The 211,624-nt window shown below is 38.5% G+C and overlaps 15 protein-coding genes across 25 annotated transcripts; 7 read left to right on the top strand and 8 right to left on the bottom strand.

Moving 5' to 3' along the window:
- Positions 1 to 7,943: 7,943 nt before the first annotated feature.
- On the bottom strand, positions 7,944 to 10,808 carry LOC103480153 (immunoglobulin kappa light chain-like). 2 transcript variants are annotated; one of them, XM_008435007.3, is made up of 5 exons: positions 10,511 to 10,808; positions 9,705 to 10,403; positions 8,575 to 8,691; positions 8,456 to 8,499; positions 7,944 to 8,348 (listed from the first exon to the last, which is right to left on the bottom strand). In XM_008435007.3, exons 1-5 carry the CDS (start codon positions 10,563 to 10,565, stop codon positions 8,208 to 8,210), a joined length of 1,056 nt encoding a protein of 351 aa, XP_008433229.1. In that variant the 5' UTR covers positions 10,566 to 10,808; the 3' UTR covers positions 7,944 to 8,207. The 2 variants fall into 2 exon arrangements, 1 of the variants encoding a protein (XP_008433229.1); XR_014084864.1 differs by lacking the exon at positions 7,944 to 8,348 and having other exon boundaries at positions 8,490 to 8,499; positions 8,575 to 9,454.
- Positions 10,809 to 18,906: 8,098 nt separating this feature from the next.
- Positions 18,907 to 19,891, top strand: LOC103480207 (uncharacterized). Its single transcript, XM_017310310.2, has one exon. It carries the CDS (start codon positions 18,907 to 18,909, stop codon positions 19,660 to 19,662), a length of 756 nt encoding a protein of 251 aa, XP_017165799.2. The 3' UTR covers positions 19,663 to 19,891.
- A 3,982-nt stretch (positions 19,892 to 23,873) lies between these two features.
- LOC145548871 (uncharacterized) lies at positions 23,874 to 27,888 on the top strand. Its single transcript, XM_081599934.1, has 2 exons — positions 23,874 to 23,893; positions 24,013 to 27,888. Exons 1-2 carry the CDS (start codon positions 23,874 to 23,876, stop codon positions 24,734 to 24,736), a joined length of 744 nt encoding a protein of 247 aa, XP_081456060.1. The 3' UTR covers positions 24,737 to 27,888.
- Positions 27,889 to 27,963: 75 nt separating this feature from the next.
- Positions 27,964 to 30,606, top strand: LOC103480152 (uncharacterized). 3 transcript variants are annotated; one of them, XM_008435006.2, is made up of 5 exons: positions 27,964 to 28,347; positions 28,454 to 29,131; positions 30,042 to 30,164; positions 30,249 to 30,292; positions 30,375 to 30,606. In XM_008435006.2, the coding sequence occupies exons 1-5, from the start codon at positions 28,293 to 28,295 to the stop codon at positions 30,486 to 30,488; spliced, it is 1,014 nt and encodes a 337-aa protein (XP_008433228.2). In that variant the 5' UTR covers positions 27,964 to 28,292; the 3' UTR covers positions 30,489 to 30,606. The 3 variants fall into 3 exon arrangements, with proteins under 3 accessions (XP_008433228.2, XP_008433226.2, XP_008433227.2); XM_008435005.2 differs by having other exon boundaries at positions 27,965 to 28,347; positions 30,372 to 30,606; XM_008435004.2 differs by having other exon boundaries at positions 30,249 to 30,606.
- Positions 30,607 to 32,294: 1,688 nt separating this feature from the next.
- nitr9 (novel immune-type receptor 9) lies at positions 32,295 to 34,783 on the bottom strand. Its single transcript, XM_008435003.3, has 3 exons — positions 34,401 to 34,783; positions 33,952 to 34,317; positions 32,295 to 32,807 (listed from the first exon to the last, which is right to left on the bottom strand). Exons 1-3 carry the CDS (start codon positions 34,429 to 34,431, stop codon positions 32,371 to 32,373), a joined length of 834 nt encoding a protein of 277 aa, XP_008433225.2. The 5' UTR covers positions 34,432 to 34,783; the 3' UTR covers positions 32,295 to 32,370.
- An 8,956-nt stretch (positions 34,784 to 43,739) lies between these two features.
- On the top strand, positions 43,740 to 53,226 carry cd99l2 (CD99 molecule-like 2). The gene is made up of 10 exons (XM_008434998.3): positions 43,740 to 43,927; positions 45,274 to 45,333; positions 46,909 to 46,956; positions 48,412 to 48,507; positions 48,709 to 48,762; positions 49,762 to 49,830; positions 49,920 to 49,970; positions 50,064 to 50,183; positions 50,782 to 50,847; positions 51,526 to 53,226. Exons 1-10 carry the CDS (start codon positions 43,867 to 43,869, stop codon positions 51,585 to 51,587), a joined length of 687 nt encoding a protein of 228 aa, XP_008433220.2. The 5' UTR covers positions 43,740 to 43,866; the 3' UTR covers positions 51,588 to 53,226.
- Positions 53,227 to 53,544: 318 nt separating this feature from the next.
- Positions 53,545 to 64,873, bottom strand: mtmr1a (myotubularin related protein 1a). 4 transcript variants are annotated; one of them, XM_081599343.1, is made up of 18 exons: positions 64,482 to 64,866; positions 63,462 to 63,559; positions 62,024 to 62,047; positions 61,288 to 61,375; positions 61,039 to 61,133; positions 60,825 to 60,932; positions 60,194 to 60,292; positions 59,449 to 59,532; positions 57,761 to 57,910; positions 56,795 to 56,983; positions 55,824 to 56,009; positions 55,527 to 55,685; positions 54,870 to 54,917; positions 54,606 to 54,698; positions 54,382 to 54,495; positions 54,184 to 54,227; positions 53,973 to 54,105; positions 53,545 to 53,794 (listed from the first exon to the last, which is right to left on the bottom strand). In XM_081599343.1, the coding sequence occupies exons 1-18, from the start codon at positions 64,552 to 64,554 to the stop codon at positions 53,657 to 53,659; spliced, it is 1,923 nt and encodes a 640-aa protein (XP_081455469.1). In that variant the 5' UTR covers positions 64,555 to 64,866; the 3' UTR covers positions 53,545 to 53,656. The 4 variants fall into 4 exon arrangements, with proteins under 4 accessions (XP_081455469.1, XP_008433221.2, XP_081455470.1 ...); XM_008434999.3 differs by having other exon boundaries at positions 63,462 to 63,567; positions 64,482 to 64,864; XM_081599344.1 differs by lacking the exon at positions 63,462 to 63,559 and having other exon boundaries at positions 61,039 to 61,102.
- Positions 64,874 to 67,208: 2,335 nt separating this feature from the next.
- On the bottom strand, positions 67,209 to 85,207 carry mtm1 (myotubularin 1). Of its 3 annotated transcripts, none has more exons than XM_008434996.3 (16): positions 85,039 to 85,207; positions 80,227 to 80,307; positions 79,263 to 79,335; positions 78,405 to 78,499; positions 77,866 to 77,976; positions 77,193 to 77,294; positions 76,820 to 76,903; positions 76,544 to 76,693; positions 76,138 to 76,326; positions 74,382 to 74,564; positions 74,161 to 74,316; positions 74,037 to 74,084; positions 73,529 to 73,621; positions 72,471 to 72,584; positions 71,272 to 71,448; positions 67,209 to 70,550 (listed from the first exon to the last, which is right to left on the bottom strand). In XM_008434996.3, exons 1-16 carry the CDS (start codon positions 85,129 to 85,131, stop codon positions 70,359 to 70,361), a joined length of 1,941 nt encoding a protein of 646 aa, XP_008433218.2. In that variant the 5' UTR covers positions 85,132 to 85,207; the 3' UTR covers positions 67,209 to 70,358. The 3 variants fall into 3 exon arrangements, with proteins under 3 accessions (XP_008433218.2, XP_008433217.2, XP_081455559.1); XM_008434995.3 differs by having other exon boundaries at positions 67,209 to 70,553; positions 85,039 to 85,205; XM_081599433.1 differs by lacking the exon at positions 85,039 to 85,207 and adding an exon at positions 84,728 to 84,993 and having other exon boundaries at positions 67,209 to 70,553.
- A 5,206-nt stretch (positions 85,208 to 90,413) lies between these two features.
- On the top strand, positions 90,414 to 124,031 carry nat16 (N-acetyltransferase 16). Of its 3 annotated transcripts, none has more exons than XM_081599335.1 (6): positions 90,414 to 90,608; positions 109,126 to 109,340; positions 117,658 to 117,883; positions 118,515 to 118,739; positions 118,842 to 119,176; positions 119,739 to 124,031. In XM_081599335.1, the coding sequence occupies exons 3-6, from the start codon at positions 117,668 to 117,670 to the stop codon at positions 119,965 to 119,967; spliced, it is 1,005 nt and encodes a 334-aa protein (XP_081455461.1). In that variant the 5' UTR covers positions 90,414 to 90,608; positions 109,126 to 109,340; positions 117,658 to 117,667; the 3' UTR covers positions 119,968 to 124,031. The 3 variants fall into 3 exon arrangements, with proteins under 3 accessions (XP_081455461.1, XP_081455459.1, XP_081455460.1); XM_081599333.1 differs by lacking the exon at positions 109,126 to 109,340 and adding an exon at positions 100,842 to 100,922; XM_081599334.1 differs by lacking the exon at positions 109,126 to 109,340 and having other exon boundaries at positions 90,415 to 90,608.
- An 11,543-nt stretch (positions 124,032 to 135,574) lies between these two features.
- acox3 (acyl-CoA oxidase 3, pristanoyl) lies at positions 135,575 to 151,433 on the bottom strand. The gene is made up of 19 exons (XM_081599557.1): positions 151,053 to 151,433; positions 148,171 to 148,318; positions 147,688 to 147,785; positions 147,417 to 147,552; positions 146,319 to 146,393; positions 146,063 to 146,152; positions 145,272 to 145,415; positions 144,318 to 144,406; positions 143,806 to 143,902; positions 142,062 to 142,244; positions 141,707 to 141,829; positions 141,513 to 141,633; positions 141,317 to 141,439; positions 140,366 to 140,479; positions 139,930 to 140,045; positions 139,311 to 139,485; positions 139,149 to 139,216; positions 138,468 to 138,554; positions 135,575 to 137,672 (listed from the first exon to the last, which is right to left on the bottom strand). The coding sequence occupies exons 2-19, from the start codon at positions 148,288 to 148,290 to the stop codon at positions 137,553 to 137,555; spliced, it is 2,079 nt and encodes a 692-aa protein (XP_081455683.1). The 5' UTR covers positions 148,291 to 148,318; positions 151,053 to 151,433; the 3' UTR covers positions 135,575 to 137,552.
- Positions 151,434 to 151,920: 487 nt separating this feature from the next.
- znf16l (zinc finger protein 16 like) lies at positions 151,921 to 158,909 on the top strand. Its single transcript, XM_008434990.3, has 3 exons — positions 151,921 to 152,774; positions 153,447 to 153,665; positions 156,065 to 158,909. Exons 1-3 carry the CDS (start codon positions 152,030 to 152,032, stop codon positions 156,763 to 156,765), a joined length of 1,665 nt encoding a protein of 554 aa, XP_008433212.2. The 5' UTR covers positions 151,921 to 152,029; the 3' UTR covers positions 156,766 to 158,909.
- A 128-nt stretch (positions 158,910 to 159,037) lies between these two features.
- Positions 159,038 to 162,397, bottom strand: cd248a (CD248 molecule, endosialin a). The gene has a single exon (XM_008434989.3). The coding sequence runs from the start codon at positions 162,236 to 162,238 to the stop codon at positions 160,145 to 160,147; it is 2,094 nt and encodes a 697-aa protein (XP_008433211.2). The 5' UTR covers positions 162,239 to 162,397; the 3' UTR covers positions 159,038 to 160,144.
- A 5,641-nt stretch (positions 162,398 to 168,038) lies between these two features.
- rce1a (Ras converting CAAX endopeptidase 1a) lies at positions 168,039 to 183,208 on the bottom strand. Its single transcript, XM_008434988.3, has 8 exons — positions 182,873 to 183,208; positions 182,011 to 182,113; positions 179,918 to 180,001; positions 179,306 to 179,384; positions 177,796 to 177,963; positions 176,661 to 176,732; positions 176,502 to 176,564; positions 168,039 to 175,763 (listed from the first exon to the last, which is right to left on the bottom strand). The coding sequence occupies exons 1-8, from the start codon at positions 183,010 to 183,012 to the stop codon at positions 175,534 to 175,536; spliced, it is 939 nt and encodes a 312-aa protein (XP_008433210.1). The 5' UTR covers positions 183,013 to 183,208; the 3' UTR covers positions 168,039 to 175,533.
- A 3,868-nt stretch (positions 183,209 to 187,076) lies between these two features.
- alox12 (arachidonate 12-lipoxygenase) lies at positions 187,077 to 201,363 on the top strand. Its single transcript, XM_008434987.3, has 15 exons — positions 187,077 to 187,271; positions 190,128 to 190,274; positions 190,661 to 190,862; positions 191,848 to 191,929; positions 192,007 to 192,129; positions 192,376 to 192,482; positions 193,039 to 193,211; positions 193,352 to 193,495; positions 193,807 to 194,010; positions 194,369 to 194,455; positions 194,953 to 195,122; positions 195,409 to 195,530; positions 196,171 to 196,271; positions 196,419 to 196,589; positions 197,514 to 201,363. Exons 2-15 carry the CDS (start codon positions 190,128 to 190,130, stop codon positions 197,691 to 197,693), a joined length of 2,013 nt encoding a protein of 670 aa, XP_008433209.1. The 5' UTR covers positions 187,077 to 187,271; the 3' UTR covers positions 197,694 to 201,363.
- Positions 201,364 to 201,517: 154 nt separating this feature from the next.
- On the bottom strand, positions 201,518 to 203,337 carry LOC103480139 (P2Y purinoceptor 3). Its single transcript, XM_017310609.2, has 2 exons — positions 203,333 to 203,337; positions 201,518 to 203,274 (listed from the first exon to the last, which is right to left on the bottom strand). The coding sequence occupies exons 1-2, from the start codon at positions 203,335 to 203,337 to the stop codon at positions 201,846 to 201,848; spliced, it is 1,434 nt and encodes a 477-aa protein (XP_017166098.2). The 3' UTR covers positions 201,518 to 201,845.
- Positions 203,338 to 211,624: the final 8,287 nt, after the last annotated feature.

Below are 211,624 nucleotides of genomic sequence, written 5' to 3'. Positions count from 1 at the left end.
AAGTACCTCTAAAAAATTGAAGTGATACTCATTTAAAATAGCACAACATAATGTTGACAACATGTACAAACAAACAGTGAAACATAAAACATCAAAAATGGATAGATTTCTGTTTTTGACATAACCAGAGTTTTGTTTGTTTTTGAACGTACTAAAACTAGTTACAGACTTTGAATTTAACATTTTACTTACTTTGGCTGCAGAGAAGTATAGCTGTTATCTGCATGAAGCTCCCCATTCTGCGTACAACAACGTCTCAGTTTAGCCGCTTCTTATGTAGGGGGATTTATTAGAAAGGGGAGTGGTGAACAGTTCACTTCACATCAAAAGGCTTTTGTTTCCCTTGACCAAACTTTAGTTTTAGAAATATGCAATTCAACTTGAAAAAGTTTAATTATTAAACTACTGTCAGTAAACTAACTAACCAGTTTGGTTATTATCAATTACATTATTTTGAACGCAGTGTGGCACCCTGTCGTTCTAAAGTAGTCTTGTGAAGATGATAAGCATAGTTAGAGTGACTTTTTTTGAACAATCCTTCACCACCATCATCTCCAGAGGTTCTACATCAGTCTTCGGAACAGAACCAGCTTTCTTTATCACCCAGTTCAGGTTTTTTAAATCCCTGGCTCTGTTGCTGCTGCCCCAACAGGTAATGGCAGAAGAGATTACACTCCCCACAACAGACTCAATGAAGGTATGCAGCATCTTGCTGAAAACACTGAAGTATATCTACATCAATGTTTCTCAATTCCAGTCCTCATGGACCACTGAGCTGCATATGTTAGATGTGTCTCTCTTCCAGAACATCTGATTCAAATGACTGCGTGATCTCTTCTGCATGTCATCAAGTGCTGCAAAAGGCTGTTTATCACCCATCCATTCAAGTCAGGTGTGAGGCAGAAGGGTAACACCTGTAACACGTAAAGTTACATGTTCATGTAAAGTTAACAGGTAAAGTTGTTTAAAGGGTTAAGTTATAGAACAATATTACCAACTTTGAATGTCTCACAGAGGGTTGTTCATTCTCAGAGCTACAGCTCAGAGAGCTACGTACCGACTGCAGACAGTCGGTACGTAGTCTGCAGTTGGTTTGCAGACTAAACCGACTGCAAGAGACTAAAGCGTCTCTTGCAGTTGGTTTGGCTGCAAGAGTCTGGAAGGTGCTCTTGCAGACTAAACCGACAAGCCAGGAAAGGTGAGCATTGATCAGTGAAGCAGCCAGGAGGCCCACTGTAATTCTGGAGAAGGTGCAGAGCTCATAACTCTGATTGAATAATCTGTCAGCAGGATAACTGCTAGAAGTATAATGACCAGTTGAAATAATGTCACAAAAAAAGCAACTATTAAAAGAAAACCTCAAGGAGACCAGCTTGTAATTTACCACAAGCCATGTAGGAAATACAGCAAACATGTGAAAGACCGAGGTCTGGTTAGAAGAGAAAAAAAATGTGACTTTTTGGGTTACATGCATAACACTACAGTTCTTGGTGCAGTATTCTTAAAAACTTAACATATTTCAAATGTGGAGTGCTAAATTGCTCACGTAAAAGTGGTGCATACTGCTCTACATAAATGAGCTGCTGGTTATAATCATAGACAGTTTGGTAGAACAATGCAGCCGTAACATAAAAATCAAGTTTGAAGCCGTGGAGCTGGAGGTTCTGGAGGAGGATCAAAATAAATGCATAGGAGAACCTCAGCAGAGACAGAGGGATGGGTTATAGTCATGCTTTCATAGGTTCATTTTATTTCACCCTTTATTTCTGTCTTTTATGCTTGACACAGACGTTGGTGTGGTATTCTCCAAAAAGGAGCTCACACACAGTGATTATATAAATGGCAGTACAGGTGAATGTTCTCTGCAAGATCACTTTCCAAATCATTCGCTTTTAAGCTAAGTTCATAGTTGATGCATTGAACTGGCGTGAGGATGCTTGCACCAATCGCAATGTCTCCAACCGTGTGCATTAGCCTTGCGCACTCTTGCGGCGCCTGGTCATGCACTTCCGCTCCATAGCCCAGTGCACATTGGGCACGCCACCTCTCACTCAAACTGGACGATGTGGAAGGTACTCCTGTAGAGCAGACATGTCATTTTCAAAGAATACTGCACTAAGAGATCAAGTTTACAAGCCACACGACTTGCCTTTCAAGTACATGCACAACAAGATTCTCTAAAAGTGCAACTATAACTCAGCAACCTCCTGCGCTTCACAAGACGACAACATAACATTCAGTCCGTTACGATATTAGATTTGCAGGCTTGATGTTTATTTTGCGATTATTAATAAGCGCATCCCTGAACACAGCGGTGGTTGATTAGTTAATTTTAAACTCCTGCTCTGCTCGTTAGTTTGGTAATGGAACCGAAACGCACAGAATTGCGCAACACCTTGTTGAAACAATAATTACTGAGATTATTTTTGTTGTTGGATCGTGCAGCAGAGGCACATCTAAAAGTTGCAGGCCAGCGGCCCTCCAGGATTGGAGTTTGACACCTGTGCTGCAAGGTGTATAAATTGTATCGGTACTGCCGATGTGTTGCCCTGCGACAGACTGGTGACCTGTCCAGGTTGACCACGCCTCTCGCCCGGAACGTTAACTGGAGATAGGCACCAGCACCTCCCGACCCCACTAAGGGACAAGGGTGCAAAGAAAATGGATGGATGAATGAAAAATGAGACACAGTCAGTGCTACTGGTGTTGAGATTCATCTTCTGGCAGGACAAAACACACAGCCAGAGCTACAACAGAGTGATCAGATCTAAGTTCTGTTATCTAGAATATGTAGGAAAGCTACAAATATCTGTTAATTATGTTAAGGATGACTCAGGTGGATTATTTTGTCAAGAAAAATTATCATAAATATCTGTTCCCTCTTCTGCAGCAGGACTCCTATTATTTTCACAGGAACGTCTGGACTCTTCATCACCTACTGCAGTTTGTGTAGACATTTTTACAGAAGTACCAACTTACTTATCAAGTACATAGGAAACAGGAAACATTGTTTAACTGGTAGCTACGCAACCCTGCTGGCCGGAACACACAGACAATGAGGATCCGCCTTTGTTGCTTTTATAACAGAGTGTTACCTTCCGCTTCAAAAAGTAGTGCCAACTTAATTACAATAGTGACAAAAATAGTACTGAACAATATCTGTCTGTAGACCTGAGAAGGTGAGAGAAACAAAACCCAAAAGGCTTACAGCTGTGATGATAAAAAATGGTCTGGAAACGAATCTATTCTTCCAAAATATTATTACTCAAACAGTATACAGAAGCACAAGAAAAAAATCTACTGAATATTTGCAATCAAAACCAGTAAATATCTAAGAATGAACTATATAACAAATAAGACATTAACAAAAGCACATAAAAATCAGATCAAACTCCAGTGAACTAAGGCTGTAAAGCTGTGATGGGTAGAGTCAGATCAGACTGAAGTGGTGTTAGTGCTCTCTGATGTGTGTGGTCTGTGGTGTCAACTTCAGCTTCCTGCTCATGCATCTCACTCCTCCACCAGAGGACAATTTGACTCGTTTGCATGAGAAAGAGACACCTTGGTGGGGTGTTGTTTGTGTGGGGGCTCGAGGCTCGACCCGCCACGGTGGCTTCCTAGCAGCCTGCGTCTGTGTCAGGCGTTTGGCTGCTGGAGGCGACTGGCCCATTCGCCTGCTGTCGCCTTCAAGAGCTGAGGCTGCATTTGATGCTGAGTGTTTTCACTTTTACTAGTCTGCACCTACAGGTGACAGATACACACATACACACATGCTTACTCTACACACACTCTGCCAACCACCAACTTAACCCACACAAGCATGCACAGACATACACATGGTATGTCTTTCTATCTTCACAAGAACCTTGAATTGACTTCCATTCGTTTTTCAATCATTTCTTCAGCCTAACCCTAACACCTTAGTCCTAAACCCAACCCAGAACCCAAAGCAACAACTCTTCCTGGGCTTTGGGCCTTACACACACAAATGGTTCTAGGTCCTTTCAAATGTCTTTTTATTGATTATTAGAAACAGTACAAGACCATGCACAATACCCAAATTTTAACAGACACACCCACTCAAAACAAAACATAGGTAAAATAAAATTTGCACAGCAGAAAAACAGATACAACAAATGAATAATGCCATCAACTAGCCACATATATGTATGAAAAAAAATTATTAATTAATTTTAAAAAAGATAGACTACTTAGATTTGAGCGATTTCACTCTCGAGGTATGTGGGTCCACCACGATTGGTTCCAACCCACTCGAGATCAAGAACTATCTTGAACAACAGGGACTATCTTTATGGTTGGTGTATGTTGCTCCAGGGAGCCACCTTTTGGTTTGTATGTGCTGTGTAAGGTGCATAGAATATGGCTAGCATATTCCGGTGGGTGCAGTTGCTCAATTTGAGCTGGGGTCAAGTGGAGTTTGTAGTGAATTGCTATGTTTGTGGGTGTAGGTGTAGATAGTCTGTTTATGTCTTGCGACCACCTGAGGCTTTGACAGATGGGTGACAGAGGATCTGGCTGAAATTAGGTTTGTGTGATTTCACTCTCGAGGTACGCGGGCCCACCACGATTGGTTCCAACCCATTTGGTTTCCTCATAGGTAGTGCACTCTCACTCGAGATCAAGAGATAATAGTAATAGATTTTGCATAAACAGTTAGAAGGGGTGCCAAACTTTATGAAATCTATTTTCTAAATATTTGTAGGTCAAATCAACAACTCCATCAATTTAGCTTGTCTACTTTGATGTCAGACACAGCCATGTAAGATATGTTTGTAAAAATAAACAATTTTATTTTATTTTAATTTTACATTCTACAGCTTCAATGCAGAGAAAAAAATATGCAGTACAAAGGATGGGTTTTTATATTACTGTTATGTTATAATAGACATTAGTTACATCTATTTGACATGTCTACATAATGTTACATGAGCCATTCAGGCCAGAAGTTGTCAAACTGTTGCAGACAGTATTGTAGTGCCCCCTAGAGGTAGCACATGTTACAGCACGGTGACTGCTAAGGAGGAAGTATCAATGCAATGCAGCGATCTCTAGATTATCTCTACACTCTCGGTCTGTTTATGGCTTTTAACTGAAAGTATTTGAAGACTCAGCAGCATTCTTTCAGTACACAGCCCCACTCTGTTTGACTAGTGGAATCACAGATGTGGGTTTGGAAATGAATAAAATCCAACAGGCAGATTCCATGGTAAGGTTAGGGTTAGTTCAAGTCAGGTTTAGTTTATTCTAAGTCTGGTTAATAAGTTTAAGGAAACTGGTTAGACTTCATCAAGTCATTCATTCATTCACTCCTAGACAAGCATGCAGCAACAGTGTAGCTTACATTGTTGTTGCCTTTTAAGCAATCTCACACAATGAGAATGCTTATTATGGGAGATTGCTGTAACAGGATCGGTTTGAGGTCTGGGCTTTTAGTGGACCACTCCAGAATGTCCACCTTGTTGTCTTCAACTTTCTGGAAAATAAATGTTGTCTAAAGTAGTTCTCCTGAAGATAGAAACAAATCATCATTTTACCTTTGACATTTGCAATTCTTCCAGGGCAGCTGCTGAGAAGCATCCCACAGCATGATGCTGCCACCACCATGCTTCACAGTGGGGATGGTGTGTTTGTGGTGATGTGCAGTGTTGGTAGAGTCTTGTCTGATGAGACCAAAAAGCTCCTTCTTGGTTTCATCGGACCAATGTTCTTTCTTCCTCTTCACCATGAAGAGTGCCGTTTGGCAAACTGTTGGTTTGCCCACTCCCTCCTTCAGTGTCGTCATGGTAACCTGATGTCCTCTCTCACTAGTCTCTGACTTGCACAGTCTCTCGGTTGTGAAAGCGACCTGATTTAGGCAGATTTCCACGTGGGCCATATTTCTTCCATTTCTTGATGATGGATTTAACTGGGGGCTGCACAGTGGCGCAGTTGGTAGAGCTGTTGCCTTGCAGCAAGAAGGTTCTGGGTTCGATTCCCGGCCTGGGGTCTTTCTGCATGGAGTTTGCATGTTCTCCCTGTGCATGCGTGGGTTTTCTCCGGGTACTCCGGTTTCCTCCCACAGTCCAAAAACATGACTGTCAGGTTAATTGGCCTCTCCAAATTGCCCCTAGGTGTGAGTGTGTGTGTGCATGGTTGTGTGTCCTGTGTGTCTCTGTGTTGCCCTGCGACAGACTGGCGACCTGTCCAGGGTGTACCCCGCCTCTCGCCCGAAACGTTGGCTGGAGATGGGCACCAGCACCCCCCCCCGACCCCACTGAGGGAAAAAGGGTGCAAGAAAATGGATGGATGGATGGATTTAACTGGACCCCATGTTCAGGGCCTTAGAGACCATTTCATATCCATCTCCTGACTGATACTTTTCTATCACATTATCTTAGACTTTATTTCAAAGTTTAAGTCACGACAGTGAATTAGGCAATGAAATCTCGTTACTGGGCTACCCGAGTACACTAAAAAAATACTGAAAAACTGTAAGTGTGACTATAAATACATGTGAATATATAAAAGTGTTACCAGTGTAGGTGAGATAAAAGAATAATAACCTCTGATTTTCTGTGTTTTCATGCTGAATTGGTTGCCAGGACTACTGATTAATCTATGAATGGGCCTCAGGTTATTTCCATGCCACTCATTGTGAGACTACTAGCACCAGTTGCCTGGACCTTTGTCGAATTAGGTCAGTGATCATAAATCGGATGAATATTTATGTAGTCACTTCTTTTAGGTTAAATATTTCTATTTGTTATTATTTTATAATTCGTTTACACATTGACATCAAAGTTTATTTTGTAAATTGATTGATCAAAAAAGCCAAATTTGGTTATTGTTGATGATAATGAAACATCCAAGGAGATGAATTCTTCTTTCATTGCTTTATGTAAAACAATAAACCAAACACTTCACAGAGCTCTGTTCAGTAACACTTTATTTGAAGGGGGTAAATAAGACTGTCATGACACTGTCATAAACATGACATAACACAACACATGTCATGAACATGAATAAGCCTTCATGAATATTTATGACTGTTGTCATAAAGCGTCATTTGGTAAATTATGACACTTTTAATACCAAGTTGACATTATTCAAAATGTCTTTGTTATGACAACTTGACATTAACCAAGAAATCATTACTGATATAAATTTGTTATATCAGTAATGATATAACAAATTTAAAAATTAGGTAACTTTATGTTATTAAAGGTAAAGTTTAAACATTAATGATATATCAATTATGTGGAAGGAGAATTTTTAAAATTATTATTGATACATTATTTTTGCATGGGTCGGAACCCAATAACAATACTGTTAAATACTCTGAGAAATGGAACTTAAATTCAATTAAGGTAGAAAAACATTCAGCACCAGTTTTTAATTTAACACAAAGGATCCTTTTTTTAAACACTTAATGTGATATATATATATATATACTGCCAGATGACTGAAATAGAAAAACAGTAAGAAACATTACAGAAATGTACACATTTTCATCTGATAATGGGATTAATTACTTAAGGTTAAAAATATGTTTTCTTAGTAAAGTATGCCGTAATAATGATACATTTTGAATTGAAGAGGACAACATTTTTAATTTTATGTTTTACTGTCACAGTGTCTTGTTGCACTTTGAACTCATTATTTTGTTTATATCTGAATATTGAAAAAACTTTCTGTTTGTTGTGGACTGAACAGTATTGAAGTAGATCAAGATTAATTAGATTTATTTCTTTTATTTTATTTTTTAAAAGGCTCTTTAGGCTGTTTAACACTTCAGATGATAAAAAAAAAACCTTATGCGATTTTCAGTATTGTCATTTCAAGCCTCAAGCTTGTAAGTTATAAGACAATTTAACAATAGCAATGTGTTTAATCACTAGTTGTTCTGAATCTTTGAAATTATTATAAATCAGTTGACACGTTTGAGGTGAACGGATCAGATAAAATCCCAAAACATACATCGACACTTGAGGCTGTAGGTTAAAATGAAAAAGTTCAAGCGGTGGTCATTATTGTGTAGCCTGATGTCTAAGTAGACCAACCCAAATATATTTTATTATATTAAACAACACCTTACAACCTTATGTCATTTTAATATCTTTGTTGCAAGAGGTTGGCAATGTTAATAACAATAATAACAACTGATGGTTATAACATTTTTAATGTCATGATCATACAAAACTCCAGTTTTACTTTTTTACAGCAGAGTACACACAGTCAGTCATTTCATTTCTTTGGTCTTGTCTTGTTGATGTGTAAACCTTCTGGAGCCTCAAACCTGCGTACTGGAGGTCTTCTTCAACTTGGTCTTCTTCCTCTTGGTCTTCCCTCTATTAGTACAAACACATTGAAATATGAAGATTTAATAGGTAAAATAAAAAGTGTCCAGAGAAATGTTATGAAATAAAATAAAATCAGTAATGGAGACAATAGAAACCTCTGCAGATCTTGTGTCAGGATGGGAGAATCTGGAATGAGGTTCTGAAAAAGAACAAAAATTCAGTTTTCCGACGCCGTTTTCAGTCAGCAGATATTAGAAACAAGTAGCTGTGGTACCTGAGGTGTTGGAGTTCTTTCTCTTATAAATCCTGAACAACAAAAGAGCTTGTAAAAAACTCAAGAAGGAAATGAAGGCCAAAGCTCCAGTAAGAAGATGCATAGAAATCACCTCATCTGTAAAAATGTCAGGCAGGAGAGAAAGTATTTTATACTTTTAGTCAGAAAAAAGAATCTTCACAGTACCTTAGTTGCTAACACGCCTTGGACTAGGACACTAGAACACTGAATTTACTGAACTGGATAGCTCCTTCAGTGACAGACTGCTGCATCCTGGGTACGCCAAGGAGCGTTACCATAGAAACTTTCTTTCAGCCGCTGTTAGACTCTAGAACTGTCACTGCTTCCATTTCTGCTGCTATTTCACATGTTTTTCTGCACTGCACTGATATACAGTTTTATAAACTGTCTTTTTATGTTCAATACACATGAACATTATGCACACTACGAAAAAAGTCATTCATGCACATCCTTTTGTTCAGAGCACAAAATTTCTATTTCTAACAACCGCACAGTATTTTCTCAAGTCATTATTTTGTACAGTATATTGTTATTATTGTTAATACTAAATATAATTGAATCAGCATTTTGATGGTGCTGTTACACATAAGCTTTACCAGTTGGGTTAATGAAGTAAAATTCTGTTCTATTTTAATACCATTGCTGATTTACAAAATGTATTGCAAGTAAAAATCAGAAGAATGTGTAAACAAATGTGTTTATTTATTATTAGAGAGTAATAGTGATCAAACAGCATCGTGAAGACCAAGAAACACAGCAGACAGGTCAGGGAGGGAGCAGTGGAGAAGTCCAACTATAAAGTGTGCACTTCATTCTTCAAGTGTGGACTTTATGGAAGAGTGGGAGCAGAGAGACATCACTGAAAAAACGACATTAGAAGTCCAGTTTGAGGTTTTTTAGCTAACGTGTGTGTTCTGGTTAGGCATGATGAAAATGAAACATGGTGGTCACAGTGTCATGCTATGGGCTTTATTTCTGTAAGGATGGGGAAGCTGGAGAAGTGTTTCCCCTAAATGTCTGCACCAAGTATTTACTCTTTGAGGCTGAATACATCATACTTCAGATTCTGGAAAACTACGCATCATATTTTTCCAAAGCATTGTGCTTACCTTTAAAGCCCAGTTTGGTTCCATTTCCAAACACTACGTGTCCACAGGAAGCCACAGCGCAGTAGTAGGTTCCGGCCTGAGACCCAGTCAGGTTCTGCAGCAGCAGGCTGTACAGACATGAACGGGTTTGCTCCTGAGTTTTCTCTCCACACTGGTCGTTCCTGCCTCTGCGGCTGTAAAGGAGTCCTGGAACTGATTCTCTGTTGTTCCTGAACCAGTAAACACTATGTTCTCCATCACAGCTCCCAGTTTCTACTGTACAGGTTAGAGTCACATGACCTCCCGGTTGGACGGCCTCAGATTCTATCTGATGGACCAACGTCTGCATGTTCGAGTCTGAATCCTTCACGAACACCGTAGTGCCATTTCCAAATTCAAAATTGTACATGTAACCACTGCAGCAGTAGTAAGTGGCCGTGTCTGAAAACTGCAACTCGGTGATAATCAGGTGGTTTTTACCTTTTCCAGAGTCCAGGATGAAACGCGGATTGTTTTTAAATTCATTGTAAAAAATTTGCTGTTCATATTTGAACATGGTGGAAATGAGTCGTGGTTTTTGTCCCAAGGTTAGCTTATACCAGCTGAACTTGGCGGCCTCGTGGGTTTCATAGAAGCATTCCAAAGTCAAAGTCTCTCCAGCTTCAGCTGACAAAACGCTGCGTTTCTGACGGACAGCCGAGGAGATGTTTTTTGTCTGAGCTGAGGAAAGAAAAAAGGCCGAATGAATCACACCCATAATTAACACATGAAACCAAAGTCACAAACTTCAAAGGAATTACACTTAAGACGCAAAAGCACAAACTCACCCATGTTCACCAGGAGCAGGCATGTGAGCCAGAAGACGAAGTGTGCAGGCGTCATCTTGGTCAAACTGCTGAATGAAAGGAACTTCAATCCTTCCTTCACTTTATAGTCAAGACTGTATGTGGCGCAGTAGGAGTGACATTATGTCATGTTCAGGAAACGTGATCACTTATTCACTGACAGTTGTTGGTCACTCTCAGAAAGCAAGACCTTCTGTCAAATTGGTACAGGTGAATTGGAGTCAGAAAATTTTGGGTTCTCGAAAAGAAAATCCCAGGGAGTTAAAGCAATTCAGTTTTAGTGAATATGCATCATCCAACATCAGAGCTGAGTAAAAACCAAAAAAAATCTGAATTTTTTTTCAAAGTTAACAGTTCCTGCCTTCAAATATTTTACGCAGAAATTACAGTTTATTTCAGAACAGATTTTCAACAAATGTATGCATGTAAAATAAGGTATTACAGAGCTGCTGAGGTTGTAGAAAAGTAAAAGCAACATTAACTTAACATCAGTCTAACTCAAAGAAATCAGAAGGGATTGTGTTCATTCATTTCCAGTCATCTGCTGTATCTAGGTAGATTCCCAAAGAGCTTCCTTTAGGTATCAGTTTCATCAGGGAGAGCATTCAAGAAAGTCTGTGCTGCTCTGACTGTTATATAAATGTTTCTTGGTAAAACAGAAATAAGGAATCTGCAATTTTTATTATTTCACTCAGGAACTCCAAATCAACATCACTTTTTTGAAAATGGATTCCAATCACGTGCACAAAGCAAGTGTGCTGCAAAAAAAATAAAAATAAAATCTGTCATAAGGATTGGTGGGTTTAGTTCTTGTTTAATATGAAATAGTCTGACTCCACTGTTGCAGAACATAAAAAATTATAAAACAGAGAAGTGCTTATAAGACTCCATGTCTTGACTTCAGTTCTGGGTTGAAGATAAGAAACCATCAAAACATAAAAATAAGCAAGAAGCTATAACCAAAGGAATAAACTAAGACGTTATTACTTAACCATCATAAAAACACAAATTAAACAAGTTATGCTTCCTGGAAAAAGAAAAAAAAAACACATGACAATAAAGAACTCAGAAACATGAGTTCTTCTGATAATTCATTTTCCTTTTTTTAAGGTAAGAAAAATATACGTAAAGCTGGTATACATCAACTTACACTTCATAATGGTTGTTTGTACTGTAGAATATTTTAAACTGCATTGATTAATACTAAAAAATATAAATTTTTACTATTATTATTACACTTATTGTACAATTTTATCAATTAGTCCCATGTATTTGCTTTGCACTTTTATAATTTATTCAGCAATATGAAAGGATTTTTCTAACCTTACTGTAGAATAAGGAGGTTCTGTATGTTTCTCAGATCACAGTGAATTACTTATGAAATCAATGTGTAAATTCATTAAGCAGCAGCTTTGATTTGTCAACAGGATCAGAGACAGCATCTATATTTGGGCAATTAAGTATTTAAATTCTTTCTGCAAAATTTCAAAAAAGCTTAAGCTTATCTTCAGCCGGGAGACAGATGCCAGTTAAACCAGCGACTGGTCAACCACATCAGTGGGTCATGTTTCTTCAGAGATGAAGTTCCTGTTTCCATCAGGAGAAGCACGTCTTCCCTAATGCACGCTATAGACAGACAGGAAGTCCTTTGTTCACCTGGAGCTGTGTAGGAAAAAGAGGTAGCAGTGCATTCTGGGAATCAGAGTCTCCTGGTTCTCTGTGTAGTTCAGAACACAAGGGATGAGGTAAGACTGCTAGTGAGAGGAGTTCTCTCTGATGTTAACACTCAGGAGCGAAATGACCAGCAGGCCGCTCCTCTTAAAGCTGCAGTATGTAACTTCATAAAGAACATGTTGTTAAAGCTGTCACCATATCATGAAAATTTGTTATGAGTCAGTTAATCTGTGAAAAGATCGTTCTCCTCCACTTTCTCTCTCTGTTGCTGTCTGAAGAAATGCATTGATCCCAACCAAAAACAACCAATCAGAGCCAGGAGGAGCTTAGCATTGCCAATCAACCTTATACACTTGCTGCTAAAAGGGATAAATGGGGGAAGCAACTTACCATTACAGGAAAACTGCTTATCTATCATCAGTGGCTATGCTAACTAGCATGAGCATTCACAGCAGGATCTGCTGATGGGGAGAAACTGCAGGAGGAGAGGTGAGATGACCAGTGCCATACAATATTGTGATTGACAGCGCTATGACCCGCCTCTTGGCTCTCCTTGGTTGTTTCTAGTAAGCACTGGGAGAAGGCATTTCTCTCACAGATGATCTTTCTTATAACAGGTTATCATGACATAATGACAGCTTCAACAAATATGTGACAGCTGGACATAGGCACCAGCACCCCTTCTGACCAATGGGATAAGAGTGAAGAAAATGGATGGATGGATGGAAGCATGAAATACTTAAAAGGTGGATAAAAAGTAAAAAGGCCAAATCAAAATGAAGACTCCAAAGTTTTGTTTCAGAAGCTTTAGATCTGCTTTGATCTAAACCACATGTATTGCTGTGTGGGAGTGAAGACTTTGATTTGTGGGTATCAAGATTTGAAAACCATCTTCCTCCCTCTTCAGAATTGTAAACGATTGTGCTGGCTGAAAAGTTTGAGTTTTCCAACTCATGTTTCAACTCTTGCTGACTCGTTAACACTATTTAAAGTACGCTGGTCTTTGGGGCTCGTAGTGACGGGTGATGTGAAGTAAATGGAAACAAGGCGGAGGCTTCCTGTTTGCTGACCTCACAGAGGTTCACGACAGAAGATAGAGTGCCGCTGGTTCACCGTTGGTCTCTCAACCACAAAGTAGCATCTGTTGAGTTTGTGGTTTTCAGGTTATGTTAGCAGTAAACAGCCTGAAGACCAGCAGGCTTCATCGCTTCACTCAGAACATGTGTTTGTTTCAGACACATGAATGTTTTATCTGTGGGGATGTTGGTTGGTTTTGTTTTTAGTTGATTAAGGTCAGAGTGTCTCTTCCACTCTTATATTTATTATCTCTTTTTACAGGAGAAGCTACATGGCTCCCTTTATACATTTTTAATGTGAAAATGTAACAAATAATGTCTTGTTGATCACCTGACGATGAGGTTAGTTCATTGTAAGGCCCAATCAACCCAACATAGGTCTTAATGCTTAAAATATACTTTTTTTTATTTTTGGACATTTGAATTTGATACTGTAGGATCAATCTGGAATGTAGTTTATAGTTAAATGTCTTAGTATTATTGCATAAATTGGTTTGATTGTATACATTTGGATATAAATAAATTACTCAACAATGCCAGTTATTGAGTGAGGATGATATAAAAAGCTGAACTTGACTGAATTGAACCCAGCACCTCTCTGTGTGACACAATAAAAATCTGCATACTCAAAACCAACTTGAAGTTGCAGCTCTCTTACATATTCCTCCAATTCACTGTCTTGTTTTCTGCTTGTCTCTGACTGTCGTTGTGTTGACATCGGACCCGACACGATCAAGGTTTGGTCAGAGACGAGTTGTTGTGGTTTTGGGCTTCTGGTCAGGTTTCCTGTGTTTGAGCTCAGCCAGCACTGATGTTTCCACCAATGGAAACTTGTACTGTGCAGACAGACCACACCACCTCCACCACACAGGTGGAGGAAGACCGTGTTAACAGTAAGACAGCTACAGACTAAATGTTCAAACATTTTGGTTGATATATTTAGATGACTGGAGAAGTTTATTTCATGAGCGTGATCAGTAGTACACCATAATAGATAGATATGCAACAACTAGACACTAAATTTAACTAGCAGTCAGTTAGCAAGGTCACACTCACACACATATCCATTATCATAACCTACTTGTTTTTGGAGCCATAGCATAAAACCATCTAAGAACTGAGACAAACAAAAAAAAAAAGAAAATTCACTGTAATAAAAGTGTGAGGAGTCCAGTGCCCCCTGCTGACCAGCATCAAAGCCCTGATGATTTAATCTGAATAAACACACTGAGCTGTGGTTGGGAGAAAAGCTGCCATTTTCTGCCATGTTGTTAGTGTGGTTATCCAAGTTCTAAGACAGAATGTTTCAAAACAGAAACATCAATGATGATAACTTTCACCACAGTCACCGTATTTAACACTTATAGTGAGATGGCCAAAAAAAAGATTATTTTTAAAGGTGCATAGCACTAACTGTTTGCCTTTAAGGTTGCCTCACTCTGCAAACTGTAGTGACAAACTCAGTGTTCACCACATGAGCCTGATAAAACATGCTGCGTTTTTAATCTCATAAGTTCTTTTTTTAATTTGGTGCTAAAATAAACAGCAGCTGTACTCAGTTTGTCTGTTTTCCAGCAGGGAGCAGCTTCCTGTCTACCCTCCATACAAATAACTGATCTAAGCAATCAAATGTCAATAATTGGTTCCTGCAGCACATGGATGTGTTATATATGGTATTGAGTTTGAAGAGATCTGTTATACCAAATAAAAAAACTCAGATCTAAGAAGTGTTGCAAAGTAAACATTTGCTTGCTTGAAAGGCGAAGCGCCCACATGCTGCGGTTGGAGATAAAAGGTTTGCTTCTGTTCTCTATTCTCTGCAGCTCGAACAATCTGTAAAGCCCTTTCTGGTCTGTGCGTCTAAAGACGTTGGCTTTGAGCTATGACCTTTGCTTTTGGAACCAAATCATAAAGTAGATCTTATTATTTGCAGGTGCAAGCCTTGATGCTCAGATGCTGATTTCAACGTGAGACTTGATGTATTTTTAGTTCTGCAGCCATCTGACTAATACAGAGAGCAGAGTGTTGTCGCTGAGTTCCCGCTCTGGTCCGGGCCGTTCACATCGACCTCAGCCCCGGTGGTTTGCTGGCCCCACCTTTCCTCCGTCCTGACAGGATGTCTCTGTGGTCAGAGCTCTGATGCAACTTGTTTTTCTCCTGCTGCTTTACAACAACACCTCTACCCTCCGAGGTCTCATCACTATTTATACTTAACCCAACATATTAGCTGTGCTTTCCATTACAAATGTGTGAAAATCTAATGTCGAAGAAACACAACTTTGCAATCGCACCGTTCCCATTAAATAAGAAATTAATATTTCACACGCTTCTGCATCTTTGCACATGCAGCTTGAAAACAGAAAACAATCACCATAAAAATCCCCCAAAGTCTAAAAATATCACCACTGGTGCCGAGTGCATCTCTCATTCTCACGTGGTCTCTTGTTTACCCCCTACTCATGTGGTGAAGGTGGTGGTGTGATCTGCACAGCTGAAGTTTCCACTGCATGAGTTTCAGGTCAGCACAGGACGTCCACCCTGAAACCCCTCGTCACGGCTAGATATGGTCAAATCGGGTTTTGCAGGACTTGCTGTGTGAACAATCTGGACAGCAAAAATGACCAGAACAAATGTCAGAATCGGCTTTGTGAAGACAAGAAATGAAGCGGTGTGAGTGTAGGTACCACAGAGGGAACAGAGTGTGAAATGAACAAGTCCTAATTAGGGCTGGAAAATAAATCAGTTGTCCAGAGTGACAAAACATCAACATGATTAAATAATATGTCTGATAGAATTTTCAGTAATTTCACTGAACTCTGAGCCAGAACCGCGTAGAATTCTGGGAAATGTAGGCAGAGGAAAGGTTTTCTTCAGTCAACCTCTCACGGCCAGCTAAGCCAGGTGGGTGGCATCAACCAACCCACCCACCTAGCTAGCAACCAAAGAGGTGCTAGGTAACTGTCTGGTTACCTAGCGACAACCTGTTGAGCAGTTTCAGGTTTAACCACTGTGCCTCATAACTGTTTCAAGATAAAAAACAATAATATTAAACAGGATAAAGGTCATGCCACCAGTTTGGCTGTATGTCAGATACTTAGAACAAAAAAAGTAATCAATAATTACTAATATTGACAATAGCTTATATCGACTGACATGAATATATTTTATATCTCGATAAGTTTTTCAGCCATATTATCCAGCCCTGGTCCCAATAAACTTTAAAATGTTTGCATAGAACTATTATTGGCACACATTTATGCAGCAAGCATCTGTCACCAAAATAGATAATATAATATTTTTAAAAGAGTCATCAAAAAAAAAAAAAGAACTAGTAGTAAAGTCTTTGATCTGCAAAGTTTCCTAAAGCTGGACAGCCTGCTTTGTCTCAGCGTTGGGTCTGCAGTCATACAGGATGATTTTTTACAACAGAGACATTTATAATCCTCCATCAGGTCCACTTCCTTTCCCGTGATGAAAATAGTTACAAAACCTTTTCATGAAAACGTTCACAGATCACAGTGAACACATCATGCCACACAGCAGTCCACCAGTTTTCTGCACACCGTCTCTGTGATGCAACCAACAACTGCAGAGTCATCTCAGTATTTCTGCAGATAACAGGTCTGCCTTCTACCGGAAATCTGAGGTGTGCAGAGTAAAACGGAACGGTGAGAGTTCAGCAGCTCTAGACTCAGTCTCAGGTGTAACATTAGCATAAGACAAGATTGTCAGGAAAATGGGAGAATTGAGCTCCTTAAGTCTGAAGTTCTGCTAAACAAATCAACTCTGAGGCCATGATCAACATCATGTCCGTTTCTGTTCCGTCTTCAGCTCATCCTGAGCTTAAGTAAGTGTAAGTGTTTAAGGTTGAGATCTGCAAGGAGCTAAGGGGAAGTAGAATGATGTAACATCAGATTTAGTTGACTTAAATAAAAATGGGTTTATTATAATAACATTTTTGAATAGTAAAAGGAAACAGGGAGGAAAGAGAAGGAGAAGACAGGCAGCAAATGGACCAACAATCAAACCCAGGTGGACTGCAGTGAGGACTACAGCCTCAGCACCTGGTCTCTGTGCTCTACCAGCTGACCCACAGGATGTGACTGCAGGTTGCGTCGCTAAGGAAGTGGAGTCATGGCGAATATCATCGCATAGCAGTGGAAAGAGACACTATGCTTACTCACTATGGAGAGCATGTAAATGGTAAACTACAGGGGGCCGCTTAGGACATAAACTACTTTTTAATACATAATATTGACTATGGCATAAATAATATTTTCTGATTTGCATTACATACATAAATATTGTTTATGTATGTGATGTTCTTTAAAACCAGCCCACAATCTTCATACACTGGAAGAATGAGCTAAATTTGTTCTGTAAGTACAATGTTTTTTGTGAAGTTTAAAATTGTATTTCAGTTGACCTCCTTGAAAATTTTTGTATTTAAATTTATTACCCCAAATATTTTTAATATCCTCCACTAAGTTTGAGATTGATTTTTCTTTTTGTAAGAATGTAATTAGAATAGTTGTAACATATAATGTATACTTTACAGTAATTTTTTTTTGTTGGTGATTGCAAAATATTCATATCAATAAAAAAAAGGTGGAATCGCCCTTAAGTCATCTGCGGAATCGGAAGCCATGTTGGTGTGATGTTGGATTACAGTAAACCGTCAAAAAAACACGTCAATGCATCTAATATATGATACAAATATTGTGTACCAAATATTTTTATTAGTAAAATTTTCTTTAAAGAATAAAGTATGAGTCAAGGATGCTACGTATAGTTGCATCCTTGACTCAAGGATGCAACTATTCAAGGCTAACAGTCCGCTATTCATGCTAATGGCTAGCAGAGGAAGAAGGCAATCCAGTGGGTGACCAACCTAGGCATGCTGGTCACCAGCTGCTCCAAAGCTAACACAGGTGAGTAGCTACTGTTTGATTGGCTTAGTTACCTTGGCCAGTTGCTCACTTACTGGCAACGACCTGTCACTAATGAGATCAGTAGCTAGCTTCAGAATGGATATAGGCTACAACAAGAAAGTAACTTACTTACTAGTAGCCGCTGATGGGTGGTAATAGTCTTTGTTTTGGTGCTGAATCTGTGCTATAGAGTGTGTTCCATATGTTTTCCATTAGGTTACTGGCTAATGCATATTGCTATACTTTAACTGTTATGAAGGATTAAATTAGCAAGATAAATGTCATGTGTTCAACTGTAAACAACAAAGGGGAAAGAACAAATAACCTAAATTTTTTTGTTGTTGTCTTTTATATATACATGCATCTAGGCTAACACGACTGGTAGCTATGAACATGTGACGTTTCCTTAGTTGGAAATGTGTCACTTGGTACTAGCCAATAAACTGCCTTGTCTTGTCTCTTTAAGAGTTGAGAAGGCATGTAGTTTCTTTCCACTCAACATTAAAATCCATACACAATGGCATCTGCACAGCTGGTCTTATTGATCTGTTTTCTTTTAGGAGAAATGGGTAAGATTTGTTTCTAATTCCTCAAATACTTTTCTTGTCAGGTTTTGCTCTCTGAAACAGGCTTATTTTAAACAACTTGATTCATTTTTGAATTTTCACTTTTTTCAGTTCAGGAAACACATCTGACAATGTCGTCATCACTGAATCAAGAGACTGGTTTTCTGTTGGCTCATGTTGGAGAAAAAGTGACAATGCGATGCACCTATGAAGGTAATGAGCCGGCGTGGATCTGCTGGTACATGCAGACTCTGGGACAGAAGCCAAAGCTCATGTCCAGCATGTTTGTGTACGGGACAGAAATCACCTTTTATGAGGAATTCAAGAATAGCTCACATTACGTCATAGGGAAAGAAGAACATATGCATTATTTGACAATAATAGATCTAAAAATGTCAGACTCAGCTACATACTACTGTGCACTTAGCTATAAACAAGTTCTGTATTTTGGAAAGGGAACTGCAGTCAGTGTTAAAGGTCCAGGTTTTAACATCCAAGCTTCGGTCCATCAGCTGGAATCTGAAACCATCCAGCCAGGAGCCTCTGTGACTCTGAACTGTTTGGTACAAATTGATAGTTGTGATGGAGAACACAACGTTTACTGGTTCAGGAACTCAGAGGAATCTGAACCTGGTCTCATTTACACCTATGGAAGCAGGAAGGATAAGTGCATGAGCAATTCCAGCACAAAAAGTCAAATATGTGTGCACAGCCTGTTGATGAAGAACCTGAATGCGTCTCATTCTGGAACCTACTACTGCGCTGTTGCTTCATGTGGTCATGTTGTGTTTGGAAACGGGACAATCCTGAGCCTCTCATGTAAGTACAAGTATTTTGTTTTTCAAAATAAAGTCTTGAGTGAAGAAAAAAAGAAAAACAAAGTGTGAAATGTGTTATTCTGATAGGTGAGAAATTGCACCTGGTCTATTTCTTGGCTGGATCTTTGCCAACAGTCCTCATTGTGTTGTTGATTGCCTTGGGATGCAAACTAAATAAAAAGTACTACCAAAATTCAGGTAACGTAATAAATAGTGTCTCATTTCTTTCTTGTTCAGTGACAATATATTTTCAATGAATAATTTTCTGTTTCATAAGCAGAACCCAAACCTACTAGTGCCACCGAGGTGAGATTTTTCTCAATAAGTTACAGCCTAAACTTACACCTTTTATACAGTTAATCTCAAAATGATTCATACATTTGGCAGATTTGGATTTAAATTTACTTTCATTCAACCAAGAAGCATGTTTCTGATAGGAAAAAAATTAAATAAAATTGGACAATTGTGTCAATATTGGAGAAAAATATTTATCTGCTATTTTAATCTTTACTGGCAATAAATCAATCAATACTTTAGTTCTTGACTACAGTTTTGTGAGTTTCTCTTGGCATTTGATACCTAAGTCTTTAAGACCTCCTTGAATTTACACCAATCTCAGGCCAGTACAAAATGTAAATATTTCCTTCAGTCAATAGAAAAACATTGGTTAAATACAATAAAAACTGTAAACCTAAATCTACCAGGTGTATAAATGGTTTTGGGCTTAACTGAGTGTTTTTTAAACATTTTTTATTTATTTAATGTTTTACAATTAATTTTTTTCTGCTTTTACTGTCATTTCCAGGATCCCAACCAAGACACAGACAGAATCCACTATGCATCAATAAATGTTGATCACTCTAATAGATCTAGAAGACAAAGAAGCAGCACAGCCACTGAGTGTGTTTACTCCAAGATAAGTCAGGGAAAATGAATTATTTCTTCCTGGAAATCTTTATTGCCTATTTGGTAACATTTGATTAGCAGGTTCAATACACTTTGTTGATGCTCAGCCAAGATTTTGGTATGAATGCCTTTGGAGCAGCTGGTGTCACATTGTTTCCCATCTTTACGTTGTCATATTTGAAAAAAAAAAACTTTGATGGGTCAGAAAGTGAAGAAGACGAGACATCTTTCGGAAAATCAAACTCACACCTTGAAGGTACGCTTGTCACGTTTGAGCACAGAGTTTGATGTTTGATTCAGGGTTCTGTTTTAATACAGGGTCTATATGCGGTTTTCTTATTTCATAGTTTTAAGATGAATGTTCAATGCTCTTTACGAAGTCTGTGAGCGCCCACAAATGCTTACGTTATTATTAGCTGAATTAAATAGACATAGCCACACTCAGTGGTGGGTGAAATTAGTGCAGACAGAGCATCTGCATGCTGTAATCAGGTAATGTTAACACTGTGTCTCTCTTTTGGGATGTACCTTTGTTTTCTGTTTTTAACTTAATCTTTTTTTTTTAGTAAATAACTTTGTGGAACCTAAGGTGTGGGATTTTGTACACTGAAGTTTCAACCTACAAAAGTTAGATCTTGATAAAAACCACATAATTTATATGTTATTTTTTTGTCATGATGTTGAAGATTTTATATAATAAAGTTTTTTTTTACATTCTTGTGTTTCTTGGCACATGTACAGCCAGAGGTTTTTACTGCTGCTTTTCTCTCTCTTAGGTAAATAATTGCAACTATTGCTGTTATAATGTGTTCTGTAGCAAATAATGAAATGTCAAAGTAAGAGACACAGGCTATGCTGTATAATCATACAATACATATATTATATCAAGTGTTTCACCATATCCATCCATCCATCCATCCATCCATCCATCCATCCATCCATCCATCCATCCATCCATCCATCCATCCATCCATCCATCCATCCATCCATCCATCCATCCATCCATCCATCCATCCATCCATCCATCCATCCATCCATCCATCCATCCATCCATCCATCCATCCATCCATCCATCCATCCATCCATCCATCCATGGGGGCAGCAGCTTCAGAAGGGAGGCCCAGACTTCTCTCCTCATCTCCCCAGCCACTTCTTCCAGCTCCTCCAGGGTAATCCCAAGGCGTTCCCAGGCCAGCTGAGAGACATAGTCCCTCCAGCGTGTCCTGGGTCTTCCCCGAGGCCTCCTCCCGGTGGGACGTGCCCGGAACACCTCACCAGGGAGGCGTCCAGGAGGCATCCTGACCAGATGCCTGAGCCACCTCAACTGGCTCCTCTCGACGTGGAGGAGCAGCGGCTCTACTCTGAGTCCCTCCCAGATGACCGAGCTTCTCACCCTATCTCTAAGGGAGAGCCCAGCCACCCTGCGGAGGAAACTCATTTCGGCCGCTTGTAACTTACAGTATTAATCGCAGATGCATAATTTACTTCTGAAGTTTGCTGTGTAATATCTAACAAACAAAGTGGCATTCCTTTGTAATGGCAAAACGTATTTGTTTGATTAGACAGGTTCCTTTGACCTTATCAGTAGATCATTAACTGTTGAAACTTGTTAATGATCTACTTTGTCAAGGCAGATTTATTTGTATGGTACATTTCAACAAAGCAAAAATTCAAAGTGTTTCACATGATGAAAACATAAAACAGCAAACAAAATATTACATAGCAGTGGCACAAAAAGGGAAGCAATAAAAAGTTGGAATGCAGATTAAAATGATTTTTTTTCACTTAATATAGATCAAAGGCGAGTTAACAAAAGGGTTTTGATTACTAAAGGAGCTCTGTGTTTAAGTAGTTTTGCAGTTTTCTGGACGTTTGTTCCAGATAAGAGGTGTATAGAATCTGAATGCTGCTTCTCCATGTTTGGTCCTGGTTCTGGGGATGCAGAGCAGACCAGTACCAGAAGACCTAAGTGGTTCAGCATCAGTTGAAACTGTCTGATTCACTTCGTATCAAGACAGTTGCAATAATCAATGTAACTAAAGATGAACACAAGCAGAGACATTAGTCCTCTGATCCTGGAAATGACCTTCAGGTGATAGAAGGCCAAGTGTTGGGAATTAAATTTGGCATCAACGTTTGGCTTAATAAATATGATTAACAATTTATGATTTATGAAACTACCAACTAAGACACAATTTCTTCAGTCGAATCAGAGATACCATCCACAAGCTGGAGCCAGAAGTCAAAGTTAGGTAAAACACATTTATGTGGACACATATAGTCTTAACTGAAAGCATGGGTCAGGTACAGCAGCTTACCCTGATGTGTGTGAATGTCCAGTGTCAGAGGAAACAGCTTGCAGCTGCGCCTGATGTTTGGATCTGTGTGACTGTGTAGCTAAGCAACCACCAACCAGTTCCACCCTCAGTTCGACAGTGTAATTATTTTTCTCCTCAATAACATGTTTAAGTGCACCTGGAATAGTAAATTATAACATAGCATAATGCTTCACATCGAACAATAAAGCTAATAAAAAAAATGTTCTAATGATCACAATCGACTATTGAACATCCCTTGTGTGCAAAGTTGCCTGTTTTACTGGCTTTTTTCATAAAGGTCTTCCATACCATCTAAATATAAACATTATTTCAGAATTTAACCTTTTTTGTTTGAGGTTTTTTTCCCTTTTCACTGGTCATCATAGCATTGCTCCTCTGTTAAGCCTCTAGCAATGTTTTTACCAGCACTGCACTGAGAAGTAGCTTGTATGATGAACTCAACAGACATGCAGTTTTACCTCCTGTTTGCTCATTTCTGCTGGCTAGTCTGAAGGAGCTGAGTGGGGCAGTGGTGTAGGAGGGCTGCTCTGACAGGGAAACTGCAGCTAGGATGAGCTTCATCCTCCAAGGCAGCTCGCGGTTACATCTGGTATTTTGCCGAGCTGAATGGTTGTCACGGGAGATCAAAGGATTTCTCAAACATGCATGAAAGAATCAAAGCAACACTCCAGGCATGTTTGACAAGGGAATAATAATAAAGCATGATGCAAATGGTACTTAATACTTCCCCTTTAAATCCATTACATGTTATTTAGTTAGATGTCATGATTTCTTAAAGTTTAGGTGTAAATTAATTTACAGAAGCAGACTTCGTTCGACTTTAACTTAACTAATATTCTCAAGAACAAACATAGACACCACAGGTAGGTTTGAGCACGTGATTATGTTTCCAAAGTAGGACACATTGCATCACTTTATGTTAACCAATCAATGGCAGACTAGACCCTTAAGAGAGGAGAATGCTTAAAAGATACTTTCCATTCACCACAATAATCTGAAGACAATGGCATTTGCACACTATGCCTTCTTTCCGACATGCCTTGTCCTGTGCTTTGGTAAGTTTTTGGTTTATTTTAATATGGGCATTCCTAATTGCATGAATTGTCAACTTTATTTCATGAAATGTGTAGTTTAAATTTGGTTGACTTTTAATTTTTTTTACTCTGATTTTTTATTTAGTTCAGGAGACTCACCTGACATCACATTCATCTGTACACCAGGAGAGCAGCTTCACGTCAGCTCATGTCGGTGACAAAGTGACCTTTCGATGTTTCTACAAAGGTGACGATTCAGCATGGATCTGCTGGTACAAGCAAAGCCTGGGGCAGAAGCCAAAACTCATTTCCAGCTTCTATAACTATGGAACAAAAATGTCTTTTTATCATGAATTCCAGAACAATGGTCGTTTCCACCTGGATGCAGAGAATCACACTTACTCCCTGACGGTTTCAGATTTACGTGTTTCCGACTCAGCGACTTACTACTGTGCAGTGAACTATGCAAAGATTTTGACTTTTGCAGAGGGAAAAACAGTTAGTGTTAGAGATTCGGGTTCTGACAGTCAGGCTTTGGTCGAACAGCCGAAACATGCCACCGTCCCGCCGGGAGGCTCTGTGACTCTGAACTGCACAGTACAAACTGGGAGCTGTGGTGAAGCACACAGAGTTTACTGGTTCAGAAACTCTGATGGATCTCCACCAGGACTGGTTTATGGACACGGAACCAAGAACGAGCAGTGTGAGACAAATCCCTACAGACAGACAGACACCTGTGTGTATGACCTGCCTGTGGAGAATCTGGATGCATCTCATGCTGGGACCTACTACTGCGCTGTGGCCTCCTGTGGACACATCGCTTTTGGAAACGGAACCACGCTGAATTTCACAGGTCAGCTATAATCCTGATGATTTATGAATTGCAGGTGGTAAATACAGTAATGACATCTATATTAGTATTCAGTTCTTCAGAAACCTGCATTTATCAATATTGTTGTCTCTCTTAAAGAGGAAGGTCATTTAACTTAAATTAAACGTCCAACATTTCCCTTGTTCTATCCACTGGACTAAAGGTAAACTGTTGCTCACTGAGATGTTTCTGGTCTCTGGAATCAGAAAGTCCATCAGTAACTTTGAGCTGTGAGGTGTTGGAGGGCTTTCCAACCTCTTTTCACACTCACCCCATGTTCCCAACTGTCGTGAAAATCCAGCTAACTATTTTTGACATTAAAGGCATGACATATCTGAAAGTGAGACCACTTTTACTATTTAGCGGCTTGCTTTCAGAAGGAACTTGTTAGGACAGCCAGGCGTGTTGGTAGCTATGTGGAAATTTTCCCACAGACAGTCTTCCTCAGTGTGTTAGCTGATTTCAAATCTTTAAGACCTTCAAACCCTTTACCAGATTAATAAACCAATACGGTTGTGTTTCAGAGTCTGTTTTTATCAGGAAAAACACCAAACTAAATGTCAGAAGTTAAAACTAAGCCGGCCTCTCTAAATATACTGAATAAGGATGTTCCTCTGGTTGACTGATGTGTGTAATTTTAGCTATTTTAAATGGAAATTATAATGGGCATTCTGGTCAGTTTATTTATTTATTTACCCCAAATATGTTGGCAGAACATCCAGGTTGCCGTAGATGACCTTTTTTTTCACACAATTGTATAGCTACTCATTGTTTGTATTAAAACCCAAAACTAATTGGTTTTATTTCTTGGCTCTTTGCAGGAGAAGAAAACATGTTGGTGTACCTCTTTGTGGGATCTCTGTTTGGGTGTGTCACCACCATCCTGGTTGCTTTACTGATTATCTTTGTGAACAGGAGAAAGAGAAGACAACTTCACCGAGCCACAGGTAAAGTGGGAAACATTTATCATTCACTTTATGATTACTGGAGCATAATTTTAATGAGAAAATGTTTTATGTTTTCAAAACTAGAGTCCAGACTGCCTGTGGCCCGGACCCCAATGACCGTGGTAAGAATAACCAACGAATCACAATCTGACATTGAATTTACTTTTTCTTTATTTAGAATTTTATTCAAACATCCATATTTTTAACCATCCATGTATAACTATCATGTATTTCCAGGATAATCACAGAGACTCAGGCGACCTCCACTATGCATCTATAAATGTTGAGTCATCCAGAAGATCACAGAAACAGAGGAAGAGCAGCCAGTCTGTCTGTGTCTATTCTACTGTAAACCATGAGAAATAAAGAGACTTTACTATTCAGAATCGCTGAACTTTTCATACGAGGTGAATGTTTTTTTTGTCCTCTTTGGGATCTTTTTTTTTAAACTAAGGTAGCTTTCTATTTTTGTGGTTTATATTCTTCTGTTCACTTAGTATGAATGAGTCAATGAATTATTTTTTCTTGACTTCAACAATATTTCTTTTCATACATGATTTTATCTGTGTTTTCCCACAATAAAGGTGTTTCGTTTGTGTCTGCTTGCAGTTTATTAAAGCAAAACCTTTTTTCAGTGTTTCAAACACAGATAGCATTACACCAACCTGCTGTTGCTGCATTGGCTTGTTTTTTTTTTTTTGACAAGCTAATGAGGAACAAATATCAGGATAAAATGTATTTTATGGCACAACACTGAGGTTCATAATAAAAAGTATAATTTAAATGTGATACTCAGTCTTTTAAATTGGCCAGTGAGCCTGAGGTACAAACATTTGTTTTGGAAGGTTAATCAGAGGTCATTTTACTCGGGCTACATAAACTCACCACATTTTATATCTCCACCCAATAGATAGAGCACTAAACTCATGTCCCTAAGTTTAGTGATTTTCAAACTCCTAAAACTGACACAAATGACACAAATACAGAATCAAAATGTTTGAGATCACAATATAACAGTCTACAAAGTGAAACAACGTAAAATCTAATTTTTTCTTCTCTAGAACGTTTCACAGACATGTAGATCACAAAGTGCTTCATAAAGGCAAAACAATTAAAACAAAAGCATAAATAAAAAACATTAATCATGAGCCTGTCTGAATAAAAATGTTTCTTAAGAGCCCGAGCAGCAGGTAAGACGCCCCCATTTGGTAGAGGATTGTGTTATTGCCAGAGTTTGAATAAAATATCTTATATTAAAACATGTGTAAATAACAAACATTTAAGAATGCTATTAGTGGTAATAGGCATATAATAAATAAGATACAAACAATGTGCATAAAATAATAACACTACATTTTTTATTTGGAAGTTCTGATCTGAACTTATTGTAACATATGAAATAATACTTCAGAAAAGATGGCCTATCAGCCATCACCCTAAACTTAAGCTGAGACTCATGTTACTTTCTGTAATTATAAAAAAATACTTTAAATTTAAATCTGTCAGGGGTTTGAATAAATCTGAACTTAACTTTATGTCTCTGTGTGTGTGTGTGATAGGTACTTGAATATAAATACAATGCCCTTGACTGTGTGTCATAAAAGTCAGTCTACTATATTGGTAATAAGTCCAAGTACACTTTAAAAGGTGTATTTTGGCTGTAGTTCATGTTATGGACTTTTTTTTTTACATTAATCTCACTTAATTTGTTTGGTTTAGTGATGACAACTTACATTTTTATGTTGAATTAAGTTACACATTTTAACTTAAAGGAACTTTTTACTTTCACTTTACGTGAAACAATTAAGTTCAGTGCCACGTTTATATCCTACGTCTGACGTCATGACGCAAGTTTCTGTACGTGCTTCACCATGAAGCCCCTGGTCAATACAGGGGGCTACTACAGCACCTTGTACTGACCAGGGTGCTATGGTGATGCAGGGGTAGAAAACAACCCACATTAGGAGGCCTTAGTCCTCGATACGGCCGTTGCAGGTTCAATTTCTGACCTGACGACCTTTGCTGCATGTCTCCCGCCTCTGTCATGACCTGTCTAACTACTCTAAAAATAAAGCCCATATATTAAGATTAAGATATTTTCTTTAGAAGAAAATATCCTTTATTAATTAATTTATTTATTTATTTGAAGTAACTAAATGATTTGAGTAAGACTGACTTAAATTTGTCAAATTAAACCAGCTTAATATATTAATTTAGATCAACTTCATTGAATTACTTGTCAACAATTGAAGCAATTTAATTAATTTGGTTCAACTATTTCCTTTTCACAAAGTACAATCATGTTCCACATCAGCAAACAGCTGAATTTCTGTTTTTCTTGAAAAAGCATTTAAGCATCTCAGGGCAACTAAGTACTCTCCACATTATCACATGTAAAACATACATCCTTCTGTCTACTTTACTGACTCAGGTTTTACGCCTAATAACAGGTTCAAGAGTCATAGAGCACAACTGTGGAGGGAGGCGGCACTGAAAATGAGCTCAGAGTGAGACGTGCACTCTGATTGGCTAGTTAGATACAAACCTAAAAAGGGGAAAACTTGCAGAGATTCATTTCTTTCATCCCTGCATTTTAAGCACAATGACTCCTCCAGCCTTTGCTTTGTATCTAGTTTCTCTACTTGTTGTGATATTGGGTAAGTAGAGTTCTTTTTTTTATGATTCTTTCATTCTCAGTCTTGACAGCTCCTTCCGTTGTAATTTCATCAGATATCTTGTCTATCTTCTTGGTTTTGTCTGCAGCTTATAAACCAGCTTTGACACATTTGTCATTACTTATGGAATCATCTGAAGTTGGAGGCAGTGCGACTTTGCAGTGCCTCTGTTGGGATGATGCAGCTCTGATGTTTTACTGGTACAAACAAACTCAGGGGAAGGAACCAAGACTCGTCTGCACATTCTACAAGCATAGCAAAAAAGGCCGTTTTGAAGATGAATTTGACACCTCTCGTTTCTCTTTAGATAGTGAAAACCACAGCAACATTTTGCTGAACATATCCGATTTGAGGATGTCAGACTCAGCGACTTATTACTGTATAAAGAGCAACTTAGCTGACTTCAAGTTTTGTGTGGGGACTACACTTATTGTGAAAGGTTCTGGACTAAACCTCCCAACATCACTCAAACAGTCTGAGACAGAGCCCATTCGATCACTGAACTGCTCAGTACAAACTGGGAGCTGTGGTGCAGAGCACAGTTTTTACTGGTTCAGGAACTCTGGAGAATTTCAGCCTGGATTGATTTACAGCCAGGCGGGCGATAAGAATCAGTGTGAGAGGAAACGCAAGACATCAACAAACAGCTGTACTTTCAACTTGCCAATGGAGAACCTGAATAAGTCACAAAATGGAGCTGATTTCTGTGCTGTTGCTTCATGTGGACACATACTGTTTGGAGACGAGTCCATCGTCCACTCTGAAGGTAGGAAAGCCACCTCAGTTCAAGAGTACATTTTATCACCAGGTCCAAATATTCAGCTCTCTAATTTCATTCTTGATGATACATTATTCTACTTGGTGAGGTTTGATTTTAGATGCTTTTGCGTTCCGGTGCCCTGGAACAATAACTCTAGGCCTTCATTTATTTAACAGCATCTAGATTCTGTAGCTCTTCTTGTAAATTGTTAGCAGTTAGTGAGTTATTTACACCTGACTCACTGAGGGGTTTCTAGTACTTTCATTTGAATTCAAATCGTTCAACCAAGCGATTGTTCCAAGATCATTGTTTTTTATTAATTAATAATTATTTTTTGTAATATTGTATGGGTGCAAGTTGTGGGTTGATGGTTTAATATTACATTTAGCCTATCAGATCTGAGAATGGATGCATTTATGTAGTTTTTTTGTTTTTTTTTTTTGCCAATGTTTTAAGGGCTACTGGATGTAAAAAAAAATTATCTCGGAATAACTTTATTTAGATTAATAACTTTATTTCAACAGACAGACAGACAGACAGACAGACAGACAGATAGACAGATAGATAGATAGATAGATAGATAGATAGATAGATAGATAGATAGATAGATAGATAGATAGATAGATAGATAGATAGATAGATAGATAGATAGATAGATAGATAGATAGATAGATAGATAGATAGATAGATAGATAGATATCTGAAATCTAAAGAGTACATAGCACTCTTAATAGATTTTTTTCCGCTGTTGGTAGTTGATTTTGTGCCACATGTTGTTCTAATCTTGTCTCCATCATGTTCCTGCAGAGGGACAGATACAAGTTTTCTGTTCTTGTAATTTCTTTGTGAATGTGGAGACATTATCTTAAAGACAAGCCAAAATCTGTTGTGTTTTCTGCTGCTCGTCTCCCTGCAGGTGACTCTGCCTCCATTGTCTTGGTTTATCTCCTGAGTGGAGCTTTGTCATTCACCACCCTGCTAGCAGCTACACTGGCCTTCTCAGTGTTAAGACTGAGCAAAAGACACAGTCAGCAAACAGGTAGCTGCTGTCATCTGCTGTCATTTAAAACTCTGCGTAGCTGCTACAGAGTGAGAGTAAATGTGATTTTATCATCCTTTACAGATGGCAGTGACACATTTTATACAAGAAATGCTCTAACTGCTCAGGTAAGAATCATCCTCTGGAGAATTATGGTCTACTTCTGTTTCAGTGCTGTATTTTCTCTGCTTTGTACTTTGTCTGCAGCAGCTCCAGGGTGGAGAAAACCCCCAATATGCTGCTGTGAACAATATGAAACAAAACATGTCAGGAGGAGCGAAGGAGATCTTCAGTGAATGTGTGTATTCTGCTGTGAGGCAGTAGAGTTCTGTAGGTGGTGCTGATGTTGATGGTTGTGAAAAACATGTTTGTCTTTATCTGACTTTATCACAGGGTCTAAAGGTGATATGTTAACTTGTAATAAAGTTTTGTACAATGCTAACAGCTGCTGTCTTTGATTCAGAGTGTCAAAGACAGCAGCATGAACATTTTGTTAGACTGCTGATTAACGACGGGACGTTTGGCTCCCAAACGACTCGTAATCTATGATCATGTGTGACCCATATTCAAACCAGAGCAGTCGCCATAGACATGTTAACACACGTGATTCATCAGAAAATTTGAATGCGTTAATGATTTTGAAAAACTAAAAAAATTGAAAACAATAATTGCAACATGTCAAATGTTGAAACCCACTGAATGTTTGAGACTGAGACGTCACCACACAAATCCAGCTCAGTTGATCCACATAGTATGGAAATATTACATATTCAGTTACATATGAATCAGAAAAATCTTGATTAAAATGAACATTTTGTTAGAATTCTTCTTGAATTTTCCCTCTGTGGGTCAATAAATCCTATTTCTAATTTATTCAGTAGGAGATATTGCTTTGATCTCTTCAAACAAATATTTAGATTCATCCTAATTATGTTTGCTTTATAGTAAAAACAGTTGAGACTTTTGAGTAAGTTGCTTAACATGTTTATGAAAATATTTCTTATTTGATTTAAACCATTGGTGTAAATGTCAGACATTAACTCGCTGTAAAAGGTTTTCATTAAATGAACACCTACTATTTATTGGGTTTGACTAAATAGTGTCAGAAATTGTAAAAGGTGGCTTTGATTTCACTTCTGCTCCAGTTATTTACCAAGATACCCAAACATTTTTTTTATGTAAAATAGCAGACTCTTCAAGATTTACTCATAAAAGTTTATATTAACATATACAAACCAAATTTTACTACAAATGAAGGAAAGAAACTACAGCGCCAGGGAACGATTGAAAGAAGGGAGGATAAAAAGAACAGCCAAGAAATTAAGGAATGTCAGATGAAAACATAAAATTAGAGGAGGGGGAGCTGGAAGGTCTGAAAAATTATGAGAAAAGACAGAAGAAAAGAATAATAGGAAGCAAGAATTCCATAAGATAGGAAAAATGGTAGGAGGGAGCCAAGACAGAAAGGAATGGAGGAAGGAAAAAAGGACACAACAAAAGAAGAAACTAACCATATAAGCAAGGAAGGAAGGGAGGTTGATGAAACTATGACATCACTACTTTTGAATTGGAAATCCTCCAACAAAATTATTGAATTTTTTCAAGGTATTTACACAGCCAGACATTAAGTCACTCTGATTAATTACGGTAAAATGAAATGTGAAGGAATGAAAAGTTACAGAACTCTCTTAGCCTGCGCCTCCATGGCGATCCGGTGTTGGTCCAGCTCGGCTGTGGTCAGCTTCAGCTTCTCTGTGACAGAGCTGAGTGGTGCATCCTGCTCAGCCACCGTTTGCTCCAACTCAGCCAGAATTCCTTAAGATCGCAGCAATTAAAGACAAAGTGTCTAATTGCTGTTAAAAGACATTTTGGAGGCAACTTCTATTGATAGCCAGCAATAATAAACTTTAAATAATTGTTTTGGAAATGCTTCTACAAGAAAAAAATAAATAGAATTACATTGACTTCTCAGGTTATAAGTGATCACTGGCTACATTAACTACTTTAGTTCCTTCTGGGAGCTGAAGATAGAATAGAAAATAATGTGTTTAAAGGTAGTGAAATTAAAAAAGGTAAACTCTTGCATCAAACAGAAAAGTGCAATATAGTTTCAAAAACTGGACTGCAACAGCAGATGAAATTATTTATTTGGATTTAATTTGTGGCTGCTATGTAAAACTACATAACCCAACATGCAACACTGGACTTAATGGCTCTTTCTGATGTAAATGCAAATGCAAATCATGACAAAGAGCAACAGAATCCCACTTCTGAACACTGAGAGCCAGAAGAAGATTCCCGTCTGGGACAGGCGTTCTTCATCATGGCGCCTGACGAGCAGCTCGCTCCCAGAACCAAACAGCATCTTCCCACAGGAGGCAACAACACAGTAATACGTTCCTGCATCAGATGAGCTCAGGTTGTTCTTCTGTAAATGGTACACACAGCTCTGCTGGGCAGAGCTCATTTCACACTGATTCTTGTGTGTGTGGAGAACCACTTGGTGAGCTCCATGCTGGAACCAGAGGACAGTGTGTCCTCCTTCACAGGCCCCAGTGTCCACTGTACAGTTGAAGGTCACTGAGCTGCCAGGGTGGAGGGTCTCAGAGTTTGGCTCTTGGACTATTTCCACATGGTTTGTTCCTGTAAACAAATCACATTCAGAATTAACTGCTTATGTAACACTCAAGTTACTTTACCAAAACTTAAAGGAGATTAAATAACTTAATAACCAGAAGGTTTGGCTGCGGACAGTCTCGTTCATGAAATGAATCAGATTCAGACAAAGGATTATGGTTTTGAAAGCTGCCGGCTTGTGTATTTTGAAAGAAAATGTCAACAAATAAAGTACAAATATTGGAAATAAATGTTCCCCTTTGGTACCAATAGTATCACAATGAGAGTAGTTACTTTAAAATCTCACCTGGGTGCATCTGTCTAATTATACAAATCAGAATTCAGTCCAAAATTAAACTATTTCATTTGACAAAATCAGTTTTACAACTGAATTGATCTCAGCTGTTTGCAACAGAACTATAGTTTGGATGGATGGTTGCAACTTGCCCGCGCCACATCCACTTCCTGCCGCTTGGATGTGTGAAGTCCATATGTCTTCAAAGTTTTAAGCAAATGTCCAAAAGTGGAGAAGAATGTCTGAGTATGTGTGTGTGTAAAAGGAAGATAGAATGGCGTGGAAAGGATTCAAGTTGCAGCCGGCCTGCCACACTGTGCAGTGCAACAAGGAAAGAAGTCGATTGGCCAGCTGTCAATAACAAACATCAACATACAACAGGTAGTAATAGAAAGTCCTCTCACAGGAGGATAGCAACAAAAAAAAATTATCTGACACTTCTTTTCATGATTCTCCGTCTCCTTTGTTCATTTAGCAGTTCAACGCTCAAGTAGCACCAGAAAGGAATGAGGAAGACCTGCGTTCTGAGACTGAACAAGGCACCATTTGGAAGCAGCTCATTGGCTAAGAACCAATCTAAATCACACCAGGAGTACAAATAGCATTACTAAAAATACCAGACAGTCAAAGGCCTTGGCAGTTTGATTTACAGCCAGTAGGAGGTTGACTGTAACGCTTCAACATCTTTAGCAAAGTTAGAATGGAGCTCATAACCTTCAGACTCCTGTCCTTCAATGAATTTGGCCAAAACTCTAGTTGTGTTTCCATTACAAATGGGTGCAAATCTTTGACTAGATTTAAACAAGTACAGCTTCATTCTTTAACTAAGAGCAGGGATATTACTAAAGTAATATGAAAAAGAAGGAAATTCCATACCTTCAACATTCAAAAACACCCCTTCCCCAAACTCCACCGAGTTGGAGTAGGAACTTCCGCAGTAGTAAGTTGCTGAATCTGAGAGCTGAACGTCGGAAATATGTAAATTATTAATTCCTTCACTTCTTTCCACAGAGAAACGGGGGTTCTTCTCCAACCAGTGGAAGACTTTGGACGGTTCGTCGTATTTGTAAATGTTAGACAGGAGCTCCGGTCGTTTTCCTAATTTTTGGCGGTACCAGGAGAAGTGCATCGCTGACTGACTGCTGTAGAAGCAGCGGAGCTGAACATTTTCCCCAACGATGGCAGATCTCACGCCAGCGTCTTGTTTGACTGGTCCTGATTGGATCACAGCTGTCAAATGAACTGGGCCAAGAGGACAGATGATAAGCTACAGATATTTCCCTGCAGGTTCCTTTTTTAGCAGTGAATACTTGGTTCATACTTACAGACTCCACAGAGAATGGCACACAGCCGCATTGTGTCAGAGCTCCTCAGGACTAAATCATTTTGAGCAGAACAGCAGACAACAGCATAAAAAACGGGGTTACGTTTGATTGGCTGTTGGAGAAGTCACACTGCGTTTCATTTCAAAACCTTGGCCCGAGCAGGAAACAAATCAGCCAACGCAAACATACTGGAGCAAATGTAGAGGAAAAAACATTTCAACAAAGTCCCGTCCGAAATCATTAAGTTGAAAATAAACAAAATATTGCTAATATTAATATCACATGACATCAACAAGATTCATTTTTAATCTTGCAGTTGTTTTGCAGAACTTAGATGATGCAGTTGGGTAACACCAAGGTTACCCATCCTGCTCTGAAAACATTAGCTCTTTGTTGTTTAGGTCAGTTTATTTGCTTCTTATTAGGGACCACAGAATTATGACATATTAACCTCATTTTACAGTGACAGTAACAAAAACCATGAATTGTGTCATGATGTGTGGCTGAGAAACATTTTTACTTCCTCTTTCCGTGTCATAAAAGGTCAGAAAATATACTCTGATTTTCATGTGCTGAAAAAAAACTGTTCACTAAAACCTAAATCGCAAAAACAACTACATGTACTCTTTTAGGCACTGATAATAGTAAGACCATTTCTGATACAGTTATTGGAACCACGTCTGTTAAACCGTGAGCTGTCACTATTTCTGCAGTTGTTACAGAGATGCTGTCAAGACAACTGGTGCTGCCCAACACCACCAACATTACTTTGAATACCTTGCTGCTATATTGACAACCTGCAGGATCGGTATTATGACTACTAGTAAAGTCCTGTGTGTGAGCAACCACAGCCATCATCAGTATCGTATTCACCCCAGCCCTGCTTGGTCCGCTTTAATCCAACTCTAGTCCATTTGTTTGAGGGGATGTGAATGCATAATCAAACTCTGACGTAGACCAAAAAAGTAAAGTCGGATCTTGGTTTGCTCCAAAAGCAGGAAGTGGACTACAGTGCAGGGTATTCTGGGTAAATACAACCAAACATTGAGTTTGAGTCTAGCGCCAGGGGGCTCTTGGTCTTTTCACAAGATAAAGAGAAATCCTACAACGGCTAAAATCTGACGCGGTCCTTCTTGGTTTACATTTTCCGAAGAAGAAAGTTGTGTCTTCTTCAGAGGTTTTTGTGTTGTTTCCTTCAGTGGTTCTTGGTGCAGCGCCATCACAAATGAGAGGGTGAATAAGATGCTCAAAGGGTTTGGTTTGTTTGACTCAGTGCACCAGCTTAAAATATTACAAATATAGCAATTTAAGTTTCCAATCAAACAGAGTCTACCGGACTATGTGAAAACACCATTCTAGTTGTATGAGAGTAAAACTATAGTTTGTGTTATTGAGTAGCACGAGGTAATTCACTGTCCTCTGTCTCCACAGGTTTCTTCAGGAGGAGGGATTTCTGAAAAGTCCAATAATGTCTATAATTAAATATGAACCCTCTGTTAATGATGTAGCTGCACCTGGAGAGCCACGGTTTTCAAAGTTTTCTCAAAGCGAAGCACATTGTCTGTAATGTTGCTTTTCTGTTGTCAGTGCTGAGCTTCACAAACCTTAAAGAACAAAGAGAAAGTCAGTCAACCACAGCAGGGTTGACTGACATTGTTTTGATTTCTGTAAAGCCCAGCAGGGTGATTTGTGTGAAATGTAGGTTGACTACTGCCCCCTGGTGGCTAACTGCTCCACTTCTTTAAAATGACTGCACAGTCAGAGAATCTTGTGAATCTATTTTACAAAGTCAAAACAGCTAAATGCGCTTCAGACGTCACACATCAAACGAGAGGAGTAAGGAAAACGTAGATGTATAACAGTTGTACATGATGAGAATATTGCTTTGTAAGAGTTTTGAAGGTTTGTCTTTATTAAACCTCAGGTGTCTGATTTGTTCTTACTGTTGAACATAGAGTTAAAACAAAGAACAAAGGTGTGATTGAAATTGTTGTGTGAGGCCTTAAGGAAAAAGATGATTCTGGTATGAAATTTAAACAGGTCTCAAAAGAATTAAAAATGAGACCTTTTCCTAGAGGAAATAAGTCGATATGTTGAGGACTTCCAAAGCAATTACCAACTCTGACCAAACTGTGCAAAAACACCACAAATCCAGATGTATACGAGATGCCGTCTGAAAAGTTGCCTAGTCAAAAATGAACAGCAATAATTTGGGTTACTTATCCTGTCATCAGAGAAAATATGTATTTTCACCATGTTATACATTTATGTCTAAATGTCACCATTTCAAACCATTTAATTAGTTTGATGAGACATAAATATTTAACTTAGAGATAAATATTTAGCTAACATATAGAAATAATTAATTTATCCGAAGAGGGAAGTTTATGTAGTAGCACCAACAGTTGTACAATTGATTGTTAAAAAGATAAAACTAAAATACACACATACATATACAAAATACCAGTGTTACATATATCAGAGTATTAAAAACAAGTATTAAGGAGTTTATAGAGGTCCTAGCTTTTATTTTATTAGTCCGCCTACCTGTAGCCCACAGATAAGTGCACTACAGGTGGAATGCTATGTAATGTATGTAATGTGTTAACTAAATATATAGACAGCTTGCTAACTATGTACTTCAAACTGTATATTTAGGTTGTGAACTGAACACTTAGCTTGTAATAGCTTGGCTTATTAAATGTCTCCAAATATTTATTTTGAAGCTAAATATTGCTCATTGTTGGAAACTCCATGCTGTGTTTTTTTAGACTCACCGAAGCTGAACAAGCATGACGTCATCCAGGTAAATTCCTCCAGTGTGCTTTCTGCCTTTTCCTTCTTGATGACTGTTTCATGGAAAATGTGTTGCATGGTGGCTGACTGCAGGTAAATGTGAGCATTGAACCCAGGTTTGCCTACATGGAGAACTCTGTTTTCTATGCAAATATCTTTATTATAAGACACAACTCAATCTTCATGATGATGCAGAGATTATATATATATATATATATATATATATATATATATATATATATATATATATATATATATATATATATATAAACAAGTTCTTTGGGTCTAGCAAGTTGTGAAAAAGTTCTATATTTTGTGTCACTTACTTCAGAAACACTGAGTAAATTTCAAGTCTTTATTTTTAAAGGGTGTGTGATGATGAGTTTCACTTGATTGTATTATTTTATCACACTGAAATTAGGACAAAATATAGAAGTGGAGGAAGGTTATGCAAAATAACAGGGACAGTAGCAACTGTAAAGCACTTTATGATGTTCACAAATGAATTGGACATTTATGTTTTCTACTAACAGAGTAACTGGGGTGAGAAGTTATTGGAGGGGGCAGAGGGACAAGGGTCAGACATTTTGGATTTATTGGGGACAACATAATCAGAACCGGGATGTTTCAGAGAAGAAGGCTCAGGTCTGCAGAGAGAAGGAGCAGTTAGGGAGGAAGGTCATCTATGTTAAGATGTTAAGGTCCTACAGGTCAGTGGTGGAGGCTACAATCTTAAGTGATATCAATACTACTTCATGGCACAACTCTCAAAATATTTGAAAAAGTCCCATTAAACAAAATATGAGCAGCTGTGTTTCCATTGAATATAGAATTGTGCTGCAGTGAAAAGAAAGGACTGGATGCCTTTTAGTATTTGCTCAATGAAGGAGATGGAAGAACCTATGAGAAATATATAATACCAAATTTTGCAACATTCTGAAATCTTACCCAAAATTAGTTGAAATATCTCACAGCAAATAAATAAAAACTGCAACATCCTGAACAGTCAGTACAAGTTAAACAAAAATATGTCTAAATGCAAATGAACCCATCGTCATGCATCATTTCTAGAAAGCGGAACAATCCATGACGTTTGTCTTTAGACTCACTGAACAAACTCAAACCTTTCTAGGTAAATCACATTTATCCCTCATAGTTCTAATGACTATTTTAGGAAAAAGTGTTTCACAGTGACTGAGTGTAGGGAAATGTTAGTAATGAAGTCTTCCTCCAGCTTTGTCTTTGAATTCTCTTTTCTAAGATAATGCCAGGCTTTAAAGAAATGATACTGCACTCGATGAGAAGGACATTTTTCTGGAACACAAGTTCATGAGTTCAGCCCAAACCTGCTTTCCTTCCACTCGAATTGGGAGCTACTAAAGTTACAGCTTCATACATTTCTGTGGTTTTAAAACCTCTGTCCCTCTTGAGCCTTTTGGATTGATTATCTTTAGATTTATTATTATTGTCCATCTGCGGTCAGAACAGCATATCTTAAAAAGAAACAAGCAGTAATGTGAGTGTGAGAAATCTGTCCCCTCCCCCCCATATTTAATTATTTCAATCAATCCCCTCTGCAGAAATCTTTTACCACTGAATTGAAATATTTTATCTGGAGATAACATTTTAGACATTAAACTAGGTTTTATTTTAAAGGCTCATAAAACAGAATAAGCATAATTGCAAAGATGTTTTTGAGATCAGAGTTATGAGGATACAGAAGTCTGCTTTAGTCCCAGCCGTTCTAGTGTCATCTCATCAGGTTTATTTCTGTATTTGAAAAACAAAAATTAGAAAAATGGAATGACGATGCAAATAACCTCAATAAGTAATGTTGGGCAGGTATGTAGGCACATTAGCAGGACTCTGGAGAACATAACTGCATACTGAGGAGGCGGCCACACTAACAATGGTGAACCAGCTGTAGCTTAGCAGAGGGATATGGGGGAGGGTGTGAGCAGCTCATACACAGGGATGATTGACAGCTCAAAGTCCCTTCTTCTTTCTGTGATTGGTTGTTTCAGACAGTATTAACAGAGTATTAGTTCATATGACAGCAGGCAGAAGAGTTCCATTTGTTTCAGATTATCTGTCTCATTCTGTCACAACATAGTGACAGTTTTAACAAATATGTCCAAAAAATATTTTTAATATAAGTTACATATTGTAGTTTTAACATCTTAAGCACATTATCAGTGGAGGTTATAAACGTAAATCTCTTTTGTTAGGCTAAACTTAACACATGAACATCTGACAATCAGGAAGTAAGAAAGTTAAAAGAAGTTTTACAAGCATTACAATTAATTGTGCAAATGATTACTTTATTGAAATAAATCAGCAATCTAATCACAGACTAAACATAAGAATACAAGAGAAAAAAACTATTTATTTTAAACAAACTGATACAGAAAACCTGCAGAGAAAAATATGTCTTAACATCTATTCATGAAGGTCCAACAGGATTTATTACAGATTATGTTCCATCACTTTTTTGAGTTTCACCCACAGCACTAGCACTTATTTCAAATAAAGCAGAAATAACTTGTCACACTTTTAACATTCATATCTAAACATTCTTGTCTCGGACAAGCAGGTAAACAATCTAAGTCAATACAGGTTAATTTATCTGTGGTTCTGAAAAATAGTCTTTTTTATGTCTTCATATCATGGATGATACACTGTAGAATTGGACTCATTGTTTGTAATCACAGCTTTTGAAGCTTATAAAAGAATGGAGATGATTAACTCCTAAAATGTTCAAGCCAAAAAACACATATTGTACATATCAGATATATTATTTACTGTATATCAGAAATTTGCAACCTTTTCACAATCTTAAATCTGTACATACATTTATATCTTAAATTTGTTTTAGTTTGCCATGCTGTTGCTTTAGTTTACACTGTATCTGTATAAAATATATTTTACCAATGTGTTTTCTTATATGACTTGGATCAAATGGATGATGTAGACAAATCATTTTTAAATAAATTTTTTTTACCACTAATTTAGTGAACATTTTCCTGTGTTAAAATCTGGCAATAAACAATAAATCTAGGGTTTGTATCTTAAAGAACAGGCACCACTGCTTGTCCTTCTTTCTTGAAGACTTCACCATCAGGCTGCTCTCTCCACTTCAGGGTGATCTCATCCCCTCCGTTCTCCTCCAGCCTGTCCTGGAGCTAGGAGATGTAAATAGAAAACATTTTAAAAAGCATCTGTTTACAAAAAAAACAACAAAAAAAACAACAACCTCAAATTCCAAGCATGATTAATACAACCAAATATCGAGCCCTAAAAATCCCAGCCTTGCCTTCTTAAGGATGCTGTCTTTCAGAACAGCGTCGTTGAGATTGACAGAGTCCTCAGTCTTCAGTCTCAGCTTCACGCTCAGCTTCACGCTCTGCTTCTTTACTAGTTTGAAATGAAAAAGAGATGAAAGTTGTGACTAGTAGTCACTCACCAGTTTGTGGTGTGCAAATTAAGTAAGTGCCATGAATTCAGCCTGTTTATGCCTGTTACTCAACATATAAATGGTTAACGTTTTGTTTAGTTTTAGAAGGTTAAAGTTTAGAAGGTGGAAGTGCACATCAGCTTTTACCATGAAGTTTTTGTGATTATTTTTGAGCATAAGTAAAAATGAAAATCAGTCTAAAAATCTCATCATTGAAATACTTACCTATGGGGTCGTGGTAGCAGACAACAGGTAATTTTGTTTCACAGGACAAAAACCTCCATTTTCCCCCATTGTTTACAGATGTTATGCCACATATAAGAGTCATTGAGTCGATTGGATTGTAGACATTATCCCAGTTGGTGAGCGAGACACTGCTGCCATCAGACCAGAAGAAGTTTGAATATCTAAAGAGACCAATCCACGAGTAGCTTCCAAAATACATCAATTTCTCGATCATCCAGTTCTGTTCATCACTGCTTACTGTAGCCAGATCTACGAAGTTCTCCCTGCAGTACATCTGGGCACTGGACCAATTCATTTCTTTGTTCACATAAACATATTGAGGATCCAGCTGTGTGCCTGTTGTTTAAAACAAGTAAGAGGTCAGTAAGTGGTTCACATCCTATTTTAGAATAATGCTTCTGAGAAATCCTGCTACACATTGATTACCATTGTAACACACAACCGAGTAATTCTCTGAACAGTAATCGTCCCACCACAATCCAGAACTTCCGACAGACACACAGAACTGACTGGCTCCAATAAAATTTGGCTCATTAAAAATGATTTCCCAATTGCTGTAGTTAGCACCTGCCCCTGTGAAGCCATCAGACCACGTCCAGTGGACTACACTGTAGAGACCAATCCAGGCGTCAGAGCTATGCCTAGCAGATGAAAGCGTGTCCAAGAGCCGGGTCAGTTCTTCAGAGTCCTGGATGGTGACGATGTCAGTAAGCGTTTGTCTGCAGTAGGCCTGAGCTTCAGTCCAAGTCAGAGATAGATCAACAAAGTGGTACTGACGGGAAAGGCTGCTAGAGTAGATGAGGCAGGCTGCAAAAAAGTGGGCATTTTAACATTTTGAAAATAGTCAATGTTTATCTTTAATAGAAATGTACATAAAAACATCTGACCTGAAAGAAACAAGACTAGCAAGATCCTCTCCATTGTGAGTCGACACTGTGGACTGCAGAAGAAAACGCTGGCTTTCTCAGAGCAGTCTGGGAAAATGACAACCCTTCTGTGTGCTTTTTGACTATTTGTCTTTTGGTATGCAAAACATGTTGCAGCAGCAGGCTCCAAGAAAATGTTTGAATTGAAACTACGGACAAGATTTGCAACTTGAGTTCATCGTATCTATGCTTCATAACCAAATGATGTACATAAAAGAAACAACTCACACCCGTATGCATCGTTATCCACAGCACAATGCAAAACTCTAGAGCTGCAATTTTGTTAGATATACTCATTTAGGATTTGCAAAAACATTCAGAAATTTTACTAAGACGTTATATACAGACATAAACAGCCTTGTAGCCCTAAATCATGGAACACTTAACAGATTAAACATTTGTAAAATAACCTGTCAATGTTGTAGAAGTCCACCATAGTTATTTGTAATGGTTGAAGAGATGCTGTCCATTCTAATGGAAAACAGTGGAATGGCTGGAAATGATGTGATAAGCAAGCCAGTAATAAGAGTCACTTGGTGGATGATCTGATTCTTCTCTTGAAAAATCAAGATCAAATCCCTTTAGCTCTTCAAACGCTGGACTTCAACTAAACTTAAATAAATGTGAGCTAAAGATCATCAACTAAAATACTTGTGTGGTGATAACAAAGAAGAATTCTTGGAACAAATGACAACTGTAAGTTGATTCTAATTAGGAACAGACAGACAGACAGCTCAATTTTTGTTAGGCTATTGGAGTCTCTCCAGATTTGTCTTCACGGCTTGTTTCTTTCTGCATTGACCAAGATCATTAAGGCTACTAATAAATTAAACTGCAATTTTATTAGGAGGAATAAAAATCACTATATATGAAAAGATGACCTGATTAACCCTGACAACGTATGAAGTAGGTGGAAGAAATGGAATATACTTTGAAATTATGAATGGTATTTTGAAACTCATATGGTTAAAATTTTATGTAAATAATATTTTAATTTCATCATATACCCAATTTGGGTATATAATGAATTTGGGATATTTTTCCTCCTTGAATCAGTTTAATTCTCGGGGTCTTTCTGCATGGAGTTTGCATGTTCTCCCTGTGTATGCGTGGGTTTTCTCCGGGTACTCTGGTTTCCTCCCACAGTACAAAAACATGACTGTCAGGTTAATTGGCCTTTCTAAATTCTCCCTAGGTGTGAGTGTGTGTGTGCATGGTTGTGTGTCCTGTGTGTCTCTGTGTTGTCCTGCGACAGACTGGCGACCTGTCCAGGGTGACCCCACCTCTCGCCTGGAACGTTAGCTGGAGATAGGCACCAGCACCCCTCCCGACCCCACTGAGGGACAAAGGGTGTAAAGAAAATGGATGGATGGATGGATGGATGGATGGATGGATGGATGGATGGATGGATGGATGGATGGATGGATGGATGGATGGATGGATGGATGGATGGATGGATGGATGGATGGATGGATGGATGGATGGATGGATGGATGGATGGACCCAATTTGGTGTTTAATGAGACAGGAGGCCTTCTCTCATGGTGTGGATTTGAGCTGAGGAGATCGCCAGTGAAATAGTACAGGTTCTGCTTTACTTTACCTTTTTGTACGGTAAACAGTTAAAGGATTTTCGATAAAAAACGAGGTACAGTATCTCGTTATATTGAGGTATTACAATGAGATATGAGATAATGAGTAATGAGTATCTCAATACAATGGGATTTTTTTTTACCACAGTGACAGAAACGGGCTTCCATAGAAATTTATCCTTTTATGCTTTCTAGTGCAAAACTTTTTAACTTCTCACCACCCTCTTTCCTTAGAAGCGTTTGCAAAAGCATACTATGGTGGCCAGTTTTCCTCTATTTTCTGTATGTTTTGCATTGTTACCAATTATTCTTCGGTTTTTATTTTGAAAGGTAGCAGGAAGTGGCCCAATGTGGGTGTGTCAGTGAGTGCGGCACTCAAAGGTTTCTGCCTAGTCGGCTTTATTTTAAAGCGAAGAAAATACCGTTATTTCAGCTGAATTTAGTCCGCAAGTCATGCTGACCTTTCGCTCTGTGTGGACCCTGTGTGTCCTGGCGCTCCTGCTGCCGCTTGGAGGTAAGAACCCTCTGTTACATCTGAATGCAGCTGCGGCGTCGGCCCTCTTTGTGCCGTAGCAGGTTGGTGGGGCACGAGGTACAGTTATGCGCCTCAGAGACGCACGAGGATGAAACGCTCCGCTTGCTATCGTCCATATGATTGTTTTCCTTTTTCCATAGACCCGACATTTATAGGCTATCTGCCTGCATGGTTGTATGAATTATTAATTGGTTATAATAATTTGGTATTAAACCTTCGGTTTATGCAAATAAAGAGAAGGCTGCTGACAGAGGAGACTAGCAGTCAGTGCAGACCCTTTGCAGAGACATGTGGTGAGACACCCAGAGGAGGAGAAAGTAGGGATGTGTGACCTTTTACAGACCAAGAGCATCTTTTCCTTTTCGGCTGAGAAATGACACAAAGATATAAAATTGTATATATATATATATATATATATATATATATATATATATATATATATATGGAAAAATATATATATATATTTTAAATTAAAGTATTGACTTATTTTATATGTGAATAGAAGACACATCAGGTATAGCAGACATATGAAGGTGATAAACTTTTGGCACTGTTAGGATTGCTAGTTTTCTCACCAGCAGGAGCTGGTTGCAGGTGTCAGTCAGTTATGGTCAATCTGAAATTTGGTTCAATGATCTAAATGTGAGAGAATGCAAACTAATAGGAGGAACCAATTAGCCCCCCTCAGCACATCTTCTGAAGTTGGGATATTTTTCCTCCAACGACACTCCAGAGTGTGACACCTCATACCAGATGTTGGACTTTATTTCTATTTCAGTGTAATTTGTGAATGTTAGCTCCTTGTTTTCAACAGCAGAGCTTTCCAGACTGAAAAAGGTTGTCAGTTTGGAGAAAATCTCATCAACATCGATAGTTACACTAAGTGGGAAATACAAAAAGTTGGCAACAGGTTTGATAGAGGAAAAGTCAGTAAAACGCCCCTCACAAACTCAGTGCTCAAAGCTAGACGCCAGAGAGCACCAAACTCAATTTCCTTTTATATTGAACAGTTAATTTAATTTTACATAGTTGTTGCGGTAGGAGTCATAGTTTGTTAAATGTTTCATGAAATATTTTGTCCTATTTGGTGGCCGATGTTTGTTGTGAATATTGTGACATATATTCACAAAACCCGGCAATTGGTTCAATTTAGTCATTTATTGAGCTATAGGGTATTCCCTTTATCAGACCATTATTCCCTGTAGTTGTAGCGACCCCTCAAATAACAGATGTCCTCCCCTGAGCAGAGTCTTGTTCAGTCAACTGGGACAACATAGACGGACGTGTAATTTCTGTTTTTCTCTTTCGTGTCCTCTGTACTAAAGTCCTGTCTCAGTTCGACTTCGATCTGAGTGATGCTGTGGATGATGAGAACGTTAAGCCATGTAAGTAGACCTTTGAATATGTTTATTTATTTTTAGGAATTAATAAAGTAAGACTTGCTTTATGTTGGCATTATCTTGGTTTGATTTTCACAGTAAAGTAGTTCTATTTTGCGCAGGCCTTGGCCTTTAAGGCTACCCCTAGTGGGTTATTCCCTTTGTGTGCAGTGCAGAACTGAAAACCTACTGGCCCATCTGCTATGTGGGCCAGTAGTACATAGCAGATGGGCTGTACCTACACCTGCTACTCCTACATATCAGGTGTAAGTGTAGCACCACGTAGCAGGTGGCAGGCACCACCTGTTATGTCCATCTGAGTCTGTCCAAATTATGGTGAAACCGGACAATCAGCTCCCAATTTTCTTCAGCAATCCACAACATATGATCATAACAACAAGAATGAATAATGAGCAAGATGTCCACAATCCCTCTCTGCTTGACCTGCCAGACCAGCATGACCTATGACCTTCATGCCGTCTGTGCAAGTTGCCTTGTTCCAGACCGTGCCATGATTTGGAGCATGCTCCTAATGATCAGGACGGGAGGCTTGTTACCCTGGAGGCCTCAGTTAACTCATTAGATGTTTTACTGGGCACATTATCCAAGAAGTGTGAAGACTTGGAAGATCACTTCAGACTAAATAATAAGCAGCTGGTGAGTGTATCAGAGGGACTGGAAGAGTTAATCCGTTCTGCTTCAGTATTTGCTTGGCCTTGATGCTAACCAATCCTTGACTGGACCCATCGTACACTGCAGGTCAAGCCAACAGACGGGGACCCCACAGCCCGTTGGTTGCCTGTGTCAACCTGTTTCAGCTCATTTTAACTGATCATTCAACTTCAGACTTTTCAAAAACTTGCATCTTTTTATGGAATAATTTTGACAGTGAGATACAGAAAGAGATTTAGATTGCTCTATTTAAAAGAAATCAGAAAATTGCTATGATGATATGGCATTGAATATGCTGCTGTTTTGTTTATTTTTTGGGTGTATTTTTTGGGTATAAATGTAAAATATGTTTGTGATAGTATCATGAGTTGAATAGCAAATTTTATTTTTATGTAACTATAATATATAATAATATATATTCATGTAATATAAGTCCATGCTTCCTTTTTCATGATTTCTTTTAGTTGTTACATTAACTATTCGTTTTTAGTAGGGAGTGAATGAAATAAAATAAAAAATAGATGAAATGAAAGTGAAGAAAGAGCTAAGTTTTGTCTTTTCTTCCAATTCCATGGATTATTCCTCCTGATGGGCTTATCTGCTATCCGAGGACCCAACACAATCAATATACAATATTTCATTTACTGCTCTTGATAATGTCTTGTCAATTCAATTCAAATTCAAAAATACTTTACTGTGATCCCAAACGGACATTTCTGGATAAATGGTGGATATAGTTCCAATTGTGATCTGTTTGACTTTTGTAATCTTGTTGATACAAGACAGATGGTCTTTATGTTACTCTGTGCAGGCAAAACATCTGTTTCAGCTGTTCTCACTATCTGTCCCAAAAAAGCTGTTAATAAGTCTCACACAGTCTGTATAAAGCCTGTCTTCTCGTTCTAACAGCCTCTGTTAGACCAAAGCCAGAAGCACCAACTCGAGGAATAGAACAAGGTAAGAAATGTGTTGCATAACTTTTGCTTGACTCCCTTAAATGTGTCATTTAAATGCACTGAACAATGCCAACCAATTTTTCAAGTTAAGTAGAGAAGTCAAATATTCACTTGGGATGGAGTATGGTCTTCCCAGAAATATTTTTTACTTCATTTAAAATAAAATGTGACCCAGGTGTGTAGAAGATGAATCAATGTGTTGAAGATTAGCCGTTTATTCACGTTCAAAAGGTTATTTCAGTTCTGAAAATGATTAAAAGTAACAAGCTTATAATGTAATAAGTTGTATTTGGAACAATCACACTGGAGTGAAAAATGAGGCGGTTTGATCAGCACACACTAAACGTGTTAGTCATTAGAAAGACAAGCTAAGCATATTCAAATTGAGGATTCCCTGGGCATATGTTGAGGCAGCTGGGATTTCAGGAACATACAGTTGTGCTCATGAGTTTATATAACCTGTAAGATTTTTATTTTATTTTTTTGCCATTTTCTAAAGAGTATAAATGACACAAAAACTTTTTTCACTTATTGTTAGTGGTCGCAGGAACAAAACTGACCTAATTTTTAATTATAGATGTATCTAAAAAAGAATCAATTGGTTTATTGCTTGGTAATATTTGACATTCATATTCTCTAACAAATTACCAAAATATATTCCACTAGGGTATGTAAATTTATGAGCACAACTACATAATTCGGTCCTGTAAAGAAGAAAAGAATAACTACAAGAACATTTTCATCTCATATGTGTCTGGAGCATCTGAGATGAGGATAATATTCTGGTGTATTTTTAAACTCAACAATACTCCCAGGCAGAGATTGATTCCATAAAATATCCAAACACAAGCTCATTCGTATGGTGTAGTGCAGCAATGAATGTTTCAACTTCTGCACTGGAGAAACTACAGAGCAGCTACATAAATGTGTGGAACATTTTTGACAAGTAAGTCTGAAAAAGCCAACTGTGTTGAAAATGAAAAATCAGTATTAAAAATAGAAGACGGCCAGAGATTTAATCTTTCTAACTCATACTCCAGATACATGATCAATGCAATTCACATGGCATATTTGGATCGTCAAGCAAACATCTAGTTGAATGGATGTAGTGACTCATTGTCCCATTAGTGATGTTAATGGTCCCATTAGTTTGATTGTTCTGACTAGACATACAGTATAAAGCCCTCACTCCTAACCCTGTTCAGAACTGAAGGACTGCTTTGGATGTGAGGTCTTGAAGAAACAAAAATAGCCCAGTTCAACTGAAGCACTTAAGACTGTCATACCCTGGATGATGACTGAGAATCTAAACCAACATGTTGAAAATCCTGAAAATGGACACAAAGTGCAGGCGGACTGGTAAACCTGGAGTGAAAGTCAAAGTGTGCTGAAGTTGAAGACAAATATCCTCTGTCATTTACCAGTTACTGTGTCATTGTTTTTTTTTTTTTGCTAGCTACAGTAACAACTACAACCATCAAAGTCCCAGTAAAGGTCAAGCCAAAGCTCCCTACAAGCACTGCAGTGTCAAAGAAGACCAAACCCAAGTCAAGTGAGTTAGACGACTCTACCAAGTTTGTTGCTTCTGCTTTAGATCTTGAAAGAACTTTTTAGAAATTATTATTATTATTAGATGAAGAGCTTTCAGATATAAGTGTTCCAGTAGATGAAAAATATTCTGAGTCTTGGTTTCCTGTTGGTGATATAATGTAAAAACGGATGGTGTTTATAATTGTTCTTTTAATCTTTACAGCTGGACAAGATTTTGATCTGGCAGATGCCTTGGATCAAAACCAGAAGCCAGGAGGTAGAATTTCTAAATGATTATTGATGATTATAAATGATTTTTAAACCCAAGTGATTTGCCAAAGATCCACAAAAAGAGAAGAGACAAAAAGACAGTGTCGGTCAGTAATGTACTAAACACTTTTTAATTTCTATTTCAGTTCTGTCTGCATGATGTCAGCTAGTAGTGCACAGTATTTTGCAGATTTATAGTTATTGCAATATCCCTGTATATACACCATATAATGAAGAATAGCTTGAAATGCAGTAAGTGTTAGTAATTAATTATTTAAGTACCATGCATTTAAGATGTCAATGTTTGTACATTTGATGACACTTGCAGCATCAAATATGGCTCATATTTGACCTTTGTGAAATTGAAAAGATTTTGTCAGGAAACTATTAGATCATATACAAAATTGTGAAGATTAGGCTTAATTTTTGGGGGGCAAATTTGATCAGTAGGGGGCGCAATTATGAAGGTCAACATGTTTTGGGTATTTACCCCCAAACTGTAAGTCCCACAAAATATTTGTGTTATCATAATCCTTGAATCAGTTCAATCACAGATTCAGCAGCAGTCTGACTCCTGTCATCAACAGAAACACTCAGGGGCCTCATGTAGAGAGAATGCGTTCATCATATTTTACACACAAGTCGGCATTTATAAAAGTGAAAAGTAAATTTACACAAACTTTTTATCTGCTGTGAAAATGTGCGACAGCCATGAAAACTTTGTCTGTGGACAGTTACAAACTACAAAACTCACAAAAAAAATCCACTAAAATCTGCAGAGGAGCCCTGTTGCTATAGGAACCAGCTCAAATTATGGTGTACTGTCCCTTTAAGGGACACCTCCTCTGAGCTCAGGGTGTTTGGAAACATGGTTAGGAGCCGGCACCCAGGGGGCAGCGACTATCCCCTACAGGTCACAGCAGAATAGCTGATGCAGTAAATCATCAGATTTATTGCCTCCTATGAGTGCAGTGAGTCTTTACCTTCAGTGTTGTTGTTTTCTCAGGAGGATTTTCTGACAGTGATCTGGAGGGTGTGAGCAACGATAACACCTACAAACCCGACAAAGGAAAAGGTCCGATTTTTTTCCTTTACTGAAAATCAGTCTAAAGTTAATAGATGTGCTTTTTTAAAATAGGATTTATTTGATCTCTGTTTCCTCAGGAGGATATAAAAAAGAAGACACCAATCTGAGTTCCCATGATGAAAACAGTGGTGAGGTTTTATTGTCTGGTCCTTTTGTTCTAAAATGGATGGCTTGCAGAGCTTCATCCCTTTTTCTGCCTGTGTGTGCGGGTGTGTTCACAGAGGTCACTGCAGAGGTCGGCACCATTGCAGGAATTGCCAGTGCCGTTTGCATGGCGCTGGTGGGGGCCATCACCAGCTACATAAGCTACCAGAAGAAGAAATTGTGCTTCAGTATACAACGTAAGGTTCCTTACTAAAGTCATCCTAAGCCGTGAGCACGTTGGAATCGTAAGTTACTGTGTCAAACTTGAGCCTCTGTTTGGAGAATGTGATTTTCTCTTAACAGAGGCCTTAAAAAAGTGGTGAGCTTATACTTTAGTCGTGTAAAAAAGTAACTGACCTGAGTATAATTTGAGTTCATCTGTTTTTCAAAAGAAAAAATAATCAATGACGTAGAAACTGTAAATTCCTAAAAAATAATAATAATCAGCTTTTACCAATTCAAAATTTGAAACAAATCAGGTTACTAATAGCTTAACAATTAAAAAAAAATTCTACCAAGAAGTCAAAATTAATTAACAAGTAAAGATTTAGTATGGATTTAAAAAGTATTGAAACTAGGGTTGGGTGACATGGCTGCAAAACGTATCACGATATGAGCGTTTATTATCACTAGCTATTGATAATTATTGAGTTTTTTTGTCTTAAATATCTGAAATACTGCCAAGCTGTCATGACCTTTCCTGTTTTATCTAAAGTTTTCACACCAAGCTGTTGGTTTTTTATTTGTAGGCAGTTATGACAACAAATGTGTTTCTAAGAATCTCTGTTTTTACAGAGAGCCTGAATGTTGACATTAATAAGGCTGAAATCCCAGAGGGAGTGGTGGCAACTGAACCTCAAGGTACTTCATCTACCTCATTTCACATGCATGTGTTATTATCATTCTACCCTCATACACACACTCAAATGTATACATCCACTGGTGGGTCTGTTGACAATGTCCAAGCAACATAGTCAAAGAAAAATGTAGTTTGTGTGAATCACTTCACACTGAACTCTTAAAAACTAACTCCCAACTGTACACAGCAGTAAATACACACCTACTGCAGTCAGTGAGACTGTAATGGGTGTGTAATGACTGGTGCACAGTGAAGTGAAGTACACAGCGTAGCAGAACCACATTCAGTGTAAATTAGGTGAGAATTTAATGACCTTTGTCACAGACATGTAAGTTTACAGATGGGTTCCTGCAGCCAAACTGGAGACATTTGGCATTTATGGGTTAGACGTATAATAAAACCTTTACGGTGTCCTCAGTTTTATGAGGAATTGCCAAATGTGGTGCTGCAGGCTGCCTCTCAGACCCTCTAGTTACAATGAATTTATATCATAGTTGGGTGTTCAGTCACTCATGGTCATCCGTGAAGGGTTGATGGCACCAAACTTTGGAGGTTTCTAAGGATTGCTCCACTTTGAAACCACTTTATTGTTGTTTGTGTGTTGTTGTTTTTTTTTGTCTTTTATGGATTTATGTTTTGTGTATGATAGAAAATTTTTCCGATTTACTTTTTTTCTGCAGCACAACAGACTCTTTTGGAACAACCAAAGTCTGGACCACCTTGTGACGAGAACACAGTTTAGGAGCCAGTCAGTCACTGAGTCAGTCACATTTCAGCTGTCCTTTCATCCACATGTAGCGTACTAATATATAAACATAGCAAATTCCAAGTTTGTACCATGTTATAGGCTTTGTAACGGCGCTTTTCTAAGCTATAAACTCCTGTTTACACTACTGAGCATTTCATGTTAGAAGTAGAACCACTCAAATTCAAATCAGCATCTCTCATTTGTGTATGAATTCCATTTAGTGTTTTAATGAGGTTTGCATTAGAAAAAATGCACATTTTGGAATGTAGTCTGTAGAAAGTGAGTCTGTAGTTTGTCTCAGTGCTGACCAGTGAATGACCAACAGGTTCTGTAGTTTATTCAGAGCTCAGATCAGCGCCATGCCTCGCTGAGTACAGAAACGTTTTAGAATTTTTGATGGTGGAAATGATTTCTTTCTGTTAATGTCACATTCTGACACGTGTAGCTAAACTGCAAAACTATTTAAATTACTTTTGTTTATTTCTCTTGCAAGTTTAGAAGTGTGTACCTGACTAGTGTTTTTACTAAAATGTGATGGATTTACTGGCTTGGCTGCAAGGGGCAGCAGTTGGTAGCAATGTTGCCTTGCAGCAAGAGAAGGTCCTTGTTTTGAATCCCGGTCTAAACTCAATTTACAATTATATGAGCATATTGTGGCATGCTGTAAAATCATCTCTTCAAATCTGAAAATGTGGTGCAGAAGGAATTAAGAAAAGGTTTTACAAAGGCTTAGATATGAGTTTATACTTTTATCTTATACACTAAAATCTGAAACTACTTCACACACTGTTGTCTTTGAGATTCAGGCATTTTTGTTCTGACTGCAGTTATGTGAATATTAGGAAATGTCAGCATTACTACAGTCCCAGACCAGATGGGATGAGATGTTTTCTTTATAAGATATAATATGACCGTCGCTCCTGGTCACATGATGACCTCTGTTCGCTCCACACGCCTGGATTCAAGTCAACACACACACAACTCATTTCTAATTCTGGAAATGTCATTTAGTGACCTTCACTTACTGCTTTGACCAATTGTTACTCAAAAAAAAAAAATCACTTCACTTGTGATGCCTCTTCAGTGCCTGTTCTAGACATGAATGCTTCTTTCTGCAAATCAAATGATTTGAAACGTATCACTTCTCTGAATGTCAACATTATGTCCAGATCAGAAATGTGAAAAGCTGCTGCTTGAGTTAGACTTTAACCGTAGTTAGATCTGTTTGTGTGCTTTGTACTTCTGCTGTTATAATGCTGTATCTAACTGAGACTGTTCCTTTATACTCTCTGCTGCATGTTTTTCTCTATGTGTGTTTACTGTTAGCCATTGTAACAAAAGAGACATCCTTTGTCGGTTGTAGGGTTTTGACATAATGTGGACTTTACCAGATTTTCAATTACTCAAGGTAATCCTAGGGGAACCAAACCAAATTTTCTAAATTAAAAAAAATGCATATCTCAGTACTAAAACCCTAGAATTTAAAGGACGTGTGCTTTTTTTTACCGTGACTTTTTCACAATATTGAACTCTGCTTAAGATGTGCCAGTTAACTGACTTAACTTGAATTATTATTATATGTACTCCAGTTGTCTCCAACATGAACTAGTAAAATAAAGAATTGATAAAGAGACTCAGCTTCCACTGTAATCTCTAAAGGGAATATAAGAAAATATTGAAATGTCAATTGTTTGTGGCTTGAATATGGAATATGTTTTTACGTGGAACTTAAAAATGGTCGGAGGAAACATGTCCTATACATAATAATCTAGCAGTTGATCCATTTTTAGATCATATCTCAGATTTTTTTTAAGTGATTTGGTGGTAAATACTGATGCAATCATTATAGAGCTGGACTTTTAACTTTTATGTCAACACTTACGGTGGTAGCCTTTAATGCTAAATATTAGATCCAATTGGCTTTACTCAAAGGACTCAGAACTTTCTGATATTTGACTTTACACATTTTATTTGAGGAAAAAAGGTTTTCTTCGACTGAAAACATTGTTGTCCCTAGTATTTGATTTATTGGGTCAAAACTTTGGATAGGACATGTCGGTGTCTCAAACAGCAGAGTGAAGCGAGGTCCCTGTGTAAAGGCTCGGGTGTTCAGGTGTTGGGTGTGTGTTCAGCTCCTCCACCCTCCTCTGCAGCTCTGCTCTGAGGAACAGTAAGTCCTTCAGCGTCTGATGCACTGGCACCTGGGAAACATCACAGAGCCAAAAACTTTAACTACCCAAAACAAGGGAGCAAATCCGAAAAACAATAACAAAATGTATGGAATTAACATGCTTAAAGCCACATGAATTTTTTAAAATGTAATTTTTAAAGCCACTGTATGAATGTTTTCTGTTAAAATAAAGCAAACAGCCCCGCTACCTGTGGCCTCATGCGTGGGTTCCAGCGGGCGTAGTAGCTGGTCCACAGCTCCAGGTGTCTGGAGGAAAGCAGCGGAAACAGAACGCAGTTCTCATAGACCAGGTAGAACGGGTTGGTGAATTCACTGGGCTGGCTGGAGGACGACATCAGGGTCACAGCAGGTCAAACGTTTGGTTATTAGCTACCTGCAGTCAGACGGACAGATTTTCACCTGTTGATGTAGGACCACAGGGACACTGTCTTGGTTTGAACCTCCTGGATGAGAAATAAGAAAAATTTAAGAAAAAAAAAAAGTCTCTCATAATGAAATTGTATTTTTGGTCAATAAGAATAAAATCTACAGATTAAAGCAAAGGAGAAACAATCAATCAAAAAAAGCATTTTGACATGTATGACAACATGCACACACCTTGGCTATCTTCTCCTGCTCACTGTTGCAGAGGAAGGTGCCAAAGAGGCAGCTGTAGAGATGATCCAGGATGGTGATGAGGAACAGCTCATTAAATTCAAAGGCAGAAGGAAACTGATAAAAAATGAGAGGAGAATGATTGTGAGAAGTAGTGTCACATGCCGGTGGATACGCCTTTCATATTTACAGTCTCAAGCTCTAAACTGAACATGGAACGCTCTCACCTGTCGGGTCATCTGCCAAACACAGTCAATAAACTGAACAAACAGAGGTGAGCGCTCTGTGTTAGTATGGCTCTCATCACCGTGTCCAATGCGCTGTGTGGAACAGGAAGACAGTGAGTACATGCACACGCACACGCACACACACACACACACACACACACACACACACACACACACACACACACACACACACACACACACACACACACACACACACACACAGATATACAGCAGAAATGTTTCATGAAGCTAAACAAATCTTACAGAAGCAAACTTGTGTCCGAAGCTGATCCACTCCTTTTCCAGCAGAACCTGAACAAACAAAAAATACATCAAACTAAATGTTATGGTCTTAAACATGCAATACACTGTTAACCGAGTTTTGTTGCAAGTGTAGTGCGTTTTGAATGTTACCTTCAGTTATAAAAATGCTCAAGTCATATAAAATATGATATAAAAAGAAATTTAACACATTGAAATTGGGCCAGTCTCTTTAAAAAACTCCCCCTTTTTCTGAAACTCCGCCTGCAGGAAGTCATCACAACATGGCTCCTCTATTGACCCTTAACAATGTTTTTACCATCGTTTCACTGAGAAGTGGCACCTATAATGAGCTCAGCAGACATGCAGTTCCACCAGGTTTTTGCTAATTGCTGCTGGCTAGTCTGAAGGAGCTGAGTGGGGGAGGGACTACTCTGTGAGGCCTGGAAACTGCAGCTCAGAGGAGGAACTGCGCCTCGAAGGCGGAGCTAGGTCCATCCAGGCATTTTGCACAGCTGAACGGTTGCCATTGAGATTACAGAATTTCTCAAACATGAATAACAGAATCAAAGCAACACTCCAGGTATGTCTTTGATGAGGGAATAGCATTTTACATGACACTGCCCCTTTAAACTGTATTAATGACTTGTAGTGAGCCACCTGGAATCCTCGGAGCGTCCGGTAGTAGCTGTCCAGCATCAGCATTGAGAGGGAAGTGAGCTGGGCTGTTCTGTCCCAGCCGTCACTGCAGTGGACCACGACCGACGTTTTCCCTGATTCCAGCTTGTCGGCTATTTTCACCGCTCCTGATAGTAACAGCTGCACACAACAGGGACAGATACAGGATTTACAACATCCTGTTTATACAATACAGGAACGTATTGCATAAAACAAAAGGTTATGTTGTTTTTTAGACTGTAGCACATTCATATTTGTGACTTTTTATAAAAGACTTACTCGTAGATAGTCCAGCCAGTGAGTCTGGTCGATGGCAGAATGCCAGTGGGCCTCATCAATAGTCGGATAAATCACATCCCTTATCTTCCTGAGAGACTCCCGGATCACATGGATATTCGGAATTTCCAGGAAAATTAGCTCAATGTTGGGATAGAAATTTTCATTTTCATATCCTCCGTCTTTTGCCTTCAGGTTGTTCGGATGAACAGATGGAGGAAATCAAAGAGGAGACAAAAAAAATAAAATATTTAAATGGACTAAATAAAGACGCAGCCAAATCAAACTGAAATGTTTCTGCTTTAGGTCATTTAGGATAATCAAGACCAAGTTGATGACAGAATATTAATTGAGACTTTTTATGAATTGTTTACTTTCTTTTAAAGAGGAAATATATTTACATTTTTTTGTCGTGGGATGAGGTTTTTTATCTGCCATACAGTTGATGTATTTCACTGAACTGCACTGTTTTTGTATCATGAGTCATGTGATCAACAGCAGGATGTTACTACTGGCCAAAACCACAAAGAAGACGACAGGAAGTGGCCTTCTTTGTGGTTTTATGGTTTCCCTAAAACGCAGCATGCAAGTAGGCGGGGCTTGTTGCTCCAACGCCTGAATAAAATGCCGACATCTCCTCTGATTGGCTGACAGACTATGAGCTTTAGCACCATGGCTGAATTATGGATATATCATGTAACTGTTTACATCTGTCACTCCCAAAAGGATGAACAAACTTATTTACATGTGATTTCTAATGTCATTTCTCATTAAATAAAAACACAGCAGTTGTGAAATTGTGTGGTTTTTTTTTACACTACCAGAATATAGACAAATATTTGTTCACATTTAGAATGAAAATGCAGCTGGTGAGAAAAAACAGCTTTGTCTTTTGTCGGTGTATAGTATCTGATTGCAGATCAAACAAAATATTTTTAAAAAACCACACATCTGTGTTGGTGTGTGTGTGGCACCTTGCTGGACAGGGCTTCACTGGTCTGTCGGGAATCAAAGATGGTGAGCTTGTGGGACTGCGCGTTAGCATCCATGATGCTCTGGAGGAAGCGCTCGTCCTCCTTGCAGCGGCTGTCCAGAGGACCGACTAGCGGCTGGCTGCAGCGCACCACAGCAGCCTGAGACTCCGGGTGGATCCAGGACAAGACCTGCAGGAACAGACAGAGTCTCAGACGTGACCTGAACCATGAGCAGAGATCAGCAGAGCTTCTCCCTGACTCTCTGTAGCTACGACAGGCTTAGGCTACCAGAAGACAAACTGACCACTTTTCCTCATTTTGCTAATCTTTTCTATGACTCTCACAATCCATCTGTCTAAGATTGCTTACTCATCATTATTGTCTATTCCTCGCTATTTGTAACATGTGTTGTTTTTCTTTTGTGTTTTTTCTTATGCTGATTGATCTATAGATCTATACAGTGTTTTGAAAGGCTCTACATCAACTCATTTGTTTGTTTTTGTGTATCTGCTCTGTCTCCAGTCGGCCACGGAGGAGCACAACATAAAGTTAGCCTGTTGTTATTTTCTTTTTTTTCCCCCAAATGTCTTTTTATTGATTATTGGCAATATAATGAAAAATATGGTACAAAGTATAGTCAAAGTCAGTTATGTACAGGTATATAACTGTCATTTCACAAACAGTCATGATTATTGCTCTATTTCAACAAAGTGTGTATTCTCATTTTAGGTTTAGATTCAACCCTGTAAGCTTTTGTTTTTAAGATTCTGGTTGGATATGAAAGATGATTTGCATTTTGTAGGTTAACCTTTAATCCATGTGATTTTGGAAAGACTCTGTCCTAATGGAGGGAAACACAACAGAAACTGCCAAATTCTTCAGAAACATTTTTTTTCTTCAGCTGCTGTTAGCTGGGTCATCATCAGCTCCTGTGCAGATGGACATGTGTCTGTGAAAACGACTGACCGGCAGGCGGCGCTTGGCTCTGAATGACGCCACGCGTTCTGTGTCTTCTTCTGTCATGTTGTGGGGGAGAACCAGGATGGAGGGGTAGGTGTCACACAGCTCATAGTGGAGGTTCAGCTTACTGATGCACCAGCTCTCATTTGGTAGACCCTGGTGCAGCATGTTCAGACACAAAGATAAGGGAGTGAAAGATGCATCATCTTCATCTTTAAAGGTGATGAGACAAAAGAATAAAAAACACTAGCTTTGTTTAAATCTAAACTTTCATTAGTTTAAGACGAGCAGAGTTCACCAACAGATCAAGAAGAAATGGGAAGGCTCTGAACCTTTGTGCTGTGGTTGAGCTTGTTGGCCTGGAGATTTCTCAACAGTTTTTACTATTTGATTATCAGGAAATCAAATGAATAAGAACCTTCATTTTTGAATATGTCAGGGTGCACACAACACAATAAAATATAATTGTGAAGTCCTGCAGGGTGTGTGGGAGTTTGCCCAAGTCGTCTACATGAACTTTGTTGACTTGAAAAAGGTGATGGATTGTGTTTGGGGAACTGGGCCCTTTGATACAGACTGTTGGGTCCCTGTGTGGCCAGGCTCTCAGTTCAGTCCGCACAGTAAGTCCGGCTCACTTCTGGAGAGAGTTGGACTCTGCCAAGGCCACCCTTTGTCACTGATTCTGTTCATAACTTCTATGGACAATTTCTAGGAACAGCCAAGGTGTTGAGGGGATTCTATTTTGGTGGCTTTACGATCACATGTCTGCTTTTTGTAGATGTTGTGGTCCTACTGGCTCCATCGGGTCCTGATCTACAGTCTTCCCTGGAGCGGCTCACAGCCAGGATGAGGACCAGTGCCTCTTCCATGGCCTTCCAGGTTTGTTTTCATTGACAACTTCACCGATACTTTATTTATTTCTCAGGCTGTACCAAACTGTACAAACTATTGTAGGGATCTCTTGGATGTTTGTTTTCTGTTTTCGTAGCTTGTTTCATCTGCAGGGAGAGATGACCGGATGTTTTCTTCTCAGAGAAATATTCCAAATGCGAGCAACAAACCTGAAATCACCTCCAGGGTGAAACAGGATGGCACCTTAAGGAGATGAACCCACACCGGTCATCTAATGTTCCTGTGGATGAAAACTGAAAGTCTGGACTTTATGTCCACGTGACGTCCATTACATGAAAAAAACGTCAGTAGCTTTCAGTAAACAAGTAAAAATAAATACATTTGTGTAAAAGTCCAAATACAGAAGGACCTAACTGTATTTGGAGAACTTCCCCTGACATCCTGCTGCAGTAGAGCAGTGAGGAAAAGCTGCTGTAAGGACTATTTTCTCAAGGTAAACACAAATCCTGATTAAGTATTTTTAGGAATTCAAACGTTACAGATTACAGTTTGGACCAATCTGTTAATTCATTTTAAATCCAAATAATTGAGACTGACAGAAACATGTCCAATCAGCTTGTTTACGTTGTTTCTGCCAGTTCAATGCTCACCAAGTTCTTTTCTCACTGCAGTTACAACATAAACCCATAAAGTCTCCATCTGTCACATCTCTGTTGTTTGATCATGTGAAAAACTTGTCTTCGGTTTTACTGATAATTTGCCAAGGAAACCAAACTAAAGAAGTGATTCACACCAACAGAGACGTTTTACTACAAAAGCAGCTGACAGCTTGTTGTGGTTACCTGTCGGTTGTACTCTGCTGTCGGATCGTAGACCTTCCATCCGTCCACAGGAAACTGCTCCTTGTACTTGAAGGCGAAAAACGGCTGAGGAACAAAGTGACAACAGTCAGTCTGTTGGACACCAAGTTCCAAAACTCAAAAAAAGAAGCAACAGCAAGAATACGTCTGTTTTCGTCATCGCCTTTGATAAAGACAAAAATGGGTTCAGATATAAAAAAACAAAAACAAAGAAAGAAAGAAATGACAAATATAAGTTACAAATTTACAAAAATGCCTGCAGTTCCACATTCTGGATTTAAATCTGCCTGAGCTTCGTGCTGCAGTAACAGGATGATGCGATAACCTCCACATAAATCTGTACATAAGGTTACGTAATATCACATAAAATGTGGAGACACAAACAAATGACTGACATCCACCAGCTCATCTCAGCATCCTCACTCCATCATTACACACCACTCTGACTTCCTGCATACTGCTTTGCTTGTATCAGGTGTTTGTTTCCATATTAATAATATGTTTTAATATTCTTATATATGGTGTAAGAATAATTTCGATGGCAGCAGCTCTTGGCGTTCAGCGTTCTCTGAGAGGTAAAAGGTGTTGTGATAATTTCTAATTGCTGCATCCTTAACTTTTGGTCATTTGATCTTTAAATAGTTTTAATAAATAGTAAGCTAACAGCCAGGTCTTTGTTACCTAGCAACGTCCAGGCTACCATTGTAATCGTTTTTACTGGACTAACCAGACTGCAGGACAGAGGGAAAGCATATTTGGACAAAATCTCTTCAATCTCTGGCTGGTTCTCGTCTGGTTTGTAGGTAAACCTGGCGCTCCTTATGTCCTGGACAACGAGAGAAGAAGGAAACCGTCAAATTGAAAAATTTAAATAACAAAAAAAATATTTTTTAAAAACTAGGGATGCTCGATATTATTGTCAAGGTATTGTCATTGGCCGATATTAGCTGTAAAATTTAATATCGGACATTCTGTCAAAAAAATCTCACTGATATAAAAGGCGTTTTTATGTGACAAACCAGTGACAGTGATGCACAACGTCAAATTTGCACTGTTTGAGTGTTGTCATTGTCTTAGAGAGCAAATGTCATGAATAAATTTGACATTAAACATAATGCAAGTTGAAAGTTTTTTTCATTTGCATTTGGTAGCAGGTTAAATTGGCAAAGATAATGCAGTATTTTAATTCCACAGTAGAGAAAGCCACAGAGTCGGTATAAGAAGGAAATATCTGTACTGGTATCGGTATGAGTTTTAGTATATCAGCATATCAGATATCCACCAAAGATCAGATACTGCGCATCCCTAAAACCTGTGTGGATGTGATTTGTAGGAGAGTAGAGCATAAAAGGTTTTACCTTACAAACCAACTCGATTCCCTTGGTGTTATCTCCTTGGTTAGGAACACTAATGTTCTTCAATCTGCTTATAGCTCCCAAGTTAACATCAAGAATAAAAGAAGAGTCCTTAAAGACAACAGACTGACATTAGCTCACTGCAGAGACACCGAGGAGAATCCTGGAATGTTTAACACAGAACACTGTAGGAAATCAAAAGGAAAAGAAGGAGCACCTTGATCAAACTGGTAAAGTAGAGCTTGTAGTCAGTGATGGTCAGAGTGCCAGTGATAAGACCACTGAATGGACAGATACACATAACATCTTTAACTGAATATGATTACATCCACAAACACACACAAAACACGACAACAAGAGAGAGAAGACAGAGAAAAGGCTGTTAATTGGTTAAGGGTCGAATATGAAAAAGACTGGATGTGAGATTGTGACTGGAAGTGAAACACATGAAAAAGGAGAACAGTACCTGTGACCTGAACAGTTTCTCCTGGCAGAAGAGGCACTTGGTTGTGTGAAAGTTTGACGAGCGCACCGAATCCCAGAGCTGGACGGTTCTGAAGAGAGCAGAGTACGATTACATACTGGTCTACAGCTAAAATAACTGTCTGGGGTTTTTAATCTGTTTTAGGGTCATGTTGATGAGCTGAATCCTAAAATCACATTGGTTTTGCTCAATCAGGTCAACTTTCTGATCTATGGAGCAACATGAGCATCAAAATGCAGGACTTGTTCTCACATCTGGAGAATCTGACCAATGAGTGATGAGCAGGAGGAGAGATTCCATCAGGACAGGGAGAGACGGAGACGTAATGTTCAGTTCACATGTACTTACCCTTGTCAGTGTTTATTATTCAATTTACAAAAATACAATTTTGTAACATTTAATTAATACACTGTTAGAAAACATTTTTTTTCTCCTGAAACCTTTTTTGGATGAGAAATATTAATGGAAATGATCTGACAATGTCATCAATTTAGTCAGCAGATCAGATTTCTCTAAATCAAATTAGAATAAAAACCTGAACTGATTGAGAAAAATGCATGTCATTTTCGGATTCAGTCATGCAAAATAGTCCCAAATCAGTTGCAAAAACAGACAACTTCCAAAAAATATTTCTTTGTAACCCATCGCTATGTATGAAATATGATAAACCAGGTGAAGGAGATGCACTGTAAACATGTGAGACAAATATAAATATTACCCAGGAGCTCAGCCTTCTGGACACCTGCAGGTAAAACAGAGCAGAACACATTCATTAACCCAGAAGCTCGAATTCAGATGGAAATGAACTCAAGCAACAATGCAGCAAATCAGATTTGCTTTCTGAATCTGATTTGTTGTTGCTTCTTGAAAAAATGGCAGCAGAAACATACAGTATGAACATGAACAAAGGTCGAAAAACATAAAAACACGAGACAGGAAGTGGTGACTGTATTCAGACAGACAGAGACAGACAGACAGAGAGCAATTATAAAAGGCAAATTTATCACAAAGACTATTGTACTTGCTGTGCTTCAAATAGTAATCAGTGTTTAGATATGAATTAACATGGCTGACTGCGGCTCAGAGGGTAGACTGTCTTGTAATCAGAACTTTGTAAATTCAATTCAAACTTCCTCCCGTCACATTTTGATGTTCCCCTTAGAGCTTTTACTGGAAATGTAAGGTTCAATGTTTTAAAGTTAGGGAAGACATCAGGGACCTATTGCTGTGGTTTAGATTTCAGTTAAGACCAATAAAAATTGATCAATTTTCATTCTCCAATTGGCTACAAAACTTCACACAAGCTTCACTGTTACAGACGCTCTGACCCACAGAGGTTCAGCAGCAGGTTGTGTCAGACGCCCAACTCTGTTGGTCACTGGAACGTTTTCAAACCTTGTTCTGGGTAACTTATTATTCCATGTGACTTGGTTGTGCAGCCTTTTGAAGTGATGAATATGTTTGAATGGGATGTTCAGTGACAGTGCTGGTGGCAAGTAACTGCATTTTGGGGGACAGTTTATTTTATTTTCATCCATCCAGAGTCACAGAGCAGCAGAGACACCCAGATCCTCCAGGTATCTAAACAGAGCTCCATTCCATTTAATGATAATAATAATAATAAAAAACATTATCATCATTATTATTATTTTACCAGCTAAAAAAGTTGAGATCCACAATCTCTCTTTCAAAATAGACCTGGCAAACACCACTTTAATTTACATTTGCGCAGTGACATTTATATAGTTTTAAACCATCAAAGCATAAAGTATGTTGAGCTAATAAAAATCAATTACAAAACTCTTCTCTTCACAGCCTTTCAAATGATCTCTTAAGTCCAATGTTTCCCATAGAGACAGAAACAGAGGGAACCACTGAACTAGATCAGATTACTTTGTATCCAGTAACAATTTAAAATGAACATCACGTTCCTGTTTGGGCCAAAGGACCGGAGCATTTAATTTAATACATTAAATGGTTGACTCTAACTGGTGCAATGAAAATACTGTAGCTGTACATATTTTTCTGAACTTTCTCAGAAATAGCTCAATACATTTCAATAATGCCCTGATATCCAAAATGTGACAACATAGTGTCATTTTTTTTCTTAGTATCAGCATGGAGTTTGTCAGTTTTAGATGGTGTGTGATAGTTACCCTGGAATCCCTGTTCAAAACTTCTGGTGGTGCTGTTCTTGGGACCTGATTGGATAAGGTGGCTGCAATTAGCTGCTTACACCACTCCACATGGGAACCTGCAGAACTGAAGGAATGACCGGAAAGGGAGCTCAGGAAAACTCAGACTCCTAATTCGGTTTCCATTCAAACCGTAAACTTTTCAAAGTAAACTTACATTGCTTTAAAATATCATCAGTTAAACTCTGAAAACAATTTCAGAAGCAACTATAGACCAAAGAACTGACAATACCAAGAGGGTTTAAGTATAGATGATAAACGACGCTTCATTCATTTATAAAACTATGTAAAAACAGACATATGGATTCAAAAACAAGTACAAGGGTTTCTAAGTCACAGACCAAACATCAAAGATATTGAATCTGATGTTAAATAAACAGCAGCAGTCATAATGTTACTCAATCTTGTTTAAATCATTTGGAAATCACAACTACAGCTCCGTTAGTCTAACCTGGTAGAAACCAGGCCCTTAATCTACACCATCTGCTTCATACAGAGGGCCTGGGCTGCCATTGATAAAACAACAGGCAGACGACAATTCTAACAGAGCAGAAAACCGATGTCGTCACTACTTCTCTTTCTGGTCGCTGATTGGTTCGGTAAAAATTCTACCGGAGGGAATCAAAGTGAACGGGAGAAAGCCCGGACTGTCTATGAAGCGAGATTTTAATCAAGCGGAATAAAACAGGAAGGCAGTGAGCAGGCTGCAGTCGTGTCCTTCTCAAATTATGTTCATTTCATTTGAAAATTATTTTATTTATACCTTTGTCACGTGTTTAAAGCCATAGAAGGCATTCGAACCAAAATACCTTTTTTGTTACAACTCCATTATACTCTTGTGTTTAATAGTTTTTTTGTTGTTGTTTTTTTTTTTAAAACTCAGTCGGGAACAAAAACGACAAAGGAAACATCCTGCTGCCAAGCTGATGTAACTTTACTGAACCGGGTCGGATCAGTAAAGCTGAGTCTAAACCTCCTGACCTGTCCGCTGCATCGGAGCTGGGTGGACTGGAGGTCGGAACACTCCAGGCGCTAGGGATCGGTCTGGCTCCATCTTTTTTCTCCATTTGCCGAAGAGTTCAGTCAGATGAGATTCGGGCAGCTTTCAGTTCGACTCGGTTCTGTTCCACTCCGGGTCTCTGTGTTGCTTCGGTTTCGGCTCTGCGGTTTCCTCTCAGCAGCATCTCTTCCTCTATGCAGCTCCGCCTCCTTCATGCAGCACATCGTTGATCTGCTTCATGTTTTCTGTATTCAGCAACAGGAAGCGACAGGCCAGCAGCGGCCACTGAGGTCACTTCAGCTTCTTCACAGCTGCATGAAAGTATTTTCTGAATTCAAGGCATCAGAAAATAAAGTCTGCTAACAGAAGCTGGACAGAGAACCTGCTCTGTGATCAATGCACTACAACGAAACGATTTGCTGTATTTAGTTTGATAGAAAAATTTTCCCCTACTAGCTAAAACTCCATTTTGAAAGGTTTTTGAAACACACATTTTATACTAACCTCCACTTGCAGTAGGTCTTACTCTATCAAATTTCTTATGTTATAAATATCCACACAGTTATTTTAGTACAGTACTAATGACTAATTTGGAAGCCCGTTTCCGCCACTCTTAAAAAAATCAAATTATGAGATAGTATCTCAAAAATAATATCTCATTATTTCGAGATACCGACTCGTTATTTCAAGATACCATATCTCGTAATTTCGAGATACTGTCTCGTTATTTCGTGATACCGTGTCATTATTTCAAGATGGTGTCTCGTCATTTCGAGATACCGTACATTATTTCAAGATAGTCTTGATATTTCGAGATAACGTATCTTATTTCGAGATGGCATCTCAAAAATAGTCACATTATTTCAAGATAATGACTCGTTATTTTGAGATACCATCTCATTATTTAGATGCAGACTCGTTATATCGAGATAGTGTCTTGCTATTTCGAGATTTTGTCTCGATATTTTGAGATAGTGTCTCGTTATTTTTGAGATGCCGTGTCTCGTTTCGTGATACCGTGCCGTTATTTCGACATACCGTCTCGTCATTTCGGGATACGCATCTCGTCATTTCGAGATACCGTATCTTATTTCGTGATGCCGTGTTATTTCGAGATACCATACGTTATTTCAAGATAGTCTCTTATTTTGAGATACCGTATCTCGTCATTTCGAGATGCCGTACGTTATTTCAAGATAGTCTCGTCATTTTGAGATACCGTATTTCGAGATTCTGTCTCGATATTTCGAGATGGTGTCTTATTTTGAGATGCCGTCTCGTTTCATGATATTGTATCGTTATTTCAAGACAGCGTCTCATTATTTCGACATACCGTCTCGTCATTTCGGGATACCGTATCTTGTCATTTTGAGATACCGTACGTTATTTCGAGATACTGTATCTCGTTTTTTTGAGATACCGTATTTTGATATTTTGAGATATGGTATCTCGTTATTTCAATAACGAGATACCGTATCAAAATGACAAGATAGGGTATCTCAAAGATACGCATCTTTGAGATACCGTATCTCAAAGATGCGGTAGATTATTTTGAGATACTATCTCAAAATAATGAGATAGTATCTCATAATGATACACCATCAAATTATACATTTTTGAAAATGTTTGGAAGAGGTTTGATTTGTTACATTTCCATTACCATCATTATTTTGAGATGTAATAGTATCTTAGTATTATGAGATACTCTCATTCTGAGATTGTCATTTTGATATACAATCATGAGAATTAATTTTTTTTAACAGTGGTGGAAATGAGCTTCCATACAATAAGGCCTCATGCGATTCAGATTCTCTTCAATGTCATAATTCAAAGTTTGCCAACAATTTAAGCAACATTTAGAGTTTCAGGGGAAAAAAATCTTAACTCGTGACTGAAATCCTTTATTTCCTCCATCAGTCAGTAGAACCTCTGGAGGAGCAGTGGACTCGTTTCTCTGAAGATATTTTTAGCTGATGGCCTCAGTTGTCTTGCATTACTCTACCCAGCACACATTTCTTCAGAAACTATCAATAAGCATTTTCATGGCTCTCCGTCTTTGCCACCATACTATAATGGAAATCAAACCTTTCCCAAACAATTTCAAAAATCTATCATTTCCTACTTTCCAACTTCTTGGTAATACGATTACCTTGCTAATGAACTAAATATAAAATTAATTGATGTGCAATTACCGGCCAGTCTTTTTTTGGCCGGGTCATATTCTGTACACCTACAATATTAGAAACATCTCTATTGTCTGCAGGATCTATGAACCCAAAATTAACTGAAACTATACAAAAGATATCCAATAATAATTTGACAAAATGTATTAAGACAAAGCTTCAAACAAGGTGAACTAATCAGTTTTTTTAAATAGTTTGAACAGGGAGAAAATTGCATAAAATATTTCTTTGGTAATAAAATCAATGACGTCATAAATGAACATAGAAAATATGTAACATCTTTCCACCAGGAAGCAGGAAAGCGTGGACGTATTAGTGGTGAAAATGAGGTTTTCAATGTCAAGACTAAAAAACGAATTGAGAAAACTAATAAAACCAATTTATGAGGAAGAGTATAACTGGAACTGCATCATCTGTTTAAAAATGTAAAACATGCAGAAATTACAGATACATCTTGATTCAGCAACTGAAAAAGAAAAAAAGTAGCATCTGTCCAAATAAAACACCAATCAATGCAGAGAAAAGTTGAGATTTCAGAAAATTGTAATTTAATAAAATATTTACACTGAAGACATAATTCAGAAAAAAAACTGAATACAACTTGAAAAAGAAATATTAGAAACAAAAGCAAATGGAGCCATTTTCCCCGATGCCCCACAATCCCATCAGTTTACAGTTGTTCCACCTCCACAGCCGTCACTCTATGGTGGATGAAGACGGATACTGTCAGTCACCAAGGAGCCGAAAATGCAGAGTTTATCAGGATCAGCAGCACCTTCTGATCCCCTCAGCCAAAAAGCAAAGTTAAAATTCATATCCACAACTTCTAAGTCAACACTGGTTAAAATGTTTTCCCTCTGAACTCAAAGATTCAACAGAAAGGTAAATGGATAGGTTTTAGACAACAAAACAGGTTCTGATTCAGCCAACGACATTATAGTGCAAATTAAATAAATGAGAAAATAGTTTGTTCCTAAAAAGCTAACGATTCTACCAAAATAAATGTTTGCTGTAGCTTCCATCGAGCTCACGAGTTTCATTTCATTTGAGCTGAAACTGACCCACACATACAGGAGACCTAATGCTGCTCTGAGCTTTTCCCCCATGTCTCCAGAAGGTGGCAGCAGTAAGCCTTTCTGGTGAATCTGCATTTGTATGGTGAAGAGGTAGAATGTAGATGGACAAAGGTAATATAGCACTCTAAGCAGGCGATGGAAGTCAGACAGCCAGTTCAACGTGTGTGCAAGACTGAAAGGCACAACTAGACAAACAAACCTACAAGCAGATTGAAAAGTCAACTGAGGAAGTCAAAATAAGAGATCCCACACACACACCAGCTGTCTGGTTGGTGTAAACACTCATGGCGACTGAAGAGGGTTTCTGGTTCTGAGAGGGGAAAAGGAAATGTGGCCAGGTTTAAATTAAAAAGAGGAAGCGCTAATAAAACAAGGCACTTTTTGTTTTACTTATTTGCAAAAGCGCGGTCTCAGAAGTGCTCAAAATAAATCTGACGTAATGATCACTGAATTTTAGAATTAAAGACTGTCAGAGCGTTGAATTTAAGAGTCAAGAACATAACTGATCATTTATGACATGGTCTAAAATATCACTCACTCAAGAGCCGATTTTAGAATTTTTTTTTTTTAAACTTTCTCAAGCCTAAAGAAAAAGCATCGGTTTAGTACCCACAATATCAACTCCCAACATATGACTATATCATCTTTCTTTTCCTCTGCATGCCTTCAGTCTCGATCTGTGGCAGGAACAAGGCACCATGTGGCTCCTGATCTGAGGCACATTTTAAAAACTGTTAGCATTAGCAGATTGACATGCCTACACTGGGGTCCGTTTTTAAAATCAGAAATTTTAACCTTCTGGACTCATTTCAAGTCTGATAAATTTAAACATCCAGTCACTTGAACCACAGGAAGTGAAAGAAGTATGAGGGAGTTTAACCTCGAGGTAAACAACATGCTGTGGCTGACAAAAACGCATCAAGTTAACTGAACAGTTTTCTCGCCACAGCCAGAGTTCTAACTTCATCCCTGTGAGATTAATTTTGCTCCGATAATACTAAAATACATTCACAACAGTTTTTTTGAATATTGTCATTTGCCAGTTTCTGCTTTAAATTTCATCTGATACATGAGTGGAACAACTCTTCAAAGGACTCGCATGGACTGCACCAGCAGCTGGACTCCTGGCAGAAAATCAAACTTAGCTTACAAGTTGTAGGGTAGTGTTCATTATTCCAAGTGTGGTTTTGCTATGTTGTTCCTCCCGCCCCTCCATTTCAATTCTAAAGTTTTATCATTTTCATTCAACAATACTAAAACTGCTGTCAAAATGGTTTTTCAGAAACTCATCTATAGTTACTTTTGTGGCTTACTGGTTGTAGGCATCAACTGCAAATACATCTTTTCCCGCACTTGTTTTTACCTTTAATCCAACATATCAGTACGTTCCACTGAACTGTCATTATTACAGAGAGGAGAGCGGCACACAGTTCCTCCATGACCGCTCGTCTCTGATCAACACCGGAAAAGAATCGCAAAAAGTTCCTGACAGCATCAACCTCACAGGAATAGCTGACTTCATAATAAATCTGTTGCCAAGTTTTCATTCGTCTTCATGTGAAAAATTTGCAGACTAAGCTGCTTTAATGCATTCCACTGCAGGATCAGAGCAGGGATAGATGCAGCGCCTGAGGTCTTTACAGCACAATTTATCCACATTTAGTAATGTTACACTTACTGAAAAGATATTCAGTTAATTTTACAGAAATCTACATACAACTTTTGCAATTTCAATTAAAAAAAAAAAAAAAAAACTTTCCGAAGCATATTTGACTGCAATCACGACCTCAAGTCCTACAGTGACCCAGGCAGAGTCTTTCAAGACTAAAACAAAACTTGTCACCTGTGCAGCGGTCAGCAGTCGATCATGGAAACCTCACATCGATACGTTTGACTCACCGAATGGAAGCTCAAACATCCCTACAGATGAAGCACATCAATCCCCTTTCAGTAGAAGCAAACAGCTGCCAAGTGATTGGGCGTCTTACCGTCGGCGTAATTTCTGATTCTGCGTTCGCCTGAGGTGGAGAAGTGAGTGTAGAAGTGAAAGTGATTTTTTCTGGACAGGCCGAGTTTGAATTGTCTTTGTCGGTAACTGGCCTGAGAACACTCAAGGTACCAAATGGTCATTTTCCTAAATTGCCTGTTCTCTTGTCCTCTTCAAAAAAAAACAAAAAATAAAATAAAAAACAAAAAAACACCTTAGTCTCCCTTAGTTAATATATTATTCAAACTTCTGATGAACTCAATGTTAAACGGTGGTTTCTATTAAATAAACTATAGAAAACACGACCAGCAGTGGCCGTGTGTGCATCCTGTCCTCTGGAGCCCTTAAGCTTCAAGCATTGAAATTCTTCAAAGCTTTGCTGTGTATGATGAGTGTTTAAAATGTTCAGGTAAAACGCTAAAGAGCTATTGCATAATTCACCAACTTGTCAACTTTTCTATTGGGTGCAAATTAAAGTTTTCAAAACCACATCAAGCCCCTCCCTGTGCAGTGTGTGCGCATGTGTGTGTGACCAAAAAGACCGCAGATAAAAGAGGACATGAACAGTGCAATCCAAAAGAGGTTCTGCCTCTCATCTGTGAAGGACGAGCTTTAAAACGGAGTCTGTAGGTGTGTGTACTGCTGTGAAGGTGTGGAGGCTGTAGACGAGGTGGTGTTTGGCGTGGTGCTGTTAGCCAGCTGGTAGGGAGAGGAAGAATCGGATAACTGAAGCTGCTCCAGTTTCTTTAAGTATTCTTCTCGGAGGGCCAAAAGCTCCTTGTAGCGCTGCTCCACTGGACTCTGCTGCTGAAGGCGTACACACACACACACACAGGTGTTACTGAAAGTTGTCGTTTTCAAAAAAAGACAAGTCTATCAAACTTCTGACAAACACTGCCTTCAGAATTTCTTTTGTTTGCCATTATTCACCTTGTTGGCGTTTAATCTAAAATCTTTAATACATTGGTCAATGAGAACTGTTAATCTGACGTCAATGCGTTGTCAATGCATGAATGCTAACTAGGCTTAGCATTCATGACAAACTGTGCTAGCTAGGATGAGATTGTGATTGACAACACTAAGACCCTCCTCCTGGCTCTGATTGGTCATTTCTAGGTAGCACTCACAGAACTGGAAGAGATTATGCGTCTCGTACCAAACTGTCACACCATATTGACAGTTTCAATGAATATGTAAAAAAAAAAAAATTTTTTAAACAAACGTCACATACTGCAGCTTTAACATATGAAGCACCTTGACATGCTGACCTGTCCCGTTTCAACACAAGTCCTTAAAACTGAAGCTCAGAGGAGATGGATTCATCTCAACTATGGCTTCAAAATCATAGACAAGTTGTTTAGAAATCAAAATCAATTTGGGCTGTTTTACTGCAGAAAACGGTAAAAAAAAAAACAAACAGCCCAAATTGATTTATGAACAATTTGTCTGCAATTTTACTGCAGAATCATAACAAAACGCTACAAAGCATCAAAAACATTCTTTAAACACACACTGGGTATCCTACCTGGTGTCGTATACGTGGGTTCCAACGGATGTAGTAGGTTACCCACAGCTCTAGGTGGCGCATGCTTGCCACGGGGTAGAGAACTTGTCCAGACTCGGGGGTGTAGAACGGGTTCAAATAAATATCCATCTTGCTGTTGACCAGAGACCAGAGAGACGCCGTCTTCGATCGCAGCTCCTGAGTCAGACAGAAAGTGATTCAATATCAGGTTACTGATACACATCATGTTGTCTCAAGGCGCTATACAACAGGAAAGTAAATGCAATCAAATCAGACACATTTTAAGTCAATGGCAGAAAAATGACTGTTGATCTTTGTATGGGTGTACTTGTACATACTAGAGATAGAGAACCACTCAGTATTTACCAACAAAAGGAGGCCATTTGTGGAAAATCAGAACCTTTTCCTGCAGCTCTACTGAACTGTACAAGATAGATTTACAGCAGTCTCTCAATCTGTGGTCCAAAGACCGTTCTCAAAATACTGCATGTTTATTTCCTGACAAGAGGTCAAAGTGCAAGGCGTACTGCTAGCTTATCAAAGGATCGTGTTTAGAAACAACAATGGAAAAGTGGCTTAAGACTAGGGGCCTCATGCTTGCCCAAAAACATACGGTGCCATATTTTAAGCACAAGTTGACATGTAAAAAATAAACAGTGAAAGTTTGCTTAAATATACACAAATTTTTCACCCGCTGTAAAAATGTGCAGCAGCAACGCAAATTCTAGACAGTAGCAAACTACAAAACACACCGAATTTGACTCTGCACTTTTGGAAAGAAAACAAAAAACGGCCCTATGCCACCTTTCAGTGTGAAAGTTGTGCAAAATACATGACTTCATCAAACACCTCATATTTAATGTTTTCTTATTATTTGGGCAAAGTTTAATTCCACTAAAGTTCAGGGTTCACAGAAAACTCACTGACAAAGACAGAAGCTCACAGGCTTGTAGGAAGATTGAACAAAACCTGAAAACTTCTAAAGATTTATATTTAAAGTACAAGGATGCACGTGTGTCTAAAACTTTTGCAACAGTACACCAACAAAAGTGGTTTTAAGAAGTTTAATTATGGTTGTAGTGGTTTTGAACCAACCACCTTTTTAACCAAAGTAAAATGAATAAGTTTAGTTGTTTGCAGACTTAAAGAGCCATGTTAAAAATAAAATAAATAAGAAGGAACCCTTGATGGTCACTTACCTGCTGGTCTCGTATACTCTCACAGTTGTAGAGGAAAGTCCCAAAGCGACAGCTGTAGAGATGATCCAAGATTGTGAGCAGGAGATGCTCATTGAACTCAAAGGCTGTAGGAAACTGAGAGGAGAAAATCCGGTTACATTTCCAAGACACCGACAATCACGTGTTTATGCTCATGCACCCAAATTCTCTGTTAACCCTTGGAGCCATTTCTTAACCCAAATAGCCACAGCTTGACAGACATTTAGATGAACCACATTTCACCTCTAATCATGTTTGTGCTCAATATTTTTCTATGTTAAATTGACCCAATTTCAGAAATAAAATGCAACAATTCATTTCTAAAAAAAAAAAAAAAAAAAAAAAAAAAGAAAAAAAAAAAGCTGCTTAGAAAACTTTCTGAAGGCCCTACAGAAGAAATCAAGAGCTAAATTCAATGTATGCTCACTGAAGTTGTCTAACATTATACTGTCAGGTTAAAGAGTTTTAAAAAAATATGTAAAAAGTATATTTTTATTAGTGCCATCAGTCAACTAAAATATCTTATCAGGTTAATCACTCTCTAGCTCTGTGATTAAACACAACTAATCACCATGCATGCTTAATTCTGTAAAACTGGTTTTTTTGCCTCCAAACAAACATGCCAGAAGATTTTAAGTTTTCCAGGTTTTAATATTCAGGAAGGTTTAAGAGAAATTCTGTTAATTTAGAAAAGCCAACTATAAATTGATTGTGCTTCGGTGGAAGGACAATTCATTGTTGCAGACGACAGGCTACATACCATCTTGATTTTATTCAACATTCTCATTGGGTGTTTTTTAATTTTGCCACTGAGAACAGCAGCAGCTCGTATGGAAAAACTGTAAAAGTTTGAGAAAAACAAAACTATTCTCCCTCTATAATTTCCACTGCTATAATTTAAATATATGCAATTAAATCAAGCTCAAAACAACTTATTCTAGACAAATATATTTGAAGACTAGATTAACAGTTTCGTCAGATATAAACAGTTAATTAAAAACAATGCAAATCATCTCACCAATCACTTGTTCTTAACTAACCTGTTTGGTCATCTGCCACACACAATCAATGAATTGAACAAATATTGGCGATCTGTCCTGGTCTGCGTGGTTTTTGTCACCGTGGCCGATCCGCTAAACACACCAAATAAACGGTTAACAGTAAACTCAACTTTTTTCTCTCTCTTTTTTTTTTTAAAGGGGCAGGATTATGTGTTTTCTAGCCAAAGAGGGCCATTTTATAGATGTTATAAAATTTGCATTTTATTTTTATTTAACCTTTTTACCAGTGTTTCACTAAGACAACTCGTATGATCAGATTTCTCAAACATGCATGAAAGAATCAAAGCAACAGTCCAGGTATGTTTTTGATGACATTGCAGCATGACAAAGATCAAAGAAGTGGATTTACATAATACTGCCCCTTTAGTAAATAATTTGTGCAATCAATATTGTGGATATTTCATTGGCATATGTTAAAGTATGATGTAATTATAATAAACAAAATTACACAACTGTAGTTTTCTGAAAAAAACTATCAGAATCTTACCGATGCAAATTTGTGACCAAAGCTGATCCATTCCTTTTCAATCAGGACCTACAAAGAAAAGTTTGACAGTTTATTTAAAATCAGGACGAATCCAGCCGGTTCTGTTTGCTGTGAAGTTACTGACCTGGAAGCCCCTTAGTGTGCGATAGTGGCTGTCCAGCATCAGCATGGCCAGTGAGGTAAGCTGTGCTGTCCGGTCCCAGCCATCACTGCAATGAACCAGAACAGAATTCCCACTGGAAACCTTGTCTGCCACTTGGATGGCTCCCGACAACACCAGCTACACACAAAGAGCTTTTAGTACACATACGAAACCTTTGAAAGACTGAATCCTTCTGTGCTTACCTTAATATGTTCTAACCAGTGTGTAGACTCTAGACTGGACAGCCAGTGGGATTCCTCCACATTTGGGTAGACGATATCTTTGAGTTTCTTGAGGGACTCCCTCATGACGTGAATATTCTGGATGTCCAGGAAGACTAGCTCAGCGTTTAGGTACTCGTCCCCTTCATAGCCCCCTCCAGTGGCCTGAAATTGCCAACACAATGTGAACCTAAAGTTACGTTGGTGGACAAGAACATTTCTGTAACAAACACTCTTATTGTAAGGACTAAACATTCACAGTATTCATTACAGACCTAAGCAAAACCTAAAGGAAACTTTTTAGCAGGTGCAATTAAATTTTTGTGTACGTCTTCATAAATATGCAGAACATATGCTGATCATTAGAGAGTAAAATACTGGGAGGATCATGTGCAAGTAAATTGATTTACTACCCACAAAGTCATTTATTAAACCTGAACCATATTGCTAGTGATGATTTTGCGTCTATTTTTATGTTTATGTTTGAATAGCTGATGCAAACCGGAACAGAGAAACGTCTACCTTTACTGTGGGGAAAAAAGGTAGATACAATGATAGAAGATATTGCTCGTCAAATATTTGGAATATTTGAAAAATGTATTAAGAAAAAGATGAAAAATATTCTACAGCAAAGGTAATTTAGAGCTGCAGGAGTACTTCATATTTCCAGCGCACCATCAATTCATCGTTTTGTGTGGATGGCCTGCAGCCAACAAAATACAGCGCAGATTATCTTTGCCTGCTTCATGTTCCACAAATTGCGTGGGCAAAAGATTTATGCAGCCATGCTACTGACAATATTCATACAATCAAACCAAAATAATCACGGCAAAACTGAAATATTGTGGTCTTGTTCCGCCATTTAGTCGACAAAGCAGCCTTAGCTTTTCCTCTAACCTCATTTCTCATCCTGTCATCTTGGTCAAAGAGTCCAAAGGAAAAAATCAACTCCTCCACCTCCAGGTACTAACCTGGAGGTGGAGAAGTTGATTTTAAAATGCTCCAACTCATTTTAGACAGTGTCAGAGCATCCAAACCAAATATCACAACAGATTTGTTCTTATTAACTCTCTCAACTTTGAGCTACCCTTCTGTACGCTGTAACCACTCCCTTACCATGAACCCATCAGTGACTCAGACCATCACTGTCACTCTCTCTACGCATGTCTTCCACTATTCTTTTTTGCTACACTCGACTTCCTCATGTAGTGTGAAAGTTCCTCTTTTGGTACACTCTCATAATGCTCCTTTTAGATCCTTAAAGACACAACGATGCTCTTTCTGACATCTGTGTTTCTCTACAAGACTTCTAATAGCAAAAATATGGCTTGTGAAAACTTCCTGTGCATGAAATCAAACGGCGGCAGACTGATTTTATGTTCATGAGCTCGCCTCAGCGTCTCTTTCTCAACACATCATTGTGTGGCTCTGTCGTTACTACTGCTCTGAACATCCCCATTTCATGTGAGAACTGGTGCCAGTACACTCCTCTAATCGTCTGGCATCTTCTCTCTCCAGACCTTTTCTAAACAAGCTGGTCAAAAGCTCCACTGTACTCTCACCAACACTGATGCATCTATTTAATCACTCTTCCACATTTTTACTAATCTATCCCATCCATTTCCCTTTTCTAGTTCCTAACTGATGCGGTCAGAAGGTGGACACAGTAGTTTGAATTGCTGAAACATGACACCAGTTTGGTCGCTATTGTTTAAAAGCATTCCTTTTTCCCTCTGACCTTGTTTGCGACCGCGTTGACGTTGGGCCGGGCGTCGTAAATGGTGAGTTTTTTGGTGGTGTCGTTTGCCTCTCTGATGAGGTCCAGGTATCGCTCGTCGTCTTTATTTCTTTTACCAGACATTCCAACGAGGGGCTGACTGCAGCGAACAATCACTGCCTGATTTTCCCGGTGGATCCACGACAAAACCTGGACCAAAAATCAAAGATGGTTCAATTTCAGGTGAAAGAAATACATTTGTATTGAAATACCGTGGTAACGTCTGCATGGCGAGATGCAGAAACAACTCATGTAACCCAACTCATGTGCATGCATCTTAAGAATGTATTCAAATGCATTTAAACACCAGACTTCTGTGATGTAAAGAAATCCCACTGGTTTATCTGATTAAAAGGCTTGCTCTTACCGGTATGCGTCCTCTTGACCGGAAGGTGGCCACTCTTCTCAGGTCATCTTCTTTACATTTAAAAGGGACTGCGAGGACAGTTGGGTACGTGTCACACAGATCATAACTCTTATTGATGAATGTAATACGCCATTTGTTGTTTGGCAAGCCCTGTAGGAAAATTAATAAATTAGAAAAGACCGACCACAGTACAGCACTGAGCGCCGTTTAGATTGGACACAAATGAGAAAACGGAAATTCTGGCCTGAAAAAGAAGCAAATGATCCAGATATTTACCTGTCGCCTAAACTCCTCCATAGCTTTATAGACCAACCAGCCATTGTCGGTGTACTTTTCCTGATTCACATAAGCAAAAAGAGGCTGCAAGAAAGGAGACATGCAAACACATTTTCAGTTGACATCTACATAACAAAAGCTGAGATCCAGTTAGTCCTTTTAGATTCATCTCTGTGTCGCATCGGAATTGCATAATTAGCAGGACGTTTGTGAGCTTGATGAATCATTTGATTCAGGCGAGGTGGAGGGGGGGGGAGGGGGTTTGGGACGCCAGCTTTGGAGGACACAGATGCATTACTTAGTACTTTATTCTTCATCGAGTTTTGTTTCTCAAGTCATTTTTCTGCTCATTATCAGTCGCAGTAGAACTTACCAAACTATGTGAAAGAGGGAAGGCGTATCTGAAGATCATCTCAAAGATCCCTCTCCTGCTGTGGCCTTCCTGCTTCAGAGCGAACCTCAGATTCCTCATGTCCTGAAGACCCAAAGGTCAGACACTTTACCATCATCACAGGAAAAACATTACAGATGGGTATTCATATTTGCATTTTTAAATTATGGTCACAGTATATAAATTGGAGTGGTTTAAAAGACTAATGTTTTAATAAGATTTTCCACTGTCTCAGGGAACCAACAGAGTCAACCTCCTTTCTGACAGCTTGCATCATCGCTGGTGTCCAGCAGCAGCTCCTACGGTTGCCACAGCAACAGGCAAGGACAGCATGATCCCGCCCATTAGAAGCTACATCTGCAACAGCAGCCTGAGGTTGTTCACTCAGCTTGCATGAACCTGAACTTCTTGCTCATCATCTCATTTTTGTCCCCTGTAAAACTAACTAACCATTCCCAGAATTAAAGACTTCTCAAATCGGGCCCACTGCTACAAAGCCTTAACTCACCATCAACACATGCTTGGGTTGTAATTAGCACAGAGCTAAAAAAAAAAAAATCTCAGCAATGGAATGTGGGAAAATGTTACTGCTCCAAGCTGCAGCACTCAGTTTTTGGATGTTCAAATAAAAACGGCAAAAGCACATGTTACACACCTTGCATGTGATATCCAATCCATACGAGTTTTCTCCACGGCTCGACGCTCCACCCATCTTCTCCACTCGACTTATGACGCCCAGAGGAACGTCCAGGGCCAGCGGCACGTCCTGCCGCACAGAGGAACAGTCATCTCTGCACTCATTGATTAATAATATGAAAATGGTGAGTTTTTTGGTGGTGATAGAATCCACAGTTCAGATACACGCCTGATCCAAAAATCCACTGCATATAGGAGGAATATTGAACATGATTACCGATTGATTTTTTATTTTTAATATTCCGGGTACAAATGTAACGTACAAATTGTGTTCTGGAGTTTTCAGAGTTGTTATTGACAGATTGTAGACATTTATAGACTACCATTAGAAATATTTCTTTTCCCAACAAGTTTTGTATTTGTATTTATATCAAAATTTGTGCTATGAAGTTATTAATGTTAAACTGCAGCATGTCAAGCTGAAGAATGAAACCTGGTGTTAATTGTGTCGACCGGCTGACGGCCTGCACAGACATACAAACACTTTAGAAAACTTACAGCATCTGAGCTCTTGAAGTACAGTCTGTAGTTGGTGATCAACACTTTCCCTTTAACAGCTCCATTGAATGGACACATGTAAATGATCTCCTGATCTGAAAGCAGACAATATCAAATTACTGTCACGACTTCAACATTTTTTACTTTGTGTCATGTTTGAGCCGATTACAAAAACAGACCAAACAAAACAAACAAAAAACAAAAAAATTGGTAGCAAAAACAACAACAAAAAAATCCATGGTTGCTTATTCTTAATTTTGTAAAAGTATTGTAAAAAGGGATGACCACAAGAACTGTACTGATAATGAAAATGACCCACATGCGACACTTTCAGGTCATTTTACTCGTCAGTTTGTGGCCCCATTACAGTTTCACATCTTGATAATTTCTATTCTGCACTAAAAAAAATAATCATTTTTATTCTCACATATACTTGTCCAGGGTAATATGTTGGAACACTAAAAACTTAGTCTCAAAATGTTTTGCCAAACTCAAAAAAATTAATAAGAGTTTAAATTTTAAAAATACATTCAGGTAAAATGCAGGTAGAGTGCAACATTTAACAATATGGACGTTTGATATTTGCATCAGTTTAACTTCATAATAAATGTCAGGGTCTCACTAAGGCTTTCTGTAGTGGGACTCCAGTGAATTGGTGCTATATCAAAATTAACTGAATTACTCTGAATTGTTTTGACTGGTTGTTCTACTAGTAAATAACCAGTTTCATCAATAACCAGGCTCATGCCTGTATGATCAGTTAAATCCAGTGGGTAAGTGTCTTTTTGCCATAGAGTGTATTTTCTGCAGTAAAGACATTTTATTTGCATAAATCACTGACAGTTGCTTCAACATTACCTGTAATTCGATCTTCTCCTGGAAGTAGAGAGACATCCGCCAACAACTCCATCTTTAGCAAATTTCTGCCAGTCTAAAAGGAAGAAACATTTTACTTTATTCTGCACAATTAAAATACAGATTAAAGATACTGATAAAATAGTAATAGTGCAGAAGGAGGCTAAATAAACTACATAAAAAACATCTACACAGCATTAATAGGAATTTAAATAGAATATAGGACAATAAAAATGTGACTGACACTTATGTAAAGTTTACACCGTTTTATAGAAGTATATTGTGTCTGTTTTACCAAGTATAAAAGTTAATTCCAAAGTTTACCTCCGCTGCACCGCAGAGAAAACTGACCTCAACTGGTTTGATATTTAGGAAAATTTCTTCCTCAAGAAGTACAACCTAAACTCCAAGCTGCTGTCGACCTTCTTATCTATTCATGGAGAGCCTGCTGACAGGCTGCACCACAGTGAGCGTTACACACCCCAGAGCCATAACGACAGCTCAGAATCATTGGTCTGATGGACATTTATACCAGTAAGGTTATGGCTTACTAGGGCCATAACCATCACCAAAGACGGCTCCCACCCCGGCTTCTCTCCGTTTCACCTCAGGGAGGTGCTATAGGTGCAGCCGAACTAAAAACTCAAAAACAGCTTCTTCTCGAGAGTAATAATCACCCTGAACTCTAGCATACAGATTCCAAATTGTCCAAGCTCAAGAGAAAGTGCTGCCCATCTAGTCATGGTAGCGATGATCACAGTCCCTGAACTGTAGGCACCATGGGTAATTTTAACACCAAACCAATTACAGGCAGTTGTGTTCATGTACTGAATATTTAATGTTCCTGCTTGCTTTTTAGGCATGTGCTTTACAAAGCAAAATATTACCTGAGCAAAATATTACCTGACCAAAATGTATTCAAAAACATTGATTCCAAATACAAACAGAACAAACAAATTCAACCTACACTAGCGATGCGAGAGTCCAGAGAGCTGGAGTGGTACTCAGAGACGGGTGAGGCCATCGCTCGGTGAGTGGCTTCCGCAGTCTGTGAAATCAAAACAGGTTTAGATGTCATGAGAAATCAAGTGCTTTTAAATTTATATTTCCACTGGAAAAATGTATACGATAGTCATAATCAAGGGTCTCAGTTCGACGCAGGAACCTTTTATTCTGCACCATCTAAAGTGAAGACTTTATTTCTTCCTGAAGCAGAAGTAACGGAGGCCAAACCGAGCCGTCCACACTGAGAACAAACGGAAGGCTTTTTGACAAGGATTTTCTGTTTCCACACAGAAACACTGGACACAACACCAAAGTTAGGAATAGGAATTTAAATAGAATATAGGACAATAAAAATGTGACAATGACACTTTTACATAAAGTTTACACTGTTTTATAGAAGTATATTGTGTCCGTTTTACCAAGTATAAAAGTTAATTCCAAACTTTTGGAATTAACTTCAAATATCTCCAAATATTTGGAGATATTTGATCTCCAATTATTTTGTGGTATCTTACTGTGTTAACTAGAGATGTGCCGATCGGATTTTTTCCTGCCGATTCCGATTACCCATGAGGGCCGATCACCGATACCGATCACATATTTATTTTTTTAATCATAAACACTACCGGTTACATTATGTGGTTATGTGGAAAAAGGAACCATGAATTCACCTTAATTTAGACAAAAACTCAACTTTTTCCAAGAAGAAAACTAAACAAAACAGGCATTGTGCAAATTGTACTGCTATCAGTAATACCATCTTTAACAGACTGAAACATATGAAGGCTCTGAAGAGGCTAAATAATGCAAAGAGACAAAATAAAACCTCTCAACATCGCTAAAAAATTCAAGTATAAAACTTAACATTCAAAGGGAAATACAGGATCCATTACAATAAACAATCTTGAGTTACTGCATAAAAACTTCTTGATAGCATGGCGGCTAGCTTATTACTGCTAGTTCTGATTGGCTCTCTCATGTTAGGACAGCGAAAGTTTTAATACGCATGTAAAATTTTTTTTTTTTTTAAGTTGGATGCTGCAGCTTTAAGCTGAGGTTCGGTGTGAGAGTCACTACCAGGTGGAGCAGAAGCGGCGCTCCGTCTGTGAAATATTACTACCTGTAGCGCATAGCAGCGGTTCAACAGCGAGATCAGAACCAGCGACTTGCATCGCAGCTCGAAGACTTAAATAATTTTGCGGGTTATTCGTTTAGCTTTCTGACCGTCATGCTAATCTGGGTGAGTGTAGCTGTGCGCTGCTTTACCTGCTATCTGATCCTCCACATGTCTTTTACTGCACTGAGCCTCGATATAGCCAAACTCCGTCAAGTGTGGCATTGTTTTGATGCCATACTAGATTCGTTGTGTTGATGCATTTTGACGTGCTTCACCCCACCCGCTTCAATTTTCCGCCGCAACACGCAAACTTCCCCATTCACTCAGTGCGATATAGTTCCACATCGCTTAGGATTTGTTGCTGTGCGTTTGCGCACTGTGAAGGAAAGAGGAGACCAGCTGCACAGGCAGGCTGCGAAATGAGAAGCAGGTGATCGGTTTGTGTGATCAGCGATTACCGATCATACACGTTTTCACGGAAATTGGCCGATTGTGATCGGTGGCCGATCGATCGGCACACCTCTACTGGCAACTATAAAAATGTCAACTGTATGGCTGTGACTCAAAGCTCCATAAAGACGCACAAAAAGAGACTCAGCAATTTGCTTGACAATTTAGCAAAATTCTGCATTCTGACAAATCAAATGAGAAACGCCTTTTGGCTGTTGTATGTATAGGAATTGTGATCCACTCATAATTGTGATGCGTGTCACAATCGCCAACCCCTAGAGGTAAAAATGCTAGAATTCCTGAATTTAAAAAAATTATGGCAATGCAGATCAAATGGGTTAATATAACAACAAACTTTGCTTTTAACAAAAGAAGTGGGTGATTAAAAATAGAAGTTGGCAGACTTCAAAACCAATAGACAAGTTAGAGTTTTACACAAATGAGTAAATGGAAATCCCACAGCGGCAGCCTGACAGCATGCTGATGTCACTTGTAGTTTAGAGGATTTAAAACAGAACGCTCCCCAAATGATTGCCTTTAAAACATGCTTCTCAATGACAGAAACCATATGAACGGCTACAAAGACCTGCTTTTGAGTGAAGACAAGCTTCACTTTGCAGAGGATCTAACAATATGCAAAAGAGACCAAGCTGGTCAAGCTGTGACCACCCATCATGAAAGCACAAGAAAAGAGCCACATTAGAGCAGTCTTTGATCACTGGACAAGGAATTCCTCAACAGATCCTAATCATAACAGTTGCGTGTCTCGTTTTAGCAGGAAGCACGTTAATCTACATTCCACATTCTGGGAAGGTGGAGCGAAGGTGACTCCACCCACATTTTAATTGTACACAACATTTAGCTTTCAAATGAATCTTCTGTAAAAATGTGATATCTGTTAATGTTTTAAGATGAGAAAGGACTTTGCAGAATTGAACAGAGGTAATCGAAGTGAATGGGAGAAAGCTCAGACTTTGTAAGGAAGGCAATGATCTGGCTACCACTCTGTAGGTTTTCATTATTCTGGATAATCATATCAAGAAAGAAGCAGAAATGTTATTATATGGCTCTCATTTCTTAAAGCAACAGAGCTGGCTATGCCTCGGACATCAAAATTAGTTTCTCATAGAACATTTTTACATTAACAAATGTCTAGCCACTTCAGCCAACAAACAAGATGAGAAAGGACTTTGCAAAGCCGCAGCGTAAACAGACTTCTGGAAGTACTCGGTGAATAGCAAAAGGCGGCAAAACTGACAAGACACCAATATATTTCCCTTTAGCGTTACTGCTAACCTAGCAACTGTGACACATCGTCATAAATCAACGCTCAAACATGTATGCATACACATACATTTTAAATTAGAAACTGCACCTCAGCAAGGATCCGTGAAATAAATGTGGACCAGAATGCCAGAAAACCTAACAATATTTCTCCCGGAGCGACCCTCCTCCAGAAATGTATATTTCTCATCCAGCTTTTTTAAGTTGGCATACAAGCGGTTCACAGCGGCCTAGTTCAGTCAGAGTGGTGGTCAAGTCGGTTTTTATATCCCAGATTGAGGCCTAGATACTCTGATTTAAGGATGAAATCTTGCGGTAGAAATCTCCGCTGCATGCGTCCTCAGTGTGACACATCTGACTTGATGGAGCCTACCTCAGTTTTCCAGCCATTTATTGCGTGCGTTACCGTTTTGGTCGAGGGCTCATTTTCTGGTAAACAGGACCACATCCATCAACTGACCGACTCCAAAGCCCACGTTGGTTCACCCAAAAATGCCTTTAATTAATTATATGCTAAATACAAGGAAGACTATAATCTGGTTCTTCTTGACGAGAGCAATCCAGCCAAAAAGAATTAGAAACAGGATGCTTATGTTTGCTAGCAAACGTAGAAAATATAGAGTTTGTTAGATTGACAAAGGCCAACACATTCCTTTCAGACGTAAAGTTACCATTTTTCTTTTTAAATCAGTATATTGTAGGCTTGGTTCATTGTTGAACAGGTTAAAAAAAATACAATACCGGGGTGCTGTGGTGGCGCAAGGGTAGAGCACAACCCACATAAGGAGGCCTTAGTCCTCAATGCGACCACTGTAGGTTCATTTTGTGGCCTGATGACCTTTGCCACATGTCTTCCCTCTCGTTATTCACTTTCCTGTCTGACCACTTTCAAATAACGGTCGCTAGAGCCAACAGAGACTTGGCGTAATGGGGGGAGGAGGGTCGACAATATGTTTTTGTGATTTTATTTTTTAGGTGGGGGCCCACAGAACTTTTGAGTAGTCGATAATTTCTTTGAGTCAAGTATTCAAAATAAAGGTTTTTTCTCTGAGCCGCTTTGCTTGGGATTTTGATGCTTTTATCACATCTAATTTGTGGATAATACTGAACTTCTACAATGATAGTCTGCTTTTTAAAATCAAGACTATAATTGATTTTAGATGCATGCGAATCTCAGAGTTGGTACCGTTTTCATTGAACACATTGTCCTGAAAAGATTTATAACCATCTTAAAATTCCAAATAATTTATTGAAAATTTCATTTTCTGCCCTTTCCACTAGTACTGGTATTCAGATTTAATGTTAAAAAATAAAATTAAAGCAGAAAGGCATCATCTCTTTAAAAATAAATAAATTGAGTTGCTCTGCTGAGTATTTTTCATCAGGTTTCAATCAAAATGTAGGCAAAGTCCACAGGTGGTGCAGTAAAACAACAATACCTTCGATAAGTACTTTCATTTCCTCAAAACATTTCTCACTTTGTCGGTTCGCAGTTCCTACATTCAGCAAGATTACACAAAGAAGAGCAAGCACCCCAAAATATACAGAACACATTCAAAAGTTGGATTTGAGCACCTTGGCTGCAATAATAGAGATTACAGTTGTTTCTTACCAGCATACAAATGGCTGCATCAGAATTTACTGAACAGGTTGTGGAGCCGGTGAACGCATCAGAGGTGTGAGCACAGAAGCAAAAGGCCAGACAGCTCCTTTTAAAACCCTTTTAAAGTTAGCACCCAGCAGCAGGCTCAGCTGTGGACCTGGACCAGGAAATAGTGAAGGCCCTGACCAAACGGCAGCTTGTTGCTCTACAAATGAAGCCAATTTCTAGCTCACAGGTCAGAGAAACACGTATCAAAGCCCGCTTCGCAAAACTTTATCTGGGCTGACATGACCCAGGGGCAAGCAAACGTCTTTACGTACCTGAAAAGTGCGATTGTTTTTGTTGCTAAATGTCGATGTGTTCTCGTCCAGCCACAGTAGCAACTCACTCTGCGTCACGTGCCGAGCTGTCATAGCTCACATTGGTTAAGTTCGGGTCTCCTCCATTACAACACCGGCGCACTTGCCGGCGCACAAAAGCGGTGTCTGATGGCGCGCGCCCGCCTTATCTGTCACAGGTATCAAACTCCAGTCCTGGAGGGCCACTGCCCTGCAACTTTTAGATGTGCCTCTGCTGCACCACACCTGAATAGAATAATTAGGTCATTAGCAGGCCTCTCCACAAGACGGAGGTAATTAAGCCATTTCATTCCAGTGTTTTGTACCTGTGGCACATGTAAAAACTGCAGGACGGCGGCCCTTGAGGACTGGAGTTTGACACCGCAAGTTCACCGTATGTGTGATAGAAACAGAGAAACTTTTTCAACATCATAGATATCTCAGTGTTATAATGGCATTGTGCTCTTAATATATTTCAGGACGAAACCTTTATATTACTGCTATTATTGTTTTTGTTCTATTTCTCCAATGCGTAATTCCTATTCACTGTAAGCTACTGATGACATGATCATAGTTGTTCTATCTTCTTTAATTCTGTTCTGCGATGTTATTTTTGCTTGTTAGGAGATAAACTCTCATTCTGCTAATGTAGTGACAGGAAAAGGAGCAGACTCACAAGCTGCTTTCTATGGAATCTATGAGATTTAATTCATGATATTTCACAAAATGTGACATGTCAAGTAACTTTACAAGACAAAAACAACACATCCAGTTCATATATACGAATATCCAACCAAATCATATTATAATCCAATTTAATTTGTGCAGTATTGTGCATTACAACATTTATTCACAGGGAGCCACCAGGGGGAGTGCGTGTTTCACTTTTGGTCATTTATGTAAACCGGGGGTCCCCAAGCATTTCCATGTCATGGCCCCAAAACAAGATTAGCGTCAGAGCGAGGAACCCTTTTGCAAACCCACAGGCAATGCTACAAAATGTGTGAAGAAACATCAGCTTTTAGAATGTATTTTCTCACTTTTGTTCACTGTTAAATAATTATTACGTTCACTTAATATGAATGCTACCTCCAGAGGCTTAATAAATGTCATTACATCTGTAAACTAGATGACCTTCAAAATAACTCTGAATATCACATAAGTGATCATTTACTGAAATAATTTTTAAAAAAATGTAACTGATATTTTTTGTTTTAAATTAAGGTACTTTATCTACATTTATTTAGCAGAAACCCTCCAATAACTAGTTCACAAAATACCTATCTTACATTTACTCAATATTTTGTTTTGAAATTGAATTACAAATCTTAGAGAAATAGATATCTATACTTATCAGTATCATAGACTGCAAATATTATGTATTGGAATCAATAATATTAATCTTCAGCCATAATAGTGACCGCTAACATTTAGAAGTTATTTGAGTTATGTAAGTTATTTACAAGTATATTTTACTCTGTACTTTCAAATTGTAGAAAATCATTTCAATACATACAACAAATTGGAGCTGCTGTTGTTAGTCTTAGGGTCACACTTATATCTTTATTGTAAGCATTGTTACAATGTTCCCTTTAATAATAAAAAAAATTGAGTTTTTGCAAAATGCAAAACATATTCTCATAAACAATCATAAATATATATTAAACCAACACAGATTAGGTCACCCCACTTTGTGGATAATACATTTAATGAACAGTAACTCAAGAAATATTCTCACTAGTTTATATACTTCACTCAACCCACAACAGGTTTCAAAACTACTAGTTAGGACAAAAAGATCCAGAGGAACTCCTATTAGATTATACAGGAAAAACTCCTGGTGTGCCTATTCTTATTCTGCCTAGCAACCCACAACGGGAACAATTAGTTTATTTCACTCAACCCACAACAGGAATCAAACCCTCCATCCATTTTTGGACATGCACACATGCACAGGGAGAACATGCACACTCCATGCAGAAAGACCCTGGGCCGGGAATCGAACTTATTAAAACCTTTTAGTTAAAACAGAAAGATCCAGAGGATGCTTCACTCAAACCAGACCAGGAATTAGAACAAACTTAGAATCCAGAGAAACTCCTATTAGCTTATTTGGATGAACTATTCATCACCTTAGACCAACATTTAGATCAATCTATTTTATAGAATAAAACATGGAGAACCAACAGTTAGTTTATACTTTTTGGTTGTTTTTCTTTTTGCTCTTTCCTTTGGTTTATTGTTTTATTTGTATTTCTTTCTAATTCAAATTCTAGCTCGTATGTATGTATGTATGTATGTATGTATGTATGTATGTATGTATGTATGTATGTATGTATGTATGTATGTATGTATGTATGTATGTATGTATGTATGTATGTATGTATGTATGTATGTATGTATGTATGTATGTATGTATGTATGTATGTATGTATGTATGTATGTATGTATGTATGTATGTATGTATGTATGTATGTACATGGTGCTAAAACACCATGATGTACAATAGGAGAGGTTTCACAGGAGCTGTGGGATGTCTCATGGATCATGAACGGTGTGTACAACAACAAACACCTGGATACCAATGGAAATTGAAAAAAGAAAAAGATATAAACACTGTCCAATTGAGGCGATCATCCTGTGGCACAGCGTAGATGGAATGGAAGCCCAGGTTGCTCTGATACCTGCCTTCAGGTCATCTATGTTTGGTCAGGTGTCTCTCATCTTCCAGACATCAGCGTATTGATTTTCTATGGGGTTCAGGTCGGGGGAGTTTGCTGGCCAGTCAACAACAGCAACATCTTGATCACTAAAGCAACTTTTCATACCTTTGGCAGCGTGGGCACCGTGGGGCTGGAAACTAAAACCACCATCTCCACACAACTTATCAGCAAAGGATAAAACGCTGTAGGATTTCCAGATAAACTGCTCTTCAGAAAACACGGCGGACCAGAACCAGCAGATGATGTGGCACCACAAACCACAGACTGTGGAAACTTTACAGTGGACAACAACATAACTGGTGACGGTGATTCCTGGTGTTGGTAAGGACTGTGGCAGCAGCAGTTTGGATGAGCTGCAGCTGCCTGACAGCAGCAGGTTCATTTAACAGGCTAACATGTTGGCCTGGAGTTTCTGTTCAGGGTTAACATACTCAGTTTTCATGTCCCCACCCTGGTGAAATGTTTGCTTCAGAAACACAGTGAGACAGATGAAGGGTAGGGACCGGACCGGTGTCTGTGTGTGTTTGTGAGAGGGAGGGAGAGTACCACGGGGGTTGTCACAGCAACAAAGTCAACCAATCAGAGCTCCAATTTGGTCTGGGTTTTTCATCTGCTCTCTAAAGAACACCAACCTGAGTTTACTTTTAGAACCTTTATTTTTATTAGAATCTTTTGTTATGGTCAGAAATTTGATACAAATAAATGTTTACCTATACAAGTTGAACTTTTCTGCTGTGCACATCAACATTTTCAAGTTGTATTGCACAAATGCTTACATCAAATCTACAGGGTTGAAATAATTGAACTTCAATCAATCCTAGTTATTAAACAGTATAGTAAGCCAAACTAATTCAAAATAGATTAAAAAGTTTCTATCTAAGGAAACCCAGCAAATTGAATGGAGTCATAGACTTGCAGCGTTCACTCCTGCTGGATGAGAACAGAGAGACAATTACTTGTGTTGATTTGTTGACTTTAAGCAACTCCTCATGCTCAGCATGCATGTAGTGATAGTGGAGTGGAAGTTCTCCTCTTTATCCATCCATCCATTTTCTTGCACCCTTGTACCTCAGTGGGGTTGGGAGGGTTGCTGGGGCTACATCTCCAGCTAACGTTCCGGGCGAGAGGCGGGGTCACCCTGGACAGGTCACCAGTCTGTCGCAGGAAATTCTCCTCTTTAACACGAAGAAACCTCCAGCAGAACCAGAACCTGGCTCAGTATGATCAACCATCTGCCACGACCGTTTGGAAGTTTGAGAAAACAGAGCAGAATGCACAAAAAAGAAAGAGATGAACTGATGTAGGAGTATGCTCTATGTTCATGAAAGTATAAAATTAATAGCAGGACAACAATTAGTCAACAGCAGCGTTATCACAGAACCAAATGGGACGCCAGAGCAGATGGAGCTTCTGGAGAAACGAAGCTGGGAGAAAACCAGAAGTTAACAGGTTAAATAACAGCAAATAATGTAAATTGGAGAGTAGCGAAAAAAGTGAGGTCAGTTTGTCCTCCCTAAGTCTACGGCAGTATAACTATAACTAGTAGCTCAGGATAACCAAACCCAGTCTAATTATAATCTTTATCAAAAAGGAAAGTTTTAAGCTTAGCCTTAAAAGCATTCAGGGTGTCTGTCTGCCTCACGGACTGGAACTGGGATCTGGTTCCACCGGAGAGGAGCTAAGGAATCTGTCTCCCAATTTTTGAAATTCTATAAACCGGCAGTTAACCTGCAGTCTGAATGAAGAGATCTATTAGGAACACATGGGACATTCCGATCTCTCATGTATGATGGAGGTGATTATTAAGAGCTTCATACGTGAGAAAGAGAATCCTAACTTCTATTCTGCACTTGAGAAGGAGGCGGCGATGTGAAGCTAAAATAGGAGAAATATGATCTCTCTTCTTAGTTTTCATCAGAACTCTTGCTTCTGTTTATTTTGGTTCTCACACATGTGTTTTTGCACAACTGTGTGAATGTCCTCGTGCAGTACTTCAGTCATAATGGGGTCTGGAGTTTTATTGGAACTGCAGCTTGTAGCAGCAGTAAATAACAGAAACGTTTTCAACATGAAGACCATCAGCCACCAAACGGCTTTTCTCCATCTGTTCTTGTTCGCTTGACATTACATTTGAATCGTTTTAAAACCTGTAAACCAGATACTAAGTCCTTATACATGTTATTACATTTACTCCTAAATCAAATAACTAAGTGTATTTTTATTTTGCAATATTTTCCAAGCACAATGTGAGATAACTTCCCTCAGCTTTAGGGAGCATAGCTCCATTTTTTTTCTCTTTTTTTTAATGCTTGTGATGGCCCAGAATGGAGACAAAATTTCATTTAACTTTTTAATGAAAAATTGAAGACTTCAGTTCTGAACACAGGAAAAAAAATGTAATGCAGCTTTTATTTGTAAAGTAAACATTTATAAAACAAGAATATTTTATTTCCAGTTTTTAACATTTGCGTTTTTAATTCCTAATTTAAAATCTTGGGTTTCTTTGGACATTTACACCAGAGATGCAGGCTGATGGTGGGCCCGGTCAAGCGTCGGCAGCCCAGTCTGAGTCCGGTCAGTGGATGACTGCTTTGGTATTGAATGACATTGAAACACTGAGAACCCCAAGCGTCACTCGAACGGTGACGTAGGGCTTTCAGTGGGCGGGGCTTGTGACTAATGTCTCCGGTGGTTCTCCGACAGAACCGGTCTGACTGCTCCTCATTCATCAGCGGGACGGTGTGCTTCGTGCAGCGTTGTGATCCCGTCTGCCACTCTGTCTGTTCCGGCATCTGACACCGAGGACACCGCCGCCGGCCATCATCCGCGGTAAGAGCCGAGCAGCGGCGGGCTGTGGAGCATTGATCGGTCAGAGAGAATTGATGGCTCAGCGCTGTCCTATAAGGCCTGGCTGCGAGAGGGAAAATTACCAGCCATAGCATCATCACTGCAGCATCTCTGCAAGTGCTTTCATTCCGAACTCATCCCATCTCATTCACTGCGATCCGCTGCAGCAGCCTGCGATCATTCCCACGTAAGAAACGCGGTCGCCATCAATTGAACGCTTTTCTGCATTTTAAGTCACAAATTGGAATTTGGGTCACTACGGTCGTTTCAGGTCTGTCCAAGCCATCCTTTCTCTCTGCCCCCGTTTTCATGGAAGAGCGACAAATAAGAAGTTATAGTTAGGCCATTGGGACGAGCTTCCCCTGTCAAAACGGATGCGCGTTAGACAGAAATGGCCCAGGATGCTTGTTGGGTTTTTTCTGCCACATTATGTCCGAATCTCCAGGAAAGACGTCTTCCTCCGTCTCTGCGTAGCCGCTCTGACCGTTTTTGCGAACCAGGCATTCAGCTGTATGGAAGGGGAAACCTGGTATGCTTGTTAATTGACAGGTGTAGCAATATGAGCGAAATCCAAATGAATATTCAATAATTAATTAAAGTGTCCACAATATTTAAAAAAAATGTTTCAGTTACCTAGAGGTGTTAATATTTTAACGCTGACGTAGAATAACTCTATTTTGAAATTGCGTTGTAAAAAAAAAAAAAAGTTTAATAAAACAGAGGCAGCTTTAGTTGAAAATGATTTATTTTTGGAAAGTATTTGCTTAAAATATTTTTTAAAGAATTTACTTTGTATTATTCTAGTAATAAGTCATTTTCAGGTCTTTCCAAATAATTGTAGATGCTAGTTTAATTTGTTCAATTTGACCTTGCAGGACTGGCCTGGGTGACCTTTACACACAAATATTCAAAATATATATATAAAAAATTAACATTAAATTAAAAATGTGATTTAATATACCTCATTGTTAGGTAGACATTTTCTCGATTTGCATACCGCTGTATGAACAATATGGAAGTTGGATTGAATGTTTGAAACTAGGACATTTACAATAGAAATAAATAATATATAAATAATAAATAATAATTTTCCCTTTTTTTCCCCTGAATGTTTTCCTGATCTCTGTTGAAATCCTGCATATTCTCAGGTTTCCTACAGTCTTGTAACTCCTGGAAATGTGTGAAATCTGCTTCTGTTATTTTCCAGATCTGGATAAATATGAAAAAATAAAAAAATCCTGAAAAGAATTTGAAGGGAAACATTTTTTTGAAGATGCTTCATAAATGTAATGATTTTCTCATTAATTTAAGTAAATCTGACATGTTTAATCTTTTATTTGTCACTTTTCACTTTGATTCTAACTAATTTAGCTTTTCTGACTTTTGACTTGCTGACTAAAGGAACATTTACAAAAAATAAAAAAGAGACAATTTTGCCATTGAAACAACTTTAAATTCAAGTTGTACTGAACCTAAACTCGGTCCATGCTGAACGGTGTGCTGATGTGTTTTGTTGTTGTTGTTGTTGTTGCTTTTTAAGAAAATAAAAACAAACTGTTGAGCAAATCTATAATTTTAACATGTCCAGGAGGTTTAGATCTTGAAAGAAAGCTGAGTGCTTGATCAGTCCAGATGCCAAAAAAGTGTTGAAATGTCTGTAAGTCACACTTCAAAAAAAATTTGAGTTTAGCGTGGCGTTGTTTGGTTACTTGTAGAACCTGTGGATAAAAACCATAGAATCCTGCATTCAAGAAGAGTTGACATGAGATCATTTCAGAGAATTTCTCCTGTTTTCTGTTAGATTGGAACCTAATGAGTGAATGTTTTCCAGATTCCTGGATCAATAACAGAACAGAAGGCAGTGAGACTGAATGAGAGGAAGAGTTACAGATCATAAGAGTAAAGCGAGAGAGACTCTGTGCTCCGTACCAAACAGCAGAGGACTCAGTGGACAGCCCTGATGACGGATAGATATGTGACTGGATATACTTTGGATGTTTTCCAACCTTAAATCAGAGCGAGGATCTGTCATGTTTATATATTTACTTCTAAAAGTTGCACAAATTAGATTTTAAAAAGTTAACAAAACCATAAAGTTTCTTTACAATAACACCTAAACTACCAGACTGATTTCATCTTTTTTTTAAAGGTGAGATTCAGTAATGATACATACTAAGCACTTTGTGATCAGCTGTAAGAGTCAGAGTATCAGCCTGTGGTGGATGAGCAGGGAGTGTATGGAAACACCAGGAGCGTCTTAATGGATGGACAGAAAGAGCGTCAGACTCCATTTCATTTGGACCCACACCAAGATCGAGATCGGCCTCAAAGGGCCAGTTATAGCGGAACGTATTGACGAGACATTAACAAACTGTTAAAATATTAATAAATAGCTGTCTGCATTCATGAGAACGCTTTGAAATGAAATGATATCAAACATCCTTTCACGTTAATGAAAGGCGGCATGCAGACAAAACTGCTGATTTAACTGATAAAATAATATTTAAGCAGACAACTGTAATACTGAAGGTTCTGTTTCTATAGTCTAGAGGGCCACACAGGAACTTCTGGTGGCTGGATTTGTCCTTGTGTTGGACACACGTGACATGAGGTTTGGACTAGGCCTTAAAATGTGGAAGTTCTGATTTGGCTTAGGCGGTTATAAGATAGAAATGCCAAGGTTTTACTGTTTTAGCCCAAAAATGTAAAAGAAAAGTTCTGAAATATAAATATTATATTTTACATATCATATACAGACCCATTTAAAATACTGAAATATCAATGAGAAATTCATTTTTTCCAGCGATTTAATTCAATAAGTGAAACACAAATTATCTTTATGTTTTAAAGATTATATTTCTGCTAATTATGATGATTGTTTTTGCTTATGGTAGCACAAAAAACATTTTAGATGAAATATTACTTCAAACCAATAAATAAAGCATTTTCAGATGGACCTGCTGAAAGCTTGGTATTTTAATCTGACAAACAAGCGCCATAGGCATGTTTACTGTAATTTATTGAAGCCAACCCCATGCAGGAGGAGTCACTGCATGGGGTTGGCTGCAGTGGGGACTGAACCATGAAGCCTCCATCACAATTCCCACAATTATAAGCCTGGAAGCCACCGGGACGGTCAAGGCAAATATAATTTCCCCAGGAAGAATCTTTAAAGAGATCAGGTTTTTCAGCACCGTCAATAAAAGTGTTGAGTCAACTGGGGAAAAATAATTACCTCACTGTAAATATCTACTCCGTTTTACAACACTGATTAGTTTTTTCTGTTCCTTCTTTACTTTCATTGTCTTTTATTGAAAGACAATGCACTGCTACATTGAAGTATCGCAATGTAGTAAGAAAGATAGAAATGTAAAGAGCAATAAATTATTCCTACGAATGCAAGCATGAGGCAGCTTTAATAATTTTTAATAATCTCAAGGCGAGTGTTTAGGGAATGTTTTAATACAGAAGATTATTTGGCATATGCACTCAGTCATTTTATTCTTTAAAATACTTTATAGTTGAAGCTTCCTAAAAATGTAATGTTTGTTTCTTTTCAATTAACTTACATTTGAACACTCTTTATGTAACAATTTATCTCATCACCTTTGACCGAATAACTGTGATGATGCTTTGTACAATTCTGTTTTTTTATTATTTTTTTAAAGGGGCAGTATTATGTAAAATTGACTTTTTTGAGCTTTCCATCATGTTATAATGTTATTCCCTTATCAAAAGCATACATAGAGAGTTGTCTTTATTTGTTCATGTTTGAGAAATCCTTTAGTCTCCATGGCAACCAATCAGCTGTGCAAAGCGCCTGGTTAGATTTAGCGCCGCCTTCGAGATGAAACGCCTCCTTGGAGTTCCACCTCATAGAGAAGCCCTCCCCCACACAGCGCCCCCACTCTGCTCCTTCAGACTAGCCAGCAGCAATCAGCAAACACCTGCTGGAACTGCACAGCTGCTGGGCTCTCTATAGGAACCGCTTCTCAGTAACATGCTGATAAAGACATTGTTAAAGGGTTAACAGAGGAGCCAAGTAGTGATGACTTCCTGAAGGCGGAGTGTCAGAAAGAGGAGTCTTTAAAGAGACACAGGCCCAATTTCAAGGCATTAAATTAGGAAGTAAAAATATCATATTTTTTATATATAAATATATATATAGCATTTTTATAACAATGTAGTTGCTTGATTATGCTCTAAAATTGCAGTATGTACCTGGAAAATACATTATACTGCCCCTTTAAAAATCCAAACAACTAGTAAATTGAGAAAACAATGAGCAAATTGATCAATAATTTAAACCAAACCATGAATAGAAATAGTATATTTGATATGTCTTACGATTCTTGTCATAAGTAAATGTTAAAAAGTTGAATTGATGGATTTTGTTGTGTCTGTTTCCTAGATTTAGAATTCACGTCTTTTGGGTGTTAGGATGTTTCTTGATGACTGAAAATGTATGCCAGCAGATTAAATGACCCTGCGTATTATTTCACAGACTGTTTATTCGTACTGTATTTGTTCAAGTTTTTATTCTTCAACTTGCCTGCATTTTGTTTATTCAGTCTTAGTTCAGAACTGGGGTCTGACTGAGGCCATTGTCATGTGACTAGTTCTTTTTAAGTTGTTTGCAGGGGTTGTTGGAACATTAACTTAGCAGTTGATTTTTGAAGGTCCATCTTTCTCATGTTCTTCAGGAAAGTTGACTTTATCTGGACAGTGGATTTGATACTCACTGGTCTCTAGTTTCCGTTTCTGCTTGGTGTACTGTGTCAGTGGGCTGGACTTAGACGTGCTTAGAGTTTTCTTCTAATCAGTGGCTTTCACCATTGCTGTGGCCAGTGGACTATGCAGGATGACAGGTGGCGTACTTGGTGATTAAATTCCTGGTCTGACCAATATGCATATCATTTTAATGTATTGTTTATATTCTGATAAATGTACAGCAGTTGGTGCACCGGCTTTTGAAAAAAATACAATTAAAACATGAAACAGATATGTCAACAGCTGAATATCTGCTTAAGGTACATAAAATGGGGCAACTTAGCTAAGGGAACACAACTGAAAGCAAAACAAGATAAACAAAGTATAATGGCTTATTGCAAACAAGACAAGAGAAAGGAGTATTAAGACAAATGCACGCACAAATGGAGTCTCGTAATGGGTTTTATCAACAAAATACAAAAATTGCAACCTTTAATTCAACCTGAAATGTGCAGAAAAGGCTGGTTAGCGCACTATAGTCTTGGATAGTTTTATCAGAAGTCTCAATACATGAACAGTCTTTAAAATGACTGCTGGACACCACATTAGATCTTGGAGCATCTGCCCCCAACAACAGGGACAGGTTTAGCAAATGTTTGATGATACTTCTACTTCACAGCATTGTAGGGTGTCCTGCCTCTTTAAACACCAGAGTTTGCTTCCTCATTGGTTCATAATGTTTTGTATGAATGCACTCAAGCGAACCACGGAGCAGACCAAACAGCTGCACTGAAACCCGCTTTCTGAGGTCGTCTCGGTCCGCTTCCACATTAACTCCTGCATGGTTCGCTCCTGGTGTGAATTCAGACCTGCCTCAATCTGAACCATAAGCCTTTTTATACTTCACAATAACCTGTTGCATCATGGGAAAAATTAGTCCTTCAATGTTGCGAATGCTACCAATGCATGTACTGATTGTGCTGAAATCATACCTGACTTGCTGTCTCCTGCTGTCAGGATGTTGTGGGTCTGGACGTGTAGAGGATACTGTCTCATTCAGCTTGCAGCGTGTGACTGGAGACGCCGTTCCAAAATTAGAAATATATCACAAAACTTGCATTGATTGAGCTACTCTTGACATTCAAAGTGGGATTGCTAGTAAAAACAGAATTGCAGCTCACAGAGGTTCCATGTTTGTTTTATATCCAGGTCTGTGCTCTGTCTTTTCTGTCCAATCGGTGTAATCATCGTCTACTCGGCAGCTTTTTTTACAATTATGAGACATACGTCTTTTATTTATCATTATGTTTCTAGAACATACAAAGACCTTAAAGTGAAGCAAATGGATGTGATTGTTTCTGCAGTGGCGACAGAAGGTCGCTAAGTTGTTCCTTAGCCGCGTGGTTGTTGTCTTTTTGTACCTGTACCGTTTCTCCACACGGCAGCAATACAAACAGTTTGTGTTCTGGGGGGGTGGGATCAACAGAAATACGACTGGCCTTCCTTTGCAGTCTGCCAGCATATATTAAGTCGAGGTTTGGTAAGTGGCTCCCCACAATCCATTGGGCAGTTTTCACCACCCGGGCCATGTCCTCTTTGTCCTGAACTGTGCAGTTGCTGTACCACACAGTCATACTGAGGCAGAAAATGCTCTCAGTCTTGGCTCTGTAGGAGTTTTTGATCAACTGAGCAGGGAGTCCAGCCCTTCTCAGTTTCCTGAGGAAGAAGAGTCTTTGTTGGGCCCTTCCTTGTCAGAAAAGAGGTGCTCAGCGACCAGGTCAAGTCCAAGGTGATGTGGACGTCCATGAATTTGATGTTGTCCACGTACTCTACCCCTTCCCCTTGAATGATAACGGGTGTGTGCACTGTCCTCCTGGACTTCCTGTAGTCCACTATGATCTCTTTGGTTTTGGTGTGTTGAAAAACAAAGTTGTTCACTGAACACCACTGCATCTCCTCCCTAGAGGGCCTCATCATTGTTTCTTGTCAACCCCTCTATGGTGGTATTAGGAAATTTAAAACCCTGTTAGATGAGTGGATAGCTACACAATCATTGGTGATTGATGATGCCATCCAGTAAATAGATGGCCAGTAAATAGAACTGGACTAAACCCACAGCCTTGTGGTGTACCTGTGGGAGGACCAGGGCGGCGGCTGTTCAGTTACTTATTCTCACCAACTGAGGCTGGTTGGTGAGAAAGTCTCTGATCCGAAGACAGATGGATGTTGAAAATCCCAGGTTATGTAGCTTCACAATGAGCTTCTCCAGAATGATGGCCTTAGATGTTGAACTGAAGTCGATGAATAGCATGCACTACATACTATGCTATACAGCATAACTACTGTACAGTTTGCTTGCTAAAAAGTACATTGTGAAAGCAAACCACACTAAGCCGAAGAAATAAAGTCTGTTTTAGGTCTGGACTAAACAAGTGGACCAATGGACTTTCCTGCTGTGGATACAGCCTAAGAATACCTCAAGGATTAAAGAGAGCTAGACAGGGAGCGATGAGGAGAATGCCAAGTCGAACCTTGAAGGCCTGGCATTCTGCATGTTTAAGTTCTCTCCCTCTCAGGATGTCAATGTTCTGCAGAGGCCTGTTAAAGATCCATTATTAGATCCACTTGTGTTGAATCAGGGATGATCCCGACCCTCGGGGACCAACTTTGGACACCACTGTGTTATACTTTTGTCAGTAGAGATGAATGGTGTGCTCTCTGTCATTTACTGGGCTTTTGGTTAACAAGTGATAGTTGACTATTTTGTATGTGCCAAATTAATTTTCAGTTGTGACACATCAGTACATATTTGAATTGATTATTTCAATTTATTGACACCTACTTATGTGGACAAACACCACTGGGGTCTCCTTGAGGCGCTACAACAGTGATGGTGTTTATAGTATATACACCTTAGCCTTATGGGCCTGTTCTGTAACAGGCCCATAAGAACCTTGAAGGCCTCTTCAAAGTTTTTATACCTTTTATAACAGGTTTTTATACACCTGTTGCGTATAAAAACAGGTGTAAACGTCATAGCACAAGCAACCAGGATTGCCTTAGCAAAATGAGCATCAGAGCAGACGCAGTCCATTTAGCATGAATATGAATATGGACAACATGTACAACATGTACTTATCAGAAAGGACAAAATAACGGGAGTATGTTATGCCTCAATGTGATTTATTAAAGGGGCAGTATTATGTATTATCCAGGCACATAGTATGATTTTATAGCACAATAAAATAACTATTGCCCCTTTTCCACTGGCTCTACTTCAGCAGCTCCGTTTTGCTCTGAAGTGATGGTGTTTCCACAGACCCGGCTCGGTCCGTGTTGCCTTGCAACGGACTGGCAACCTGTCCAGCGTGTTCCCCGCCTCTCCCCTGTTGATATGCACCAGCCCCCCTCGCAACCCTGCCAGGACAGATGTGATCAGATAATGGATAGAACAAATATGAAATAAAAATATTGAAAAATAAATGAAAAATATCCCCCTACAATGCCAGTTTGAGCTGTAGGATTACCTAATAATTGACATGACGTCGGCTCATGCCCCTAAGCAAACCTCTGACAAACAAACAGTGTTATTATGGCAGAGACAGTGAAACTCAATGTGCTACCCGAGACATTTTGTGAGTCTTATTAGCCAACACAGAGCCAAGAAAATTCTCCAAAGAATGGTACATCAGGTCTGTAAGGTTGTTTGCGGGAAACAACAGAGAAGTCATCATTATAACCCAAGTCTTTTGCAAGCAAAGGAAGAATGATGAGGAATCCAAAGTCTCGTTGGACATGAGTGTGAACGCTGTTGGACACATTTTGCACTTGCAAAAGCGGGTGAGTAATGACTTAAATAATATGAGCTTGTGAAAATCTTGACTTCAGGAGAATGCTTAAAAATAAACAGCAGCATAAAAAGGTGCTCACATGTAAATACAGCAGTTACTGGACTACTGTGCTACTCTAGAGCTACATATGGAATTATTAACCTACATAAAATCAAGTATAACTATTTTCCCATATTTATCTTTGAGTTGACTATCAATCGTACAGTGTCATTCTGACAAAAAATGGGATGTTTACTACCAGTTACCTTCATAAAGACGATCAGGAGGGAGATGCCGCAGATCTCCATTTTATTCAACTGGACATGAGGTCGACTGCAAGCCTTGATGCATCTCTTGCATTTTTCTAGACTCCCTTTGGGCTTTGGAAATGGAATAAATGGCATTTAAACTACAACTAAAACAACTGAAACGGGTAAAACACTTCCTCTCTGCCCTAAAACCCCCCAACTCTTCTTAGCAACAGCACAGTGAAAACAAACAAAGCAGTACTACATAGCACAGATAAATATGTAAAATAAGATTTAAAGGCCTGCCACTGTATTAAGTATGTCCTGTTAAAGATACAGAAAGATATCTTTCTGTATCTTTTAGCTACAGAAAGATACATTGGAGACTTCCAGTGCAATAGTATAGATTTTATTGTTCATACTACTAATGAAGTATGTGCAATAATGTAATTTTTCATGAAATGTAAGTGGAACGAGGGGTCTGGAAACTCCCAAAGATTGCAACATGAGTGGAGGGCCGCAAATTCACCCCAAGCACGGAAGACAAAAACCGAAAAGCCCTCCAAAAATAACGTAAGAAAACTGCAGAGAGAACCACTACATTTATCACATCCATCTTCTGAGAGCCTCAGCTTGGAATAGTGAATTATATGCAACACTTTAAATGAAATTAGTTCAAGTCATACCCTGTTAAATCCTCGCTCCCAAAAATTGTCACTAAGGTGTCTTCCCAGTTCCTTCTGTCATGAACCTTTGGTTTTAGATAGGTTTATGAATCGATTTGTATAACATCATCCCCCCTCTGTGCTGGGTGAAGTAAACCCTCCTGCCCAGGCCAAAAGGGAAATTATAAAAAAAAAAAAATTGACACAAAATTGCGAATTTAAAAATATCAAAAGGTGTGAGGTATGAGGATGTCAAATTTATGAGATAAATTGGGGAAACTAACAAATATCCTATCTGAATAAAGTTCACTCAATTGCTTAATACCTTTATCATGTCAAAATGAAAAATTGGTGTCCATTAAAGAAGGAGGAACGTATGGGTGTTAATGACAGGGATGTGAGAATGAATTTAAAATGTCGCCTAAATTGGCACCAAATCTAAACAGCATTGGGAGCCACTGGATGAGTTGTGTACGGTATAAGTTTATAAGACAAAGAGGACTAAAATGAAGCCAAAACGGAAATTTCTTTACACAGTGCACTGAAATGATTGTTGAGGCCTCCACCTGTGTCTTCTGGAGTTTTTGACAAAGCAGATCAGGCTGACTTGTGTTAAAGGACACCAATCCTCACAGTGCTGCCTGCTCTGTCCAGATGACAGTAGGCTTGTTGAAGCAGGTGTATTATGGCATCATCAACTCCAACTCCACGGAAATAAGCAAACAGCAGGGGATCTTGATATGAGCTTGTCTGTTTACTCAGGTGGGCCAACAGGAGTCTCTCCAGGACCTTCATGATGTGGGATGTCAGGGAAACTGGTCTATAGTCGTTGATGACTGATGGGTGAGTTTTCTTCAGTACTGGAACCAGGCAGGATGTCTTCCACAACAACAGAAACTCCTCTTGAGTCAGGTTAAAGTTAAGGAGATGTTGCAGAATCCCACAGAGCTGCTCTGCAGCTTCACCCCTTCAGCACTCTGGGGCTGACACCATCTGGACCTGCAGCCTTGTTCCGGTTCAATCTCTCCAGCTGCCTCTTTGTCTGACTTCTAGACACAGAAAAGTGTGAGTTGGAGGTAAAGGGAGCAGCAGCATCTCCTGATTTGGTTGAAGACAAACGTGTGGAAGCAGAAGAATCCATGACTGAGGTGGAAGATAAAACATCTGAGGTTTGACAGGAGAGCTGTGGGTCAGAGGAAGGTGGGACGTTTGTCTGGTTGGGGACAGGAGAGGACATTGATGATCTGAACCTGTTGAAGAGTGTGTTCAGCCCATTTGCTCTGTCCAAACTTCCATCTACCTGATCCTCCTTTTGCTTGAAGCCTGTGATCTTCTTCATTCCTGACCACACATCTCTGATATTCTTCCTCTACAGTTTATTCTCCAGATTCTTCCTGTCCTTCTTGCTGTCTGTAATCTTGACTTTGAGCTGCTTCTGTATAACTCCCTGTCTCGCTCCTTAAAGGTTTTTTTTCATGTTCAATAGTTCCTTTACTTCACTGGTGAACCAGGGTTTGTTTTAGGGAAGCGTCTCACTGATCTGGTGATGATGGTGTTTAGTTGATATAGTCGGTCATGGCACTGATGTCCTCTCCATGTGACTGGCAAAGAGCAACCCAGTTTGTAGGCTCAAAACAACTGTGTGGGGTTTCTTCAGTTTCTTATGACCAGTTCATGTGTGATTTTAATTGCATTTTATATTTAATGGAAACAGCAATTTTGAAATTGTGTTTTTTAGCAGAATACCCAAAACATTTTAGGCAGAGTTTTTTTTATTTTTTTTTAAGGTTTTATTGACTCTGGTGGCCTTTATTTGACAGTTAATTGACAGAAAAGTTGGTAATGAGAGAAGGGGAAAGACATGCGGCAAAGGTCGCCAGGCTGGGAATTGAACCTGTGACAGCCACGAGAGCTAAGGCCTCCATACATGGGTTGTGCTTAACCCCTGTGCCACCACAGGACCCCTTTAGGCAGAGTTTTACTGGAAACGTAGATAAAGTTTTGCAGAGACCTGCTAAATCTTTTGATTCAGACGTGTTGAAGAAGGGAGAGAACAAAAAATAGGATCGACACGGGACAGCCCTGCTATTACCACTGGAGTGGACGAACACACTTTAATGTAAATATATGTTAAGTATTACGCAACAATACCAAAACATGATGAATGATAAAGGGGTGGTATAATGTATCTTCCTGGGACATATTGGCATTTTATAGCACAATCATGTAGTTATATGTTACCTTCAATTATTTAAAAAATGCTCCATACATCAAATATGACCTAAAAGAAAAGAAATTTGACTTTGCAATTTGACGTCTGTCTCTTTAAGAATCTCCTCTTTCCGGTGCTCCAAACATCATCACTGTGCCTCTCCATGATGCCGTTTGCAGCCATTCGTAGGAGCTTTTGTCTGAGTGCATTTCTTGCTGAACACATGCATCACCAGTATTCAGATCTCCCAGTGCAATTACTACATCATATTAACAGGAACTCTTCTCCTACTTACCTATTTTTAACTATTTTTTTTTACTTTGAAATATTTAAGGTGATTTTATTTACCATATGCTTTTTGTGATGCTTTCTTAGGAGTTCACTGTTTTTCTAAACACATACGTTTTTACATGACAAAGAGGTACTGACTCTTACGGCTCACACTTTTTTTTATGTCCGTTGTAAGAAAATTAGTCTATTTTGTCACAGATTGGCTCAGAGGAGGCTCTGGAAGTGAGTAATTAGTGTTTGAATATTTGATTTGTCAGATGAATTGATATAGTTTTGTTGCTTACTCGTAGGTGTGAAAGACAAGAAGGCACATGAGTACTTTGCAGGGCGTTAGAGGAATAGCAAAGACATGATAAATGGCTTATGTGAGTTGTGGAAGCTGAAAAAGCATTTTGTGTCGGTTTGTTACTTTTGACTGTCCAGACAAACAGCACAGAAGAAAAATGAACTAATTAGATAGACTTCCCTGATGGCTGTTGTCAGGGGTCCCATGACAAAAAATGAATCCCCCGTCCCAGTCTTCTCACCTGCTGTCATCACAATCTTTTGAGTCTATCTGATTCATCGAAAGCTTTACATATTAAACTTTACAGGGATGCAACTGTCTTGCTTCCTTTAGTCCAATATTGGTACCAGCACAATATTTACTGCAGGTGAATTCTACATGCAGCTGTGAGGTTTTTGTATTTTGGTTGATTTACCCAACTGGTTTATGTTGTTCGCTATTGGTTCCAGTTTCCTGATTATCTCCAGTCAGTATTTAACCTGACCTGTGTTGTCTGCTCCTGGCTGGATCCTGTATTGTTGCTCCATGTTGTGTCGGTTGTTTCTGAGTGTTTTCTGGATTTCTGACCACTTTAAATCATTTTTCCTCCTTCACCCTGTGCCTCCAACTCTTCCTCATCACCAACCCCACTTCATGACAGCAGCGGTCTGCAGATAGTACAAATGCACTAAAGTGCAAATCTTACTATTTTAATTTTTTCTTTAATTCTACACATTATTGAAATGTAAAAATCATAGACACTTAAAGATACGTTGATTACTGTGAAATAAAATGTTAAACTTTTGACATATACAGCTTTATAATAATCCTCTCAAATTTGTGAAAACAGGTTTCTGATCAAGATAAGAACAAATAAGTTCTGGAAACCCAAACTATTCTCAAATATCACATTTGACTGACTCACCTAGAGCCCAGGCAGAGTTTTACTGGAAAAGTAGATAAAGTTTTGCAGAGACCTGCTAAATCTTTTGATTCAGACGTGTTGAAGAACGTGTTGAAGAACGTGTTGAAGAACGTCTGAATCGCTTCACTGATTTTCAATGGACAACGTGGGAAGACTGCAAAAGCCTGTCTGGAGACAAACTGGACCTGAAACAGTTTTTATTTTATTTTTTTTATTATTCCGTTTCAGAGTCCTGAAACTCTCTCCTCACCAGCAACAGTCACAGGCAATAGGCAAAATATACACAAATCAATCAAAAAGAAATGCTGCTCTCACCACCTCTTCAGTCTACCTCAGCGTTTCTCAACCCTGGTCCTCACTGCCCCCCTGATCTGCATGTTTTAGATGTGCCTCTATTCCAGAACAGCTGATTCAAATTATTGCATGACCATCAAGTGGTGCGGAAGCCTGTTAATCACCCAGAGATACAATTCAGGTGTGTGGCAGAAGGGAAATACCTAAAACATGCAGGACAGGGGGGCAGTGAGGACCAGGGTTGAGAAACACTGGATCTGATCCATCAAAGGCTTTACATATTAAACTTTAAAGACTTTAAAGGCCTATGCAATTTTGTTCATTTCATTTAGCAGAACCAGAAAGTGGCAGCATATATCTGTAACTTACCTGCACGCTAAGATACTTGATTTGCAAGTACTTTGCTTGAACCTACACTAAGTAAATCAGTTTTTGCATAATGATCACATTTGAAAACACGTGATCGGATCCCTACGTCCAGTCCAGTCGTGGGGTGTTTCTTTAGGACAGCGATGATGGCAAAATGTTTGAAGGAGGATGAAACCTGGTTTCTGATATGGGGGGTGTGAGCAGCTGCCCAAGGCTGCTCTCTTATAGGGTGGCATGAGCTTTCTATAAATGCACTAAAAATCCTGTTTTGCCAATATATAGGTGAGCTCTGGTCTGCCTGTGGGAACTGGGAACCCTCTGCCTGGTGCAGTGCATGTAGCCTGCTGCTGACGTCTGACCAACAGGTTGTGAAAGCAGGGAAGGAGGATTCTCTTGTCTCCCTAGTGGACCTAATACAAGTGCACTAAGTCACTAAGTGCACTATACAACTACTAATGACAGTGATTTTGTGATGTAGCTTGGATCCTGTTGAATGACCATTAACTGGAAGAGGTGTGCTTGGTCTACTATTATGAATATTTCACAAATTGGAAATATACATAAGCCCATTTGTTCTTGTCTTAGTTGTTAGCCATTTACTATGTCAGTATAACTGTCTCTTAAACACTGGGAAAGTTATGTTAGCATTCTGTGATTACTTGCATTAGGCCTGTAAATAAGAATGGATCAGTATAAAAATGAATGCTAATATCAATGTACAATATTAATACTGCTTTTATGGCTGATAACTAATATGTGCACATGTCATATGTTATATATGTACAATATTTCCACACACTTCTCACACCATGTAAAAGTGACCACAATGCCTTCATTACTTTTCTTCTTCAATTAAACATCCATTAGTCCAGCACTGCGTTACTATCAGTGTGGTATGATTGAAGAACCACAGGGCAGCCACCTCCCATCCACAAACACACACACACACACACACACACACACACACACACACACACACACACACACACACACACACACGCACACACACACACACACACACACACACACACACACGCACACACGCAAACACACACACCAACAAGATGGACTGTTAGCAGCAGCCCAGTTTTATTTATCTGACCAAAACTGATAGGTTAGAGACTGACAAACTGATGTTAGTGTTGATATGTAAATACATTTAATTTATATAGAACCTCAGACAAATACAATTAATAAAGTAATTCACGCTGAAACAAGCTAAAAACAAAGCTATACACAGATAGAACATGACTCAAAATAAAACATCATGATCATGAATTTCTACAATTAAATAACCACTTTGAGGCATAGCATTATGAATGTTTGATAATGACACAATTGATACATTGTGCATCAATTGTTCTATATAGTGTCTCAAAAAAATATAAAGGGGCACTTCTGAAATATTTTGGAGTTTTTCAAAGTTGAAACTGAAATGTATGTGCAGTCCACTATGTCTCAGAAAGTCCTCAGTAATCATCAGCATATCAACCATACAATCACTCAGAGTTTATTGAGGACAATAGTATAAAATATATAAGAGTATGTTAGTGTCTTACTATGTGAGTTTATAGTTGCTTACATGTTTTTCAAATGAAATATTAAAATTAATATTAAGTGTGCCTGGGATGGCACACAATAATTTAAATGGCCTGTTACAGCGCAGCATGTTGGCGCTGAGGTAGGGAGCAGTTTATGATGTGGGAGGTGGTAATGGTTTGTACATATGCCAGCAATTCTTTCTTCTTTATATGAATAAAAAAGGCAGCTGAAATGAAATAAGAAAACTAAAATTAGAAGTTAACACAACACCTGAAATACAATTGCAAATACTGAGGTTTAGTTTAGAGAACTTTGATCATATTAATAAAACCGCCAAACCTTTGGCAAATCAATTGAAAATATAAATAAATAAATATAATAATTTCAATAATCAGTGACAGCAGCAGCAGTACATCAATAAATGTTCCATAAGAAATTGTGGTAACACTTTATTTGAAGGGGGAGCGGGGGGGGGGGTGAATAAGACTGTCATGACAATTTCATAAACATGACATAACACCTGTCATAAACATGAATAAACCTTCATGAATATTTATTACTGTCGTCATAAACATAACATAAAGTTGCCTAATTTTTAAGTGCAATCAGTAATAATTTTATAACAAATTTATATCAATAATGATTTCTTGGTTAATGTCAGGTTGTCATAACGAAGACATTTTGAATAATGTCAAAATTGTATTAAAAGTGTCATAATTTACCGAATGACGCTTTATGACAACAGTCATGAATATTCATGAAGGCTTATTCATGTTCATGATCTACTTGGGATTGATAAATGAATTTAAAATAATTAAATGAATGTACTACAGGTTGTGTAGTATGTATCTTTAATAACCACTGAACTCCATGATGCCGTCAAAACTATTCCCACTGGCAGAGCTCCAGGACCTAAACATTCTCTGCAGAATTCCACAGAAATACTCTGACACAGCTGTTCACAACCTTCCAACAGACAATCACAGAAATTCTGTGTAAAACTTATGATAACATGGTCCACTTCCTCATCTGACCTGAACCCAGTTGAGAACTTGTCGGAGGTTCTTAAACCGGAGACGGTACAACTCTAGTTGGTCGTTAACAGATCAACAAACAGAAACTCCATGAATGGTAAGTTTAACACTGTTATTGAAAAGAAACATGGCTATATTGGTCCCAATTTTTTTTTGAATGTCAGAAATGTTTATTTGAAGGTTTTTGAGTTGTTTGTTTAAACTTCTCACAAAAAAAAAATCAAAATGTGAAATTGGACAATGTGTATGTTTTATGTAATTGCACAATAATTTTGTACACAAGTAGAACCCTCCAAGACAAGTAAAAGTCTTTAGGATGTATGACCTAAAACCAACACAAGAGTCTACCTTTTATGATCAAAAGGTCATTTTTGAGCGTTTTTGACATTTTACCAACATTGGTAAACTTCTCTTAGCAATTCTGAGGTATCGTCTTAAAGCATGGCATATTAAATTTATAGTAGTTATGGTGTCATGTGGGATGTGGGCGTTTGGAGCGGGGGTTGTGTGTGGATTTTTTGGGGTGGAGCTCTCATGGGGGTGTCCCCCTCTGGGTGGGATCGGTGACGTCTGCTTTAGGCTCAATGTTTGTGTGTTGGCTGGGGGTGACCCTGTACTCAACCTCATCACCCTCACTGCCAACCACAGCTGAGTCATCCAAGAACTTCTGTAGATGAGCAAAGACTCAGATAGGTCCATGTTACCTGGGAGGTCTGCGCCAAGTTGGCTAGGCTACTTTGGATACCGTACCCTTTATTCTTTGTTCATAATAATCACAATGTTCAGGCCCTTTAAGTAAGATTTCAAATACAGACAGGAGCAAAAGTCTGAGAGTGATTTTGAACTCCAAGTTAGAAGACAAAGTTGCTAGGGGTTACCATTAATATCTGGCCACGGTGTTAGGGACAAAATGGTCCAAGATAGAGAGAAATTATAATGTGTTTGTTTTTTTCTAAAAAGAAAGAAAGAAAGAAAGAAAGAAAGAAAGAAAGAAAGAAAGAAAGAAAGAAAGAAAGAAAGAAAGAAAGAAAGAAAGAAAGAAAGAAAGAAAGAAAGAAAAGATAGCAGACAGAAATAAATTATACAATATGTTTTACTGTCTCTCTTGTATATTATTTGGGATTCATTGACAGGGTACATGGCCTGTACTTATGTAGCGTTGATCAGGGCCAGAGGTCCCCAAAGTGCTTCACACTACATTCAGTCATTCACCCATTCACACACACATTACTCATGTTTCCATACATTTTTTTCCTGTGCTTTTTAAAGTATAGCATTAGAAAAGGTTCATGGAAGATGCAAACTCAAAATAACTTCCTCAATATTGCAAAAACGTTTTTACATAAAAAAAAGAGTTAATGTTCTAAAGCGGAGATGTAAACACAATTGCCGAATCAGTTCTGACTTAACAAACTTCCAGGGTCCAAACCTCCAGCACGGCGGAAGAGAAGTGTCAGCCTTGAGTGGCCGGCCAGAGGCAGTCCAGCCTGGGAAGGGAGTGGTGAAACACCAAACCAAATGGGAGTGGAGGACTCTTTCCACTTTTCTGAGACGTGTGGTCCTTGCTAATTTGCGTCAACATCTGATGAAATTTTGCTTTGTGCAGTCTGGTTGATCCGCTCCAAACCACTAGATGGAGACACGCCTAATCTGGATTTTCTGTTTTTTCTTTCTTGCAACATTTTACATATTTTCTCAAAATTCGCTTGACAATTGGATGGAAACACGCTATTCATACATTGATGGTGGTAAGCTACTACACATTAACTATGGCTGACCTTGGTCAGTTTGATAGAATTGAGGCTGCGGTGTATCTGCGATAGAAGATACAATAATTAAGGTCCAGACTGTCGTGATCTTGCAGTGTGGGTGTTCTGAGTTGTGTGAGTGTGAGTCATCTGCTCCCTAGAGGATCTCTGTGGCAGTGCGTGGAAATCTGGCAGCCAGCACACCTGGGCAGCATTTCCAATCAAGCTGCCAGCAGCATTTAAGGAGCAGCAGAGCCTTCATTCAGTGTCTGATGATTAACCAACACTGGTACTCTGAGCTTCTGGTGTCTCTCTGAGAAGACTAACCCTCTGAGTTTCTCCTTTGAACTTACCTTGTGTCCCCAGGTTCTGATGAATTCCTAATGGTTCCTCACCTTGGAGAATTTTCTGAGAATCAAGACATCTTCTGGATCTTCAACAAATGGCACGATCATTTGGTGCTGCTCCCGACACCGCTCATACCTGCCTGCTGCTGGACATAAACCTTCGGGTTCCTCAGCTTTAACCGATCACCAGCAGGATCCCAGCCTAGAGACTAAACTTTAACCTCCCCTAACACCGTAAGACCAATCTATTCAAGATCCTAATTTACCCCTTTGGCAAGTTCCTAACCATTCTCCCTCTTTCAGACCCTGTGGAGTGCCAGACCCTTAGAGAAGACATCTCTTATTTATATTCACTTGTAAATAAATCATTATTTTCTTTAACTTGTGTCCGGCGTCTGATTCTGCATGTGGGTTGAACGGATTCCTAAGAACACGACAGACAAAGCCTTTAAGAAGCAAATTGCCTTGTTGCGGCCTGTGTAAGGGTGACCAGATCATAACATGGAGGATCCATCCTTGTCAGACCTTAACCAAAACGTACCTATTTAAAAAAACCAAATGACAAACTTGCCTTCCTAACTAAAACAGACAACTAAGTGCAAAATAATCAGCAGTTAATTCCTACAAACTTCTCAAGTCCTTTTAGAGACAGGACAGTGTGGCTGGTTTGGATGAGCAGAGGATGGATAGTAGAGGTGGGCGAATCGATCCAAAATATCAATACCTAGTCGGAATTGGATTGATGCTAGCGTGGTAAGATTGATACTTTTAGTTTCAGAGTCCCTCTTGAAATTTAGTTTTTTGCACTGCACTTTTGCAATAGGGGTGATCCAATCAGAGTGCCTTCTTGTGACGAGGGGCTTCTTAACCGTCTCAGGCTCTTTTTGCTCAGGTATCTGAATCACATGACCAATAAGCAGAATATTTCTATGTAGTGCTTTGGCACTGTTATTTCTGTCTTCTTGAACTTTGTAAAAAGGCAAGCTTGGTTGCTTAGGTGGTAGGTTTCCAGCGATCTTTGATTTCTTGTCAGGCCAATATTTTTAACTAAGACATCATCTTCCGTTTTTAAGTGAATGATCATAGTGAGCCTTGTGCCTGAGATGACTTGTGAGCTGTTTCAGTAGCCAGCTGATAGGCTTCCTGCAATTCTTTTTTCATTTTCTCTGCATACTGGAGATAAGGTATTTCACTCTATCCCTCATCAGATATGAGGCAGCCTTACCTCTCTCACATACATTAAGAAATATGGAGAGTGTCCTGTGGTATAATTTTTTGTACGTGTGTACTAACTGACTGATGTGCTGACTCCATTGCGGTTTCTTCACAGTTTGCAATATTCCAGGCATCAAGAGTAATGTCCTGTTGAAATGTAGGTGGTAGGGCAAACCAGAACAGAACCAGCTTTCTTTATCTGATTGTTGAGCCTTTTTAAATTCCTGGTTCTGATGCTGCTGCCCCAGCAGATGACGGCAGAAGAGATGATGCTCTCAACACAAGATGGGCAGCATCTTGCTGCAAACCTTTAAGGATCTTAGGTAACAGGTCCAGTAGAGAAACCCAAACATCCCAGTTCCAAGTAACTTTCTTCAGGTCCTTCTGGGGAATTACAAGGCAGTCCCAGGCCAGAAAATATTGATGGTGCCTCTAGCGAGTTCTGTGGTCTCCTTCCATTGGAATGTGCCTGGGGAACCAGGAAAGGGAGTGACCCAGAAGGTCTCCTGATGGATGATGATCTGTTTAATAGAAAGGAACCATGGCTCGAGCTCCTTGCACCTGGAATTTCATTCTTTTGATCATGATCCATATCACTGCTGTAGGTGAGGGTTGGAATGCTGATTGGTTCATCTCTTCCTTTACCACAACAGACAGGAGATTTTCCTGCACTACTGTAGACACTGCCCCAGTTCGTCTGCCAATTTGCTGCTCTGTCCTCCTCATGAACAAGATACCTAGATACTTTAATTCCTCCAACTAGAGCAGAGGCTGATACTATGCGCAGAGGAAGCAGTGCACCTTTTTTTGGTTGAGAACCATGGCCTCCAACTTAAGGACCCAGCATGGTCGGCTCAAAGGCAAATTGTCGACATGCAGTCATGTGGTGTTTGGATGTTTGTTTTTAGACAGACCCTTCATGATCCACAAGATTCTCCGCCCCATCCCATTGCAGTATATATCATGGATCAACTATTATAAGTTCACGGGTTTAGAGGAGGAAGACATAATTGATGGACTGCAAAATCTCATTGTATTTTTCACATTAAAAGATAGAAAGAAAAGCATCAGTGAGCTGTTCTCCCACTGCACTGAACCAGAACCGAGCAGGAGGAGTTTGATATTTCACTCCGTACATCCTTATGGTCTTGAACAATTGCTCCTCAAAAGCTACTCTTTGACTGAACAAGTGGTGTTCTGAGTACCTTTCCCACATAAATAAGTGCACACATGAAATTCAGACCAATCACACAACAGGTTTGCATGGATACAGAGGTGAAAGTTTTGCCTGGGTGGGTTGTGACAGTGAGGGACAGACGTCATGAAGCTGACAACAAAATAACACAATTGTCATCACACAGCTATGACAATGCGAAGTGATTTTGTCAGTTTGACTCAACCATGCAGAGTCCTTTAAAGGAACTAACTTTCATCTCAGTCTTCAATGCATTGCTAAGTTCCTGGTGAGAAGAAGAACAACACCATTTGAAAAACCCAAAGTTGAGACCTTAAAGTTCCCTAACCAGACAACCTCCACTCCATAACTACGATCTACAAGGATCATTGGCCCCCAAATGCTTCTCAGTTACGTCACACTCCTGGGTGGACCTGACAACCAAAGTTTTATGATGTCCCTCAGCAGTTCTGCAGAATAATTTATATTAATAGTTTCATAAAAATTTAATAATCCAAAGAGGAAAACTAATGGTAAGTTATTTTACCAAATACTTGTGCAAGTTAGAGAGTACTCTGCAAAAATAAAAAGTATTGGACAGTATTTGAAATGGGGATGAAAACTATATCATGTTTTGATATTGCAAGATGTAGAAGTCAAAAACTAATTACACCCCAGTGTATGTTTCATGATTGTTCAGTTAGTGGTATGCAACTGTATCGTCAAGCTGGTACCTTTAAGAATCGTAATTATTACCTCTTAAGCTGTATTGACCCAACTGACATCAGCGTATTTTTTTTTTCAAGAGTCATTGTTGGCTAACATTTTTGGTCATGTAGTACAACAAAAGTTTATGTTGCTCTGGATAAGAATCTGCTGTGAGTCACTGCTCACAAATTCCATTGGTGTGGAGTACACTGCCAGCCAGATGGAAAAAGCCAGCAGAAGCATGAGAGGATAAAAAGAACAATGAATCAATGAGTGCATGTGCGCGAACGCGAGACAGAAACAGGAAAACAAAACAGCATCCAGCTCAGTGACAGGACAGGACCAGACTATTCAGCCAAGGTCCTCTGCATGATGGGAAAATACCAGCGTCTGCATAGAGTAACTGCGTCTATCTGTTGTGACTAGACTTTGTTTTGACTGCAAATGCCCGTACAGCTCACATGGCCCTTTGATAGTTTATTGGGACATGATTATTGGAGCAAACCAAAACTTTTAACTATGAAAGTGCCGTTCATGCTTAATGCAGTGCCTGTCTCATTGTAAGAAGTGATTTCACTGCGTAAAAAAACTGATTCTAAAATTCACTTTTTAAAACGAGGTAAATTCCTTTCTTTCATGCTTCACGTTAGGTGATTCATACAATTGTGGAGGGACCAGGGTGGGACTGAAGGAAGGGTTATTGCTTATTTGTTCAAATTTGTTGTCTCTTCCTACCTTCCTTGTTAGTGTAGCTGCTCTTATGGATCTTTACCTGTTTGATTTACTTCTTCATATCTTTCACGTAATGACACTGGGCTTGAAGGAAAAACATATTTGTAAGCTTGGAAAACTATTCAGGAGTCAATACGTGGATTGGACTAGGTAATATGCGGGTTCTGTTGCAGGAGCCTAGGATGATCCAGGTCTACAGAGGGAATTCTTGGTGGGAAAAATTAAGAAACCAAAAAACAAAAGCAACTCTTCGCAGCTGGGCAGAGGTGGTCCCTGATGGAGGACCGAAACAAAGCAAGCAAGATGTTGTTATGATGAGGCACACAGTTCAGCTGGATGACACGGAGGCTGTCTGGGGGAACCTAAGAGGAAGCTGTGGAGGAACACACAAAGGAGCTCTTATGAATCCATGAAGAAGCTACAAGAACCTCTGGAGGTCAGCCATGCTGTCTTGAGAACCCACAAGGAAGCCAAGTCTGGAGACTGAATATACATATATATATGTATATATATACCCTGTTCCATTCCTGATGTCAAATCACTCCTGAACCAGAAACACCAGAAAGGCCTTACCTCAGTTAAAGAGAAAAAGTCCTAGCCTGTTGTTCAGTGGCCCAATGTCCATTTTTCAGAAAGTAAAGTTTGTGTTTTATTTGTAAATTAAGGTCCTAGAATCTCAAGGAAAAGTGTAGATGCGCAGAATCCACTTTGAGGTTTGAAGTTTCCACACTCAGTGAATAAATTTATTTATTTTTTGTCATTGTCTGAAGTTCAATCACACCAAACGTTTCTTGTTTTAGCTTAGTTAGAATCAGGGGTGAAAGTAAGGGGGTACGGCAGGGTACTGCATACCCCTAAAAGCGGGGGTACGCAGTACCTGCAAGAGAGTGGAGCGGCTGTATGCTGTAAAGAATCAATGGGTTCACTGTGCAGCCGTGAGTTCACCCACTAATCAGCCGTGACTAATTAGTTTGTCAAGAACAATCTAAAACAGACTTAATCAGTCATTGAATACCTTTTTTCTCATTTCATATTGTTTCTGAACTCTTCGTGTTTTGCTAGAGCAGCGGTGCAATATGTCGATCGCGGAAGGTTTTGAGTCGTTCTCAGCATTAGGAGACAAACTGAACGCAGCCAGGACGCTGAGACCAGCACGTCCTCCTCTGACTCCTTATCAAAACGTTAATAACTTTATTAAAGAACAACAAAACGTGTTCAAATTAATGATTCAACAACAATAATAATCTCAGTAATTATTGTTTCAACAAGGTGTTGCGCAATTCTGTGTGTTTCGGTTCCTTTACCAAAGTAACTAGCAAAGCAGGAATTTAAAATTAACTAATCAACCACCGCTGTGTTCATGAGAGCTTTATTAATGATCGCGAAATAAATATCAAGGCTGCAAACCTAATATTGTAACGGACTGAATGTTATATTTTTAACGTAATCTCTGGTCGGCTTGTGAAGCGCAGGAGGTTGCCATGGCAACGGGTGTGCTTAAATGACAGAGAGAGACGGAGAGTAAAAGAGTGCAAGTTATTTTACCTTTCTTTACCTTTGCTGCAGCGCATCATAGCCGCTGTAATTTCTGAACGTTCAATAAAAGACAAACTTGGACTAATTACCTCGTTCTTTGTGAGAATAAGTCAACAACAAACATCAAACACGGTATATATTTTTCATTAAGTACTTAACAAACAAATGGCTTCTACCGCCATAATTATGTGAAATTAAATTAATTGTCTAATATAAAAAATAGTTTGGTTCTGTCGGGCTCAGAGTCTGAGAGGCTTTTCCTCTATTTTGTTTTTTTGCCTCTTATTTAGTGGAAATATTGATGTCGATGAGATTTTCTCCAAAATGATAAAGTTTTTCAACCTTTATAGTTCCACTGTTGAAAATGAGGCTCTAACATTCACAAATGACATTGAAATAAAATCCAGTCCAACATCTGGTTTGAGGTGATTCTCTGGAACATGTTGGAGGAAAAATATCCCAACTTCAGAAGATGTGCTTTTAACTTATCAGTGCTCTGTGGTTCCTCCTGTCAGTATGAGAGTCAGGGTGAGGAGGCGCCATGTTAGGAAGAGAAGTGGAAGCTGCAGGATCTTCAGAACAAACAGGTCATGATGCTAGGCTACTGATTGTCCCTCTATCTGGACACAGGATCAATAGAACCAGCTTAAAAGCTAAAATGAATGGTTATATGCCAGACATGGAAAACTGGGATGCACTCCATGCCATGGTGTTCAGAATTTAGGTCTCATGGCATCTCAAGGTGTCAACATTGCAGCCAGTGGGCTAAGGGAGGAAATACAGCTTTATTTTGTAGCAATTCAAGAGCTACCAGCTTTTATTGCTTCACAAAAAAATTAATCAGCACAGAAACTCCAAAGTACACAAAGAAGCAATGTGTGTGTGTGTGTGTGTGTATATATATATATATATATATATATATATATATATATATATATATATATATATATATATATATATATATATTTTTTTTTTTTTTTTTTCCTTTTTTTTTGTCATAGTACCCCCAAGAATTTAAAACTACTTTCACCCCTGGTTAGAATTACCTAAATTACTTGTATTTGCTAAATACCAGAAAACGTGGTGAGAGGATGTTTTTAAATTTTTTTTGTAACTTTCCTCAAATTCAAAAGTTGACATACATTTGGTCACTATCAGGTATAACTGTTTTAAACTGTATTTCTTGGGTCAAATGTTTTGGGTTTGACACTTTGACATGATGGGGAAGTTGAAAGAACTCATCCTTGGGAAAATTTACTGATGCTTGAAGAATCATCTGTACACAATTTTATGTAGGTAAAAACATGATTTGATTGTACGATCACCATACAGTATTTCTCAGGAAGAAGACGAGTTGAATGTGGTTTGGTCCAAAATCAACCCAAGAACAAAAGCCAAAGACATCATGATGATGATGATGATGATGTATCGACATGGGCTGAAAGGCCACTCAGTGAGGAGGAAGCCATTACTTCAAAAGAAGTATAAACTGGCAGATTGCAGTTTGCAGATGCACACAGGGACAAAGACCTTCATTTTTGGGGACATGTCCTGTGGTAATGTGGTTTGGACATAATGACATAATGTTACAGTTGGAAGAAGATTGTACCATCCTAACTGTCAAGTATGGGAGTGGCAGCATCATGTTGTGAGGTTGTTTTGCTGCAGGAGAAACTGGTGCTAGGATAGTCCTCACCACTTACTGCAATCACTATTAAGCTGCAATCTGCCTGTTTATGCTGTTGTCCTGTGAACCTTCTGTTTACTCAGAAACCTCTCCTCTGAATCTGTCATGGCTTTCTGTCTGCCAGACCTTTTCCTGTCAGTTTGTCCCAGTTTCTATGTACCTTTTGAAGGAGAAGGACATTGTACTCACTGACACCTTGACTTTCTTTGCAATTTCCTTGTAGGAAAGACCTACATTTTCAGGTGTCATGATGGTCTGTCTCTCATCCTTTGTTAATTGACTTTTTCCCAGTGTTATACAGTATTGTACAGCAGTACTATACTGTTTAACAGATTCTCACAAGGATATGACAAACAGTGTGTTCCAGTGCTACTTTTATGCAAACACAGGGGTTTGTAAGAAATCCAGAGAATCTGGAAGGCCTTTAGGAATTAGTAGCACCAGCTTTTAGGGTTTGATCAATTTCAATTGCTGCAGAACAGCTTTAAATTGTTAACCCATTCTGTGTTCAGAGAGAAAGGTCGCTTTGCATAATCCTGAAATAAACATTAATTTTCATTCTGGGGTAATCTTATTGTTTTTGGGGTTTTTTTGTTTGTTTTTACATTTGCAGTTCACTACTTATACCTTTGTACCATTTCAAGCTATTCGTTGAATTTGCAATTTTTGAACTGCATTAAAATCTGGGAAAAAAAATTGGTATTCTAAAACTTTTGACTAGAAGTCTTTGACCCTTTTCATTATCTTTGATTCTTTCTTTTTTATATATATTTTTGCTGTATTTAAAAAAAAAGTCCAACCAAGAACTGTACTTGCAAATTTACCTTTGTTGAAAACCTTTGTACAAAACAACTATTGCATTGTTTTATCTTGTAAAAGTATCCTACATTCTGACCTTGATTAAATAAACTTAATTATCTATTACACTCATTTGACTCATTTATTTATTTTAGACAGGAAAAGATTAAAAGAAATCGGGCATGGCTTGAAGGTTTGCAAACTTTTAATTGACTTTTGAGAGGTTTGCTGGCCTCAACACTAGACTCACAGTTTCAAACCGTTGCTCCTCAAAACTATCCATGCTGCTCTCGTGAAGTTTGTCCAGGAGAGTGTGACAAGAACGGAGGGACGACATGAAGCCGAGGACAAAATGATGCCATTTTTGTCAAGCAATGCAGAAATAAAAACTGATTTCTTCACATCGGCCTTCGAGAGGGATCCAGCTCCACATTCAACTACCCTTTGCCACTGTTACTAGAAGTTCGCCTCTTGATTTATTTTTTTTAATCTGTGCACCACTTTCACATTTACATTTTATGATCTACAAATATCTGCAGTAAAGAGCTGGTCCATCAGTAATATTGCTCACTATTTCTAGAAAACTGAACATGTTAAGCTCAGAAAAATTAATTTATGACTCATAAGAGCTGCAGGATGTCTTTGCTGGTCTTCCTCTGTGATATTTAAAAATACATTTCCCTCACTTTTTATCTCATCAGTTGCTGCAGGATGAAGATTGATACCAACCTGACCATTCCTCAGCTTCCTGAGGCCCCCTCCCAAGCTGGTCTTCAGTTTGCTGTTGCTACTGAGGAGGACTTTGATGAAATTATGGCAATGAGCAAGGACATCTATGGTGGTCTGGACTACCTTCCCACCAGATACACCAGCTGGCTCCAGGAATCCAACCGCACAGTAATTCTGGCACGCAAAGAGGGAAAAGTGGTGAGTTTGCTACTAGGGATTTAAATACTGGGAGGGTGAATGCTGGAACAAAAGACCTGGGCAGACTGAGGAGAGAGAGAAAATGGCACAGGGGGCGAGCAAGAGCACACAAGAGAGACTAGGAAATTAACTTAAAGAATACCTGGAGCTACGAAACATTTTAAAACTAGAGTGACTGAGGAAGGACTAAACTGACACACAGCTGATCTAATCAAAGAAAAGGAACTAACGAACACAGAAATGAACAAAACCCAAAACCAACTCAAACAACCCATCATCCTGACAGTTTATCTGTTCATTTTGTCCTGGTGTGCTCCTCAGTTGTGTCTCTTTTTTGTGCCATTCCTAGAGATGGCTGTGTGTGAAAGTCCCAGCAGATCAACACTTTTAAAATCCTGACTTAAACCCCATCACTGAACTTCATGGAGTGGTCTTCACTACGTTTGGATGCACTGTAGCTAACATATAATTGGTGGAGAGCTGCAATATTATTTACATTTACACACATTTGTATTTGCTCAATTATTCTTACTGCTTCATTTGTGTATGTGTGTGTATCACTATACACAAAGGATTAGAGTTTTAATGACGACTGTGCCATTTTGGTCACTTTTTTCTTATTCTTTGGTAGATTGCTCTGGAATCAGCGTGTGTGATTGATGACGGGGAGACGATGCTTGTGGAAGGTCTCCGTGTCGCTCCTCAGGAAAGGGGGAAGGGCGTAGCGGGAGTTCTCCTGCGCTTCTGCTCCGAGTTGGTCAAATCCAAGTATCCAGATGTAAAAGTGACCCGCCTGACCCGTGACGATCAGCTTGGGCCCAAGGACTTTGAAAAGTATCGCATCATCACCAAGCAGGTAGAATTGAAAAAGCAAGGCCTAGAATTAATACTTTTGTTCTCTTTCTCTCTCCGTAAACCGTTTCAAGAATTAAACGAAGGCATTTCCTGTTCTCCACAGGGTATTCTGCTGGTGCGTTTCAGAGCTGAAGAACTCAAACTGCGACTTCGCGAAATTATTCCGAGTGCCGACATTCATTCTTCACAGCTGCCCGGTCCTCCTCCTGTGCATCTCGATCAAACATCTATCCATCAGCTCTACCTTACCACTGACTTGATGCATGACGTGCTTCCTAATGCCACCATCATTCAAGACTGGCAGCCATTCAAGCTTCTACCGAGCAACATTGAGATCCTACTGAAGAAGGAAATCGACTGGTTGGTGGATGATGTGTCCAATCCGACTGTGGCCAGCCTCTGTACCTTCCCTTTCAAGGTGCCCATTGGAGATGATTGGTAACTTTTCTTATTTTTTCATAAAACAAGTTAAATAGATCCTTCAAATTAATCATCACATTATTACGACTATTTTAGAGGACAGTTTTTGCAATTTTCCCATTGGCTCAATAAATAATTTCCAGGAATACATAATGGACATAATTAGGTGAAGAGTAAAATATTGACTGCATATTTAAAATTGCCTAGATCCCCCCGTTCTCAGACCATTTACTATTTGTCTTTGTATGTCTTACACATGACTTTTTGAAACAAGATAAAGAAAATATGGAATGTTTTCACTATATTAATTTACTTTAGATGTACTTGTAATGCAACAGATTTAGACCTCCAATATAATAAGGAAGGCAGGTTTAATGGAATTAAATTAATCTCCTGCATACCTACCAAAGAGACTGATTATACACAAGCACCGTTTTGTATATTATATATATATATATATATATATATATATATATATATATATATATATATATATATATATATATATATATATATATATATATATATATTTATTATTTTTTTAATCAATAAGTAAATGTATTCTTTTCTTCTGACACAGGTATTACCTGAACATTGACATGTTTGGTAAAGACCTGAGTTTGGCTCAGCAGCAGTTCCTGTGCCACCTTCAGCGCCACACAAACAACCTGAAGGGTCATGTGATGTGCCAGATATTCCTGGAGCCTGGTCTTTGGAGACCCATGACTGATTTCTGTCAGAACACTTTAAATGTAGATTTGGTGAAAGAGTACACAGAGCAATGTGTGGTGGAGTCAGATCTGATCTAGCAGAAGAAGTTAAACGAGGTAAAGAAAGAAAGAAAGAAAGAAAGAAAGAAAGAAAGAAAGAAAGAAAGAAAGAAAGAAAGAAAGAAAGAAAGAAAGAAAGAAAGAAAGAAAGAAAGAAAGAAAGAAAGAAAGAAAGAAAGAACAGAATTCAAATACACTAAAATAAAAAAATAAAAAAACATTTTTTTTGGACAGAAAGAAACTAAGAGAAAAAAGTATATTTTAACAAACTTACATTCTGATATATTTTATTCAATGGAAAGTGAACACTTAGGGGGATGATTAATGCTGCATAGTCAAAAGAGTTTCCTGCAGGTCAATAGCACAAATATTTTTGGCAGGGTTGTTCTGAAACCTTGCATAAAGTCCATTGCATGCAAATTTAGAGACTTCTAGTGCTAAATCTGAGGAAAATTGACATTTTCATTGTGTCAGTATGTTTGAGACAAAAAACAACATAATAGTAAATCTAGTGTAAGACAAAAATCATAACCTTCTTAGCTTATTAGTGTATTTGATGTTAACTCAATTTTGTACATCCCGTTTGTTTTAAAGGTTTAAGAGGAATGGTAAGATTTGTTTCGCTGGTAGCAATAATGCATTCTAGAAATAGTACAAGTGTTCTTTTATTTTGAAGAGATAACAGTCCCTTTACCTCATTTTCAAACCTTCTTCTGCTCTTTCTGTAAAAACTGAAACTTTATATATGTTTAAAGGCTGAGATGGGGTTACTAAGTCTGCACAAGTTTAAAGGCACTTTAACAAAAACAATGGAGGTGTTGAATTATAAGAAGGGATAGTTCAGGATCAAATAAGAATTACAGATTCCCTTCATTCCTGTAGTCACAACAATAACTAGGGTTAGGAATATCAGTTTAAATGTGCTTTAAAATTTTGTTAATATGCTCCGATATAAATACCTGAGAGGTTTGAGGGTCTTCTGAAATTGACAAAACGCTCTACAAGTAGAGACCATTTTTAAATTTCACTTGGGGCCAGATGCTTCTTCCCCTTTTCTTCAAGTATTTGACTGTAAAATATGTATGTAACAAATCTAATGTAAAAGATTCACTTCAATGGTACAGTGTTGTGCTAGTTAATCTTAAAAAAAAAAAAAAAAAGTACTCCGATCCAGCTTTACTTATGTTCTAAATTCAGTCTGCCCTTCTGCACTGCAGCTGGTCCTCCTCTGTCCGGCAACACAACACGGGCGGAAAGTTTAAAAGTGTTCGTTTATTCTGTTATTAGTTTTCATGAGCCTCCAGTTAATATTCTCACTTGTAAAGAAAGAATATTATTTTTAACAGGCGATAAAAAAGAGGGATTACAAAAAATCTAATCCAACAATCCCAACGTGCGTGCATCCTTCCAGACGCGTCAAAACCTGCCTGTCTGTCTGCTGCTAACGCACGCAGACTCTGAGCAGTCAGCCGGATCACGGTGAAGGAAAACACTGCGCTTCTATTAAATGATGTCAGGCTGCGCAGTTCATCACACACACACGCACGCACACACACACCCACACACACATGAAATATACATATTCTTTAAGAAATGTGCGTTTTATTTAAGATTTCTCATTTTCACTCTGATATTGAACTGCTCCCACTGAGAACTCTGCTCTCACACTGACTCTAGTGCCTCTTGCACAGATGCATTCTGCTTTTTGTCAGAAAGCTCCACAGATCTGCACTCTCATGTTTGTCCTCTATGGAAGGATAGATCAATACTACCAATACAGACATTAATATTAGTTCTGGATCAATACCAGTGTGGTACTATTACTATTTATTTGTTTTTTTTCTTTACTTTTAGTAAGTTTAAAAGCAGACTTTCTTCCATAAGCCTCTCATGTACAGCCGCAGTTGAACACACGTCCGGGTGTTCGACAGGAATTTGATCCCAAACGCGCAACCAAACCGTTCTGAAACGTTTAGCACTGACGGTGGTAAAATCTCACGTTTTACCTCATTAAGCAATGAAGCTGGTACAAAGTACCTGTTGTTGACGCTCTGCTCTTTATGTTTTACGTGTAAATAAAACATAACATAAAGCCATTGCAGCTTTGCTCTGTTCAGCAGCTCCCGAGTTAGGACGGATTTTTACATCAACTTAAAATCCAGCGTCTTCCTGATCTGGTGACAGCCAGGATTCTGGTGTCATATAGATGCTTGCACCATATTTTTTTTCTCCCGCTGCTCTCGGCTGAGATTTAAGTAGGTCAGGCTCTTCAAATGATTAACGTTGTGATCATAATAAAACTTTACATTGCCAGGTTTAATCGCCACTGTTTCTAAACATGAGAGACTGAATGAAAGCCTTTGTATCTCTTCCCATTCGATGGCTCATTAGAGATTGAGATGAAGGTTTTTTAAAATGTATTTTTCTCAGGCTTACCCATCTGTACTTCTCTACAAACTGCAGCACTGCAGACAGACAGGAAGCCTGTTGTCTATATTGACCAAGATTACAGCTGAAGGGCAACAAAGTGGCTTAATTTAAGGGGGCAGTATTATGTCAAAGTCGACTTTTTGAGCTTTACGTCATGTTGCAGAGTCATTCCCTCATCGAAAACATACCCATAGAGTTGCTTTGATTCTTTCAAGCATGTTTGAGAAATCCTTGAACTTCCCATGGCAACCGTTCAGGTTTTTAAGATGCCTGGGGGAACCAAAGACCACCTTTCATGCACAGCTCCTCCCCAGAGATGTAGCTTCCAAGCTTCTGCATTACAGGGTACTCTGCTCCTTCAAACTAGTAGCAGCAGAAATTAGCAAACACATCTGCTCAGTTGTCTGATGAACGTTTGCGAAAGCTTCATAGCGTAATGTTGACGCGCTGGAGGCAATGTGTGGGAAAGAGCAGGAACGTCTCAAAGAGGCAGAGGCCCAGTTACAAGATGCTAAATTGCAAAGTGAAATTTCTCTCGAGTCATGTTTGATGTATGCAGAAGTTTTATAATAAGTGATAGTGACAGTTACTGTGTGCCTATAGAAAACACATAATACTGCCCCTTTAGAGGTTGAACAAGTTCACAGTTAAAAAAGAACAACTCTGATCAGTCCAGCCAGAGAAAGACAGATAATTATTAGGTGTGAACATTGCCTCTCTTTTCCTACAGTCATTTACTTACACTTCTCATATATTTTTAGTCAGAACAGTGGTCAACATGTGCAGTGTTTTAAGAGAAGGTGTATGTATTTGTTCTGCACAGTTGCCATTAGAAGCCACTGTGGGAGGTTTTAGGTCAGCTCTGGGTTGGAAGGACGGAGTGATGAAGGTGTGTGCCTTGTCCTGCTATTTATATGGTTTTTTGTTTTGTTTTGTTTTTTTAGCATGTTAGTTGTTTTCTGCAATTTAAAAAGGGGGCTATTCAAAGTTTTTAAAATTGTTTGATATTTCTAAAAACCCATCTTAAATAAGCTCTGTAAGTTCATAGTTCATCATAGTTACTATTTTTGAAAATTTGCTTGAATACATTGGTTGTTTTTTTGAAGACATACAGCTGCCATTATTCAAGTTAACACGGAGTGTGTTGTTTTGGCTTGGACTCATGAAGCTCACACCCATTTGATTAGCTCCATGCACTGTATTCACACTGTATTTAACTTTATTTCTCTTTGAGTAATGCATAAAAAAAAAAAAATCTGCAAATTGATTCTTAAAAATATTAAAACATTATTTTACATGTTGTTTCACCAGCAATGGAAGATAAATAAAAACAAGGAGACAGCATATATCTCTGTAGTGATTATGACAGTATTTGTTGAAATGTAACAGGACCACCATCATGTCTCCCTTCCATCACACCTTCCCCTGTTAAAGTCACCTTGGTAGATTGTTCAAGTTCCTTCTGCAGGTGTGATAGGCAAATGTTCTGATAAAGCAGTTTCTGTCTCTTAGTTTTCGTCGTGACTAAAACAATTCCTAACTGTGCTTTGCCTCCTTTTACATCACTGCTGAAGATGCTTAGACAAACTACCTTTTGCTGATCTACACTGACACTCTCACATCCCATAATAATTTATTTCGTTCTGGTTAAATAAAGCAAATTAGCAAATCTATCTGCATGTCTGTGTGAATTCTTTTCTTTTTTGATGCCGATCTTAAAACCAAGCAAGTCACATGTGGTGATTCCTAAACCAATCAGCTGTCACGTTTTGCCATCCGGGCAGAGGGCACCGTTGGACCAATGAGCTTACAGATATTCATTTAAAATGGGTTTTAAACTATTTTTAAAAACAAAACATCTCAACTCTTAGAAAGCCATCATTGTGATGCTCTGTACATCTTCAGTAATCAGCTTAAAATAATTTCTGGTGTCAGTTTCATACATGTTATGTCTCACCGTGGTTTTAAAAGACGCATGTATGTTAGTCAGAACAGAGGATACTTATCTCAGTTAGCCTCAGCCACACACTTAGCCAACCAATAGATGTAGATATAATCACAGCTGCACAGCAGTGAGTGGATTCCTCTGTCTATTCAGCTACACATTCCAGAAGACACAGGTTTGTGTCACACTGTAGCAGCTATGAATGTGGAGAAAGTTTGTCAATTGATAAACATACAGGTTAAGCAGTAAGATAGTTCCCCCAACTCCATCACTCTGTTCTTCCAACCCTGAGCTGGCTTGACTCATCAAAACATCTTACAAGTCAGACCAGAGGTAGACCATACTGCACTCTGTAAATAGGATTATACCAGCAGAACAAATATCTTTACTCGGTTTACAAGTCAGTGTGTACATGCATGTTTTTAAGAATGGTGTTTACAGTTCACAGTTCTCGTTGTCCAATTCAGTTAGTTTCCCATAATCTGGGATGAACTCTGAATAAAACCAGCACATTTCAAAGAACACGGAAATGTCACAGTTATTCAATAAAATCCAGTAAGAATATAGTTTTTTTTTTCCTTCAACAAGAGAGCAGAAAAAAACCCACTTGTGGCCATAAAGGATACAGCATCGTGTTTAATCCTGCTAACACACACAATCTGAGTAGAAGGACCAGAAATGAACAAAATGCAGAAGGTATTTGTACATGAGACACTGAACATGTACAGAAAATGGTTCTGTGGAGAAGCCATTGGTGTTTGGGAAGTGACATCTGACTTTTGAGTGGAAACAATAAGATATTAGAATTGAAAATATTTGTTCTCGTATTTTGGAAGGATATTTTCCCAGCAAAGGAAGGTGTAAGACACCAACCATTTACTTTATTTTATTTGATTTTTTTTTTTGCGTTAAATATTTAATATTCATAGTTAATGCGTGTGGGAAGAGTTTTGTATGGCTTGGTAACATCTTTACACTTTTCGATCTAGTTACAAAAATCAATTTTAAATCTTTTTTTACCACTTATATCACAAATTATACATATTATGACAAATTATACATATTATGATTGATTATTCAATCGGTTATCATTCAAGAGAAAGCTATATATATATATATTTTACAGATATTTTCATTATCAGAGTTTTATATACCATGCTCAGGGTACCAGTTTGTTTGTGAGGGAGGGTGGGTGTGGATGCTAAATGCCCCTCTTCCAACGGGGTCAGGATTCCTCAATTCTTCACCATCACCATCAGTATGTTCAGAATCTTAACAGGGTTTCTGGACAGCCCCTCCTGTGTGCCGTCCTCTGGGACGTAGCACACCGTTATTTATGCACTGATCACTTTGAGAAAATGGCAACCTAGCTAGGACTGTTACAAAATCACTGACAAGGCTGTCCTGTTTTCTATACCTAGTCTCTTTGGAGCTTCAGCTAGTCGTTCCCTTGGTGACTGTAACGCCAAGAATGGTTCTGACAGACAGATGCTTTGCTAACGTACCCATAACCCTTGTACGTTTTTACAGTTTGTCACGTTTAAATTTAGTTAATACCTAATTTTTCAATTGGAATGGAAGGAGAAAGACCAAACATGAAGTATTGCATAATTGGGACGCCGCATGAAAAGGAAAGAAAATCCTTTTAAAGTATAATGTACTCAACCCCTTTGACTAAACACTTCATAGAACCAGTTTTCACTTCGGTTACAGTTCCTTGGACGTCATAATGCCACCAGTTCACTGATGTTCTCTAGCAAACCTCTGAGAACTTCAAGAAACAGATTTAAATTACACACATTTTACTCAGCAGAAAAGAACACGTACATCATTTGTCACATTTTTATTTTTATAAAAAATTTGAAAGTTGTGTATCACTCTGTGGCGCAGCCAGGAATTGCTTTTTGGGCGGGCCTAAGAAAAAATTAGTGGGCCAAATATATATTAAAATTTAATTTACAAATACTTTATAGATCCCAAAGGGAAATTAAATGTTGTAACTCATATTAGTTCAAATTCTTCAAAGAGTTATTTTAGGTGGTGATTTATGTATTTGAATTTATTCATTTGATGTGTCAAATTTATTATTGTAATGTTTCAATATAATTGTAATCCACATCGTATGATCATCAAGCTGAAATTTAACTATCTCTGCAGTCACCAAGTTTTGAAATCCTGCAACTTGTGACCAATTGAAGTGATCAAAAGTTGACAAGACTTTCTAAATGTTACCTGATCCCACAAACACCCCTGTCAGTAGAATAGTCCCTCAGCAGTGGTTCAGCATTCCTGTAACGGAACCAACAGATTTTTCAGTCACTGTTTAAAAAAAACCTTATCAAAGATGATGGATATTGGGAAAATTATTATAATTTAATCTCATCATAATATCTAACCGTATCTACCTCATTGATGCAACCAAGAATTGTTGCATGAACATCACATGTCCGGCCCACAATGCATTGTGAACAGCCTTCCGAGCCCTGCTACCTTAGCTTGACGCACTCACCAAAACAGTGGCGTAGTTGTGTTTATATCTTTGTTCTTGGTTTGAAAATGTTAAGACATATTAATATTTTACTCAGTGATGGGGCCAGAAATCTTTTCTGCCAAGCCTGAAAAAATGGGTGGGCCAAATAAATCTAATTGAAAGGAAGTATATTTGTAAGTTCCACTTTTATTTCAACAGATTCATAAAAACAAAAGCAGTCGCTATACTTTTTCATTGTCTGCCATTTTGGCTAAAGTGGGTAAAAAAAAAAAATCCTGTCAATTGTACCTCAATTATTTGCATTGATAATATTTAGTTGCACTTCATTGTTTAATATTTAAACAATCTGAAGATTAAACTTTTTCTCTACAGTGAGATAATTTTGAAATCACAGAACCTTTCACCAGTTAAAGTGATCAGAAGTTGGCTAAACTTTCTGAATGTTACCTGATCCCGCAAACATTCCTCTTAACGAATAATCCCGTAGCAGTGAGGTACCTGAGCTAGACGCACACCAAACCTCTCACCAAACCATAACTCTTCAACGCGCCGCCATCAGCTCTTAGATGGCGTCCAGATGAGAGATGTACAGAGAACAGAGCCGGCAAGAGAAAGTGATTCTGACTTTCTCTCTCAAAACCTTGCAAAGGTTTTTTGAGATCCTGCAAAATATTTGAAAAATCCCAATTAAGTTGCTATACCAAATTATACGACCCATCATAATTTGTGACTGCAGGACGTGATTACATATTTCTCTGCTTAGAGATAAAAACTTGTATTGCGTTTAGAATCCTTTATAAAACGCTTATTGACTTATTAAATGGTCACAGTGGGTTTCGACATGGGCAATCACTGTGATGGTGTGTCAAATACAAAATAATACATTATGTTTTTCCTGTTAAGGCTAACAAAGAAGCTGCAAAGTTAGCATAAAGGATCCTGTAATACAGGTGATCTTGATACATTTTCACAGGACCTTGAGAAACATTTGCAGGATCTTGAGAAAGTAAGTCAGGATCATTTTTTTCCATGTCCTCTGACAGGCTGAGTATTGATGATAAATTGATGGAAGTTTTTTGTGATGTTCTCTGTGTGTGAAGTTGAAGGCGTTTGTGCGTCAGCACCAAGCGGTGAGGTGTGTGTGTAAACTGACAAAATGAAATGGCTGTCAGATTTTTTTTTGTCACCAAATTCCAATTCACACACAACTACTTAATGCAGACCAAAGACTGTTTCAAGTTTATGCACAGAGAACATTGTAGAGGTAACTGATTCAATCAATAAAATAATAAAATTCCATCTTATCATCGACTCTGACCTTGAAAGCATCTTGCTCCACTACGGTTCTCTATCACTCTAATTTACGGTGTGGTTCGCTCCTCTCTGCTGTGGACCCCAGGAGTCCGAGAAGCTAAATTAAAAGAAAACAATAGATTGCACAACAAAAGCAATGATAAATGGGATTGGTGGTGTGATTTACTGTCGTTCTCAACTTCCAAAATGAATGTTTTCCCTCCATCACTCTCTCATTTCATCTGCCTTGTCTGACACTTTGAGAGAGAAACTTTTGGACATGAGGCTTTGGAGTGTGTTTGGTGAAGGAGAGCAATTCTGTGGGATTTTCTCCTCATTCAGAGAACGATACCGACTTCTGATCACTTCACACAGTGAAATGTTCTGATTTAAAAAAGTCAGCGACCAGCCTGCTGTCTGCTTAACACATAAAACAAAATTGTTTATTTAAGGAGGCCAAAAAATGTGGAAAAGTTCCAAGATGAATGATGACTTTGAAGGTACAGTAAGAGTAATTAATACCTGTCTATATGGTCATCCTGTTTCTAGTTTTATTTCTGTTATTAAAGCTGCACAAAACAAAATGCAGATAAAAGATGATAATTATTTCTATAAATCAGACAAATCCTTATGAATGGAGAAAATGGAATATTAAAGGCAGAACATCTTTGAATATAAAATAAAAATGTGCTTTTGTACTTTATATAGAAAATATTTATTTTTATATGTAATTCTCTAAACATTGTTCTTGAAATGCTCATTCCAGATTTTGTTAAATAAGTGGTAAAATAAAGAACTTCAGGCCAATATTTATACATCAGCATCAAGAATATTTTTCAAGGTTTGTCAAAAACAGTGGAAATTTGTGATTGGTGAAAACATAACAGATTTTTATTTTATTAAATTAGAAGCATTTTTAAACGTTGTTACATGATTATTATTAAAGTCTAATAAGTTAAAATGTCTTAGTACAGATTTTGGCTTATTGTGATTTTATCTTTTTTTTTTTTTATTCAACGTAGTTCTGTTGTAATTTTACCCTCACACTGTATAGATGAAATGTGTACACTAACTAAAAACATTCACAAGACAAAAAAAAAAAACATAATTCACAAAATAAAGGCAATCTAACACAAACAGGAGTCATTTATTCTGCATGAATTTCGAGATGCTGCGATGGACCGGTGACGTGTCCAGGATGCGCCCACCTCCCCTGGGGACCCTGCATGGATAAGCATGTATATCCTCCATATCGCAGAAGATAAGGTGCAAAAAGCTTATTATTCCTAAATGTGTGCAGATATGGAAACAAAGCAATCACAAGACCGTTAGACGTTATTTATCCAGGATGCATTGCAAGCGTGAACTACTACGTGTGACAATATTTTATTAAAATGTATAAAAACTAAACAACCTACAGTATTGCATTTAAAATAAACATTTCTCAAATAAATTCTATTACTACAACTAATCATAGATCCCTTTAAATCAGTGGTGTCAAACTAATTTTTATTTTGGGCCGAATCAAAAATCTGAATGTTCTTAAAGGGCCGGTTGCACCAGAATCTATTGATAAAACCAATAAAACTGTTAAAATATCAATAAATAGCTGTTCCTCCAGGATTTGTGATTATTTTAGTGTTTATTTTTGCAATCAAAATGACAGATTTTGTGGTGAAAATTAAGAAATATTTATAATTGTTTTTTTTACAGTATTTACGCTAATGTATGATAAATGTGACTTTATCACTCGCTGCATCAGTTACGGATTCAATGTTTTTGACCAATTTTGAGAAAATTAGCAGTAAAATCAGGACAAAAATGTGGAAATTTGTTGACTTTGTGTGATTTTTGCAGATTTGTGAAAAACTGGAAGGACTCATTGATGTAATTTGGAGTCCAGAGGGCCACATAAAAAGCTACTGCGGGCCAGATTTGGCCCCCGGGCCTTGAGTTTGACACCTGTGCTTTAAATGTTTATGTGATGAATTGAGACGGTCTTGTGAGAAATTCTGTTCCCCTGAGAAAATCTGTTCCCCCGTTGTCGGGAGCGCGCATTGCAGCCAGAGAAGTGGATCCGGCGGATCTGACCATATTTACGGCGCTTCTGATCGATTTCTCGGTAAAACCACTCATATAATCATGTCACTTTTGTAACTTTCAGTTTAATCGGCAGCTATCAAAATAAAAATACATACATACATAAACGTGGTCTTGTGTGGAGGTCTTTTTACGCTGTTTTGTGTTATTTTAAACGCGAAGTGAATCGATCTTTTTTTCAGCCTTTGTCTCGTAAGCCTGACAAATAAAAGTCAGTCAACAAACACAGGTTTCCAACACGTTGTGTGCATTTATAATTTTTCATTTCTCATAAAGGAGGAGGAGGGAAGCTGGCCGATAGCAGGGCAAAAAAAATAAAGACTTCCTGAAAAGATCAGAGTGTAAACTTTTTGGTAAATCCCGTTCTAATGTAAAATATGACATTACTGGATTAAGGAAATGTCTAGTATGGTATCACACATAATATTTTTTGAGAATTTGGAAACAGGTGCTTTTTATTTCACAAAGGCATTGGAGGAGAAGAGGAGAGGATGGATATTTCAGCTGCCTGAAATAATGTGTTCGCCCTCTATAAAATGGAAACAAATTAATTTACCTGCAAGTCTTTTGCTGTATTCATTCCTCTTATGATCAATAAGAAATCCTGCAAGTTTGAAAACATTTGCTCTTTTTTTTGACAAAGTCAGGATGGGGAAACAAAATATCTTAAGCGCCTGATAAAATCTGTTCCCCCTCTCTAAAATGGAAACAAATTAGTTTAACTGAAAAGTCTTTTACTGTGTTCATTCCTCTTTATATCAACAATAATTCCTGTGATTTTCATAACATTTGCTCTTTTTTTGACAAAGTTAGGATGGGGGAACAAAATATCTTAAGCGCCTGATAAAATCTGTTCCCCCTCTCTAAAATGGAAACAAATAAATTTACCTGCCAAGTCTTTTACTGTGTTCATTCCCCTTATAATCAATAAGAAATCCTGTGATTTTCATAACATTTGCTCTTTTTTTGCCAAAGTTAGGACGGGGGAACAAAATATCTTAAGCACCTGATAAAATCTGTTCCCCCCCTTAAAATGGAAACAAATTAATTTAACTGAAAAGTCTTTTACTGTGTTCATTCCTCTTTATATCAACAATAATTCCTGTGATTTTCATAACATTTGCTCTTTTTTTGACAAAGTTAGGATGGGGGAACAAAATATCTTAAACGCCTGATAAAATCTGTTCCCCCCCTTAAAATGGAAACACATTAATTTACCTGCAAAGTCTTTTACTGTGTTAATTCCCCTTATGATCAATAAGAAATCATGCAAGTTTGAAAACATTTGCTCTTTTTTTGCCAAAGTTAGGTTGGGGGAACAAAATATCTTAAGTGCCTGATAAAATCTGTTCCCCCTCTCTAAAATGGAAACACATTAATTTACCTGCAAAGTATTTTACTGTGTTCATTCCCCTTGTGATCAATAAGAAATCTTGCAAGTTTGAAAACATTTGTCCTTTTTTTGCCAAAGTTTGGATGGGGGAACAAAATATCTTAAGCGCCTGATAAAATCTGTTCCCCCTCTCTAAAATGGAAACACATTAATTTACCTGCAAAGTCTTTTACTGTGTTTTTAAAATATTTGCACTTCATTGTGTGATTTAAACTATCTGTCCATGGCTACCTTATATTAATAAAATATTTGGCTTAACATAAAGCAAAAAGTGATAAACAACCTGCCAAACACCGAGCGGACATGGATATTTCCATAATTGATTGAAGGAATAGTGTCACGTGATTTTTGACTTTCCAGAAAACACCGTATGTCTTTATATTGTAATCTACTTTGTTAGATGCAATATCAGAAACATTTTTTACTAAATTTGTTGATAAATATTTAAACATAAAATACATTTAATAAAGATTTTGAAACAGTCATATTAATTTAAACCATTTTGGACTTCAAACTTTATATGGAAAAATAATAAAGAATTAATAGAATTTATTTATTTATTCCAATGTCACGGGGAGAATGGATTACTCCAGACATTTAAAATAAACCGTTCCCCCGCTTTAACACTTTAAAATAAAGAGCAAATGTTATGACAATCACAGGAAATATTGTTGATAATAAGAGGAATGAAAACAGTAAAAGACTTTTCAGGTAAATTAATGTGTTTCCATTTTAGAGAGGGGGAACAGATTTTATCAGGCGCTTAAGATATTTTGTTCCCCCATCCTAACTTTGGCAAAAAAAGAGCAAATGTTATGAAAATCACAGGAATTATTGTTGATGATAAGAGGAATGAACACAGTAAAAGACTTTTCAGGTAAATTAATTTGTTTCCATTTTAGAGAGGGGGAACAGATTTTATCAGGCGCTTAAGATATTTTGTTCCCCCATGCTAACTTTGTCAAAAAAAGAGCAAATGTTATGAAAATCACAGGAATTCTTATTGATGATAAAAGGAATGAAGATAGTAAAAGACTTTTCAGGTAAATTATTTTGTTTCCATTTTAATGGGGGGAACAGATTTTATCAGGCGCTTAAGATATTTTGTTCCCCCATGCTAACTTTGGCAAAAAAAGAGCAAATGTTATGAAAATCACAGGAATTATTGTTGATGATAGGAGGCATGAACACAGTAAAAGACTTTGCAGGTAAATTAATGTGTTTCCATTTTAGAGAGGGGGAACAGATTTTATCAGGCGCTTAAGATATTTTGTTCCCCCATCCAAACTTTGGCAAAAAAAGAGCAAATGTCTTCAAACTTGCAGGATTTCTTATTGATCATAAGGGGAATTAACACAGTAAAAGACTTTTCAGGTAAATTAATGTGTTTCCATTTTAGAGAGGGGGAACAGATTTTATCAGGTGCTTAAGATATTTTGTTCCCCCATGCTAACTTTGTCAATAAAAGAGCAAATGTTATGAAAATCACAGGAATTATTGTTGATGATAAGAGGAATGAACACAGTAAAAGACTTGGCAGGTAAATTTATTTGTTTCCATTTTAAAGGGGGGAACAGATTTTATCAGGCGCTTAAGATATTTTGTTCCCCCATCCTAACTTTGGCAAAAAAAGAGCAAATGTTATGAAAATCACAGGAATTATTGTTGATATAAAGAGGAATGAACACAGTAAAAGACTTTTCAGTTAAACTAATTTGTTTCCATTTTAGAGAGGGGGAACAGATTTTATCAGGCGCTTAAGATATTTTGTTTCCCCATCCTGACTTTGTCAAAAAAAAGAGCAAATGTTTTCAAACTTGCAGGATTTCTTATTGATCATAAGAGGAATGAATACAGCAAAAGACTTGCAGGTAAATTAATTTGTTTCCATTTTATAGAGGGCGAACACATTATTTCAGGCAGCTGAAATATCCATCCTCTCCTCTTCTCCTCCAATACCTTTGTGAAATAAAAAGCACCTGTTTCCAAATTCTCAAAAAATATTATGTGTGATACCATACTAGACATTTCCTTAATCCAGTAATGTCATATTTTACATTAGAACGGGATTTACCAAAAAGTTTACACTCTGATCTTTTCAGGAAGTCTTTATTTTTTGCCCTGCTATCGACCAGCTTCCCTCCTCCTTTATGAGAAATGAAAAATTATAAATGCACACAACGTGTTGGAAACCTGTGTTTGTTGACTGACTTTTATTTGTCAGGCTTACGAGACAAAAGCTGAAAAAAAGATCGATTCACTTCGCGTTTAAAATAACACAAAACAGCGTAAAAAGACCTCCACACAAGACCTCGTTTATTTATGTATGTATTTTTATTTTGATAGCTGCCGATTAAACTGAAAGTTACAAAAGTGACATGATTATATGAGTGGTTTTACCGAGAAATCGATCAGAAGCGCCGTAAATATGGTCAGATCCGCCGGATCCACTTCTCTGGCTGCAATGCGCGCTCCCGACAACGGGGGAACAGATTTTCTCAGGGGAACAGAATTTCTCACAAGAACGGTTTCGCTAGCTCCTCGTGAGGCTACGGTACCGATACTAATACTAACGACATGGAAGCAAATATCAGTTTAACAGATTTACTGAAGGCGCACACTTTGTCTATTTAAATTATAGAGCAAGTTGTAGACTGCTCTGTAATTACAGCAACAATGCAATGTAAATAAACATCACTAAGTAAGCCATATCTGTAACATTTAGCTTGCTAAATTAGCTTAATTTGCTCTGTAACGCTTGCTAGATAAATCATATTGCAAAGTTGCAGGGAAAAAACAGTCATAAGCTCCGCTGTAGGAATTATATCCTAACAGAACAATAAAACACAACATATTAAAAAATACAGAACTCGTGTTTTCAGTCACACACGCTAAGTCCCTTACTTGCCGTGTTGGAATGAAGGAATGAGTCTTTGCCGTAAGCCTGACTCAATATTGTACGTCCAACAACGCCCCCTAGTGGGCATTAAGAAGAGTTTATTTAGAATACATTTTATTCTTGTTCCCCATTAATCCGTCCTTCATTCATTGCTCACTAGTGAAATCTGCTGTTGAACTGAAATTATGACAACCTGGCCATTCAAATAAATCATACATCCCAAAAAAAAAAAACATAAAAAAAAAAATTTGAACATACCACTGTATACTCACAAACACTTTTGTCAAACCCATTTCCAGTAACAGTAGATCTAGATTTAACTGCCATCTTTTTAGTTCTTAAAATTATTGCTATCCTAACTTATCCTGCTAGTATGTTAACTGTCAACTGCGGTTATGCTTTCTTTTGTCATGAACTGATTTGACAAAGATAATTGTTTTATTGTCTTTGGTGGTGCAGTGCTGTTTGAGGCAGACAGGAGATGCTTTGTGAACGTAATTTTCTGAACAACTAAAATTCTTCCAGCTTTATTTTTCTGGGACCTCTGATTGGCACTGTTTTACAAAGCACACTGCCCTGAAAGTTTTAGGCATTCCCCTACTGCAGCACACATAACTTCAACTGATGGCTGATTAACAGGGTTTTGCTGAAATGCATTTGAATAGGGGTGCTGAAACAAGGGAACATCTAAAACATGGAGGTCAGTGTGCGTTGAGGACCACGGTTAGGAAACACTAAACATTTGCCCAGGCCACCTCAACTGGTTCCTCTCCATGTGGAGAATTTAATTCACATTTGCTTATTTGTTGACAAGCTACTCCCATCCAAAGTGTTAAATAGTATAAAAATATGAATTAGTTACAAGTAGTTATGTACTACAAGTACATAACACAAGTATGAAATTGTAATTTTATACTTAATTGCAATATGACTAAAATAAAGCGAAATAAGAACAAGTATGTAGATGGAAATATTTGAATCTATAAATGAGTCCAGAGTAAACTTAGACATTTAGAGTTGGGTGTGGTATAGTTTGATGGTTACAGGCAGGAAATACCTGCATACATATGAGAGAGAGTGGAAGAGAGTCTCAAAGAATATTTAAAATCCTTTATTTTTGCTACTTGCAATCATTTTCTGCTCACATCTAATGAAAACATGACATTTAAGATTAAAACATTACACCAGACCAATAAAAAAATAATTTTTAATTTAATTTATTCAGTACTAATGGTAAAGTAAGGTCATTTTACTTATATAGCATATTTTCAGCAACAAGGCAATTCAAATTTAAAATCATTTGTCAGTTTATAATCTGACAAATGATTTTAAATATGAATAGACCAGTGAAAACGGGTCTAGTATTATTTTTTTGTATGTGTATTTTTTTTTATTTCTGTGTGTGTAAAAATTATGTGCTGATGAGACATGCTATTTGTTGGGATGTATTTGTGAACAAACCAAGCTCAAACATAAAGATTAAATTCATAGCGTCAGATTGTAGCAATAACATACCAATAACAATCAAACTATGAAGATCTTTTTCGTTTTCCACTTTTACAAAAGTACACTTGCCATATCTGATCTTTTCTGAAACCATTAAATCAGATTTAATAGTACATTTAACATTTCTGAAGAAATTTAAATGGGGCCTGCCAAAGTGTGCCCGTCGGTTGGAACACCGACGGGTGTTAGAACAGCGGTTCTGATGCTAAGAAATAGCATGCTAAGAATGCTAATTCTTAGCAATGATGCTAATAAAATTTAGCATCAATGCTAAAGTAAGCTACAATGTACTCACATATTGTGTACATTAAGCATGTGGAGAGTCACAGGAATGTTGAGTAACATGTACTTACTCCATTCAGTATGTTAAAATTAGTGTATAAGATAAAATTAGCCAAAATGCTAATGTTAGCCTAAATACTGCCAGTGGCATTTGGGGTATCACTAGCATGATGTCTTACATTGACTTCCTCCATTCAGTATGTTAAACATGGCAAATAAAAAAAATTTAATAAAATAAAAACCTTATTTTAGGGAAAAAGGCAAGAGAGAGGGCAGTGCACTGCTATTGTCTGTGCTAATGTTAATGCACTGACTTCTGATTTTTACTTTGGCAAAAGTAAAAATCAGATGTTTGCTTAGTAGCACTTTGTTACCAGAAAACGCTCTGATCTCTCAGCAGCAGATTAACAACAAATACTGTTATTATTCAAAAAACATAAGGTTTCTTCTGCTCTTTTGATTGTCATTGGGGGTAAATATATTACGAAACAGACATTCAACACAAAAGCAAAAAATCTGCAGTTTGTTATCAGAAAAATAAAAAACGCTAATCTTTTAACACCAAATTTATAACAAGTGATATTATTGTTTATAAAACATAAGCTCTTTTGAAGTTCTGCTTAACTGCTTAGGCACAGGAAATTTACAGTTGGCAAATTTTGCAAAAGTAAATATCAGATGTTTTAGTTTGTTGCATTTTATTACCAGAAGCTCATCTCTTAGCAACAGATTAACAAATATTGTTATTGTTCAAAAAACATAAAATTTCTTCTGGTCTTTTGAAATATTACTTATCTTAATATAAGTAATATTAAGATATATACAATATATAGTATATATTGTACTATATACAATATATACTATTGTATATAGTAATATACTATATTGTATATAGTATAACTATATACAATATAGTATATAGTTATACTATATTGTTTTATAGTATAACTTACTAAATAAATGTGTGTTTTTTAATGATAATATTGTTTTCTTCGCCTACTTTTAAGCTGCAAAGTCATGTGAAGGAAGGTTCGTTTTTGACATCACTTTTTGAGATAACACTGGCAAAAATTCATAAATTCACAAATGAGCGAGTCTGGCTGAACAAAACTAATAAAAACATTTTAATGCCACTGTGATTCAGATTCAATGCCTTGTAAGGCCTTAAATTCAACCAAATCAATTTAATAACTTTTAATGCCCCAGAGAAACATTCCGTCTCGTCTTAAGTTTATTTTCGTGCTAAGAGTGGATCTGTCGTCTCTTCCATATTGTTGTTTAGCCTCTAAAGTTTGGAATGAAGGGATCCGACCGTCGGTTTATTGGAGCAGAACTCTTTCCACCAGGAGGGACGCTCCAGCACCTGACTGCCTTGCATCACTGTGGACCACAGGTTCTTATACAGCTGCAGACAGAAGAAATGATCTGGTGAATAAAACTACTTAAGATGCCATGCACACCAGAAACAATATTAATTGATATTGTGTACATTAAGACTTATTCAGCTGAATGTGATTTCATAACACAAATGAACACGCAAAAAGGAGATATTACATGTTTTTTTTTTTTATATTTGAAAAGAACAACTTTCCAGTATTTAGTCTTTAATTCATTTATTTTAATTTATTGTCAGTCTGGGTGGTTCTGACTCGTTATGGAAATAACAAAATTTTCACTCAGGTTTGTATTTCTTTACCTCTCCAGGGCTGGGAATTTATTGTATTGGGTATCATTTATAAATTGATAAATTATAAATAATCTTATCATAATGAGAATTTTTATTTATTTTTTATAATAATTACCAGTTAATGACATTTAAAAAAATTGTCTGTATTGCTGGGATTGTTAACTATTCTCTCCACCGTTTGTTCAATGAGAGAATGAATATAAATCAATACATTAGAATATATGATGAAATGCAGTTACTGTGTCCGGTTTTGTGACATAAATAACACTTATTTATGTGACTGTATTCCTAAAGAAGTGTATTGGAAATGGATATGTTGTTCAAGAGCAGTGTTTGTTTGTTTGTTTGTTTGTTTGTTTGTTTGTTTGTTTGTTTGTTTGTTTGCTATCCAGTGACAGCCAGACAGCTAGCTAAAAAAAGAAGTAATGAATAGTTTTTATCATCACTTTTGTCATTATCACAATAGTATCATAAAATATCATAACACTTTCAGTCCATATTGTCCTTCCCTACCTCTCCATCAGCGTTGGCAATAGGGGAGTTGAGGATGAAATCTGTGGGAGCTAAAACATCCACTAGAGCCACCGCTTCATTCTTCAGCTGTTGAGACAAAAAGGAATTTAAGATGACAAATGATTCAAGTTTATGACAACACAAAAGAGATAACAAAACTGAATGCTAATGACTTCTGGAAAACACTCCCCACACACTCTGCCATCACCATTACCAACACCAGATGGATGGATGGATGGATGGATGGATGGATGGATGGATGGATGGATGGATGGATGGATGGATGGATGGATGGATGGATGGATGGATGGATGGATGGATGGATGGATGGATGGATGGATGGATGGATGGATGGATGGATGGATGGATGAGAGGACCAATTTAAATCAAATAGATGAGTGTGTGACCATCCTTTCATTTTAAAACAAATTTTCAAGGTACACTTAGTTGTTCTTTGTTTATTTAAAGTGTAAATTAATATGTTAGAGAAAATAATCAAATATAAAATTGTCCATTGTGGGTAAACACTGCCTGTAATGAAGTATGAAGTTTCCAAGCAAGCTAACAAACACAGGCTGCTAGATCCTGGCTTCTAGAAATCTCTGAAAACGCAGCAGCCCAGTACAGAACTGCATACTCTACTCATACTTATGATTACTTATGTTAGACATGACAATGTACCTCTGCGCAGAGTCTGAGGATGGTCAGCTGGACCAACTCTGCTGGTTTCCTTCCAGTCATATAATCACCTGAACAAGAACAGCATTTTGAAAAAGTATTAAAGTTATGTTACAGACAAACATTATTGGTTTGTTTCCATTTAATTCAGAGAGTGTGACATACCCTGGAACAGTGTTGCCATGTGGTTGCTGAGACTCCACAGTCCATACAGGGCACACAGTTTTCTTAGGACTGGTTTGAGGTCAGAGGGCGTGTCCTGATCAGTGGTCAGGCTGTAAAACCTCTGCAGGCAGCAGTGTTCAATGTAGGTGATAGCCAAGGACCTGCAGTAGTAAACCTGAACACACACATGGACAAGCAAGTTAACACTGAACTCTAGTTCAAGATTAGTAAAAAGAGATGTCGAATCAAAACACCATAAACATATTTAACTGATTCAATTCGTCTGCTTGTCAATATAATTGACAAATGAACTGGCATGAAGCTGAACGGCAGCATTTCAGAGGTGATTTAACTTTTGACACATTACTGTACAAAAATTCATCTTTAATGAAACTGAAGGTTATTGCAAAAATTATTTTTTTTTTCTGCTGACTGAAAAATGTAATATTACCTTTTTCAGTCAGTCATGGTGTCAATCCAGTAATGTGTACAATATTCACAATATTTCTCTAAGACAGCGGCACAATGGCAGGCATTCTGCCCTTTCCTGAACCTCCACTAATTTTACAGCAACTAAAATGTACGTCCTCCCTGTGCAAACCTCAGTGTGTTCTGTTACCTGGCTGTTGTTACGGGTCTCAAACTCATCGCTGCCTAAGGCACTCTGCTGTTCCAACCTCTTCTGACTCTCCACAAGCAGAAAACTGATGAGCCACATGTAGGCAGCTAAAGACACTGAAGTCATAGAAAAAGAAATCATGTTTTAATAAAGGGTTAAAAAACAGACTGATAAACTTCATGCAGTAAATATTAATATGTTACCAACATGACAAGGACCTTGTTCTTTTTTCTCACCAAATAGTTTTGTTAAATTTATCTCAAAGTTTTGAAATTACTCAATACAAACATTTGACAATGATGCGTTAATGTATGTCAAAAGGACTGAAGCTCGTCTTTGTCGTTCTGAATTCAACTCTAATCGGGACACGAAATTTTACATATAGAGCAGCGTAGAAGAAATGTATTTTTTTTATGAAGTGGACATATCATCGTACCCTGAGGCTCCATACAGGCTTCTACTGTTGTTGCTGTAAACTTGCTTTCCCGATGTTTTAAATAATTATCCAAAAAGTCCACAGTGTGAAAGGGAGACTGAATGGGAACGCCATCTGAAACCAAATAACACAGGTGGAGATTAGTAATCAGCCGTTAGAGGAGAGATGACACTTGGGTAACTGCAGATGTATATTTTAGGTACAATTACGTCACTGATGAATGTACAACAAAGAATGAATAAGGTTCTCTGCACAGCAATTATGAATTCAGATATAGTCAGTCAAATTCAGGTATTCAGGTCTGAATATTAATGCTATTAATGATTAATGTTTTTTCCCTCCATTGCTCTGTCATTGCGTCTTTGGAGTGGGTCTGGCGAAGGAGCACATTCTGCGGGTTTTCTTCTTGCTGCACCTCATCCACAGAGTAATGCCGACTTCTGGTCATTTCAAATGGTGAAATGTTCCCTGATTTCAAAACTTCGGCAGGAGTGGCACTTGTAATTTCAATTTGTAGTGCAGAAACAGAGCTCGAGTTAAGCTCACAGATTGGATTTTTCAACGTCATCTGTCAAAATGACGGACATCGAGAAAGTCCAGCACGATGTCTTCTGAACAAGAAAATGGCAGCGTTTCCTACACTAAACTCTACCCTCCGAAAGTCATTATAATAACTTGATATAATATTTCCAATATCACAGTTCCAAGAAAGCTTGTCAATATTGGATGAGACTATGTTTCGTCAATAGCAGATAAATCTGGTGATATTTGAATGGGTACCCAGGCCCACCCATAGCCCCTGGTTTTACTATAAACCTTCTATATGTTTCTTGTGAATGGACATACTTGAACTGTCCTACTTGATTATAGCATATGAATGTCATTAAACAAGTGAGCCCGTTTCATCCTCTTTCTTGATAACTAATCTTAAAGACTTTCCCCTACACTTACTATGTAGTTTGGCATGGAACAAGCTCAGAAGGTAGTTGCTGGTCTGCTGGAGCAATACGTTGTTGTCTCCTTCATATGTGCAGTTTGGATCATTATCATCACGCAGGTCACCCAGTCGGTTCACTGTAACACACAGAGTTATAGCGCTCACACTGACTCGGTGACCTGGGGCGAGTGTTTGTGATGAACTACTGACTGGCAAGGTATCCATGGCCACCACAGGCCTCTCTGCACTCCTGGATGCCCCTCTGAGCCGTCCATGAACCCAGTGGTTTACTAGAGCACCCGATGGCATGGATCTCCCTTCCCATCTCTGCCTGTGAAACATGGGATCAAAAGAGTCAATGCCTGTGTAAAACAAAAGAAGTGTGTGCCTCATGCTGTACTTACTTGTCTGTCACTGTTGTCTTTCATCAGCTGTCCAAACTGGAACTCAACAAAGTTCATGAAGATGGTTTTAGTGAAGTGTTCCAGGACATATGCTGCTGCCACATATGGGATCAGACGCCACTGCTACAATCCAAACAGAACATGTGCATGAGTGTCAATAGAATGTTTGAAGTAATAATAACTACATATGAAAAGCGGAGATCAAACCACCAGACTGTACTTTATCGAAATTAGATGTGGTGAAAAAAAAATCCTGTTCCTGTTCTTTAACTAAACCCAATTTAGTCTTTACCCTTTCTAAATGCTTGTGGAGATGATTGAGTTATTTTTTTGTTACTTCATAAGAAATGATCACCTGTAACTGGTATTCCAGAACTGGAATCTCCTCTGTGTTACTTGGTCCAAACTGTTTTCGTGTGGCGGAGAATCGAATAGCGACAGTGACAGCAAGCTTCAAGTTGATGTGAGCCATTCTGGTGATGTAAATCCGACCTCCGGAAAGGGCCCCCAAAGACGCCCCAAAACGCTTGTTAGGGTCCTACAGGAAAGAAAGGACATTGTTGTAACTTTTGTCAATATTGGATTAGTCATCCGATTTTGACAAGTCTAAAAAGTAATGAGTCCTTTAACAACAAAGTGTCCACTTTTGTGAAGCTGCATAAGAACAAGCACTTTCAATCAGTGAAAGGTTACATAATGTTTAAAATAATAATGCTGGAAGATGATACATGTATATTTCCTAAATGCAATTGCTTTGTGCCTCTTAGTGATCCTACTTTTTACACATGGCTGGTGTATTGAAAAAACCTATTTTAAAAAAGATGTTTTTAAAAAGCGGTATTTGTATTCTTGGGTCTTTTGATTTTTAGGGAGGCATTACATACGACCTAATGCTTTTAAGTGAAATATATAAACATTGAGCACAAAACATAACATGCACGCATAACAGCATATGGAGTAAACAATTTGATTACCTTAAGTTGCACTGTTAATGTCATGGAAGGCGGTAAAAATGAATTTTTAAAGCAGTTTAGCTTACACTGGGGAGCTAAAGCCTCTGGTGAAAAACTCAGTTTGGTTATTCCTCCCTATCAGCTTTATGGGTCGAAGAATGGAGTAAACCTTTGACTATACAGTCAGATTGTCTTTCCATTCTGACATCAATATGTGAGCAGCTCCACAAAACAAAAACATCATTTGTTTTGTCCACTCAGTACAGTCTGAGTCTGAGTAAGAAGTGGATTCTCAGCAAAAGATGAGAACATGGAGCGTAAACAGAGACCGTGTCCCTGAAGGCATCATCCCTGTGAACTCCAGGTTATTTATACAAATGGGCCTGGAATATTTGCTTTTTATGAATGAACACAGGCCAATGTTCCCCAACTACTCTTGTGTGTGCAAAAAGAAACTGCTCAGTTTTTAGCAGTTTTTTTTTTTTTGCTAAAAACTGAGCATAAAGTGCTCATTTTTTTAGAGTATTCTATCTAAGATAGTCGGCATCAAACACGTGCTTTCTGTTGGAGAAAAAAAAGCCTAAAGGACCTCTGCGTTTGTAGCCAGGAAGTTGCAGCCGAGAGACCTTAAATTCAGATCTGGCCCAACTAAAACACCTAAATATATTAAATATTTACTTCCATCAGACAATATTTGACAGCTATTTTTTAAAGTAGCCAGGTGCTATTGAGTAGCTGGTTACATTAGCGTGGTCTTCTGCTGCTGTAGCTCATCTGCTTCAAGATTTACATGTTGTGCCTTCGGACATTATAGTCTGCATATATTGATTATTTCAGTTAGTAATCTCTCTATAATCTAAAACCAGGCAATTCTCCTCACACCTCTGACATCAACAAGGACTTCATCCAGACAACCACCACCCTCTTTTTTGGGAAATTCTCTGTCAACCCAAGAGAAAGTTGTGAGTGAAAATCCTATAACCTCAACATTTAAGTCACTTCAGTAACCATTCTGAGGCTAATTTTGAACTTCACCAATCATCTTCACTATATCTACAAAATGTTGAAATGCAGAGTTGTTGCTATGTGCCTGGCTGATTTGCTGCTTGTGTTAGCAAGAAATAGAAGAGGTGCAGCAATGCGTACCTTGAATGGTGTCACATATTGTCCATCAGGGGTAACATCGCCTGTCCGGTTTAGGAGGTTTTCCCTGGGAATTCTCACATTGTGAAACATTGCAAACCTGTTGTGACAAAGGGCCAAAAGAATAACACCTTGTTATGTTTTATTAGAAAGAACAATGCAGCATAAATCAAACAAGACTGTTTGTGACACATTTATGACATTTGGTTCCTTACAGTATTTGCTAGTTCTGATTCTGTATAATGCTATACTCTCCTAAGTCTCTACACATCATGTATCATCTTCTAATACGACAGAACTCAAAGTAAGTTTGTAATTTAATTCACAGATATTTTTTTGCTGACTGTCCACAGAACTGTATTACATCAGTCCATGTAAATTATTGTTCAGTCAACTTTAAAAACTGAGTTTAGTGTATTAGATTATATACTGTCAAAAACTTATAGAGTAAGTTTGGTATAACACATATATATAGATATTTCTATGGTGTTCAAATTACCGCTGCAGCTACCTACCCATTATCCAGTCCATTCTGGCCTAATTTTTTTCCCATGTCCCCAACTAGAACACCAGGTAGAGCCAGAAGGGTTTTGGGGTCTCTTATCTGCAGAACACAGGTTTTAGATGAGGTATTACAGTAATCAGATTATGTCATCTTTAGATACAGATCAGAAATAGTGAATGCATTATAACAATACAATATCAAATATAAAAAATATGTTATATCACATACTGAGTAGGCCTCAATAAGAAAGGCTTAATTGGGATTAAGATTTTTTGTTCAAAAACAAAAAAGCAAAATTTGAGTCTTAATCAGTCCAAATAAATGTGTCTAAACTAGACTGCTGCTCAATCTAGGCCACATAACTTACACACTTTTCTGTGGTAATGTCCTGTAGTGCAAGTTGACACCTGTTTCACACCCCAGGAATAGACACACAGTATTTCTTTACATATGTTGGTTGAGCATGGAAAATGCAGGTACGATGCATTTTTCCAATTTGAAATATTGATTCTGTGCAAATCAATACTTCATATTTCATATATATGTCAAAAGTAAGGGATGTGTGAACCCTTACTTTTAACATACTTTTGTTAACTTCAGTGAATTACACGTTTTCATTGCTTTTTTTTGTTGCTAGTCAAAGGTGTTAAATGCCCCAAAACCAGACTGGGATGGTGCTGGTCAGTAGGCTCTCTACTGTCCCACCGTAGGATGGGGGGTTTTACTGACGATTACAAACACATACATTATCAGTGTTTCCCAACCCTGGTCCTCGAGGCACACTGCCCTGCATGTTTCAGATGTTACCTTGCTTTAGCACAGGTGATTTCAATTGACAAGTGTTTGCTGAACTGCAATCAGCTGAATCAGGCATATTAAAGCAGAGAAATATCTAAAACATGCAGGGCAGTGTGCCTCGAGGACCAGGGTTGGGAAACACTGCATTACGTAATCAGAGCCTTACCGGAACAATAAAAGAGTGCAGGCCATGGCACACCTGGTCAGGTGTGTAGAGCTGAGCAAATACGACAGCGTGAGTGGCCGTCTTTCCCATGTTTCCAACCCAGAACTTTGCAGCCTCAAAGTCTGGAGAATTGATGACAAACTCCTGCAGCACAGGCACAGAGTTGAAGAAAGAGGGTTATAGATTTTGCAACAAATCATCACAATAACTACCAGTTTATGACATTGCAGCTTCAGCTCAATGCACTCAGTTCTGTTTGTGAGTTTTTAACAGTTCTTTCCAACCCAAATTCCAAACGCTGGTCCTCAGTGGTGGTTTCTGATATCATGGGCGACATGGGCAAACCTACATGTCTATAAAGGTATCGGTGAAATGCAAATGCACATTCTATGCTATTTCGTTTTAGAATAGTGGAGTTTGTGAAACAACTTTCACTGAATTAACTGATGCTTCACATTAATACAAAAAGACGGAATCCTCGTGAAACCCTCCTCCCAGACTTCATTCCCAATCTCCTTTCAGGCAGCTCTTAAGGGCAAAGTTCATTCACCATTTCCTCTGAGAGGAGAACCAAAGGTCCCACGCACATTCCCCTGCCACACTGCGATACGTCAGGCCGAGGACACCCCATATTACGAACTATCGCAAGTCAGCCACCGAAAGGCCAGACTCAGAGACCCACTGCCCTCACAACCACCACCGTCCCTCCAGGCAAACCCAAAGCCCTTAGCTCATTTATAAAGCATTTATATAAACACATTTAAGAAGGTGTTGTAGTTGTGTATGCTGACCTGGGAAGAAGGGTCATATGTGGCTGTGGTTCTCATGGCTCGAGTGTTGCTACCATGGCTCAGCTCAGTCAGTGCAAAGCACCCAAACGTCTGAGAAAAAAGATGGGCAGAATAAAATCACTAAACTTCACTAGCACTCTTTCTGCATGCAAAGATTCATACATTAAAGGACAATGTGAAGAACAAAACTCGCTATTTTGTTTCTTGTACAATTAGTAAAAAATAAAGCTGTTTGCATTTTGAAGTTGTCACTTACCTCCATGTCTTCAATGTCCTTTACATATTTACTATGTCTACCTGACCCTGTACTGACGATGATTCCTGCAAACATCTGAAACAAGATTTTAAGAGTTACTCATTTTTCTCTGACAAGTACTTTGAAGCAGAACACAAGAAAATTTGAGAGAAAATGACACAACAGTGTCTTCACAGGTCAGGCTATAAACCAGAACGCTGCTGCTGGTGTTCTGACTAAAACCAGGAAGATAGAGCACATCACTCAGTTCTACAGGCTGTTAGTTTCTAAATCACTGAAGGGCTTAGCACCACAATACATTAAATATCTGCTGTTGTTGTATCAACCTTCCAGACCACTCAGGTCTCCTGGTTCTGGATCTGGTCTGTGCTGCATCCAGAACCAGAACCAAACATGGAGAAGCAGCATTCAGCTTCTATGCACCACAAAACTGGAACAAACTTCCAGAGATCTGCAAAACAGCCAAAACACTGAGTTTCTTTAAATCTAGACTGAAAAGTCACCTGTTTCTATCTGCTTTTGAAACATTGACCACCATATTTCATGTGTATGTATGATTTTGTTGATGGCACTCATCAAAATGTAATGTTTGTTAAGTTACAGTTAGGAAAAGAGAAAGGAGGTTTTGCATTACCTGATTTTAGAGAATATTGTTATGTTGCTCAAGTGACTTCCATAATATATCTAAGTGCTAAAAACTATTAGGCAAAATGGAAGAATATTACCTAAGAGTGCGTGAAAAATAATTGCAGGGTATCATTGGACATACAGAGACTATTAAGCTTAATACAAACAGCCTCCAATAAATATTTAATTCAAGATCCACAATTCAAACAACAGCTAGAGAAAGGTTTCACAGCCTTGTGTGTGGTCCCTACAGACGGCCATGTTAAAAGTTTCCATGTTCTGAAAGGATGATCCCAAACACTCTGTAGGACAGAAACTTAATCTACACTGGCTTAAGGGATTAGGAAATTATTCCTAATAATAATGCATACTTAGCCTAAATGTTTTATTAGAAGCAACTATTCTAAAGCAGACAAATTACTATCACATTTTTATCACACAATCTTTTTGGAAAACAAAAAAAGATCTTACCCCTTTGTTAAGGCCATACTTTGCGACCAGAGCCCAGTCATACATGCCCAGACAGTCGTCCAAAATGACAACCTTCCACGGGTTTGCCATCATATCTTCATTAGTCAGGAAGTTGTAGCGAAAGAGCTGCTTTACCCTGCATGTTGTACATTAGACCTTTCTTCAAGCACCATTTTTAGTAAAAGATATTGAGCAAAACCTCACAGATACTAATTAGGTTTTGTCATGTAACATGTATTATGGTGTAATGTTCAAAATAGTTCGAACATACCTGAGGAAATTAAGTTCTCTCTTTTTCTCAACAGAAATGTCCTCTCCAGGCTGACGGGCAAACACGGGATCATTTTCCAAACTCTTGAACACGTGATGCTGCACCAGACATAAGAGGAGAAAATATATGGAACATCGACATTAAACAGAACAAACACATTTATTTTTAAGCATGAAATTGTATTTTTAATGGTGTGTTTCTGTCATTTTTAAAATGTATTTATGTTGAAAATTAAAGTACTTGTTGAGCCACACTTCACTCACCCTATGTGAAAAACATAGGGTGTCAAAAACATCGGGTGTTTTTGACATAGGGTCGAGGTTTTATTAATTAATTAGTATTTAAAACTTTAAATTGATGGAGTGATAACTTGAGGTATTACAAACACTTAAAACTGAAAGAGGCTGTCTAAATTATGGAAAAAGAAAAACCTGATCCAATATTATTTTGGAAAACCTTTGACAGCAGAGAATCTGATCTCACTTTGAACTGTAATATTTCCTCTCCATCAATGAAGTGGAGCATCTCCTTCCAACTGAAGGAGGCTTTGTTCCTGTAAGCGTCGAGCGGACCGCTGGGGAGGTCAGCCACGACCTGCTCCATGTTCTGGAAGAATTCAGAGCTTCACCTCCTGCAAAGGAACAGCAGCACGTTTTATTTATGGGCTAATAAAACAGAATAGTATTAAAGGTTTAAAAATAATAAATAGTTAAACTTTCAATAACAGGCAATTATTTTCTTTCCCTGAAACATTGTTATTTAATGTCTTACTGCTTTCATTTATTTACCTAATACATGTTCCTGGTCAGTATGGTCATTTTTGTCTATAAAAGTTAGTCACGCTCTGGGATGTTTTACTCCTTTTTAAAGTTTTTAAAAATCAATAATGATTAACAAAATGTGTCTTTTTTTGACAAATTTGACAAAGAAAAATACGAAAAAACTTTTATTGTCAAAGTGGGATCTGACTTCTACAAAATAATAAAACTTACATAAAAGTAGGTAACATAAAATAAGGGCATGCATTACTAATTATAATATGCTTTAAAGTAGTATCCTAAATGTATATAAGAACAGAGTAGGAAATGCAATATAAAGCAGACCCGCTTGCAGAACTCTTAAAAACATGTGCATATCAGTTTGCTAAATTTTTGGCCTAGATGGAAAAATTAAGCAAAGTTAAAATATTGTTCAATTCAGGAAAAAATAAAAGTACATAATTGATAAGTATAAAAATTAATGAGATGAGATAAAAGTGATTATCTCTTTTATCTCATCTCATAAGAGATTAGATTAATCTGTGTGTATCTATTAGATCTGATATAAAGGTGTAATAGGAGTGAAAGAATTAAGAGGAAGAGAATGAAAGACCCATTGAACGCCACGCAACCAATGACTGAATCATTCCCTCCTATAACCAGGGGTGAAAGTAAGGGGGTACGGCAGGGTACTGTGTACCCCTAAAAGATTTAGTGGGGGTACGCAGTACCTGCAAGAGAGGAGCGGCTGTCTGCTGTAAAACATGAATGGGTTCACTGTGCAGCGGTGAGTTCACCCACTAATCAGCCGTCACTGATTAGTTTTTTCAAGAACAATCTAAAACATGACTTAATCAGTTAATGAATACCTTTTTTCTCATTTCATATTGTTTCTGAACTCTTCGTGTTTTACTAGAGCAGCGGTGCAATATGTCGATCGCAGAAGGTTTTGAGTCGATCTCAGCATTAGGAGACAAACTGAACGCAGCCAGGACGCTGAGACCAGCACGTCCTCTGGCTCGCTTAAAACGTTCGTAACTTTATGAAAGAACAACAACAACAAATCAACAAAACATTTTCAAATTAATGACCCAACGAGCAATCTCAGTAATTCTTGTTTCAACAAGGTGTTGCGCAATTATGTGCGTTTCGGTTCCATTACCAAAATAATAGCTCCACTGTTGAAAATGAGGCTCTAACATTCACAAATGACATTGAAATAAAATCCAGTCCAACATCTGGTTTGAGGTGATTCTCTGGAACATGTTGGAGGAAAAATATCCCAACTTCAGAAGATGAGCTTTTAACTTAACAGAGCTCTGTGGTTCCTCCTGTCAGTCTGAGAGTCAGGGTGAGGAGGCGCCATGTTAGGAAGAGAAGTGGAAGCTGCAGGATCTTCAGAACAAACAGGTCATGATGCTAGGCTACTGATTGTCCCTCTGTCTGGACACAGGATCAATAGAACCAGTTTAAAAGCTAAAATGAATGGTTATATGCCAGACATGGAAAACTGGGATGCACTCCATGCCATGGTGTTCAGAATTTAGGTCTCATGGCATCTCAAGGTGTCAACATTGCAGCCAGTGGGCTGAAGGAGGAAATACAGCTTTATTTTGTAGCAATTCAAGAGCTACCAGCTTTTACAGCTTCACAAAAAAAATTAATCAGCACAGAAACTCCAAAGCACACAAAGAAGCAATATTTTTATTTTATTTACTTTTCTTATTTTTTGTCATAGTACCCCCAAGAATTTAAAACTACTTTCACCCCTGCCTATAACTAACTATTCTATAGTGAAATGTGAGGCTGGAAGTCCAACAGCTGAAGGCTGGACTAACGTGTATTACATCAACAAGTCAAAGAATGACCAACACAAACACAACAGCGAATCAGAATAGCTGAAACAGAACAGAGTCAAAGTCCAGACTAAACCTGATAAAATGCGCCTGAGATGTGCATTAATAAATCCCCACATCGCAACATTGAACTTGGCTTGCATGTTCTCCTTAACATTTATTTTTGAATTTGGCTTCATTCTTTCTTTATAGCACATCCTACACTTTGTTTTAAAAAAATTTATACACGTAAAGTTAGACGAAATGATTGTGAAACATCACAAACGCAGGATCATTTATCTAATGCTGTACCCACATTCTTAACATATCCTGTCAATCTATAACACATTAACAGCCAATTACCTTACTCGTAATTACATTAGAGAATATGGTTATTTACTACCGACTCCTAAATGTAGTTTCTCCTGTAAAATCATGTATGTTTTCTGAACAGACCAAAATATATATGCCCATTTGAATAAGCGACTACCGGGTTGAAATAATTTATAATAACTCATTATAAACACCTTATTTCAGCTCTTGTAATTTAAAAAGAGTCAAATCAAAGGGCTGATAGATAGATAGATAGATAGATAGATAGATAGATAGATAGATAGATAGATAGATAGATAGATAGATAGATAGATAGATAGATAGATAGATAGATAGATAGATAGATAGATAGATAGATAGATAGATAGATAGATAGATAGATAGATAGATAGAAACAGAGAAAACGCGCTAAATGTTCTTCTGTCAGTTTTCTTCTTACCCTTTGACCTTGTTTAGTTACGTCTGCAGGTTTCCTTGCAGTGGGTGAAAAGTTCATCAGAAGTTGCTTTCCTGCTAAAGACGAACTCTGCAAGTCGTTTTGACTCACCAGGTCAAACACTTCCTGTCTGACTCCTTAACAATAAGAGTATCCGCTTCACTCATTTAAATTTGAAAATATTTACATGAGAAAAACAAACCTGTTCAGTCATTTCCAGGAGACTCCTCCTCTTTCATTAGAGTAATCATGTAAAGGCTTGTTGTTGACATGAACTTAATCTGACATTATCGTCCTTTAAAACCCGAAGGCGACTTCCGTCATTTATTTTGAAAGTTTGAACTTTTTTTTTTAAAGCAAAATAACTTTATTCGCTCCTATTGGACAAACACCTTAGACAATGTCAAACTTACCAGACTATTTTCTTTATTATATATTAGCTTTAATTGTTATTATTTAAAAGTATTGCCAATAAAAAATAAACAGTTGTGTGTAAAACAAAATAGACCCATGATGATACAGACAAAAAGGAGGTAATTCTTTCAAAACATCTTCATAAAGATACGGTATATGTCATTAATTTGAATTAATGAGTAAATACATAGGTTAAATTTGAAAATCTCATGAAATTTCAGATGATTTCAAAGAATTAGGAATAAATGTATTATTAGTATATATATATATATATATATATATATATATATATATATATATATATATATATATATATATATATATATATATATATATATTGTCAGATTATTATACTTTTTTAGAGTATAGATTAAATCCTCATGAACCACACTCCATACCAGTAGGTGGCGGTAACGTTTCTTGTCAACCGCTAACAACAAAATCATGAAGAAGACTGTTGTTATGATTAAAAAATGACGTCACATCCACCACATCAGCCTATGGTCAGCATCACCGAGTTAGCTCACAGGGTAGCTTTCAGCTAAAAGCGCTGCTGACGGTCATCTATGAGTCGCAAAAGAAACCCCAGTTTTCTGGAAACAAAACGTTCTCCTGAATTCTACGGCGCATTCATGGACCTCGCCGGGACAGCAGACAGAGCTGACGATGATTGTCTCGAGCTGGAACGCGAAGAGGAGCTCTTGTGCTCGGTCAGCGACATCACGGAGCACCTGAAGCGAAACATCGCCGTGGTGCTGGAGACAGCTCAGGTGGAGATCCGACGAGTGGTCAGTATCCGGATACAAGTCCTTAAGATGGAGCTGCGCGAGAAAAATAAGGAGATTGAAAAGTTGAAAGCTAAGCTGGAGGTGGTTCAGAGGGATGGGAGAGATGCCTTTACGACCCTGGAGCCGACCACAGAATCTGGCTTCATGAAATTCCCTTTCAACCTGGGGTCCAAGCATGGTAGTAGCATCGATCCCAGGAGAGCCAAATCTGTTATCCCCGAGGTGAAAAGGGAAAATATAGATGCTATTTGTGACTATTTGATGAAAGATAAAAACTCGAAGGGTTGTGGTGAAATGGACTCGGAACTGGTCAGCCAAGCCAGAGGGGAAAAAGAGGTTGATGAAGAACCGGAAATCCAGCCTCTGAGCCTGTGGTCAGACAGCAGGGTGGAAGCTTCAGGGCCGGTGCATGGAGACCCAGACTCCACTTCAGATTACATCTTCAGCATGCCTCCCATCGGCGGCAAACGGATGTACGACTATGAATGGATAGCACCAGCGGCATATTCTTCAGAGCTGAAAGGTAAACGAACAGAATGGTAAAGGCTTCTTAGATTGCAACTGATGGGGAAATAATAAAAGTCCTAGCATTTATTGCAATTTATGTAGAATATATCAAGTCTGCAATGTTATTAACTAGGATTGGTCTATATTTTCGCAAGCAAAGGAACTAATAATCTTCCTTCTGCTGAAAATATCGATCATTATGAGATTTATTTATTTTTTGTTGTTTTGGTGCCAATGAACTGCATTTTTTTTCCTTCTAAATCAGGAAACACTAGTAGACCTGTTATAATTTAATTCTTCCACACAGTGCATTTTGAATTTATTCAGATCATTTTGGTCTTATATTAAAAATAGCTTGACAAGCTGAAACATTGTGTTCTTCTCACTGCACTATGATTATTTATTTACTCAACCAGACAGCAGTGATATGACACATTTTGACTACTGGTATGGGAACTATTAAATCTATATTAGGTAAGATAATGTTGCAACTTAAGTAATTTGAAAAGTGCATTTTGAATTTACTCAGATCATTTTGGTCTTGTATTAAAAATAGCTTGACAAGCTGAAACATTGTCACAATGTTACATGCCACAAGAAGAGCAAAAACAGAAGAACTCACTCGTTATGCTTTTTCATAGAATTATGTCTTACCCATCATAAGGCTTTACAAATTCTTTCCTCGTAGACATGAAGCAGCCTGACTGTGAAAACGCCAGGGCCGCTGTTCTTGAGGATGATGACCACCACGCTGACGAGTCGTCCAGGAGGGACGGAGGTGATGGACAGAAGCAAACCCAGGTCTGTTTCTCACACGTCCAGCTCTCGGACTGCTCCACCAAACCCCACGGCTCTCCAGGGACGGAAGGGGCTCCGCTGGAGGACGGCACAGACGGGCCAGAGACGGGTGGGAAACAGACGCTCACTGCTGATAAACAAATTGTTATATAATATTTTTAAGGATTATACAACCAAATACTCGCATTTCTCAAATTTTTGCAGGTGGTGGCATAATGATATTTATTCTGGCTCTATTATAAAGTGTTCAACCTTTTCTTTTTCTAGAGAGAAAATGATCATATTACCACTGCATTGATTTTTTAAATTGCTTTTCTTCCCCTCAGGTTATGTAATATGACCAAAAATACTACAAGATTTTAGGGAAATTTTCAGTGGTGAGGTGACAAAAAGTAAAACAACCTTCCCCCAGACTCTTTAAAGAAAGAACAAGAAGAACATAGTAATAATGATATATATATATATATTTTAAATAATATCAGAATTTGTAATTGCCTTTAAGGCCTCATTTTACTTTGGGAAGATTTTCCTTCTAGTTGTTTGTATTTACCTTCTGAAGTCCCTATTAATTTAAATATAAAGGTAGGAGATGTACATCACAGATTATAGCATGGTTTGACTTTGACACATTCTTTGCAGTAAAAAAAGAAGGAAAAATTATTTTGTCAGATTATTATCGGGAAATTAAGAGGTCCATATTACCCACATCTAGTTAAATACTTAATATTTCCTTCTGTATTAAAACTAGGGATGCAGGAAATTTCACATGGGCCTTATTCCACAGCAGGCTCATTGTAAAGGGAATTACATTTCTTTAGTAAGACCAGACTGGTTTTACTGCACGGTCATTTACAAATATTTAGATCATGTACTTTATGTATGCTGGGCTTTTCTGATCATTATATGATCACAGGAAATGTTTTTATAAACAAATTAAGACCTAAAAGTGCATTTTGGCACTTTAATGCTGTTTTATTAAATGATGGTTGTTTTAAGAAAGGATTTTTTTTTTGTGGAATCAGTAGAGAATTCTGAAATGTCTGTTTATGTAAAGCAGTGATGAATCTGAGATAATGCAGTGAATTCCCTCATTCATTGTTTTCAATCTGAAGATGGAAAAGAGTTTAAAGAATGCGCTGAAATATTTTTATTTTATTTTTAATTTTTTAAGTTGTGTGTCAGTGAGTTTAGAGAAGATTCTGGTGACGGAGGAGTTCCATAATGACTTGCCAAAGATTTCAGAACGAGGTAATCCTTTTTTGGAGCATGCTCTAACCTTACAAGGACTGCAGGAGGCGCTGCTGAGCATGGGAAAGAGGTAAAGCTCCAGGGATAGATGGCTTTCCTGTGGAATTTTCTAAATCATGCTGCTCTGCATTGGACATCTTCAGTATCAGCACCAGCAGCATAAAGCTCGAACATTCTGAGATGCCCCGGCTGGATGCTGAAGAAGCGACTTCTATATGGAAAGAATGGGAGGAACAACGTTCAGGAGAGATGCCTGTCAGAGATGACTGGAGAATCAGTAGCGAGTGGCTTGACTTCCTGATTCGGTGATGAAAAGTGGATCGTGATGTGAAAAGTCTGGACTGAAAGCAGTGAGAGGTTGGTTTGTACGGGGCGAGGAAGGAGTTAAAACAGAAGAGACGAACTGGACAAGAGGCAGCAAACTGATCAGTTTTACTTCTGACCACACTGACTCAGGTGTGGAAAGGGAACTGCTCTGTATGTTCACTTAATATTGCAGTATAAACCTATAAGCAACACAGGTGTCCATGTTGTAACACACAAAGATTTTTTTCTTATTTCTAATGAAATACACACTAGTGCTTAAAAAAAGGAAAAGTGAACCACATATTCTGCTTCAGTGTTGGAAATGAACAGCCACACACTCTTCCTTAGTCTCTCTTTATTTGTTGCTCTCAATGTCACTTTTGTCTCATGACAGCTTCGCTCTTGAGTTTGTGCCGTCCTCTTCATCACACAGCAGTCCAGCCTTTCGAAACGTGTTGGTAAAACGACGTTTTTGTAGCCGCATTGGTGTGAAAAAATGTACTATAAAAGTAAAGTCAAAGGAGAGAGGTTACTGAAATCAAAGCTGTATCTGTTACTCATTTATTTACATATGTAAATTGATGGGAATAAGCCCTGCATGTGTCGGTCTCACAGTGAAAAGTCATGTCTATACGGGATGAAGGGAAGACTACAGGAATATGAATTCATATTGAGCCATAAAAACAGACTTAGCAGTTACTAATTAAAGTGTAAACTACACACCTGTTTATGTCATGTAACGTGTTTTAAACTTAAGTTGTCATTTAGAAATATTCCCATGAAACCTAGTATGACGGTATCTCTGCTTTCCTGGTCGCCACATTCTCTAAGAGGAGAGCTTATAGAGCAGCAGTCCAGTCTTTTTCCTTTTGTCTGGTGGATAATAAGTACCCCGTTGTCACATACGTGCACCCAAGTATGTATTTAACCGAATTATGTTTGCTTATCTTTCAGGCCAACAGTTTACCAGCCACACCTACATCTGTTCACTTTGCGGAACCTTTTGCCCCGACTCCGTGTTTCTGGAGGATCACATCAAACTCATACACCCAGAGGCTGACGACGCATCAGCCGCCAGGGCCCAAAAGTTCATCTCCTCTGCTGGACCCGCTGGGGAAGATGGCAGCAGTGATTCTGTCAGCGTTGAGAAGGGGACCAGTGAGGGCAGTCCGGGAGTGAGCTCCGGCGTTGGCGCTGGAGGAGGACCTGCGAAAAAGGAGATTAAAACTGAAGGGGGGTACGAATGTGGGGACTGCGGCCGTCACTTTAACTACCTTGGCAACCTGAGGCAACACCAGCGTATCCACACTGGAGAAAAACCTTTCATGTGTCCAGAATGTGGCGAGAGGTTTCGCCATGCCGCCCGATTAAAAAGTCACAGGTTGGTGCACAGCGGCGCCCAGAGTCCTTTCCCATGTCCGCAGTGTGGGAAAGGTTTCTCTGTGCTTTCTGGGCTCAAACGACACCAGAGGGTCCACACTGGTGAGAGTCCGTATGCCTGCCCCGAGTGTGGCCGATGCTTCAAAGAGCTAGGAAATCTGTACACCCACCAGAGGATCCACAGTGGGGCTACTCCTTACTGTTGTCAGCAATGTGGACGCTGCTTCCGCCATCTAGGTACATATAAGAGTCACCGGTGCTCTCCAGCACCATAACCGCCTTGAAAGTACACTGATCGTAAGAGTCATAAAAGATGAAGTAGAAACAAGTGAGATCCTGAGAACCTTTTCTGTTACTTTGAGCATTTTGTGACAGTAAAACACACTAGTGATGTGGAAAATATGACTAAAGATGATCATAAAGCATCTCAGCACATGTTTTCTAATGCTTCCTGGTTCATTTTTGAGCAGTAGCAATGTTCTCAGGGACTTAACACGTCACTTGTTTTATAGGTTTTCTCCTGATGCTCTAGTCCATGGAATACGCCCATTAACATTAAAGGTTGAAGGTTTTTGGACTGTATGCATTTAACTGTAATTATTTTTGACAATATATTACTTGTGACATATCCATGTGAAATAGCAGATTTAATTAAAATATATTTATAGATTTATTCCACCTTGTGAATTGGCTTAAGAGCAGAAAAACCTGGCATGATCATTGACATTGATGACATTCCGCGTGTTTGTATTTTAATACAGTGTTGATTGCAGTTGTATGTTTTAGAATTGCTTGTAAAATGTTAGTAAAAGGTTCCCTTATTTAAACATGCTGACAAATGACTGACCATGCTCGTTTCCTCCTGAAAAGTGAAAGTCTTGTTTGTCTTTATGCACCACATTGAACTGAACCATAAAGCCGTCTGATGAATTCACACAGGTCACACGTGTTCATGTTGAAGACTACAACTTCAGTTCCAAGCCTGATCCTGTTGCTGCAGTTTCCAGTATTATTTAGAAGCAGAAGGTTAACAGAAGAGGAGAAATTATTTCCTTTGGGCTCCGTGGAGGAAGACGGAGGCATAACATAAAAGCCAGTCTTGCATTTACTGACATGTATGTTGCTGAGCCCAAAGTATCCTAATCTTATTGGATGCCATTAAACTTTAACCAGTTTTAGTTCATATGTGGGTTTTATTACTGTGACAGGGTTAGGGATGTTACTTTTGGAATTATTAGTTTGTTCTTGTGCACTAAATGTCTCAAAAGGACTGTTACAGGATACAGCAGTTTTTTATTCATTCAAGGAACAGTTTATAATAAACTTTGAGAATCCATTGATGGCAGTGATAAGGCTGAATATTCAATATATGATATAAAATGTTTTAAGAAAAATAAAACTTGCATTATGTTTAACGTGTGATCTATAACTATACGGGTATCTACATATGGCAAAATGTTTGCTCCAGGAATCAACCTTATATTTCATAGTTCAATCACTGTTGATGTTTTAATAGTCCTTATTATGCTGTTTACATTTTAACACCATGAGGCCAATATGATGCATATCTAATCATCACTACCTGGCCTTTGTGAGCAGTGTGGCATTGTCTACATTGACACCAGTCAAATGCAATATGATTAAAAAAACAACTCTGGTATTATTAGCCTTCCTCTGTTTAGATTCAAGCTCCATCAGACACCAGAGGTCTTATTGCTCCATGTGCTCCTAACAGATCACTTCATTCAGACTGCAGGTTTACTGATGGCTCCTAGAACTTCAAAACGTAGAATGTGAGACAGATTCTCATATTCTCACAGCTCCATGTTTCAGTTTGCAAGGCAGACACTCTGAATAGACTAAGCTTAAAATGTTCCTTTTTGATAAAGCTTATAGTTTGACTGGCTTAAGTTATCCTAATCTTCCTCTGTAGTTCTGCTGTTTTAGTCGTAGTCTTAACGACTTTTCTTTACTCGGCTACGTTCTCCTCCTCCTCTCCTATTTGGTATCATATTCTGTTATTTCAGTTTTTACCTTTATTCTCTCCCAGTTTTTGCTCTTCACAGAATCTACATCTGGCGTGTCGTTCTGTGTGTGTACGCTCTGTGTGTGTACGCTCTGTGTGTGTACGCTCTGTGTTCTCAACTCTCCAGTGAGCCGTGGCAGGTTGCCATTCACGCTGAGCCAGGTTCTGCTGGACGTTTCTTTCTTTCTTCTTCAATTGGAATCTATCTGTATTATTAGATTGAATTTACTTTTTTTTTTTGTAAAACGCCTTGAAACGCATATTATGTTGTGAATAAATAAACTAAAAACTGCATTATAAGAGAGTCCCTATGGTAACCAGTAAAGTACGGTCAGGGGTTTTTGGTATAATGCTGTACTTTGTACAGTATCTTTATTAAAAAGTTGATCTACGGCTCAAAAATCTCAGTTTTACAACAAACCGTTTTGATTGTATTAATTATCAACATGGAACAGTGAGAAGATTACTAATGTTTTTTTTTACAATTTATCAGCAAGGGAAAAAAATTAAACAAGAGTCAGTTGTAATTTTAGAATGATATTTAACTACAATGATCTTTGTTACAGAACATGTACAGCAACATTAAAAAACTGCATTTAAAAAATTTGCAGACAGCTGCAATTATTTCAAAATTTCACAAAATAATTGTAAAAATCAATCAAAATTGCTAAATCTTTAAAAAAGGTAAAAAAGGTACAATACAAGCATCATATCGCCCCATTGAAACATTGTCATCTTAAAGTCAAAAAAAGAAGTGCTCTTCATATGAAAAAATATCCTTCTGTAAAGGTATTTACAGTGTATTTGAAACCAACTTGAAATAAACATAAATACTGAAAAAAATTCAAGCAAAGTCAAGCATCTCAGAAAGATAAAATACAAGGTCACTATTTTCAATAACTGCAGTATCAGATCTCAGCTGCTATAATAACTGTTTGCTTTTATTAAAATGCAAAAAGGAATTTTGTGTTTTAGTTACCTAGTGACAGTTTTGTAAATATTAAAAAAACATGATTTTTTTTGATACAAGGATCTTAAAATAAGTTTTCCGACTGCATATAGTTTTTTGTTTGTTTTACTGTATTTCTTAATGAATGTTTGTATCTTGTGTTGTTTGTTTTATGTGCTGAAAATTAGCATTAAATTCAAATTCAAAAATACTTTATTAATCCCAAAGGGAGATTAGATGTTATTGTAACTCATTAATTTGGATTCTTCAAAGAGTTATTGAAGATGGTGATGGTTGTTGGCAGGACAGCTCTCTTGTAGAGGTCTGCATTACAGTGATTTATTAGCAACCAATATATAACACTGTATGTTCATTAATATGAACTGTTCCATTTAAATTATAGATGTAGATTTTTTTTAAAAAAAAGCTGTTATAATAGAAATGTTCCTAATTATCTTTTGAAATCTTAATATGTCTGTTTTGGCAATCAGAAACGTACTAAACACTGTCAATTTTTTTGTTACTTTACCATATGTCTTTAAGCACAGCAATACAATCAAAAAGTTTTCATTTCCACAGTCACAGATATTACTGCACTTAAAATGTTGCCCACTTGGTTTTTCATTGTCTATGACTAAAACTGTCTCTCAGTTTAAATCTCAGTTTCTGTCTTCATGATCTAAACGGTGGCCTTGTCCCCTGAGGGCCCGGGTGCCCCCTGTTTGTCATGTGCACCAGATATCCAGTGGTAGCACTCGGTGGCATTCTTGTTTCTTGGCTTCACGCCACAATGAGTGCAGTAGAAAATACCCAATGCCACCATCACCACGATGAAGATGCAGATGGGCACCAGCAGGCCAACCAGGAGCCCAGTGTTGCTCTGTTTATGCTCCCTGTCGTCTTGGACAGAATCCAGGTTGTCCCCACTTCCACCACCCCCATTCAGGAATGGGGGGAGTGGCTTCGGTGTGGGAACAGCAAGGTCTTGAGAGTGTGTAATTTCCTCATAATTCTTTTCCTCCTTTACAGACTCCTGCCCAGGGAGCTGGGGGTAATCATGGGGAGAGAACCTTTCCTGCTCTGCTTCTTTTTTTACGTCTGAATCTGTATGTGGATTGTCCAAACTTTGAGTGGAAGTAGAAAACGATGGCCACCAATTCCAAGCTCCCTCTGAGACTGTAGATGTGGAAAGGAATGGTATAGTTCCTGTAGTTTCCTGTTCATAATCTCCATACAAGTCGTCCCAGCTAGTCCTGGGTTCGTCCAGTGAGACACTGGTATCCCACATTTCCTCAGGTTTGGAGGCTGTTGATGGATTGGTCAGCCAGTCCAGAGGTTGCTCCTGATTTCCTGGCCAGTGATCGGTGGTTGGCTCAATATGTCCAACATGAGGAAAGGGAGGAATGGTAGATCCAACCTGATTGTCCCCTATTTTCTGACATGTTGACTGATCAGACGAAAGTTCATAGCCATACTTACAGAAGCACTGAAAACCACCCATATAATTCACACACATTTGCTCGCATGTCCCAGGAATCTGACACTCATCATCATCTAGGCATTTTGTGGGGTTTTCTCTATCAACTGTATAACCCAGATGACAGTGGCAGGTATAGGAGCCTAGAATGTTTTCACAAGCATGTTGGCATACGTTATCCGAGCACTCATCTATGTCCTCACATTCCTCTGTTTCATTGATGAAATAACCCTCCAGACACTGACATTCAAATGTCCCTGGTGAATTTGTACATCTCTGCTCACAAGGAGACTGAAGACACTCATCTACATCTAGACAAGCATGTTCATCTTGGGCAAGCATGTATCCATCAGGGCAGGCACAGCGGTAGCTGTCTGAAAGAGGCAAGCACTCAAACTCACAGGGGTCTTCTTGACAAAAGTCAGGCTCACAGGTCTGTCCGTCATATCTGAGACGAAAACCCTTTGCACAGCCACAGGACATCTGACCACCGACTTGTGTGCAGAAATGTTCACATCCACCATTACCCTGCTCACACAACTGGAATGTAATTGAGGGATTTGAGCAAAATAGCGGTTCAGGAGACCACCCTACTGAACCATCCTTTGTCCCCTTTACACATTGAACTTTCTGATTGGCATTTGTGAGGCATCGTAAATTAGCAACAGATCCGACTGGTAGATGGGTTAGGGTTGTGCTCATTAGGTTAAAAGGTGTTGTATAAAGGACAACTCCTGAACCCTCACTTGACAACGGCAAACACATTCCGTTGTAAGCAAAGTGGCAAAGATATCCATCAGCAGGGATAGAGCATGAACCATGAATCCATTTGAAGTTATCACTGTGTTGTAGTGTGTTGTAGTCAAAAGACACACAGAGAGATACCAAACACATATCAGGAGAGTCCTCTGTTTGCCAGTTGGTATATTCTGTGTCTTGATCGCCTGTTGTCCAAGAGAAACCCCTTAGTGAATTTGAGTTGCACTGACGAGGTTGACGTTGCAAGCCAATCCACACTTTGACCTTGGTACGTGACGACCGCAAGTCCACAGTGGAGAAAAGTGTGGCAATAGCGTTGGCCTCCTCTTTGCGCTTGATGGTAGCCAAATTTCCACCTTTGTCTTTGCAGGACCTCCATGAGTCTAGGAAGATTTTACTTTCAAAGTAAATCACAAAGCAGCCTTCTGCATTACAAAATGCATCTCTTTCTCTCAGGTCCTGGCTTAGGACTGAAGAAAATCCAAAGAGCACAGAAGACATGAGAAAAATAGCAGAACTAAAGAACAGAAACCCCATTATTTTTCTCTTGTGGATATCTTCTTCCAGTGTACATCAGTCCCTGACTTGACTTTTTTTGTCCAGTCTGCATGTACTCTTTACTCTGCTGTGCTTAAGCGTATCTTCACAGGCACTGGGATCATGCAAACTGTCCCACGATTCCAGAAAGCACAAAGGGAGGGAATAATAGCGAAGGGGGCTGGAACCATTGACTTAGAGAGGCTGGGCAAGAGAGCAGAGAGGAGGGAAATTGAGGCAAAAATGATTTATTTTTGAAAGAAGTGCAAGTGGTGTCTCTGTGGGGTAGGGTGGGGTATGTGGATGTGTGTGTTTATGTGTGTGCTGGGGGGAGTGAGAGGGATTACACGATGTGACTTTGTGCTAGAGTGGGGGGAGGAGCAGCAAACGATGGAATGCTTTCTTTTGGAGAGTATGTCATATGGTTTTCATAAACCCTGTTCATGGATACATTTACTCTTCAACTATTTGCCTGTACAAGCACACGCACACGCACAAACACCTTCTATTGGGACATGTAAAAGCAAAAGATTTACTCTGATACACTTACTCTGCAATAAGAACGAATTCCTTCCATGAATTCAGCAGATATTTTCTTCTTCTTCTGGATTTCTGATCATGCCTGAGGTCAAGTCTTTTTTACCTTTAGTCATGCAAACAAACATTCTTCCTGCAGTGTCAAGCATCTTATTAGTGTGAGTCCACTGACTTCACTGTAACTCTTTTGCAGTCAAGTCCTTGATTAAAATTCTAGTCACTGCCTTTGTGAGTTCACAATACTTTACTTTGTTTTTGGTTTATTGGATAAAATCCCAATAAATACCCAGTATTCATATGTAAGTTTACCCACATGAATACTTCTGTAAGTCATGGTATGTGAGATTAACTCCTCTGATAGGAAATACACACAGGGAGTCTAATACTTGGACTTCTTGTGTTTTCTTCTGCTTCCTCTCACAGTCAGAAGACATGCATGTTAGTTTAATGAGCCGTTTTCAGTTGACTTAAGACGTGAGGTTATCCATCGGTTTCCATTCTCAGTAACTCTGTTTCCACCCACAAAACAAGCACAAGTGGACACAGAAAATAAATGGGTGTGATGTAGAGTTTGATGGTGGATAAATAAATATCCTCAGATTACAGTTGATCTGTTTCTCTTAAGATGGCTGGAAAAATAGAGAAAGTTTTCAACAAGGTCAGTGCAGAAAAGGGCTGTTGTAAATGGTAACTTTAGTAACTGAATAATCTACTAATTATTCTGACAATCAAACATTCAAGTAAAATCTTGATCAAATAAAATGTAGGTAAGTACTACCAGTACAGCAGTATGAACATCAGATATCAGATATTAGTAGTCATGCCTCCCTAATTATCACTTTTCTGTAGCTTCGAAAGTGAACCTGTCATAATAATAGCTCACGTTTTGAGTCAACCTGGACTAAAATTACTCAAAAATTTGAAAATATATTCAATTCATTAATAAAGGTAAAAATGATAAAACAGCAGGCTCACAAAAACACTTCAAAAACGTGTATATTCCAGTTTTTAGATTAGGACTCGTCTTCAATTCGTTTAATATTTGAACTTTCAGAGGCAGACTGGTGCTGCTGTCCAGCTGTCTTTGGACAACAGGCGAGGTCACCCTGGGGTCAACAGTCCATCGCATTGCACAATTGGAATGCATGTTATTGAATTGAAATGATTTCTTTGTTAAGTGCCCTGAGACAACGTTTGTTGTGAATTGACGCTATACAAATAAACTGAATTGAAACTGAACCCAATGAAGGATCTTCAGTCAGAGGCTTTGAGACAGACAGCTACAGGAGATTCTTCCTGACCGTACCCATCACCATCTATGACTGGTTTGAGAAACACTGGCAGCGGGTTATTGAAAATTCAATCTTCTTTTGATTTTAATTCAACATTGTTTCACTTAAATTTAACTTGTGTTCATATCTAGACTTCTACCTCCCAACATGACGGCTGCTTTGTCTTTGTGTCCTTATAAGGGCACAGACACATGTACACTTTTGGTGTATGCTACTGTGGGAAGTTAGAAAGAGACCCCATCCCTGTGTGTCTCACTCTCTCACACACACATGCACACACACACACACACACACACACACACACACACACACACACACACACACACACACACACACACACACACACACACACACACACACACACACACACACACACACACACATATACACACACAGCTATTATTGTAACTGTGGAAAAGTTGTTGGCTTGTTTTTCCTTTCAGTTGACTATGTGTGCTCCTAAACTGGATGCGGGTTTGTTTCTCTAACAAATTGCGTCTATCAATTTAGAGGCAAATAAGAGGAACTAAAAATATTATACACTAATGCGCAAAAACAGACATAAAGGGGCCCATGTGGTGGAGCAGATAGAGGCAGCAGTCCTCAGCACAGTGGTTCCCCCGTTTGATTCCCAGGATGCACGTCTTCTTCATGTCCATCTACTGTTGAATAAAGACCCTTAGCACAAAAAAGTAAAAAAATAAAATAAAATAAAATAAAAAACAGGAAAAAAATAAAATAAAATGAAAATAACTGCTCTAACTAGTGGTATTTTCTACCTCCTCATCAGTTCGAACCTCTGCAGTGCACTCAGCCTAATTTATGCTTCCAAGACCTTCAATGAACCAACATGAGTCAATATAAAAAATATTTCACTTTAACAAAGCATCAATGAATTATAAATAGTTTAATATATTGACCCTCTATGTGTTGCTCTTCTGTGTTCAACCAAAAGTGTTCTCATGCTCCAGTCGTGCCCTTCCCCAAATAAAACAGGAAGTTTGGGGTTAGACCATCAGAGAGAGGGCAGGCGAGATGGGGAGGGGGCTGACGTGGTGGTGAGGGGGTGGGGGGGTCGAAGTGAATGAGTCAAACAAGAAGAATTTTAAGGGACATAGTGTAACTGGTTGTTACTCTATGTCCCTTGTCCCCCATGGGAGCAGTCATTTCTCAGCACCAGTTTATTTTTAGGATTCTTTTTACAGATCTGAGTTTAGCAATAATAGCCTAAAGATACTTTGCCTTAAATCTCCACAGATTTTCTGCACCAGAACAGTCGGGCCGGAGAAAAACACAATACCGAAAAAGACAAAACTGTGATTAGCCACAGCTGGAGGAGTTCACATAGAAAACAAAGAGTTAAATAAACAGGAAGGCTAATGGAATGAGCCTGACATCTATAAAAATAAAATCACTTGACGTGAAGCTTACCCTCCAACTGAAAATAAACAACCATTTGATATACAATGTTTATATTCTTTATTTCAGTTTTACAGTGTCCATAAAAATGTACTCATCCTTTAGATGTTTGACCTTATTTTTTATTGCCTTTACTAATCAACCATGATCAACAAAATCTCTTTTGTCTTTTCTTTTAGAGAAAAGAAAAGAAACCCTTTGATTTTGTAAAAGCAGATTTAGCAGATTGGCCTTTGGCAGCAGCCACAGCACCGACAGCGTGGATGGGTCCCAGTCAGGACCCTGCAGCTGACCTCCGCCAGGTTGAGCTCAGGTTGACTGTGAAGAGCATTGACTGGGTCACATCCAGTCTATTACATGAACTACTCACTCACAGCTTAGACGGCCACATCTGTTAATTGGGATATTTGTCACTAGGCATCTGTTTCTACGGAGCCCCAAAGGGGACACAAGGACGTTTTTTTTCTTTGGAGTTTCCTCACAGAAGAACCGTGTTCCCTCACAATAAATACTATCTATTATTATGTATTGCAAATACCTTTAAAGAACCTCACGGAAAATGTATTTATACATTTTTAAGTCTTTGATGCATAAAACTGAAAATGTTTTTGTTACTCTGTGTTCATGTTTGTGTGATGCTGAGATGGGACTGAGGATGAAAATCCTTTTTAATTAACCAGACAACCAGCAAAAAAAGGAAAGAAGTCACAATCAAAACTGTCAAATGATTTTATTATCCCATGAAAATAACTCAAAAGTAGTCCAAACAGTTTGGATGTATTGTTTTATCCTTCTTTTCTTACAGAAAGTTCCTGTTTAAGTCTAAGAAGTGATGGAAAGCAGTGGAAAGCTCATGTTTGTCCTGTTATGCATTTTTCACATACGTTTGCGGTGCCTCTGTATCCGAGAGGAAAATATATTAAACTTGAAAAATATCTCACTAATGAGATATTGACATACAGAGAAAAAAAACACTTACAAAAACGAGATAACAGCAGATAAAGCACAAATGCAAACTGCCACATCTTGTCTTGGTGACTCTGGTAATATTCAACGTTTGTCCTCATGTTTCCTTCACTCAGTGAAACTCTGGTCAGAATTGTTCAGCATGTGTTTCATCCTGCAGAGGGATGTGCTACACAGACATATCAGTTGATGAGTAGCTTAATGCTACGCTTCTTTTCCCCGCCGGTGCCGACTCACACATTCCTCGCCAATCTCTCAACACTTCCACAGCAGAGAGTGTTAAGGATGTTCAGCAGGACGTTCTAAACATGGCAACTATTTATTTATTTATTTATTTTGAACAAAGTAAAAACAAGAAAACAAAACTATTGACATGTAATTTTACATTATCTACATTTAGAAGATACAAGATCTTATGGTTTCCTGTCGCTCTCAATCTCATTAACTTTTAAACATTTGGATCTCCAAACACCAGATAAACTTAAATTATTTCCACCTTATAATGACACTTAAATCTCACATTCTTGTCCTTAAATGTACAATTATTTATACATTTTAAATTTTTGGTCTTTGAAACATATCTTGTACAACATATAAGCTCCTTTATAAACAGTTTGTTTTTTTTATCTGGTTTATATTTGTCCGTTTTTTAACTCATCATTCAGTCCATTCCATAAATCAGACGCAATACTTTTTTTTATGTCCTTTTCCTCTTAAATTATAATCCCCCTCTCTGTCACAAAACATTTTTTGTATGTTATAAACATTTAAAGAAAATCAATGAGACCAAAAAGAGAGAGAGAGAGAGAGCAACACTAATGATGTTCAGTTCTTCCCTTGTTTAAAGCACAGAACCGTTTGGGTTTACTTCAGTGAAGTGAAGGAAGCCATTCAGTCTGTTGGCCACGCCTCTAAATATTGAATTAATATTAACTGCCTTATTTGGATCTGCTTGTTTCTCTTTGTGGTGGAATGTGGTTGTGTGCAGCACAGGCAACTTCTGGTAATCTTCATAGCGCCAAACTGGTGCATTGCTGGGTTTCAATATGACGTAGCACTGACATCAAGTAATGCAGATGGGGGTCAGTTGATCACCTTGACGCTGGGTAAATCCTCAAGATTGTATGACAAGTCTGTTATATCGAGACCATATGGATCATATCCTAAATATATGCGCACTTGTTTGAGATACCTTGTCTGTGCCACCTCAGGTTATTAACGTACTTGCTGTGATCCATTTTGCTCTATTTTGTATCGGAGGAACCAACTTCCTGACACCCATCTGAATTTTGGGTCACATGTCTGCAACCCAGTAATTACATATGTCACGGCCAAACTTTAGCAACCTCAACAGAGGTCCATGCCTCCAGGAAACAACCGTTTCTGATTAGCCGAGAGTCTAGAAAACACGAAGAGTAGAACAACCAGCTACGCTTTCCATAGTCTGCCTGGTTTTTACTAAGCTGCGTTTGGTATGCTACTTGATTATTTTAAAACTTTGAACCTTCTTCAAAACACAGAGAAACTTTTTATTAGAAGTATCAAAATATTAGGAGAAAATTGCAAAAATCACCATGACAGCCAGCTGTATAAAAAGACATTTATTTACAAATGTGACTTCAAATGCCCCACAAAAAGATTGTCATATTCAAATGTTGTTCTACAGTCCCAAACTTGAACTGTGCAAAAAGAACCCAGGCAGAATAAAATACATGCACATATCTGTACACTCTGTCAGCAAAATAGATCTGATTACAAAACATAGTCCTCGTTAAAAACACCTCTGGATTTCTTTTACCAAGCATCTCATTTTTTTTTAAACGTCTTGAAAATGAATATATTTCATTTTTCTTCCTCTTGGTGTTCTATATGAAAATAGTGAGATGCAATATAGCTGCAGTTTGTATAGACGACTTCTGAACGTCATCACTTTTTTTTCTTTGCCTCTTCCACATTTTTAGCAGCAGATTCTCAAAAATAATTAGGTGACATTTTATTTTCTACAACAGTTAAAACAAAAAATCCAACTAAGTGCTTCAGTGAGATCAGCAGACAATGTCATGATTTTTTTGGTAGTCAGAGGACATGTATGAAACTGACACAGTGGCTCATATATTTAGTAGGGACGCACAAAAGATCACTATGTTTTATAGTGGTGGAGGGGTGGTGGGGGTGGGGAGGCTCAGGGGGGTGAGGCTGCTATCCAGACGGGGCTAGGACCAGAAAAGAGGCCTGAGTTGTAGGGAAGTTGGTGTTACGATGACAGTCATACACACATTCCTGACATTGTCCACGTCCTAACAGAAGTATTTTGCAGAATCTTGAGTGGGTCATTGTAACAGGGTGAATCTGGTGAAAACATCTTGCAATTGGAAACTTTAGCTAGTATTTCTGTACATCGATGAACCGACATTATTACATTCATAAAAAAGTGATAATGTCTGTGTCATGTACCTGTGTTTAAAGTTTCACTCAAATTAGCCTCCAAATAAAACTATTTCCTCCACAAGGATCGACTGCGGAGCAACAGCACGGTCACAAGTTTCTGCTCACCATGTTTTTAAAACTCAGCGTGTGTTACATACAACAAACCACTTTGATTTTGAGCTATTATGCGACAAATTAGGATCTATTGTCTACTTCTGATCAACAGAGTCAATTATACGTACATGCTCATACAGTTAAACCCAAAATTACTCGTATCTGAAGATGTTTTAAAGCTGCAGTGCGTAACTTATAAAAAAATGTTTTATACATATTTGTTAAAGCTGTCATTATGTTGTGGAACAGTGAGACAGATAATCTGAAAAAAAAAAAATAAAGAAATCGATCTCCTCACTTAGCTATTTTTTCCATCTGAAGGATGGCAGAACACCGGTCCCGACAGAAAACAACCAAACAGAGAAGGGGGGGGGGGGACTTAGCGCTGTCAATCAACCTCAGAAACGCATTGCAAAACATGCCGACGGTGGAGAAACAACTTGGAATTATGGGAAAACCATTTATCCGTCGTCTTCAGTGGCCATGTTAACTAGCCTTCGCATTCAAGACACGCTATGCTAACAAGGAGAAGCTGCGCTGCAGCAGGCGCAAAGGCATGATTGACAGCGCTAACGGTATGTTCACACCAAACAAGCTTTGCGTGTTTGGTTTACATTCAGAGTCTATGGCGCGTCCAGGGCCTGTTGCAGCGTGTTTGGAGTGTTTTCAGTGTTTGACACATCCAACAAATGGGTCAGCAACAGAAAATTAGCTAGCCCTCATCCACAAAGAATTTGAAGGTAAACCAAGACGCAAAACGCGTATGGTGCGAATGCACCATTGTCTGCATTCAAAGTGCACACGCGTTGAACTTGAAGCACTGGACGCGTTTTTGAAGCATTTGGTGTGAACACACCATAAGACCCTCCTCCTGGCTCTGATTGGTTGTTTCTGGTAAGCACTGGGAGGATGAGGAAGACCTTAACTTCTACACATACCCTACTCTGTCAACATAGTGACTTTTCCAACAAATATGTAAAAAAAAACAAAAAAAAAAGTATTACAGTTACATACTGCAGCTATAAGGTTTAAAGTTCTCTTATTTTACAAGCATGTGTCTTCTGACTGGAGTTACTAACACGTTGAAGTGACCCAGAAAGGTGGGACCTAACTCAGACGGTGGGAACTAATGATGAGGCTGATGGCAGGTAAGCCTTCAAATGTCAAAGACCTGGAACTCATCACATAAGATTCATCCAAAAAAATATTTTGTAGAAACTTTTAAATTATTCTATATTCTAATGCCAAACAGTTTTTGGAACTTATTACATAGAAGAGTATAGAAACCGTAGAAAAAGAGCATAGGAAACGTATGCAAGTGTCAGGTGAGGGCTGGGGGTTAAAGGGTTGGTTTGGCATTTTTGAAGTGAGATTCTGTGAAGTTATTGTCAATAGTTTCTCTTCGTGCAGTAGAGAAACTATTGACAATAAAATGTTAGCTGTGGCATCTGTGAGCTCATCATTTGTTTTAGTTGACTATTTAGCTCTCAAACTAAAAATGTTACATTGTTAGTGTGTCGGTGTCAGCATTGTACTATTAGTCTACACTTCACAAGATAGAGCTGTTGTGCTTATTGCTGTTTTGTGAAGTTAAACATCTCTTATGATGCAGCATACCTCCAACTTGCAAGCTTTCCCTCCAAGGATGCTTTTACTTCTCAAGCTCACTGTAATTTGAAGCCATGCACGGCTACCATTAACAATAATAACTTCACAGAATACTTCAAAATCAAACCTTTAACCTGCTTTTTCCAATCCAGAACCAAACACATGGCTGATGTGGCGCCCTCTAAGAAAAAAGCCATTGTTCCAAAACAGACAACATCATTTTGGGCTAAAACTTGCAACTGCCCACATAGAAAATCTAAATACCTTCTAGAGAAATGTTTTACATTCAGGTGAGACAAAGCCTGAGCTGCTATTAGATGTTGGTGTGAGTCTTTCCAACGCAACACTACTGGTCCCATCTGTCAAGCATGGTGGTGGTAGGATTATATTGAGCGTCAGTTGGTTTGCCCTCACTGGGTGGAATAATGAAGATGGAGGATTACCTCCAAATGATTCAACTTAACCTAAATCTAACTGGTAGATTGTTGATGGTTAATGCCAGAACTGTGGCAGGAAACTAACCAATTTATATCAATTCTACCAATTTTACCAAGAAGAGTGGTCAAAAATCCAGGCATGCACAGTGTCTGGTCTAAGTGTACTTTACTAATGGATATTAAATCAAATATTATTAGCTTAACTGTATGTATATATCTGACCCTGCCTGGATAAGAGGAAACATACAGCAAATTCTAATTTGTGCGCTGCTGTTGTGGTGAGTGACAGTAAATCCAACCAATCAGCTGTGGTTGGGCTTTATTCAGCCAATCAAAGTTCAGGGTATGTTTTGTTGTAAACTTAGCACACTTAGAAGCTGAACAGATATTAGTTGCTATAACCAGTAGCAACCTGAAGTAGTTGCTTTAACCATGGCAGCTTAATGTGACATTCCTGCTATTAGATTTTAACAAAAAGTTTGGAGTATATAACTGAAAGAAGAACCAGCACAGAAGAGAATTTGCAACGAAAAAGGATTTTGAGCTCCTCTAAATGTATTCCTTGAAAATGGGATAGGTCTGTAATTTTAGGGAAGTTTTGAATAGGTGTAAGATTTTTTTGATGGACATTTACTTAAAAAAAGAAGAAGAAGAAAGTAGAGATTTAAACATGTTAGAGCAGGCCGTTTTCTTTTTTCTCTCAATACTTAGAATTGTATATGAGAGTCAGGGGGGTTTCTTTGTCTGTGTGCCCTGAAACAATTGATTACCAGTGCAGTAGATGTGAACCTTTGACCCTCCATGAATTTGCAGAGCCTTTGTTTCATTTAGCTGCCAAAGCACAAATTAGGTCTGGCACTTCATCTGCCCTTCACCTGAACTCACTGCCTGAACAATGTCCTCACAGTACTTCAAGCCACAACATAACTTACAACACATGACTGAGTAAAAATTATTCTGCTACACAGTCAATTTATTGATCATAAACATCAATCTTCATAGAAATGTTCCACCTCCCAGCTGCCTAATTTCAAATATTGCCAAGTGAAAGGTCTTGCTGAAGTAATCGGCTGATGCAGCTGATGTTTTACAAGACTAGCTGAAAGTGCAAAGATATTACTGAGGCAAGACTGGACACACACACACACACACACACACACACACACACACACACATTTCTTAATTATAGCTTTTGTTCTTGTTCTGGTTTGTTTTAGCCTTTAACCACATCTAATTTCCTCAAGCCTACCGACTGAGCTACAAACCAGTGACGGACCACCAAACTGCTCAATCTGATGTGCCAAAATGCACCATCAGTTTTAAACACAACTTCTACTTTTATTGTTAATACAAAAGTGGACAAACCCGCCCCAAACATCACACTGTTCAAGTTTCGCTCCCATATTGTTTGGACAGAAACGCCACTGGTGTCTATAGAGTACCAGCATGTTCTCTGAGGAACACAAACCACATTTATTTTTCCACTTGCAGTTGTCTGTGTTGCTAGTCGGCACTAGTGAGTGGTTATAGTTTAAGAAGTGAGCTGAGTTCACAACCAATGGACTTAACAGTATGTGCTGTATGTCCATTGGACTTACAGCAATGTGTAATAGCCTTCAAATGTTTAAGACTATTACACCTTCACCAACATTTTATTGGACAATGTTTCTAACTCATTAAGAAGTTTTCATTGGAATTCAACCATCTAAAATGTTTACACTGAGTTTACACATGTTCCTAAAATAGTCATGTTTGCATTAATTTGGATGAACTGCCTTCAGATCTGTAAATTCAGTTTTGCACTACACTGTTTTTCCATATTTTCCACCAGTCTGTGTTACTAGCTGTCAAAACTAACTTAGCAATGTCCCGATGAAGATGGTTTTTAATCACTGATTGCTATCAGACATGTGAAATTTAAGTATTTGATGATGCAGAGTCTGAATCTTTCCTTTCCGTTTCTCAGAATGGTGACACATGTTTAGTCCAGAACTGAATTATTAATATTTGGAGTAATTTGTTGAAGTTCAAAAGGTAATGCTAAGGTGTTATCCTGGGTGGAGAACTTGTTGAAAATGTTCTAATATTTTATGCCCTTCAGATGAAGTTGTTCTCATGTTTAACAAACTGCTCTGGAACTCTAACATTCAACCGACCGCCACTGGAAGCTGTCTGGGGATATCTGAAGGGAAACTTTGCTGGTTTCGGCTGCACAAATATAGCAGATATAACAATGCTGCACTCTTGAATTAGTAACTGCCTTTCTTCCCTCAATTTGATTTTATAGGATTGTTTCACGGATTTTAATTAAGGGAAAGGTTAATTAAGGGAAAGGTTGTGGGACATTCACATTAAATTTTCTATCTAGAAGGAACAACCATTACCACAAAATATTTGTGCACTCTTCAGTGACAACTCTCATATAGCTGCTGTTTCTCCTGAGTCATTAAATAATTTTAACATTAGCAATGCACAAAAAAACAAAGAAAAAACTAAGTACCAGAGTAAAACCTGTTAAATGTTCAATCATACTGTCAATAAATTGACTGTTTTGGAACATTTAGCAAGATGCTTGAAAAGAACAAAATACATATTTAGTTGAAGCTTTACCAAACGTCTAAGCGTTCTATCTGCATGACGCACTTTATGAGCAGTACCAACTTTTGGTGATAGAAAATATGAAGGTGAACAGAGTTCTATCCATACTGCAGATGAAAACCAGACAAAGAAAAAGCAGAGATTCTGAAACTATGTGGCAAACTTGTTGTGCATGGAGATAACTAGCTTAGCCACTGAATGGTTCTGTATGCGTCTAAAGACGAAACATGCAGAGATAAATGACTGGAACCATCCTATCGCCCATGTTCATCAGCAAAATGACTCAACTACTGCCACTTAAAATGCATATAGTCAGATAACTATATAGTCATAAGTACCTTTTGAAACTGGAAGCAGAAGTTAAAGCTGCAGTATGTAACCTCTGAGTTATATTTGTTGAAACTGTCACCATCTTGTGACAATATGAGTCACATAATGTGTGAAAAGAAATCTAACTCCTCTGCCTTCTTCAAGTGCTAACAAGAAGCAACCAATCAGAGCTTGGAGGAGGGTCTTAGCGCTGTTATTTATGCTCATGTACACATCGCTCATTTCCCCGCTGCTGCCATAGGGGAAATAAACAACTTTTCTGGGATGGCAAGTTATTTTTCCGCCATTAGTACATTTTAGCAGCACGTATTCGAGCAAGACTGACATCACTAAGCCCCTCCTCCTGGCTCTGATTGGTTGTTTTTGGTGCATTTCTTCAGATGGCAAGAGAAGCAGTGGGAGGAGGAGACAGAGCTCAATCTTTTCACAGATTATCTGTCTGATACTGCACTGTCACAGCATGGTGACAGCTTTAATAAATACGCCAAAAAAAAAACATTTTGTTACACACTGCAGCTTTAAACAGACATTTTTTTGAAGCTCACATTTCTGTATTAAAATGAACTTTTATTGATCCAATGAAATATTCCAATCTTAAATGTCACGTTTTCATTAACTAAGTGAAATATAATCACAATTAACAGAAATGAAATCTATATTTTGCGCTTTCCCCAATTGAGTTATTGAAATAAATGAACTCTTCAATAATATTAAAATTGATTGAATATGACTAAACTTAGGACATATTAAAGTTGAGCCTCCGCTTTAAAAGAAAGTGGCAAAAAACTTGATGCTAAAAATCTAACCGTGAATATAAAAATAAACTAGATATCTTTCAGAATATATTAGTAATGACAGAATTTCTGTTCCTGTACTTCAGTGCAGCTGCAGCAGTATTGATTCTTCCAGAAGGTTCACACAGCCAGAGATAACAGAAACCCTGCTGAAGATGCAGTCAAAAGGGAAAGTGTAGCTCATAACAAGAAGCATGAATTCTGGATCAGCCAACAAAACCTGGACCTGCTTTAGATCCTCCTACGACCCGACTCATACAGCAGGGATGAAGGCCAAACCCAGTCATCACCATTTGTTTGGTTGTCCCAACAAATCAAGATAACAGCAAAATAAAGTGTCTGATTACCTCACAGACATGAAAGCTGCATAGTAAAAGGAAAAACTGAAACATTTCACCAAATAAGCCTTTACTAAGTTTGACTCATGGTTTTTTATGTGGTTCCACAAACATTGAGTCGTGAAGATGATTTGTGTTCCGGTCATCAGGTCAGTGAAGGAACAGAACGTTCCCCGGAGCATTAACCTCGGTTTCAACACATTCTGAGATGTGAACGTCTTTCACTAGTTCACGACGTATAAAGGAAACCATAAATAATGATTACTTAGAAATTTGGCTCATTATAACCCCCCAAACTTGTCAGCACTATCCAATCAATTTGTAAAGGACATCAGCGCCAGTTTACCGTTAAAACACAACCAACCCCTTGATTGCCTAAATATTGTACAGCAACAGGACAAAAGCAGATAAGCCTGTGTAGGCAGAGAAAGGGGGTCAGGAAAAACAGAGCGAGCTGGGGGACGAGGTGAGGGAACAGACTGGAGTGGGGACGCCATAGTAGGAAGGGCTTGTTAAAGGAAAGAGCAACATGAAAAAGAGAAGAACTCCCATCAGGTAGGATGATAAAATGGCGAGCCGTTGGGGGTGCTCCAGTGCAGTGCTGATGGCTGGGAAACCCATGTAGTTACAAAAGGAGTGACAGAGAACCGGACCAATCAGATGACCTGGAAAAGACAGAGAGGTCAGAGTGACCAGAGGTCATGAAGACACGCAATCCTTCATGGTTACCATACAGTGCTTCCCCAGTAAACATGGCCGTCTGCCAGGCTGAGCGCCAATCACTTGTTTATTTTAAATAAACATTTAAATCCCACCTCGTGGTGGGATTTAAATGTTTAAATCCCAACCTACAGAAGCTCTGCTGAGAAGACAACGTTCATCATCCTAGCATGTAAATTTACACAAATCCATAGAAAATCCATACTGTAAAATAATCTAAATATTCTCTGATGGTAATGTCAATTTGTGGAGCCATTATTGTGTTTCAATGTTCCTAGCTTCAACTGTGTTTCAGTAAAAAAAAAAAGAAAACATCATCATATTTTACACTTAGCCAAATTAATAATTCTGGAAAAAAAATCCATAATTTAATCCATAATTGAACCAAAAATATTCTCCAGTGGCCATGCCGACATCTGATAAATTATTATTTTTATGTCCCATTGTTAGAATCTTTTAATATCGTAGTGGTCAGGTTTTTCTACCAGACTGCTTTAAATTTGTACAATTTCATTCAGAAAACTTCCCCCGCCTGGCCTGCTGGTGTTGGTCAGGGGGTTCGGCCGCCGCTGCATGGCAGCCTCGCCTCTGTCAGGCTGTGACAGAGGCAAAGCGGGGCTGAAATTTTTGAACTTTTATTTATCCAGACCTGGAATGTAACTGAATAATAAATGAGACCTCACCTGTTCTGATAAAGATGAATGCAGTGTAAGCTCCAAACACTGCTGTGTAGGAGAACTGAAAAACTGCAGCAAACCAGAAACGCAAACATGTCATCAGAAGATTATTCTTCATGTTTGGTGATGCCAACAATAATCAGGATGAAAGAGGTCACCTCTCACCTGCTGAGAAGAAAATTCCTGACAGCGTGCCCTGTCTGAACCTCAGCAGCTCTATGACATGGTGAAAATGAGCTGAAATAGAGAACAGTTACAACTGTAGCAAAAAGTACAGAATTTATGATTAATATCAGAGACACCAGCTGACGGGTCTAAAATGTACAAAATGTCCAGAAGAGATAAAGTCTTCTGGACAATCAGTCAACTTGTCTATTCTACAGAGATGACCTGAGGAAATACAAAGAGCAGTTTTCAAATGTTGATTTCATTTATAAATAGTAAAAAAAACTAAACTAGTTTGGTCTTGTAGGAAAATGTAATTCAGTGACTCAGTGGTGCCAGCCTGTTTAGCCAAGGTAGGTTTGCTTACAGAGAAGCAAACAGTTGGAAATTCAAAGAGCCTTAAATTTTAAACTCAAAAAGTAAATAGGATTTAATAATTTGCCTTGCAATGGTCTTAATATGCAAAACACCTAAAAGCATTGAGTAGATGAGAACATGGACTAAGCAGGAGTCTGAAGACTTCACTCTGTCATTAAGTAATTTACAGATCAGAAGAATACTAAGATCTATAATTTGACTATGATTATGTGTTGACACACAGATATAAAGTTGCCTCTCGTCAGAGATGTTTAACCAGCAGCCTGAAAATCGACCTTTAGTAACGTCTCACCAGATGACTAATTACCAAATGACACACAGTAGTGCCTGCTGTCCGTTTCAGACCTGAATCAGAGTCCTAAACAATCCCACCTGTTTCCTCAGTATATTATGATCAACTGAGTTAAATAACAGACAAATTCTAGAACTATTGTTAAGATTTACATCATTTAAAACTTTTACCATGTAGCCAGCTAGCTAGACAGCTTTGTATTACCCTGTCGGAAAATTGGTTTGCAGCACTGAAGCATGAGCATTCTTATAAAAGACATACATACACAAAAATAAATAAACAACATGCAACATTAACAGCAAAGAAGTTAAGTCTCAGTAATTTATACCATTTTACTGTTTCATGATTTATTCACTTGAGCGTGCTGCATAGTGACAATGACCTTTCTTTATGAAAAAAAGATTTATGTGTTGTGTGCTATTCCCCATCATGCTTGCCCAGAGTTTGCCGCTGAATTTTACTCACCCACTCCAAAAAACAGAGGGCAGGTGAAGATGGCAGTGGAAGGACCGGCACACGGCACCAGCATGGGCAACATGCAGGCCCTGAACACCAACTCTTCAGTCAGTGGTGCCACCACCTGATTTCTCAACCAGCGCATGTCGCTGAGGCACAGCGTCCAGAAGCACGGGTCTTTAACGAGAGGCAAACAAGAAGTGAAAGCTCTGCTGCTGTAAAGTCGATGCAAAATGTTTTTCTCCAGAAATAAAATTCATTTGTAACTTTATTTACAAATGTACTGACTGATGCATCAAAGAGGGGGAAATAGAGATTCACCAATCAGGGATTTTTGGCTGATTCCCTTTTTATCATTTTTGTACAATTCTGACCTGCTGATATACATTTCAGGAAAAATCAACAGCCCTTCCTGTTATTTGTCACTGGTCAAGAGAAAAAAAAATTCTGGGGGCTTTCAACTCTTTTAGGGTCATGTTGATGAGCTGAATCCTAAAATCACATTGGTTTTGCTCAATCAGGTCAACTTTCTGATCTATGGAGCAACATGAGCATCAAAATGCAGGACTTGTTCTCACATCTGGAGAATCTGATCAATGAGTGATGAGCAGGAGGAGAGATTCCATCAGGACAGGGAGAGACGGAGAATTTTACAACGAAGACGTGATGTTCAGGTCACATGTACTTACCCTTATCAGTGTTTATTATTCAATTTACAGAAACCCAAGTTTGTAACATTTAATTTATACTCTGTTAGAAACAATTAATTTTCTCTCCTAAAACCTTTTTTGGATGAGAAATATTAACGGAAATGAACTGATAATGTCACAAAAATGTCATCAATTTAGTCAGATGATCAGATTGCCACATAGAGAATGTAGAAAACCATTTCATATTTTAGTCCCTGCACTGTAGGGAATTTATCTAACTAAATATCTAACTCAATATTAAAACTATTTCTTGCGTCACAGATTATGATTTTATGAAACCCAGAGTGCTTTTCATCTAAAATGTTTTCTCATTCCAGTAACCAGACAAAAACAAAAATACCTTTTCTTGTTCAAAGTGAAAGATAATTTAGCTACAACTATGTAACTATTTGACTAAAAGGAATCTGAGCTTGTTTTTATCCCTCAACCACAGAATGTTTAAAATGGAAAGAGACTGAACATGTTTCAAGTGATACATTAATAATATCCACTAAGAAGAGCCAGTCATTATGTTATTAAATGATACAATTATCCAAAAAATTAAACACTATAATTAAAGTATAATGCGCAGCCATATTTATAAAGAATGTGGATAAAAAATTGGCAACAGATCAACTGGGATGTTCAACATATAACATGAATGTGCAAAAAACAGAGCTGGTGCTAATGTTTCGGAAACGAAGAGGCAGTTAGGTTGACATGGGATTCAACCAAACTCCTTAATGTGTGTCAACGTAGGCAGACAAACTAAAGTTTAAAATGAAATGCTCGTTTATACAGAAAAGCAAAAAGAAAGCTTCTGGACTCACCAAGTACCACACGAACACCGTCTGTGAAGCTCCAGGGACTGTCCATGGACAGCTGCATTAGTGGGCCCAGAAACAGGACCTGCAGGAAAACACAGCATCAGTTCAGCTTTATACATAAAACACCAGATTCACATCTGGACAGTTTCTCCCACCCACTGACTGATCCTTAGGAGCTGAAACAGGTTAGGCTAAAGGAAAAACTCCTTCACTGTTGGTGAAAAGCAAACATCACAATCACACACAGTAAATTATTAGCAAAAGTAAGTACACCCTCACGTATTATACATCTTTTCATGAGATACGACACTTTACAAATTTAACAGTGTAAATTTGCCATCTCCTCAACACACAGACAATAATATGTAAACAGGTGGCAACAAAAGTGAGTACACCTTTCAGATTAAAATCAATTAGTCCTGAAACTAATAATGAAATAATATTGTATGTGGTGGATAAACAACCACAAACAAACCCCTAAAACATTTAATGTCCCTATTACATGTTTCTACAGTCTAACTAGCTCAAGCTGTAAGAACTATTTCCCTTCTGTGGTTATTAGGATTCGACTTCAGCATTTTTCCCAGAATGTATTCAGAGTGGATGATTTCTTACCATAGTCAGCAGCAGAGGAAGAACAATCGCAGGAATAAAACCTTCAAGGCGAATCCCCAAGAGGGCCAGCAATGGTGAGACAGTCTGACAAAAACACACATCAAAGGTACAGTAATGATAAAAACAGTATTTACTTAAACATGTGGGACTTTTGCCTCATCAGCTGACATTAAGGCAAAGAAGATAGACAAACTCATTCAAAACAAAATACTTCAAATCAGTCACACATCAGGGGCCTTATGCATAAAGCGTGCATGCGCACAAAAAATGTGCGCCGCCATATTTTACGCACAATCAGCATGTATAAAAATTAACTTTGCGTCAACGTTTGCGTAAATATACGCACACTTTGTCTGTGAACAATATCAAACTACAAAGCATCAAAACTCACCTAAATACACTGAAATCTGACTATATTCAGTGTTTTTTAGACCAAGAAGCTTCAAACCTGTTGTTTTTTCATGATTTTAATATTTTATTGTTTAAACGTAAATGATGAAACTGAACCGCATTTTTCCTCAGACAATAAGCTAACACGCACACAAAATAAAGAAAATTAAAATAGAAGGATGCGTAAACCTCACTTGAATGTAAATAATACTTTTCCTCTGTTTTTATCTCATAAAGACTGGTCTGTGCGCCAAAGCGCATGAAATGCATCTATGGGGTCATTTCTTATTCAGACTAAAAAAGAAACAAAATACTTCAAAATACTTAGTCTTTTCTGACTAAAAAAGAAAACAACGTTGGATCAGCAGATTAACTCTAGACAGATCAGGTTTGATTATTTTTAAGGTGAGCAGGTGTGTAGACAATCACACATATTCAAGTGGCTGCGTGAAGGTGAGCCGCGTAAATGTGGAGCGCTTTGGCTCTGATGGAGAACATCGTCAATGGAAGGATTCAGAGGGAGTGATTGATCAGATTGATCTGCTGGGAAATATTGATGATGGTTTATTAGGGTTTAGATTAATCCAGACTGAACATCCTGGATCTCTGAGCAAAACTTAAAGAGCTGTGCGGTACCGGTACCGATACCGGTCCAGCTGCAGTCATCCTTCAGTCGAGCCATGCCCGCTTTGTGAATGCGCCATATGGACAGAAAGCATCTCGATTCCGTAAATGTACAACTTATGCACATGATTCCACTATTTAGAATAAACGTCCACATTCCCACTCAAAGGACTCTCTGACAGGCTGTCTGCCCGGCTGAAAGCGCTACTGTTCACACATCTCTGCTACTGTTTGCATCTCTTTATTTTTTATTTCGATATTTTTTTTCTCTTTAAAATTTATTATTTTTATTTTAGTGAGGGGACCGCATGTGCCCTGAAAGCTCCTTTTAAATAAAATATATAGTTATTATTATTATAAATATTTATACTGCTACAAACAAGGACGTTGCCATGGTTATTGCTTCACGTGGTGGCAGACTTCCGGGTATTTATACTAATTTACATATGCATTTATGGGAGCGACAGGGCGGACCAGCAGCTGCCTCAATTTCCCGCAAATTGGGGTGTACAAAGGAAAGGTGTGCAGTCACGTGCCTGCGCATGGCTTTATACAGCCAAATTTTTTTGTGCGCCGCACTTTTCTACATTTTTCCAAACGCCAAGCTTTAGTGTGAAAACAGCGCACTCTTTTCTGCATGAGGCCCCAGGTAAGTAATGACTGAATACACATCTTAGCTATGTTTTGATCATGCATGTCAGGCTGCATATGAATACCTGTACCACATGCCTGAAAAGTTACTGCTTTACAAAAAACTGCACTCATTTGTAGCCACAGCTGACATTTATTGGTTTGGACCCAGTTTGATGCACTAATCTTTAATTTAGCCATCAAGCATATAATGTAATAATGACAAAAACCTGCAATATGATGGGATGTCATACAGCTCAAGAAATTAAATAAAATTAACTTTATTTAAATGAAAGAATAATTTTCTTTTGAGGAATGTTTGGAGGTATTTGGCACATAAATATATGGATATATTTCAGTATAGTTTATTTCTGTAATTTCAGCTCTCTGTAAAAGACTGAATCCCTCAAAGACACAGTTCATTTGAACAAAGTTTGTTTTAAACTCACCTTGACTGATGTGAATTCTCTCCATGCCCAAACAAAGAGAGGCGACAGGCCCGACACGATCAGGACGCTGGTGAAGCGCCTCTTTATCACTGCAGGATGATCCCTGAAAACGGAGAACAAACATTAGGGTCAAAGTGCACCAGTGGGATTTAGACGGCCACAAACACACTGTCATGTCATGACATGACATGTTGCTGCCACTTGGGAGCTTTTCTAAGACAGTCAATCTTTGATAGTGGAGGAGATATACCTTGTCTGATGGTGGTTGTTTTTTTCTTCTAAAAACCGATAGTTTGCTTTGTGACTAAAGAAAAACTGGATCTATGTTAAAACAGTTCAATAAGCTAAAGAGAGCAGCTGACAGGACGCAAGTAAATCTATAAACAATCACCTTTAGAAAGCCCCAGTAGCAACAAATCTCCATTTCTAAACAGCTTTAGCTTTATTGTCATTTTGTGAAATAGGTGAAAACTATCACAATCCTTCATTTGACACATTTTCTTTCATATACTCAATGAAGCGTTTGGAGTCATAAAATGTGGGTTTAAGCGGTGAGTTAAAAGGAACAAGGAACAGGGAAGGGAAACAGAAGAACTAAAGTCACAGAAATATGGGCTAGTTGATAATGTTTATTGGGAATTTTTTTCAGCTAGAGACAGGATGGATTGAGATAAAGAGGGAAACAGAGAACAAATAAGTTTTTGTTTTTCACGAGTTTTACAAACTAGTTTTAGTAGATTTTGCATTTACTGTAGAAGAATCCAGTTCAGTTGAGCATTCTAGGTATGTTCTGGAGCAGCAGTAGCTTAGAGCAGCTAAATACCGCGGAATAGCCTTTAGTCTAATGCTCGTTAATACTCACCTGGGCAGGTCGCTCCTCCAGACATACAAACTGCCAACATAGCAGCAGGCAAGCAGAAGACAGGACAGCACTGACAGCCAGCACAGTCCACCCGAAGCCTCTTCCATCTGCTCTGTCACAATGCCTTCCTCCTCCGCCATGATGGTTCACACAGGTGAAGAAGGAGCACTAAGCAGAGCCGGGCTGGCTTCTGGACCATCTGGCACGCGCCAACATCAGCACAAATCAGAAGAATCTGTCAAAACTCTATAATACCTGTTAGTTCAACTGCTAGCGATTCGGCGCTTTCTAACTGCGTCATCATCGGTTTCCTTCTTTTTCCTCGGTATGTTGTAGTTTGAGACACCTCTGGGTATGTTATCGCCCCCAACTGGTGGAGATACATATGTAACCCAGGGTTCTAGCAGTTGGTTTTCCAGCCCCTCTGCAGCACTCTGTTAATGTGAATCAAAATGGTTTAGAGATTAATTCTATAAATTAGAATTTTATTGAGGAACTTTATCACTGTGAAAGTGATAATGGAAACGTATTACATACATTAAGTACACAGACCGGCTTCCCTTTATTTCTGTAAATTACGATGATTTAATCCTGCTTACGTTAAGGAAAACATGACATTTAAAATTAGAATACTACAACAAATAATTTAACAAAAATAAAAACATTTTATTAGAAACTGCCACTGAGGAGATAATCTAGATTAGAAGATTGTTTCAGGTGTCTGTGAAATGTCATGTGGCTGTATGATGCACTGGGATTTGAAGACATTCAAAATAAAAACAAAATGTAAAAAAATCAAGGAAAATATCAGCTTTTTAAAACACGCAATGCTTAGAAAAATATCTTAGGACCAGAGGTATAGATTACCCAAAAATTCCACTCAAGTAAGAGCAGAACGTTCCTCCAGGCCTGGCAGCCATAGGGACTGACCCTACAGATCTTTTTATTATTTCCAAAGAATATTATGATCTCTGTCTCGTTTTCAGCAAACACAGAGATGAAAGACGGTTTGTCTATCTTATGCATTCCTTGGGTTGCTATTTACTTTAGTGGTATTTTCACATTTTTGTTTTTTCTATATTCTTTCTGTGGTCTTTCTTATTTGTTGGGATCATCAAGTCAAGCATTGACAGCTTAGCTTTACATTTAATTACAACTGGTAAAACGTATTTACCAGTTGTAATTAAATGTCCCGTTTCAGGTTCTCTCTGGTGCTCCAGCTTCCTGGCCACAGTCTGAAATCACTGTTTGGTGTTGGCTGATCGGTCAACTGGTCTCTAAATTCCTCTTAGGTGTGAATAAAAAATATGTTTCATGAATAAAATATCACAAATAAAACATCAGGTCTGCACAGTGGCACTGTTGGTAGCACTGTTGCCTTGCAGCAAGAAAGTCCTGGGTTTGAATCCCAGCCTGGGTTCTTTCTGCGTGGGGTTTGCCTGTTGCATGTTCTTCATGTGCATGGGTGAGTTCTCTCCAGGTATTCCAACTTCTTCCCACAGTCCAAAGAGATTTTGTGCACATTAAACAATAGATGGAAATGGAAGAAAATGTAAACTTTATAATTATTATTAATACTAATAATAATTGCAATTATTACTATTAATGGTAGTAGTAGTAGCAATATAATATAGTATCATAATGTTATTATAATTATTATTATTATATTTCCATGCAAAGAACAGAACATTCAGTCTGCAACAGGTTTAACAGGCCCATTTAAGGGTGGCGCCTGTTGGGCTGCGAGGCCTCAACCAACTATCCCCCTGTCGCCCCTCATGTTGTTCTGTGATGGATGGTTGTAATTGAAACTGCAATTTCGTTGTCTTTCTGACAATGACAACAAATTCTTCTGATTCTGATTTATGTTTTTAGGCTTGATGTTTATTTTGAGATCTGTCAGAGAGTTAGTGTTTAAGTTGCCTTTTTTTTATTTTTGATCTAAACCAAATCACACAAAATTCCACACATCTACATGTTAAAGTTGACAAAGTCAAGCTAGCATAACTGAAGTACTTCCCTCTCCCTCGCTATTTTTCAAGTTAACTTTTTCCTGACCTTTTTATCTAGCTGTCATGTTGATGTCAGTAACTTTTTTAACATCACATCACTGACTGTGACATCATTGACTGTGACATCACATCACTGTGACATCACTGACTGTGCATTACTATTTTCTCTTGTAATTTTGGTGACACTTTATTTGAAGGAGTGTGAATAAGACTGTCATGACACTGTCATAAACATGACATAACACCTATTATGAACATCAGTAAGTCTTCATGAATATTTATGACTGTTGTCATAAAGTGTCATTCAATAAATCATGACACTTTTAATACAAAGTTGACATTATTCAAAATGCAAAGTTCATAAGTGCTTTGTAGACATCTTGCTGTAAAACTTTAGGATCGATTAAATTAAGAAAATTAAGACTAAACAACATGGCAGAGCTATTGTAATATTACTACATTAAGCTAATGTTTAAAGTTTAATCGGTAATACTTTTATAACAAATTTATGTCAGATCATGATTTCTTGGTTAATGTCAAGTTGTCATAACAAAGACATTCTGAATAATGTCAACTTTGTACTGCCAGCATGCCTAGGTGGGCCCCATGGGGGGAAAAGGAGGCCAGACCGGATGGGTCCCATATGGGTCTGTCCGTGGGTTCCACGATGGCCCCACATGGGTTTGCCCATGTAGGGCAACAGCCCACATGGGCCCTACATGGTGGTGGGTCCACATGTGTTTGTCCATTTAGGGCCCATGTAGGGCCCATGTAGGCTGAGGTCCTACCTGCATGCCTAGGTGGGCCCACCTAGGCATGCAGGCAGGGTGACACTTTATGACAACAGTCATAAATATTCATGAAGACTTACTGATAGATGTTATGTCATGTTTCTGACACTGTCATGACGGTCTTATTCACACTCCGTCAAATAAAGTGTTACCGTAATTTTATTTCGTCTGTGGGTTTTGGGGAGTGATCGCTGTTTCTATGCGACAGTTAGCAGCTGTAACAGAAATGTAAACAATGGACGGAGGAGGCAGATGTGCAAATTTGTTGCTGGAAGAATTGGCAAAGCTCAATGTCATTTTTACAGGTGGTGGAGGGTTGTTGTCAACAGCTGCTGAAAGTAACTAAATAAGTAATCAGTAATCTAACTAAGATACTTTTTCAAGGAGTAATCAGTAATCTGACTAAAGTTACTTTTTCAAAGTAACTGTGCCGTCACTGGTTGTGTTCCTTTGCAGTTTAACCCTTTTAAGAGCAGCGTGCACTCTGTTCTGGTGTCATCCTTCCAGGATTGCCACATCATCCAGCTGTTCGGTAGGAGCGACAGAGGCCTGCTCACTGACTGTGGAGCCAGTTCAAAGTATTAAGGAGAGAGAACAGAGATGAACCAGAACTGAGAGCAGTCAGACAGACAGAAACCAGTGAGCAGTCAGATTAAGTGACAAGGTGACAGCTGGTCTCTGATATGCTGTGTGAAGCTACATCATCTCATGATGCTGTGCTCAACCTCACAGAGTGTTTGGGTGTGTGCTCCAACAGTTTCAAATAAAAAGCCCTTTGCTTCTCTGAAAGACTCCATCAAAGTGTTTGCTGCTAACTGTCCGACCAATGGGATGATGACTATGTGTGTGTGTTTCCTTCCATTACTGTCTCTCCTGCTTTTCCATCAGTAGGCAGGATGTCTGTCTTCAAAACCTTCACTGCTAGGTTGCTTTGAAGTCTTTGGGAAGAAAGTCTTGTGCAATATCAATGTGAAGGTTCTGAATCTACTCTCTGTGGTAGAGCTACGGCCGTTCAGGTGGACTGAGTTGTTTACTGCTATTCACAATTTCAATGGCTTTCTTAACAAAAGTGTTGCTCTGTAACTTCTGCTTTCTGTGTGAAATACAACCATTTACATTTGGAATCCATTGCAAATAAGCAACATCAATTTAGTTTTTGAGCAAAGTGTAGCTGGTTTTGTCATTCCTTTTGACCCAACTTCCTTCATCTTGCTAAATCTCTCTTTCCTCCCTCTCTGTCTATGTGTGTGTGTGCATATGTGTTTATGTAGGGGTGCGTGTGTGTGTATGTAGGCGTGTGTGTGTATGTGTGTGTGTATGTAGGCGTGTGTGTGCGTGTGTGCGTGTGTGTGTGTGTATATCTGTGGAAGAGTGAGGTGAGCTCCCAAAAAGGGCTTGTTTGTTCTTGTCACAGTAGTGAAGAGTAGGAGTGACAGAGAGCTGCGCAGTTACTCAGTAGTGATATCCAGTTGAGCGTTCCTGCTGGAACTATTCAGGAGGAGGAAGAGAGATGAAACAGAGCTCCGAGCAGAGAGGATAAAACCAGCTACTGGTCAGGCGACAAACTGGTTGAGAGGAAATCTTCTGGAAAACAAGGTCAGATTGATTTGATGACAGGTTGATGTTTTAGTGTGTTTTTTTCTCAGTCTGAGATCAACTGTAAGAGCGATTTAATGACTTTGCTTTTCATGATGACTCTCACAGGCTGCGTCCTGAACTTTTATTGACAAGTGCTGCTGATTATAACTGAAAATCAGAGAGAAGTCAAACAGATGAATATCTTGCCAAAAATATCTTGTATGTCGAATTTGGAGCTGATCGGAGAAGAACTTTCTCTGTGTCCCTGAAATACTACCTGTGTTCATAAAACCGAAACATAAAATATTAGTGAGGCCTTGTACCTCACAATATTGTCAGCACCAATATTCAGGTATTATAAAGATGAATGTTAAAAGGGCTGCAATTTCAATTAATTTGTTAAACATGTTTTTTTTATATTTTACTCATATACTCACTTGCATTTATTTGTATGTGTGTGTGTGTGTGTGTGTGTGTGTGTGTGTGTGTGTGTGTGTGTGTGTGTGTGTGTGTGTGTGTGTGTGTGTGTGTGTGTGTGTGTGTGTGTGTGTGTGTGTTTATTACAAAATATAATTTGCAACAAAGACTTGGAAACTGTATGAATTGTAAAATTGTACGTGATGTGCAGACCAAGATGTGACGTATGGTCTCATTTCCAGTCATGATGCCTGGGGCTGCAGGAAAAAACAAAGCAAAAAAAAAAGTATCACCTTCCGTATCACACAATGCATCTCTCACTTTTTCTGCACCTTTGCAAATATATGGCTTAGCCATTTGCTTAGATGTGATATTCAAATCATTCAGATTAGCATCCACCTCGCTGAAGCACTATTATGGCTCTGTTTTGTTTTCACATATTCAGTGGGAAAATTTCCTGGAGCAATATATTCAGTTTCTCAATGAGTTCAGCATGTTCCACTTATCTAACCATAAAATACTGACAGTCCTGTCGCAAGTAGATATTTTCAAACTGAAGGGTTTGGCTCACTTTAGTTGTTAAGCAGGAAACAGCTCTGTGTGCTTCAGCGTGACACACACACGCAATTTATTCAAACTGTATTTTTTATTTTAATACTTTAAATAATAATTAAAGCAACCAATATGAAAATGTGTTTTTATTTATTAATTTATTTTACTAACATTTGCAGTTTTAAAAAAAAACTTATTGTTGACTTTAGGCAAAAATAAGAACGAGTCTTTAGTTTAACTGAGGAGTAGGAGGGATGCATGATGTCCATGAAGTCAGGGCAGTGAGGGAGTTTGACTATATGACAAACATTCTCAGTTTATGTTTTGTCATCAAATGTGTGGTCAAGAAGAGACCCATACAGATGCTATACTAAACTGTAAACGCTCTATAGCTGCTTCTTGATTAAGTCTCACTCTGGTGGGTTAACGTCTGATCCAGTTCTAGCTATCTTGGTTCCGACTTCCTTGTGTTCTGCTTTCTCACTATTGCGAACGTGAATATGGGAAGGAACATGGGTGGAACATGAGCACGCAGGAGCTGTAGTCAACGGTACGATGATATTTGAAGTAAAACTTATGAATGGAGAACCGTGAGGCTGTGGGCCCAGCGGTGGGACAGGGTAACGCGACTGACGTACGGAGGCCTCAATCCGCCACGCAGCCGACCTGTTGACCTTTGCAGCAGGCCTTCCCCCTCTCTCACAACCTGCTGTCCTGTCAATCTTCTAGATAGAGAAAAAATAAAAATCCTTAAAAAAAACTCCTAGATTGTGGTTTTGATGGACTCAAATAAACTCAGATATTCTATTTTATCTTATAGAAATCCACTGTGGCTCAAACATAATGAATACAACTAATATTAGCTGATTAGTTTATTATATGTACAAATCTATATTATGGCATTCGGTTTATATTAACATCCAACCTTTTTGGATTTAGTTAATGCAGTGAAAGATGGACACCAATATCCACATATGGATGTTATTGAAAAGAAAAACTCAAAGTATTTGCGAATCACTCCAAACTAATGTTATGTAGTCCTGATGCAGAACTGTAACTCTGACAGTTTCTTGCTTCTTCATTGCCTGGGCGTTCTGTCATTGCTTCTGGAGAAGCTCATCCTTCACAATGAGCAGGTCTGACAGCTGACCCCATGTCCACCCCTCCATTTCGGTGGTTGAGGTGTGTTGATTGGAGTTTGTAAGTTCTAGCCTTTGCTCACGCAGTGAATTAAATTATGGGCCAATAAACGAACACAGTCTGCTTGTGAGGAATGGACAGCTGGGGTACAAAACATAGGGAAGAACTGAGCAGGATCTGCACCTGGAGGTGAATCTGACAGCAGCAGAACCAGTTGAAACCGCGGTCATGGAGAAGGAGCCATTTGTAAACAGTTTGGACAAACCTGAGTGGAATGTCCTTATCTGGAGACTCAACATGTTTTGCCCCACACTGAAGTACTTCAGACTCACGTTGCAGATGTCTCTTACCAATAACAGGAAAATAACTCTCCAGATGCCCTGAGCTGATGAGAATTCCACTGATTGTAATCAGCGAAATTCTCACGCCCAGTTTTATTGCAGTCACTTTATTTGTGACACACAACAAATTTTTCCAACTCAAAGCATTTTGAAATCAAACAGCAAACTGGTTTTCTTACAGCAAATCAAAGAAACCAGGAAATCAGCACAAACTGGAGACGTTTCTCACCATCTTCTGATATGGAGAAAATTTATGGGGAGATTGCAGTAAATAATTTTGCTTCACAACTGTTTAAATAATAGAACTGTTCTTAAAATCACCATATATGAATCTGGCAGCCACCAACAGAACAGTATATAGTGACACATTTCTTCTTTGTCTTTCCAAACATCACTAGTTTGTTTTCTGTATGTACATCTTCAGATGGAGGTCTACACTGTCACCGTGGCAACCGGGACATCAGAGTACTCGGGCACCAACAACTACATCTTCATGACCCTGATAGGGGAGAAAGGGGAAAGTGAGCGCACCCTGCTGGACAACCCTGGACTTGATTTCTGTCGAGGAGCAGTAAGTGTGTGAAATTCAATGGTGATCATCTGTCCCATGATGAAGACACTGCTTAGCAGCAAGGCTGGGTTATATCTGCAGAGACCCCTATAAGCACAAACTAATGCTGCAGTTAGATTTTATTCATGAATTGGCTGCATGAGTAAAAAATGTTGCTTTGATCGAAAAAAAATTCTACAATCTTACAAAAATGTCTCCTCAAATTAAAATAATCATAATGATCATAATTATTTTAATGATCATAATAATAATAATCAGCTTTATCATGAGAATGCACACATGAATACCTGCACAAGTCCTACTGAAATGATGTTAAAATGTCCATAACTGAACCCAGACATGTTCAACTTACAGATTGTTTCCCTCTTCTTTCCAATCGTCATCAGGTGGACCAGTACAGGGTGACCAGCAAGGAGTCTTTAGGGTCCCTCTTACTGGTTCGACTGGAGAAAGAGAAGTATTTTGTTGAAGACAACTGGTTCTGTCGATATGTCACAGTGGAACCTCCAGGAGAAAAGCGACTTTTGACATTCCCATGTTATCGCTGGCTTATAGGAAATGCCAGGGTGGAAATAAGAGAAGGAACAGGTAGGAGGAATTTCAGGCGTTTGCATTAAACTACCAAGACTCAACTTCAAATGAGTTAAGATGATGTACATTTAAAGAATTGAAAGTGAATGTTGCTTGCATGCTGTCTTGACATGTTGAAGTTTCATCACATAGTTTCACTCTGACATCTATGTGACTCATATGTTTGGTTATTGAATGATCCAAGAAATTATCTCGGTTCCCAACGTGTATCGAGAGGAACATAGATCTGTTTAGGTGAAGACTCCAACAATACTAAGGAATAACTTTATTATTAGGCCAACATGTATTGGTCAGTGTAGCCATCATCAGGGTCTTTACAAAACACCAATCATTATCAAATGAATCAATCACACGTTCAGAGAAAGTTCAGATGATTCTCTCTGATGGTGAGGGATGATTTGCTGTTCTTCTCATTTAGATCATTTACCTCTCAGGAACAAGAATAGCCAAACTGAATTTATTTACGTGTCGTAGCCATTATGGGTCTGAAGAGTCTTTAGGTTTCCTGTGTCGATGGCGAAAACTCTGCAGGTGAACCGTGGTGACACACAGGTCTTCATCTGACACCGCTCCACTTGGTTACACACAGTTCACTCTGAGAAATAAATGCTAAAGTCACACTCCCCGTTTGGAAGGTACACGGTCAGATTTTGGGTAAAAAGAAAAAGACGGCAAAGATCCAGCATTCCTAGATGGGACCCATGTGGGGAAAGGAGGGCTGATATATGGGTCCCATATGGGTTTGTCCACGGGTTTCACGATGGCCCCACATGGGTTTGCCCATGTAGGGCCTCAGCCCACATGGGCCCTAAATGGACAAACCCATGTGGGACCCATCTGGTCTGCCCTCCTTTTCCCCACATGGGGCCCACCTAGGCATGCTGGCAGGGGAACATCAGTTCTATTCACACATGCTGCCAAATCCGCATGTTAATCTGGCCTAACAACAGAACATGTCTGATTTTACTTTCTGCATTCACAGCAAAGACCCTGGTGGATGACTCCTCAGCAAAGTTGCTGCAACACAGGAAGGCGGAATTGCAAGAAAGACAAAATACCTTCAGGTCCCACAAATACAATAAAACAATAAAGAATTATTTCTTCTCCCACCTGCGATTTACAGCTTGTCTGTGTTTGTCAGGTGGGTAACGTGGGCCACAGGGATCCCTAGATGTGTTGATGCCAAAGCAGAAACTGATTTACCCCAAGATGTTCGCTTCGACAACGAGAAGAGAAGTGATTTCGAACATTCATTGCAATATGCGTGAGTGACACACACACAAAAACACACAGATTTGTATTTTTATAAATTTTAGGACTTTTTATCGACTTCTATTCATTTCATTTTAGTAAATAAAAACCCAGACATTTCCCCAAACCTAAAGGTTATTTGTCAGAGATTATTTTTATCTCTGAACAAAACCTTTCAGACCTTACCTCCCCAGCACAGGACGGGTCATCCTTGATACTGTAAATGGCAATTAAAGTAAAAATGGGTCTTCTTCCTTAGCTTGCTCGAGCTGTCCCTGAAGAAGCTGGCCATCATTTTTGGGAAATCATGGAGCGACCTGGATGACTTCAAACGCATCTTCTGGAAACTGAGGAGCCCAATAGCTGGTAAGCAAACGTATGTCATATATAAGCATCTATTAGAGCTGACAGCAAAAAAATGTTTTAGTTTTTATTCCCAAAAAATGATTTAATTATTTTGAGGATGGTTTTTAGTCAAAAGTGTCAACAAATCCTTCATGAGGGATTCTAAAGAAAGAAACAGAACAACATGTCAACTATGCAGAGGAAAGAAAAAAATCTGAATTATAATTTCAGAATTACACACATTACAAATAAATTACTTAATTGTCAATAATGAGAGTGATGTGATAATATGCAATAATGCAGAAATGTTTTTGCTTTCCACCTACAGTTTAATAACAGCTACTGTGTTGACGCAATTCAACTAATTTTAACTTTAGTTGACTTTATAAATATGGCACCAGTTCACAACACACATCATTTCAACACACTTTGCAAGTGAAACGGGTTTAATTCAAACCCATCCATACTATTGTTTGCTGCTTTTTTAATAAGGACAATTAAGCAGATTGGATCAAGTTGAATACTCTTTTGATATTTAAAAAAATTAGTAATGCAAACATGGATGTTGTGACTTAAGAGTATTGCATGGACCACTGGAAGGAGGACTGGCTCTTTGGCTACCAGTGTTTGAACGGCAGCAACCCGAGAATGATCAAGAAGTGTTCGGTTCTGCCGGGAAACTTCCCCGTTACGTCAGACATGGTCCAGAGCTCAATGCCAGCAAAAACCAACCTGGACAAAGAACTCAAGGTAGAGAAAAATTCAGCATCTGTTTTCACAGCATATGCACTTATTTATCAGATACACTTTTTTTCCATTCAAAATGAATATTCTCTAAAGTCACACTCTCCTGTCCTCTTTTTCTTTGCTCCTGTGTTTAATCTCTCCAGGCTGGAAACATATTCCTGCTGGACTACGCCATCATGGACGGGATTCCTGCAAACACAATCAAGGGCAAACCTCAGTTCATTGCTGCTCCGCTCTGCCTCCTGTACCAGCATCCAGATGAAGGACTCATTCCTATTGCAATTCAAGTATTATATTTAAACTGGTTTTACTTCACAAAATGCTCAGTGATTTAACTACAAACACTGAGAAAATAGTCTGATTCCTAGGCTAAACTAACTTTACTATACTCAAGAGATTAGACCTTAAAAATTATTGGAATTTCTTTACACATATTTACATATATGTTGCGTTTGGATAAGTTATATGAAAAATGTTTACAAGGTTTATGACCAGAAAACGAAAGTTAATAAAACTGATGGTTGGTGGTGAAACCTTGTGTTTTACTATCATATGTAGGAGTCGATAATGCCTTCAGTCTCCTTTGCTTTGTCTCCAGCTGGAGCAGACTCCAGACCTGGACACGCCCATATTCCTGCCCAGAGACCCTCCTCTGGCCTGGCTGTTGGCCAAGATGTGGGTGCGTCACTCAGAATTCCAGGTTTTCCAGCTTTTGTCTCACCTTCTCCGGACTCACTTGGTGGTGGAGGTGTTCTGTGTCGCAACTCTTCGACAGCTGCCTGCTGTACACCCCATATACAAGGTAATTATTGCTTGTGGCATCCGTCACATTCTGGGCGGTTTCATACATGTTGACAGATTTGAGTAAATCACACAAATTAAGTTTTGGAATTTGAGCCATTTAAATGGAATTTTCTGACAATTAGTGATATGCTGCTTACGTACAGTATATTGTTCTGAAAATGTGTCCAGTTCATGCAGATCATATGTGTATTTGGGAAGGATGAAGAGTTTAGTTGTTGGAACAATGAGGTGATAGAAAAGCTGAGTCATTTCTTTTTTTATTACCTGAAACCTGACTGACTTGTTTGATTTGATAATAGTTAATATTTTTATTATATCACTAGTTCATGTTACTCCTTGTGTTTCTCATTTTGCAGCTCCTGGCTCCTCATCTGCGCTACACACTGGAGATCAACTGCAGGGGGCGAACTCAGCTAATCTCTCCCAACGGCATTTTCAAACGAGTATACCGCTACATTATTTGATGAAGTGCAAAAATCTCTAGAAATGGCAACGACAAAAAGAGCAACAATCTTTTTATAGTAACACTGTATTTGAAGGGGACAAAAAGAGCAACAATCTTTTTATAGTAACACTTTATTTGAAGGGGTGTGAATAAGACTGACATGACACCATCATAAACATGACATAACACCTCTTATGAACATGAAGGAGTCTAAATAATGACACTTCCAATGCAAAGTTGCTCTAATAGTTGTATTAAAAGTATCAACGTTACATTAAAAGTGTAATTATTTACAGTTTATGACAATAGTTGTAAACATTCATAAACACTCCTTCATCTTCATCACAGATGTTCTGTCATGTTTATGACAGTGTCATGCCAGTCTGATGCACACCCCTTCAGATAAAGTGTTACCCTTTTTAAGTGTACGTTCTCCCTCTGTAGCATCAGCTGCAGTTTGAGGATGGTGGTGACTCCAGTCCTGTTTGTGGACAGGTTGTGTCTACAGGCGGTGATGGCCTCCTGATTCTTTCCCAGAGGGAATACAAGGTGTTGACATATCGCTCCCTTCAGCCACACTTTGACTTCACTGACAGAGGAGTGTTTCAGGTCCCCAACTATTTCTACAGGGAAAACTCCCTGATGCTGTGGGAAGCCATTCATAGGTACCTTTAACTTTGTACATCTGACTTCTCATCTTTAGTTTTTCTTTACTAGGAAATGTAAGAACCAGTCTTACTATATACCTCAAACCAGTCCTGTTTGTGGTATATGATCTCTCAACTCTGTAGAATGATGTAGAACCATTGTACGATATAATTTTTACAGTGCTGACTCACTATGTTGTCAAACTCTCTTATTCTCCACCTGGAGACTCATACAGAACACGTCTCTGAACGGGTCTTTAGTTTCTTGTAGGTTCATAATAAATAACTGCAGGTCTCTGCTTAGTTTCGTCTCAGACATGGTGAGTCTGTACTACCACACAGACCAGGATGTGGAGAAGGACCCGGAGCTGCAAGCCTGGATCAAAGACATAGCAGATGAAGGCTTCACTGAACTGCCCAACTTTGGTAAGTTATTCTTAGTGATTCTTTTTGGAAATAGTTTATTTATTTTGGAAACATGCTAATGAGTGTCCAATGATCAAGCCTTTACTCTTTTGGCTTGGCCAGTTGATGTCTGTAAAAGTGTCAGGAAGCAAGAGAAAGAGGGATGTCTGGGTTGTCAAGGGAACAGGTCTAACACCTGTTAGATGGAAGAACAGGCAGAAATCAGACCAAGGCTCTTATGTCTGCTTCCCCATGTTGTTGCACTTCTAGTGACATCCATCCATGCATCCAACCAGCCAGTCCAACTTTACTCTAAAAAGATCTGCTTTTCTTGGTACCATGTGCCCCATACATTCATACCTACATATGCATACATACTAGGTTATGTGTCAGGTTGCAAGGAGGTTAATGACTAACTCCAGGTGCCATTGAGTGAGACAAGGCAATACAGAAACACAGAAAACCACCATTCACTCATGCCCTCAGGCCTAAGAGCATTTACTACCAGTCTGCCAGACCATCAGGTGTGGAAACACTCTAAAAGTCCCAACGCTCATGACATCATTTCATAAGAGAGGTGTTTCTGTATATGTCATCTGAAGAGTAGACGAGGTTTTACAGATATTTTTTTGTCCTCTTTGTTCTGTAAATTTATTTTTAGGTCTGTCAAATAAACTCTGCAGCAAAGAGGAACTGTCCACTCTACTGACTGTGGCCATCTTCACCAGCACAGCTCAACATGCCGCAACCAACAATGGACAGGTACCAACAAGTAAATCACACAAAAAGCTCTGAAATGAACAAACCAACTACATTACAGCTTCAAATTATCTTGCTGATGGATTAAACCTGAAGGAGGCGCTGTTCTGTCCACAGTCTCCACTACAACCAGTGTTCTGTCCTTTTTAGTTTGACTGGTGTGCCTGGGTTCCCAACACCCCATGCACCATGAGACTCCCCCCACCGTCAGATAAAGATGCTGTTACCATGGAAATGATCATGGCGTCACTTCCTGATGTGGGCCAGTCCTGTGTGCAGATGGCGATTACATGGCATCTGGGACGAGCGCAGCCAGACGCAGTGAGTCTGTGATTTTACTCATTATGCAGTCAGGAGGAAAAAATGAGGACACCCTTTAAGATTCTGTATGAGCATTTAATTTAAATTTCAACACCACTGAAGAACTTAAGAGGAATATATAATCTAAACAGAAGAGTAAAGTTTTCTATCCAAAAACTTAGCTTTAGCTTTTTAAAATGTAGTATTTTAAAATCTAAATTTCCTCATTATTTCACTTAAAATGACATATTGCATGAGGTGCAAATCATTAAAGTAGTGCATTTAAAAGTCAGACCTTTGGCTGGTGTGGAAGTCATGTGACGTTCCAAAGAGCTGACTGAAGCCAGAGGAGACTTCAACAGTTCACGGGTTTGGTTTTAGGTTTTGGGAAGGTGTTAAGAGAATTTTAAATCAGTACAAATATGTAAATATTGACTGTATGAGAATTTCAAAAAGTTAGATTTGACTAATTATTTAAAGAGCTGATTTACTTATAAGGCAAACTTTATTTCTCTAATGTTTTATTCTTTGATTAGCTGCCGAAAATGTCAGAAGGTAATTAAAATCAAAAAGCTTAAACTTTTACACAAACCTGATGGCCATGACTGGAGAATGTGCAGGAAGCCACTATTTTCTGTGTTCAGGGTGAAAACATGTAAACTCTAGATATAAAATCCCAAACTGGAGCTACAGCAAAGGACCTTTTGCTCTGTAATGACTCTAGCCACAATGCTGCATATTTACTAAAAACTAAAATTGAAGTACAGTCCAGGGTGGTCACATTATTGATGATTAACTAGTGCCTTGTTATCCACTGTTTTACAGATAAAACAGTATCTGTTTTATCCAGTATCTGGATAAAACAGATACTGGATACTGTTTAAACCAGAATCCAGTAAAATGAAACCACCTCTTTTTAAGTGCTTGCTGTTTGTTTTTGCCCAGATTCCTTTGGGTCAGTACACACAGAAACACTTCACTGAGCCTCTGGCCCTGGAACTGATTGAAACGTTCCAGAAGAAGCTGAAGGAGATTGAGGACCAGATCCTGGATCAGAATGCCGGACTGGACCTTCAGTACCTCGTCCTTCTGCCCAGCCGCATAGAAAACAGCATCACCATATAGAAACGCATTCTTTGTAATCGTCACACCACGTCCTTTGTCTGTCTTGAGCAGTGCTTAATTTCTTTTGAAACTTTAAAGAAAAACACGTTGCCTTGGAAACCCCAGGAGGAGGAACCAGACCGTCTGTCTAATGCAGTAAAGAATGGTGATGGATTTCATCAGACATGGCGATAGGTTTATTTAATCCAAAAATCTAAGCTTTATGCTAAGTTATTAGCATTATTAGGTGAGTGGTTCTATTAAAACTATTGCAGCATTTTTAAAGAATCCATAATTATGAACCAATAAACGATGCTGTGTTTGGGTCATAACCAAGCAAAGCGAACATGGCTGGTATTTCTACAATGTTCTGTGAATAACGTATATGTTCCTTTGGCATCTGACCATTTATCAAAACAGGGAACAAACATGTTCAGTCATATTCAATATGTTATGTGTTCCAATGAAGCTTTTTTTTTTCAATAAAAATATCTTTTGAAAAGAATCTAAGCAGGTAATCAACCTTCTTTTCATTAAGTGCACATAACTATATTGCAATGATTTTATTGATCTCATAAAATATTAAAATCTTAAATGTTTTCCTTTAGCTATAATTAGAAAGTCATTTGTAATTAACAAAATAAAGGCTAAAAAGCATCAGTCTGTGTGGAATTAACCTGTATGATATTCTTCACTTGATGAATTGAGCGACTAAAATAAAGTCAAATTTCAACACACTCCTAATTTATTGAACCTCAACATAGATTTGGAGATTCTTTCCAGGTTCCTCTGCAGTGGAACCAGCTCAGCTTAAAACTTTTCTTTTTGATAAAGCTTGTAGTTCGACTGGTTTATGTTATCCTGAGCTATTTCTATAGTTGAGCTGCCATGGGTTAATTCTACTGGAGAACAAACTGACCACTCACTTTCTTCTTGTACTGCTCTCCATTTTTGCATTATTTGCTGTTATTTCAGCTGTTAACTTGTTTTGCTGCCATGATTCTTACACTTGGCCTGGCAGTTCTACACAGCAGCATGTCTCTTTGTCGAGCAGCTAAACTTTCCTGCTACGTTTAGCAAACGTCGGAACGTTTAGTTACGACAAAAACACGTTTCGACGTGTTTTTGTCGTAACGGAAAAACACGTTACGACATGTTACGACATGTTAACGGCATGTTAACATGGGTTAAATATTTGTAACGGTTGAAAAAAAAGTTGTCCATCAAGATGGATGGAAGTGATGGTTTGAACTTCCTCCTCTCTCTCCTCTCTGCTCCTGTTCTGCCTCCTTTTCTACTCCTTTGGGATTTCTGACTTCGCTTGTGGTTCTGCTTTTCTGATGTTAATCAACTGCTGATTAGATGCTTAAACCACCCAGTTAAGCATCACAACAAAATAGCAAAAATATGAAAAATATTGCCCAGAATCAGTCCAACTGCTATTTTCCTCCAAAAAGGCAAGAATAAAATTTTGAAAGAGAAAAAATCTCAATGAAAGTTCAGAGCTACTCCAACATGCTGCCACCCTGAAAGAACAGAGCAGACTGTGAAACATCTGGACGAAAAGGGAAAGACTGAAGAGAGGAATACAAATGTGTCTCTCACAGGAAGTTCTGTATATCAGAAGTCTACTTTAAATGCCAGAGATGTGCAACAAATCTTCAACAACTGGAAGGACAAAAAGGTACCTGTTTATTTTAGGAGTGTGTGCAAAAAGCAAAGCGACGGAGCTGCGTCTGTAGACGACAGACTGGTCCCTGTGCTCAGTGTGTGTCTGACTCTCATGTATTTTTTCATGTAATTTTTTCACAAGTCAAGCTTGGCAGAAAAGCGGCTGGCGGTTAGAGAGATGAGAGTGCTGGTCTCAGATCACACCAGAGCTCGAAACAAAGGGAAACATTTCATAACTCTCCACTGATTTTGACGTAAACCAAAACGTCACCATGCCGACATCATGAATATTGTTTTCCACTGGCACAAAATAAAACATGATTTTTTTTCAGCTCCAGATACAAAATCCATTTAATAAATTAGAGTAATTTTTGAAAAGCTGTCTCAGTAAAGTTCACTAACTGAAACATCATACAGATTAATTACACAAAGAACAATGTTTTTTTCAAGCCTTTATTTCTGTTAATTATGATGATTTTCCACTTACATATAAAGAAAACACATTGTTACAGAGAGCACATGTAAAATTAGAGCAATACAAAATATTTGATTACAGAAATGTGGGCTACATAAAATAAAAATCTGTTTAATACCTGCTTAAAAGTTTTAACGTTCAAAACAAACGTTTGAACTGATTGGGACATGTACTCTAATAAACTGAATATGACTGTAGTTTGTGATTATTATGCTCAAATCAAAGGGTTGAGAATTTATTTGTAAGTCAATGTTTATGTTTGCACAGATAGTCTGTCAGTTGTTTCACCGACCAGCTGTAATATGGAAAAGAACGATGGATTAAAAGGACAAAATGAATAATTGTAAGGTGGATTGTTGAAGGTGTGAGACAGAAATCAGCTACTAAATGTCACCGTTTATTAGTCAGGCAGTTTCAACTAAACGGGAACATTTTAAGTGCCAAACATTTTACTTATCTGTTTGTAACTGTGTGTATAGGATCTGGTGCTCAACATCACAAAACCACAAAGATATGAAAATCACAAAGATTTCTTAAATCAAAGTGAGAAAGTTAGAATTTGCCCAAATGATTTAAATACCAAGACACTAAACAAACAAACAAACAAAAAATAGAAGAGATCAAACAGATAAATGTCCCTTATGTTCCAACAGCCTGTCAGAGGAAGTATGCAGAGAAGAAGGCTTCAGTCAATTACAAAGTTTCATATATTTATTTTCTTAATAACCGAGTTTGTTAGCTAAATAGACAAAAATCAAACCAAACAATGGACCAAATAACCTGCTGTGCTTTTTTTTTCTTATTTTATTAATCCAAACTTAGCACAATCAATCTTTTGTTTAAATTTAAAAACAAAATGTCCATTATTGGATGGGATGCCATTTTGTCCAGCTTAATGAAAAAAATTAAACAAAACAAACAAACAAACAAAAAACAAAAAAAGTCAGAAGTCGGTTTTTGGATTTAAAACGACAAGATTAGAAATCAAAATGGAGAAATGGAACTAAAGACCAGAGTGAGAAAAACACATCATGGATCCTGAACTGCAACAACTAAAGAAGGTCTGTCAATAAAAACCCCCACTGCCTGCTACCACAAGACTTTGTCTTTTCAATAAATGTGAAATGTGAAGTTTTTCACCAAAAGGATGACACAGAAGACATTTTCAGTAGATTAGTTTCTATCCAGATCTCTATAAAGAAGAAGAAGAAAAACACAATCAGCCAGTTGATTCAGGCTAAATGACCAACAGGAAAATATATTTTCTGTAATCCCAGCAAAACCTGAAATGTTCAGAAAGTGTTTAAATCGCGGCTGAAGACATTATTGTTTACAATTGTTTTTCCCATGAAAGCCAGAGATTGCTTTATCGCTGTTGTCTTGTCTCAGATTTTTATTTGCTTAATTTTAGTTTTACTTTTAACTTGTGATATTTCCTCTGTCGTTTCAAGTGTCAGGCTTTTTTTTCTCAATCTCTGTTCCGTTGTTCTTGCTGTGCAGCACTTTGAATTTCCCACTGCGCAAATAAACGTGCCTTGCCTGGTGTGTTTGCTCATCTCCTGTGCATGAATGGAAAGATAGGTAAATAAAGTCATATTTTTCTACAGTCTTATCTGCTTCTAAAAGAGTGGTAGGGATTTTTTGGAGCTGTTATGTCCCATGAATAACTAAAAATGTATATTTTTTTAATAAATAAATCTCCAGGTGATCTTTTGATGATATAATTTTTAAAAATCCTCCTTCTAAGGGTCAATAAAGGTGAGGCCAAGGCAACATTAGATTTCTGTGATGCTTGAACTCCTTCACTTTAATATTCCTGTTCTCTTTAAATGTTCACACACAAACTGCAGCTTCCATAATAGCATACATATCATACAAATGTAAATAACTACAAAGTAGAGCTACGTGATGATAAACAGCATGTTTAAAATTTATTATTCATTATCAATGTCATTTAGCAATTGATTACATACAGTATTTGTGTTAATAGCTTTGCACTATTTCATTCAATCAACCTGTCTACTTACTTATCTTTCAGTGTTTCTTATCATATTTTTTGTGTATGACAGGTGGTGAAATTCTTTCCCTTCCTCGTTGTTAATCTGGTCTCCCATAGTTTCCTCCACTGGACCGTCTCCTTTTCCCATCATTCTCAGCGGCAGCAGCGGTCCAGCCTGCTGTGGGCTCTTAGTTCTCCCTGCTGGACAGCAGTGAGCTCCCACCTTGTCTTTGGTCAGAAAATATAGAAGAGCATTTAGCCACGCATTGAAGGACGCTAGCGGCCGCGTCACCTTATAGCACATCGATACTGTTGTCATGGTTTCACAGGGAACTTTCCCGGTGACTTTAAGCAGCAGAAAGATGGTTCTGGTCACATGGAAGGGGAAAAAACACAAAGCAAAGAGCAAGGTGATGGTGATGATGGTCCTGATGGATTTACGTCTGCGGCTCGCGTACGGCGAACGAGCTCCAAGGAAAACAGAAATCCCCTCATCCTTTTCTATCCCCCTTAACAGGCCGTTGCTTCCTCTTCCACCCGCTGCAGAGCCACTTCTGCCTCTTCTCTCCACAACCTTGCTGGGTCCTTTGCGGGATGAGGGTTGGGAATGCAGGGTCTTAAATATGGTGAGGACTACACGAGAGTAACACCAAGCAATTATGGAAAAGGGTAAAAAAAAGCCAATTAAATGTAGAATAATCCCATAGGGTATGTAGTCAAGAAATTCTTTGTCTATGGCATCGTCCCAACAGTTCTGGTATTCCTCATGGGGCAATCCCAGGCTATTATAGCTGATGTTGCCCTTTAATGATGGCATGTTGTGACTCTCGTTGTAAATAGTTTTGCTTGCATTGGTCCACGTTCCTGCCATTCTGGTCACATAGCCTGTCTGGGCAAACCGGAAAATAGGGCAAGTCAAAGCGAACACTACGATCCACACCAACACACAAGTGTTCTTGACAGCTTTCTTGGTCTCCAAGGTGATCACTTTTATCGGGTGGCAGATACCCAGGTATCTGTGAACAGAAATGCAGGTGAGGAAGAAGATGGAGCAATAGAGGTTGAAGTAGAAGAGGAAGCGGACCAGACGGCACATGAAGTCCCCAAACACCCAGCGGTCATGCATTATGTAACTAGCCACAAGAAATGGCAAAGACAGTCCATACATGAAGTCTGTGGAGGCCAGGTTGACCATGTATATGAGGGAAGCATTCCAGCGCTTGGCTTGACGGAAGGAACGGTAGAGGATGACAGAATTCAAAGTAATGCTAAATATGAAGGTAAAAGAGTAACAAATGGGGAGGAAGATGTACTTATAAGATTCATTTATACTGCAGGATGAAGCTGGAGGGGTCATGGGGGAAGTGGAAGGAGACAAAGAGCTAAGGACATCCTGGAGCATAGTGGCACTGATGTCTGGAAACTCTTCAGCTCTGGACGACAAGGGAGGGATGAAGCTGCGTTAGCTCGTCTTCAGGAATCCATCAGAATTGTTTGTAGCTTTCACATCTGCACGCCATCTTGGATGTCGCCGAACTGTTGTTGACCTAGAAACAAAGATGGAGAATCGTCACCTTTGATCAGTGTTAGTGCTTCACAGATGGCTGATGAGCGCTGTGTGTTGTGCTTCTTTCCTCCTCAATTGATGTGACAGAACTTTCCATGTGAGCAGCAGACCCAGTCAACAAAAACACGTCCTGAAATGCTACTTCCACTTTTTTTTTTCCAACTAAAAATAGCACAGCGTCGTAAAGTATCACTGGGAATTGTGCCAAGGGATGGGTTACTGCTACAGCTGAAACAAACAGACCCGTGCCATTCACCATCAAATGTTTGTATATTATTTTTGCATTTATTATTTATTGTGTCTGACCCCAGCCTTGAGAAAACATTTAGCAAGACAGCAGTAAGTAGAACAGCACATTTAAACACAGTCAGCAGTGGCACAGTGGGGACTGTAAGACTACAGAGCACAATGGACGTGTTTGTTGTGCGTACTAGCGAATATTTTTTAACATTAATCAATGAGACCAAACAGTAAAAAGAATCAACCTCAGTAAAAACAAGATTTGGGACTTTGCTACATAAGATAACATTGTATATTAAAGGGATGGGACTCATAAGTTAGGATATTATGTATACATTAAAAACCAAAAAGAGTCAAACGAAAGCTTTCTAAAGTTGAAATGCTTGAATGGAACCATGAAAACTACAGGATAGAACAGGCGCCTAGTATTGATTGTATTATTCTTATGTGAAAGTAAATGCATTTATCTTTTGGACTTTGACAACATTACTGTAAACTAGTGGTGTCCAAGTCCAGTCCTTGAGGTCAGTCGTCAGTCTGCCACTCAGCCGGTGATCAGCCGGTCACTTGTTTCAGGTTTGTTGGAGAACAGACGAGTCTAAAAGTTGGTGGATGGTAGCTGATGGCACCCCTGCTCTAAAAGATTAATGTATTTTAATTTTTTTACTTGAAGTACAGAACATCATCACTGAGTGTTTCTCATATTTAAACATCTTTGATTTGAGTGTAATTTAAGGTGTTCTTCATGTGAAATGTAGCATAGTTCCAGACATCCATTACCACAGGATATACCTGCTGATATCTTTATATTTGTTTAGTTGTTTCATGTAAAACAAAGTAAAAGCTTTTATGAGTTCTGCTGCCATTAAGATATCATTCATGTTGGACTACAGTACTGCATGCATTAACCCTTTTGACTTCCAAAAAGGCTCTATTGTGTGAACAATTGGAAAGGGAGAGTCTTAGTATTTTCCTCTTCCAGATTTCCACGACTTTTACTTTTTTGTTACAGTTAAATGTTTTCTTAATTACCAAATAACTTTTTATGTGAGCCACACATAACCTGAGTAAATACATAGATCAGTTTTCCAATGATCATTTATTAATTTACGGGTGAAAATATTCCACACCAACCTGGTCATGTTAAAAGTGATTATCCCTTTTGTCAAATCATGAACAAACAAGTAAATTCAATTCCAACTGAAGTGACTTGGAGTCAATTCCCAACAATCACACTTACATTGCAGTTGACCCTAGTTATCAAACAGTACAGTAAGCTCAATTAATCATTCAAAGTAACTTATCAGGAAATCCAGTAAACTGAGTCATTTTTTGTTCAGTTTCACTCGCCACATATCCTCCACACGACTCCAAGACCTGGAGAATCAAATCATTTATCAAGTAGAAACTATCGACATGAAATCAGCAAAAATATCTAAAGCAGCAAAACATCTAAAACAACAATCTAACAAATTAAGAACAGATGAGTCTTTCAGTCTGGAAAGAGTTTCAAACTATTTCTTCAGACTCCAGTAAACCACACAGTGACACATTATCCTCTAAACCAGTGTTTCGCAACCTTTTTCAGCCCAGCGCCCCCCCAGCCTTTATCCAGGTCCCTCACCATCCCCCCAGCCTTTTCACCCCCCCCCCAGCCTTTATCCAGGTTCCTCACCGCCCCCCCACCCTTTATCCAGGTCCCTCACCACCCCCCCAGCCTTTATCCAGGTTCCTCACCGCCCCCCCAGCCTTTATCCAGGTCCCTCACCACCCCCCACCAAAGAATTTGCAGGCTACTTTGCACTGACTATTATTTTATCATTAATATTATTATCACTATTGTAGATGTTTTGATTTTTATGCTTGTTTCTGTATTTATCAACTAATTTCCCAGAGAACAAAAAAGTCATGGGAATAGAAATTATTTTCACAGGCAATGAACAAAAAATGCAATGAACATTCAAGTTAAAATCTGTAGGCCTAACAGCAGCCAATCAGAGTGTTGTTAAATATTCCACAAAATGACCTGATAAAAGATGTACAACATGCCAGTATAAACTTTGAACTATTTGCAAACGACTCTGGTGCATAGCGGTCACTACAGTGGACAGCTGTTTAAAAGTCATTGTTTCCTAAATGCAGTGGTTTCTATGGTGGAATTGCATATCAGTCCTTAGAATGCTCTCTACTGCTCCCCTCCATTGAGGTTAATTCAGTGGCAAGTTGTTGTAACTACAAGTTAATGTTATTGGAGTCCAAGATGGCTGGCAGACAGACACACTCGATGACCACTCCTGGAATATCCTCTCAGTCCTTCTATTCTAGGAGAATCCTGGAGGTAAAAAAAATATGCTGACATGCAGAAGTATCTAAATAACAATATTATTAACTTAGTTTGGAAAATTTTATTTCACATAAGTAGGAAATTGTGATTAACCATGTGTCCAACATAGTGGACATCATGCATCGCTGACTATATTTTTAACATAAGTCATGTAGTTGATTTACCTTTCATTATAACTGTTTTGCTTGTAATTTAATTCATTTTGAGTATATCTATAAGTTAGTTTAAAAAAATATGCTTTCTTATGCAGATTAGTTGTAGTTTGTCTTAGTAAAATGATCATTTTCTCATACTTTTAGGCCACAAGTGCAGCAAAGAATAAGGAACACTATAGAATAGTCAAGGAAATTCCCTCCGACTCCTCTGATGATGAGCGTAGTGACAGCAGTGATGAGGAGTGGCTACCAGAGAACATTAGAAATATAGGAGATACGGATGATGAAGGAGATGCAGACAGTCAGGATGCTGAAAGTCAAGATGATGGGGGCCAGGATGATGAAGGACAGGTTGCAGAGGGAGGTCAGCAAGATGAGGGAACTGAGGAAAATGTCCACATGGTACCAACTCAGAGAAATGTTCACAAGGGCCATGCCCGCACCCAACCCCGCAAATATGTCTGGAAAGTCCAAGACAATAACTTTGATGGAGACCTGCCACCTTTTCTAGGAGAAAGAAGGGTAAATGTTGATGGAAGAGAACCAATTGATTTCTTTAGGTATTTGTTTCCCTTAGATCTCATTGATGAGATAGTGCATAACACCAACATGTATGCGCTACAGAAAGGGAAAGAAAATCTGGCAGTGACCAGCGAAGAAATGCAAATTTTTCTAGGGATCAACATGGTCATGGGGTACATTCGGTATCCTAGGACACGGATGTACTGGTCCAGTGAGGATGGCCTCCGTCTTGGAATAATTGCAGATGCTATGTCTGTAAACAGATATGAGCAAATTCTGAGTTATCTGCACTTTGTGGATAACTTTACCTGCCAGCCAGCAAACACAGACAGGCTCTTCAAAATAGCACCAGTGCTAAGTACACTTCAGAAAACATTCCTGGCGGCAGCAAACCCTGAAGAATTCCAATCAATTGATGAGCAAATAATTCCATTCAAAGGCCAACTGTCAATCAAGCAATACATACCAAAAAAGCCCAAACCCTGGGGAGTGAACGTGTGGGTGAGGGCAGGGTCCTCAGGTTATATGTACAGATTTGAAGTGTACCAGGGCTCAGCAATTAGGGGTCAGAGCAGTGGTTTGGGAATGGCTGGAGATGTAGTGATGCGCCTTTGCAATGACATAAAGCACAAAAACCACAAGGTGTTTTTTGACAACTTCTTCTGCAGCATTCCACTCCTTGAGGCCTTGAAAGACCTAGGCATCCATGGCACAGGTACATGCAGAGCAAACAGAGTGAAAGGAGTGAGTCAGAAACTTAACAGTGAAAAACAACTGAGAAAAGAAGGTAGAGGAGCCTGCTCTGTTGTCAGCACAAACAGTAACATCACTGTCACACGTTGGCTTGACAGCTCAGTCATCCACATGGCATCGACCTTTGCAGGTCAGTCCCCTGAAGACACGGCCCAAAGATGGCTGAAGAAAGAACAAACCAAGATCAGTGTGCAAAGACCCTACTCGGTGGCCCTTTATAACCAACACATGGGTGGGGTGGATCTTGTTGACCAGTGTGTGGCAATGTATCCCCACAGACGTAGAAACAAGCGGTGGTACATCAGAGTGTTCTTTCATTTTTCGGATGTGACTGTTGTAAATGCCTGGCGACTCCACCTGATGTCTGGTTTGGAAAAGATGAATCTCCTCATCTTCAAAGCTTCTGTGGCCCGTGCACTGATAAATTCTGGCTCCATTCAGCAAAACAGAAGAGGAAGACCCAGTGGAGCCCCACCTCCAGCAAAGTGCAGAGCAGTGACGAAAGTATCCAGTGAAGTCAGGTTCAGCGCAGGAAATCACTGGCCCGAGCTCACCCAAGTCAAAAATGCAAACAGATGCCATGATGCTGCATGCACAAGGAAGACCAAATACATCTGCATGCAGTGCCATGTGGCACTGTGCCCTGGATGCTTTGCCAATTTTCATGTAGCCTAGGAGTTAGGAAAATTAGTTAGGAGAGAAGTTAGAAGAGAAGTTCTGGAGATGCAGGTGTTTGATGAAGATTGTTCTCTTGGTTTGGACTAAACAGAAGGGCTTTAGGATGTTAGAGTGTATGAAAGTATGTTCAAGTGCTTTTCAAAGTCCACAATGGAATAAGGGGTCATGGATATATAATCAAACTCAGATCAAATTAGTCTTCAGTTAAGTTCATACTGTACTATGTTGAGTGCTGAAGTGCATGCAGTCCACTGTAGTGGACATTTCTGTAACTTCCTGAAAAAATAAAATTTTAGAAAAAATAGTTCATATTTGTTTTATTAATGCCCTAAGAAGAGTAAAAACAGATTTTAAAAAATCTTGACTCAGGGATTCATAATTCATGCATCAGAGGGTGCATCATGGATTTAACTACATTACCATGGAACTGTAACTACATTAATCATAGCTCTTCTTCTCTTCAGTGTTCGGCAGTTTCTGGTGGTGCAGCTCTGTGCTGCCTTCAGGAGAATGGGACATCAGAGTATCATCCATAAAACTTCACCCACATGGCATTTATTGTGCAAACCAGAGCTTTCAGAGGAAAAACTAAAGTTCCAGGTCCTTTTAATGCCATACAAATATGAGACAAAAACATGGATTATATCTTTATATAGATCTGTCTATTGATTTATAGATTAATAGTTTTACTGGACAGAAATTACAAATAACAAATCTGGTTCTTATTCAAATCCTAATGAGTCAAATTGAAAGTGTCATGGAGTCATCAGCCTCATGACATTAACACTGACATGAAAAATAATATTGAAGAAATAAATATCCATCCATCCATTTTCTTACACCCTTGTCCCTCAGTGGGGTTGACAGTCATGTTTTTGGACTGTGGGAGGAAACCGGAGTACCCGGAGAAAACCCATGCATGCACAGGGAGAACATGCAAACTCCATGCAGAGAGACCGGGGCCGGGAATCGAACCCAGAGCCTTCTTGCTGGTAACTGCTGGTAACAGCTCTACCAACTGCGCCACTGTGCAGCCCCAGAAATAAATATATCAAATCTAATTAAAAACATAAATAAGTGATGTTACTTACTGTTATGGTCTGTAAGATATATTTATTCTCAGTACTAGATATGGTCTCAACAAACCCATGACATTTCAACAATATTTTACCTTTTATCTGGAAATAGTGTCCGTTTATTCTTGCCATACAGTCCTATGTATTAATTATTGCTCGAAAGGTCTTGCCATACAGGTTTATTCCTCTGTATTTACTTTAGTTCTTAGTTTATTTTTGCATTTTGTTCTTCATTCATTTCCATTTAGTTTCACTTGATTAGTATTATCCTCTCCTGGTTTATTGCTATGTCCACTTTAGTTTCTTTCCTGTTGCTAGATTTATTTTATCGATTATTGACGCTCACCATCAGTAATCCCATCACCTGTTGCGCCGCCTGATCGTCATGTTTCACATCATGTGTTGATTTTTTCACTGTTCAGCGTCAGATTCTCTGTTTTTATGCCATAATTCACATCTAGTTCATCGCTCCGTTTTATGTCCCGCTTCTCCTGTTTCAGAGTTTTGCTCAATGTGCGCATCTTTTTTTTTTAAGCCCCTAAGGTGCAGGGCGGTCGGGAAGCGTATCGATGGGGAAAAGGCAGACTGACATAAATCTTTTAAAACAACAGAAACAATTTCTGGATTCTGATTATTGAAATTTTAAAGTGCTGTGTTGTTCTATCACCCCCGTTTCATACCGGACCACTTACAGCTCCGTGTTAACGCTATAAAATGAACGCTCTTTATCGTGGGATCACTCATGGAGGGATTTTTTTATTTCTTTATTTAAATGGGTTCATTTTTCAGAGGGATACTCAGTGAGGGTATCGTGATTTTAGCTACCAGTAGCAGGAGAACGGAGCTGCGCCAAGAAGCTAACAGAAGCTAACAAACACTGAATAGAAGAAGAAGAGCTGCCATCGATACAGTTGCAGCCAAGCATGATTTAATGTTACACAATACAGTTTTACCAAGTTGCTCCAAGTCTAAACTGGCATTGTTGTGCATTTAAGGTGTAAAGTTTACCTTCGACTAAACGCCCCCCAAAGGCATCCCAGCGCCCCCTTTTGTAAAAATGTCCACCAGCGCCCCCTGCCGTCCTCTGAACGCCCCCTGGGGGGCGGTACCACCCACGTTGAGAACCGCTAGTCTAAACGAAAAAACAAGGAATATCAATTACTATTCATAGGAGGAGCCAACCTAAGAAAATTAGTCTAAAGGCACATCAAAGATTTATCCAAATCCAACCCAAAGCAGCATATAAAAAGCAGCATGCCTTTCTAGCCTCAGTTAAGGTCAGAGGTCATGACAAAACAATAAGAAGCCAACTGGAAAGAAACTGCACCAGCAGGAGAGTTCAAAGATCAGAAACACCACAGAGCAAAAAGAGGACAAACACACCAACGCCTGTCTGACTTTGACCAAAACATGTTTACTTTGATTTCAGAGACTTTTGTGAAAATATATACATCTAGAAAGTGGAATTTTCTAGGCAGTATGTCTTCTGTTAAACATGGTGCAAAACCGACATAATAAAAATAAATAAATAAATATAAAAGGTTATGCATCACTTAACCTCAGTGATGGAAATGTGACGGCCTGGTCACTCCTGAAGGTGGAGTTTCAGAAAGCAGTTTTTAAAGAAACAGGTCCAATTTCAAGGAGTTAAATTACAAAAGTAAAATATTTTTAAAGTCAAATTTAACGCATATGGCATTTTTATAACAGCTGAAGGTAACAGTTACTTGGTTGTGCTATAAAATGAGCTTGGGAAACATAATAATGTCCCTTTAATGGTAACGCTTAAAACCTCAACCTGTAGATGGGTCACATGTCTACGCCAGTATTATTTTAATAAAACTCTTCTGCTGTTATTTTGTGGACCAGAAGCTGGGAGGCTGCATGCACCTTTCTAGAATATTTTTGTCTGAATTTATGTGTATAATGAAGGGTAAATTGAATCCAACACAGCTTAAAGATTATGAGTAACAGACTGAACGGAGGACACTATGACTTCTTCATGAGCCGGTGGTTTCCAGCACCCTCCCTGCTCTCCATCGTTGGCGTGGGTCTTTGCTCCGTTTGTTTGACCTCCTGTCGCACGCTGCTGATTCAGAGTGAATGTTTGCCTTCCTGTGCACAAGGGTATGTTGCTGATTCAGTCCCTTCTACCTCATTAATTCAGCAATAAGTAACCATACGTGACCATGGTCTCGTCATGCATCCTCCGTACACAGGTCGTTTTGTCCCCCACGGGATTCATTTCTGTCACAATTAAAGTTAAATGCCATGTCAAGTCACGTGCTGAGAAATTTTTCAAGTCGTAGAATTTCAGCAGAACAGGATTCAGTCAACCAGGGTTTTTGCTCTCAATATATATAATCTATGGCAACAAAAATCAAAACTGTAGGTGTTAGTGGGCCACCTACATATATGTATGAGTATTTATATATGTGATGTAGAACACAATACTAACATGTACAGTACCAC

Source organism: Poecilia reticulata, chromosome 18 (assembly GCF_904066995.2).
Source record: "Poecilia reticulata chromosome 18, P_reticulata-male-v2, whole genome shotgun sequence".
Lineage (NCBI taxonomy): Eukaryota > Metazoa > Chordata > Actinopteri > Cyprinodontiformes > Poeciliidae > Poecilia > Poecilia reticulata.
The sequence above is the reverse complement of the archived record's forward strand: the minus strand, read 5'-3'. Positions and strand labels throughout refer to the sequence as shown.

What these genes read in the sequence shown, in the direction of transcription:
- LOC103480153 (XM_008435007.3), bottom strand. Translation starts at nt 10,565, where the DNA reads ATGACGCCTGCACACTTCGTCTTCTGGCTCACATGCCTGCTCCTGGTG. An exon ending in CCTGCTCCTGGTGAACATGG is followed by an intron (nt 10,404 to 10,510) that starts GTGAGTTTGTGC and finishes TTCTTTCCTCAG; the next exon opens with CTCAGACAAAAAACATCTCC. An exon ending in AACCAAACTGGGCTTTAAAG is followed by an intron (nt 8,692 to 9,704) that starts GTAAGCACAATG and finishes ACATTTTTACAG; the next exon opens with ATGAGGTGATTTCTATGCAT.
- LOC103480207 (XM_017310310.2), top strand. Translation starts at nt 18,907, where the DNA reads ATGTCGTCATCACTGAATCAAGAGACTGGTTTTCTGTTGGCTCATGTT.
- LOC145548871 (XM_081599934.1), top strand. Translation starts at nt 23,874, where the DNA reads ATGCCTTGTCCTGTGCTTTG. An exon ending in ATGCCTTGTCCTGTGCTTTG is followed by an intron (nt 23,894 to 24,012) that starts GTAAGTTTTTGG and finishes TCTGATTTTTTA; the next exon opens with TTTAGTTCAGGAGACTCACC.
- LOC103480152 (XM_008435004.2), top strand. Translation starts at nt 28,293, where the DNA reads ATGACTCCTCCAGCCTTTGCTTTGTATCTAGTTTCTCTACTTGTTGTG. An exon ending in TCTACTTGTTGTGATATTGG is followed by an intron (nt 28,348 to 28,453) that starts GTAAGTAGAGTT and finishes TTTTGTCTGCAG; the next exon opens with CTTATAAACCAGCTTTGACA. An exon ending in AAGACACAGTCAGCAAACAG is followed by an intron (nt 30,165 to 30,248) that starts GTAGCTGCTGTC and finishes CATCCTTTACAG; the next exon opens with ATGGCAGTGACACATTTTAT.
- nitr9 (XM_008435003.3), bottom strand. Translation starts at nt 34,431, where the DNA reads ATGCGGCTGTGTGCCATTCTCTGTGGAGTCT. An exon ending in TGCCATTCTCTGTGGAGTCT is followed by an intron (nt 34,318 to 34,400) that starts GTAAGTATGAAC and finishes CTCTTGGCCCAG; the next exon opens with TTCATTTGACAGCTGTGATC. An exon ending in GGTGTTTTTGAATGTTGAAG is followed by an intron (nt 32,808 to 33,951) that starts GTATGGAATTTC and finishes ATTTGTTTACAG; the next exon opens with GAACAAACCATGTGGAAATA.
- cd99l2 (XM_008434998.3), top strand. Translation starts at nt 43,867, where the DNA reads ATGCTGACCTTTCGCTCTGTGTGGACCCTGTGTGTCCTGGCGCTCCTG. An exon ending in AACTCGAGGAATAGAACAAG is followed by an intron (nt 46,957 to 48,411) that starts GTAAGAAATGTG and finishes TTTTTTTGCTAG; the next exon opens with CTACAGTAACAACTACAACC. An exon ending in ATTGTGCTTCAGTATACAAC is followed by an intron (nt 50,184 to 50,781) that starts GTAAGGTTCCTT and finishes CTGTTTTTACAG; the next exon opens with AGAGCCTGAATGTTGACATT.
- mtmr1a (XM_008434999.3), bottom strand. Translation starts at nt 64,567, where the DNA reads ATGGAGAAAAAAGATGGAGCCAGACCGATCCCTAGCGCCTGGAGTGTT. An exon ending in TTTGGCAGATGACCCGACAG is followed by an intron (nt 54,496 to 54,605) that starts GTGAGAGCGTTC and finishes ATTTTTTATCAG; the next exon opens with TTTCCTTCTGCCTTTGAATT. An exon ending in AGCAGGAGAAGATAGCCAAG is followed by an intron (nt 54,228 to 54,381) that starts GTGTGTGCATGT and finishes TTTCTCATCCAG; the next exon opens with GAGGTTCAAACCAAGACAGT.
- mtm1 (XM_008434995.3), bottom strand. Translation starts at nt 85,131, where the DNA reads ATGACAGCTCGGCACGTGACGCAGAGTGAGTTGCTACTGTGGCTGGAC. An exon ending in GATTGGATATCACATGCAAG is followed by an intron (nt 77,295 to 77,865) that starts GTGTGTAACATG and finishes TTGGGTCTTCAG; the next exon opens with GACATGAGGAATCTGAGGTT. An exon ending in ACCCACGTATACGACACCAG is followed by an intron (nt 70,554 to 71,271) that starts GTAGGATACCCA and finishes GTACGCCTTCAG; the next exon opens with CAGCAGAGTCCAGTGGAGCA.
- nat16 (XM_081599333.1), top strand. An exon ending in CACGCAAAGAGGGAAAAGTG is followed by an intron (nt 117,884 to 118,514) that starts GTGAGTTTGCTA and finishes ATTCTTTGGTAG; the next exon opens with ATTGCTCTGGAATCAGCGTG. An exon ending in ATCGCATCATCACCAAGCAG is followed by an intron (nt 118,740 to 118,841) that starts GTAGAATTGAAA and finishes TGTTCTCCACAG; the next exon opens with GGTATTCTGCTGGTGCGTTT.
- acox3 (XM_081599557.1), bottom strand. Translation starts at nt 148,290, where the DNA reads ATGGAGCAGGTCGTGGCTGACCTCCCCAGCGGTCCGCTCGACGCTTAC. An exon ending in AGAGAACTTAATTTCCTCAG is followed by an intron (nt 147,553 to 147,687) that starts GTATGTTCGAAC and finishes TACAACATGCAG; the next exon opens with GGTAAAGCAGCTCTTTCGCT. An exon ending in AAGACAACAGTGACAGACAA is followed by an intron (nt 141,634 to 141,706) that starts GTAAGTACAGCA and finishes CATGTTTCACAG; the next exon opens with GCAGAGATGGGAAGGGAGAT.
- znf16l (XM_008434990.3), top strand. Translation starts at nt 152,030, where the DNA reads ATGAGTCGCAAAAGAAACCCCAGTTTTCTGGAAACAAAACGTTCTCCT. An exon ending in ATATTCTTCAGAGCTGAAAG is followed by an intron (nt 152,775 to 153,446) that starts GTAAACGAACAG and finishes CTTTCCTCGTAG; the next exon opens with ACATGAAGCAGCCTGACTGT. An exon ending in CACAGACGGGCCAGAGACGG is followed by an intron (nt 153,666 to 156,064) that starts GTGGGAAACAGA and finishes CTTATCTTTCAG; the next exon opens with GCCAACAGTTTACCAGCCAC.
- cd248a (XM_008434989.3), bottom strand. Translation starts at nt 162,238, where the DNA reads ATGGGGTTTCTGTTCTTTAGTTCTGCTATTTTTCTCATGTCTTCTGTG.
- rce1a (XM_008434988.3), bottom strand. Translation starts at nt 183,012, where the DNA reads ATGGCGGAGGAGGAAGGCATTGTGACAGAGCAGATGGAAGAGGCTTCG. An exon ending in TGGAGGAGCGACCTGCCCAG is followed by an intron (nt 182,114 to 182,872) that starts GTGAGTATTAAC and finishes CTCCGTTTTCAG; the next exon opens with GGATCATCCTGCAGTGATAA. An exon ending in CCCTCTGTTTTTTGGAGTGG is followed by an intron (nt 176,733 to 177,795) that starts GTGAGTAAAATT and finishes TCTCTATTTCAG; the next exon opens with CTCATTTTCACCATGTCATA.
- alox12 (XM_008434987.3), top strand. Translation starts at nt 190,128, where the DNA reads ATGGAGGTCTACACTGTCACCGTGGCAACCGGGACATCAGAGTACTCG. An exon ending in ACCTGGACAAAGAACTCAAG is followed by an intron (nt 193,212 to 193,351) that starts GTAGAGAAAAAT and finishes TAATCTCTCCAG; the next exon opens with GCTGGAAACATATTCCTGCT. An exon ending in CTGTACACCCCATATACAAG is followed by an intron (nt 194,011 to 194,368) that starts GTAATTATTGCT and finishes CTCATTTTGCAG; the next exon opens with CTCCTGGCTCCTCATCTGCG.